Source organism: Anomaloglossus baeobatrachus, chromosome 2 (assembly GCF_048569485.1).
Source record: "Anomaloglossus baeobatrachus isolate aAnoBae1 chromosome 2, aAnoBae1.hap1, whole genome shotgun sequence".
NCBI lineage: Eukaryota > Metazoa > Chordata > Amphibia > Anura > Aromobatidae > Anomaloglossus > Anomaloglossus baeobatrachus.
Genome location: NC_134354.1, coordinates 472,820,770 through 473,086,980, shown reverse-complemented (window position 1 = coordinate 473,086,980; position 266,211 = coordinate 472,820,770). Strand labels below are relative to the sequence as shown.

The window sequence follows — 266,211 nt, the reverse complement described above, 5'->3', positions numbered from 1 at the left end:
ATTTTCTGACAGAATTGCAGGGGTGCCAATACTTTTGGCCAGCACTGTATATACCATTTCATTGCTATAAGCAGAAAGCGGAGTTAGAATTCAGCAGAAGAGAAGAGATGAGATGATCATATATACCTGTACTAAGAGATGAGAGATGAATGTTAGATTCATGCCATGAATAACTGCTGTGCACTTATTAAAATCAGCACTTGAATAAAATCTGCACAAATGCCCCCTGCATAAAGCTAAAGCCAGGAGTGGGTGAAAAATACAGAAGTAGCGTTCGTGAATCCTAACTGTAGTATTACAGATCCATATGGTGGCCATAGCCAATGTTTACATGGCAACATACTGCATTTCAAATAATCGTAAGTAATTGCACATGGTGTACTAGAGAGATGTTCACCTTAAAGGGAATCTGTCACCAGGTTTTTGCTACATAATCTGAGAGCAGCATAACGTAGGGGCAGAGATCCTGATTCCAGTGATGCGTCACTTACTGGGCTACTTAGTGTAGCTTTGATAAAATCACTGTTAAATCAGCACTATATTATTATTACAGGACTACTTGGCATGCTGCCAGATAGTCCAGCTTATTCATGAGCTCTGTATAACTGCTAGATCTGCAGCAGAGAAAACATTGATTTTATCAAAAGGACAGCAAACAGCTCAGTTAGTACACATTGCTAGAATCAGGATCTCTGTCGCCACATTATAATGCTATGAGATAGGTTAGCAAAAACCTGGTTACAGATGCCCTTTAAAAATGCTTCTGTAAAAAACTACAATTACCTGCTGAGACATCATATTGACTGCCTACAGAGGCATAATGTGAGAAAAAGGAAAATTCACTTTAGCTGCTTGTATTAAGCACCATGCCTGAAGCCCAATGCATATCATAATATATATTGTATCTTCTGCAGGAGTTTTCCCACTAAATATATTTATCACCTGATGATAGAAAATAAATCTATAATCAATGAGGACCTAGCCAATCACCAAAAAGGAGGCCTTAAGTTCCCTGTGTAAATGGATCTGAAGTGCACAAGTGTGACCATTGCAAAGTTCACTTCCTTGGGACTGTTCATCCCATAGAAGAGAATAGGGCATTAATCACATACGCAATAAAAAGGGGTTCTCCACTACTACACATTCCCCATATTTGCACCCATTAAAATAAAATAAAAACAAAAAAAAAAGTACACCAATCTCTCATGCTGGCTCTCGCTCTCTCTAGGGACTCCCATGCGGTTTTTACGTCACACGCCCAATCAGCACTGGCTTCACTGTCCCCACCTTCGGACAAATAAGTAATGAAGAGGAGGTCAGAGCTGTGGCTGCTCTCTCATTTACTCTTGAAGCTGATGCAACGGAAGGCGTGGACAGTTAGGCTGGCGCTGATTGGGCCTTGTATCACGTAAGAACCTCATGTAAGCCCCAGGGGCAACCATGGTGAATGAGAAAGGGGTTGTCCAAGTAGCGGGGTATCTAGAATACCACTTATTGTAGTGAAGTCGACACGCATTGATCACATCACCTATCTTTTATTCAGTAGGGGGGGGGAACCTTTAACAGTCACACTGGCCAACTCTGCCCATCTGGGACTTGTGTTTTGGTTCCTAACGCATTCCAATACCATGTTACCTAATATGTCCCTTTACGTTGTTATTCTACATCTACACTCAATTCAAATATGAAGTAGGAAGAGAAGGCACCAGGGATGTACAGTTCTAAAAGTTTTTTCTATAAAAGTTACAGTCCTCCTAGGTGGCAACATTACCTACCTGTCAATTGTGTACCGATGCCTGAAGATAGCACATATCAGCAACTCATTACAGTCTATGGAAAAATTATAATTTCAATCTTCATTAATTCTACAAACATTTCCGAGAACTGTGTCATCTCACTATGTGCCTGCATAAGCGAATAAACTTCTAAGGTTCATGTATGCGGTAACTCCTTTTGAAAGAGCCATACAGTTTACAAGTCCACAGTAAGGATCAATAGTTATTGCGTAGAACAATTTATTCCACATTGGCAAATGTCTTAAGGATAATTTACACGCTGCAACATCGCTAACGATATATCGTCAGGGTCACGGTGTTTGATGCACATCCGGCGTCTTTAGTGACATCGCAGCGTGTGACAGCTAGGAGCGACAATCAACGATCGCAAAAACGTCAAAAATCGTTGATCGTTGACACGTCGCTCCAAATCATAATGCCGTTGGAGTTTCATTCCGCAGGTTGTTCGTTGTTCCTGCGGCACCACACATCGCTGTGTGTGACACCGCAGGAACGACGATCATCATCCTACCTGAGTCCATCAGAAAAGAGGAAGGAAGGAGGTGGGCGGGATGTTCCGGCCGCTCATCTCCTCCCCTTCTATTGGGCAGCCGTTTTGTGACGCCGCTGTGACGCCAAACACACCTCCCCCTAACAGGAGGGATTGTTCGGCGGTCACAGCGACGTCGCTGAACAGGTATGTGCGTGTGACGCTGCCGTAGCGATAATGTTCGCTACAGCAGCGATCACATGTCGCACGGACGGGGGCGGGTGCTATCGCTCTCGACATTGCTAGCAATCGCTAGCGATGTCGCAGCGTGTAAAGCACCCTTTACAGTTGAAAGTGGTGAGCACGGGAACATTTTGAATTTTGTGTGATCCAAATTTCTAATAGTCATGTCCTGTCCATCTTTGTACGCACAAAATAAACATCTTTATTGCCGAAAACTCTTTGCCGGAATAATAATGAAACAAACATTTCTGAAATCTTCATGTCTAAAGTTTTTGTTTTTTTTTTTTTTTAATTTCAAAAGGCTTCAATTTAACTCTACCTATAAATATCACAACATAATTACACATAGTCAGTACTGGTAATTATAGACTGAAATTGGTCAAACCTTTAATTATCGCTAGGTGATCAACATTATTTTTATGGTGCACAATTTTATACCATCACCAACAGTGTAGATCTGAAGTGACCCAGAAAAGAAATACTTGCAGATGGTGACATTTCTTTAGTTCCATTTCTCTAGTAAAAGAACATACATACATGAAATATGAAGAAAAACTCACTGTAGGAGTATTACATGTATGAACCTTCCATTATGCAGTTATCAAGTAGCTTCTATAGAACGATATGCTATACATCTTCAAGGATTCTAAATCTACAAATTTTGAGAAGAATGTATAGTTATTAAAAACTGGACATATACAGTATCTCAATCTTTCAATTTGAGCTTCCATGAAATCTACTTCAATTGTTTTACACAATCCCCAGCTTTAAGGTTATGGGTTGTTTTTTTTTTGCTACAGACTTCTAACCAGGGCCGGCTGCAGGTTTTTGTGGGCCCCGGGCGGAGGAGTCTGTGGGCCCCATCCACACGCAGACACGCAAATACACAGATACATACACGTACATATACATATTTAAAGACAAACTCACAAAAATACATATAAACAGACAAATTATACAGTCATATACACTGACATACATAGATACACATCATACATGCAGACACAGACACAATCCCGCTTGTCTCCATCGAGCTCCTGGGCATGTGGCTGTGCTGCATGATGGCTGTCACTAACCGACATGGCCGTGCACAGTTAACACTGACACTGCTGTATATACATCACAGGTGGGGCTGGGGACTACAATATATACATCACAGGAGGGGCAGACATTACTGGAGGGCATAGATGTTACTGGAGTAGTAAACAGCTCTGGAGGGCATAGATGTTACTGGAGTAGCAAACCGCTCTGGAGGGCATAGATGGTACTGGAGGGCATAGATGTTACTGGAGTAGCAAACAGCTCTGGGGGCATACACATTACTGGGGTGGGTTGCATAGTGTTCTGGGGGGCTGCACTTACGGCTCTGGGGAGGCCACACAGATGGCTATGGGGGGGGCACATGCACAGCTCTGATCCATTCATACACACTCACACAGCTAGCTAGTGTAGCAGTACACACACATCTCTGCTGCATATGTACACACACACACACACACGGCTCAGCTACATATAAATATGTACACACAGCTCTGCTGCGCACACACACACACACACACATCTCTGCTGCCCAAAGAGTGAATATACACAGCTCTGCTGCGCACACAGCTCTGCTGCATATATACAGACACACACAGCTTTGCTGCATACAGACACACACACACAGCTCTACTGCATACATACACACTGCTCTGCTGCATACATAGACACACACTGCTCTGCTGCATACATAGACACACACTGCTCTGCTGCATACAAACAGCTTTGCTGCATACAGACACACACAGCTCTGCTGCATACACACTGCTCTGCTACATACATACAGACACACACTGCTCTGCTGCATACATACAGACACACACTGCCCTGCTGCATACAGACACTGCTCTGCTGCATACATACAGACACACACTGCTCTGCTGCATACATCCGGTAACTGAGGATTAAACTTATGTAGTAGCTCCGGGGTGTGGTACCAGAACACCAGAATCTTGTAATAGATTCTCTTTATAGAGAGTACAAATTTATGTTTTAGCTGGCTTGTTCTAAATGATCTGTCAGGTCTACGGGGGTAGCACACTCCTCAGAAAGGACTCCCATCTGACCATACATGAGTGCCTGGGACAGGGTATCCAAGAAGTGTTTATCAATTTATAGATGTCAGATATCAAACCTTTGGTAGAAACTCCTAATCTGCACAGCCTCTCAACTTAGTTTGTTCAGAGACACTCATGTAACCAAAGAGAATTTGTAAAAGATTTAATCTGCATGAATTGCAAACATTCACAATTAGATATAGAGAAATAAGATAATCAAATAGGTGGCTCTCCAGAAAATCTCCATCAACCAAGTTAGTGAATCTGAACAAACCAGCTGAAATCCAAGCATGAACCATAGGAAGAGTTAAGACTGTTTGGAATAAATGGTTGATATACAGTATAAAAAGATATCATAGGCGAGCTAGGGGACACCAGCCCAAATCTAGTCATTCATGAGCGCCAAATGTCAACCGATTTTTTTTATTTATTTTTTTAAACAGACTTCAGCTCCTACTCGAGTCATGGCAACTTGATGGATGACCGCTTTGTAGGAAGATCAATCTCTTGCAAGCCTAGATGAATCAACCAAGGTTTTCTCTACTGTTTTGCCCTTAGGTTGCTGGTCTTCCTCTTCACCTTCTATTCTTCTGACCATCATGTCCTTCTCCAGTGACTGCTCTCTTTATATGAGGTGTCCAAAGTAGGCAAGTCATTGCTTGGTGATCCTTGTTTTGAGTGACATCTCCTGGCTTGATTTGTTTCAAAATGGATTTTTTTGTTCTTGTCATCAGTGAAAAATGTTCCTCGATTTGAAGACCTTGTAATGTGACTTCATGTTTGATTTGCCCATAGCTATTCTCCTATTGATTTCTGGTGTCGTTGCTTAAGTTTTCATTGATCCGAGTAGGTGTTGGAAGTTCTTTACAACTTCCAGTTCCTTGCCGTATTTTTGACTTCTTTGTATTGGAGTAGGAATTCCAAGAACGAGCTTTTGATTTTTACACTCCGTAATAAGTTTTTCAATCTATGTTTGTTGCTATCAATGTTGTATCGTCTGCGTATTTAACATTGTTGATGATTTGTCCAGCAATTTTGATTGCTTCATTTTCGGCAAGTTCAGCCTTCCTGAAAATAGCTTCTGCATATAAATTGAAGAGAAATGGTGACAGGATGCAGCCTTGTCTGACGCCTCATTCTACTTTGAACCATGCCATTTCACCATGTTCTGTTCGGACTGTTGCATCTTGGTTAATGTAAAGGTTCCTGATGAGGCTGATCAGACGGTTTGGCACAACCATATCTGTTACGGGGGGCTGTCTGATAATAAAACCCAAAGGAATATAAGTCAGGGTCCACCGTGCAAAGACTCTGCTGCAGACTATGGCAGAGGATAAGGGGTATATGTGTGCCACTGTAAATAGTAATAGCACAAGTGCAGAGTGCAATACCTCTGTTAAACTGACAGAGGAATATAATTAGGAAATAAAGCAATTCCTCAATTGCTTGGAGGGTGTGTGGTATGATCTCTGTTAATGGTCACAGAGACAAAAGCAGTGAGTGTGAAATGGCACCTACCTAGGTCCGTTCCTCTAGCAGTGCCAGGAGACGGACAGCAGCGTAAGCCGCACAAAGCTCCTACCTGCGTTCGCTCCACTAGTGTGCGAGGACACGAACCACTAGATATGGCACCTGCCTAGGTCCGCTCCACTAGTGGTGCAAATGAGACGGACAGCAGCATAAGCCACACAAATCTCCTACCTATGTTTGCTCCCCTAGTATGCGAGGATACGAACAACTGCCAGACACAGTATAAGTAACGGCAACGTCCACCTACGAGTAGAATCACAAGGCCCAGCCGGACCATGTGCCTCAGGCACCTGCCTATGTCCGCTCTACTAAGATGTAAGGATACAGACCGCAGCCAAAGCTGTAAGGTATAAGAACGCTACCCTGCCGGTAGTGCTCACCTAGCATAGACAGAGAGATGCCTAGAGGGACATACACAGAGCGTCTACTCTCATGCATGAACCAAGAGGACTGAGCGCCGGGCGGCGTGCGTCAGGGTCTTATATAGACTCTGTGCCTCATCCAAGATGGAGGACACCAGAGCCAATCCGCTGCCAGAACGACAGCAATGACGTCACGCTGGCCTATCACCGAGCAAAGCGTCACAAGCACATGACCAGCGACCAATCGGCATAGAAGGTGTCAGAGACATGTGACCACGTGTCACAAGCACATGACCAGCGGCCAATCAGCTTAGAAGGTGTCAGAGACATGTGACCTCGTGTCAGCGATGATGTCACCCGCACATGTGCAATGGCTCCAAGATGGGACTTAGTCTCCAGCACTTGCACATGTGCAGTAGCAAAAAATCCGAACATAGTCTCCAGTGCCACAGCAACTGTAACACATATCCTTCATGGTATTCTATATTTCTGGTGATCAACACAGTCAAAGGCTTTGCTGCAGTCAAAGCAAAAAAAAAGAGCTCCTTGTTATATTATTTGGCCTTTTCCATTATCCACGTTTCACAAGTCTTCAGTGCAAGCAATTGGCTCGCATTCTTCTGGTGTAAACTGGTTGTTGTTTGCCTTTCCCCATGAGTCCTTTAGCGCTCAGTGGGATTGACGAAAAGCTCACCCCATCTGCTCTACATAGGGCTCAGATAGAGGGTCAGGTATCCTGCTCGGGGAATAGATGTGAAACTTATCTAGGGCGGAGAGGGAATCCAGGGACCAGCAGTAGGTTTGGTATGGGGGTCACCATCTCTCTGTTCCCTAGACACAGGGTTTCACTTTTTCTTCTTTCGCTTAGTACTTCCCTGTACCTAGCGTTATAGCATTCTGCTCGTAACCTTTTGCCATTCGTCTTTCTTTGATCACCTTTAGGGTCTCTTTGGTTAACCATGGCTGTTGGGGTTTCTTCTGCCTTTTTTTTTTGTCTTTCTTGCTTCTTCAGTATTAATAGTCTGTGTGTTCAGAGATCTAGATCAGTTGTCCAAAATACTTCAGGTACACTACAGTTCAAAAGTTTAAGGTCACTTAGATATTTCCTTATTTTTGAAAGGAAAGCACATTTTTTTTTTTCAATGAAGCTAACATTAAATTAAACAGAAATACACTCTATACATTGTTAATGTGGTAAATGACTATTCTAGCTGCAAACATCTGGTTTTGAATGCAATATCTACATAGGTGTATAGAGGCCCATTTCCAACAACCACCACTCCAGTGTTCTAATGGTACATTGTGTTTGCTGTTAGAAAGCTAATGGATGTTTAGAAATCACTTGAAAACCCTTGTGCAAGTATGTTACCACGGCTGAAAACAGTTTTGCTGATTAGAGAAGCTATAAAACTGACCTTCCTTTGAGCTAGTTGAGAATCTGGAGCATTACATTTGTTGGTTCCATTAAATTCTCAAAATGGCCAGAAAAAGAGAACTTTCACGTGCAACTTTTTCTCTGAGCCTTCATTGGGGGACACAGGACCATGCGTGTTTGCTGCTGTTGCCAGGAGGTTGACACTAGGCAAACTAAGAAAAAAGTTAGCTCCTCCTTCACAGTATACACCTGCTGACTGAGCAGGAAGTAAGCCAGTTTAGTGTAAAAGTAGGAGGAGACGCTGTAGCTGTAGATTATGCCACGCATGAGAAAATAACGTGCAATCCAAAAGGGCGGGTGCTGTGTCCCCCAATGAAGGCTCAGAGAAAAAGATTTTACGGTGATTACAAAACAATCTTCCTTTCTCTCTCGCCTTATTGGGGGGACACAGGACCATGGGATGTCCCAAAGCAGTCCCTGGGTGGGAACCAAACCATTAACACCTGTAAGGTCAGACAAACTGACCATTAAACTATAAAAATAGGTAATAACTGAGTCAGAGATGAGCCACCGCCGCCTGCAAAACGTGTCTCACCACGGCAGCATCAGTAGAAGCCTGCGTATGTACCCTGTAGAACCTGGTGAACATGTGGACGCTGGACCAGGTAGCGGCTTTGCAAAGTTGAGCTGCCGATGATTGATGGCGAACAGCCGAAGAAGCTACCACCGCTGGAGTGGAATGAGCCTTCACCCCTCCTGGGAGGATGACACCTCTGACCCTGTACGCCTTTCGGATAGTCGATCTAATACAAAGGTCAAATCGTTGATATCGAGGCTGAAGCACCCTTCTTGTGCCCTTCAGAAAGAACAAAGAGTGCGTCCGACTTGCGGAACGGAGCAGTCAGAGATATAGATCCTCAGAGCTCTGATAAGATCTAGATTATGCAAGGACTTCTCAAATGAATGATCCAAAGCAGGGCAGAATGTCAGCAGGACGATCTCCTCGTTTAGATGATAGGGAGAAACTACATAGGGAGAAATGACTGAGGACCGAAGAGCAACCTTGTCCTGGTGAAAAACCAGGTAGGGAACCAAGCAGGAGAGAGCCGCCAATTCTAAAACTCGCCTTACCGACATGAGAGCCACTATAAATGCGACTTTCCAGGAAAGTAAAGAAAGCGAGACTTCTCGCAGTGGTTCAAAAGGCGCTTGCAGAAGGACTCCTAAAACCAGATTAAGGTCCCATGGATCTAGAGGCTGACTATAGAGGAGAACCAAATGGGGTAACTCCCTGAAGAAAGGTACGAATCTGAGCTCGAGTCGCTAGCTGCTTCTGGAAAAAACACGAAAGGGCAGAAACCTGGCCCTTGAGGGTACTGAGGGCTAGCCCAGGCTCCAGTCCTACCTGCAAAAAGGTCAGGATGTTGGACAAAGAAAAGGTAAGCGGAGACTTTCCATGTTGTTCGCACCAGGAGAAAAACGATCTCCAGGTTCTATGATAAATACAACCCGAGGAGGGCTCTCTAGCATTCATCATAGTGAAAATGACCTGGGGAGGGAGACCGGTTCTGGCTAGAATCCAGGATTCAACAGCCACGCCATCAAACGTAGCCGAGCGGAGTTGTGGTGGCAAATTGGACCCTGCGATAGAAGATCTGGGTGGTCGGCAAGACGCCAGGGAGCGTCGCCTAGTAGCTGGACAAATTCTGGTTCTGAGTACCAGGCTCTCATGGGCCAATCTGGAGCCACCAGAAACACCGAGACTCCCTCCGCCTTGACCTTCTTGATCACCCTCGGGATGAGGGGAAGCAATGGAAATATGTAAGGGAGCCTAAACTGGGACGTCAGAACCAGGGCATCGGAGCCTATTGCCTGTGGGAGCGGGCTATGAACAGGTGAACCCTGGCATTTTGATGAGATGCCATGAGATCCACGTCCGGAGGACCCCACCTGTGGCAGATCTGCTGGAATACCTTATCGTGGAGGGACCACTCTCCCACTTCCAGACCTTGTCGGCTTAGAAAATCCGCTGCCCAGTTTTCTACCCCTGGGTTGTGAACCGCGGAGATGGCAGAGGCGTGCCTCTCTGCCCAACGAAGGATCTTGGAGACTTTTTCCATCGCTGCTAAGCTGCGAGTCCCTCCTTGATGATTCATGTATGCCACTGCAGTGGCGTTTGTAGGATTGAATTCGAACAGGAAGACCCGAGACAAGCAGAAGGAACTCCTGAAGAGTTAGAAATATGGCCTTTAGCTCCAGAATGTTGATCGGGAGGGAGCGTTCCGGGAAAGACCAGTGACCTGCAACAGTGGAAAATGGCTCCCCAACCTATCAGGCTGGCGTCTGTCGTGACTACTTGCCAGTGAATAGGGAGGATGTCCCTTGGAAGAGCGAGGAGTGATGGGTCCACCAGAGGAGGGAGTGAATCACCCTCTGGGAAATAAGGACTGGGCAATCGAGGGACGCCAGGTCCCTGTCCCACGCTGAATGGACAGCCAGCTGAAGAGGACGAATGTGAAATTGAGCAAACGGGACGACTTCCATTGCCGCCACCATTTTCCTCAAAATCCTCATCCAGAACCGCAGAGGAAGGCAGCGCCTGCGCTGGAGGACTTGAATACCCTGTCTCAGAGAAGTCAGTTTCTCCGCTGGTAGAAAAACCTGGGCTCGAGAAGTGTCTCGGACCATGCCCAAAAAGACATGATGTTGAGATGGAAGTATAGACTACTTTTGGTGGTTGACGAGCCATCCCAACCTCGAGAAGAGTGTTCAAGCAGATTTGCACACTCTCTGAACAAGCAAGAAATGACTGTCCCTTTATGAGGAGGTCTTCAGGTTCAGGGTTACCCTGTCAAGGGTCTCGACTTTTCGGCGAAACTCTTGACAAAATCATTGTGGATGCAACTGGAGGCAAGAGCACCTTTCTACCACAACAGCGCCCTAAGCGTGCACCTCGCAAGAGATTTCCTTGGCGTTTTTAAGTTTTTGGAACTTTACCTCTCAGCCACCAGCGCAGTCTGAGCGACCCTCCCAGTGCAGGGAGCAAAAGCCCGGACCCTCTAAAACAAACACAGCCTGTTGCTCCCGTCCCAGGCAGCCCCGGTGTGGTGGATTCCGATCTCTCCGTTCCTCAGCGTGACACCAGACCTCCCCCGACCACCGCTTTCCAACACAGACGCCTGGGTTCGATAACTGGTACTCCCGGTTACAAAATTGAATTCACCTTCTTCCAATGACACGATTCCTGCAAATCACACATCCCCAAATCCGCAGCCCTTAATCGGGCCTTGTCTCAGCTATCGCAGTGCTTCGCGATGCAGGTGTCATCGTACCAGTTCCCACCGAACGTTACAAAGGCTTACCCCTTTAGGGATCTCTTAGATGCAGCATCTGTACTCCAGGCAAATTGTTGGCCGCCATGGCGGCATAATTTGCCGAGTCTAGTACAGCGGCGTATATAAGGTATTTGGCAGCCATGGATATTTGGACAGCTCAACCAACTCGTAAGGCAGACCTTCTGCACAAAGGCCTCTCCATAAACTCTTACTCCAAACGACAAGAGCCTTAGCAACCCACACTGTGGCAAATGAGGGGCAGAGGGAGGAGCCTGCCGCCTCAAAAATTGACCTAGCCAGAGTTTCAATGGTGAGGTCAGTGGGTTCCTTGAGAGAGGTACTGTCTGGAATTGAGAGTACTGTGTGCTTGGCCAGTCGAGACACAGGTGGGTCGACGGCAGGGGACTCAGCCCAATCCTTCACTAGTTACGGAGAGCACAGATAGAGAAGGGCGAAACGTCACTTGCCAGCAAATAGTTTTTCTGCGTGAGCAGTTTGCTTGACCAGAATGGCGGTAAATTTGGGATTATTAGAAAAGTACTTCGGGGCTCACTTAGGTTTTTTGAAAGAAACAGTCTTTGACGCCGCCGCAGGCGCATCTTCTTCCACCGAAAGAGTATGATGAAGAGCTGAGACTAATCTGTCGACCACCTCCAGGATATTGGACACCTGCTCCGTGTCCAGTTCCAGGTCGGAGTCAGACTCTGGGGACATATCCTCGTAGGCAGACTCTGACGGACAATCGGACTCAGTCATTATGGGATGTGGATGGGCTTTATGCGTAGACCCATTTAGAGGATTTCTTCTGGACCCTATCCTGAGCCTGGGGTGCAGAGTCAGTCTGGACCTCCAAGGCAGAGTTCGTTCTGACTCCTCGAGGGGGGGTCATGGAGAGCCGGTAGGTGCTGTAAGACCAATACCAGAGACTGGGAAAATTTGGTTAGGTCAACTACCGATTTGGAGAGGGAGGCAGCCCACTCGGGGAGGGGAGCGAGCATCCTGGGATGCCATCACAACTGGGACATCGCAGACCTGACATAGGGGGGGATGACTACCAGAGGAGAAATTCCTATTGCAGGACATGCAAGCTGAGTAACGGACTGTATGGGGGGCCTGCTTCCGCGCTGCTGGATTAGACATAATGCAAATGATGCAGGATCCTAGCACCCATTAACCTCTATGGAAGTTATGGGGTCTCTTAGTGCAGAAGGGCTAACTTCTGTAATATACAGGAATAGCTGGAGCCCGCAGCACCTAGCCTCCTAGCAAGGAGAGCTTGCCCAGTACAGAACCAGAAGCTGCTGGCTGTGTCCCCCGGGCTGATCAGCGATTTGCCTCTGCCTGCCTGAGACAAGGTCAGCGTTGAGAGCGAGGAGCGGCCTGAACCCCTCCATTAGGGGTGGGACGCCAGAATATAGGAACAGCTCTGAGAAATACAGCAAGGGGGCGTGGCCAGCAGCCGCGCTAGGCCGAGACTGGGGACTAAATTAGTGCCTGGCCTGGAAAAAACGCTCTGGGGACAGCGCGACGCTGCCGTGCAGCCGTCACAGAAGTAGGCAGACCCTCTCCCCCACCGTTCCAAGGCTGAATAGGACCTGCCTGGAGAGGATGATTATGATCCCTACCTGCATCCAGGGGGTCCGTTGGAAGCCTCGCCAGCCAGGTAAAAAAGTGGAAGGTCACGGACTTTGGCTTGGCGTGCGGTAGGTTTAATCCGGTCCTGGAACTGCCGAAAATTGCCACTCCCGGCGCAGTTGGCCTAGAAGCGCGGTAAGGAGGAGCCTGGGTTGACGTACAGTGAGGGGCTCTGGGCACCAGGGCGACGCAGAGCGTAAATTGTCCGGCCACTTAGGAAGAGGGTAGACCTGACGGCGGAGCCACCCTGTTACCCTCTTCCCACATAGGGGGAGAGCAGGAGTGTGGTACACCCTGTCGCCCATCTGTGACTAGAACAGACAAGAGATTAGAGGGCTAAAAAATGCGCCCGAGAAAAAGACGAAAAATCAAGAGGGCCTGAGAACAGGCCCATGTCCACCTCCTAGGACACTAAGCAAAAAAATGGCTTACTTCCTGCTCAGTCAGAGTGTGTACACTGCGGAGGAGGAGCTAACTTTTTTTCGTAGTTTGCCTAGTGTCAACCTCCTGGCAACAGCAGCATACACCGATGATCCTGTGTCCCCCAATAAGGTGAGAGAGAAAGTGAGTTTCTTCTTCGCGTATCATTGCCAGAATAGCAGGTCCCAATAATGGAATTGTTAATTTAAAGGTACATTTAGTCCACAACAAAGAGTTTGGGTGGATGGGGTCAGCCACAATTTTTTTTTAATTTTAGTCCATTTGTTGTATGCCCATAAGAATGCCCAGGAGGGGGATCTTTCTTAGTTGAGTATCCCATAAAATTATTTATAACATCTGGAACTGAGTCTTAATTAGCAGTGAGGATCTGCTTGGATATTCTGTGACATTTGTTGTTCCGTATGAATCTCATAGTACTGGCTTGAAGAGAGTACTGCGTTGAGTACAACTAGGGCGGGGGGGGGGGGGGACCTTTTCTGTGGCCCCCACACGCAGAGTTCAATGATGAATGCTGCAATGCATATACTGGTGGATTACGTCCTCACGCTGGCCAGAGTGAGGACATACTTTGTGGGATGGGGTAGGTGTGTGATGCGCTCCTGTCCCACAGAAGACAAGCGGCTCCCCAGCACCATTATGGACCAACAAGTTTTTGCAGGTCCATGCAAAATAGTTAGACCTGCACAAATTTGTTGAGATTAATTAACCCTCTTGGAAAAAGTTAAGCACCTACAGTTGAAACCAGAAGTTTACATATACTATCCAAAAAGACACATATGTGTGTTTTTCTATCTGACATAAAATTAGAATAAACCTTTCCCATTTTAGGTCAACTAGGATTACTAAAATTATTTATATATTTGCCAAATGCCAGAATTCTAAGAGACAATGTTTTAAGGCATTTTTATTACTTTCTGCAAAGTCAAAAGTTTACATACACCAAGTATTATGCTTTTAAACAATATGGGACAGCCCATATGATGTTATTCATGTGTTTGGAAGGTTGAGATAGGTTTATTGGCAACATCTGAGTTAATTAGATTAACACCTGTACATGTATTTTAATGCACACCTGAAACACACTGTTCCTTTATGTAATATCATGGGAAAGTGAAAAGAAATCAGCCAATATCTCAGGAAGAGAATTGTGGACTTGCATGAGTCTGGTTCATCCTTGGCTGCAATTTCCAGATACCTGAAGGTGCCTTGTTCAGCTGTACAAGCAATTATACGCAAGTATAAACAAGATGGGACTGTCCAGCCATCATACCACACAGGAAGGAGATGGGTTCTGTGTACCAGAGATAAATGTGCTTTGGTCAGACATGTACATAACTAAAAACCAAAAAGCAAAAGACCTTGTGAAGATGGTGGCGGAAGCTGGTAAAACTGTTATTATCCACAGTGAAACATGGGCTGCAAGGCCACTCTGCCAGGAAGAAGCCATTACTCCAAAAGAAACATAAAAAAAGAGAATTTTGTTACTTACCGTAAATTCTTTTTCTTATAGTTCCGTATTGGGAGACCCAGACCATGGGTGTTTAGCTTCTGCCTCCGGAGGACACACAAAGTACTACACTTAAAATTGTAGCTCCTCCCTCTGAGCTTATACACCCCCTGGTAGCCAGTCCTAGCCAGTTTAGTGCAAAAGCTGAAGGAGAATAGCCACCCACAAGTAGAACCGAGTAAGAACCGGAACAACCGGAGACTCTGTCCACGACAACAGCCGGTGATAACACAAGGAACAAGAAAATTGCCAACAGGCAACAGGGAGGGAGCTGGGTCTCCCAATACGGAACTATAAGAAAAAGAATTTACGGTAAGTAACAAAATTCTCTTTTTCTTTATCGTTCCTTTGGGAGACCCAGACCATGGGACGTTCCAAAGCTGTCCCTAGGTGGGAATAAACAGAAAAAACTAAGAAGTAGGCGGAGCCTAACTTCACAAGTGGGCGACAGCCGCCTGAAGGATGCATCTGCCCAAGCTCGCATCTGCCGAAGCATGAGCATGCACTTGGTAGTGCTTCGAAAAGGTATGCAGGCTAGTCCAAGTGGCAGCCTGACAGACTTGTTGAGCCGTAGCATGGTGCCTAAAAACCCAAGAGGCACCGACAGCTCTGGTCGAGTGTGCTTTGATCCCCGGCGGGGGAGGCACCTGAGTTCTCTGGTTGGCGTCCGAAATGGTCGATCTAATCCAACTGGCCAAGGTCGGCTTAGAAGCAGAGAGACTCTTGCGCCGCCCTGTGGTTAGCACAAAAAGAGAGGTGCACCGCCTAAGCGCAGCGGTGCGAGACACATAGATCCGGAGAGCACGCACCAGATCTAGAGTATGCAGCGCTTTCTCAAAGCGATGAACAGGGGCCGGACAGAAGGAAGGCAAGGAAATATCCTGGTGAAGGTGGAAGGGAGAGACCACCTTAGGAAGAAAGTCCGGGGATGGACGGAGAACTACCTTGTCTTGGTGAAAAACCAAAAAAGGTGACTCCGAGGAGAGTGCAGCCAAATCAGAGACTCTCCTGAGAGAAGTTATGGCAACTAGAAAGGCCACCTTTTGAGAAAGACGATACAAAGAAACCTCCCTAAGGGGCTCGAAAGGGGGTTTCTGCAATACCGTGAGGACCAAGTTAAGGTCCCAGGGATCCAAGGGCCGCCGATAAGGCGGAATGATGTGAGACGCACCTTGCATGAAGGTGCGCACCTGAGCCAGCCGGGCGAGACGCCGATGGAACAGCACTGATAGAGCAGAGACTTGTCCCTTGAGAGAGTTGAGGGACAGTCCTAGCTGCAGACCGGACTGTAAAAAAGACAGAAGGGTCGGCAACGAGAATGGCCAAGGAGAATGGCCGGAAGAGCGACACCAGGACAGGAAAATTTTCCAAGTCCTGTGATAGATCTTGACGGAGGAAGACTTACGGGCCCGAGTCATAGTGGAGATGACTTCAGGAGGAATACCAGAAGCCGTCAAAATCCAGGACTCAAGAGCCACGCCGTCAATTTGAGTGCCGCAGAATTCGGGCGGAAAAACGGACCTTGCGAGAGCAGGTCTGGACGGTCCGGAAGATGCCACGCCATCTCCACAGACAGTTGGAGCAGGTCCGGATACCAAGCTCGCCTGGGCCAGTCCGGTGCAATGAGGATGACTCGACGGCCCTCCATTCTGATCTTGCGCAGGATTCTGGGCAAGAGAGCTAGAGGGGGAAACATGTAGGACAGACGAAACTGGGACCAGCCTTGAACCAGAGCGTCCGCGGCGAAGACCTGAGGATCGTAGGAGCGAGCCACGTAAACCGGAACCTTGTTGTTGTGACGGGATGCCATTAGGTCCACGTCCGGAGTGCCCCACTTGCGGCAGATTGACTGAAACACTGCCGGGTGCAGGGACCACTCGCCACCGTCCACGGATTGACGGCTGAGATAATCTGCCTCCCAGTTTTCTACGCCAGGGATGTGGACTGCGGATATGGTGGACTGCGGATATGGTGGACTTGGAGTCCTCCGCCCATTGAAGAATGCATTGGACCTCCAACATTGCCAGGCGGCTGCGTGTCCCGCCTTGGTGATTGATGTAGGCAACCGCTGTGGCGTTGTCTGACTGGACTCGAATGTGCCTGCCCGCCAACAGGTGGTGAAAGGCTAGGAGAGCTAGAAGCACAGCTCTGGTTTCCAGCACATTGATTGAAAGGGCTGACTCGGACGGAGTCCAAGTGCCCTGAGCTCTGTGGTGGAGATGTACCGCTGCCCAGCCGGATAGGCTGGCATCCGTGGTGAGAATCACCCAGGACGGAGTCAGGAAGGAGCGCCCTTGGGACAGGGAGAGGGGTCGAAGCCACCACTGAAGAGAGCTCCTGGTCCGTGGCGACAGAGCCACTAACCTCTGTAAGGAGGAAGGCCGCTTGCCCCAACAGCGGAGAATGTCCAGCTGCAGAAGACGCAGATGGAACTGGGCAAAGGGAACCGCCTCCATGGAGGCCACCATTTGACCCAGCACCTGCATCAGACGCCTGAGGGTATAACGGCGGGGCCTCAGGAGAGAGCGCACCGCCAACCGGAGTGACAGCTGTTTGTCTAAGGGCAACTTCACAAGTGCCGGCAAAGTCTCGAACTGCATCCCTAGGTACGTGAGACTCTGGGTCGGAGTCAGAGTGGATTTGGGAAGATTGACAATCCACACGAATTGGGCTAGGGTGGCGAGAGTGAGCGAAACACTCCGCTGACAGTCTGCGCTGGATGTACCCTTGACCAGAAGGTCGTCCAGATAAGGAAGCACTGCTAACCCCTGGAGGTGCAGGACCGCAATCACTGCCGCCATGACCTTGGTGAATACCCGAGGGGCCGTGGCTAACCCGAAGGGGAGAGCCACGAATTGGAAATGATCCTCTCCCATCGCAAAACGTAACCAACGCTGATGTGACACTGCGATTGGCACCTGTAGATAGGCATCTCTGATGTCGATGGACGCCAGGAACTCCCCTTGGGTCATAGAGGCAATGACTGATCGCAGAGACTCCATGCGAAAATGCCGCACCCGGACATGTTTGTTGAGAAGCGTGAGATCCAGGATGGGCCGGAAGGTACCGTCCTTTTTTTGGAACTAGGAAGAGATTTGAGTAAAAACCTCTGAACCGTTCCTGAGCGGGAACTGGGACAATCACTCCGTTTGCCTGCAAGGACGCCACGGCCTGCGAGAAGGCGGCGGCCTTGGAGCAGGGGGGAGTTGAGAGAAAAAATCTGTTTGGAGGGCTGGAAGAGAATTCTATCCTGTAGCCGTGAGATATGATGTCTCTCACCCACTGATCGGAGACTTGCTTTAACCAAGCGTCGCCAAAGTGGGAGAGCCTGCCACCGACTAAGGACGTGGCTGGAGTGGGCCGAGAGTCATGAGGAAGCTGCTTTAGTGGCAGAACCTCCTGCGGTCTTCTGCGGACGCGCTTTTGGGCGCCAGTTGGATTTCTGATCCTTGGCTGAGTTAGCGGACGAGGCGGAAGGCTTAGAGGATGACCAGTTGGAGGAACGAAAGGAATGAAACCTCGATTTATTCCTACCCTGGGCGGGTTTCCTGGTCTTGGTTTGTAGCATGGAAGTACTCTTCCCGCCAGTAGCTTCTTTAAATGATTTCGTCCAGCTGTTCAAACAGCCGTGAACCAGCAAAAGGGAGCCCAGCAAGAAACTTCTTGGAAGAAGCATCTGCCTTCCACTCTCGAAGCCACAAAATCCTGCGGATAACAAGAGAATTAGCTGAAGCCACCGCAGTGCGGTGAGCAGCCTTTAGCATGGCAGACATGGCATAGGATGAAAAAACTGAAGCCTGAGCAGTTAAGGTAACCATCTCAGGCATAGATTCCTTGGTGAGGGAATGCATCTCCTCTAGAGAAGCAGAGATGGCTTTGAGAGCCCACACTGCTGCAAAAGTCGGGGAAAACGCGGCCCCCGCAGCTTCATACACAGATTTGGCCAGAAGGTCAATCTGACGGTCAGTGGAATCCTTAAGTGAGGTGCCGTCAGCCATCGACACAACGGTCCGGGCTGAGAGCCTAGACACCGGAGGGTCTACCTTTGGGGAGTGAGACCACTCCTTGACCACCTCAGGTGGAAATGGAAACCGGTCATCAGAACCACGCTTTGGAAAGCGTTTGTCAGGGCAGGCCCTGGGTTTGGTCACAGCGGTCTGAAAACTGGAGTGGTTAAAGAACACACTCTTCACTCTCTTAGGCGAGGTAAACTGATGTTTTTCTGCCAAAGAGAGTTGCTCCTCTGACACTGGCGGATTGAGATCCAGCACAGAATTAATAGAAGCAATCAAATCACTAAGATCTGAGTCACCCTCAGAGAAATCGATGGGATACATAGTGAGGGCATCCTCCTCATCTTGAGTCAGCTCCTGAGACAGAGCCATGGGATGGGGAGGAGGAGGAAACCCTGCACCTTCTCTTAGAAGGACGGGGTCTGGGATCAGATGATGAATCCTCCCGTGAGCTCCGATGGACGGAGGTCAGAGGATAGGAGTCCTCTGTCAAGAGTATTAGAGGCACCCTGTGAGGGGGGGCTGATGCATATTCATCAAAGTCCTGGACAAAAGCCCCATGGACTCAGCAAATGACTGGGATATGGACCTAGAAAAGGACTCTACCCAGGCCGGGGGTTCAATCACAGGTGCAGCAGCAGCCTGAGAGACCACTGGGGGTGAGACTCCAGGCTGTGGCACCGCCAAGTTAGAGCAGACATCACAATGTGGATAGGTGCTCGGCTCAGGCAGCAGGAGCTTACATGCAGTGCATGCAGAATAAAGCTTTGGAGCCTTGCTCCTTGTGTGAGACATGCTGCTGGAGTGGGGGCTTTGCAGAGAATGAACCCCAGGGAGAATATACAGAGGTCCACAACCGGAGACCGGCTGTGGCTTACCAGACCGCTGAGCGCGGTGTTGTGTGCCCTCCAGATCCCGAAGCCCGGTCCCCCAGTCGCAGCACCTCAGCAGAGATGCAGAATGCAGGATGTCCCAAAGCAGAGTGAACTCTGCCTGAGAAGAGGGCGTTCCTATAAAAGAGCGGGAACTGGAGGGCTATAGAGACCTGCAGGGAAGGAGAGACGCCCCAGCAGTGGGGAGTGTCCCTCCCCTGTGTAGAACGGCCACCGGGAGGAGCCAAACCTGTCCCTCTGCATGAGTGACATGCGAGGGCAGGAAAACGAAACTAGGCCTCCGGCGAAGCCGGGGCCTAAATTTAAGCGGCGGGGCCGACAAGCAGGCACCATCGGCGCGGTTCTCAGGCAAAAGCTAAAGAACCCGCCGGAAAAGTTAAAACAAACAATCACATACAGCATACTCTCCCCTTACAATAAAGAACCGGGACCCCCAACATAAACGTCTCAGGTACTTAGCTGCTGAGACGCAGGGCCATGTCCCTGGGGATGAGTGCTCCGGTCCAACAGAATCCTCAAGGGGCTGTGGATGGAGACCGGACTTCTGCCAAGCATGGAGACCGTGCTGGCTCCCACTTCAAGCCAGAGCCCAGAAGGGATGGTGAAGGAGCGCGGCATGTAAGGCTCCAGCCTTGTAAATCAACCTTAACAACACCGCCGACACAGTGGGGTGAGAAGGGACATGCCGGGAGTCCAGACATGGACCCGCTTTTCTTCAAACTCTTTCCAAAAGTCAAACAAATCAGATGAGAATGCATGTGTGGATGTATGCCTCCTGACACAAAGCAATAAACTGGCTAGGACTGGCTACCAGGGGGTGTATAAGCTCAGAGGGAGGAGCTACACTTTTAAGTGTAGTACTTTGTGTGTCCTCCGGAGGCAGAAGCTTAACACCCATGGTCTGGGTCTCCCAAAGGAACGATAAAGAAAGCCAGATTAAGGTTTGCAAATGCACACAGGAACAAATACCTTAATTGTTGAACTCATGTCCTGTGGTCTAACAAAACTATAATTGAACTGTTTGGCCATAACGACCATCGTTACATATGGAAGAAAAAAAAAACGAGTGAAGCTTTAAAACCCAAGAACACCATACCAACTGTAAAACACAGGAGTGGGAGCATCACGTTCACAAAATAGATGGCATCACGAGGAAAGAAGATTATGTGGCAATACTGAAGCAACATCTAAAGACATCAGCCAGGAACTTAAAGCTTGGGTGGAAATGGATCTTCCAAATGGACAATGACCCGAAGCATATTGCCAAACTGGTTACAAAGTGGCTTAAGGATAACAAATTCAATGTTTTGGTGTGGTGATCACAAAACCCTGATATCAATCCTATTGAAAATGTATGGTCAAAGATGAAAAGGCAGGTGCGAGCAAGGCAACCTACAAACACTGTTCAGTTGCACCAGTTTTGTGAGGAGGAATGGGCCCAAATTCCTACCAACTATTGAGAGAGGCTTGTGGAAGGACATCCAAAACATTTGACCCAAGTCATACAGTTTAAGGGCAATGGTACCAAATACTAATGAAATGTATGTAAACTTTTGACTTTTAATAAAGTAATAAAAATGCCTTAAAATATTCTCTCACTCATTCTGGCATTTGGAAAATATAAATAATTTTGGATCCTAATTGACCTAAAACGGGAAAGGTTTATTCTGATTTCATGTCAGTGAGAAAAACATGCATATATTTCTTTTTAAATAGTGTATGTAAACTTCTGGTTTCAACTGTATCCAGGTGTTTCCAGGTGTAATGGAAAATTCCTTAGTCAGCAGCTCATCGAACGTTTCATGGTTAGGTACAAGACCTTATTTTTAGTGGTACCAACAAAAATAAAAGTAATCTGAGATGGACTCATCCTTAATCTGTAGGCTGTCCCTCTAGCCCTAATAAGGTCTTGCATGGTTGAACCCAGCTCGGATTTCTACTTGGACTCCCATGTTCCCCAGAGATTCAGACTGGACAGGAGAAGCGGTGATCCAAGGAGACTAAGGAGAAGCTGAGTGACACAGTACTACATCTCTTCTTGAAGAGTCTTCAGTGAGGTAGGTATAAACTCCTCTTGTTCTGTGTTAGAGGATGCATGACCCAGTTGGGCAAACGAACACTGATGGAATAGACCATAAATTGAGTTGGAATGGCCAGGTTACCCATGACCTGAGTCAAATACCGCATGTATTCAAGAATTGCTCAGTTACTTAGAGGGTTCTAAGATGTCCTTAGTGGATGAGGTATTAAGGCACCCACCCATACAAAAAAAACAAAAAAAAAAACAAACGCAAACACCCTTTAGTGGTCTCTCACAAGCACACTGGCACTCTGCAGTGGCAGCAGCCATGGAAGACATGCAGTAAACGGGAGGTACACGCATGTGGTGTACAAGGTGTGTCCCCCCTGGATGGTAACCTAGGCTGGAGGGCAGCGATACCACCTGGGAACGAACTGTGTAGAAAAAAAAAGGGTGCAGATGACCTAAAACAGATTGTATCTGCCTTATACAGACACTAGGCTAAAATTGAACTGTCTAGTGATTGAGGCAAGGGTATATCTTACCAGGCAGAGCCAATACTTTTTTTTCACTTCATGTGGCCTATGCCAATGATCCTGTTTCCTCCAATACTATTAATGAGAAAAGTGAATGTGATTATAGAAATCCTCAGGAGGCCTATTCCAAAAGATGAAAAGCTATGTTCACACGTGGCAACTTTTTTGTCAATGCATTTTGAATGCATTTGAAAATACACCAAAAACGCACCAAACGAAAACGCAATGCGTTTTTACGGTGTATTTTAAGTGAAGTCTATTGACTGGAGGGCTCAAAAACGTGGTAAAAATGTAAAAAGAATTGACATGCTGCATCTTGAAAAACGCAGCCAAGATGCAGCCAACAAAAGATGTCCAGTATGGACAGCAAAAGAGAAATCTCATGGACTTTGATGAGAGAAGGAAATGCATACATTTTGGTGCATCTTTGTGACCTCAAAAACGCACCAAAAGATGCCTTGTGTGAACTTAGCCAAAGGTTGTTATTTTTTTAATGGAGCATAATTTTTAATAGCTGTAAATTACCAAAATATTTACACATTTTCCTCTTAGGTAAATGCATCTTTTATGGTGGGATAACCGATTTAAGTTAGTGGACTAATGGAAATATGGTTATGTCCGCACGCTGCACAGAAAATTTGTTAACAAACCTGCACCTTATGGCAAAAAAAGCACCTTGTTCCAGAAAACGCAACAAAAACACGCATGCGTTTTTGTCCCATGCATTTTTTTTTTTTAGTGACATGAATGGCTGGAAAAGGCTAAAAAAAAAAACTGGACAAAAACACACAAAAAAAAAAGCAATGTGTGCACAGCATTTCTGAATTCTCATAGCCTTTGCTGGGAGAGGAAAAGACATACAGTTTTGAGCAACAAAGAGCACTAAAAAGCGCAGCGTGCACACACAGCCTAATACACTAAACACAGGCTCTCCAAGATCTGTGAGGTCACCTATACTGCCCTATTGTATCTGCTGTCAAGGCTTAGGGATACTTTACACGCTGCGATATTGCTAGCGATGTCCAGCGCGATAGTCAAACCCCCCCCCGTCGCACATGCGATATCTTGTGATTGCTGCCGTAGCGAACATTATCGCTACGGCAGCGTCACACGCACATTCCTGGTCGGCGACACCGCGTTGACTGCCGAACAATCCCTCCCTCAAGTGGGAGGTGCGTGCGGCGTCACTAAGCAGCCGGCCAATAGAAGCGGAGGGGCGGAGATCAGCGGGACGTAACATCCCGCCCACCTTCTCCCTTCCGCATTGACGGTGGACGCAGGTAAGGAGAGGTTTATCGTTCCTGCGGCTTCACACACAGCGATGTGTGACACCGCTGGAGCAACAAACAACATCGTACCTGCAATCTGGAGCGACATTATGGAAATGAACGACGTGACACAGATCAGCGATTTTTGACTGTTTTGCGCTCGTTCATCGTCGCTCCTATGATTTACACATTGCAATGTTGCTACCGGCGCCGGATGTGCGTCACAACAACCGTGACCCTGACGATATTTCGGTAGCGTGTCGCAACGTGTAAAGTACCCCTTAGAGCCAGTGAACCTTCGATGCTTATGTAAATGTATAAAGTCGTGCATATGCAACTTCCTTATATCTGTTTATGTCCTTCAGTTGAACTTGAACATTGCTCTATAATGCTGTTGAAAAATGACCGTCATTTTAATTTTTAATTCATAAACCAATAGTACATGTGAATATAATCAACTGTGTAATGCATCATATCACAGAAATCAGCTTCTTTCTCCACCAGTACTGTTGATTTTTAAAATTCTCAATTTATAGCTTAAATCAGTACTAAGTGAAGACAGAATGTTACATTACTGAGATAGGAGATAGCAATTGTTACTGTTAAGATTCTATAAAGCAGGGGGGAGAAGGTAGGAGGCGCTGTCTCTAGTTCCTCCCTTCTCTTCCCCTCTACCTTGAACTTTATGAGCACTCAATGAAATGGGCTCCTGCACAAAAAAGAAGCAGCTAAAAGAGTCACAATTTGATAGCTACTTGAGTATTTTGCATAAAATATATTTCAGACAAAAAATGAAGCCATAGATAACATTATTGCTTATTTTTCCTACAACAAAGACCATGTTTCCCCATAAAAGTGACCATGCCTCCAGATATTTGGGAAAACTACAACTTAGGCTAATTTCACACTTGCGTTGTGCGGCATCCGTCGCATTGCGTTGTGTGACGGATGTAACGGATGCGTTGCATATAGTGGCACAACTGATACGACGGATCCTGCAAAACAACGGAATCTGTTGCTTTTTTTTCAGCAAATTTACTCAACTGAGCATGCGCAGTTGTGTAAAGACGGATCCGTCACAGGAATCCATCAAATGACGGATTCCGCCACCATAGGCTTCCATTATAAAAATGACGGATGCCGATGGAATCCAGCACATGAAGCGCAGAAAAACGCTACATGCTGCGTTTTCGGCCGGCAGATGCAACGCTGGACCATCAGTCACAATGTGTTGTCCATACATGTCTATGGGAAGTAAAGGAATCCGTTAACGGATTGCGCCGTTTTTCAAAACAGCGGATTGCGACTGAAGGAAAAAAAACGCAAGTGTGAAAGTACCCTTTAGCTGGTTCTAAAGCAGGACGACTGTCAGTTAGTGTGGGGGACATAGTTATAGCCGTCGGGCTGCATACACAGAGCAGTGACTTAACTCACACCAACGCCGCCTCAATATGACAAACTGGAACGCTGCCGGGAGGATTAACGTTTGGCAGGGATTAATGTGCAGGCACCGGGCAGTTCAGCTCACTATTAACCTGCAGATTAACCTCATATCTGCAGCTTAATAGCGTTTTTCCACAGGTTCCCTTTAACTAGCATATATATTGTGCTGTATAAAAATTACTGTGCTGTAAATGAAAGACCAAAATTGGACACCTCTAATGTTAAGAAATCTTTAAGATGAAATGTAAAAATACAGTTTGATTCTTGTATGGTATAGTATTTTTGATGAGATTATTAACAAATTGGACGTCAGCTCAATGTCTAAAGCCTCAACCATTCCCATGATTTCTTGGTTACTTTGGGCACATTCAGGATGCACAGCTGCCAAATATTGGACAATCTCTCTCCTTGCTCCAGCTTCGTGGTTTACAAGTCAGTGTTTTAAAAACAAACACAACAATACTGTACAAGATCTGCATGAACGTCGCCTCATGGAGTGCACGCAATGCAGAGGGATGGACCTTAGCTTTGTACTGCACCCTTTCCCTTTTTTTTCTTCTTGATCTTCTCTGGTGTTGTAGGTCTACCAGCCTTGTTCTTGCCTTCTGCATTAGGTTTGTGTTTCTTACTTGTTGGAGACTGTGAGGAGATCTCCTGAGCGCTACCTCCCTGTGGTCCAAACTTCATTTTCTTTTTCTCTAATGTTGCGAATTTCTCAATCTTACTTTTACCTTCTAAATTAGGCATGGCTTTCTTACTTGTTGACGCCTCTTTAGAGTTCTCCTGGTTGCTACCTTTATTTTGTTTTAACTTTTTCTTCTTGGTCTTCTCTAGTGCCGCAGGTTCCCAGCTCTTGCCCTGGTTTTGTAAGTCACGTTTGGCCTTCTTACTTGCTGGAGCCTTTGCGGAGTTCTCCTGAACTCCACCTTCCTGTTCTAATTTTCGTTTCTTCTTCTTGTTTTTTTTTTTCTTAGATTTAGTATTTCCTTGCTGCTCTGAGATCTCCATTTTGTCTTCACCACTTGCTTTCTTTTCTTCAGCAGATGTGGCCTTCTTTCGGTTCTTCCGTTTCTTGGTTTCTGGTAATAAGCCTTTTTTCTTTGAAGTGTTATTGTGCATTTCAGGAGCAACTTCAGAGACAACTTTTATCTTTTCTTTTTTTGGACGCCTACAATCAAATGTTAAAAGAAAGAAGAATTATTTTCATATCGAACAACGCAGGTTATACGCTCTCCACAGTCTACTTTTCTTTGTATTCAGACCAATATATTTAGAAAAAGTCATAGATTTTGCCCTGTGATGGTAAGTCTGCTACCAGTAAAAAGAAGGAAGTTGAAGTAATATCACTTAGCCACCCCCATCAGAAGTCACGTGACGTGCGCCACTTTTTCTGGACATACTTGTGAATTTTTAACTCCTTAGATAAAAGTAAACCTATACATGTTTGGTGTCCACAAACTTGTACCAACCTGAGACATCACACAGACACATCAGTTTTATCATATAGTGAACATGGTGAATAAAATATCCCAAAAACTATTGTGCAATCGCACCTTTTTTGCAGTTTTTCCGGACTTGAAATATTTTTGCTGTTTTCTAGTACAATATATGGTAAAACTTATGGTTTCATTTAAAAGTAAAACTCATCCCACAAAAATCAAGACCTTTTATGGCAATATTGACGGAAAAATAATAAAAGTTGCAGCTCTGGGAAGAAGGGGAGCAAAAAAAAAACAAACGGAAAATTGCCCGGGGGTGAGGGGGTTAATTTACCAAGCCAAGTTTGCTTCTTTTTTTTTTTTTTTAATTTTAGATGTACATGAACAAATAAAAATGAAAAGGCGTTATTAGCGCTCCTTACAACAAAAGCCATACTTGCAAAAATTGCAAGAGGAGAACAAAAATACATACGTAAATCCTAGTAACTTCATGACATTCCAGTACATGTCCTCTAGTCGCACGGATTTCCCAAATCCCTCTTTCTGGCTTAACGTCTGCAAGACTGTTGGAAGCTCTTTGAGACTGATATCCAATTTCTGCAATACAATGATGATTATTTATGAGATTGCAGCAAGTATCAGTTACAAAAGAAAATATGAACCACGTTATATTAGAGCCATTTGACTCAATTTTGTAAATAAACTGTACAATTTAATCACCAGCAGTTCATTATCTTTCCCAGAAATAATGAGCAAACCTTACAGACAAAAGTGAGTATACCCCTGATAATATGACACGGATACAATGTAAAGTAGTGAGTGTACAGCTTGTATAACTGTGTAAATTTTGTGTGCCCTTTAAACACCTCAACACACAGCCATAAATGTCTGAACCACTGGCAACAAAAGTGAGCACACCTTGAAGTGAAAATGGCTAAACTGGGCACAAAGTGTCAATATTTTGTGTGGCCACCATTATTTTCAAGCCCTGCCTTAACTCTCTTAGGCATGGAGTTCACTAGAGCTTCACAGGAGCCACTGGAATCTTTTTCCACTTCTTCATGATGGCATTACAGAGCTGGTGAATGTTAGAGACCTTGCAACCTCCCACCTTCCATTTGAGGATGCCCCACAGATGCTCAATAGGGTTGAGGTCTGGAGACATGCTTGGCAGTCCAGCACCTTTACTCTCAGTTTCATTAGCAAGGCAGTGATCGTCTTGGAGGTGTTTTTGGGGTCGTTATGTTGGAGTACTGCTCTGTGGTCCAGTATTCCAAGAGAGGGGGATCATGCTCTGCTTCAGTATATCACAGTACATCTTGGCATTCATGGTTCCCTCAATGAACTGTCTCTCTTCAAACCTGGCAGCATTCATGCAGCCCTAAACCAGGATACTCCTTCCACCATTCTTGACTGTAAGGCTATGTGCGCACGTTGCGTACAGTCACTGCAGAAATTTCTGCAGCGATCTGAAGAGCACACGTGCGCTTCAAATCGCTGCAGAAAATGTCCATAGTGAAAAAAAAAAAAAAAAAAAGCCGATTCCATGCGCTCTGACTGCAGCTCCTGCCATAGACAGAGCAGGGGCTGCAGGCAAAGCGCACGGATTAAGTGACATGTCACTTCTTAGAACGCGCACTTTGGGCAGCAGCCGAAGCACTGCGCTCTAAGACGCCACGTGCGCACGGCTCCTGCATAATCTTCATAGATTATGCAGGGGACGCAGGACGCATGCAGTTACGCTGTGCTACAAAGCGCAGCGTAACTGCATGTAATTACGCAACGTGCGCACATAGCCTAAGACACACTTGTCTTTGTACTCCTTCCACCACACATGATTGACATCATCTGAACCAAACAAGTTTATCTTGGTCACATCAGACCACAGGGCATGGTTCTACTAATCAAAGTCCCTAGTCTGCTTGTCTTCAGCAAACTGTTTGAGGGCTTTCATGTGCATCATCTTTAGAAGAAGCTTCCTTCTAGGACAACAGCCATGCAGATCAATTTGATGCAGTGTGTGGCACATGGTCCGAGAACGGACAAGGCTGATCCACCCCCCCCTTTAACCTCTGCAGCAATGCTGGGAGCACTCATACGTCCATTTTGAATAGACAGCCTCTGGATAGGACACTGAGCATGTTCACTCAACTTCTTTAGTGGACCATAACAAGGTCTCTTCTGAGTGGAACCTGTCTTAACTGCTGAATAGTCTTAGCCACTGTGCTGCAGCTCAGTTTCAGGGTGTTGGCAATTTTCTTAAGGTCTAGACCATCTTTATGTATAGTGACAATTATTTTTTTCATATCCTCAGAGAATTGTTTGCCATGAGGTGCTATTTGAACTTCCAATGACCAGTATGATTGAGTGTGTGAGCGATACCAAATTTAACACACCTGCTCCCCATTTATACCCGAGACCTTGTAGACCTAGTGAGTCACATGACACATGAGGTAAAATGGCTAATTGGACACAATTTGGCCATTTTCACTTAGGGGGTGCACTCATTTATGTTGCCAGCAGTTTTTATATTAATGGCTGTGTGTTCAGGGCTCACCAAAGTTACACAAGGTGTACACTTACTACTTTACACTGTATCTAAGTTTCATATCTTCAGTAATGTACAAAGAAAAGATATAATAAAATATATACAAATATGTGAGGTGTGTACTCCTTTTTGTGATATACTGTATTGCAGACTTTAATGAAGTGCATACAGAGGCGAAAAATAAATAATTTGGATCAGTTAATGACATGTACAGAAATAAAATGGTTTTCATCTTCCTGAACAGGCTGATGTGTCACTTAATGTGGTAATAACTCTAAAATGTTTCTATATATTCCAGCAATACTGAGATTGTTCTTCAGTGAAACATTGTATATGGTTATTGGCAAATTTATGATGATATGATATATGATTTGCAGTTATGAAAATATTTAAAATTTGTTAAGAATTAGAAAAACCGTAGCAATTTTCGAAATATGAATTTGTATGCCCATGAAACAGATGGTCACACCACACAAAATATAACAAAGATTTGCCAAGTTTACTGTCAACATCAATGTTTGAATCATCTGGTCTTCTTAGTTAGAAGGGTTAAAACAGTTTACATTTTCTTCTTCAATGAAATTTACAAAACTGGATTTCTTGGGAGCACTTCACTGTTGAAGTGATTTTAGGGAACTATAGCATCTAAAGTGTTGCCTTAGTCCCAAATTGTTCATTTTAAAGAGTAAAAGGCGGATATAAACAACACAATTTTTGAGCAATTTATCCTGAGTACGGCAATACCCAACTTGTGGTGTACTGTGGAGCTCGAAAAGAAAAAAAGCACTATACAATTTTCGGGGTGTAAATGTGACTCCACACACCACATCACAATTTGTAAAGCACCTAAAGTGTGAATATAGCAGAAACCCTCTCATGTGACCCCATTTGGGAAAATGCATCCCTCAAGAAATTTCTCTTAGGCCCTGTGCGCACTGGAAAATGTAATTTTTTCAAGAAAATTCCGCAGGCACTGAAAGATTACCGCACCCGCGGTAAAAAACGCGGCAAACCGCACCCGAAAACCGCATGCGGTTTGCCGCTGTTTTACCGCGGTATTGCTGCGTGCGGGTTGGTACATGTGCTTTATTGCATTCAATGCAATAAAGCACATTGAAAAAAAAAAAAATAATAATTTCCTTCTTAGATAGTAGATAGATAGATAAAGAGACAGACAGAAGAATAGATAGAGGGATAGATAGATAGATAGATAGATAGAGGGATAGAGGACAGATCGCTGCATTTCCCACGGTCGGCAGTGAGTTCATATTACCGGTCTGTACATTGCTGTCTCGCTGCGAGGCTGCATTCATTCAGCGCTGTGTCAGTCGCGGCTGGATGTAAGCAGCGCAGGACCTGTGGATTACGCCGGAGATGTGGATTACGTCGGAGCTTTGTTTCGGGAGGGGTTAATAAAAGGGTGAACGAGGCTTGTTTGTGTTTTATTTAAAATAAAGGATTTTTCGGTGTCTGTTTTTTCACTTTACTTACGGGTTGATCATGTCAGCTGTCACAGACGCTGCCATGATCAAGCCTGGAGTTAATGGCGGTGATCCGCCACCATTAACTCCTTGTATTACCCTGACTGCCACTGCATCACGGCAGCAGGAAGAGCCGGGGACACTCTGGTACTGTCGCATAATGCATGCGACAGTCCCGGGGCAGCTGCGGCTGATATTCTCGGCTGCGGGAGGGGGAGGGAGGCGGGGGACATTAACCCTGCCCCTCTCCCTCCCCAGCCTGAGAATACCGGGCCGCCAGTGTGTGTTTACCTCGGCTGGACGGTAAATATACAGCGGAGCCCACGTGCTTTGTTTTCTATATTTCCGTTTGCTTTCTATGTGTGTTCTATATGTCTGTGTTCTGTGTCTGTGATGTCTGTGTGTGTCTGTGATCTGTGTTTGTTTACTCTCTGCTTTGCTTCCTCTTCCTGTAATGACATCACTTCCCTGCAAAACCGCAGGCAAGCGATGTACATTACCGGAGGTAAACCGCGAAATACCGCAGGGAATAACGCAGGAAAATGCAGTGAACCGCACAGAATTTGCTGCCTGCGTTATTCCCTGCGGGATTTCACGATTACATGGCAGTCACAGGAGTGAAATCCCGCAGCGATGTGCGGAAAAGAATTGACATGCAATTGTTTTTGCTGCGGGAATCCCGCAGCAAAACATGCAGCTGTCAAATTCCGCCTATTGTGCACAGCATTTTTTTTTCCCATAGGTTTTGCTGGTGATTCACTGCAGAGATGTTATGAACATTTTCTGCAGCGAAACATGCAGCAAATCCGCAGACAATCCGCAGCAAAATCCGGTAAGTGCGCACAGGGCCTTAAAGTGTTGATGAGCATTTTGAACCCCTTTGCAGAATTTTATAATATTGGGTCATGAAAATGAAATACGTTTTTTTTCCACGAATATGTTACTCTAGCTCTAAATTTAGTGATAAGATGTTTTTATTTACTTGCTATTTTAACTCCCTTCTTTGCATCGACAAATTTTGAGAGCTCTAATTTTCCTATCATAAGCTGACTTATCGCTTTATTTTGTAATGTGGCTAAAACTGTCCCATTGGAGATAAAAAAAAAAATACCCTATTCTGCCCATCAGAGCAGGTCCCTGCGGATGGACACTTGCCAATTAGTAAGCCATCACCTATCCTGCAGATCAGGAACAACTTGTTTTTTTAAGTTGTTAAACACTACCCAATGTCACAGGACTAGAGATGCCCAAAGTCAAATCCTATTTATACCATCTGTATAGAAAATTCAGTACCAGCCACAGACTTATCAAAGGCCTGCCAAGGATGAGCGGTAGGAACTGCCCAAGCAGAGAGCGGGCAGAGCTCATCAAACCAGGACAGCCAATCTCCTGGGAAACCCATTTCTGCTTAGAGCTGTGGAAAAAGCTTTAATACTGAAGAAAAAGAGGAAGATGGAGAAACCGCACAAGACACTCATGATAAGTGTTTAGGATCTTCACGATCTATGGGCGGTCATTCACTACAACTAGAAAACCGTTTCTTTTAACTTCTAGTTGATCGTTCTCATGGGAATCAAGACTTCTAAACCTAAGCTTAATGCATCTTTAACCCTTTGAAGACCGCTTTGTGGCAGTGTTCCGAAAGTCCTAACATTTTCACTTCTGATTGATGTATTTCATAAATATGGTAATCAATGGCACCATTTTAAAATACATTACAAATTGTATGATTTCCACAGTATAAATGAGGTGTTACCTATCTTTTTACACTAATTAACCTGTGGAAAGAATTCAGGGTATTCAGTTCATATAAATATTTGACTTCATTTTTTTATTGTTAGTTGTTGTGTGTAAAAGACAGGGAGAAGGTGTTGTCAGTCTTCTCCCATCAATACATACCTGCTGGGTTATGATTTTAATAAGGAAATTCAGCAACTCAAAGCATTTTATGAGTTTCTCTTGGTCGACTTTCACTTTAATCTCCTCCATGGTCTGTAGTGTCTGCAGAAAGAGGACACAATCGTAATAAAATGTGAAAATCCTAGCATCAATGTTACATTTTTGGCATATTTTTTAAGAGGTCATCTGCCATATCCTGACTTATAAAGTGGCTCCTAGTGTTAACCTATCCGACCAGTTATAATCTGCGGAAAAACCTTGTAGTCCATATTTACTTTCAGTTCAGCGCAGCGCCACCATAGGTAAAATTAGACATTACACTGCCCATCTGTATAAAAGTGTTCAGAGTACTGGACAGTTCCCTTGTCTAATAAATGCTATTTGTAACATTTGGTATTAGTATATATGGAAAAGGGTCGAGCAAAATATAACATTTCCGAATGCAAATAAAACAAAGAGAAAAAGAATGAAAAGCCAGCATTGCATTTTGCTAATGATTCCAACTACACCAAAAATGCATTTCAACAGTAAAAAAATGGGGGGGGGGGATTACAAGTTTGGAATTGTAGTCGTACCGACCTAGAGAATCATGCTGCCAGATAATTTTTACTGCACAATTAACATGGCAGAATTGCGTTTTTTCACAATTTCAAAGCACTTCTACTTTTTTCATACAATGTACTGGAAAATGGGGAAAAAATTCAGTCATTCAAAACTACAACTAGAAGCACAAAAAGCAAGCCCTCATATGGCTACGTTAATTTTGAAAAGAAAAAATTAAGGGCCCGATACATGAGACCGACATTGTTGAGGGAAAGGGGAGAGCTGGAGTCAGATGCTCCCGATTCTGCTTCATGAATCAGGAGGTGTCAGACAAGTGGCCTCCACTTCTATATTCGCCTCACCACAAATCCTACTCCCTCCAGTCCCTGCTGGAGCAACGCTCGTCATGAATTTGAAGGTCCCACCCCAGCTCCCTCCAATTTGTTGGAGCTGGGAAAAAATGGCTTGAGAACAAATTATATAAGTGCAGCCTCGATTTGCACTAAAAGTATGATACTGTTCAAAGTTTTTATGCCTGAATACTGATGTAAAAGCTTTGATGTATCAAGCCCTATGGCTCTTGGTAGAGGAGGTGGGGGGGATAAAATGGAAAATTGCCGGATCACTATACATGCATTTTCCAATCTTAGAAAAAGAGGAAGGAGTAGGGTTATCGCCAACAAGTGATTCTATACAGGTTTTCCAATGTGCATATTGAGTGTTTTTGCTGAGCTTGCAATGTCTAATCTCCAGTACCTGAGTTGTGTTTTTTAGCGGGATTTGTAGATTTTCTGCTCAGTTTCTGCTCCAAAACGCCTACAAATCAAAACGTAGCACGACTAACATACCCCCCTAGGGCAGTTCCCCAACTCCAGTCCTCAGGAACAACCAACAGTGCCTGTTTTTAGGACTTTCTTACCATTACACAGGTGTTAGTTTAATCAACTGCACCTGTGATGATTCCCACGCCTATGCAATACGAATGAAATCCTGAAAACAGGCACTGCTGGTGGCTCCTGAGGACTGGAGTTGGGGGAACTCTGCCCTATGGTAATTGTCCGATTTTCAGCATCGTATCTGCAGCAGTTTCACAATAAAATCTGTATACATGTTCTACTGTTGGATTTTGTTGAGAATTTCACAGTATGTATTGAAAAGGGTGAAGTCCACAATGAATTCCATTCAGAGAACCTACATACTGTAGATTCTAAAATCCACTCCACAGGTCAATTTACACATCGAAAATTTATTCAACAAGTAAATATTTTTTTTTAAAATCTAATTTGCTTAGCTGGTATTGTATGATACCTCCGTTTCTATGCTGAAAATCTGCACTAAGGCTACAAGCGCACGCTGCTTCTTTTTCGTGTTCACAAACTGCAGCCAAAACTGCAGCCAAAACTGCACCTTGTCACAGAGAGCCTGGAAATGTCACAAAAAATGTAGGTGTTTTTTTGGTGCATTTTTGCTGCTTTTTTGGTGCGTTTTTGGCTGCAGTTTTGTCAACAATTGTTTCATGTATTTTTCAGTTCAAACAAGCCCATAAAGCTTGTTGAATTGAAAAAAAAAAATTAAAAATAAATAATTTAAAAAAAACTGGCGTGCGGTCCCCCCAATTTTAATGCCAGCCAGATAAAGCCATACGGCTGAAGGCTGGTATTCTCAGGATGGGGAGCTCCACGTTATGGGGAGCCCCCCAGCCTAACAATATCAGTCAGCAGCCGCCCAGAATGGCCGCATCCATTAGATGCGGCTGTTCTGGGACAGTACCCGTCTCTTCCCGATTTACCCTGGTGCGTTGGCAAATCGGGGTAATAAGGAGTTATTGGCAGCCCATAGCTGCCACTAAATCCTACATTAATCATGTCAGGCGTCTCCCCGAGATACCTTCCATGATTAATCTGTAAGTGACAGTAAATAAACACACACAACTGAAAAATCCTTTATTAGAAATAAAAAACACAAACACATTCCCTGGTTCACCACTTTATAATCAGCCCCAAAAAGCCCTCCATGTCTGGCGTAATCCAGGATGCTCCAGCGTCGCTTCCAGCTCTGCTGCATGGAGGTGACCGGAGAAGCAGCAGACACCGCCGCTCCGGTCAGCTCCACGCAGCAACTGAAGAGAGCCGCGCGATCAGCTGAGCTGTCACTGAGGTTACCCGCGGCCACCGCTGAATCCAGCGGTGGCCGCGAGTAACCTCAGTGACAGCTCAGCTGATCGCGCTACTGCGTGGAGCTGATAGGAGCGTGGTGGACGGGACTATCAGCTGCGGCGGTGGCAGCAAGAGGGGTCCATCATCTCCCCTGTGCGTGCACGCTGGGGACAGTGGTACTTCGGGGAACACGTGGAGGACGGGACTATCAGCGGCAGCGAGAGGGAAAAATCAATGTTTTCAGCTGCCAATGTCCATCCCCCTCTCGCTGCCGCCGCTGATAGTCCCGTCCTCCACGTGTTCCCCGAAGTACCCCTGTCCCCAGCGTGCACGCACAGCGGAGATGATGTGGAGGACGGGACTATCAGCGGCGGCAGCGAGAAGGGGATGGACATTGGCAGCTGAAAACATTGATTTTCCCCTCTCTCTGCCGCCGCCGCTGATAGTCCCCCGTCCTCCACATCATCTCCCCTGGGGACAGCGGTACTTCGGGGAACACGTGGAGGACAGGACGGGACAGGACCACTTGCCTGACCTCACTTCCTGACAAATCACCTGCGTTTTTGGTACCAAAAACGCAGGTAAAAGGCAGGTAAAATGCACCACTTCTGATTAGCATGCATTTTTCCTGCGTTTTTGATGCCCTCATTGATTTCAATGGGTGATAAATGTTGACAAAAACGCAGGAAGAATGAACATGCTGCATTTTTTTTGTCACAAACTTTTGACAAAAAAAACGCTGACAAACTGCAACGTGCGCATGACAAATCTGACTTCTCATAGACTTTGCTGGGAAGTCAAATGTCAGAAAGTTCTGCTGACAAAACTGCAGCAAAAAAAGCAGCAAAAAAGCAGGAAAAAAAGCAGCGTGCGCATGTAGCCTAAGGATATGTGCGCACGTTGCGTTCTGGCGTGACAAATTCTGCAGCGTTTTAATCACTGCATGTGCGTTTCAAAGTGCAGCCGAAAAGCTGTGTTTTGGATGTATCTTGAATGCAGAATGGATGCAGAATTCATGCGTTCTGGATGCTTGCTCTACCATAGACAGAGTGGGAAAAGCATCCAAAACGCACAAAAGAAGTGACATGTTGCTTTTTAGAATGCATCGCTTTTGTCAAGAATTTGGCATGCAAAACGCTGCGTTTTAAAACGCAACATGCGCATGGAATTTGCTAAATTCTCAGACTTTGCTGGGGACGCAGAACGCATGCTGCAGTTTAAAACATTGCGTAAACGCATGAAAAAACGCAACGTTTGCATGTTATGTCAAGACTGTACTCATTCATTACACTAGTGCAGATTATCTGGGTAAATTCTGCAATAATTGTATTTCAGAAATCCAAGGCACCAAAATCTAATTATTAAAATAATAAAAAAAAAAATTTAAAAGGAGAAGAAAAGGTTAAGTGCAACATTTCAACCAAATATGGCCTTTGTCCAGCACAAAAATTAAAAGAAAAAAAAAAAAGAAAAAGGGGGGGGGGGGGTAACAACCTTTTCTGTTATTTTTCTGCTTGTAGTCAGCTAAAATGTTGCAATGCATTTGTAGGTATGAAATAAGAGATTCTGGCACCTTATAATTTTCAAACAAAATTGATTGATTGGCCTAGTGGGACTCCGACAAGCCTTATGTAAGCGCCACAACTGTACACCGAGGATACTATAATATATGTGACGAAAGAAGGGAATTTTGTTACTTACCGTAAATTCCTTTTCTTCTAGCTCCTATTGGGAGACCCAGACGATTGGGTGTATAGCTACTGCCTCCGGAGGCCACACAAAGCATTACACTAAAAAGTGTAAGGCCCCTCCCCTTCTGGCTATACACCCCCAGTGGGATCACTGGCTCACCAGTTTTAGTGCAAAAGCAAGAAGGAGGAAAGCCAATAACTTGGATAAACAAATTCACTCCGAGTAACATCGGAGAACTGAAAAACCGTTCAACATGAACAACATGTGTACCCGAAAAAACCCAAAAATCCCGAAGGACAACAGGGCGGGTGCTGGGTCTCCCAATAGGAGCTAGAAGAAAAGGAATTTACGGTAAGTAACAAAATTCCCTTCTTCTTCGGCGCTCCATTGGGAGACCCAGACGATTGGGACGTCCAAAAGCTGTCCCTGGGTGGGTAAAGAAATACCTCATGTTAGAGCTGCGAAGACAGCCCTCCCCTACGGGGAGGCAACTGCCGCCTGCAGGACTCTTCTACCTAGGCTGGCGTCCGCCGAAGCATAGGTATGCACCTGATAATGTTTGGTGAAAGTGTGCAGACTCGACCAGGTAGCTGCCTGGCACACCTGTTGAGCCGTAGCCTGGTGTCGCAATGCCCAGGACGCACCCACGGCTCTGGTAGAATGGGCCTTCAGCCCTGATGGAACCGGAAGCCCAGCAGAACGGTAGGCTTCAAGAATTGGTTCTTTGATCCATCGAGCCAGGGTGGCCTTAGAAGCCTGCGACCCTTTGCGCTTACCAGCGACAAGGACAAAAAGTGCATCCGAACGGCGCAGGGGCGCCGTGCGGGAAATGTAGATTCTGAGTGCTCTCACCAGATCTAACAAATGTAAATCCTTCTCATACCGATGAACTGCATGAGGACAAAACGAAGGCAAAGAGATATCCTGATTAAGATGAAAAGAGGATACCACCTTCGGGAGAAACTCCTGAATGGGGCGCAGCACGACCTTGTCCTGGTGGAAGACCAGGAAGGGAGCATTGGAAGACAGCGCTGCTAGCTCAGACACTCTCCGAAGAGATGTGATCGCTACCAGAAAAGCCACTTTCTGTGATAGTCTAGAAATTGAAACCTCCCTCAGAGGCTCGAAGGGCGGCTTCTGGAGGGCAACTAGTACCCTGTTCAGATCCCATGGATCTAACGGCCGCTTGTACGGGGGTGCAATATGACAAACCCCCTGCAGGAACGTGCGCACCTTAGGAAGTCGTGCTAGACGCTTCTGAAAAAAGACGGATAGCGCCGAGACTTGCCCCTTAAGGGAGCCGAGCGACAAACCTTTTTCTAACCCAGATTGCAGGAAAGAAAGAAAGGTAGGCAATGCAAATGGCCAGGGAGACACTCCCTGAGCAGAGCACCAGGATAATAATATCCTCCACGTTCTGTGGTAGATCTTAGCGGACGTGGGCTTCCTAGCCTGTCTCATGGTGGCAACGACCCCTTGGGATAATCCTGAAGACCCTAGGATCCAGGACTCAATGGCCACACAGTCAGGTTCAGGGCCGCAGAATTCCGATGGAAAAACGGCCCTAGGGACAGTAAGTCTGGTCGGTCTGGTAGTGCCCACGGTTGGCCGACCGTGAGATGCCACAGATCCGGATACCACGCCCTCCTTGGCCAGTCTGGGGCGACGAGTATGACGCGGCTGCAGTCGGATCTGATCTTGCGTAGCACTCTGGGCAAGAGTGCCAGAGGTGGAAACACATAAGGGAGCCGGAACTGCGACCAATCTTGCACTAAGGAGTCTGCCGCCAGAGCTCTGTGATTGCGGGACCGTGCTATGAAGGTTGGGACCTTGGTGTTGTGCCTGGACGCCATTAGGTCGACGTCCGGCCTTCCCCAGCGGCTACAGATTTCCTGAAACACGTCCGGGTGAAGGGACCATTCTCCTGCGTCCATGCCCTGGCGGCTGAGGAAGTCTGCTTCCCAGTTTTCTACGCCGGGGATGTGAACTGCGGATACGGTGGAGGCCGTGGCTTCCACCCACATCATAATCCGCCGGACTTCCTGGAAGGCTTGCCGACTGCGTGTCCCCCCTTGGTGATTGATGTATGCCACCGCTGTGGAGTTGTCCGATTGAATTCGGATCTGCTTCCCTTCCAGCCACTGTTGGAAGGCTAGTAGGGCAAGATACACTGCTCTGATTTCCAGAACATTGATCTGAAGGGTGGACTCCTGCTGAGTCCACGTACCCTCCCTGTGGTGGAGAAACACTGCTCCCCACCCTGACAGACTCGCGTCTGTCGTGACTACCGCCCAAGACGGTGGTAGGAAGGATCTTCCCTGTGATAATGAGGTGGGAAGAAGCCACCATTGCACAGACTCCTTGGCCGTCTGTGAAAGGGATACTTTCCTGTTCAGGGATGTTGACTTCCCGTCCCATTGGCGGAGAATGTCCCAATAAAGAGGACGCAGATGAAACTGCGCAAACGGAACCGCCTCCATTGCCGCCACCATCTTCCCGAGGAAGTGCATGAGGCGTCTTAAGGAGTGCGACTGACCGTGACGGAGAGTCTGCACCCCGGTCTGTAGTGACCGCTGCTTGTCCAGCGGAAGCTTCACTAGCGCTGAGAGGGTATGAAACTCCATGCCAAGATACGTTAGTGATTGGGTCGGTGACAGGTTTGACTTTGAGAAGTTGATGATCCACCCGAACGTCTGGAGAGTCTCCAGCGCAACATTCAGGCTGAGTTGGCATGCCTCTTGAGAGGGTGCCTTGACAAGTAGATCGTCCAAGTAAGGGATCACAGAGTGTCCCTGTGAGTGCAAGACTGCTACCACTGCCGCCATGACCTTGGTGAACACCCGTGGGGCTGTCGCCAGACCAAATGGCAGAGCTACGAACTGGAGATGTTCGTCTCCTATCACAAAACGTAGAAAACGTTGGTGCTCTGTAGCAATCGGCACGTGGAGATAAGCATCTTTGATGTCTATTGATGCTAGGAAATTTCCTTGAGACATTGAGGCAATGACGGAGCGGAGGGTTTCATCCGGAACCGCCTGGCCTCCACGTGCTTGTTGAGCAGTTTTGGGTCCAGAACGGAACGGAAAGAGCCGTCCTTTTTTGGCACCACAACCAGATTGGAGGAAAACCGTGTCTTGTTCCTGAAGAGGAACAGGGATTACCACTCCTTCTGCCTGCAGAAGAGCATCGGCTCGGTGGGGAGGTGGGGACGTTCTGAAGAATCGAGTCGGAGGACGAGAACAGAACTCTGTCCTGTGCACGTGGGCACAATGTCCCTCACCCACCGGTCTGTGACCTGTGGCAGCTAAATGTCGCCAAAGGCGAGCGAGTCTGCCATCAACCGCGGATGCGGAGAGATGAGAGAGCTGAGAGTCATGAGGAGACCGCCTTGGTAGCGGTTCCTCCGGCTGCCTTCCTTGGGCGTGATTGAGCCCCCGGAAGCTGAGCCCCTCTGAGGCTTTTCAGCTCTTTTGGACGAGGACAATTGGGACCTGCCCGAGCTTGGGAAGGACCGAAACCTCGACTGTCCTTCCAGGACAGCATTAATAGGGTAAGTCGCAATGCAGACATTGCGAGGTTACGGACGCCCCTGCGGCACAAATGGACATATGCTCAAGACCAGCTGTGCAAGAACAGCTGAAAAGCTTAGGGTGCCCATACGGCTGTAAATGCCGGAGCAACCGACACGCCGATAGCCTCATAGACAGATTTCAACCAGAGTCCATCTGTCTAGCCTCTTCAAGTTCATCATACAGAGAGCCTCCTGGGACCCCCCCCGGAGCACCGATTTTATTCCAAATGAGGGTGGCCAGGGAGCAATGATCGAGATTGCCCATGGCCTGTCCGGACTGCAAGTCTCTATCCCATTGCAACTCCATCCCTGTCCTTGGACAGGGTTGACAGGTGGTTATTTTGGCCACGTCTAATAGAGACCCCGGCTGACCAAGTGCTACAGGGGAGCATTGCACACAATGGGGTTCAGTGCCGTGGAACAGTATCACATGCAGTAAAAACAGCATCGAAAGCCTGTGTTGCATATATGCTGCTGCCGGCTAGCCATTTAGGATATAGAGCCAAGAATGGCGACCGTACAGTGCAATGTATAGCATACAAGCATAAAGTACAAATGAACACCGCAGCACATGCAATACAAGCAGCATAGAAAGCCTGTGCCTTGGCACCCCTGCTTTTCTGCTGCTGTAGACTAGCCATCTAGGGGAATATAGCCCAGAATAGCGACCATACAGTGCAATGTATAGCGTACAAGCATAAGTACAAATGAACACTGCAACCCCTGCAATACAAGCAGCATAGAAAAAAGCCTGTGCCTCAGCACCCTTGCTTTTCTGCTGCTGTAGTCTAGTCATTCTAGGCGAAAATAGCCCAGACTAGCGACCGTACAGTGCAGTGTATAGCATACAAGCATAAATACACATGAACACTTCAGTACATGCAATACAAGCAGCATGGAAAGCCTGTGCCTTAGCACCCCTGCTTTCCTGCTGCTGATGTGTCGCCATCTAAGAGGGCATATAGCCAAAAATAGCGACCTATGCAGTGTAAGCATAAAATACAAATGGACAACTGCGGTATTTAGTGGTCAGCACTTCAGGTGCCGCTTACCGCCCGCCTATAAGCGGGTGTGTGGTCGCCCTAGTCCTGTGCCTGGTTGCCCAGAGTCCGATCTCTCAGCTCGGACTGCAGGAATGGCTGCCGGCGTCTTCTCCAGCTCGTGTGGGTAGGGGCGGGCCGTGGGCGTGCCCCCAAGTCAGAGCGGGAAACCGGCGTCCCACAGTGTCCAGTGAGAGGGCTGGAGCATGTAAATAAGGCTCCAGCCCTCGGCGCTGCTGATTGTACAGCGTCTCTCCCCTACCCTGATTGACAGGGTGGGGGCGGGAACGAAGCGGAGCTAGGCCGCAAAAGCCGGGGACTGGATTTATAAGCGCCGCCGCCGTAAAAGCGCGGTCGGCGCTAAGTCCCCGGCGCACTACAAGTCCCAGCCGCGCCGCCGCTCCCGGAGCGTCCGGCGCGGTAGTTCCCCATACATAAAGTCACTCAGCTAGGCTGCAGTGACTGTAACCCTTTACTGTCCCCGGCGCACTAGCACACCCAGCAAGTCTGGAGTGTGCTGTGCCTGTGTGTACGGGGACACAGAGTACCTGAATGGTGCAGGGCCATGTCCCTGAACGGTACCCAGCTCCGTATCCAGCAGGTTCAATGGGTCTGTGGATGGAGCCCGGCCTCAGGGCTTTGGGGCCGGTAAGATCCCACTTCCTCAGAGCCCCTCAGGGGGATGGGGAAGGAAAAACAGCATGTGGGCTCCAGCCGCCGTACCAGCAATAGGTACCTCAACCTTACAAACCACCAGCGGGGTGAGAAGGGAGCATGCTGGGGGCCCTATATGGGCCCTCTTTTCTTCCATCCGATATAGTCAGCAGCTACTGCTGACTAAACAGTGGAGCTATGCGTGGATGTCTGACCTCCTTCGCACAAAGCAGAAAACTGGTGAGCCAGTGATCCCACTGGGGGTGTATAGCCAGAAGGGGAGGGGCCTTACACTTTTTAGTGTAATGCTTTGTGTGGCCTCCGGAGGCAGTAGCTATACACCCAATCGTCTGGGTCTCCCAATGGAGCGCCGAAGAAATGATGAAACTTCTATTTACATAATGTGGAAGAAAACGGGGTGGATTTTAGAAATCGACTGGAAATTTTGAAATTGGAGACACATTTTGCATACATAAACTGTAAAAATGTGGAATAAGAGCTTTTGTGCAAAGTGGCTGTGAGATGGGGCAAATAACACATCCATTTTCAGATCATGTAGCCCGACATCATTACAAGGAGCGCACTATATACCCACTTTCCATTAGTGTTCAGCTCACTTTAGTATGTCAGCACCACCCAGAGAAGAATGTGTTCTGAATCAGTGGAGGAAATCCTTTGTGCATTCCAGGCAGACACCTGTGAGCTGAGCAGAGAACACTTCTGGCAGTAGGCACGTAAGCGTCACACTGAAAGGGAAGTGCTTGCCTTGTAAATGATAAAAATACTGTGCTGGGTAGGAATCTCAAAAATCTGATGTCGACAGAGCTGACAAAGAACGGCTAGGCAACTTAACAACAAACCAACCTTTACTAAGTATGAGCAGCGCATAGCAAGAAATAAGTGTATATCTAAGAAAAAATTGGCACCACCTAACTTTCCCTAATGGCAATGTACAACAGATTTCCCTTCATTGCCTACTATCAGCGTCTGCAAAGCATGGAATACAATCAAAAATATGGTCTGCACTCAGACTAGGATCTTGGGGGTGCCATTTAAAAATGGGTCTTTGACCCTGTAACAATATGTCAGAAAACTTCACCGTACTCTTTGATTTTGTTGCAAAAAAGTATGTTATTTATTAAACAAAAAGAAGAAGCGACTGAAACCAATTCGACGTTTCAACCCTTCTGGGTCATAGTCAAGAGTCGCTAAATAAAACAAAGAATACAGTCAGAAATGAATAATAATTACATTAATTATATACAAAATATATATAGTAGGTATAAAGCATAGACAAAAGCAGATCAATGTGCGGGTATAAACAAGAAAGCAATATATATGTAACTGTCTGGAAACATCTTCCAGCCATGTGAACACAAGATTAGCACATTTGAGGGTAAATGCTCTGTTATCAAATAGGTGAAAGCAATCAAGATATGATCAATATAGTTAAGCATAACACTGGAAACGTTTTACAGGCGTGTGAATTTAATACTGACACATTAGAAGATAAAATACTCTATTGTTAGACAGCAAGATATGATAAATAAGATATTGGTAGCAAAACATGCACAATGAGAAAAAGAGACAGGTATACTATTATGCAAAAAATGCAAAGTATCATAATTTAGAAAAAAAAGAAAGAAAGAATGGTGTAGTATACCGGCAGGGTTACTTTAAGGATGGGTAGCTGGAGTATGGGCATGCAAGCACGACGGCGCTGCTCCATGTGTTAAACAGGTGTCCTAATAGTATAAAAAGCAGTGTAAAAGGTGATAATCAGGAATATGTATATAGAAAAAGTGAGCAGTGACATGCACTGACAGGGTTACCCTGAGGATAGTTGTAGATGGGCTTGCAAGCACAACAGTACTGTTGCCGTTAGTAGTGAGTATCCTAGTGGACTGCTGGGGAAAGGGGGTATATATGCAGAGTGGTGGTCAAGTGTGCAAAAGTAACCAGTGAGGTGGCTCCTATATGCAGGAGCCACCTGTAGAGGACTGAAGAGACTCACATGTGTAGTAATGGCTGCGTGGCAGGTAGAGTCGGTGCATGTGTAGTACCATGGGTGTCATGGAGCATGCGTGAGATAATCATAAGACATGTGAGGGGAATAGATACGTAATGAGCTTAAGAAACATGGGCACCCGCACATTGATCTGCTTTTGTCTATGTTTTACACCTACTATATATATTTTGCATATATTTAGATGTAATTACTACTAATTTCTGACTGTATTCTTTGTTTTAATTTATTTAGCGACTCTTGACTAAGACCTGGGACGGTCGAAACGTCGAATTGTTTTCAGTCGCTTTTCTTCTGTTTAATAAATATCACACTTTTTTGCAACAAAATCAGTGAATTTTTCTGACATATTGCAAAGCATGGAAATCACCACTTCTCCATACACCCTGAGTCAGCAGGGGCTGCGGGTAGAGGTGAGCTCAGAAAGAAGAGAACTTGAAATAGGCTGCCATCTCCCAGGAATAGAGAAGAAAAACTACAGTAACACATTTATAAAAAGTAAGACGAAAGAAATCACAGCCTCATAACTAAAAAAAATAACTAACTTACCTCTGTAACCTGAGTCAGGCCCTCTTTGATGACATCTTGCCTCTCTGAAGGAGATAGTGTCTGCTTCAGACTGGGGTTCTGCAGAGCTTTTAGAAGAAGACCACATGCCTGTGCCTAGAGTTGAAAGGTATCGGTTAAACTTCTGACATTTGCCCCAAACAAAATGAAAGCAGTAGATTTTATTATTTGGCACTGAATGAGAACACAAGATTGTCCCATTTGCATGCAGAGAACACCTTGGTGGATCCGCGAGGACGACGCTGAAGAGAACTCAGGAAGCTAGCTATGGAAATTCTATTGAAATTAATGTAGTGAGGCTGCGGATAATACAAAGAATAACTTCCACCTGTGGCTTACAAATTACACTGCCTGGTCCAGTACTGCCAGCCTGTGCAAGATATAGCCACCCCTGCATCCAAAATGGACAGGATCTAGCCAAGGAGGAAATGCACTAGAAAATATGGCTGCTGTTTAGAACTGATAAATGTGCAGACTATACCTAGTCTGAATGCACATTAATGTATGCATTTAAGCTAAACAATAATAATTAAACCTCAGAGCTGTTAATCCCCATATAAAGGGTTGTCCTGTGCCTCATCTACCTAATCCGGAGGAGACTTGCCGCTGCCAGCTGGACAGGACGGCTGTGGAGGAAATGGTGACACCTGGTAGTTATTGTGCACATTTCCGATTAAAGACGTTGTATGGTCTGAAAAGAAAAGTCTACAGTTACTCTATGTGAGTGAGAAAAAGTAACAGTGTGCGGAAGCGTACATGGTCATCATCCCCCGCTGTTTCCTGCGAGGGCAGGCAGTCATGGGGCTGTATGAATGCAATTGCGGTCATATGCCTACTAGATTCCTGCAGCACATTCCCGGAAGTAAATCTCATACATGTGGTCACGTTGAGCGCCCACCCACATGGGAAATACAGGAAATCAGTGTACACATTGCACGCGGTCACGATCACTCATCAGTCATTAAGTGACAAGACCTACCACTACTGTGCTCAGATACCTCATACTTCTATTTAGACTGCAACATAGCGCGGATCAAAATTACCATTTGCTTCAATGTACATAAAGACGGTATACATGTTAGTCAATATTTAAAGCACCACTCCAGTGGGGTTTTCTTTCTTGCACCACTGGAGTGGTGCTTTAAATCTAAGTCGTCTGACCCCTGTCTTATACTCACCCTCTGGCATCTTCACCTTCTATAGCCACCACTCCAGTCGGTCTCATGTGGTTTGTGACCTGCTAACAGCTCCATGGAGAGAGCTGGAGGTCACAAATTAATTCAAGTCTATGAGAGCTTCGTTTTTGCTCCCATAGAGTTGTATTAAGTGCTTATGACAAGATGGCGCTGGAGGACCGGAGCAGCACCAATAGAGCATTAAAGTGCCGGAGGGCAAGTATAATACTAGGGCCAGGGGACTTGGAATTAAAGCGCTACTCCAGCACTGAACTGCACCTCCCCACTGGAGTGGTACTTTAAGCAGGTTAAGATGCAGACATTGATGAAGTCATTTATAACTAATATCTCAACAGAGTAATAAAGGTAAAATTTGATTAATTACAAATATATCTGGGTTTTTACATAATTATTTCTAGTAGGTCACTAAAAAACAGGATACTAAGTCTATATGCACAGTCCCATAGTCCCACTGTAAAATCTGTGCAAAAGACACTATCAGGTCACTGCATATTCTAAGTTTAAAAGCAACATTTTTCTCCAAAAATAGGCTCACCTGCTGATGCTGCCGGGCACCATCTTTAACGGACTTCATTATGATCCCTAGGAGTGGCTTGCAGATAAACTATGACAGAAAAAACAAGCGTCCTTAACTGTATCATGAAGAAAAGTTTTTACAGTACCAACAGGAAGCTAATGAAAATAGGTGTTAGGACCACATTGTATACACCGAGGCAGAGAGCTGATGACACTGAGTGGTGCCATCTCAGGAGGACTGGGCAGAAGATGGCCTAGGCAGCATGTCATGACAAGACAAGCATTATATTAAAAGGGGTTGTCCCCTACTCATACAACCCCTTCTCAGAGCGTTTGCCCCCATTAAAATAACACCAATACTCACTTTCAGCACCAGCACCATTCCACAGATGTCGGAATTTGGTGTCCCAGAGCTCACATAACATAGATAAGTCATGTGAGCATTGTTCCCAATCCGTGCCGTCTTCACTGTCACAGTCTTCGGACGTGACACATATCGAGAGGAGGTGAGCCGTCAGCCTCCACTCTGTCTTTTGATTATCAATTTGCCTGAAGGCAGGGAGAGTGAAGCCATTACTGACTGGGAACAAGGCTTGCAGGACTTAACTACATCACATGAGTAGAGTTGAGCGCGGTTCGTGGTTCGTGGTTCTCCAGTTCGCGGCTCGAGTGATTTTGGGGCATGTTCTAGATCGAACTAGAACTCGAGCTTTTTGCAAAAGCTCGGTAGTTCTAGAAACGTTCGAGAACGGTTCTAGCAGCCAAAAAACAGCTAAATCATAGCTTGGTTTCTGCTGTAATAGTGTAAGTCACTCTGTGAATCAAACTATTATCACATTTCAGTGTATAGTGTGCGTGAACAGCGCCTTCAGATCACTGCTGTTTCTATAATGGCGATCGCCATTTTTTTTTTTTTTTTTTCTTGTCTTCCTTCCCTAAGTGCGCGCGTCTTGTGGGGCGGGCCAGCATGTCAGCCAATCCCAGACACACACACAGCTAAGTGGACTTTGAGCCAGAGAAGCAACGGCATGTGTGATAGGATCTGCATGTCACATGTCCCTGCATTATAAAACCGGACATTTTCTTCACGGACGCCATTATCTGCCTTCTGCGTCTTTGGTGTCAGACATCACTGTCGCAGCTCCGTCTTCCTGAGTCCTATAGCCGATACAGCTGTATGCGCTGCATACACAGCGTTAGACAGCTTAGGGAGAGCACTTTATAGCAGTCCTTTTAAGGGCTCCAACCGGCAGGGTCAGAGAGCCATAGGTGACAGGTCCTGCAAACAGCAACAGCGTCTGTGTAGCCCAGGTCAGGGATTTCCTACCTGCATTTCACCATTAGGAGGGAATAGAAAGGCAGTCTTCCATTCCTCTACCCAGAGCACCACAATCCTGCCACTGTACCCTCTTGTCCTCTGCACACTCCAACTGATAACTAAGCCATTATACTAGCAAACACTCAGTGTACCTAGTGGCATCCTATACGTGGCTATTGGACTTTGCTATAGTCCCACTAGTGCAAAGACATTTGCAGAGCGCGTCTGCCTGCATTGCACACTACAACTCATTCTAACCAAGCCATTATACTAGCAAACACTCAGTGTACCTAGTGGCATCCTATACGTGGCTATTGGACTTTGCTATAGTCCCACTAGTGCAAAGACATTTGCAGAGCGCGTCTGCCTGCGTTGCACACTACAACTCATTCTAACCAAGCCATTATACTAGCAAACACTCAGTGTACCTAGTGGCATCCTATACGTGGCTATTGGACTTTGCTATAGTCCCACTAGTGCAAAGACATTTGCAGAGCGCGTCTGCCTGCGTTGCACACTACAACTCATTCTAACCAAGCCATTATACTAGCAAACACTCAGTGTACCTAGTGGCATCCTATACGTGGCTATTGGACTTTGCTATAGTCCCACTAGTGCAAAGACATTTGCAGAGCGCGTCTGCCTGCGTTGCACACTACAACTCATTCTAACCAAGCCATTATACTAGCAAACACTCAGTGTACCTAGTGGCATCCTATACGTGGCTATTGGACTTTGCTATAGTCCCACTAGTGCAAAGACATTTGCAGAGCGCGTCTGCCTGCGTTGCACACTACAACTCATTCTAACCAAGCCATTATACTAGCAAACACTCAGTGTACCTAGTGGCATCCTATACGTGGCTATTGGACTTTGCTATAGTCCCACTAGTGCAAAGACATTTGCAGAGCGCGTCTGCCTGCGTTGCACACTACAACTCATTCTAACCAAGCCATTATACTAGCAAACACTCAGTGTACCTAGTGGCATCCTATACGTGGCTATTGGACTTTGCTATAGTCCCACTAGTGCAAAGACATTTGCAGAGCGCGTCTGCCTGCGTTGCACACTACAACTCATTCTAACCAAGCCATTATACTAGCAAACACTCAGTGTACCTAGTGGCATCCTATACGTGGCTATTGGACTTTGCTATAGTCCCACTAGTGCAAAGACATTTGCAGAGCGCGTCTGCCTGCGTTGCACACTACAACTCATTCTAACCAAGCCATTATACTAGCAAACACTCAGTGTACCTAGTGGCATCCTATACGTGGCTATTGGACTTTGCTATAGTCCCACTAGTGCAAAGACATTTGCAGAGCGCGTCTGCCTGCGTTGCACACTACAACTCATTCTAACCAAGCCATTATACTAGCAAACACTCAGTGTACCTAGTGGCATCCTATACGTGGCTATTGGACTTTGCTATAGTCCCACTAGTGCAAAGACATTTGCAGAGCGCGTCTGCCTGCGTTGCACACTACAACTCATTCTAACCAAGCCATTATACTAGCAAACACTCAGTGTACCTAGTGGCATCCTATACGTGGCTATTGGACTTTGCTATAGTCCCACTAGTGCAAAGACATTTGCAGAGCGCGTCTGCCTGCGTTGCACACTACAACTCATTCTAACCAAGCCATTATACTAGCAAACACTCAGTGTACCTAGTGGCATCCTATACGTGGCTATTGGACTTTGCTATAGTCCCACTAGTGCAAAGACATTTGCAGAGCGCGTCTGCCTGCGTTGCACACTACAACTCATTCTAACCAAGCCATTATACTAGCAAACACTCAGTGTACCTAGTGGCATCCTATACGTGGCTATTGGACTTTGCTATAGTCCCACTAGTGCAAAGACATTTGCAGAGCGCGTCTGCCTGCGTTGCACACTACAACTCATTCTAACCAAGCCATTATACTAGCAAACACTCAGTGTACCTAGTGGCATCCTATACGTGGCTATTGGACTTTGCTATAGTCCCACTAGTGCAAAGACATTTGCAGAGCGCGTCTGCCTGCGTTGCACACTACAACTCATTCTAACCAAGCCATTATACTAGCAAACACTCAGTGTACCTAGTGGCATCCTATACGTGGCTATTGGACTTTGCTATAGTCCCACTAGTGCAAAGACATTTGCAGAGCGCGTCTGCCTGCGTTGCACACTACAACTCATTCTAACCAAGCCATTATACTAGCAAACACTCAGTGTACCTAGTGGCATCCTATACGTGGCTATTGGACTTTGCTATAGTCCCACTAGTGCAAAGACATTTGCAGAGCGCGTCTGCCTGCGTTGCACACTACAACTCATTCTAACCAAGCCATTATACTAGCAAACACTCAGTGTACCTAGTGGCATCCTATACGTGGCTATTGGACTTTGCTATAGTCCCACTAGTGCAAAGACATTTGCAGAGCGCGTCTGCCTGCGTTGCACACTACAACTCATTCTAACCAAGCCATTATACTAGCAAACACTCAGTGTACCTAGTGGCATCCTATACGTGGCTATTGGACTTTGCTATAGTCCCACTAGTGCAAAGACATTTGCAGAGCGCGTCTGCCTGCGTTGCACACTACAACTCATTCTAACCAAGCCATTATACTAGCAAACACTCAGTGTACCTAGTGGCATCCTATACGTGGCTATTGGACTTTGCTATAGTCCCACTAGTGCAAAGACATTTGCAGAGCGCGTCTGCCTGCGTTGCACACTACAACTCATTCTAACCAAGCCATTATACTAGCAAACACTCAGTGTACCTAGTGGCATCCTATACGTGGCTATTGGACTTTGCTATAGTCCCACTAGTGCAAAGACATTTGCAGAGCGCGTCTGCCTGCGTTGCACACTACAACTCATTCTAACCAAGCCATTATACTAGCAAACACTCAGTGTACCTAGTGGCATCCTATACGTGGCTATTGGACTTTGCTATAGTCCCACTAGTGCAAAGACATTTGCAGAGCGCGTCTGCCTGCGTTGCACACTACAACTCATTCTAACCAAGCCATTATACTAGCAAACACTCAGTGTACCTAGTGGCATCCTATACGTGGCTATTGGACTTTGCTATAGTCCCACTAGTGCAAAGACATTTGCAGAGCGCGTCTGCCTGCGTTGCACACTACAACTCATTCTAACCAAGCCATTATACTAGCAAACACTCAGTGTACCTAGTGGCATCCTATACGTGGCTATTGGACTTTGCTATAGTCCCACTAGTGCAAAGACATTTGCAGAGCGCGTCTGCCTGCGTTGCACACTACAACTCATTCTAACCAAGCCATTATACTAGCAAACACTCAGTGTACCTAGTGGCATCCTATACGTGGCTATTGGACTTTGCTATAGTCCCACTAGTGCAAAGACATTTGCAGAGCGCGTCTGCCTGCGTTGCACACTACAACTCATTCTAACCAAGCCATTATACTAGCAAACACTCAGTGTACCTAGTGGCATCCTATACGTGGCTATTGGACTTTGCTATAGTCCCACTAGTGCAAAGACATTTGCAGAGCGCGTCTGCCTGCGTTGCACACTACAACTCATTCTAACCAAGCCATTATACTAGCAAACACTCAGTGTACCTAGTGGCATCCTATACGTGGCTATTGGACTTTGCTATAGTCCCACTAGTGCAAAGACATTTGCAGCACGTCTGCCTGCGTTGCACACTCCAACTAATTATAACTAAGTTGCATTGTCAGGGATATTTATTCTTTATTATTCTGCTGTTAATAAAGCTAGACCACCACTGCAATCTTCACCACCTCTCAATTTTTACTACCACATTTTCAGTCCACAATCTTGTCGCAATCAACATGAGTGGCAAAATGACAGATGCTGGTGGAAAGGGGAAGAGGCGTGGTGGAAAAGGCAAAAAAGGTTTTGTCCGTGGGGAAGGTGGCAAAGCTCCATTATCATCTGCTGAAGATAGACCATCTACCAGCAAAAGTAAGATGTCTACTACTTACCGTGGACAATCCGATGTGCTCCCTTTGTTACGGACACGAACAACAGGAACAAAGGTAGATGATGGGCAAAAAAGGAAAATGCTTGAATGGATCTCAAGTGGTCCAACAAGTGCCCTCTCTGCCACTTCAAGTACCGCATCCAAAAAACACCAGTCCTCTGAGTTGTCATCCCAATCAAACTTGCTTTCTCCCAGCTCTGAAGTCTCCATCAGCCCTGCACAGTATGGTGGAACTGAGATGGCTGAGTCTGCAGAGCTGTTCAGTCACACTATAGCCTGGGAATCAGAGGTCTGCTCCCAAGCTACAGTGAGTACAGAACAGGAAATGGTCTGCAGTGATGCCCAGAACCTTTGTGACTCAGATTCAGGCCGTGAGGACCAAGTTTCTGAGCATAATGTTGACCCTTTGTCACAAACTGTAACACCTGTGGTTATAGACAATGAGGAACATACTGATGAAGATGAGACGCAGATACCCGATTGGGATGACAACTTAAATATTCGGTCAGGGCAAGAAGAGGCTCGGTCTGAGGGGGAGGGGAGTGCAAACACAACAATTGATGATGACGTTCTAGATCCCACCTACTGTCAACCCCCAGTCAGGCACTCGAGGAGGTCAACAGAGGCGGTGGAGGAGGATGCAACCGACGACGAAGTTACCTTGCGCCTTCCTGGACAGAGTCGGAGCACTGGTAGCACGTCTACAACTGCATCCTCAGCCACCACTCTGCCTATGAGCATTATTCGGGGTGGATCAACAGGTCGCATGGCCTCTAAGCCTTGCCTAGCCTGGTCCTTTTTTCACATCGAAAAAGATCGCCCAACTCATGTGATATGTAACATTTGTCATGATTCTGTTAGTAGAGGTCAAAACCTCGGCAGTTTGACAACTTCTTCCATGAATCGTCACATGACTAAATATCATAAGTCCCGGTGGGAAGCTCACCGTGCTGCAATGCGGCCTAGTGGAGCGAACCATCCACCGCCCGCCCCTTCCACTGCATCCGCGCGCTCTTCATCTTCTAGGACTGTGGGGACAGCTGCCACACCTGTTTTTCCACGCAAAACTTCCACCACTGTAACCGCAACAGGCAGTTTGCTTGTAAGGTCGTCAGTTGGTTTGGAAGGGGAAACAAGTGAGTGTGTACAGCTCTCTCAGACATCGATAGCACCAACGTTGGATGAAGGCAACATCATGTCTCCGCCTGCACTTTCCTCACAAACCTGCATTTTTCAAGGGACACCCTACTCAACACCGTCTACACACAGCAGCCAGATCTCTGTCCCTCAGATGTGGTCAAATAAAAGGCCACTTCCTCCGACCCATGACAAAGCTAAGAGGTTGACTCTATCCCTCTGTAAGCTGTTGGCTACCGAAATGCTGCCTTTCCGCCTAGTGGACACACAGGATTTTAGAGACCTTATGTCTGTCGCTGTGCCCCAGTACCAGATGCCTAGTCGCCACTACTTCTCTAAGAAAGGTGTGCCCGCGCTACACCAGCATGTCGCACACAACATCACCGCTTCCTTGAGAAACTCTGTGTGTGAACGGGTGCATTTCACCACCGATACTTGGACCAGTAAGCATGGACAGGGACGTTACATGTCGCTGACTGGGCACTGGGTAACTATGGTGATAGATGGTGAAGGGTCTGCTGCACAAGTCTTGCCGTCCCCACGACTTGTGTGTCAATCCTCTGTCTGTCCAAGTTCCGCCACTGCTTCTGCATCCTCCACCTCATCTGGGTCCTCCACCTCCGCCCCAAGCCTGCCTGGTCAGGCCACCAGCGTTCTCACTGCGCAGAAGGAATCACGCACCCCTCATTACTATGCTGGCAGCAGAGCGCAACGGCATCAGGCGGTCTTTAGCTTGACATGTCTTGGTAATAAGAGTCACACAGCTGAGGAGTTGTGGTCAGCTTTGCGGTCCGAGTTTAATAAATGGTTGTCTCCACTCAAACTGCAGCCTGGTAAGGCCGTGTGCGACAATGCTGCAAACCTGGGTGCGGCACTTCGCCTGGGCAAGGTGACACACGTACCTTGTATGGCTCACGTGTTGAACCTTGTCGTGCAGCAATTTTTAACACACTATCCCGGCCTAGATGGCCTTCTGAACAGGGCACGAAAACTGTCAGCTCACTTCCGCCGTTCAAGCGCCGCAGCAGAGCGACTTGCATCGCTCCAGAAGTCTTTCGGCCTGCCGGTTCATCGCCTGAAATGCGATGTGGCGACACGCTGGAATTCAACTCTCCACATGTTACAGCGACTGTGGCAGCACCGCAGAGCCCTGGTGCAATACGTCATGACGTATAGCCTGGGCCAACGAGATGCAGAGGTGGGGCAGATCACCCTGATGGAGTGGTCTCAGATCAAGGACCTATGCACCCTTCTGCACAGTTTCGACATGGCGACGAATATGTTTAGCTCTGACAATGCCATTATCAGCATGACGATTCCAGTCATTTACATGCTGGAGCACACGCTAAACACTATTCGGAGTCAGGGGGTGGGACAACATGAAGGGGAGGAACTACAGGAGGATTCATATGCGCAAGGGACAACAACATCACGAAGGTCCAGACGTTCATCATCACCAACGCAGCAGGCATGGGACCATGGGGGACAGGGATCGACAAGGGCGCATAGTAGCAGGCGAAATGTTGAGCAAGGTGCAGGAGAACATGAAGAAATGGAGGACGAACTGTCCATGGACATGGAAGACTCAGCGGATGAGGGAGACCTTGGTCAAATTTCAGTTGAAAGAGGTTGGGGTCAGATGTCAGAGGAAGAAAGAACGGGTAGCACCTCTATGCCACAAACACAGCATGGACTTGGTCCGCATGGCTGCGCAAGACACATGAGTGCCTTTTTGTTGCACTACCTCCAACATGACAGTCGTATTGTCAAAATTAGAAGTGATGATGACTACTGGATTGCCACACTATTAGATCCCCGGTACAAGTCCAAATTTTGTGACATAATTCCAGCCATAGAAAGGGACGCACGTATGCAGGAGTATCAGCAGAAGCTGTTACTAGATCTTAGCTCGGCTTTTCCACCAAACAACCGTGCAGGTGCAGGGAGTGAATCTCCCAGTTGTAACTTGACAAACATGGGACGGTCTCGTCATCTTCAACAGTCTACCCGTACCAGTAGGACCTTTTCTGGTGCCGGTAACAGCAATTTTATGGAATCTTTTCATAATTTTTTTAGACCCTCTTTTGCAAGGCCACCAGAGACAACAAGTCTGACACATACTCAACGGCTGGAGAGGATGATACAGGAGTATCTCCAAATGAACATCGATGCCATGACTGTGCAACTGGAGCCTTGCTCCTTTTGGGCTTCAAACATAGAAAAATGGCCAGAGCTCTCCAGTTACGCCTTGGAGATTTTGTCGTGTCCAGCTGCCAGCGTTGTCTCTGAACGTGTATTCAGTGCTGCTGGGTGTGTGCTGACAGATAAGCGCACGCGTCTGTCCAGTGACAATGTGGACAGACTGACGTTCATCAAAATGAACAAGTCATGGATCCAGAAGGAATTTACTACCCCTGTGTCATCCTGGGGAGAGTAAATGCTTGTGGATTTGGAATGTGCTTGATGCAAATCAAAACATCCTGTTTGCAACTAGGGCCCAAGTGCTGCCACTGATGGGGTGGGTGTCTGTGTGGCCCAATTTTTGGAAAAAAGGGAGACTCCGCTTGGAGTAACCCTTGCTTGCTGTGTTTTTAAAAGAAGCCAAGATGAACAGAGCTGGGATCAGGAAAGACTTTGCTACCTACCCCGGTGTCATCCTGGGGACGGCTAAGAATAGCGTATTTTTGAATGTGCTTGATGCAAATCAAAACATCCTGTTTGCAACTAGGGCCCAAGTGCTGCCACTGATGGGGTGGGTGTCTGTGTGGCCCAATTTTTGGAAAAAAGGGAGACTCCGCTTGGAGTAACCCTTGCTTGCTGTGTTTTTAAAAGAAGCCAAGATGAACAGAGCTGGGATCAGGAAAGACTTTGCTACCTACCCCGGTGTCATCCTGGGGACGGATAAGAATGGCGTATTTTTGAATGTGCTTGATGCAAATCTAGCTGTGAAGTGTACAACTGGGGCACAACTGCTGCCACTGAATGGGTGGGTGTGTGTGGGGCCCAATTTTTGGAAAAAAGGGGGGACTCCGCTTGGAGTAACCCTTGCTTACATTGTTTTTAAAAGAAGCCAAGATGAACAAGTCATGGGTCAGCAAAGACTTTGCTACCTACCCCAGTGTCATCCTGGGGACGGCTAAGAATAGCGTATTTTTGAATGTGCTTGATGCAAATCAAAACATCCTGTTTGCAACTAGGGCCCAAGTGCTGCCACTGATGGGGTGGGTGTCTGTGTGGCCCAATTTTTGGAAAAAAGGGAGACTCCGCTTGGAGTAACCCTTGCTTGCTGTGTTTTTAAAAGAAGCCAAGATGAACAGAGCTGGGATCAGGAAAGACTTTGCTACCTACCCCGGTGTCATCCTGGGGACGGATAAGAATGGCGTATTTTTGAATGTGCTTGATGCAAATCTAGCTGTGAAGTGTACAACTGGGGCACAACTGCTGCCACTGAATGGGTGGGTGTGTGTGGGGCCCAATTTTTGGAAAAAAGGGGAGACTCCGCTTGGAGTAACCCTTGCTTACATTGTTTTTAAAAGAAGCCAAGATGAACAAGTCATGGGTCAGCAAAGACTTTGCTACCTACCCCAGTGTCATCCTGGGGACGGCTAAGAATAGCGTATTTTTGAATGTGCTTGATGCAAATCAAAACATCCTGTTTGCAACTAGGGCCCAAGTGCTGCCACTGATGGGGTGGGTGTCTGTGTGGCCCAATTTTTGGAAAAAAGGGAGACTCCGCTTGGAGTAACCCTTGCTTGCTGTGTTTTTAAAAGAAGCCAAGATGAACAGAGCTGGGATCAGGAAAGACTTTGCTACCTACCCCGGTGTCATCCTGGGGACGGATAAGAATGGCGTATTTTTGAATGTGCTTGATGCAAATCTAGCTGTGAAGTGTACAACTGGGGCACAACTGCTGCCACTGAATGGGTGGGTGTGTGTGGGGCCAAATTTTTGGAAAAAAGGGGAGACTCCGCTTGGAGTAACCCTTGCTTACATTGTTTTTAAAAGAAGCCAAGATGAACAAGTCATGGGTCAGCAAAGACTTTGCTACCTACCCCAGTGTCATCCTGGGGACGGCTAAGAATAGCGTATTTTTGAATGTGCTTGATGCAAATCAAAACATCCTGTTTGCAACTAGGGCCCAAGTGCTGCCACTGATGGGGTGGGTGTCTGTGTGGCCCAATTTTTGGAAAAAAGGGAGACTCCGCTTGGAGTAACCCTTGCTTGCTGTGTTTTTAAAAGAAGCCAAGATGAACAGAGCTGGGATCAGGAAAGACTTTGCTACCTACCCCGGTGTCATCCTGGGGACGGATAAGAATGGCGTATTTTTGAATGTGCTTGATGCAAATCTAGCTGTGAAGTGTACAACTGGGGCACAACTGCTGCCACTGAATGGGTGGGTGTGTGTGGGGCCCAATTTTTGGAAAAAAGGGGAGACTCCGCTTGGAGTAACCCTTGCTTACATTGTTTTTAAAAGAAGCCAAGATGAACAAGTCATGGGTCAGCAAAGACTTTGCTACCTACCCCAGTGTCATCCTGGGGACGGCTAAGAATAGCGTATTTTTGAATGTGCTTGATGCAAATCAAAACATCCTGTTTGCAACTAGGGCCCAAGTGCTGCCACTGATGGGGTGGGTGTCTGTGTGGCCCAATTTTTGGAAAAAAGGGAGACTCCGCTTGGAGTAACCCTTGCTTGCTGTGTTTTTAAAAGAAGCCAAGATGAACAGAGCTGGGATCAGGAAAGACTTTGCTACCTACCCCGGTGTCATCCTGGGGACGGATAAGAATGGCGTATTTTTGAATGTGCTTGATGCAAATCTAGCTGTGAAGTGTACAACTGGGGCACAACTGCTGCCACTGAATGGGTGGGTGTGTGTGGGGCCCAATTTTTGGAAAAAAGGGGAGACTCCGCTTGGAGTAACCCTTGCTTACATTGTTTTTAAAAGAAGCCAAGATGAACAAGTCATGGGTCAGCAAAGACTTTGCTACCTACCCCAGTGTCATCCTGGGGACGGCTAAGAATAGCGTATTTTTGAATGTGCTTGATGCAAATCAAAACATCCTGTTTGCAACTAGGGCCCAAGTGCTGCCACTGATGGGGTGGGTGTCTGTGTGGCCCAATTTTTGGAAAAAAGGGAGACTCCGCTTGGAGTAACCCTTGCTTGCTGTGTTTTTAAAAGAAGCCAAGATGAACAGAGCTGGGATCAGGAAAGACTTTGCTACCTACCCCGGTGTCATCCTGGGGACGGATAAGAATGGCGTATTTTTGAATGTGCTTGATGCAAATCTAGCTGTGAAGTGTACAACTGGGGCACAACTGCTGCCACTGAAGGGGTGGGTGTGTGGGGCCCAATTTTTGGAAAAAAGGGAGACTCCGCTTGGAGTCACCTTGCGGTGTTTTACATGACTTTAGAAGGGCGTGCCATGCCTATATCTGTGTGTCCTCCTCTTTTTCCTTGTCCAGCTGTTTTGTTTTCGCATGAGTACATGTCCTTGTCACTTTCCCATGTGTTTGTGTTGTGTTGTGAGTTGTTTGTCACCTTTTGGACACCTTTGAGGGTGTTTTCTAGGTGTTTTACTGTGTTTGTGATTGCCTGCCATTGTTTCCTATGGGCTCGAGTTCGGTTCGTCGAACGTTCGACGAGCCGAACTCGAGCCAGACCCCCCGTTCGGCGAACCGCCTCGAGCCGAACCGGGACCGGTTCGCTCATCTCTACACATGAGCTCCGGGACATAAAATTCCGACACCAGTGAAATGGTGCCGGAACCAAATGGGAGTATAGGTGTTGATATAATAGGGGCAGACGCTCCGATTGAGAAGGCGTTATCAGTGTTATACCCAGTTAAATGCAGCACAACCTATCACAAACTATGAATGATCACATCCTTGATTATTATAATATAGTATAGTAGATGCAATGCATGAAGACTTAGCACTGAAAACTAATCCCTTAATTTGAAGATTCACTGACAAGGGATGTATAAAACTTAACTTTCAATAAAAAAAAACTTTAAAAAATTCAGACCAAGCCTGCAAGCATGCACATTGCAATACACTCACAAAAGGAGTGAAAATTATTTACCTATTGGTGATATAATAGTATAGTCACTACAATAATCTTACGCATTTCTTCATCCCTTATTGTGGACGATTCATCAGGAGACTTTAAAGTGTAATTAGCAATATAGTGCTTTCACCGACCTCCACCAGATTCTAGGTCTACAATGCGTAGTCCACCACTATTCTTAAATTATATGGAGGCCATACCCATAGGATAGGGTCACAATGACAGACTAATAGGGAATATCCCAACAATATTCAATCTTCATAGAGCAACAAATGGGAAAAGAAATTGTCTTCTATACAGGAGTATAGCATACTGTACTCCAAAATTTCTGCTGATGGTTATTCAAATTCAACATGGTGAATAACCGAAATGTCTATTCAATTCATATGTCGCTAATTAACAGATTTAAACTATTTTTTAGGTAGGTATTTTACACCTCAAAAATAAACCAAAGCAATCTAACAGGAAAAGTCCAAGTAATGATCAAAAAGAGAATTTTGTTTACTTACCGTAAATTCATTTTCTTATAGTTCCGTATTGGGAGACCCAGACATTGGGTGTATAGCTTCTGCCTCCGGAGGACACACAAAGTACTACACTAAAAAGTGTCGCTCCTCCCTCTGAGCCTATACACCCCCTGGAGAACCAGATCTAGCCAGTTTAGTGCAAAAGCTGAAGGAGAATAGCCACCCACAAGTAAAGACAGAGCAAGAACCGGAACAACCGGAGACTCTGTCCACGACAACAGCCGGTGATAACACGCGGAACAAGAAACTGCCAACAGGCAACAGGGAGGGTGCTGGGTCTCCCAATACGGAACTATAAGAAAAATAATTTACGGTAAGTAAACAAAACTCTCTTTTTCTTTATCGTTCCTATGGGAGACCCAGACATTGGGACGTCTCAAAGCAGTCCATGGGTGGGAATAAAGAGAAAAACTGAGAAGTAGGCAGAGCCTAACTTCACAAATGGGCGACAGCCGCCTGAAGGATGAGTCTGCCCAAGCTCGCATCTGCTGAAGCATGAGCATGCACTTGGTAGTGCTTTGAAAAGGTATGCAGGCTAGTCCAAGTGGCAGCGTTACAGACTTGCTGAGCCGTAGCCTGGTGACTGAAAGCCCAAGAGGCACCGACAGCTCTGGTCGAGTGTGCCTTGATCCCCGGCAGGGGAGGCACCTGAGAACACTGGTAGGCATCAGAAATGGTCGACCTAATCCAACGAGCTAAGGACGGCTTAGAGGCAGAGAGGCCCTTACGCCGACCTGTGGTTAGCACAAAAAGAGGTGCACCGCCTAAGAGCAGTGGTGCGAGACACATAGATCCGGAGCGCCCGCACCAGATCCAGAGTATGCAACGCTTTTTCAAAGCGATGAACAGGAGCCGGACAAAAGGAAGGCAGGGAAATGTCCTGGTTAAGGTGGAAAGGAGAAACCAACTTAGGGAGAAAGTCCGGAGTCGGACGGAGAACCACCTTGTCTTGATGAAAAACCAAAAAAAGGTGACTCCGAAGAGAGCGCAGCCAAATCAGAGACTCTCCTGAGGGAAGTTATGGCCACTAGAAAGACTACTTTCTGTGAAAGACGAAACAAAGAAACCTCCCTAAGAGGCTCAAAGGGGGGTTTCTGCAAGGCCGTGAGGACCAAATTGAGGTCCCAGGGATCCAAGGGCCGCCGGTAAGGCGGAATGATGTGAGACGCGCCCTACATGAAGGTGCGCACTTGAGCCAGCCTGGCGATACGCCGCTGGAACAGTACTGACAGAGCCGAGACTTGTCCCTTGAGGGATAGTCCTAGCTGCAGACCGGACTGTAGAAAGGACAGAAGGGTCGGCAAGGAAAAAGGCCAAGGAGCATGGCCAGAAGAGCGACACCAGGACAGGAAAATTCTCCAAGTCCTGTGATAGATTTTGGCCGAGGAAGACTTCCGAGCCCGAGTCATAGTGGAAATGACTTCAGGAGGAATACCAGAAGCCGTCAAGATCCAGGACTCAAGAGCCACGCCATCAATCTGAGAGCCGCAGAATTCTGGCGGAAAAACGGACCTTGAGAGAGAAGGTCTGGACGGTCTGGAAGATACCACGGCACCTCTACGGACAGATGGAGCAGGTCTGGGTACCAAGCTCGCCTGGGCCAGTCCGGAGCAATGAGGATGACCCGACGGCCCTCCATTCTGATCTTGCGCAGAACTCTGGGCAAGAGAGCTAGAGGGGGAAACACGTAGGACAGACGAAACTGGGACCAGTCTTGAACCAGAGCGTCCGCTGCAAAGGCCTGAGGATCGTGGGCGCGAGCCACGTAAACCGGAACCTTGTTGTTGTGACGGGATGCCATTAGGTCCACTTCCGGAGTGCCCCACTTGCGGCAGATTGACTAAAACACTGCCGGATGCAGGGACCACTCGCCACTGTCCACGGTTTGACGGCTGAGATAATCTGCTTCCCAGTTTTCCACGCCTGGGATGTGGACTGCGGATACGGTGGACTTGGAGTCCTCCGTCCATTGAAGGATGCGTTGAACCTCCAACATTGCCAGGCGGCTGCGTGTCCCGCCTTGGTGATTGATGTAGGCAACCGCTGTCGCGTTGTCTGACTGGACTCGGATGTGCTTGCCCGTCAACAGGTGGTGAAAGGCTAGGAGAGCTAGAAGCACAGCTCTGGTTTCCAGCACATTGATCGAGAGGGCTGACTCGGACGGAGTCCAAGTGCCCTGCGCTCGGTGGTGGAGACATACCGCTCCCCAGCCGGATAGACTGGCATCCGTGGTGAGGATCACCCAGGACGGGGCCAGGAAGGAGCGCCCCTGAGACAGAGAGAGTGGTCGAAGCGACCACTGAAGAGAGCTCCTGGTCTGTGGCGACAGAGCCACTAGCCTGTGCAAGGAGCAAGTCCGCTTGTCCCAACAGCGGAGAATGTCCAGCTGCAGAAGACGCAGATGGAACTGGGCAAAGGGAACAGCCTCCATTGACGCCACCATCTGACCCAGCACCTGCATTAGGTGCCTGATGGAATGACGGCGGGGCCTCAGCAGAGAGCGCACCGCCAGTTGGAGGGACTGCTGTTTGACTAATGGCAACTTAACAAGTGCCGGCAGAGTCTCGAACTGCATCCCTAGGTACGTGAGACACTGAGTCGGAGTCAGAGTGGATTTGGGAAGATTGACAATCCACCCGAATTGGGCTAGAGTGGCAAGAGTGAGCGAGACACTCCGCTGACAGTCTGCGCTGGATGAAGCCTTGACTAGAAGGTCGTCCAGGTAAGGAATCACTGCCAACCCCTGGAGGTGCAGAACCGCAACCACTGCTGCCATGACCTTGGTGAATACTCGAGGGGCCGTGGCTAACCCGAAGGGGAGAGCCACGAATTGGAAATGTTCCTCTCCGATTGCAAAACGTAGCCAACGCTGGTGTGAAACTGCAATTGGCACATGCAGATAGGCATCTCTGATGTCGATGGATGCCAGGAAATCCCCTTGGGTCATTGATGCGATGACTGATCGCAGAGACTCCATGCGAAAATGCCGCACCTGAACATGCTTGTTGAGAAGCTTGAGATCCAGGATGGGCCGGAAGGAACCGTCCTTTTTGGGGACTAGGAAGAGATTTGAGTAGAAACCTCTGAACCGTTCCCGGGCGGGAACCGGTACAATTACTCCGTTGGCCTGCAAGGATGCCATGGCCTGAGAGAAGGCGGCGGCCTTGGAGCAGGGGGGAGTTGACAGAAAAAATCTGTTTGGCGGGCTGGAAGAGAATTCTATCCTGTAGCCGTGGGAGATGATATACCACACCCACTGATCGGAGACGTGTTGAAACCACACGTCGCCAAAGTGGGAGAGCCTGCCACCGACTAAGGACGTTGCTGGCGCGGCCAGATAGTCAAGAGGAAGCTGCCTTAGTGGCAGCAGCTCCTGCGGTCTTCTGTGGACGCGCTTTTGGGCGCCAGTTGGGTTTCTGGTCCTTGGCTGAGTTAGTGGCCGAGGGCTTAAAGGACGACCAGTTGGAGGAACGAAAGGAACGAAACCTCGACTGGTTCCTACCCTGGACAGGTTTCCTGGTTTTGGTTTGTGGCATGGAAGTACTCTTCCCGCCAGTAGCTTCCTTAATAATTTCATCCAGTTGTTCACCGAATAGCCTGGACCCAGCAAAAGGGAGCCCAGTAAGGTACTTCTTTGAAGAAGAAGCATCTGCCTTCCACTCTCGCAGCCACAAGATCCTGCGGATAGCGAGGGAATTAGCCGAAGCCACCGCAGTGCGGTGAGAAGCCTCCAGCATGGCAGACATGGCATAGGATGAAAAAGCTGAAGCTTGGGAAGTTAAGGCAACCATTTCGGGCATAGATTCCCTGGTGAGGGAATGCATCTCCTCTAAAGAAGCAGAGATGGCTTTGAGAGCCCACACTGCTGCAAAAGATGGGGAGAACGAGGCCCCTGCCGCCTCATATACAGATTTGGCCAGAAGGTCAACCTGGCGGTCAGTGGAATCCTTAAGAGAGGTTCCATCAGCCACTGATACAACGGTCCGGGCTGAGAGTCTAGACACCGGGGGGTCTACCTTTGGTGAATGAGCCCACTCCTTGAGCACCTCATGTGGAAAGGGAAAACGGTCATCAGAACCACGCTTTGGGAAGCGTTTGTCAGGACAGGCCCTAGGCTTGGTCATAGTGGCCTGAAAACTGGAGTGGTTAAAGAACACACTCCTTGTCCTCTTAGGCAAGGTAAACTGGTGCTTTTCTGCCAGAGAGGGTTGCTCCTCTGATACTGGCGGTTTGAGGTCCAGTACAGAATTAATGGACGCAATCAAATCACTAAACATCTGCGTCACTTTCGGACAGATCAATGGGGCACATGGAAACGGCATCCTCCTCGTCCTGCGAGTCAGCTCTTGAATCAGAGCCGCGGGCAAGGAAGGAGAGGGAGCCCTGCGTCTCCTCTTAGGAGGACGGGGTCTGGGACCAGATGAAGAATCCTCTGTGAGCTCCGCTGAGAGAGCCCTAGCAGCAGAGGCGCCCTGAGAAGGGGGCTGATGCATGGTCAGCAAAGTCCGGGACAGCTGTCCCATGGAGTCGGCAAAAGACTAGGAGATTGACCTAGAGAAGGATTCTACCCAAGCCGGGGGTTCAGCCACAGGAGCCGGAGCAGCCGGAGAGACCACTGGGGGGGCGATTCCAGGCTGAGGCATTGTCAGGTTAGAGCAGGCATCATAATGTGGATATGTGCTCGGTTCAGGCAGCACGAGCTTACATGCAGTGCATACTGAATATAGCTTTGGAGCCTTGCTCCTCGTGTGAGACATGCTGCTGAAGCGGGGGCTCTGCCAGAGTGACCCCCAGAGAGTATATACAGAGGCCCACAACCAGAGGTGTGGCTTACCAGACCGCTGGAGTGGTGTTGTGTGCCCTCCAGATCCCGAAGCTCGGACCCCCAAGCACCTCAGCAGGGATGCTGCAGCCAGTGCTGATTGCAGAAAAAACGCTGATAAAATGGCGCCGGAGAGGGGGCGGGGCCAACCCTGAGAGCGGGATCTGGAGGGCCAAAGAGACTTACAGGGGAGGAGACATGTACTCAGTGAGGAGTGTCTCTCCCCTGTGCAGAACGGCCGCTGGGCGGAGCCACACTGTCCCTCTGCATGAATGACATGCGAGGGCAGTGAAACCGAAAGTAGGCCTCCGGCGAAGCCGGGGCCTAAATTTGAGCGGTGCGGCCGGCGCGCAGGCACCCTCGGCGCGGTTCTCAGGCGACAGCCAGAGAACCGGCCGGAAATGTCAGAAAACTCACTCAGCACACTCTCCCCACATAATAAAGTACAGGGACCCCCAGAATATAAACGTCTCAGGTACTTAGCTTGCTGAGACGCAGGGCCATGTCCCTGGGGATGAGTGCTCCGTCCAGCAGGATCCTGAAGGGCTGCGGATGGAGACTGGTCTCCTGCAAAGCATGGAGAACCGTGCTGGCTCCCACTTCAAGCCAGAGCCCGAGGGATGGTGAAGGAGCGCGGCATGTAAGGCTCCAGCCTTGTAATCAACCTTAACAGCACCGCCGACACAGTGGGGTGAGAAGGGACATGCCGGGGGTCCAGACTTGGACACGCTTTTCTTCAAAATCTTTCCAAAATGAAAAATCAGATGATAATGCATGTGTGGATGTATGCCTCCTGAACACAAAGCAATGAACTGGCTAGATCTGGTTCTCCAGGGGGTGTATAGGCTCAGAGGGAGGAGCTACACTTTTTAGTGTAGTACTTTGTGTGTCCTCCGGAGGCAGAAGCTATACACCCAATGTCTGGGTCTCCCATAGGAACGATAAAGAAATAACACTTTCCTATTGCACACTGCCCATAATGTCCACTACAACTACATAAAGGGATATCTGTTGTGCATCAATAATAGATAAGCTACATAGCAGCAGCACCATTGATATAAAGTGCATATAGATAGGGGTCTAGAGGAAAGAAAGATTCCCCTATTTAAGTATATTGCACTATAATAGAAGGTCATAGCCAATCCTTAAGCCTCTACCTCTATGGACGTTTTTATCACTATAGGGGAGTTATATGACATCACAAGCCAGGTCATAATCCGAGACCAACACGCTGAATGTATATAACTCACCCATAATGGGTGTATTACAATGTGGAGGTTTGTAGGTTTCATCTGAATTTTTAAAAAAATCTTATTACACATTCCTCATCAGTGAACAACGCGTGAAGAGTGAATAGAAATCATAAAAGTAATTCTACGCAGAATCTGCAAGTACTCACTGGAAACCGATTGAACAGGTCTACAAACATTGCTGAGGTCAGAGGGCTATTTCTCTTGGTCATGAACCCCTGCAATGCTTCTTTATAGAGGGAAGTGACTCTTTCAAGATCCAAGTAGCCAAGACAGATCGCCTGGGGAAGAGAACAGAAATGCGAATATTAAATCATGGGAGGCAATGCCAGGAGAGTGCTCCAGTCACATTTCATTAGGCTGATAAGGCCAAGCTTTTATGGTGAATAAATATTCCTCTTGTTAATACAGACTACAATACTGCAATGTAATTGATGAGCCTCTGAATGATTCCCTTTTTCCAGACATTCATTAATGAGGCAATATCAAAGGCTTAAAGAGATATCAGCCTCAAAAAATCAAAGATGCAGAATTACAAAAAAAATTGTGCAGTAAAATCAAAAGGAACAGTTCACCTAAAAGACAAAGGCCGTTCCTCATCTACAACTCCTGTGTCGCTGCATAAAATCTATAATTTCCTGTAAGCAGATTTTTCAGGCCTGAAGAGGTGAAACCATCTGGACAACTAACTCTTTCCTGACATGGTTTTTTTATGTTTTTGTTCTTCCAAACCATAACTTTTTATTTTTCCAAAAACAGTTGTGGAATTGCACTTTTTTTTTGCAATTTCACTGTTTTCCATTACAATATGGGGAAGAATGAATGTTGTCATTCAAAAGTACAAACTTGTCCCACAAAAAAACAAGCCCTTATATGGCTATATTCACAAAAAGAAGGGAATTTTGTTTACTTTTTTTTTAAACTCGTTTTATTGAAAGTTAAGTAAAACATTACATTAAAAAATAAATCAGCAAGTTGTACAGTAAGACAGAATACATGTAAACCTGTTGGTCATCAGGATAATAAAGTATCAACAATCAAATCAGCATCCCTTACTCTCAGCATATCCATAGAACATCGAACTTAGCAAAGGTGTTAGCTCTCGAGGCACATCCAACTCAAGGCAGCGTATCATGAATCACATGTGTCTCCACTTTGCCTACCGGAGCACTACTGGCTGCGATAATACTGATTGTAGGTTATCAGCAAGAGAACCAGGAGATCCGCCGGTCAAGGGTGACCTCATCCATCTACCCCAAATTTTGTCAAATTTAATTGAAGAGCCTCTTGTCTTATAAACAAATTGTTCAGACGGAATTATAGCATTGACCAATGCAATCCAAGAGGCTCTAGTTGGAGGGTGAGTGCTCATCCAATTTAGTATGATGCCCTTCCGGGCCAGAAAAAGAACTTTAGTAATAGATTCTCATCTTGGGACCAGGAGTGTACATCTACCACCCCAAATAGACACAGGACTGGGCACATAGCAACAGCTTTTTGAAATATGGCGGAAAGAGTCGTTACAATCTCACTCCAATAGGAGAGAATGACCCGGCAATCCCATATCATGTGCCAGAAATCAGCACCGTCTCTCCCGCATCTCGGACAGCCCATCCCCACCGAATTATTCAGTTTTTTCATTTTGTTCAATCTCTGGGGGGTAATATAACTTTGGTGTATTATATATAATTGGATCAGTCTATTGTTAACAGCAGGAGAGACCAAAGTGTGGGATTCGACAATGTCGTCCCACACTACATCATCAATTTCAGGGATCCTGGCACTCCACCTCTCACGAACAGAAAGAGGATTATTCATGGCCTTGGCCCGAATGAGGGAGGAGTAAAGTTTAGAAATAAGACCACCAGGGCCTTGTGATCTAATAATTCCAATGACTGGGAAGGAAGAGAATCTAACCCCACGGCCAGAGAACTGAGCTCGAAAGGCGTGCCTAATCTGGATATATTGAAACCCATGAGATTCCGGCAAGTCGAATTCTGTCCGCAGTTGCGCAAAGGGGCGGAGTTCACCATCCCGGACCAGTGATCCCAGGGAGATTATTCCGCGATTCCTCCATTCACCAAACCCCGGCAACCCACAAAAATGTGGAAGGTCCAAGTTATCCCATAAGGGTGTCTCAGTTGGTACATCATAAAATCCAAATACGGCTTTAGCCTCTTTCCAGATCCTGACCCCCAATTTGTGTATCGGGAGGACATGACCCTCAGGGACCCTCCTGTGATCCATCAGTAATGGCCAAAGGAGGTCCACACCTGTGAACTCTGCCAGGAGTCCCTCCGGAGAACCCCCAACCCGGGGAAGTGTCCATGGCCCCAAGTATTTCATTTGTCCGGCCAGATAGTAAATATAAAGATCAGGAAGGGCCATACCCCCCATATCCTTGGGTCTTTGTAATTTGGCTAATTGGACCTTTGATCTGGACGAACCCCAGACAAAGGTAATCATTAAAGATTCCAGGGACCGGAAGAAAGAGCGAGGAATCTGTACAAATACATGTTGGGTAATATAGAGACACTTTGGTTGCACTATCATTTTAAGGAGGTTAATCCTTCCCGCCACTGATAGTGGGAGTTGGCTCCATCTATTAAATTTCTCCCCAAAGTACGCAAGTAAGGGGGCTATATTTCTCGCTATCATCTCCGCAGGGCGTCCCGCCAGTATAATTCCGAGATATTTGAAATGATCCACCACCGGGACCCTGCATACGTGGTCGTGCACCAGCTCCTCTCTGTTCCGAGACAGAAAGAGAAGGTACGATTTTGACCAGTTTATTGATAGACCGGAGAACTCCCCAAATCGATCAATCAATTGCACGGCTCTAGGAATGGAGGAATCCGGATCAGATGCAAACAGTAACAAGTCGTCTGCGTACAAAGATAACCGTTCATCTCCCTTACTATGTCTCACCCCCCGGTAGACTGGGTCCGCCCGAATGCGCACCACCAGCGGTTCCATGGCAAGAGCGAACAGGAGAGGGGATAGGGAATTTTGTTTACTTACCGTAAATTCCTTTTCTTCTAGCTCCTATTGGGAGACCCAGACAATTGGGTGTATAGCTTCTGCCTCCGGAGGCCACACAAAGTATTACACTTTAAAAAGTGTAACCCCTCCCCTCTGCCTATACACCCTCCCGTGGATCACGGGCTCCTCAGTTTTGGTGGAAAAGCAGGAAGGAGAAGACTTATGAATTGGTATAGGGTAAATTCAATCCGAAGGATGTTCGGAGAACTGAACCATGAACCAAAAGAACAATTCAACATGAACAACATGTGTACACAAAAGAACAACCAGCCCGAAGGGAACAGGGGCGGGTGCTGGGTCTCCCAATAGGAGCTAGAAGAAAAGGAATTTACGGTAAGTAAACAAAATTCCCTTCTTCTTTGTCGCTCCATTGGGAGACCCAGACAATTGGGACGTTCAAAATCAGTCCCTGGGTGGGTAAAAGAATACCTCAATAACAAGAGCCGAAACGGCCCTCCTCTTACAGGTGGGCAACCGCCGCCTGAAGGACTCGCCTACGTAGACTGGCGTCTGCCGAAGCATAGGTATGCACTTGATAGTGTTTCGTGAAAGTGTGCAGACTAGACCACGTAGCTGCCTGACACACCTGCTGAGCCGTAGCCCGGTGCCGCAATGCCCAGGACGCACCCACGGCTCTGGTAGAATGGGCTTTCAGCCCTGAAGGAAGCGGAAGCCTAGAAGAACGGTAGACTTCGAGAATCTGTTCCTTGATCCACCGAGCCAAGGTTGACTTGGAAGCCTGCGAACCCTTACGCTGGCCAGCGACAAGGACAAAGAGCGCATCTGAACGACGCAGGGGCGCCGTGCGAGACACGTAGAGCCGGAGTGCTCTCACCAGATCCAAAGAGTGCAAATCCTTTTCACATTGGTGAATTGGATTAGGGCAAAATGAAGGTAAGGAGATATCCTGATTGAGATGAAAAGTAGATACCACCTTAGGGAGAAATTCCGGAACCGGACGCAGAACCACCTTATCCTGGTAAAACACCAGGAAGGGGGCTTTGCATGATAGCGCTGCAAGCTCAGACACTCTCCGGAGTGATGTAATTGCCACTAGAAAGGCCACCTTTTGCGAAAGACGTGATAAAGAGACCTCCCGCAGCGGCTCGAAAGGTGGTTTCTGAAGAGCCGTTAGCACCCTGTTAAGATCCCAGGGCTCCAGCGGACGCTTGTAAGGTGGGACTATGTGGCAAACTCCCTGCAGGAATGTGCGGACCTGCGGAAGCCTGGCTAGACGCTTTTGAAAAAATACGGAGAGCGCCGATACTTGGCCCTTGAGAGAGCCGAGTGACAAACCCTTGTCCATTCCGGATTGGAGGAATGAAAGAAAAGTGGGTAAGGCAAACGGCCATGGAGAGAAACCGTTATCAGAGCACCAGGATAAGAAGATTTGCCAAGACCTGTAATAGATCTTGGCGGACGTTGGCTTCCTGGCCTGTCTCATGGTGGCAATGACATCCTGAGATAACCCTGAAGACGCTAGAAGCCAGGACTCAATGGCCACACAGTCAGGTTGAGGGCCACAGAATTCAGATGGAAAAATGGCCCTTGTGACAGCAAGTCTGGGCGGTCTGGAAGCGCCCACGGCTGACCCACCGTGAGATGCCACAGATCCGGGTACCACGCCCGCCTCGGCCAGTCTGGAGCGACGAGAATGGCGCGACGGCAGTCGGACCTGATCTTGCGTAACACTCTGGGCAGCATCGCCAGAGGGGGGAACACAAGGCAGTCGGAACTGCGACCAGTCCTGAACTAACGCGTACGCCGCCAGAGCTCTGTGATCCTGAGACCGTGCCATGAATGCCGGGACTTTGTTGTTGTGCCGTAACGCCATGAGATCGACGTCCGGCGTTCCCCAGCGGCGACAGATCTCTCGGAACACTTCTGGGTGCAGAGACCATTCCCCCGCATCCATGCCCTGACGACTGAGAAAATCTGCTTCCCAGTTTTCTACGCCCGGGATGTGAACTGCGGAGATGGTGGAGGCTGTGGCTTCCACCCACTGCAGAATCTGCCGGACTTCCTGGAAGGCTTGACGACTGCGAGTGCCGCCTTGGTGGTTGATGTATGCGACGGCAGTGGCGTTGTCCGACTGGATACGGATCTGCCTGCCCTCCAGCCACCGCTGAAAAGCCAATAGGGCTAGATACACTGCCCTTATTTCCAGAACATTGATCTGAAGGGAAGACTCCATCGGAGTCCAGGTTCCCTGAGCCCTGTGGTGGAGAAAAACCGCTCCCCACCCTGACAGGCTCGCGTCCGTGGTGACCACAGCCCAGGTTAGGGGTAGGAAGGATTTTCCCTGCGATAGAGAATTGGGAAGGAGCCACCACTGAAGTGACGTCTTGGTTGCAAGGGAAAGAGAGACGTTCCTGTCGAGGGAAGCCGACCTCCTGTCCCATTTGCGGAGAATGTCCCATTGGAGCTGCCGTAGATGGAATTGCGCGAACGGCACTGCCTCCATCGCTGCCACCATCTTCCCCAGGAAGTGCATGAGGCGTCTTAAGGGGTGTGACTGACTCCGAAGAAGTGATTGCACCCCTGCCTGCAGAGAAAGCTACTTGTCTCGCGGTAGCTTGACTACCGCTGACTGTGTATGAAACTCCATCCCGAGGTAAGTCAGTGATTGGTCGGTGTCAACTTGGATTTTGGAAAGTTGATGATCCACCCGAACTGCTGGAGAGTCGTCAGAGCGACTGTAAGGCTGTGTTGACACGCCACTCGAGAAGGGGCCCTGACTAGGAGATCGTCTAGGTAGGGAATCACCGAGTGGCCCTGAGAGTGTAGGACCGCCGTGACGGATGCCATGACTTTGGTGAAAACCCGTGGGGCTGTCGCCAGGCTGAAAGGCAATGCCACGAACTGAAGGTGTTCGTCCCTGATGGCGAAACGCAAGAAGCGTTGATGTTCGGGTGCGATCGGCACGTGGAGATAAGCATCTTTGATGTCGATCGATGCTAGGAAGTCTCCTTGTGACATCGAGGCGATGACCGAGCGGAGAGATTCCATCCGAAACCTTCTGGTTCTCACGTGTCTGTTGAGCAGTTTGAGGTCCAGAACGGGTCGGAATGATCCGTCCTTTTTTGGCACCACGAACAAGTTGGAGTAAAAGCCGCGACCACGTTCCTGAAGGGGAACGGGGGTCACAACTCCTTCTGTCTTCAGAGCGTCCACCGCCTGAAAAAGTGCGTCGGCCTGAGCGGGGGGCGGAGAGGTTCTGAAGAAACGAGCCGCAGGACGGGAGCTGAACTCTATCCTGTAACCGTGAGACAGAATGTCTCTCACCCATCGGTCTTGAACATGTGGCCACCAGGCGTCGCCAAAGCGGGAGAGCCTGCCACCGCCCAAGGATGCGGTTAGGGGATGCCGAGAGTCATGAGGAGGTCGCCTTGGAGGCAGTGCCTCCTGCGGCCTTTTGGGGGCGTGACTTGGACCGCCACGCATAGGAGTTCCTCTGGCCTTTCTCCTGCCTGCTGGAAGAAGAGGATTGGGGCTTGGCGGAGGGACGAAAGGACCGAAACCTCGATTGTATTTTCCGTTGTTGAGGTCTCTTAGGTCTGAACTGGGGTAAGGATGAGTCCTTTCCCTTGGATTCCTTAATAATCTCATCCAGTCGTTCGCCAAACAAGCGTTCGCCAGCAAATGGCAAACCGGTTAAGATCCTCTTGGAGGCCGAGTCTGCCTTCCATTCGCGCAGCCACATGGCCCTGCGGACTGCCACAGAGTTAGCGGATGCCACAGCTGTACGGCTAGCCGAGTCTAGGACTGCGTTCATGGCGTAGGAAGAAAAAGCTGATGCTTGAGAAGTCAAAGACGCAACTTGCGGAGCAGAATTACGTGTGACAGCATTAATCTCAGTCAGACAAGCCGAGATAGCTTGGAGTGCCCACACGGCTGCAAAGGCCGGGGCAAAAGACGCGCCCGTGGCCTCATAGATGGACTTCACCAGGAGCTCTATCTGCCTGTCGGTGGCATCCTTTAGCGATGAGCCATCTGCTACCGATACTACAGATCTAGCCGCCAATCTAGAGACTGGAGGATCCACCTTGGGACATTGAGCCCACCCCTTAACGACTTCAGCGGGAAAGGGGTAACGCGTGTCAGAGAGGCGCTTAGTAAAGCGCTTGTCCGGAACCGCTTTGGGCTTCTGGACAGCGTCTCTGAAGTTAGAGTGATCGAAGAACGCACTACGTGTACGTTTGGGGAACCGAAACTGGTGTTTCTCCTGCTGAGACGCCAACTCCTCCACAGTAGGAGGCGGGGGAGAGAGATCCAACACCTGGTTGATGGACGAGATAAGCTCATTCACTAATGCGTCCCCCTCAGGTGTATCAAGGTTAAGGGCGACGTCAGGGTCAGAACCCTGAGCTGCGACGTCCGCCTCGTCCTCCAGAGAGTCCTCGAGCTGGGAACCCAAGCAGCGTGAAGAAGTCGGGGAAGATTCCCAGCGAGCCCGCTTAGCCCGACTAGGACTGTGGTCCTGGCAGGAGTCCTGCGCGTGGGACCTAGGGCCCAACCTGGGAGCGCGCTGCGGCTCGGACCGAGAGGGGCCTGGAGGTGACGATCCAACAGGGGCCGGGGCCTGTGTAAGGACCGGTCTGGACTGCAAAGCTTCTAGCAGCTTGGCAGATCATTTGTCCATAGACTGAGCCATGGATTGTGAAAGTGACTCAGAGAGTTTCTCAGCAAAAGAGGAGAACTCTGTCCCTGGCACCTGGACAGGGGGAGCAGGGGGGTCTACATGAGCCGAGGGGTCCACTAGTGACCGAGGCTCCGGCTGAGCAAGTGAAACAGGGGGTCGAGCATTGCTCACAGTGAGGGTAAGTAGAACCCACAGGTAACATATCCCCACAAGAGGTACAGGCCGCAAAAAAACCCTGTGCCTTAACAGCTTTGCTCCTTGTGGACGACATGCTGTTGTCTCCTAGGAGAATGATCACTAAGGGTATATGGGCAAAAACAGGGTATACAGCCCGACCGAACAGAAATATATATATAAATACGTATCTATTCCGGCACCCTAGGGGGGACCAGCACCGGGTGACCAGTGTGGCTTACCGACCGCTAACAAGCGGAGTGTGTGCCTCCAGATTCCCAGCTTTAGGTCCCCTGGAGCTGTGAGAGCTGTTCCTGAGAATCCTCCACTGGCAGAATGCCCAAAAAATGGCTGCCGGAGATCTCAGGGGAGGAGTGGAGCCGTGGGCGGCGCCAGGAAAGTGCGGGAATCTGGGGTCCCCACAGTGATCAGTGAGGGGGGAGGAAACATGCAGGATGCTCCAGCCCTCACATCCGACGTCAGGTCGGCAGTCCCGCCCTTACCCCTGACAGGCAGGCCCGGGATTTTTGCGACTAGGCCGCGATGAAGCCGGGGACTAAATTTGAGACCGCGCCCGACAAGCAGGCACGGTCGGCGTGGAAGTCCGCCAGTCTTCACAATCCAGCAGCTGCCGCAGCGTCCGGGAAGAAGGTGCGCTCCTGCACATTCCCCAATGGGGACACAGAGTACCTTAGAGTTGCATGGCCCGGTCCCTGAGGTAGAATATACTCCGGTCCGGCAGATTCCCACAGGGGCTGCGGAGGGAGCACGGTCCCAGCAACTGGATGACCGTTCAGGATCCCACTTCTCCCAGAGCCGCTAAGGGATGGTGAAGGAGACGGCATGAGGCTCCGGCCTTTGTACCCGCAATGGGTACCTCAACCTTAACAACACCGCCGACATAGTGGGGTGAGAAGGGAACATGCCGGGGGCCCCGTGGGGGCCCTCTTTTCTTCCAACCGACATAACTAGTATGAGAAGCATGAGTGGATGTGTGCCTCCTTCCACACAAAGCATAAAACTGAGGAGCCCGTGATCCACGGGAGGGTGTATAGGCAGAGGGGCGGGGTTACACTTTTTAAAGTGTAATACTTTGTGTGGCCTCCGGAGGCAGAAGCTATACACCCAATTGTCTGGGTCTCCCAATGGAGCGACAAAGAAAAAATAAATATATGTTATGGCTCTTGAAAGAAGGGGGGAAAAACTAAAATCGCCCGGGGGTGAAAGGTTAAAAGATAATAGGATAATTATAGAGGGTGAAGAAAAGGCTGAGATATTAAACAGTCACTTTTCATCAGTGTTCACCAAGGAACTGAGTGTTCAAGGGTTCTTTCAACAAGGCAAAAATCAAAGTTCACCACTTGATATAACTAATGTTAAACAAGAAACAGTATGCCTACGTCTAAGCAAATTAAACATTGACAAATCACTTGGGCTAGATGGCACTCATCCACGGATATGGAGGGAATTAGGCTCCATAATTGACAGACCCTTAAATCTAATTTTTTTAGACTCTCTTGTAACATGGTTTGTGCCTAAGGATTGGAGACTGGCTGACGTGGTTCCGATATTTAAAGAAAGTTAAGAGGGAGGATCTAGGCAACTGCCATTAGGTAAGTCTGACATCAGTGGTGTGCAAAGCTTTCTGAGGGCATTTTGAAAGATGACATGCAAAAGTATATTACAGAGAATAATATAATAACTGTCAACAATCATGGATTCATGAAAGATAAGTCGTGTCTAACCAACATGTTGGGGTTCTATGAGGAGGTAAGTGCAAATCTGAGTATTGGTAATGCACCTGATGTAATTTATCTGGACCTTGTAAAGGCATTTGATACTGTGGCACCGTTCCAGAATCACGGACTAGGGGAAACTATATGCAGATGGATAAGGAATTGAATAAAAGATGGGAAACAAAATTGTCGTAAGTGGTACATTTCTTTAAATGGAAGTCAGCAATGGGGATAGATTCTTTAACTTCTTTATTAAATGACCTTGTGGATGGGATTCAGACTAAAGTGTCTTTCCTCACGATACCAAACTATGATGGATATTAAAAAATATCCTTGATAGTACAATATCCGAAACAGTCTGGATAAGGTGTCTAAAAGGGCAAATACTTGGTGAATGAGATTTAATATTGATGAATGTAGAGTAATGTATCTATCTAAGACTGAGTAATCCTATAACTGCATATACATTAAAAGGCAGTAAAGTTAGGACTACAGAACAGGAGAAGGACTTGGGTATTCTGATTACAAATAGGCTGAGCAGTAGCACTCAATGTCAAGTAGCAGCTGCAAAAGCAAACAAGATTTTAGGGTGTATAAAAAGATTAGATCCTGTTATGCCAACGTATTGTTACTCCTCTATAAATCACTTGTAAGGCCACATCTGGAATACAGGATCCAGTTTTAGACTCCACAGTTTAAATATAATATTCAGAAATTGGAGTCAGTTCAAAGGTGGGCAAGAAGATTATTACAAAAAATGGAAGTCCTCCCATATGATGACAGGTTAGAAAAATTGGGCTTGTTTAGCTTAGAAAAAAAGATGTCTCAGAGTAGATCACATACATATGTATAAATACATGTGTGGGTCAATACAGTGGACTGGCACATGACTTATCCCTTCCAAAGTGAATATTAAAAGGACCAGGGGGCACGCACTGTGGTATGAAGAAAGGCGATTCTGGCACCTAAATAGGAAAGGGTTCTTTAGAGTTAGAGCAGTCAGACTGTGGAAGGTTAACTTGATGAGCCTAGGTCTTTTTCAACCTATGTAACTTTGATTTGTAAAGTAAAAACATGGCTGTAATTGCGCTGTAAAAATTATTACATTAATACCTTTGGTGAAGGAATCCACCTTGTGGTTCTTCTGTAATCAGCATTTGTAGTTTTCTACTAATTAGGTCTTCACCTCCCTGTCTTTGATTCCCCAGTTCCTCTCCCAGCCTCCAGTCTTCGAATGATCTGCCCCCTGACAGCAGTCACCTATCATTCAAAGGCTGAAGGCAGGCAAGAGACCTGGGAAATCACATGCTGAGGAGAAATTCTGTGCACTGAAAACTATTTAGCATAAAATATCAAATGGCGATTAAAGAAGAACCACAGATCTGATTTCTTCACCAAACGTATCAATTTAATCACTATTACGACACCATTACAGCCATGTCTTTACTTAACAAAAATTTGCTGACAAGAAGGGAATTTTGTTTACTTACCGTAAATTCCTTTTCTTCTAGCTCTAATTGGGAGACCCAGACAATTGGGTGTATAGCTTCTGCCTCCGGAGGCCGCACAAAGTATTACACTCAAAAGTGTTAAGCCCCTCCCCTTCTGCCTATACACCCCCCGTGCTCTCACGGGCTCCTCAGTTTTGGTGCAAAAGCAAGAAGGAGGAAAAAGAATTATAAACTGGTTTAAAGTAACTTCAATCCGAAGGAATATCGGAGAACTGAAACCATTCAACATGAACAACATGTGTACACAAAAAAACAGGGCGGGTGCTGGGTCTCCCAATTAGAGCTAGAAGAAAAGGAATTTACGGTAAGTAAACAAAATTCCCTTCTTCTTTGTCGCTCTATTGGGAGACCCAGACAATTGGGACGTCCAAAAGCAGTCCCTGGGTGGGTAAATTAATACCTCGTAAGAGAGCCGTAAAACGGCCCTTTCCTACAGGTGGGCAACCGCCGCCTGAAGGACTCGTCTACCTAGGCTGGCATCCGCCGAAGCATAGGTATGCACCTGATAGTGCTTCGTGAAAGTGTGCAGGCTCGACCAGGTAGCCGCCTGACACACCTGCTGAGCCGTAGCCTGGTGCCTCAAAGCCCAGGACGCGCCCACGGCTCTGGTAGAGTGGGCCTTCAGCCCTGAGGGAACCGGAAGCCCAGCCGAACGGTAAGCTTCGATAATTGGCTCCTTGATCCACCGAACCAGGGTTGATTTGGAAGCCTGTGACCCTTTACGCTGGCCAGCGACAAGGACAAAGAGTGCATCCGAGCGGCGCAGGGGCGCCGTACGAGAAATGTAGAGTCTGAGTGCTCTCACCAAATCTAACAAGTGCAAATCCTTTTCACATTGGTGAACTGGATGAGGACAAAAAGAAGGTAAGGAGATATCCTGATTGAGATGAAAGGGGGATACCACCTTAGGGAGAAAATCCGGAACCGGACGTAGAACCACCTTGTCCTGGTGAACACCAGGAAAGGGGCTTTGCACGATAATGCTGCTAGCTCAGACACTCTCCGAAGAGAAGTGACTGCTACAAGAAAAACCACTTTCTGCGAAAGTCGTGAGAGGGAAATATCTCTCATTGGCTCGAATGGTGGTTTCTGAAGAACCATCAGAACCCTGTTTAGATCCCAGGGTTCTAACGGCCGCTTGTAAGGTGGAACGATGTGACAAACCCCCTGCAGGAACGTGCGTACCTGTGGAAGTCTGGCTAGGCGCTTCTGGAAAAACACAGAGGGCGCTGAGACTTGTCCCTTAAGGGAGCCGAGCGACAAACCCTTTTCCAGTTCAGATTGAAGGAAGGACAGAAAAGTAGGTAATGCAAATGGCCAGGGAGAAAAACCCTGAACGGAGCACCATGACAGAAAAAATTTTTTCACGTCCTGTGAAAGATCTTGGCGGACGTTGGTTTCCTAGCCTGTCTCATAGTGGCAATGACGTCTTGAGATAACCCTGAAGACGCTAGGGTCCAGGACTCAATGGCCACCCAGTCAGGTTGAGGGCCGCAGAATTCAGATGGAAAAACGGCCCTCGAGATAGCAAGTCTGTTCGGTCTGGTAGTGTCCACGGTTGGCCGACCGTGAGATGCCACAGATCCGGGTACCACGACCTCCTTGGCCAGTCTGGAGCGACGAGGATGGCGCGGCGGCAGTCGATCCTGATCTTGTGTAACACTCTGGGCAACAGTGCCAGCTGAGGAAACACATAAGGGAGCTGAAACTGCGACCAATCCTGAACTAAGGCGTCTGCCGCCAGAGCTCTGGGATCTTGAGACCGTGCCATGAACATTGGTATCTTGTTGTTGTGCCGGGACGCCATGAGGTCGACGTCCGGCACCCCCCAGCAGCAACAGATCTCCTGAAACACGTCCGGGTGAAGGGACCATTCCCCTGCGTCCATGCCCTGGCAACTGAGATAATCTGCTTCCCAGTTTTCCACGCCTGGGATGTGAACTGCGGATATGGCGGATGCCGTGGCTTCCACCCACATCAAAATCCGCCGGACTTCCTGGAAGGCTTGCCGGCTGCGTGTGCCGCCTTGGTGGTTGCTGTATGCCACCGCTGTGGAATTGTCCGACTGAATTCGGATCTGCTTGCCCTCCAGCCACTGCTGGAACGCTTTCTGGGCAAGATACACTGCCCTTATTTCCAGAACATTGATCTGAAGCGAGGACTCTTGCTGGGTCCACGTACCCTGAGCCCTGTGGTGGAGAAAAACCGCTCCCCACCCTGACAGACTCGCGTCCGTCGTGACTACTTCCCAGGATGGGGGAAGGAAGGATTTCCCCTTCGATAATGAAGTGGGAAGAAGCCACCACCGAAGGGAAGCTCTGGTCGCCTGAGAGAGGGAGACGGTCCTGTCGAGGGACGTCGTCTTCCTGTCCCATTTGCGTAGGATGTCCCATTGAAGAGGACGCAGGTGAAACTGCGCGAAAGGGACTGCCTCCATTGCTGCCACCATCTTCCCCAGGAAGTGCATGAGGCGCCTCAAGGGGTGTGACTGGCCTTGAAGGAGAGATTGTACCCCTTTCTGAAGTGACTACTGCTTGAACAGCGGAAGCTTCACTATCGCTGAGAGGGTATGAAACTCCATACCAAGATATGTCAGCGAGTGGGCCGGTGTCAGATTTGACTTTGGAAAATTGATGATCCACCCGAAACCCTGGAGAGTCTTCAGGGAAGCGTCGAGACTGCGTTGGCATGCCTCTTGAGAGGGTGCCTTGATCAGCATCCAAGTACTGGATCACCGAGTGACCCTGCGAGTGTAGGAGCGCTACTACAGTAGCCATAACCTTGGTAAAAACCCGTGGGGCTGTTGCCAAGCTGAACGGCAGTGCCACGAATTGCAAGTGTTCGTTTCCTATGGCGAAGCGCTGGTGCTCTGGAGCAATCGGTACGTGGAGATAAGCATCTTTGCTATCGATCGATGCAAGGAAATCTCCTTGGGACATTGAGGAGATGACGGAGCGGAGGGATTCCATCCTGAACCGTCTGGTTTTTACATGTTTGTTGAGCAGTTTCAGGTCCAGGACCGGGCGGAAAGACCCATCCTCCTTTGGGACCACAAACAAGTTGGAGTAAAAACCGTGGCTCAGTTACTGAAGAGGAACCGGGATCACCACTCCTTCTGCCTTCAGAGTGCGCAGCGCCTGCAGAAGAGCCTCGGCTCGCTAGGGAGGCGGGGATGACCTGAAGAATCGAGTCGGGGGACGAGAGGTGAACTCTATCTTGTAACCGTGAGACAGAATGTCTCTCACCCAGCGGTCTTTTATTTGTGGCAGCCAGGTGTCGCAAAAGCGGGAGAGCCTGCCACCGACCGAGGATGCTACTAGAGGAGGTCGAAAGTCATGAGGAAGCCGCTTTGTTAGCGGCGCCTCCGGTGGCCTTTTAAGGACGTGACTTAGACCGCCATGCATCAGAGTTCCTTTGTCCTTTCTGAGACCTTTTGGACGAGGAGAATTGGGACCTGCCCGCGCCCTGAAAGGACCGAAACCTCGACTGCCCTCTCCTCTGTTGGGGTATGTTCTGTTTGGGCTGGGGTAAGGATGTATCCTCTCCCTTGGATTGGTTGATGTTTCATCCAGACGCTCGCCAAACAGCCTGTCGCCATAAATTGGCAAACTGGTTAAGCGCTTTTTTGGAAACAGAATCTGCCTTCCATTCCCGTAGCCACAAGGCCCTGCGGAGTACCACCGAATTGGCGGCCGCGACCGCCGTACGGCTCGCAGAGTCCAGGACAGCAATAATAGCGTAAGACGCAATTGCCGAATTCTGTGTGGTAATGGATGCCACTTGTGGTGCGGCCGTGCATGTGGCTGCTTCAATTTGCGCTTGACCTGCTGAGATAGCTTGTAGCGCCCATACGGCTGCGAATGCTGGGGCAAAAGAAGCTCCGATAGCTTCATAGATGGATTTCAACCAGAGCTCCATCTGCCTGTCATTGGCATCTTTGAGCGAGGCCCCCTCTTCCACTGCAAGTATGGATCTAGCCGCCAGTCTGGAGATTGGAGGATCCACTATGGGACACTGAGTCCAACCTTTAACCACGTCAGGGGAAAAAGGATAACGTGTATCCTTAAGGCGCTTAGAAAAACGCTTATCTGGACAAGCATGATGATTCTGGAGTGCCTCTCTGAAATCAGAGTGGTCTAGAAACATACTCTGTGTATGAGAAGCTGACTCCTCCGCCGGAGGAACTGAGGGAGAAATATCCAGCATTTGATCGATGGACGCAATAAGAACGTTCACTATGGCGTCCCCGTCTGGAGTATTAAGATTGAGAGCGCCCTCAGGATCAGAATCCTGATCAGCTGCGCATCATCAACCAGAGATTCCCCCCGCTGAGACCCTGAACAATATGATGTCGAGGGAAATTCTAAGCGAGCCCACTTAGTTGGTCTGGGGCTGGGGTCTAAGTCAGAACCCTCAGCCTGGGATGTATGAGATACCCCAGGAGGACTTGGTCCAACTGAGGGGGGCCAGGGGACAATGATTCAACAGAGTCCCTTTGTTGAGATACCGGCCTGGACTGCAAGGCTTCTAGTATCTTAGCCATAGTCTCAGAGAGTTTTGCAAACTCCGTCCCCGTCACTAGGACAGTGTCAACAGGTGGCTCCCCCTGGGCCCCTCTTAGCAGGGGCCCTGACTGAAGAATTGTCACAGGGGCCCAACAATGCACACAATGAGGGTCAATGGAACCTGCCGGCAGCTGGGTCGTACAAGCGACGCAGGCAGCATAATAAGCCTGTGTTTTGGCACCCCTGCCTTTTGTGGGCGCCCTGAGTAACACAATAGGGTATATAGCCAGAATGAACTGTGCTCATACAGTGTAAAATATATACTATAAACAAATAATGTATCAATACACTACAGCACCATGGGGCTAGCACCACAGGTGCTGCTTACCATCCGCCTAAAGCGGTTATGAGGCCACCAGAGACCGTGTCTGGGTCTCCCAGGGTTTGTCCCTCTCTGCAGCGTCGTAGGAGCTGACAGGAAATGGCTGCGGCGTCCTGACGAGAGGAGGGAGCCGTGGCCGAGGTGCTCACACTGTGCACAGTGAGGGGGGTGGAGTATGGAAATCATACTCCAGCCCTCAGTGCTGCTCGTTCCGTGCAGCGTCCCGCCCTTCCCCTGCCTGTCAGGGCTGAGGGCGGGAGAAAGGGAAACTAGGCCGCAAGCAAGCCGGGGACTCGAGTATAAGCGTGGCCGCCGTAAAAGCGCGGCCGACGCCGAAGTCCCCGGCGAACTACAAGTCCCAGCCGCGCCGCAGTTTCCCATGGCAGCGGCGGTTAGCGCGGTAGCCCCTACATATAAACACACTCAGCGACGCTGAGTGTGTAATGGCACAGTTTAACCCGGTCAGTGCCGCGGTTCCGGGTGCACTAGCACACCCAGCAAAGCTGAGGTGTTGCCGTGCGTGGTCCCCACAGGGATACAGAGTACCTTCACGTAGCAGGGCCATGTCCCTGAACGGTACCCGGCTCCTATCCAGCAGGCTCCACAGGAGTTGTGGATGAAGCACGGTCTCAGTGCCTGGAGACCGATAGGATCCCACTTCACCCAGAGCCCTGAGGGGGATGGGGAAGGAAAACAGCATGTGGGCTCCAGCCTCCGTACCCGCAACGGATACCTCAACCTTAACAACACCGCCGACAAGAGTGGGGTGAGAAGGGAGCATGCTGGGGGCCCTATATGGGCCCACTTTTCTTCCAACCGACATAGTCAGCAGCTGCTGCTGACTAAATTGTGGAGCTGTGCTGTGCGTGTCTGACCTCCTTCGCACAAAGCAAAAAACTGAGGAGCCCGTGAGAGCACGGGGGGTGTATAGGCAGAAGGGGAGGGGCTTAACACTTTTGAGTGTAATACTTTGTGCGGCCTCCGGAGGCAGAAGCTATACACCCAATTGTCTGGGTCTCCCAATAGAGCGACAAAGAAATTCTCTTTAACAGGTTAACAGCTATAAGCAGAGTTCAGCTTCATGCTCAGCCGTTATGGTATGTCCACACGCTGAAATCTTGATTTGACAAAAAAAAAAAAAGCACCCTCTGGCAGACGTGACAACTGTAAACACTGCGTTTAAAAAAAAAAAAAGGTAAAAAAATCATGCGTTTTATTAAAGGAGAAATAAAATATGATAGGATAGGATAATTGATAGCAAGAACATATAGAATAGATAGAAAGAACAGAATAGCTTGATAGAGGGATAGCTAGCTTGGACAGCTGGGGTTTTTTTTTGTAAACAAATGATGTGGGATCCCCCTTCCATTTTGCATATCCAGCACAGGAACAGCAGCTGCGGGCTGCAATCCTCAGCTGTCTGCTGTATCTTCGCTGGTTATAAAAAATAGAGGGGATCCCACACTTTTTTTTTTTTAAGATTTAAAAAAAAAAAAAAAAAATGATGTGGGGAGAGAGGGGGAGAGGCAGAGAGAGAGAGAGAGAGAGAGAGAGAGACAGAAAGAAAGAAAGAGCGAGCGCGAAAATTGAGAAAAGTTGCTGACAAAAAATACATCCAAAACGCAATCAAAAGGCAGTTTAAACGCACAGCTAAACATTTTGGTTGCGTTTTGACATACCTCATTCATTTCAATGGGTGGAAAATGTTCACTAAATTCAATGAACAAGTGACATACTGCTTTTTTTAGGCAGCGATTTTGACAAATATTTGTCAAACAAAATGCTGCCGAAAAAAAGCAACGTGTGCATGGAAATTCTGACTTCTTAGACTTTGCTGAAGAAGCACAACGCATGCATTTTTGTCATTGACACGGTGCAGTTTAAAATGCAACAAAAATGCAAGAAAAATCACGTGTGCACATGGCCATAGAGGCAGATGATGACTGAATATCACAAGAAACCTTATACCGGGAAATATACGGCATTGTATTGAGAGCCGCATCAAAGTAGTCAGGGAGCCAGCAGATGACGTAAATGTACATCATATGTCAGCAAAGTCCCTCCCTTTTACTATAAAAGGGGATAAATTCAGCTTACCAAAAATGGAACTGATCAGGAAATTTCCGCCTTCTACTCTTTAGATTTTATAGAGGATCACGCAAAAAATGAAGCAAACTAAAACAGAGGGGGCATCTATATTTCACATCTACGTGAACAATTCTGCAAATATCACAAGCGGTGGACTTTCGGTTTACTGTTCCTTTAATAAACTAGCACAGTGACGCTTCACATTGATTGCACCAAATTTGCATAAGGTCACTAGTACCTGAGGAGATGGCTCTGTCTTCTTGCCCTTCTTCTTTACCACCTCTGGTTGCTCGGTACTAGCACCTTTCAATACCTTGAATAGGTACAGTGATGCGCTGTTAAGGAAATAAATGATCCATTAGTATTGAATCTAATGTACGGCACCCATCACAAGCTGCACTCCATTTTATCACCCAGTATCATCTATATCAATCTCTGACGGCAGAAACAGCGTACTGGCAAATAGCGTCCTCATCTTACCTGAAACAATACAAGGCTACGGAAGAGTCGCTTTGTTTGCTGGCTCTTTGCAGCAGTCGTTCCATCATATCATGCAAGTCATTCTTGAGCTCAGATACTTCTTTACAGTATCGCTTACTCTTGCACAAACCGTTCCTGTGTAAGTAGAAAAGACAGGTAAATTACCCCATTGTACTAGAAAACAACATTTTGTGCAGTACAGGAGGGAAACAATCTGTGGTTCTGCAGCGGCTGTGACAATAAAACCCTGACACCTGCAGATCTGCTTTAAGGCAGGAGGTGCACAACATCTTTTAGTCCAAGGGCCGCATTGCCATACTGAACCAATCTCAAGGTTTCAAAACTGATACATAAATGAGAACAAAATCACCAGGACCACCATCCGCACATTTATACATCACCAGAACAAGTATTTGAGGAGGATTTGTGGAGATTCTGCTCTAAAAAATTATAAGTGTGAACATGCACTCTCTTGCACTTCGTATTTGGAGCAGAATTTCAACAAACCTAGTCATAATTTCCAAACTAAGTTTTGAGTATTGTTACATTTTAACATAGCTATGAAGGTTTTGGAGTGCTACATACGTGCAAGATTAGAACCACTATTAGTACATGAACGAAGAGCCAGAACCACCGTCAGTACAAGAATGCAGAGCCAGAACCACCGTCAGTACAAGAATGCAGAGCCAAAACCACAGTTCGTACATGAATGCAGAGCCAAAACCACCGTCAGTACAGCGATCAATTGCAATGTCAGGTCAGCTCTATGTACAATTGTATTATATGAACCTACACCTCCTATTATGCCTTTAACAATGGTAAGAAGATACTGGGAGTTGTTATTAACAGTCATTGGACTGCTGACCATACAGGAATGATTATTGTATTGATGAGATGCAGGAAAAACCACAAAAACATTAACATCTATGTACCTTATAAGACATCTCAAATTAACGTCATTCCCATCCCTTTTGTCTTTATGTAGCATAGTTGCAGTGATGAGAATTCACACCCAGAGTGCATCTCTGCATCACCTTCAGAGATGGTGCCCTTTAAAAACTATCATTATACAGTAGAACCTTGGATTAAGAGTAACTTGGTTTGAGAGCGTTTTGCAAGACAAGCAAAGCTTTTACAAATTTGTAACTTGGTTTAAGAACAATGCTTTGCAATAAGCGCAAATTCCCACCGTGTACACTTCCGGTTCCGTCCTTTTACGGCGTTCTGACCCACTCTGGTGGTAACTTTCTGTACATATGTACTGTTTACTGTATACCAGTATACCATTGCACAGCACAGTATATACTAAATAACATTTCTATCAATTTGCAATTGAGGATAAAGTATTGTACTCTCTTTTGGCTAACCAGTACAGCACATTGCTTGTATCTCCGGCACACCAACAATTCTATTATAAGCTAAAGTGCAGTTTAATTTGTTTTACATGTTTTTTTTACTGTACAGTATTTTCTATTAGTATACTGTCAATTTTATATGAACACAGTACAATATTTTGTATTACTGTAATAAGTTTGTATAAATACTGTAAATATTTTTGGGTTGTGGAACGAATTGTCTGCATTTCAATTATTTCCTATGGGAAAATTCGCTTTGATATAAGAGTAACTTGGTTTAAGAGCACACCAATTATGCTCGTAATCCAAAGTTCCACTGTACTGCAAAAAAAAAAAAAAAAAAAGTAAAAATATTTCCCAAACTGAGTCCCTTGCTGGGTTTTCTGCGTGCGCGCATACATGCCCCTCTTCTCCAAAATCTCACAAACAAACACACACACAAACACACACACAAACACACACACAAACACACACACAAACACACACACAAACACACACACAAACACACACACACACACACACACACACACACACACACAAACACACACACAAACACAAACACACACACACACACACACGCTGCAAAATATGCTCCTACCGCATACTGCACCCTCTGCAAAATAACATCCCACACTGCCCTTTTCCATAATATCCCTCCCCCCCCCCCCGAACACTGGCCCTCTGCAAACTATCCACCCACACACCCTAGCCCTCAACAAAATATCCACTGCCTCTCTGAACAAAACTGTGCCCCTTTCACAATTGTCTCCTTATTATGTGCCCTTACAGCAAAATTAATTCCCCCCCTCCACCATGATTAGGTTTTAATCTTCGGCTCTTTGATGGAGTGCTCAGTATTGTGTGCGACGTCTTCACTGCCTCTAATGCACTTTGGTGCCAGCAGCAGTGTGGCTGACCTAATCACGCCACTACACGCCAGTGATGGGGGATGATGGGCGCTCCTCTGCCCTACTCCCGTTGTCACAGTGCTCAAATATATTTGTGTTTGAAAACCGCAAAAACATCCGATTATAGGAAGAATAGAGCAACGACTCCCGGACAGGTCCCCGGAACGCAGCAAATCTTTTGGCAGGCCGTATTTTGCCCAGGCCTGCCTTACAGCCTGTTCTTTGTCCAATTATGTGTGTTTTGCGCCTTTTGTGGTTTTGCTCCCAACTCACTATTTTATTTCATATCTGCTTGCCTGTTTTTTTGTTTTCCGCTTTATTGGCAGAGGTTTTAGAGGTTCAAGTGTTTTCGCCCCATTAAGCAATTGCGACATTTTAAAAAGTCACATAATGTGGCGCAATTCTACTCAAGTACCTCTCCCTAGTGGATTATATTTAGTATGCTAGTAATTTGGTGCAATTTTTTCACCTTTTTAGCACAAGAAAAGTTCAAGACAAAAAAAAAAAAACAATCCACTTTTGACAATATGTATGGATTGCTTGCTCCATTTTGAAGAATTTGCAACAAAAAACATCAAATAACACAAGACAAAAAAGGAAAGAAAGCTTTAAAACACAAAACAAACAAAAAGTAAAAAAGTAAATGATAGATCAGTGCCTAAATCTACAGAAAACTGGGTAACACTTCCGGAGCTTCACGGGTACATGCTTTACCCCCAGATCAATGCGTCATTTTCCTCCACAGTGCATCAATATACACAGAATATTCCAATTCTTATACATTCTGTTTCAGAGGCAGCTGCTTACCAGTTGATACAAAACACAATTGCCTTAACCTGCAGATATCCATTACTTTATGCTAATAGCATCATTTGTGAATGCACCGTGGCAGGCACAGAAAGGATTAGTTGTGATATAAATAATATTATGCTAAGAATCTAAGACATGGCAGTCATACCAATGAAGAAAATGTCTTACATAAAAATATTCTAAATATTACATCATAGTTACATACAGGCAAATGGGCTATTAAGGGAAAATTCAGTAAGATTTATAACTAACAAAATGCAGCCATAGTCTGCCACATTCTATTTTAATAAGGAAAGCCTTGCCCTACTGACATGCCCTTCATGGAAGGGTTCATTAACATTACTAGCACTAATGACCTTATAGCAATTTAATTACGACCATAGTGAATACGTGCAAATTCGCTAGAAGTAATGCAATCAGTAGAATATAGGGCGAGAAATAATGATCACATTACAGCTTTATATTTCCTTATGTGTGTTACCTTTCAGAACTACTTAAAGGGAACCTGTCAGGTCCAGTATGCACCCAGAATCATGAGCAGTTCTGGGTGCATATTGCTAATCCTTGACTAACCGTCCCTGTAACTAGTAGCATACATAAAGAGATCTTTAAAAAAAAGTATTTATAAAGATCTTTTCTGATATGCTAATGAGCACAGGGATTAGTTGCAAGGGCATTAGGTCCTGCGTTCATTCCGCCATCTTAGCATGGTAGCACAATCATAGGGGTGTTCTAACATGTTATACAATGCAGCATCATCGGCGGTGACGTGCGTACCTGTGTCCACTGTCACCGCTGATCCGAAGTCCCCGACACTCCTGGTCATGCTCTCTGAAGCTGGGACGCGTACACCCGGCTTCATACTGCGCATGACCGGAAGTGCCAGGAATTCATATTAGCGGACACAGGTACGTGAGACACCGCTGGTGATGCTGCATTGAATAGCATGTTAGCACACCCCTGTGGGCATACTACCATGCTAAGAGGGCGCAATGAGCGCAGGAACGAACGCCCTTGCAACTAGTCCCTGTGCTCATTAAAAGCCATTAAAACCGGTGTCGGGCAGCAGCTTCTTTCACACAAACTATAATGGCATCCAGTTATTAGATGCAATCTTGTCTGTACTTTAGTGTAGTCTGTTTGTTTTTTTTTTGTGTAATATTGACTCATTTTTTTCCACTACTCCTTAGGGCTAAGATAACCTTATACACGTTTAGCTTGGAAGCCAAAAAATTTCCTGGCCCTATAACTGACATGACTGATCAGATCTTTTGCGCTGAAGACGCAGAGATTCTATCTCCAGAACAGTACAAAAGACTGTCACTCATACTTATCCATTGTCAAGCCTCAGCGAGGCTGCGTCACTTTGGAAACTATTTAACTCAGCCGACTGAGGACAATAACATTTTAAGAATCCAATGATAACATATTGGAAAGTTCTTTTTATTCCTGCTAGATTTTACCAGGTTTATTGCCTTTGGAGAGGTCTCATAGTGTAATTCTTTGGGCCGATAGCCAACACAATAACCACAAAATTAGATTTCAACTGAATATCGATTGCTACAGCAAATTTTAAACAAGTATATACTCACATGAAAATGTCAGCGGTTTTACGGAGGAAATCTTGCTCCTGCTGGCTGGACCCAGAGCTCATACTCTGCTCTATTACAGAAATCATAGGCTCGATGATACTGAATACCATCGGACTATCAGGCTGCTTAGTCACAAAGACTTCAATCAAGTCCAGAACCTGTATATAAGATAGAACACAATACAATAACGTACTATATCCAAGCTCAAAGATACTCCATATATGTGGTTTAGGTTCTACAGCTAATAAGCAAGTAACACTGGCACATATTAGAGGCCACCAAGAATCCAGGGACTAAATTAAGAAACACCTCATTTCATGCTCCTAGATTAAGTTGAATTACAGGTGAATAAAAGCAGACTATTGAAATCCCATCTGAGCAGTACCACAGTACTTGGTACGGTCAACCTCAAAAGCTGGGTCTTGATGCCATCTACTGGACAGCCATGGGAGTGCAGATGCATAAGTTTAGTACCATAAAGGAATATGCGAGTTGATAACTTCAATTGGCACTGTAGTAATTGATTAGGAAATCAATATTAACCAAACATTTGGTCTTTATGGCAAGATCCCATATAAATCAACTGTTGCAGCCTGGAGATCTGCTTAAAATCAATAGACGTAACTAATGGATATCACCGGCTTATATGGAAAAACCTGCCTAAAGTGGTGGTCTCAGCAAAAGTAATTGGATTTTTTGTTCCATACAGTAAAATCCTTTTCTTATGATCATTGAGGACAGATTATGACCCTGAGTATAGGCTACAGCCACTAGAAAGCTGACACTAAGTAATCGTTAGCTGCTCCTACAAGGTATACCACTCCTGCAGACACAGCTAAATCAGTGCCAAAGTGATAGGAGAAACAGAGAAAACTGAAATAAGGACTGCTATCTATTAGGATCAAGCCCTGGAGTACAGTACAGGGGAGCAGACCAGGGTCAGTTTGGCGAAAAGGGAGAGTAGCCACAATTGTAGCGTGTGACATTGCTATATAGGGAGTCTCTTCTCTTATTCCAATTACCTAGAATAACTAAGTGAAGGGCTCAAGTATGGAACTGGGCACACTGACATCCCTTCATAGAAAAAACCTCAAGTCCCAAGAAACCACATGCAGAAATGAATTCACACCAAGCCCTAATGAGAGTCCTCTGGAATAATGAAGTCTTGATACGGAGAAGTAGAGGAAGACGGCTCTGACCACATCCAACTTGTGGGTATCTTGGATGGGAAGGGGAAGAATGAAAAAAACGTAACCTCCGGTCCTCCCAAGATCTCCTTCTATCCTCCTCTCTCATTCGCTCCTCATGCAACCGACTCCAAGACTTCTCCCGAGCATCCCCAGTCTCCTGGAACTCACTGCCTCAACACGTCAGACTATCTACTACACTCGCAAGCTTCAAACGGAACCTAAAGACTCATCTGTTCAGAAATGCCTATAACCTTCAATGACCTCACTGCTTCACCCCCGTGCGGAGCTGCCGCCCCACCACCGTGCGGAGCTGCCGCCCCACCCCCGTGCGGAGCTGCCGCCCCACCACCGTGCGGAGCTGCCGCCCCACCCCCGTGCGGAGCTGCCGCCCCACCCCCGTGCGGAGCTGCCGCCCCACCCCCGTGCGGAGCTGCCGCCCCACCCCCGTGCGGAGCTGCCGCCCCACCACCGTGCGGAGCTGCCGCCCCACCACCGTGCGGAGCTGCCGCCCCACCACCGTGCGGAGCTGCCGCCCCACCACCGTGCGGAGCTGCCGCCCCACCACCGTGCGGAGCTGCCGCCCCACCACCGTGCGGAGCTGCCGCCCCACCACCGTGCGGAGCCGCCGCCCCACCTACACCCCACCTACTGTCTCCTCCCCAAAATCCTTTAGGATGTAAGCCCGCAAGGGCAGGGCCCTCTTCCCCCTGTGCTAGTCTGTCTATTGTAACGTGTACATGTATTCTGTATGTAACCCCCTCATGTACAGCACCATGGAATCAATGGTGCTCTATAAATAAACAATAATAATAATAATAAAAAAAAGGCAGGAATGTCTGCTCATTGAGATTAAAGCACATCAATCACCAGAATTTTCCTATATAACCTAAAGCCAGTGCCATACTGGCACTATCAGGCTGAGTCTATACATAACTTTAGTTGTCAGCTCGGATGTATAGGTTTTGAAACACAAGCAAGTAAAGTTTGTAAAATGAGCAGCTATTTGATTGACAGCAGCTGCCGATCAGCTGATAGCTGGGGGATATTCATAGTGATTCCCGCCCCCTGCCTGTTTATCCCCCTTTTTTTTATGCTAATTCAATGATAGCGTTTTACTTATGGTTGTGACTATATCCCAGTGACTAGAAGGACCTTGGACCTAACTGACTTGGTTAGTGGGCGTGGTGATGTTTCCTCCCATCTACTATAATGATGCAAAGGGGGATTGTAATAGAAACGGGGGTCTGGGGGTAAGACCCCAAAATGGTGGGATGCGTGGGGGGGGGGGGGGGTAAATATCACCATGTCCACTAACCAAGCCAGTCAAGCCCACTAACCAACCAGTTGCGCTCACTAACCAAGCCAGTAGTGCCCACGATCCTTCTAGCCACTGGGATATAGTCACAACCATTAGTAAGATGCTATAATGGAATTAGCATAAATAAAAGGGGAGGAACAACATGCAGGGGGCAAAAAACCCACCCCAGCTCTTACCTGCTCTGTAGTTGCTGCCAATCAAAAAGCTGTACATTTCACAAACTTTACTTGCTTGGATTTCAAAAACTATACATCCTAGCTGACAATTAAAGGTATTTAGAGAGTCAGCCTGATAGTGTCAGTAAATAACTGGCTTTAGGTTATATAGGAAAATCCTGCTGATTGTTGCACTTTAAAGGAGAAGACCCGCTTGGGGATAGAGGGTAATGGTCAGAAGAGTACTTTGTCATGTGAAAAATTATTAAAGGAAAGCGGCACAAGAGAACCACCAACTATGAGACTCTTCTGAAAGATATGACAGCAAAAATGAAGGCCAATTTCGAAGATACCAGCTGCAGGGAGGCTACCTTGCAAAGCTAAAATGAAAACAAACGGATAGCCTCCAGGACCAGGTTAAGATCCCATTAGAACACGAGATGATTGTGGGGGACACGGTAAGGAGGAACTGGCAGCTGTTGGTCTGAATGCATATTGGAAGACCCATCAGCTTGTCCTGCCAATAGAGAAATGACAGCTCAAGATTGATGACGGGATGAGGGGAAGGCAGGCTGCTTAAATAATCCAACATCCCTGTAAAAGGGAACTGGTATAAAACCATATCCAGGAGGAGCCACTACTTGCCATTGATTGGGAAGGAAGGAGTGGCACTGCCAGATAAGAGGCAACAAGCTAAACCAGAAGAGAGACTGTCAGGACTGATTGAGGCAGGAGGACAGGACGATTCAGAAAGAAAGACTTTTTCCATAATGAGAGGAGAATAAGCTGGAAGGTTTCAGTGTGAACTGAGCAAAATGAATGGCTTCCATCTTGACTTTGATCCTCATTCAAGAGTGGAGGCAAACTGGATACACCTCAAAGCCCAAATATGAGTCTGGAGAGATAAGCTTCTTGTCCTCTGCAAGGAAAGCCTTAGCCGTCATGGTGTTGATTAACATCCCTGGGAAGAGACAATCCATCTGAAGACACAAGGCGTCCATGGTTAACTGTAGATATTCCCAGCTATCGAACTAAGAAGTATTCTTGATGAGAATGTCACCCATATTAGGAAAGACCACGACACCCTCGGCACTTAGTTGGACTATAAACTTCATAGAGATACCCCGGGAGCCATGGCTAGGGCGAAGAAGAGTGTGACAAATGCAAATGAGCATTGTAACTTTAAAATGGAAGAATCTTTGTTGGGGAATACTGAAACAGACATCCTAGATGTCAATGAGGAAAAGAACTCGCTGTGTTTCACCGAGTGCAGTGACTCCATATTGCAGTGCCAGAGAGGTTTGCTGAGACACTTCAGGAACCATCTTCCAAAGTAACTATGAACAGGTTTGAATAAAAATCTCTACCTATTTCCACAAGAGAGACCTTACTATGACACCCAAGTGAAAAGCAGAAGAAACAGGGGAAGAGGAACGCAAGATCTTAATAATAATAATAATAATAATAATAATAATAATAATAATAATAATAATTATAATAATCATCATCAAAATTACAAGGAATGGCGGCAAAACTATCTAGTATCGGAATGAAGCTACCTATCAAACCAAGGTATCTCGAATACGGAGAACCACACATCCCAGAAGTCTTGAAGAAAAAAGCCCAACTTAAAGAAGTCACTGCGTGGAGGGCACCGCTGTCATACAGAAGATGACTTGCTGATCCTGGACTTGGCAGAACAGCTATGCTCGATGCAGAGCCATAGGACAGAGTTGGCCTAACAAACGATCTTCTCTTGACAATTTGAGGAAAATTAGCAAAATGACTGAATTGGAGCAATTTGAAGGTTTGGTTGAAGCATTTACGTCTTGATTGGACAAGAAAAATGCTTTTGCCTCTGGTAGCATCGCAACAGGATTTTTCTAGTCTGGGCCCCCACTAGGCGAGAATTTAAAAAATGTAAGTCTGCCAGGAATTTTTCAGAGACTAAGTTGACACTCCGAGATTTGACCAAAAGGACTTTGCAGATGGTCAAAATGCTGCTCCAAATTTCAAGAGGTTGGCTACTACTTTTTTTTATTGATGAGCTATCCTTTACCTTAATCTTAAAATCTTTCCGCAAGATCTTCTCTTCGCGAATTTTGGCTTTTTCGTCCTTCTTTGCCTGAATACGTTTTTTCTGTTCTGCAAATAACGCCGCTAGATTGTTATCCAAGGCCATCATGGTCTCATCATCCACATCATCATCACTGTCTTCTCCCTCCTGATAAAAAAAATAATAAATCTCGTTATTCATTTCACATAACTACCTTTATCTCCAACCTCAGGATCTATGGTAGATAAAAAAACTCAAAAAACTAGAAAAGTGGATCATTTACCGCAGCTTTGCCACCTTGTAAGACTAACACCAACTGTTTACGGAACAGCTCATTTACATCTTCATCCATTGACACATCATCGTCATCACCATCACTCTCTTTTGCTTCATCTTCATCACCATCTTCTTCATCTGCACTTTCCTCATCAGAGCTGCTCTCTTCTTCCTATAATATATAGAAACATTTTAGTTAAGAAGCATACTTCATCGTGAAGCAATTAAATGTTTTATCCCAATGTATGTTGCATGGTAAAGCAAATGCCAATAAAAAAAAACTATAATTTTCACTTGAGAGTTGTCCCCAAAAGTAAAGTGTTTGCAGAAATACAAAATCATTCCATACTGAGATTTCAGAAAGGTCGATTAGAAAAATTCAGGAAGCTCTACCTGATCTTCGGGATCGTTCTTCTGATCCTTATCGTCTGTTATCACAATTGCGCTTTCCTCACTCTCCTCTTCTTCTGGGTCAAAAACCTTAAAATGACATGGCAACATAGAAATGAACATTAGATGACACTGCATGCCCATAAAATTAAAGATTAAGTTACCTCAAGTATTTCTGCTCCTTTTTATAGATCCCATAGGAGCTATCTTCACAGACAATGCCTTCAAAGTTCTGCTTTCTGCATATTAAATGGCAGCCACTCGCATCAAGTTGTCCTTGTAATATATTGATGGCCCAACTATGATGATGTAGGTTCTCCACCGAGAGGTCTCATAGTGGGGAAGCAACATTTGCAACTAACTAGTACTAAAGCTTTCATGCACTTTATTTTTTGCTTAACAGATGTGTTGGGGACATCATATTTTAGTAAATAACACAAAATAGGTATTATTGGTTCCCCTCCTTTGTTGTTGGAGCAGCCTTACGCAAAGACAGTACACACCTCCTTTCCACAATATATCTGCTGGTGGATGGTCACCTAACCATACCTGTTCAACAGTCTCCTCCAATACAAAAAAATATCAAATAGAAAGACAATTGGCGGAGACTAATGGACAGCAATAAATGCATGATGCTCCATCAGCTGCCATTTTATGAACAGAATAGCGGTACGGTCTGTGAGAAAGGCTTCACTATAAGCAGGCTGAGAGGAGAACCTGCAATACTCAGTTTGGTATGTGCCATGATATAATGTTAATAAAAAGATAAGGTGGCCAACCCCACTAATTCCCAACCCAGTAAGACACGCAATCAATGCGTACGTTCAGGATCAGTTGCAGGGCATCCTTGGTCAAGTATGGACAAATCTTCTTAAAGACATTCCTCGAGACCACTCGGAAAAGTCTGCTTGGTTGTGAGAAGAGCGACAGAAGAATTTCAACCATCACCTCTACCCATTCTGGTTCGTCTGAAGCTGACAAAAAGTATAAATAAAAACAATTTTAGGAAATGAGCTTACTACAGGTTCATGCAAGCGTAAAGCTTTATCATATTACATTCTGGCAGCATTATAAAACATACACATATACAACCCCTGGCAAAAATTATGGAATCACCTCTCTCTGAAAATGTTCATTCAGTTGTTTAGTTTTGTGCCATGACTGTGATCTGCTTTTTTTAAACAAAAGTAAACAACTGAATGAACATCCTCAGAGCCAGGTGATTCCATAATTTTTTCCCCTGCTTGGTCTTGAAAAGTAACAGTTATGGCTAGCAATTATGTTTTCATGATTTTTTTCTTTAGTGTTTCTTAAAGCCAGAAAGTTGACATTTTAAATGACTTTAGTTTTGTGCCATGTCATCTGTGATCTGCTTTTTTTAAACAAAAGTAAAGTAATTTCAAATGTCAACTTTCTGGCTTTAAGAAACACTAAAAAAAGAAAAAAAAACATGAAAACATAATCGCTAGCCATAACTGTTACTTTTCAAGACCAAACAGGGGGAAAAATTATGGAATCACCCAGTAAATGGTCATTCCCAAAACTAACACCTGCATCAAATAAGATCTGCTCGTTAGTGTGCATTCCAAAAGGAGTGATCACACCTTGGAGAGCTGTTGCACCAAGTGGACTGACATGAATCATGGCTCCAACACGAGAGATGTCAATTGAAACAAAGGAAAGGATTATCAAACTCTTAAAAGACTGTAAATCCTCACGCAATGTTGCAAAAGATGTTGGTTGTTCACAGTCAGCTGTGTCTAAAATCTGGGCCAAATACAAACAACATGGGAAGGTTGTTAAAGGCAAACATACTGGTAGACCAAGGAAGATATCAAAGTGTCAAGACAGGAAACTTAAAGCAATATGTCTCCAAAACAGGAAATGCACAACAAAACAAATGAGGAACGAATGGGAGGAAACTGGAGTCAATGTCTGTGACCGAACTGTAAGAAACCGCCTAAAGAAAATGGGATTTACATACAGAAAAGCTAAATAATAAAAAGATGACTGCCTGAAGAGAACATGTAATATTTCCACAGTCATTGATGATATGGGGCTGCATGTCAGGTAAAGGCACTGGGGAGATGGCTGTCATTACATATTCAATAAATGCCCACGTTTACATTGAAATTTTGGACACTTTTCATATGCCATCAATTGAAAGGATGTTTGGAGATGATTAAATCATTTATCAAGATGATAATGCATCCTGCCATAGAGCAAAAGCTGTGAAAACATTCCATGAAAGAAGACACATAAGGTCAATGACGTGGCGTGGAAATAGTCCGGATCTCCAAATCTTTGGTGGAAGTTGAAGAAAATGGTCCATGACAAGGCTCCAACCTGCAAAGCTGATCTGGCAACAGAAAATCAGAGAAAGTTGGAGCCAGACTGATGAAGAGTACTGTTTCTCACTCATTACGTCCATGCCTCAGAGACTAAAAGCTGTTATAAAAGCTAGAGGTGGTGCAACGAAATACTAGTGATGTATTGGAGTGTTCTTTTGTTTGTTTTTCATGATTCCATAATTTTTTCCTCATAATTGAGTGATTCCATAATTTTTCTCCGTTTGGTCTTGAAAAGTAACAGATACTGCTTAGGCTACTTTCACACTTGCGTTCAGCGCAGTCCGTCACTATGGAGAATAGCGCAGTCCGTTAACGCACTGCGCTATTCTCCGTAGACTTGTATGGACGACGCATTGTAACGCAAGTGTCAGCGTTGCATCCGCTGGATGACGCAGCATCGTTATTTTGACGCTGCGCCTGGCGGATGGAATGCTGCATGTAACTTTTTTTGAGCAGCGGAAACCTTTATTTATCACTGCGCATGCTTTTTTTTTTATCACAAACTTTATTTTATTTCTTGGTGGCCGAACGTTCAGCTGAGCGCCCGACCGCCGGCATGTGACAGCTCTCAGCTGAGCGCTCGGCCGCCGGCATGTCAGGACACTCAGCTGAGCGCTTGGCCGCCGGCATGTCAGGGCACTCAGCTGAGCGCTCGGCCGCCGGCATGTCAGGGCACTCAGCTGAGCGCTCGGCCGCCGGCATGTCAGGGCACTCAGCTGAGCGCTCGGCCGCCGGCATGTCAGGGCACTCAGCTGAGCGCTCGGCCGCCGGCATGTCAGGGCACTCAGCTGAGCGCTCGGCCGCCGGCATGTCAGGGCACTCAGCTGAGCGCTCGGCCGCCGGCATGTCAGGGCACTCAGCTGAGCGCTCGGCCGCCGGCATGTCAGGGCACTCAGCTGAGCGCTCGGCCGCCGGCATGTCAGGGCACTCAGCTGAGCGCTCGGCCGCCGGCATGTGAGAGCGCTCGGCCGCTGGCTATTAAGAGCGATCAGCTGATCGTTCACAATAGTCGGCTGCCGGTACTGTAAAGAAGAAAAAAATAAATAAATAACGCTTTCCGTTATTTTGTACGATCCGTAGCATTGCGTTGTGCCACTATATGCAACGCATCCGTTGCATCCGTCACACAACGCAATGCTACGGAAGCCGTCCAACGCAAGTGTGAAACTAGCCTTAGCACATGTTTTCAGGATTTTTTTTTTTTTAGTGTTTCTAAGGCCCTGTGCGTACTTGCCGTTTTTTGCCGCGGATTTCCTGTGGATTTGCTGCATGTTTCGCTGCAGAAAATGTTAACATCTCTGCAGTGATTCACCAGCAAATCCTATAGGAAAAGAAAAAAAAATGCTGTGCGCACTAGGCGGATTTTGACACCTGCATGTTTTGCTGCGGGATTCCCGCAGCAAAAGCAATTGCATGTCACTTCTTTTCCGCAGGTAGCTGCGGGATTTCACTCCATTGACTGTAATGTAATCGTGAAATCCCGCAGGGAATAACGCAGGCAGCAAATTCTGTGCGTTTCAATGCGTTTTCCTGCGTTATTCCCTGCGGTATTTTGCGTTTTCGGGACATTGCGTTTTGCAAGGAAGTGATGTCATTATGACAGGAAGAGGAAACACACACATATGACACTCAAACACAGACATATGGAATACACATACAAATCAAACGTACATATAAAAATAAAAAAAAAACGTGGGCTTCGCCATATTTTTACAGTCCAGCCAAGGTAAACACACAGCGGCGGCCCGGTATTCTCAGGCTGGGGAGGACGAGGGCCAAGGTTAATGCCCCCCCCCCCTCCCGCAGCCGAGAATATCAGCCCGCAGCTGCCCCGGGACTGTCGCATCCATTATGCGCCAGTCACGGAGTGTCCCCGGCTCTTCCAGATTGCCGTGATGTGGTGGTAATCCAGGTAATGAGTTAAATGGCAGCGGATGGCTGCCATTTAAGTCCAGGCTTAATCATGGTAGTGTCTATGAGACAGCTTTCATGATTAGCCCGTAAGTAAAGTAAATAAACACACACACACCGAAAAATTCTTTATTTTAAATAAAACACAAAAAAGCCTCCTCTTTCACCCCTTTATTACCCCTCCCAACACACAGCTCCGGCGTAATCCACGCACTTCCCACGACGCTCGCATCCAGCTGCGACTGACACTGTACAGAATGCAGCCTTGTAACGAGACTGCAGAGGTAACCACAGGTCATTTCTCATAGTAATGTGAACACATTACCGCTCGTGAGAACTACAGTGTGTGCTCACAGGGACTATTGATTGATCTGTCCTCTATCTATTGATTATCTATCCATTATCTGTCCATCTATCTATCTATTATCTATCTATCTATCTCTATCTCAGAAGGCAATGACTTTTTTTTTTCTTTTCAATGTGCTTTATTGCATTGAATGCATTAAAACAAATGTACCAACCCGCAGAAAAACCACACCAAAATCGCACCAGAACCGCAGCAAAACACATGCAGATTTCAGTGCGGTTTTTTTCCACTGGTGCAGAAATCTTTCAGAGCCTGCGGAATTTTCTTAAGAAAATTCCATTTTCTAGTGCGCACAGGGCCTTAAAGCCAGAAAGTTGACATTTGAAATGACTCTAGTTTTGTGCCATGTCTTTGATCTGCTTTTTTTAAACAAAAGTAAAAAACTGAATGAACATCCTCAGAGGCAGGTGAGTCCATAATTTTTGCCAGGGGGTGCACACATACTAGTTAGTTACAAGTCGGTATAAAGCAACATCCATGTCAGTGCACTATAGTGTCACCTGGCATATCTAAAAAGGGTACCAAATGAGCTCAATTTAAACTCTTATTAAAAAGGTCTTGTAACAAATGATGAGTAAAGTGAACTTTAGCTTCATGAATCAGGCAATGTTGGTGAAATTGCAGCCAGGTACGTGTTTTGGCAGTCTAGTCCCTTTAATTTGGTCCCTGAGCGGCTTCTGCCCATCCAGATAGACTTGGCTGACAGGTTCCTCCCTATGTTTATTAAATTCTGGTCGCGACTTCAGGGCCTTATTACCGGGGCTCCTCCTGCACCACCAATATATGGTAATTGATTTTGTAAGCTATTATGTACTGCCATTACATTTAGTGTTATTTACATCTTGGCTACCACACTGTGTGTCTAAGGGTATGTGCGCACGTTGCTTTTTACCTGCTTTTTACCTGCTTTTTTGCTGCTTTTTCTTCTGCGCTGTTTAATGCCAAAATGGATGTGTTCTTCTATTCAAGCAAAGTCTATGGGAATTTGGGTTTCTTGTTCACACTATGTTGTTCAAATTGCTGCCTTTTTGAGGCAGAACTTTGGTCAAAAACTCAGCTTTGCAGTGCAAAACCCAAATGGCAAAAACAATTGACATGTTGCTTCTTTGAAAAGCTGAGTTTTTGACCAAAGTTCTGCCACAAAAAGGCAGCATTTTGAACAACATAGTGTGAACAAGAAACCCAAATTCCCATAGACTTTGCTTGAATAGAAGAACACATCCATTTTGGCATTAAACAGCGCAGAAGAAAAAGCAGCAAAAAAGCAGGTAAAAAGCAGGTAAAAAGCAACGTGCGCACATACCCTTAGAGAACCAACCACCAGGATTTTGCTATATGAAGTAAAAGCAGTGCCATACGGGCACTAAGCTGCTGAATTCAGACATACCTGTTGCAGAAAGATCAGATGCTTGGTTGATAAAATATCTTTAAATCAAAGTTGCAGAGGGGGTGTGACCTGCAGACTGCATGAGCAGTCACATCTAGGAGAGGCTCTGATTCCTAGCACAGTTTCCAGCCTTTAAGGCTGTTTCCACACATCAGGTTTGTGCTGTGCGGCACAATCCGTCTCTTTGCAGAAAAAACGCAACCGTTTTGGCTTTTTTGCCGCTGGTTGCGTTTTTTCCGCATAGACTTTCATTAGTGCCGGATTGTGCCGCATAGCCTTGCGTTTGGTCCAGTTTTTGCCGGATGCGGCATATTTAGCCCATGCGGCGGCCGGATGGAACGTTGCCTGGCACGTTTTTTTGTCCGGCAAAAAAAAAACGCATTGCGCCGCATCCAGCCGATGCGGCGCTTTTCCCAATGCATGCCTATGGATGCCGGATGTGGCAAAAAACGCATCCAGCCTCCGCATGCGGGTTTTTTTGCACTGTGCATGCTCAGTAGCGTGCCGCAACCGGAAAAAAACAGACGGGCCGCATGTAAAAACTTATGCAAAGGATGCGGTTTTTTCGCCGCATCCGTTGCATAGGTTTTAGAGTTGGATTTAGCCGCACTGCTAAAACCAGATGTGTGAAAGCAGCCTAATCCTGCCGAAATCGGACACCCAGCACTTCCATCTGACTCCCCTTGCCCCGGAAAGTGTACAGAGCCCGGTAATGTACCAAAGAAAGCAGAGCACAGCGGCAGAAAAACTCTGGGAGTTTGCGCGGCCTACCAGCCAAAATGGCGCCGGATCCCCTGCTGCAAGCGGTGAGAGGGAAAGAGCTGGGGGAGTGGTGGCTGTGGAGGTGAGCAGCGAGAAGCAGGAAACCACCTTGAAGCAGGTCTCGGCGCAGGTCCTGTCTGCTATACAAGATTCTACAGCGCCCCTCATTGGTAAGATAGTTGAGGTGAAGATTGATGTGGGCCTCCTCTGCCTGGACCTGCAGAACCTCCGGGCGCAGGTGAAGGAGACAGAATACAGGGTCTCTGTGCTGGAGGATGAGGCGGCACCGGTATCTGGGAAGCTTGCCTCCCTGGAAAAGGCAGCTGAAATGTGGGCCCTGAGAGCGGAAGATCTGAAAAACAGACGGCACCGCAATAATCACGCATTCTGGGCCTGCCGGAGCGTGCATTTGCGGAATCATGGCTCCGTGAGATGCTCCCAGATGCCAAGCTGTCCCCTGCTTTTGCTGTGGAGAGGGCACACAGGCTCCCAGCCCGACCTCCAACACCTGGAGTCCCCCGCGACTATTCCATGGTTGTATTCTAAGCAGCCGGGACAGAGATGCATTTCTTGAAGCGACACAAGGGGCCCATCACTTATAACAACGAGACGGTCTCCATATTACCGGATTTTTCGGCTGCCCTGCAGAAAACCAGAGCTGCATTTGTCCATGTCAAGAAGCGACTTAGGGAGCTGCAGATTTCATACTCTATGGCATTTCGTGCTCGGTTACGGGTCATCTATGAGGATAAGACCCTGTTCTTCTCTTCTCCTACAGAGGTGTTGAATGGCTAAACGTAATGAGAAGGGAAGGACTTGGATGGCTAAACACCTGCGGTGCTGCCAAGAAGCGCTGATATGGTCACTGGTGTGAGATCCTGATTTATTCCCCTTTTGGCGTACTTCGGCTGGAAGATGGGAGACTGGAGTTATCCTGTCCTCCATCGTTGTTGGTGCTGGTTGAGGCCTCCAGGATTATAATTCTCGCAGTTACTGACAAATAATTCTCCTGCTGTTCCTGTTGTCTCCCCTCCCTCTTCCCTAAATTTATTATGTGCTCCTTCCCATTTTCCCCTTCTCTTTTCCTTACTTTCTCTTCTCTGCCTTCGTGGCTTTGTTCCCTCTGTACTCCCCCCCCCCCTTTCTCTCTTTCTCCTTTCCTTGCCCCCCTCACCCCCCCAATTCCCTCTCTCCCCCCCCCCTTTTTATTTTTTTTTTTAGTTGTGTTTAAGCTCTAAGTTTTGGACCCATGACACTAAAGATACTGTCTTGGAATATAAAGGACTGGGTACCCTTAAGAAGCGAAATGCAGTTTTCTTCCATATAAAGAAAGCCAACCTCCATATAATTTGCCTGCAGGAAACCCACCTGCACCCAGACACTGTGAAACTTATCAGCAATCCTTGGATCCAGTGGTCATCTCACTCGGTCCATAGCTCATTCTCCTGGGGTGTTTCAGTGCTGGTTCATAGGGCGGTGAGATGGGAAGTGGGCAGAATTCAAAAAGGATTCAGAGGGCAGAAATATTTTCATTAAGGCATATATTGATAATATCATGGTGGTCTTGTTGGCACTGTATCTCCTCCCTGTGGCTGATCTCTTGATGTTGTATGAAGCAAGCTTTACTTATATTTATGGGTGATTTCAATTTGATACATAATCCTGAGTCGGACAGATTTGTATCGCACACTTCTGCGATTGCACAGACACCTCATACTAAACTGCTGATTTCCTACAGGACACCAGTTAGGTGGATATGTGATGACTTCACAATCCAGTTTTGAAAGAATTCACCTGTTACACCCCTGGTAAGAATTCTTTATCCCGAATTGATAACCAGTTAAATGGAGATTTATTGGATACTTTTCGATTGGGAAGAGGTACATGACAGGGCTGCCCCTTGTCCCCTCTTTTGTTTGCCCTGGCGATTGAACCGCTGGTGCTGCATATTCGGGGAGATCCCCTGAATGCGGGAGTGCGGTGTGGGCTAGGACAGGAGCGATTGGCATTGTATGCAGACAATCTGCTTCTCTTTGCCTCATCCCCGGACTCTTCGATCCTGAGGGCAATGGAGTTGATTGACAGGTTTGGGGATTTTTCAGGCCTGGTAATAAACTGGACCAAATCCTATACACTTTTAAATATCCCATGGCAGAGAGCATCTGCTGGGCTTCAGCATGCACAGAATCAAAGTGGTAAGCCAATTCAAATACCTGAGGGTTTTCCTGTCTAGATCTCAGACGGAGTTGGTAGCCTCTAATGTCTTCCCTTTGCATCCTCTATTTAAAGATAAATGTGCAGCTAAAGTGCCAATACAGTACCCATAATATCTTTGTGTGAATTCTCCGCTCTTTCTTCAGGTCATTGGACTCCATGATGATTAATTTCATATGGGGCCCAGCTAAACCTAAACTACAATTTACTAAACTGCAGAAGCCTAAAGCTCTTGGGGATATGGCGCTCCCGGACCTATATTTGTATTACATTGCGGGGCAGCTCAAGTACTTAGGGTCCTGGACATGGACAAGCCATTCTAGATCCTCGGAATTGTCTGGCTGAGGTTCTGGAATTGAAGCTGCTGTAGCCAATACTGCAAGGGACTAAATCAGTTTCTCCAAAACAGGCAGCTCCCGGTGCACAGATTAGAAGTTAAAATTTGGGAGCAAGCCAAACAAATATATAGCCACACAGATGTTCCAATGGAGACTCCGATTTGGTGCAATGCAAGCCTGCCTCAGTTTGGTGAGCTTGAGGGGTTTTGTGATTGGAAGGCTAGGAGAATAACTATCATTGGGGACCTAATACGTGATAATACGTTTAATTTTTTTGCCCAAATTCAAGAAACATTTGCGCTTCTGCACGCTTATTTCTTTAGATATCTCCAGATATGACTCGCATTCCACGCACGATTCCCACATGAGGCAATTTAATTCTCCTCTTTCATAATTACTGGTATTATCCGCGCCCTGGGAGTCTGCTATCCTGGCAATACTCATCACTTATCAGGGCCAAGGCCCACAGCTCTCCTCACACAGTTCTGAATAAATGGAGATCAATCACGGATACCTGCTATTGATGAGGTTATCAAAAGTGACATTCTTGAATCTCACACACTGGTCTCAGCAGCAATAAACAATAAGTTGATTCAATTATATATTATACACCAAAGCTATATTACCCCTGCCAGGCTGAGTAAAATATGTAGCGCCTGGGGCCATTGCAGTCCAAGATGTGGGGAGGAGGCAGCGGATTTTTTGGCAAATGATTTGGACCTGTAGAGATCTTCAACAATATTGGAGGGAGGTGGTGATCTTATCAAATATTTTGGATTTCGAGGTACCTCTAGACCTCTTATTATGCATTTTTGGAATCCTCGATGCTGAGGAATGGTCATGGTAAAATTATATCTTCTTGAAAAGGGGATTGTCTTGAGATGGATGGACAGACGCCCTCCTAGCAGATCTAATAGGATAAGGCTTGTTAACATCACGTCGTCCTTCAAACACTTTCTTTACAAACATAGGAGGTTGCCCACGAACGTTTGATAAGGTATGGGGAGGGTGGCTAAACTCGCCACTGACCAGAGATACCGTATCGGGCTTCAGGTTGCAGATGAGAGACCTGGTACGCCCCTAATATGGTGATCGCATTCTCGCTATGTATCCTTTGTAATCATCCAGTGATCGTGTTCTCTGTGGTCCACACTAGTTTGTATCAAGTTTGGGTTTATTTCTGGTTTCTTTAAGTTCACTCTTGGGTTGTGTAGTACCCGAGGGAATGTTCAAAGAGTTTGTGACAGACTACCTTACTTATGAGAATATTAGGATATATGTGTCCTGATATGTATTCTTCCAAACTGTATTGCTAAATATCAATGTTTTGATCCTACGTTTTTTCATATCTGAAACAAAAGTATCTCTTTACATTTATACATCCCTCAATAACACGAGTTTAAAAATAAAAAAAAAATCAAAGTTGCAAAAATGCACTGCAGTTTGATTGACTGGTGCAACGAGGTGGGGCTTCGTGGGTTGTGTCCGCGGCGTTTATTCCTCCTTTAGTGTCCTCTATGACGTGACCCCTTTTCTTTATTTGAATATTGCATCGCCTCGCCATTGCTGTTGTTGACACCGCATGCGCATTGCCACAATAATTCTGTGGTCATTAAAATGGTGCGAAGTCCCCGCATCCGTGTACCGTGATCTACGACGCCATTTTATTGAAGACACAACGGTTAAGACTATGAGCGGCAGGGGTGCGTGCCCAGATGTAAAAAAAAAAAAAAAAAAAAAAAAAAAAAAAAAAAAAAGAATTTTGTTTACTTACCGTAAATTCTTTTTCTTATAGTTCCGACATGGGAGACCCAGACCATGGGTGTATAGCTTCTGCCTCCGGAGGACACACAAAGTACTACACTAAAAGCGTAGCTCCTCCCTCCGAGCATATACACCCCCTGGATGACAAATCCAACCAGTTTAGTGCAAAAGCTGAAGGAGGACATCCACCCATAAGTAGAGATAGAGTAAAACCCGGAATAACCGGAACCTCTGTCTACAACAACAGCCGGTGAAAAACACACGGAACAAGAAAACTGCCAACAGGCAACAGGGAGGGTGCTGGGTCTCCCATGTCGGAACTATAAGAAAGAATTTACGGTAAGTAAACAAAATTCTCTTTTTCTTCATCGTTCCTTATGGGAGACCCAGACCATGGGACGTCTCAAAGCAGTCCATGTGTGGGAAATAAACAGAAACTGAGAAGTAGGCAAAACCTAACTTCACAAATGGGCAACAGCCGCCCAAAGGATGCGTCTGCCCAAGCTCGCATCTGCCGAAGCATGAGCATGCACTTGGTAGTGCTTCGAAAAGGTGTGCAGACTAGACCAAGTGGCAGCCTGACAGACCTGCTGAGCCGTAGCCTGGTGCCTGAAAGCCCAAGAGGCACCGAAAGCTCTGGTCGAGTGCGCCTTAATCCCCGACGGGGGAGGCACCTGAGAACATTGGTAGGCATCTGATATGGCCGACCTAATCCAACGAGCTAGGGTCGGTTTAGAAGCCGAGAGACCCTTGCGCGGACCTGTGGTCAGCACAAAAAGAGAGGTGCACCGCCTAAGAACAGCGGTGTGTGACACATAGATCCGGAGCGTCCGCACCAAATCTAAAGCATGCAACGCTTTCTCAAAGCGATGCACAGGGGCCGAACAAAGGGAAGACAATGAAATGTCCTGGTTAAGATGGAAAGGAGACACCACCTTAGGGAGAAATCCCGGAGTCGGACGGAGAACCACCTTGTCTTGGTGAAAAAAACCAAAAAGGGGTGACTCCGAAGAGAGCAGTCAAATCAGAGACTCTCCTGAGAGACATTATGGCCACCAGAAAGACCACCTTCTGTGAAAGACGAAACAACGAAACCTCCCTAAGAGACTCAAAGGGGGGTTTCTGTAAGGCCGTGAGGACCAGATTGAGGTCCCAGGGATCCAGAGGCCGCCGGTAAGGCGGAATGATGTGAGATGCGCCCTGCATGAAGGTGCGCACCTGAGCCAGCCGGGCGATACGCCGCTGGAACAACACTGACAGAGCCGAGACCTGTCCCTTGAGGGAATTGAGAGATAGTCCTAGCTGCAGACCGGACTGTAGAAAGGACAGGATGGTCGGCAAGGAAAACTGCCAAGGAGCATGGCCGGAAGAGCGACACCAGGACAGGAAAATTCTCCAAGTCCTGTGGTAAATCCTGGCCGAAGAAGACTTCCGAGCCTGAGTCATAGTGGAGATGACCTCGGAAGGAATGCCTGAAGCCGTCAGGATCCAGGACTCAAGAGCCACGCCGTCAATCTGAGAGCCGCAGAATTCTGGCGGAAAAACGGACCTTGTGAGAGAAGGTCTGGGCGGTCCGGGAGATGCCACGGCACCTCTACGGACAGACGGAGCAGGTCTGGGAACCAAGCTCGCCTGGGCCAGTCTGGGGCGATGAGTATGACCCGACGGCCCTCCATTCTGATCTTGCGCAGGACTCTGGGCAAGAGAGCTAGAGGGGGAAACACGTAGGCCAGACAGAACTGGGACCAATCCTGAACCAGCGCGTCCGCCGCCAAGGCCTGAGGATCGTGGGAGCGAGCCACGTAAACCGGGACCTTGTTGTTGTGCCGGGATGCCATTAGATCCACTTCCGGAGTGCCCCACTTGCGGCAGATTGACCGGAACACTGCCGGATGCAGGGCCCACTCGCCGCTGTCCACGGTTTGACGGCTGAGATAATCTGCCTCCCAGTTTCCTACGCCTGGGATGTGGACTGCGGATATGGTGGACTTGGAGTCCTCCGTCCACTGAAGGATGCGTTGAATTTACAACAGGGCTAGGCGGCTGCGAGTCCCGCCCTGGTGATTGATGTAGGCAACTGCTGTCGCGTTGTCTGACTGGACTCGAATGTGCTGCCGACAGGTGGAGCACAGCTCTGATTTCCAGCACATTGATCGAGAGGGCTGATTCGGACGGAGTCCAAGTGCCCTGTGCTCGGTGGTGGAGAAACACTGCTCCCCAGCCGGATAGACTGGCATCCGTGGTGAGAATCACCCAGGACGGGGCCAGAAAGGAGCGTCCCTGGGACAGAGAGAGGGGCCGAAGCCACCACTGAAGAGAGCTCCTGGTCTGTGGCGACAGAGCCACCAGCCTGTGCAAGGAAGAGGTCCGCTTGTCCCAACAGCGGAGAATGTCCAGCTGCAGGGGACGCAGATGGAACTGGCAAAGGGAACCGCTTCCATTGATGCCACCATCTGACCCAGCACCTGCATGAGGTGCCTGATGGAATGACGGCGGAGCCTCAGCAGAGAGCGAACCACCAGATGAAGGGACTGCTGTTTGACCAAGGGCAGCTTCACAAGTGCCAGCAGAGTCTCGATTTGCATCCCTAGGAACGCAAGTTCCTGGGTCGGGGTCAGAGTGGACTTGGGCAGATTGACAAGCCACCCGAATGGAACAAGTGTGGCGAGAGTGAGCGAGACACTCCGCTGAGAGTGAGCGAGACACTCCGCTGAGAGTCTGCACTGGATGAAGCCTTGACTAGAAGGTCGTCTAGGTAAGGAATCACTGCCAACCCCTGGAGGTGCAGGACCGCAACCACTGCTGCCATGACCTTGGTGAATACACAAGGGGCCGTGGCTTACCCGAAGGGGAGAGCCACACATTGGAAATGTTCCTCTCCGATTACAAAACGTAGCCAACGCTGGTGTGAAACTGCGATTGGCACATGCAGACAGACATCTCTGATGTCGATGGATGCTAAGAAATCTCCTTGGGTCATTGACTGATCGCAGAGACTCCATGCAAAAATGCCACACCTGAACATGCTTGTTGAGAAGCTTGAGATCCAGGTCGGAAGGCACCGTCCTTTTCGGGGACTAGGAAGAGATTTGAGTAGAAATCTCAGAACCGTTCCCAGTCGGGAACTGGTACAATTACTCCATTGGCCTGCAAGAATGCCACGGCCTGTGAGAAGGCGGCGGCCTTGGAGCAGGGGGGAGTTGACAGAAAAAAATCTGTTTGGCGGGCTGGATAGAATTCTATTCTGTAGCCGTGGGAGATGGTATCCCACACCCACTGATCGAAGACGTGTTGAAACCACACGTCGCCCAAGTGGGAGAGCCTGCCACCGACCAAAGGACGTTGCTGGCGCGGCCAGATAATCAAGGGGAGGCTGCCTTGGTGGCAGCAGCTCCTGCGGACTTCTGAGGACGCGGCTTCATGCGCCAGTCGGTTTACGGCCTTGGCTGAGTTAGTGAACGAGGCCGAGGGCTTAGAGGACGACCAGTTAGAGGAACGAAAGGAACGAAACCTCGACTGGTTCCTGCCCTGGACAGGTTTCCTGGGTTTGTGGCATGGAAGTACTCTTCCTGCCAAAAACTTCCTTAATAATTTCATCCAGTTGTTCACCGAATAGACTGGTCCCAGCAAAAGGGAGCCCAGCAAGGAACTTCTTAAGAAGCATCTGCCTTCCACTCTCGAAGCCACAGGAGCCTGCGGATAGCGAGGGAAGTAGCCGAGGCCACCGCAGTGCGGTGACAGTCTCCAGCATGGCAGACATGGCATAGGATGAAAAGACTGAAGCCTGGAAGTTAAGGCAACCATTTCGGGCATAGAGTCCCTGGTGAGGGAATGCATCTCCTCCCGAGAAGCAGAGATGGCTTTGAGAGCCCGCACTGCTGCAAAAGATGGGGAGAACGAGGCGCCTGCCGCCTCATATATAAATTTGGCCAGAAGGTCAACCTGGCGGACAGTGGAATCGTTAGAGAGGTGCCGTCAGCCACTGATACAACTGTCCGGGCTGAAAGTCTAGACACCGGAGGGTCCACCCTTGGCGAATGAGCCCACTCCTTGACCACCTCTGGTGGAAGGGGAAAACAGTCATCAGAACCACGCTTTGGGAAGCGTCTGTCAGGACGGGCTCTGGGCTTGGTCACAGTGGGCTGAAAAACTGGAGTGGTTAAGGAACACACTCCTTGTTCTCTTAAGGTATACTGATGCCTTTCTGCCAGAGGGGGATGCTCCCCTGATACAGGCGGATTGAGGTCCAGTACAAATATAATGGACGCAATTAAATCATTAGCATCTGCGTCACCTTCGGACAGATCAATGGGGTACATGAAGTAGCGTCCGAGCCCCTAGTAAAGGCATCCTCCTCGTCCTGCGAGTCAGATCGTGAATCAGAGCCGCGGGACGAGGAAGGAAAGGGGACCCTGCGTCTCCATTTTAGGAGGACGGGGTCTGAGACCAGATGAAGAATCCTCTGTGAGCTTTGCTGAGCGAGCCGTAGCAGCAGAAGCGCCCTGAGAAGGGGGCTGATGCATGCTCAGCAGTGTCCGGGACAGCTGTCCCCTGGAGAGAGGGATTCTACCCAAAGCGGGGGTTCAGCCACCGGAGCCGAAGCAGCCGGAGGGACCACTGATGAGCTTCCAGGCTGAGGGACCACTATGTTAGAGCAAGCATCACAATGTGGTTATGTGCTCGGTACAGGCAGTACGAGTCTACATGCAGTGCATATTAAGAACAGCCTTGCAGCCTTGCTCTGATGTGAGACATGCTGCAGAAGTGGGGGCTCTGTCCAGAATGACCCGCAGCAGAGTATATAAACAGAGTATATAAGCAGCTACACAACCGGAGGTTGTGGCTTGCCAGACCGTTTAACATAGAGACATCTCTGTGCCCTCCAGATCCCCCAGCCCAGGCCCCCATTTGTCACAATGTGGTTATGCAGACATTGAGAACGCTGATAAAATGGCGCCGGAGCGAGGAGAGGGGGCGGGGCCTACTCTGAGAGCAGGATCTGGAGGGCAAATGAGGTATACAGGGGAGGGAATCTTTCCTCAGTGAGGAGTGTCCGTTCCCTGTGCTGAACAGCCGCTGGGCGGAGCCGCACTGTCCCTCTGCATGACTGACATGCAGGGGCAGTGAAATCGAAACTAGGCCTCAGGCGAAGCCGGGGCCTAGATTTAAACATGCGGCCAGCGTGCAGGCACCATCGGCGCGGTTCTCCAGTGAAAACTGGAGAACCGGCCGGAAATGTTAAACACAGTCATATAACACACTCTCCCCAATATATAAAGTACAAGGGACCCCTGGAAAGACCACTTTCTGTGGTAATAACGTCTCAGTACTTAGCTTTGTGAGACGCAGGTACCAGGTCCCTGGGGGGTAAACGCTCCGTCTGGCAGGATCCTGAAAGGGCTGCGGATGGAGACCGGTCTCCTGCAAAGCAGTGAGAACCGTGATGGCTCCCACTTCAAGCCAGAGCCTCAGGGGATGGTGAAGGAGCGCGGCATGTGAAGGCTCCAGCCTTGTAAAATCAACCTTAACAGCACCGCCGACACAGTGGGGTGAGAAGGGACATGCCGGGAGTCCAGATTGGACCCGCTTTTCTTCCAAATCTTTGAAATCAAAAATCAAAATTCAGATGAGAATGCACGTGTGTGTGTGACCTCCTGAACACAAAGCATTGAACTGGTTGGATTTGTCATCCAGAGGGTGTATATGCTCGGAGGGAGGAGCTACGCTTTTAGTGTAGTACTTTGTGTGTCCTCCGGAGGCAGAAGCTATACACCCATGGTCTGGGTCTCCCATAAGGAACGATGAAGAAACAAAAAGAAGGGAATTTTGTTTACTTACCGTAAATTCCTTTTCTTCTAGCTCCAATTGGGAGACCCAGAGAAGTGGGTGTATAGCTACTGCCTCCGGAGGCCACACAAAGCAGTACACTTAAAAGTGTAAGGCCCCTCCCCTTCTGCCTATACACCCCCCGTGGGATCACGGGCTCCTCAGTTTTAGTGCAAAAGCAAGAAGGAGGAAAGCCAATAACTGGTTTAAAAAACAAATTCGATCCGACGAAACATCGGAGAACTGAAACCATTCAACATGAAACAACATGTGTACCCGAAAAAACAAAAATCCCTAAGAAAACAGGGCGGGTGCTGGGTCTCCCAATTGGAGCTAGAAGAAAAGGAATTTACGGTAAGTAAACAAAATTCCCTTCTTCTTTATCGCTCCTAATTGGGAGACCCAGACAAGTGGGACGTCCAAAAGCAGTCCCTGGGTGGGTAAAATAACACCTCGTGATAGGACCGTAAAAACAGCCCTTTCCTACAGGTGGGCAACCGCCGCCTGAAGGACTTGTCTACCTAGGCTGGCGTCCGCCGAAGCGTAGGTATGCACCTGATAATGCTTGGTAAAAGTGTGCAGACTCGACCAGGTAGCCGCCTGGCACACCTGCTGAGCCGTAGCCTGGTGCCGTAATGCCCAGGACGCACCCACGGCTCTGGTAGAATGGGCCTTCAGCCCTGAGGGAACCGGAATCCTAGCAGAACGGTAGGCTTCAAGAATTGGTTCCTTGATCCACCGAGCCAGGGTGGATTTGGAAGCTTGCGACCCTTTACGCTGACCAGCGACAAGGACAAAGAGTGCATCCGAGCGGCGCAGAGGCGCCGTGCGGGAAATGTAGATTCTGAGTGCTCTCACCAGATCCAACAAATGCAAATCCTTTTCACATTGATGAACTGGATGAGGACACAAAGAAGGTAAGACGATATCCTGATTGAGATGAAAGGGGGATACCACCTTAGGGAGAAACTCCGGAATTGGGCGCAGAACCACCTTATCCTGGTGGAACACCAGGAAGGGAGATTTGCATGACAGCGCTGCTAGCTCGGACACTCTCCGAAGAGACGTGACCGCTACTAGAAAAAACACTTTCTGTGACAGGCGAGAAAGGGAAACATCCCTCATAGGCTCGAAAGGCGGCTTCTGGAGAGCAATTAGAACCTTGTTCAGATCCCAGGGCTCTAACGGCCGCTTGTAAGGAGGGACGATATGACAAACCCCTTGCAGGAACGTGCGTACCTGAGGAAGTCGTGCTAGGCGTTTCTGAAAAAATACAGACAGCGCTGAGACTTGTCCTTTAAGAGAGCCTAGCGACAAACCTTTTTCCAAACCGGATTGCAGGAAGGAAAGAAGAGTAGGCAATGCAAATGGCCAGGGAGAGACTCCCTGAGCAGAGCACCAAGATAAGAAAATCTTCCACGTCCTGTGGTAGATCTTGGCGGAAGATGGTTTTCTAGCCTGTCTCATGGTGGCAATGACCTCTTGAGATAATCCTGAAGACGCTAGGATCCAGGACTCAATGGCCACACAGTCAGGTTCAGGGCCGCAGAATTCTGATGGAAAAACGGCCCTTGGGACAACAAGTCTGGTCGGTCTGGAAGTGCCCACGGTTGGCCTACCGTGAGGTGCCAGAGATCCGGGTACCACGACCTCCTCGGCCAGTCTGGAGCGACGAGGATGGCGCGGCGGCAGTCGGACCTGATCTTGCGCAGCACTCTGGGCAACAGTGCCAGAGGTGGGAACACATAAGGTAGCCGGAACTGCGACCAATCTTGAACTAAGGCGTCCGCCGCCAGAGCTCGGTGATTGTGAGAGCGTGCCATGAAAACCGGGACCTTGTTGTTGTGCCGGGACGCCATTAGGTCGACGTCCGGCATCCCCCAGCGGTGACAGATCTCCTGAAACACATCCGGGTGAAGAGACCATTCCCCTGCGTCCATACCCTGGCGACTGAGGAAGTCTGCTTCCCAGTTTTCCACGCCTGGGATGTGAACTGCGGATATGGTGGATGTCATGTCTTCCACCCACGTCAGAATCCGCCGGACTTCCTGGAAGGCTTGCCGACTGCGTGTTCCTCCTTGGTGGTTGATGTATGCCACCGCTGTGGAGTTGTCCGACTGAATTCGGATTTGCTTGCCTTCCAGCCACTGCTGGAAGGCTTGTAGGGCAAGATACACTGCTCTGATTTCCAGAACATTGATCTGAAGGGTGGACTCTTGCTGAGTCCACGTACCTTGAGCCCTGTGGTGGAGAAAAACTGCTCCCCACCCTGAAAGACTCGCGTCTGTCGTAACCACCGCCCAGGATGGGGGTAGAAAGGACCTTCCTTTTGACAATGAGGTGGGAAGAAGCCACCACCGAAGAGATTCCTTGGCCGCCTGAGAAGAAGGGAATTTTGTTACTTACCGTAAATTCCTTTTCTTCTAGCTCCTATTGGGAGACCCAGACGATTGGGTGTATAGCTACTGCCTCCGGAGGCCACACAAAGCATTACACTAAAAAGTGTAAGGCCCCTCCCCTTCTGGCTATACACCCCCAGTGGGATCACTGGCTCACCAGTTTTAGTGCAAAAGCAAGAAGGAGGAAAGCCAATAACTTGGTTAAACAAATTCACTCCGAGTAACATCGGAGAACTGAAAAACCGTTCAACATGAACAACATGTGTACCCGAAAAAACCCAAAAATCCCGAAGGACAACAGGGCGGGTGCTGGGTCTCCCAATAGGAGCTAGAAGAAAAGGAATTTACGGTAAGTAACAAAATTCCCTTCTTCTTCGGCGCTCCATTGGGAGACCCAGACGATTGGGACGTCCAAAAGCTGTCCCTGGGTGGGTAAAGAAATACCTCATGTTAGAGCTGCGAAGACAGCCCTCCCCTACGGGGAGGCAACTGCCGCCTGCAGGACTCTTCTACCTAGGCTGGCGTCCGCCGAAGCATAGGTATGCACCTGATAATGTTTGGTGAAAGTGTGCAGACTCGACCAGGTAGCTGCCTGGCACACCTGTTGAGCCGTAGCCTGGTGTCGCAATGCCCAGGACGCACCCACGGCTCTGGTAGAATGGGCCTTCAGCCCTGATGGAACCGGAAGCCCAGCAGAACGGTAGGCTTCAAGAATTGGTTCTTTGATCCATCGAGCCAGGGTGGCCTTAGAAGCCTGCGACCCTTTGCGCTTACCAGCGACAAGGACAAAGAGTGCATCCGAACGGCGCAGGGGCGCCGTGCGGGAAATGTAGATTCTGAGTGCTCTCACCAGATCTAACAAATGTAAATCCTTCTCATACCGATGAACTGCATGAGGACAAAACGAAGGCAAAGAGATATCCTGATTAAGATGAAAAGAGGATACCACCTTCGGGAGAAACTCCTGAATGGGGCGCAGCACTACCTTGTCCTGGTGGAAGACCAGGAAGGGAGCATTGGAAGACAGCGCTGCTAGCTCAGACACTCTCCGAAGAGATGTGATCGCTACCAGAAAAGCCACTTTCTGTGATAGTCTAGAAATTGAAACCTCCCTCAGAGGCTCGAAGGGCGGCTTCTGGAGGGCAACTAGTACCCTGTTCAGATCCCATGGATCTAACGGCCGCTTGTACGGGGGTGCAATATGACAAACCCCCTGCAGGAACGTGCGCACCTTAGGAAGTCGTGCTAGACGCTTCTGAAAAAAGACGGATAGCGCCGAGACTTGCCCTTTAAGGGAGCCGAGCGACAAACCTTTTTCTAACCCAGATTGCAGGAAAGAAAGAAAGGTAGGCAATGCAAATGGCCAGGGAGACACTCCCTGAGCAGAGCACCAGGATAAGAATATCCTCCACGTTCTGTGGTAGATCTTAGCGGACGTGGGCTTCCTAGCCTGTCTCATGGTGGCAACGACCCCTTGGGATAATCCTGAAGACCCTAGGATCCAGGACTCAATGGCCACACAGTCAGGTTCAGGGCCGCAGAATTCCGATGGAAAAACGGCCCTAGGGACAGTAAGTCTGGTCGGTCTGGTAGTGCCCACGGTTGGCCGACCGTGAGATGCCACAGATCCGGATACCACGCCCTCCTTGGCCAGTCTGGGGCGACGAGTATGACGCGGCTGCAGTCGGATCTGATCTTGCGTAGCACTCTGGGCAAGAGTGCCAGAGGTGGAAAAGCATAAGGGAGCCGGAACTGCGACCAATCTTGCACTAAGGCGTCTGCCGCCAGAGCTCTGTGATCGCGGGACCGTGCTATGAAGGTTGGGACCTTGTTGTTGTGCCTGGACGCCATTAGGTCGACGTCCGGCCTTCCCCAGCGGCTACAGATTTCCTGAAACACGTCCGGGTGAAGGGACCATTTTCCTGCGTCCATGCCCTGGCGGCTGAGGAAGTCTGCTTCCCAGTTTTCTACGCCGGGGATGTGAACTGCGGATACGGTGGAGGCCGTGGCTTCCACCCACATCATAATCCGCCGGACTTCCTGGAAGGCTTGCCGACTGCGTGTCCCCCCTTGGTGATTGATGTATGCCACCGCTGTGGAGTTGTCCGATTGAATTCGGATCTGCTTCCCTTCCAGCCACTGTTGGAAGGCTAGTAGGGCAAGATACACTGCTCTGATTTCCAGAACATTGATCTGAAGGGTGGACTCCTGCTGAGTCCACGTACCCTGAGCCCTGTGGTGGAGAAACACTGCTCCCCACCCTGACAGACTCGCGTCTGTCGTGACTACCGCCCAAGACGGTGGTAGGAAGGATCTTCCCTGTGATAATGAGGTGGGAAGAAGCCACCATTGCAGAGAGTCCTTGGCCGTCTGTGAAAGGGATACTTTCCTGTTCAGGGATGTTGACTTCCCGTCCCATTGGCGGAGAATGTCCCAATAAAGAGGACGCAGATGAAACTGCGCAAACGGAACCGCCTCCATTGCCGCCACCATCTTCCCGAGGAAGTGCATGAGGCGTCTTAAGGAGTGCGACTGACCGTGACGGAGAGTCTGCACCCCGGTCTGTAGTGACCGCTGCTTGTCCAGCGGAAGCTTCACTAGCGCTGAGAGGGTATGAAACTCCATGCCAAGATACGTTAGTGATTGGGTCGGTGACAGGTTTGACTTTGAGAAGTTGATGATCCACCCGAACGTCTGGAGAGTCTCCAGCGCAACATTCAGGCTGAGTTGGCATGCCTCTTGAGAGGGTGCCTTGACAAGTAGATCGTCCAAGTAAGGGATCACAGAGTGTCCCTGTGAGTGCAAGACTGCTACCACTGCCGCCATGACCTTGGTGAACACCCGTGGGGCTGTCGCCAGACCAAATGGCAGAGCTACGAACTGGAGATGTTCGTCTCCTATCACAAAACGTAGAAAACGTTGGTGCTCTGTAGCAATCGGCACGTGGAGATAAGCATCTTTGATGTCTATTGATGCCAGGAAATTTCCTTGAGACATTGAGGCAATGACGGAGCGGAGGGTTTCATCCGGAACCGCCTGGCCTCCACGTGCTTGTTGAGCAGTTTTGGGTCCAGAACGGAACGGAAAGAGCCGTCCTTTTTTGGCACCACAACCAGATTGGAGGAAAACCGTGTCTTGTTCCTGAAGAGGAACAGGGATTACCACTCCTTCTGCCTGCAGAAGAGCATCGGCTCGGTGGGGAGGTGGGGACGTTCTGAAGAATCGAGTCGGAGGACGAGAACAGAACTCTGTCCTGTGCACGTGGGCACAATGTCCCTCACCCACCGGTCTGTGACCTGTGGCAGCTAAATGTCGCCAAAGGCGAGCGAGTCTGCCATCAACCGCGGATGCGGAGAGATGAGAGAGCTGAGAGTCATGAGGAGACCGCCTTGGTAGCGGTTCCTCCGGCTGCCTTCCTTGGGCGTGATTGAGCCCCCGGAAGCTGAGCCCCTCTGAGGCTTTTCAGCTCTTTTGGACGAGGACAATTGGGACCTGCCCGAGCTTGGGAAGGACCGAAACCTCGACTGTCCTTCCAGGACAGCATTAATAGGGTAAGTCGCAATGCAGACATTGCGAGGTTACGGACGCCCCTGCGGCACAAATGTACATATGCTCAAGACCAGCTGTGCAAGAACAGCTGAAAAGCTTAGGGTGCCCATACGGCTGTAAATGCCGGAGCAACCGACACGCCGATAGCCTCATAGACAGATTTCAACCAGAGTCCATCTGTCTAGCATCTTCAAGTGAAGTCCCATCTCCACTGCAACTATGCTCTAGCCGCAAGCCTGGAGATTGGAGAATCCAGCTTTGGACCCTGGGTCCCGCGCTTGACCACGTCAGGGGGAAAAGGATAACGTGTATCCTTAATACGTTTGGAGAAAACGCTTATCTGGTAAGCGTGGTGTTCCTGGACTGCTTCTCTGAAGTCAGCGTGGCCAGAAAAATACTCAATATACGTTTGAGCTACTGAAATGGGACTTCTCCTGCTGTGAAGCTGACTCCTCCGCTGGGGGAGCTGAGGGAGAAAGATCCAACATTCCATTGATGGACGCTATAGGATCATTCCTTATGGCGTCACCATCCGGTGTATCCGGATTGAGAGCGGTGTCAGGATCAAAGTCCTGATGAGCTACGTCTGCCTCATCATACAGAGAGCCTCCTGGGACCCCCCCGGAGCACCGATTTTATTCCAAATGAGGGTGGCCAGGGAGCAATGATCCAGATTGCCCATGGCCTGTCCGGACTGCAAGTCTCTATCCCATTGCAACTCCATCCCTGTCCTTGGACAGGGTTGACAGGTGGTTCCTTTGGCCACGTCTAATAGAGACCCCGGCTGACCAAGTGCTACAGGGGAGCATTGCACACAATGGGGTTCAGTGCCGTGGAACAGTATCACATGCAGTAAAAACAGCATCGAAAGCCTGTGTTGCATATATGCTGCTGCCGGCTAGCCATCTAGGATATAGAGCCAAGAATGGCGACCGTACAGTGCAATGTATAGCATACAAGCATAAAGTACAAATGAACACCGCAGCACATGCAATACAAGCAGCATAGAAAGCCTGTGCCTTGGCACCCCTGCTTTTCTGCTGCTGTAGACTAGCCATCTAGGGGAATATAGCCCAGAATAGCGACCATACAGTGCAATGTATAGCGTACAAGCATAAGTACAAATGAACACTGCAACCCCTGCAATACAAGCAGCATAGAAAAAAACCTGTGCCTCAGCACCCTTGCTTTTCTGCTGCTGTAGTCTAGTCATTCTAGGCGAAAATAGCCCAGACTAGCGACCGTACAGTGCAGTGTATAGCATACAAGCATAAATACACATGAACACTTCAGTACATGCAATACAAGCAGCATGGAAAGCCTGTGCCTTAGCACCCCTGCTTTCCTGCTGCTGATGTGTCGCCATCTAAGAGGGCATATAGCCAAAAATAGCGACCTATGCAGTGTAAGCATAAAATACAAATGGACAACTGCGGTATTTAGTGGGGTCAGCACTTCAGGTGCCGCTTACCGCCCGCCTATAAGCGGGTGTGTGGTCGCCCTAGTCCTGTGCCTGGTTGCCCAGAGTCCGATCTCTCAGCTCGGACTGCAGGAATGGCTGCCGGCGTCTTCTCCAGCTCGTGTGGGTAGGGGCGGGCCGTGGGCGTGCCCCCAAGTCAGAGCGGGAAACCGGCGTCCCACAGTGTCCAGTGAGAGGGCTGGAGCATGTAAATAAGGCTCCAGCCCTCGGCGCTGCTGATTGTACAGCGTCTCTCCCCTACCCTGATTGACAGGGTGGGGGCGGGAACGAAGCGGAGCTAGGCCGCAAAAGCCGGGGACTGGATTTATAAGCGCCGCCCCCGCCGTAAAAGCGCGGTCGGCGCTAAGTCCCCGGCGCACTACAAGTCCCAGCCGCGCCGCCGCTCCCGGAGCGTCCGGCGCGGTAGTTCCCCATACATAAAGTCACTCAGCTAGGCTGCAGTGACTGTAACCCTTTACTGTCCCCGGCGCACTAGCACACCCAGCAAGTCTGGAGTGTGCTGTGCCTGTGTGTACGGGGACACAGAGTACCTGAATGGTGCAGGGCCATGTCCCTGAACGGTACCCAGCTCCGTATCCAGCAGGTTCAATGGGTCTGTGGATGGAGCCCGGCCTCAGGGCTTTGGGGCCGGTAAGATCCCACTTCCTCAGAGCCCCTCAGGGGGATGGGGAAGGAAAAACAGCATGTGGGCTCCAGCCGCCGTACCAGCAATAGGTACCTCAACCTTACAAACCACCAGCGGGGTGAGAAGGGAGCATGCTGGGGGCCCTATATGGGCCCTCTTTTCTTCCATCCGATATAGTCAGCAGCTACTGCTGACTAAACAGTGGAGCTATGCGTGGATGTCTGACCTCCTTCGCACAAAGCAGAAAACTGGTGAGCCAGTGATCCCACTGGGGGTGTATAGCCAGAAGGGGAGGGGCCTTACACTTTTTAGTGTAATGCTTTGTGTGGCCTCCGGAGGCAGTAGCTATACACCCAATCGTCTGGGTCTCCCAATGGAGCGCCGAAGAAAGAGAGACGTTCCTGTCGAGGGACGTCGACTTCCCGTCCCATTGGCGGAGAATGTCCCATTGTAGTGGACGCAGATGAAACTGCGCGAAAGGGACTGCCTCCATTGTTGCTACCATCTTCCCTAGGAAGTGCATGAGGCGTCTCAAGGGGTGTGACTGGCCTTGAAGGAGAGATTGCACCCCTGTCTGTAGTGAACGCTGTTTGTCCAGCGGAAGCTTCACTATCGCTGAGAGAGTATGAAACTCCATGCCAAGATATGTTAGCGATTGGGTCGGGGTCAGATTTGACTTTGAAAAGTTGATGATCCACCCGAAACTCTGGAGAGTCTCCAGCGCAACGTTCAGGCTGTGTTGGCATGCCTCTTGAGAGGGTGCCTTGACCAGTAGATCCTCCAAATACGGGATCACAGAGTGACCTTGAGAGTGCAGGACTGCTACTACTGCTGCCATGACCTTGGTGAAGACCCGTGGGGCTGTCGCCAGCCCGAAAGGCAGAGCTACGAACTGAAGGTGTTCGTCTCCTATAACGAAGCGTAGAAAACGCTGATGCTCTGGAGCAATCGGCACGTGGAGATAAGCATCCTTGATGTCTATTGATGCTAGGAAATCTCCTTGAGACATTGAGGCGATGACGGAGCGGAGGGATTCCATCCGGAACCGCCTGGTTTTCACGTGCTTGTTGAGCAGTTTTAGATCCAGAACGGGACGGAAAGACCCGTCCTTTTTTGGCACCACAAACAAATTGGAGTAAAAACCGTGACCTTGCTCCTGAAGAGGAACAGGGGTCACCACTCCTTCTGCCTTTAGAGTGCACACCGCTTGCAGAAGAGCATCGGCTCGGTCGGGAGGTGGAGAAGTTCTGAAGAATCGAGTTGGAGGACGAGAACTGAACTCTATCCTGTACCCGTGAGACAGAATGTCTCTCACCCAACGGTCTTTGACCTGTGGCAGCCAAATGTCGCCAAAGCGGGAGAGCCTGCCACCGACCGAGGATGCGGAGAGAGGAGGCCGAAAGTCATGAGGAAGCCGCCTTGGTAGCGGGTCTTCCGGCTGTCTTTTTTGGGCGTGACTGAGCCCGCCAAGAATCTGAGCTCCTCTGATCCTTTTGAGTCCTTTTGGACGAGGAGAATCGGGACCTGCCCGAGCCTCGAAAGGACCGAAACCCCGACTGTCCCCTCCTCTGTTGGGGTTTGTTTTGTCTGGGCTGAGGTAAGGATGAATCCTTACCCTTGGACTGTTTAATGATTTCATCCAAACGCTCACCAAACAGTCGGTCACCAGAAAATGGCAAACTGGTTAAGCACTTTTTGGAAGCAGAATCTGCCTTCCATTCCCTTAACCACAAGGCTCTGCGTAAAACCACGGAGTTGGCGGACGCCACTGCCGTACGGCTCGTAGAGTCCAGGACAGCATTAATCGCGTAAGACGCAAATGCAGACATTTGAGAGGTTAAGGATGCCACCTGCGGAACAGATGTACGTGTGACCGTGTCAATCTGTGTAAGACCAGCTGAAATAGCTTGGAGTGCCCATACGGCTGCGAATGCTGGAGCAAACGACGCGCCGATAGCTTCATAGATGGATTTCAACCAGAGCTCCATCTGTCTGTCAGTGGCATCTTTAAGTGCAGCCCCATCTTCCACTGCAACTATGGATCTAGCCGCAAGCCTGGAGATTGGAGGATCCACCTTGGGACACTGGGTCCAGCCCTTGACCACGTCAGGGGGAAAGGGATAACGTGTATCCTTAAGCCGTTTGGAGAAACGCTTATCTGGATAAGCGTGGTGTTTCTGAACTGACTCTCTAAAGTCAGAGTGGTCCAGAAAAGTACTTAATTTACGCTTGGGATACCTGAAATGGAATTTCTCCTGCTGTGAAGCTGACTCCTCCACTGGAGGAGCTGGGGGAGAAATATCCAACATTCTATTGATGGACGCTATAAGATCATTCACTATGGCGTCACCATCAGGAGTATCCAGATTGAGAGCGGTCTCAGGATCAGAATCCTGATCAGCTACCTCCGCCTCATCATACAGAGAGTCCTCCTGCTGGGACCCTGACCAGTGTGACGAAGTCGAGGGCCGCTCATAGCGAGCTCGCTTAGGCTGTCTGGGACTGTCGTCCGTGTCAGAGCCTTCACCCTGGGATGCATGGGACACCCCCGGAGCTCGGAGCTGTTCCAACTGAGGGGGACCAGGGAGCAATGATTCAACAGTGCCCATGGTCTGAGTTACTGGTCTAGACTGCAAAGTTTCTAGAATTTTAGTCATAGTCACAGACAATCTATCCGCAAAAACTGCAAACTCCGTCCCCGTCACCTGGACAGTATTCACAGGTGGTTCTCCCTGGGTCACCTCTAGCAGAGGCCCCGGCCGAGCAAGTGCCACAGGGGCCGAGCACTGCACACAATGGGGGTCAGTGGAACCTGCCGGTAGAGTAGCCTCACATGCGGTACAAGCAGCATAGAAAGCCTGTGCCTTGGCACCCTTGCTTTTTGCGGATGACATGCTGTTGTCTCCTCTGAGTAATCTAGGAGGGTATATAGCCAAGAATCACCAGCGACCGTACAGTGCAATGTATAGCATGCAAGCATAAAAATACAAAAGTACACTTCGGCACTAGTGGGGTCAGCACCAGAGGTGCCGCTTACCGCCCGCGCAAACGCGGGTGTGTGGTCGCCAGAATCCCGTGTCTGGGTCTCCCAGAACTTGTCTCCCCTCTCCAGCTCAGACTGCACACAGGAATGGCTGCCGGCGTTCTGTGAAGAGGGGCGGACCGTGGGCGTGCCTCAGACAAAGTGCGGGAAACTGGCGTCCCACTGTGTCCAGTGTGAGGGCTGGAGTAGGTAAAGTAGACTCCAGCCCTCTGCGCTGATGTTCTGTACAGCGTCCCGCCCTTCCCCTGACTGGCAGGCCTGGGGGCGGGAACGAAGCGAAACTAGGCCGCAAAAGCCGGGGACTCGAGTAATAAGCGCGGCCGCCATATATGCACGGCCAGCGCGGAAGTCCCCGGCGCACCACAAGTCCCAGCCGCGCCGCAGCGTAAACTGACAGCAGCGGCCGGCGCGGCAGTTCCCAATACATTAACTCACTCAGCAGAGCTGTAGTGAGTAGTGGCACAAGCGCGCAGCGCTGTTGTCCCCGGCGCACTAACACACCCAGCAATGCTGCAGTGTGTCTGCGCGCGGTCTGTACGGGGACACAGAGTACCTTGACGTAGCAGGGCCATGTCCCTGACGATACTCAGCTCCATATCCAGCAGATTCCCCAGCGGCTGTGGATGGAGCACGGTCTCAGTGCCTGGAGACCGGTAAAATCCCACTTCACCCAGAGCCCTAATGGGGATGGGGAAGGACGCAGCATGTGGGCTCCAGCCTCCGTACCCGCACTGGGTACCTCAACCTTAACAAACACCGCCGACAAAAGTGGGGTGAGAAGGGAGCATGCTGGGGGCCCTAGTATGAGCCCTCTTTTCTTCCATCCGACATAGTCAGCAGCTGCTGCTGACTAAACAGTGGAGCTATGCGTGGATGTCTGACCTCCTTCGCACAAAGCATGAAAACTGAGGAGCCCGTGATCCCACGGGGGGTGTATAGGCAGAAGGGGAGGGGCCTTACACTTTTAAGTGTACTGCTTTGTGTGGCCTCCGGAGGCAGTAGCTATACACCCACTTGTCTGGGTCTCCCAATTAGGAGCGATAAAGAAATCTACAAATCTCATAGTCTTCAATAAAAAGGCGCCGAAGATTGCAGTACGTGCCGACTGTGGCAATGCTCACGAGCTGCCAATTGCAATGGCGGCACGATATTCAAATAAAAAAAGCGGGGAAGCCAAGAGGACGCCATAGGAGAAATAAGCGGAGAGGACCCAACCTATAAAAGGTATGCCCCCATCAAAGGGCAGTACATTTCTGCAACTTTGATTAAAGATATTTCATCAACCAAGCATTGGATCTTTCTATAACAGGTATGCCTGGATTCAGGTACCTAGTGCCTGTATGGCACGGCCTTTAGTTCATATCACAAAATCTTGGTAGTTGGTTCTCTTAAACTATTAATTATATGGTACTGTTTTTTGTAACCAACTATATACTGCTATTACCTTCATTTATACCTTCACACTTACTTTTGTCCTGTTTATTGTATTTCAAGAATTTTTAAATGCACAAAATAAAAGGTAAACTTTTATATATGGTATGCATAGTCCATGTTCTCCTATTCTAAAAATTGACAAGTGCACATGGAGGGAAGGGGGGAATCCCAAAATATGACCTTTCTTTACATTTATGGTTTAATTATATTTAGGTATTATTTAAAAGAAAAATTAAGTGCTAAAATCATGTGGTTGTATAAATATGCACAACCTTAGACTAATACTTTTCTGAAGTACCTTTTGAATTTACAAAACATCTAGAATTAGCCATCTTCCTTACAGTAGTTTTCCAAATCTGCCAAATTGTCAGGGCATCTCCTGTAGACAGTGCTCTCTTCAGGTAAATCACAGATTTTCAATTGGATTTAGGTCTGGACTCTGGCTTAGCCATTTCAAAACGCTGATCTTCTGACGATGCCATTTTTTTGGTTGATTTGGAGGTTTGCTTAGGGTCAGTAAACCCTTCAGCCCCCGGGCGTTTTGCGTTTTTCCATTTTGTTTTTTTGCTCCCCTTCTTCCGAGAGACGTAATATTTTTATTTTTCCGTCAATCTTGCCATATAAGGGCTTGTTTTTTGCGGGACAAGTTGTACTTTTAAACGAAACCATAAGTTTTACCATATAGTATAGCGATCGCACAATAGTTTTTGGGATATTTTATACACCATGTTCAATGTATGGAAAACCTGATGTGTCGCTGTGATGCCTGAGGTAAGTGCGAGTTTGTAGACCCCAAACATGTATAGGTTTACTTGTATCTATGGGGTTAAATAAAATTCACAAGTTTGTACAAAAAAAGTGGCACACGTTTTGCGCCATTTTCCGAAACCCGTAGTGTTCTCGTTTTTCAGGATCTATGGCTCAGTGATGGCTTATTTTTTGCGTCTCGAGCTGACGTTTCTATTGGCACAATTTTGCACAGATGCTACGTTTTGATCGCCTGTTATTACATTTTGCGCAAAATTTGCAGCGACCAAAAAACGTAATTTTGGCGTTTAGAATCTTTTGGCCGCTACGCCGTTTACCGATCAGATTAATTGATTTCATATTTTGATAGATCGGGCATTAATGAACGCGGCGATACCAAATATGTGTATATTTTTTTAACCCTTTAATTTTCAATGGGGCGAAAGGGGGGAGATTTGAACTTCTAGGGGTTTTTTTCCTAAAACTTTTTTTTTAACTTTTTTTTTCTTTTACTAGGTTCCTTAGGGGACTATAACGATCAGCAATCTAATCACTTTTCCATATCTTCAGATCACAGCTACAGAGGTGAGATCTGCAGATATTCTGCTTTAGTCTCAATGCTGGTACTATGCCGGCACTGAGAGAAAATGACTCATGTTAGCTACAGGCGTCATCACATGACCCTGTGCTTCCATGGCAACCACCGCAAGTCAAGTGATCACACATGTGACATCCAGTGGGGGCGGGTTAAGTCAAAGTAATGGCGGCGCCCATATACATTTCGCTGCCAGATTTTGGCAGTGAGATGTAAGGGGTTAATAGTTGCGGGTAGAATGCGATTCCACTCGTAACTAGCAGGCACACATGTAAGCTGTTGAAATCGGCTGATATGTGTGCGGATCGCCACAGGCTGACCACGGCAGCCCGCGGCGATGATAGTGACACGGTACATGACGTACCCAGTACATCACAGGTCGCAAAGGGGTTAAGCTGAAATTTCTCTTCATCTTCAGATTTTTAGCGGAGGCCTTAAGGTTGTGATGAAAAATTGACTGATATTGGGAATTGTTCATAATTCCCTCCCAACTTGACAAAACCCTCAATGCCAGCTACTGAAAAACAGCCCCAAAGCATAATGCTGCCTCCACCATGCATCACTGTGGGTTTGTTCTTTTGGTGATACACAGTTTTGGCTTTGCGCCAAACATACCTTTTGGCATTATGGCCAAAAGTTGAAACCTTTATTTTATCATACCACAAGTTTTCACATATACTTTGGCAGTCTTTATATAGGTTATGTAAAAAACCTAGCCGGGCTTGGATGTTTTTCTTTTTAAGAAAAAGACTTCTCTTGCCACCCTACCCCACCAGCCAGACATATGAAGAATACGAAAGCTAGTGGTCACCTGCCACTCATATTGCTGAAGTCCTCTGGCAGCCTCCCACAATTATCTTCCTGTCTTTTTAGCATTTTTTGAGGGACATCCAGATCTACCCTGTTTCTCCGAAAATAAGACACTGTCATATTTTTTTTTGCCCTGAAAAAAGCGCTAGGTCTTATTTTCAGGGGGTGTCTTATTCTCGAGGAGACATGGTTAGAGGTAAGTTTACCCCCCCACAAAAAGCAGACCCCCCCTCCCCATCCCAGGATCATCATACTTACCAGCCCAGGGCGTCTGTATGGCTCCTAGATCCCCCTGTGATCTCCCAGCAGGTACGCTGCATGCCTCCCCTGCGTCTGGCCGACATCAAATCACACACACACGCCTTCCTGTGATCTCCCTGCAGCTGTGCTCCCCTACGTCTGGCCGACACTCACACATCAGAACAGTCACACAGACAGCGCACACACATACACACACCCCACTTCTAACTGTGCCCTCCTGTGGGCGATCCCAGCAGCTGTGCTGCACGCCGTGCTTCTCTGCCTCCTGCCGACACTTCACAGATCCGATCGCATACATACATACATACACACACACACACACAACATCATCCGGAGATACCACATGATTCCGGCCATGTGATCCTCGGCAGGTTCTGGAAGATCACTGCACGCACAGTATCGCCGCCGAGTAGCAAGCGATATCGCTGGATGTTGTGAGTGTGTGGATGCGTGTGTGTGTGTGTGTGTGTTCTCCGCTGCAGGACCTTGATGCGCTCACCTGCTCCCGGTCGGCATCTGGCGAGTATGATTGGGGATCTTCTTTCTTCTCTCTTCTGGGGGTGCCCGCTATCTATAATGAAGTGTCCTGCAGTATCTTTAACTCTTTCACCGCTGCATGAAACTTCATTATTGACCGCGGCTATGTCTATTTTCAGGGGATGTCTTATATTAAAGCTTCCCTGAAAACTCCTGGGAGGTCTTATTTTCGGGGAAACACAGTAGGTAACGTCACTGCTGTGCCAAATTTAAGTAACTTCTTGATGCCTGTCTTCACTGTGTTCAATGGTATATCTAATACCATGGAAATTCTTATGTAATGTTCTCCGAACAGATAGCTTTCAAACTGATATTTTAACACTTTAGCATCCAGTACCCTGCATAATATACCATAAAGCTTCTATATGATCTAACTTGAAATATCTTTTTTCCCTTCAATATGACTGAGGATTTTTATACACAATTCATGTGAATGTGTGTCTCCTTTTCATTTTGGAGAAAGGACAGACGACTATGGGGTAAGGAATTCTTTACCGTCCTCAAATAGGTTATAATGGGGAGATATATTCAACTTTATATTCATAGCCTTGGCAGGAGGAGAATAAGCTGTTGGCGCAGACTGTGTTTTTCCTAGTTTCTAATTCCCAGTGGTAAGGTCATCACCTGTGTTCTCCAACAACACAGACAAGTAATAGGACACAAATCAGAAGATTCCCTGGGCACCTTACTATGCCTTAACCTGTTGCTTTAATATGACTGAGGATTCTTATGTGTGTTTTAAGATATATTTCTTCATTTGAATATAGGGAAGCGTTCCTCATATACAATTTATCTTTGCCTTATTTCATTCTAAAATGTTTTCATTTAAACCCAATACTATATTGATTTGTATATGCCATATATGGTTTCATGTATTGATACATTTTTTTATCTTTGTAAAAAGCCAACATGATCAAGGTTTGGAAGAACAACAATGGTGGTGTATTCAAGTATTCTGTCACTGGACATCTGTAATAACACTTTGGATTCATGAAAATACACAGTATTGCTGAATTGATCAATTAATTATTAATAGAAGCAAACTATTGAGCATCAAAAGTGCCAAGTTTTTCCTCCAAATAGTCTCTATGTACACACAAATAGAGAGGCTTGTCCGACAAAGACATCAGAGAGAAACTGCCCGGTGAGCGGTCTAGTCTGCCAGGACACATACCTGTCTGTAATGGCACAGCCAGCGTCTGATTGTGTGCTTTAGCAACATGTTTCTGATGAGATCGTTCCCTTTAACAATAGCTTTTAAGTACATATTACATAGTCAATAAAAGCAGAATTGCTATGTTCTTGAATATTACGAGAACTGTAACTTTGTTACCGACATTCCTTAATTTACCAAATTTTAAATGGTTAACTAACCTTTTTTCTTGGATTTTTTGCTTAGCGCTTTTTCCAGACAGTTGTGTATATCATTTAACAATTCCACACTCTCATCCGCAGTCTAAAGAGAAAAGTGGTTCATGAAAAAGAGAAAAATTAAAACATAGTCTCAAACTATTTTTTATCAAAAAGAATAACTGGTTCACTAGGATAATAAAGAAATGACAGTCAGACAATTTTTACACTTTTAAAGGGAGTCTGTTACCCCCCAAAACAGAAATTAAACTAAACACATGGTTATATACCCTAAAAGACCAGAGCCATTGATTAACAGGTTAGCCTAATGTTTACCAGGTGGAGCCACAAAAGTGGAGAAATGTGAACACAGCAGGTACAAATAATTCATTGTCTGGACCTTCACTAGTCATACATTTATCATCCATTTCACAAACATGCCACTAATGTAGGACTTAACTTTTACATTTGTGACTGGGCCAAAATAGTCACTCATGACCTACAGCATAAGGTATAATTATGGGGGCATAAGAATAAAGACCTTCATTTACAAGGGATGAATTAGGCTACAATCCATAACCACTACATGCTGCACTCAGTAAATTGGTGTATGATATACTGTATGTGTTTTACCTTTAAAAGATGAATTCCAACGAGCAGTAGCAACTGCTGATAGGACGACAGCTCCATACTACTTGACTTTTTAGCTTTCTTCTGAAGATCTTCCACTTGTTGCAACATTCTAGAAAAAAAGGGTTCTTGTAATTAATCCCTGTATAGAAGCAATGCATTCAGTAAAATCATTTGCTGTGTGCAGGATGGTATGGGATGAGAGTATGCTTGGTATTAGTAATGTATATCATTAACTACTGTGCATGGTGTACTATTGGATTGGAAAATAGAGGCGGCAGACTACATCACGTGGGACAGTAATAGCACATAAGCCAATACAAGTCTTCTCATTGTGAAATCATACTATGAGCTTAATGCTCCACACAGACTTTCTAGAGAGACTGCTTCATTTTTAATAGAGCTACATTTGCAGGCTGTAGGAGTACATGCAGTTGGATGGATTGCAGCGGTCCCTCAGTAGTTATTATAGCACGATCTCACAGTAATAAGACTGTATATAGCTCCAGGCTTCATAGGAGTCAGTTATGAGACATCACAAATCATCATAATTTTAAAAAACTCTTCCAAACCCAAACAATGCTGAAGGATCAAGGGGCACCACGTGCCTGCATTACATGGACCCTCATTCTTTACCTGATTTATGCTTATGATAACTGTTTGATTTCAGGGGTCCGAGTGTGGAGACTTAAAGTCCCCTGTGTGAACGGAGCAGTAGTATGTGTCACCACCACTTCTATAGATCAGAGTTAGCATGTGCGACAACTGCTCCATTCACAAAGGACACTATGGGACCCCTTATCAAAGTGACTGGTAGAAGATCTGGAGGATGGACCAGCAGCAATTTTACATTTATCACCTCTCCAATGTTGTTTATGGGACAATGCCCTAAAATCACCCATACAAAATTACACTTTGACAACAGACCATATTTGTCATTTTAAAAGGGACAAGTCAACAAAGAATAACTGTTCAAAGTACAGGCACGGTGAACCATGGCACGGCCAAACAATAAATGCACCTTCCCACCTGCTGGTTTTCAGTCTATCGCCACTTCTCTTCTTTGATTGACAGCTCTGGCTACATAAAGCTAAAAGTCAGAGACAGAGGGAAAACAAGCAGGTGGAAAGGTGCCACACCAGGGATGCACCGAGCACCTGTATTTGGTTTGAGCAGTCATTCTGTGCTGACAGATTCCCTTTAAAAGGGACTCAATTACCAGGTTTTTGCTATTTCATCTGAGAGAAGTATGATACAGAGACCCCAATTGCAGCATTTACTGTGCCGCTTGCTGTAGTTTTACTCCGCCATATGCATGAGCTCTGGAAAAATCTGCCCCATCACAGATTGTTAGCGCACTTGCGTTAAAAAAAAAATGCACCAATAACGCATGCGTTTTTACCGTGTTTTTGGTGCGTTTTTTCCGCAGGTTGGTCCCTGCGTTTTTTACCATTATCTCTGGCAAAAACGCAGGTACCTGCAGAAAAGAAGTGACATGCTCATTCTTTTTCTCAAGAAATTCTGCAGAAAGAATGTTCTTGAGAAAAAACCGCAGTGTGCGCACAGCTATATTTTTTTCCCATAGGTTTTGCTGGGGAAGGTCTGTAGAAAGGTTACAACCATTTTCTCAAAAAATTTCTGCAGCAAAAAAAAAAAAAAAAGGTTAAAAACGTAGTGTGCGCACAGGGCCAAACAGTGGTGAGGGAGGGGTTATGTAGAGATCAGCATTCAGCAAACTGATGATAGATAAAACAGTGATTTTATAAAAAATATCAGAAAGCAGTCTGTAAATAATGCATCACCAAAATCAGGGTGTCTGTCCCTACATCAAACCACCCATCAGATATCTTTGCTACCCTATGACAGATTCCCTTTAAAAAGGAAGCCGTCAGGCGATTCACGCTGCTAAAATAATGAGCAGCATTTATTGCAGCCAGGTATATTATACTCTGAAACACTCCAACATTTAATGCAGAGGTGTATCTAGGGGGGGCTGGCGGGGCATGTGCCCCGGGCGCAGCTGTCAGGGGCGGGCGCTGTCAGGCTGCCTGATGCAGCGCTATGAGAACCTCCCTGGCGGCTGCATTTGCCACCCTCTGTGGTTGGAGCAGGCTATTCTCTCCAGGGGCGGGCTAGCACTGGAAGCAGAGAGGCAAATGCGCCCCCCCTCCCCCAGGGCTGGTCCCTCAGTAGCAGTTTCAGGCTGCAGACACTGTACTTTACATGTATGTGTACACGTGCTGGTGGGCCTAGAACTTCACACACAGCCACACTTAGTGCTCTGTGGGCGTCTGCTGACCTGTCTCCACAGCGCGCCGGCCGGCTGCTTCCTCAAGTCTGAGAGAAGAGAAGAGGTGGCAGAGTCTATGCAGGAGGCGCTGAGATGTGGCGAGTTATGGCTCCAGCCTCGGCACAGATCATGTCGCACGGGCAAGCTGCCTCAATAACTCACAGTGAGGGACAGCTGACACCAATACACAGCATACACATTGTACATCATATACAGAGCCTTACATTCTATATGTGATGCCCTGGCCAGGTGTCATCAGTAAGTGTAATATATATATATATATATATATATATATATATATATATATATATATATATATATATATATATATATATATATATATATATATATTACACACACACACACACACACACACACACACACACACACATACACATACACACACACACATACACACAGCTCCTGTCCCCAGTTCCAGGACATTATACATCATGTAAAGAACCTTACATTCTATAGGTGATGTCCTGCAGCCAGGCCCAGGTGTGATCAGTAAGTATACACTGTACATATACAGATTACTGTGTGACTGGTATATGATATACTGTGATGCAGACATCACATATTACAATATAAATTGTTATATACCATATCATGTGTGTATTCACAGTATATCATATACCAGACCTAGGAAAATACGGCCTGCAGGCTACATCTGGCCCTTTGAAGAAAAAACAAAAAGCCAGCACCAAATGTACACTTCAGCACTAAACATTCCAAACTGTACTTATTATAAAAATTTTGAGATTTTTGGCAAAAAATTGCAATTTCTTGAGCTGCCTCGCCACGTCACGGCAAATCTCATTAGAGGCAGTCCTACACTAAAATATTTTTATAAAATGTGCCATACGGCCTCACATATGAATAGTAGAACTGCTCTCAGCAGCACTCACCTGGTCTATTTCAATCCCGTACCCATGACTGAGTCATGGCTGTGGGCGGGACAGGTCCAAGCAAATGCTGCATGAAGTAAATAGCCTGTGGACAGGGCCTGATGACTGAATGTGAACAGTCACCAACCGCCAAAATCTAGACAGATGGAATACATCCCAAATTGGGGTGCATAGCAAGGTGGAGGTCAACCACCGACCAATTCAATGAAGAAAAAACAAAAAGCCAGCACCAAATGTACACTTCAGCACTAAACATTCCAAACTGTACTTATTATAAAAATTTTGAGATTTTTGGCAAAAAATTGCAATTTCTTGAGCTGCCTCGCCACGTCACGGCAAATCTCATTAGAGGCAGTCCTACACTAAAATATTTTTATAAAATGTGCCATACGGCACATTTGGTGCTGGCTTTTTGTTTTTTCTTCATTGAATTGGTCGGTGGTTGACCTCCACCTTGCTATGCACCCCAATTTGGGATGTATTCCATCTGTCTAGATTTTGGCGGTTGGTGACTGTTCACATTAAGTCATCAGGCTTTGTCCACAGGCTATTTACTTCATGCAGCATTTGCTTGGACCTGTCCCGCCCACAGCCATGACTCAGTCATGGGTACGGGATTGAAATAGACCAGGTGAGTGCTGCTGAGAGCAGTTCTACTATTCATATGTGAGGCCGTATGGCACATTTTATAAAAATATTTTAGTGTAGGACTGCCTCAAATGAGATTTGCCGTGACGTGGCGAGGCAGCTCAAGAAATTGCAATTTTTTGCCAAAAATCTCAAAATTTTTATAATAAGTACAGTTTGGAATGTTTAGTGCTGAAGTGCACATTTGGTGCTGGCTTTTTGTTTTTTCTACATCTGGCCCTTTGCCTGCTCCAGTCCAGCTGAGACAGTCAAAGGCCTGAAATCAGTGGCCCACGGGCCGCACTACACCCTCCCACACCCACATTACGCTTCCCGATGTCACCGCTATCCGCATCCTCAAGATGCAGATAGCGGTAAATACATTGGTAGAGACCGGAGCCGCCGGCTCCTTCTTTTACCAATTAGCGCATGCAACTGATGCGATGACGTCACCTCATCCTTGTCTGCTGTGCGGAGAGTGAGTGCACCGGAGACCAGAGCAGAGCGCCAGGGAATGGGAGTGAGAGGGCAGGATTGTTTTTATGTGTATGGGATGTGTGCCTGTATATAGGAGTGAATGAGGGCTTATACTGAATTTAGGGGGCTGTGTGGGAGCTCATGCTGTATATGAGGCTCATATTGTATATCGGGGGAAGGGGGTGTCAGCGTACTTAATTCTGCTCAATATTAAGTGACAATTCATATAAAATAATAATATGTTAATAATATTGAGCAGAATTATTTTTAGCCTATTGGTTCGGCCTCCAAACCAGTCATGGCCTCATGTGGCCGCTTGGGAAAATTAGTTGCCTACCCCTGTCATATACTAATCTATACACTATAAGTGGTATACTATGTGCACAAACATCCCATGTTTTATAATATATGATGGTAGAGTACATGATGTTCTGTACTTCTAGTATTACATCGGATGTCTGCAGTTAATATATCATATACCAGTCACATACTCTCCTGTATACTCCTATGTACGGACATCAGATGTTATATACAAGATATGTGACTGGTGTAGGAAATTATGTACTTATAGTATATTGCATGTCTGCAGTCAATATGTCATACACCAGTCAAATATTCTCCTGTATACTGTACTTGATATACTATATACAGATACCAGATGTTATTTACAGATAATAGGTGACCGATGGTGTAATATCTGATCTTTGTAATCACACACAACTCCTGTATTCTGGGTGCAATCTAATATATAAAAGGTATGTATGTATGTATGTATGTATGTGTGTGTGTATGTGTGTGTGTATGTGTGTGTATGTGTGTGTATGTGTGTGTGTATGTGTGTGTATGTGTGTGTGTATGTGTGTGTATGTGTGTGTATGTGTGTGTATGTGTGTGTATGTGTGTGTATGTGTGTGTATGTGTGTGTGTGTATGTGTGTGTGTGTATGTGTGTGTATGTGTGTGTATGTGTGTGTATGTGTGTGTATGTGTGTGTATGTGTGTGTATGTGTGTGTATGTGTGTGTATGTGTGTGTATGTGTGTGTCCGGGATTGGCATCTACACCGTCGCAGCTACAGCCACAAAATTTTGCACACTCACACTTCTGGACCCCGAGAGCGTCATAGGCTATGTTTTGAGGGGAAATTCTAACCCCGCGCTTTACAGTTATTCACCAAAAAACCTGCCTCCATTAATTAGTAAAGCCAGAACTTCAGAAGAAAAGAGGGAAAGAGGCAGACAGACAGGGTAAGAAACAGACAGACAGGGTAAGAGACAGATACAAAGAGACAGACACAGAGACAGACTGACAGGGAAAGAGAGAGACAGGTTAAGAGACACAGACAGGTAAAGAGACAGACAAAGGGACAGACACAGGGAAAGAGAGGGAGAGAGACAGACAGGGAAAGAGACAGAGACAGACAGAAGGAAAGAGACAGACAGGGAAAGAGAGGCAAAGAGACAGACAGGGAAAGTGACAGAGGTAGATAGACAGACAGGGAAAGAGCTAGATAGACAGACAGGGGAAGAGATTGAGACAGACGGAGAAAGAGACAGACAGTCAGAGACAGACAGGGAAAGAGAGAGACAGAGATATATACAGACGGGGAGACAGACATAATTACATTTATATCTATTTGTTTTGTGTTTTTTGTGTGCAGAATACATTCTATTTTGTTAACAGCAGTTATTAACCCGGGCAAAGCCGGGTAGTACAGCTAGTATCCTATATACAGACACCAGATGTTATATTCAGATAGTATGTGACTGGTGTGATATCTGATATTCTATAGTCATAGTATATTATTTGCTATCACATATTATCCTATAGCTGACATCTAATGTCTGTGGTCACTATATATCATATACTGATCTATCTCTGAAGGAAATTGTGGTATCCAGAGATCTGAAGTTATATACAGGATATGTGACTGTTACATATTATGCTGAGTACAGAATATTAGATATTACCAGTGCATATTATTCTGTATATACCATCTGATGTCTGTATATTACATCCAGTATACAGGAGAATACATGACTGGTGTATGATATATTGTGACTACAGACATCTGGTGTTCTATACAAGATGACATCTTACGGTCTGTGGTCATGGTATAGTATATTCCTCCCCGACCCCTTATATGCTGTGTAAATGTTAGTGTACTGCAGCTTCAGTGCATTAATATATTCCCCTCGTGCCTTCTTCGGTGTCCAGCACCGCTGCGCTGCTCTTCTGAGTCACGTGACGCCAGTTCAGACTGCGGATCACTTTGCTCTGTGTGTTAGTAAAGTCTCTCTCAGTGTAAGTCTATGAAGCCTTGTTCTAGGTCTCATTCTGACACTACATAGGCGTTGTAAAAGCCTCTTCTGTGTTGTGTAAAGCGGAGTGTGACACGGAGAGTCTGAAGAGCCATTAGGTGACTCAGGAGTGGACCGGAGCGGCGCTGGACACCAGAGAAAACACTGAGTATTTGAACACACTGACACTACACTAACATTTACACAAATTTAGTGAAAAAGAAGGGAATTTTGTTTACTTACCGTAAATTCCTTTTCTTCTAGCTCTAATTGGGAGACCCAGACAATTGGGTGTATAGCTACTGCCTCCGGAGGCCACACAAAGTATTACACTTAAAAGTGTAAGGCCCCTCCCCTTCTGCCTATACACCCCCCGTGGGATCACGGGCTCCTCAGTTTTAGTGCAAAAGCAAGAAGGAGGAAAGCCAATAAACTGGTTTAAGCAAATTCAATCCGAAGGAATATCGGAGAACTGAAACCATTCAACATGAACAACATGTGTATACAAAAAAACAGGGGCGGGTGCTGGGTCTCCCAATTAGAGCTAGAAGAAAAGGATTTTACGGTAAGTAAACAAAATTCCCTTCTTCTTTGTCGCTCTATTGGGAGACCCAGACAATTGGGATGTCCAAAAGCAATCCCTGGGTGGGTAAAATAATACCTCGTAATAGAGCCGTAAAACGGCCCCTTTCTACAGGTGGGCAACCGCCGCCTGAAGGACTCGTCTGCCTATGCTGGCATCCGCCGAAGCATAGGTATGCACCTGACAGTGTTTCGTGAAAGTGTGGAGGCTGGACCAGGTATCCGCCTGACACACAAGCTGAGCCGTAGCCTGGTGCCTCAAGCCCAGGACGCATCCACCGCTCTGGTAGAATGGACCTTCAGCCCTGAGGGAACCGTAAGCCCAGCAGAACGATAAGCTAGAGAATTGGTTCCTTGAACCACCGAGCCAGTCTTGATTTGGAAGCCTGTAAGCCTTTACGCTGGCTAGCGACAAGGACAAGAGTGCTTCCGAGCGGCGCAGGGACGCCGTACGATCGATGAAGAGTCTGAGTGCTCTCACCAGATCTAATCAAGTGCAAATCCTTTTCACATTGGTGAACTGGATGAAGACAAACAGAGGGTACGGATACCCTGATTGAGATGAAAGGGGGGATTCCACCTTAGGGAGAAATTCCGGAACCGGACGCAGAACCCCTTGACCTGGTGAGACACCGGGAAGGGGACTTTGCACGACAATGCTGCCCCGACAGACACTCTCCGAAGTGAAGTGACTGCTCCTAGGAAAACCACTTTCTGCGAATGGCGTGAGAGAGAAAAATCCCTCATAGGCTCGAATGGTGGTTTCTGCAGAACCATCAGCACCCTGTTCAAATCACAGGGTTCTAACAGTCGTTTGTAAGGAAGGACTAAGCGGCAAACCCCCTGCAGGAACGTGCGTACCTGAGGTAGTCTTGCTAGGCGCTTCTGAAAAAAATACAGAGAGCGCTGAGATTTGTCCGTTAAGGGAACCGAGCGACAACCTTTTTCCAACCGAATTGCAGGAAGGAAAGAAAGTAGGCAAGGCAATTGGCCAGGGAGAAACTCCCTGAGCAGAGGACCAAGATAAGAATATCTTCCACGTTCTGTGGTAGATCTTGGCAGATGTGTGTTTTCTGGCCTGTCTCATAGTGGTAATGACCCCATGAGATAACCCTGCAGATGCTAGGATCCAGGACTCAATGGCCACTCCATCAGGTTGAGGGTCGCAGAATTCTGAAGGAAAAAACGACCCTTGAGACAGCAAGTCTGGTTGGTCTGATAGTTCCCCCGGTTGGCCTACCGTGAGATGCCACAGATCCGGGTACCACGACCTCGTTGGCCATTTTGGAGCGACGAGGATGGCGCGGCGGCAGTGGACCTGATCTTGCGTAACACTCTGGGCAACAGTGCCAGAGGTGGGAACGCATAAGGGAGTTGAAACTGCGACCAATCCTGAACGAAGGCGTCTGCAGCCAAAGCTCTGTGATCGTGAGACCGCGCCATGAATGCCGGGACCTTGTTGTTGTGCTGAGACGCCATTAGGTCGACGTCCGGCATCCCCCAGCGGCAACAGATCTCCTGAAACACGTCCGGGTGAAGGGACCATTCCCCTGCATCCATGCCCTGGCGACTGAGAAAGTCTGCTTCCCAGTTTTCTACGCTCGGGATGTGAACTGCGGATATGGTGGGTGCTGTGGCTTCCACCCACAGCAGAATCCGCCGGACTTCCTGGAAGGCTTGCCGACTGCGTGTCCCACCTTGGTGGTTGATGTAAGCCACCGCTGTGGAGTTGTCCGACTGAATTCGGATCTGCCTGCCTTCCAGCCACTGTTGGAACGCTTTTAGGGCAAGATACACTGCCCTGATCTCCAGAACATTGATCTGAAGTGAGGACTCTTACTGAGTCCACGTACCCTGAGCCCTGTGGTGGAGAAAGATCGCTCCCCACCCTGACAGACTCGCGTCCGTCGTGACCACCGCCCAGGATGGGGTTAGGCAAGATTTCCCTTTCGATAATGAGGTGGGAAGAAGCCACCACCGAAGGGAAGCTTTGGTTGCTTGAGAGAGGGAGACGTTCCTGTCTATGGACGTCGGCATCCTGTCCCACTTGCGTAGGATGTCCCATTGAAGAGGACGCAGGTGAAACTGCGCGAAAGGGACTGCTTCTATTGCTGCCACCATCTTCCCCAGGAAGTGCATGAGGCGCCTCAAGGGGTGTGACCGACCTTGAAGGAGTGATTGTACCCCTGTCTGTAGTGACCGCTGTTTGTCCAGCGGAAGCTTCACTATCGCTGGAAGAGTAAGAAACTCCATGCCAAGATATGTCAGCGATTGGACCGGTGTTAGATTTGACTTTGGAAAATTGATGATCCACCCGAAACTCTGGAGAATCTCCAGAGTAACGTTGAGGCTGTGTTGGCATGCCTCTTGAGAGGGTGCCTTGACCAGCAGATCGTCTAAGTAGGGTATCACTGAGTGACCCTGAGAGTGGAGGACCGCAACTACTGTAGCCATGACCTTGGTGAAAACCCTTGGGTCTGTCGCCAGGCCGAACGGCAGTGCCGCGAACTGAAGGTGTTCGTCTCCTATGGCGAAGCGCAGGAAGCGCTGATGCTCTGGAGCAATTGGTACGTGGAGATAAGCATCCTGATATCGATCGATGCTAGGAAATCTCCTTGGAACATTGAGGCGATGACGGAGCGGAGGGATTCCATCCGGAACCGCCTGGTCCTTACGTGTTTGTTGAACAGTTTTAGGTCCAAAACAGGACAGAAGGACCCGTCCTTCTTTGGAACCACAAACAGGTTGGAGTAGAAACCGTGACCCTGTTGCTGAAGAGGAACCGGGACCACCACTCCTTCTGCCTTCAGAATGCCCACCGCCTGCAGCAGAGCCTTGGCTCGCTCGGGAGGCGGAGATGTTCTGAAGAATCGAGTCGGAGGACGAGAGCTGAACTCTATCCTGTAACCGTGAGACAAAATGTCTCTCACCCAACGGTCTTTTACTTGTGGCAGCCAGGTGTCGCAAAGGCGGGAGAGCCTGCCACCGACCGAGGATGCGGTGTGAGGAGGCCGTAAGTCATGAGGAAGCCGCCTTGGTAGCGGCGCCTCCGGCGGTCTTTTTAGGGCGTGATTTAGACCGCCACGCGTCGGAGTTCCTCTGATCCTTCTGAGGCCTTTTGGACGAGGAGAATTGGACCTGCCTGCGCCCCGCAAGGACCGAAACCTCGACTGTCCCCTCCTCTGTTGGGGTATGATCGGTTTAGCCTGAGGAAAGGATGTATCCTTTCCCTTGGATTGTTTGATGATTTCATCCAGTCGCTCACCAAACAAGCGGTCGCCAGAGAATGGCAAACTGGTTAGGCACTTTTTGGAAGCAGAATCTGCCTTCCATTCCCGCAACCACAAGGCTCTGCGTATTACCACTGAATTGTCGGACGCAACCGCCTTCCGGCTCGCCGAGTCCAGGACAGCATTAATGGCGTATGACGCAAACGCTGACGTTTGAGATGTTAAAGACGCAGCCTGCGACGCAGACATACGTGTGACTGCCTCAATTTGCGCTTGAGCCGCTGAGACCGCTTGGAGCGCCCAGACGGCTGCGAAAGCTGGAGCAAAGACACGGCAATAGCTTCATAGATGGATTCCAACCAGAGCTCCATCTGTCTGTCAGTGGCATCTTTGAGTGAAGCCATATCTTCCACTGCAACTAAGGATTTAGCCGCTGGAGATAGGAGGTCCACATTGGAACACTGAACCCAGCCCTTGACCACGTCAAAAGGGAAGAGATAACGTGTATCCTTAAGGCAAAAACGATATCTGGAGAAGCCTGGTGGTTCTGGACTGCCTCCCTGAAGTCAGAGTGATCCAGAAAGGGTACTCAATGTACGCTTGGGGAACCTGAAACGGAACTTCTCCTGCTGAGAAGCTGACTCCTCAGGCGTAGGAGCTGAGGGAGAAATAACCAACATATGATTGATGGACGCCGTAAGATCGTTCACTACGGTGTCACAGTCAGGTGTATCCCACAAGTCCCAGCCGCGCCTGAGATAAAAATGGCAGCGGCGGTTAGCGCGGCAGTCCCCCAATACTCTAACACACCCAGCACGCTGTAGTGTGCGATGGCACCAGTGCGGGCAGCGCCGCCATCCCTGGCGCACTAACACACCCAGCAGTGCTGCCGTGTGTCTGTGCGCGGTCCCCACGGGGACACAGAGTACCTCAACGTAGCAGGGCCATGTCCCTGAGGATACTCCGCTCCATGTCCAGCAGATTCCCAGGGGCTGTGGATGGAGCACGGCCTCAGTGCCTGGAGACCGATAAGATCCCACTTCACCCAGAGCCCTAAGGGGATGGGGAAGGAAAGCAGCATGTGGGCTCCAGCCTCCGTACCCGCAATGGGTACCTCAACCTTAACAAACACCTCGACAAAAGTGGGGTGAGAAGGGAGCATGCTGGGGGCCCTAGTATGGGCCCTCTTTTCTTCCATCCGACATAGTCAGCAGCTGCTGCTGACTAAACAGTGGAGCTATGCGTGGATGTCTGACCTCCTTCGCAAAAAGCATGAAAACTGAGGAGCCCGTGATCCCACGGGGAGTGTATAGGCAGAAGGGGAGGGGCCTTACACTTTTAAGTGTAATACTTTGTGTGGCCTCCGGAGGCAGTAGCTATACACCCAATTGTCTGGGTCTCCCAATAGAGCGACAAAGAAAAGTTAATGTGTGGCTTCTTTAGATGGACATTTTTGTCTATTTACAATGGCGCCGTGTATATCTGAATCCATTCTGAGGACAACATGCAATTTCCAAGCCACACACTTTTTTCCTAACACTGTTTTCTGAGCTCTAGACAGATTTCTGTAGTCACTATGTGACAGCAGACGGATGAATGGTGATAGAGCACTGTGCACACTGTCAGGATTCCCCTGTATTCCCAGGATAAGTCATTCATGTCTGATTGGACGGGGTCTGACCCCCTGCCAATCCGCTGTTCTAGGTACCAGCAGTGGCAGCAGATGGCCGGAGTGCTCAATTTTGCTCCATCTTCTGGTAGTGGCCACGGCTGGCTACCGCACATCCGCTCCTATTCAAATCAATGAGGCGCACATGTGCAGTACTCGGCATGCTTGTGCTCATATGACTGTTCACTCTCGCCACTTACATGAGAGAATCCTAAAAGCGTGCAGACCATGCGTAGCAAGAATTCAGAAGTCTGCAGTTACCTAGCGTGACTGCAGACTTTCATCATAAACCTGGACAACCCCTTTAATTATAAAATTCAACGCTGTAGCCCAATCCTAACAGCATGTAATATACTGCCTGTCAGGATTCAGCTCTGCTCACTGGTTCCAGCAGTCAGAGCCACTCCACTCATATGAAATTTTCATATTTAGTCATGGGACAATTCGCTTCTCTTTCTACTTCACTGTTTTTCATTGAACATTGAGATTTAAGAAGAGCAGCTCGTTTGCATGTGACTAAGAGTGCAAATCATATATGAATGAGTAGTCACATGATGTCTACCCAAACCATGGGGGGAGGGGGGGTGCCAAACAGAATTCTTGCCTCGGGTGCCAGAAAGCCTAGATACACCTCTGTTTAATTATCCGGCTGGGGATCATAACCGAAGACGAGGCTAGTCTGATTCCACCACTGGCAGATTCTTCGCAGTGCTAACAGAATGAAACCCAAAAGGTATCTCTATAAATATGCATTTTTAAAGTAGAGTTTTTCAAATGCTACAGCAAGTCACAGAATAATATACCTGGCTGAAGTTCTGCTGCCAGGCTGCTACTAACGTTGCCCGCAGTTTGGGCAGCATGAATCGCCTGACAGGTTCCCTTTAAGGTCACATTTAGAAGCAGTGGATTTTCAGCAGACAAGTGCTACATCTCAATAAAACACCAAAGGGGGTTGTATGGGTTTTTAGGTTCGTTTTACTGTTAGAAATCACAAGAAATTTGCAAAATATAAGGGAGGACAAAAACTATCACAATCAATTTCAGAAAGTCATGATACATAGAATAAAATATTATTTATTTTAAATTTTCCAATATAAATGCATGACGAGTATCGTATTTTTTGGAGTATAAGACGCACTTTTTTTTCCCAAATCTTGGGGGAAAGTGGGGGGGGTGTCTTAGGCTATGTTCACACTAGAAAAATGATTTTTCTGAAGAAATTTCTTAAGAGTGAAGGATTAGTGCACTTGCGTTAAAAAACGCACCAAAAACGCACCTGCGTTTTTACCGCTGGTAGCTCCGTGCGTTATTGTGCCAATTATCTATGGCAAATAACGCAGTTAGCTGCAGAAAAGAAGTGACATGCTCATTCTTTTTCTTAAGAAAATCTACTGAAAGAATTTTCTTAAGAAAAGAAGGGAATTTTGTTTACTTACCGTAAATTCCTTTTCTTCTAGCTCCAATTGGGAGACCCAGACAATTGGGGTGTATAGCTTCTGCCTCCGGAGGCCACACAAAGTATTACACTTAAAAGTGTAAAGCCCCTCCCCTTCTGCCTATACACCCCCCATGCCTCACGGGCTCCTCAGTTTTGGTGCAAAAGCAAGAAGGAGGAAAGTTATAAATTGGTTTAAAGTAAATTCAGTCCGAAGAAATTTCGGAGAACTGAAACCATTAAACATGAACAACATGTGTACCCAAAGAACAACAGCCCGAAGGGAACAGGGGCGGGTGCTGGGTCTCCCAATTGGAGCTAGAAGAAAAGGAATTTACGGTAAGTAAACAAAATTCCCTTCTTCTTTGTCGCTCCATTGGGAGACCCAGACAATTGGGACGTCCAAAAGCAGTCCCTGGGTGGGTAAAAGAATACCTCGGTAATAGAGCCGTAAAACGGCCCCTTCCTACAGGTGGGCAACCGCCGCCTGAAGGACCTGCCTTCCTAGGCTGGCATCTGCCGAAGCATAGGTATGCACCTGATAGTGTTTCGTGAAAGTGTGCAGGCTCGACCAGGTAGCTGCCTGACACACCTGCTGAGCCGTAGCCTGGTGCCGCAAAGCCCAGGACGCACCCACGGCTCTGGTAGAATGGGCCCTTAGCCCTGAGGGAACCGGAAGCCCAGAAGATCGGTAAGCTTCGAGAATAGGTTCCTTGATCCACCGAGCCAGGGTTGATTTGGAAGCCTGTGACCCTTTACGCTGGCCAGCGACAAGGACAAAGAGTGCATCCGAGCGGCGCAGGGGCGCCGTACGAGAAATGTAGAGTCTGAGTGCTCTCACCAGATCTAACAAGTGCAAATCCCTTTCACATTGGTGAACTGGATGAGGACAAAAAGAGGGTAAGGAGATATCCTGATTGAGATGAAAGGGGGATACCACCTTAGGGAGAAATTCTGGAACCGGACGCAGAACCACCTTGTCCTGGTGAAACACCAGGAAAGGGGCTTTGCATGACAGCGCTGCTAGCTCAGACACTCTCCGAAGTGATGTGACTGCTACTAGGAAGGCCACTTTCTGCGAAAGGCGTGAGAGAGGAATATCCCTCATTGGCTCGAAAGGTGGTTTCTGAAGAGCCATCAGCACCCTGTTCAGGTCCCAGGGTTCTAACGGCCGCTTGTAAGGAGGGACTATGTGACAAACTCCCTGCAGGAACGTGCGTACCTGTGGAAGTCTGGCTAGGCGCTTCTGAAAGAACACAGAGCGCTGAGACTTGTCCCTTAAGGGAGCCGAGCGACAAACCTTTTTCCAATCCGGATTGAAGGAAGGAAAGAAAAGTGGGCAAGGCAAATGGCCAGGGAGAAAAACCCTGATCAGAGCACCAAGATAAGAATATCCTCCACGTCCTGTGGTAGATCTTGGTGGACGTTGGTTTCCTAGCCTGTCTCATAGTGGCAATGACCTCTTGAGACAACCCTGAAGACGCTAGGATCCAGGACTCAATGGCCACACAGTCAGGTTGAGGGCCGCAGAATTCAGATGGAAAAACGGTCCTTGAGACAGCAAGTCTGGTCGGTCTGGTAGTGCCCACGGTTGGCCCACCGTGAGATGCAACAGATCCGGGTACCACGATCTCCTCGGCCAGTCTGGAGCGACGAGGATGGCGCGGCGGCAGTCGGACCTGATCTTGCGTAACACTCTGGGCAACAGTGCCAGAGGAGGAAACACATAAGGGAGTTGAAACTGCGACCAATCCTGAACTAAAGCGTCTGCCGCCAGAGCTCTGATCTTGAGACCGTGCCATGAATGTCGGGACCTTGTGGTTGTGCCGGGACGCCATTAGGTCGACGTCCGGCATCCCCCAGCGGCAACAGATCTCCTGAAACACGTCCGGGTGAAGGGACCATTCCCCTGCGTCCATGCCCTGGCGACTGAGAAAGTCTGCTTCCCAGTTTTCTACGCCCGGGATGTGAACTGCGGATATGGTGGAGGCTGTGGCTTCCACCCATAGCAGAATCCGCCGGACTTCCTGGAAGGCTTGCCGACTACGTGTTCCGCCTTGGTGGTTGATGTATGCCACCGCTGTGGAGTTGTCCGACTGAATTCGGATCTGCTTGCCTTCCAGCCACGGCTGGAACGCCTTTAGGGCAAGATACACTGCCCTTATCTCCAGAACATTGATCTGAAGGGAGGACTCTGGCTGAGTCCAAGTACCCAGAGCCCTGTGGTGGAGAAAAACCGCTCCCCACCCTGACAGGCTCGCGTCCGTCGTGACCACAGCCCAGGATGGGGGCAGGAAGGATTTCCCCTTCGACAGAGAAGTGGGAAGAAGCCACCACTGAAGGGAAGCCTTGGCTGCCCGAGAAAGGGAGACGTTCCTGTCGAGGGACGTCGACTTCCTGTCCCATTTGCGGAGAATGTCCCATTGAAGTGGACGCAGATGAAACTGCGCAAAAGGAACTGCCTCCATTGCTGCTACCATCTTCCCTAGGAAGTGCATGAGGCGCCGCAAGGGGTGTGACTGGCCTTGAAGGAGAGATTGCACCCCTGTCTGTAGTGAACGCTGTTTGTCCAGCGGAAGCTTCACTATCGCTGAGAGAGTATGAAACTCCATGCCAAGATATGTCAGTGATTGGGCCGGTGTCAGATTTGACTTTGGAAAATTGATGATCCACCCGAAACTCTGGAGAGTCTCTAGAGCAGGGGTGGGGAACCTTTTTACTGCCGGGGGCCATTTGGAATTTCCTACTAACCTTTGGGGGCCGCACAACATTATCAACCTGAAAAATAACCCTGCTATATTTGGTCAAACGATTAACTCACCCCTATTGTGGTGGCCGGAGCTGCTTCTCTTTGGTGCGATTGTAATGTTCGGTGATATTGATCATCTTGTTTCTCACAGCTGCTTTTCCAGGTTTGTCTCTGTCTGGAGATGCTGGGGGCATACACATCACAGGAGGGGCCAGGGCGCATAAATTACAGGAGACACTGGGAGTACACATCACAGGAGGGGCTGGGGCATATACATCACAGGAGGGGCTGGGGCATATACATCACAGGAGGGGCTGGGGCATATACATCACAGGAGGGGCTGGGGCATATACATCACAGGAGGGGCTGGGGCATATACATCACAGAAGGGGCTGGGGCATATACATCACAGGAGGGGCTGGGGCATATACATCACAGGAGGGGCTGGGGCATATACATCACAGGAGGGGCTGGGGCATATACATCACAGGAGGAGCTGGGGCATATACATCACAGGAGGAGCTGGGGCATATACATCACAGGAGGGGCTGGGGCATATACATCAGTAGGGGGCATGGACAGCCCTGGCGGTGGCACAGACATGACTGGGGACACGCACAGCACTGGGTGGCAGCACGCACTGCACTGGGTGGCAGCACGCACTGCACTGGGTGGCAGCACGCACTGCACTGGGTGGCAGCACGCACTGCACTGGGTGGCAGCACAGACTGCACTGGGTGGCAGCATTAGGGAGACAGACAGGTCTGGGGGAACATAGACATCAATAGGAGAGCACGGACTGGGGAGCATAGAAAGCAGTGGGAGGGTACAGACAGCAGTAGCGAGTTAAGAGCACTGAGGGGTGGCACACAGCACTGGGGAGCATGGACAGCATAAGGGGGACACAGGCAGCACTCACCGTGGCATGGACAGCACTGGTGGCAGCATGGACAGCATTAGGTGGTGCGGACAGCACTGGTGGGGGGGCATAGACATCACCCAGGGGGTACAGACAGCACTAGGGGGGGCACGGACAGCAGTGAGGGGTTACACCGCGCTGAGGGGGTACACAGCACTGGGGTGTACACAGCATTAGGGGGTACACACAGCATTAGGGGGTACACACAGCACTAGGGGGTACACAGCACCTGGGGGTACACAGCACTGGGGGGTACACACTGTACTAGGAGGTACACAGCATGAGGGGGTACACACAGCATGAGGGGGTACACACAGCATGAGGGGGTACACACAGCACGAGGGGGTACACAGCACGAGGTGGTACACACAGCATTAAGGGGTACACAGCATTAGGGGGTACACACAGCATTAGGGGGTACTCACTGTACAAGGGGGTACTCGCTGCACTAGGTGGTACACACTGCACTAGGGGGCACATAGCACGAGGGGGTACACACAGCACTGGGGTGTACACAGCACTAGGGGGTACACACAGCACCTGGGGGTACACAGCACTGGGGAGTACACACAGCACGAGGGGGTACACACAGCACGAGGGGGTACACACAGCACAAGGGGGTACACACAGCACGAGGGGGTACACACAGCACGAGGGGGTACACACAGCACGAGGGGGTACACACAGCACGAGGGGGTACACACAGCACGAGGGGGTACACAGCACGAGGGGGTACACAGCACGAGGGGGTACACAGCATGAGGGGGTACACACAGCATTAAGGGGTACACACAGCATTAAGGGGTACACACAGCATTAAGGGGTACACACAGCATTAAGGGGTACACACAGCATTAGGGGGTACACACAGCATTAGGGGGTACTCACTGTACTAGGGGGTACACACTGCACTAGGGGGTACACACAGCACAAGGGGGTACACACAGCATTGGGGGGTACATACAGCACGAGGGGGTACACAGCACGAGGGGGTACACAGCATGAGGGGGTACACACAGCATTAAGGGGTACACACAGCATTAAGGGGTAAACACAGCATTAGGGGGTACACACAGCATTAGGGGGTACTCACTGTACTAGGGGGTACACACTGTACTAGGGGGTACACACTGTACTAGGGGGTACACACTGCACTAGGGGGTACATACAGCACAAGGGGGTACACACAGCATTGGGGGGTACATACAGCACGAGGGGGTACACACAGCATTGGGGGGTACATACAGCATTGGGGGGTACACACAGTACGAGGGTGTACACAGCACTGAGCGGGGGGGGGGGGGGGGGACAGCGATGGGTTGAGTACTCGCAGTGAGGGGGAGGGAGAGTCTCACACACACACACAGCAGGTCCGGGAGGCTGGTAAACCTGCTGCAGCTCTTCTGTGTGACTTTATCGCAGCTTGCTGCTTACCCGCCCACCAGAGCACACAGGCCGGGGATAAGCCTAGAATGTATGGGCTGCAGTCAGGTCCTGGAAGTCAGGATCTGGAGAGAGCCCGTACATTCTAGCATCTACCCACAGGGCATCAGGCTGTGGGATTTAAAGGGCCGGCAGCCGGGAAAAGCGCGGCTGCCACCAAAGCACAATGGTCCCCGGGAATGTGCCCGGGGGCCGCATAAAAAGTCGTCACGGGCCGTATACGGCCCGCGGGCCGGAGGTTCCCCACCCCTGCTCTAGAGCAATGCTCAGGCTGTGTTGGCATGCCACTTGAGAGGGTGCCTTGACAAGCAGATCGTCTAAGTAAGGGATCACCGAGTGTCCCTGAGAGTGCAGAACTGCTACTACTGTTGCCATGACCTTGGTGAAGACCCGTGGGGCTGTCGCCAAGCCGAAAGGCAGTGCCACGAACTGAAGGTGTTCGTCCCCTATGGCGAAACGCAGGAAGCGCTGATGCTCTGGAGCAATCGGTACGTGGAGATAAGCATCTTTGATGTCGATTGATGCTAGGAAATCTCCTTGGGACATTGAGGCGATGACGGAGCGGAGCGATTCCATCCGGAACCGCCTGGTTTTTACATGTTTGTTGAGCAGTTTTAGGTCCAGAACAGGACGGAAGGATCCGTCCTTTTTCGGCACCACGAACAAGTTGGAGTAAAAACCGTGACCCTGTTGCTGAAAAGGAACAGGGATCACCACTCCTTCTGCCTTCAGAGTGCACACCGCCTGAAGAAGAGCATCGGCTCGCTCAGGGGGGCGGAGATGTTCTGAAGAACCGAGTCGGAGGACGAGAGTTGAACTCTATCCTGTAACCGTGAGACAGAATGTCTCTCACCCAACGGTCTTTTACCTGTGGCAGCCAGGCGTCGCAAAAGCGGGAAAGCCTGCCACCGACCGAGGATGCGGTGTGAGGAGGCCGAAAGTCATGAGGAGGCCGCTTTGGGAGCGGTTCCCCCGGCGGTCTTTTAAGGACGTGACTTAGACCGCCATGAATCGGAGTTCCTCTGATCCTTCTGAGGCCTTTTGGACGAGGAGAATTGAGACCTGCCCGCGGACCGAAAGGACCGAAACCTCGATTGTACCTTCCGTGGTTGAGGTCTGTTTGGTTTGGACTGGGGTAAGGATGAGTCCTTTCCCTTGGATTGTTTAATGATTTCATCCAATCGCTCACCAAACAGACAGTCGCCAGAAAATGGCAAACCGGTTAAGAACTTTTTGGAAGCAGAGTCTGCCTTCCATTCACGTAGCCACATGGCCCTGCGGACTGCCACCGAATTGGCGGATGCCACCGCCGTACGGCTCGCAGAGTCCAGGACAGCATTAATGGCGTAGGACGCAAACGCCGACGCCTGAGAGGTTAAGGACACCACTTGCGGAGCAGACGTACGTGTGACTGCATTAATCTGCGCATGACAAGCTGAGATAGCTTGGAGTGCCCATACGGCTGCGAAAGCTGGGGCAAAAGACGCGCCGATAGCTTCATAGATGGATTTCAACCAGAGCTCCATCTGTCTGTCAGTGGCATCTTTGAGTGAAGCCCCATCTTCCACTGCAACTATGGATCTAGCCGCCAGTCTAGAGACTGGAGGATCCACCTTGGGACACTGAGCCCAGCCCTTGACAACGTCAGGGGGGAAGGGATAACGTGTATCCTTAAGGCGCTTGGAAAAACGCTTATCTGGACAAGCTCTGTGTTTCTGGACTGCCTCTCTGAAGTCAGAGTGATCCAGAAACGTACTCAATGTACGCTTGGGAAACCTGAAACGGAATTTCTCCTGCTGAGAAGCTGACTCCTCAATTGGTGGAGCTGGGGGAGAAATATCCAACACCTGATTGATGGTCGCTATAAGGTCATTCACTATGGCGTCACCTTCAGGTGTATCTAGGTTGAGAGCGGCCTCAGGATCAGAATCCTGATCTGCTACCTCCGCTTCATCATCCAGAGAGTCCTCATGCTGAGATCCTGAACACTGTGATGAAGTCGAGGGAATTTCCCAGCGAGCCCGCTTAGGCGGCCTGGGACTGCGGTCCGTGTCAGAGACCTCACCCTGGGACCTATGGGTCACCCCAGGAGCACTTTGCTGCTCCAACTGAGGGGGGCCTGGGGTCAATGATTCAACAGTGCCCGTGGCCTGAGTCACCGGTCTGGACTGTAAGGCTTCTAGTATCTTAGCAGACCATTTATCCATACTCTCAGACAGTTTGTCAGCAAATACTGCAAACTCCGTCCCTGTCACCTGGACAGTGGTAGCAGGTGGTTCCACCTGGGCCACCAGTAGCAGAGGCTCCGGCTGAGTAAGTGCCACAGGGGCCGTGCATTGCACACAATGAGGATCGGTGGAACCTGCCGGTAGTATAGCCGCACATGAGGTACAGGTTGCAAAGTAAGCCTGTGCTTTGGCACCCTTGCTTTTTGCGGACGACATGCTGTTGTCTCCTCTGAGTACAATCCAGGAGGGTATATAGCCAAAAATCAACAGTGCGACCGTACAGTGTAAATGTATAGCATATAAGCATATATATATATGTACACTTCGGCACTCAGTGGGGCCAGCACCCAGGTGCTGCTTACCGACCGCTCAAAGCGGTTGTGTGATCACCAGATTCCCTGCCTGGGCCTCCCAGAGCCGTGTTGTCTCTCCTCTCCAGCGTCAGAAGTGCTGACAGGAATGGCTGCCGGCGTTCTGTGGGAAGGAGGGGGCCGTGGGCGTGCCCTAGAAAGTGCGGGAATCTGATGCCCCACTGTGCTGAGTGAGGGGGGAGGAGGATACAAAGTATGCTCCAGCCCTCAGCGCTGATGTCCTGTGCAGCGTCCCGCCCTTCCCCCCCTGACTGGCAGGCCTGGGGGCGGGAATATGCGATACTAGGCCGCAAAAGCCGGGGACTAAAGTTATAAGCGCGTCCGGCGCGGTAGTCCCCGGCGCACTAACACACCCAGCAGTGCTGCAGTGTGTATGGCACAAGCGCTCCATGCGCGGTCCCCCAGGGGGACACAGAGTACCTCACAGTAGCAGGGCCTTGTCCCTGACGATACCCGGCTCCTGTCCAACAGATTCCCCAGGGGCTGCGGAGGGAGCACGGTCCCAGTGCCTGGAGACCGATTAGGATCCCACTTCACCCAGAGCCCATTAAGGGATGGGGAAGGAAAACAGCATGTGGCTCCTGCCTATGTACCCGCAATGGGTACCTCAACCTTAACAGCACCGCCGACCAGAGTGGGGTGAGAAGGGAGCATGCTGGGGGCCCTGTTATGGGCCCTCTTTTCTTCCATCCGACATAGTCAGCAGCTGCTGCTGACTAAGATATGGAGCTATGCGTGGATGTCAGCCTCCTTCGCACAAAGCATAAAAACTGAGGAGCCCGTGAGGCACGGGGGGTGTATAGGCAGAAGGGGAGGGGCTTTACACTTTTAAGTGTAATACTTTGTGTGGCCTCCGGAGGCAGAAGCTATACACCCCAATTGTCTGGGTCTCCCAATGGAGCGACAAAGAAAAACGCAGTGTGCGCACAGCTAATTTTTTTTGCCATAGGTTTTGCTGGGGAATGTCTGCAGAAAGGTTACAAGAATTTCTCAAGAAATTTCTGCAGCAAAAACGGACCAAAAATGCAGGTAAAAAACGCAGTGTGTGAACATAGCCTTATAGTCTGAATGTAGGGCATGGCTGCGGAGAATGAGGGTGCTGTGGTGGAGCGGATCAACGACGGCACGAGCAGGCTGTAGCAGCGCCTGTCGTGGCCACGTGGCCCAGCTCATTTTATATGCATGCAGTCTCCCGCCCATGATCTCTCTTGACAGGTGGGCGGGATGATTGGCAGGGGTTGCGCGCATAATTAGTAGCCGGCCTGCATGATCACCCCTGGCAACTGCAGCCTGGAGTGATCATGAGTGGCTGTATTCACAGCTCCTCGCGCATCATCATCAGCGCTGGGGGCAGTGAATAAGTACGGTATACTCACTGTTCCCTGCAGCATCGCAATGTCCTCCTGTCTGCTGGCCAGCTGATCTGAGTAGAGAGCGCGCACAGCGATGACGTAATACAGGGGTCTCAAACACGCGGCCCGTCAGGCTGCTTCGTGCGGCCCCCAGTCTCGTGCCCCTGTTCACTATCGCGGCCGGTGCAGGGGCCGCAGCCACTGTCTGCACTTTGTTACATGAGTGTTTTGCCGGCGCTGCGTTCTCAGAGGCAAGGACTGTGCGCGCGCAGCGCCGGCAAAACAACCATCTGATCTGACATAAATCGCTGCCAGGGGCTGCGGCACCTGCACCGGCCGCGATAGTCACATGGGGCAAGGCCTGCAGACAGCGAGAAGAAGAGATGAGGAGCCGAGGGAATGCGGGACAGGTGAGAAGAAGAAGGGAATTTTGTTACTTACCGTAAATTCCTTTTCTTCTAGCTCTTATTGGGAGACCCAGACGATTGGGGTATAGCTACTGCCCTCCGGAGGCCACACAAAGCACTACACTAAAAAGTGCAAGGCCCCTCCCCCTCTGGCTATACCCCCCCGTGGTATCACGGGTTCTCCAGTTTTAGTGCCAAAGCAAGAAGGAGGAAGCCAATAACTGGTTTAAACAAATTAACTCCGAATAACGTCGGAGAACTGAAAAACCGTTCAACATGAACAACATGTGTACCCGCAAACAACCAAGAAATCCCGAAGGACAACAGGGCGGGTGCTGGGTCTCCCATTAAGAGCTAGAAGAAAAGGAATTTACGGTAAGTAACAAAATTCCCTTCTTCAGCGCTCTATTGGGAGACCCAGACGATTGGGACGTCCAAAAGCTGTCCCTGGGTGGGTAAAGAGATACCTCATGTTAGAGCTGCAAAACAGCCCTCCCCTACGGGGGTGTCACTGCCGCCTGCAGGACTCTTCTACCTAAGCTGGCAACCGCCGAAGCATAGGTATGCACCTGATAATGTTTGGTGAAAGTGTGCAGACTCGACCAGGTAGCTGCCTGGCACACCTGTTGAGCCGAAGCCTGGTGTCGTAGCGCCCAGGACGCACTCACGGCTCTGGTTGAATGGGCTTTCAGCCCTGAAAGAACCGGAAGCCCTGCAAAACGGTAGGCTTCCAGAATTGGTTCTTTGATCCATCGAGCCAGGGTGGCTTTAGAAGCCTGCAACCTCTTGCGCGTACCAGCGACAAGAGCATCGGAACGGCGTACGGGCGCCGTGCGTGAAATGTAGATTCTGAGTGCTCTCACCAGATCTAGCAAACGTAAATCATTCTCATACCGGTGAACCGGATGAGTGCAAAAGGACGGTAAGGAGATATCCTGATTAAGATGAAACGAGGATACTACCTTAGGGAGAAACTCCGGAATGATGCGCAGCACTACCTTGTCCTGGTGAAACACCAGGAAGGGAGCCTTGGATGACAGAGCTGCCAGCTCAGACACTCGCCGAAGCGATGTGATCGCAACGAGAAACGCCACCTTCTGTGACAGGCGAGAAAAGGAAACTTCCTTCAGAGGCTCGAAAGGCGGCTTCTGGAGAGCAACTAGAACCCTGTTCAGATCCCATGGATCCAACGGCCGCTTGTACGGGGGTACGATATGACAAACCCCCTGCGGGAGCGTGCGCACCTTAGAAAGACGTGCTAGACGCTTCTGAAAAAACACGGATAGTGCTGAGACTTGCCCTTTGAGGGAGTCTAGCGACAAGCCCTTTTCTAACTCCTATTGTAGGAAGGAAAGAAAGATAGGCAATGCAAATGGCCAGGGAGACACTCCCTGAGTAGAGCACCAGATTAAGAAAACCTTCCACGTTCTGTGGTAGATCTTAGCAGACGTGGGCTTCCTAGCCTGTCTCATGGTGGCAACGACCCCTTGGCATAATCCTGAAGACGCTAGTATCCAGGACACACAAGCCACACAGTCAGGTTCAGGGCCGCAGAATTCCGATGGAGAAAACGGCCCTTGAGACAGTAAGTCTGGTCGGTCTGGTAGTGACCCCGGTCGGCCGACCGTGAGATGCCACAGATCCGGGTACCACGATCTCCTCGGCCAGTCTGGTGCGACGAGTATGACGCGGCTGCAATCGGATCTGATTTTTGCGCAGTACTCTGGGCAAGAGTGCCAGAGGTGGAAACACATATGTGAGCCGGAACTGCGACCAATCTTGCACTAAGGCGTCTGCCGCCAGAGCTCTGTGATCGCGCGATCGTGCCATAAATGCCGGGACCTTGTTGGTGTGCCGAGACGCCATTAGGTCGACGTCCGGCCCCCCCCCAGCGGCAACAGATTTCCTGAAACACGTCCGGGTGAAGGGACCATTCCCCCGCGTCCATGCCCTGGCGACTGAGGAAGCCTGCTTCCCAGTTTTCTACGCCCGGGATGTGAACTGCGGATATGGTGGATGCTGTGTCCTCCACCCACATGAGGATTCGCCGGACTTCCTGGAAGGCTGCTGACTGCGTGTCCCTCCTTGGTGGTTGATGTATGCCACCGCTGTGGAGATGTCCGACTGGATTCGGATCTGCTCCCTTCTAGCCACTTTTGGAAAGCTAATAGGGTAAGATACCCTGCCTCGATTTCCAGCACATCGAACTGAAGGGTGGACTCCTGCTGAGTCCACGTCCCCTGAGCCATGTGGCGGAGACAAACTGCTCCCCACCCTGACAGACTCGTATCTGTCGTGACCACTGCCCAGGATGGGGGCTATGGCAATGAGGTGGGAATAAGCCACTATTGCAGAGAGTCCTCGGCCGTCAGGGAAAGGGAGACTTCCCGTCCAGGGAGGTTGACTGCCCATCCCATTGGCGGAGAATGTCCCATTGCCGTTGGCGCAGATGAAACTGCGCAAAGAGAACTGCCTCGATGGCTGCCACCATCTTCCTTAGGAAGTGCATGAGGCGCCTTAAGGGGTGCGACTGGCCTTGAAGGAGAGACTGCACCTCTGTCCGCAGTGAACGCTGCTGGTTCAGCGGAAGCTTCACTATGGCTGATAGAGTATGAAACTCCATGCCGAGATACGTTCGTGATTGAGTCGGAGACAGATTTGACCTTGCCAAATTGATGATCCACCCGAAAGTCTGGAGAGTCTCCAGCGTAACCTTCAGGCTGCGTTGGCATGCCTCGAGGGAGGTTGCTTTGACGAGTAGATCGTCCAAGTACGGAATCACCGGGTGTCCGTGAGAGTGCAAGACTGCTACCACTGCCGCCATGACCTTGGTGCCCACCCGTGGGGCTGTCGCCAGACTGAATGGCAGAGCTACGAACAGAAGATGTTCGTCTCCTATCACAAAACGTAGAAAACGTTGGTGCTCCGTAGCAATTGGCACGTGGAGATAGGCATCTTTGATGTCTGTTGAGGCAAGGAAGTCTCCTCGAGACATTGAGGCAATGACGGATCGGAGGGATCCCAACCGGAACCGCCTGGCGTTCGCATGCTCGTTGAGCAGTTTCAGAACCAGAACAGGACGGAAGGAACCGTCCATTTTTGGAGCCACAAAGAGATTGGAGTACAAACCCTCGCCCTCGTTCCTGAGGGGGGACAGGGATCACCACTCCTTCTGCTCTTAGAGCGTCCACCGCCTGCAGCAGGGCATCTGCTCGGTGGAGAGGTGGGGCCGTTCTGAAGAATGGAGTCGGAGGACGAGAACAGAACACTGTCCTGTGCACGTGAGCACAATGTCCGTCACCCACCGGTCTGTGACCTGTGGCAGCTAAATGTCGCCAAAGGCGGGGGAGTCTGCCATCAACCGCGGATGCGGAGAGAGAGAGAGAGAGCTGAGAGTCCTGAGGAGACCGCCTTGGTAGCGGTTCCTCCGACCGCCTTCCTTGGGCGAGATTGAGCCCGGCCGGAATCTGAGGCCGTCTGAGGTTTTGTAGCCCTTTTGCACGAGGACAATTGGGACCTGCCGGAGCTTGGGAAAGACCGAAACCTCGACTGTACTTTTAGGACAGCATTAACAGGGTAAGTCGCAGTGCAGACATTGCGGGGTTACGGACGCCTCTGCGGTACAGATGTCCCTGCTCAAGGTCAGCTGCGCAAGAACAGCAGAAAAGGTTAGGTTGCCAATACGGCTGTGGATGCCGGAGCAACCGACACGCCGATAGCCTCCTAGACAGATTTCAACCAGAGTCCATCTGTCTGTGAATGGCATCTTGAAGTGAAGCCCCATCTCCAGTGCAACTATGGCTCTATATGCAAGCCTGGAGATTGGAGAATCCACCTTTGGACCCTGGGTCCAGCGCTGACCACGTCAGGGGAAAAAAGGGATAACGTGTATCCTAAAAACGTTTGGAGAAGACGCTTATCTGGTAAGCGTGGTGTTCCTGGACTGCTTCTCTGAAGTCAGCGTGGCCAGAAAAATACTCAATATCTGCGTGAGACACTGAAAAGGAACTTCTCCTGTTCGTCTCCTATCTCCACTGGGGGAGCTGAGGGAGAAAGATCCAACCTTCCATTGGTGGACGGTATAGGATCATTCCGTATGGCGTTACCACCCGGTGTATCCGGATTGAGAGCGATGTCAGTATCAAAGCCCTGAAGAGCTGCCTTTTGTTCAAGTAGATTGCCCATGGGTGCAAGTCTCTATATTATGACTACTCCGTCCCTGTCCATGGACAGGGTTGACAGGAGGTTTCTTTGGCCACAACTAGTAGAGCCCCGGCAGACGACGTGCTAGAGACCCCGGCAGACGACGTGCTACAGGGGAGCATGCACACAATGGGACGGTGTCATGAACAGCATCCCATGTAGTAAAAACAGCACTGAAAACTGTGTTGCTTTTTTTTTTTTTTTTTTTTTTTTTTTTTGCCGCTGCCGACTAGCTATCTAGAAGTATATAGCCAAGATTGGTGACCGTACATTGCAATGTATAGCATACAGGCATAAAGTACAAATGACCACTGCAGCACAAGCAATACAAGCAGCATAGAAGCCTGTGCCCTGGCACCCCTGCTCTTCTGCTGCTGTATACTAGTCATCTAGGGGAATATAGCCCAGAAGAGTGACCCTACAGTGCACTGTATAGCATACAAGCACAAGTACAAATGAACACTGCAGCACATGCAATCCAAGCAGCATAGAAGCCTGTGCCCTGGCACCTCTGCTCTTCTGCTGCTGTAGACTGGTCATCTAGGGGAATATAGCCCAGAAGAGTGACCATACAGTGCAATGTATAGCATACAAGCACAAGTACAAATGCACACTGCAGCCCATGCAATACAAGCAGCATAGAAAAAAAAAACCTGTGCCCCAGCACCCTTGGTTTTCTGCTGCTGTAGTCTAGCCATTCCAGAAGAATATAGCTAAGACTAGCGACTGTACAGTGCAATGTATAGCATATCAGCATAAACACAAATGAACACCTCAGTCGTGCAAAACAAGCAGCCTAGAAAGCCTGTGCCTTAGCACACCTGCTTTCCTGCTGCTGATGTGTCGCTCCCCAAGCGGGCATATAGCGACCTATGCAGTAAAAAACAACACGTGTATACACTGCAGTTATATCGTGGTCAGCACTATGTGTGCCTCTTACCGCCCGCCTATAAGCGGGTGTATGATCGCCACTGTCCTGCCTTGGTGCCCCGAGCTCTGCAGTAATGGCTGCCGGCTTCTTCCCCAGCTCGTGTGAGTAGGGGCGGGCCGTGGGCGTGCCCCCAAGGCAGAGCGGGAATCCGGCGTCCGACAGAGTGCAGTGAGAGGGCTGGAGCATGTAAAAAGGCTCCAGCCCTCGGCGCTGCTGATTGCTCAGCGCCTGTCCCCTTCCCTGAGTGACAGGGAGGGGGCGGGAACGAAGCGGCACTAGGCCGCAGAAGCCGGGGACTGGAGTTATAACCGCCGCCGCCGTAAAAGCGCGGTCGGCGCCCAGTCCCCGGCGAACTACAAGTCCCAGCCGCGCCGCCGCTCCCGGAGCGTCCGGCGCGGTAGTTCCCAAAACACAAAGTCACTCAGCAAAGCTGCAGTGACTGTAACCCTTTACTGTCCCCGGCGCACTAGCACACCCAGCAAGTCTGGAGTGTGCTGTGCCTGTGTGTACGGGGACACAGAGTACCTGTAATGGTGCAGGGCCATGTCCCTGAACGGTACTCCAGCTCCGTATCCAGCAGGTTCTAATGGGTCTGTGGATGGAGCCCGGCGTCAGAGCTTTGAGGCCGGCAGGATCCCACTTCCTCAGAGCCCCTCAGGGGGATGTGGAAGGAAAGCAGCATGTGGGCTCCAGCCTCCGTACCAGCAATAGGTACCTCAACCTTACAACACCATCCAGGGGTGAGAAGGGAGCATGCTGGGGACACTATATGTGTCCTCTTTTCTTCCATCCGAAATAGTCAGCAGCTACTGCTGACTAAAATCTGTGGAGCTATGCGTGGATGTCTGACCTCCTTCGCACACAAAGCTAAAACTGGAGAACCCGTGATACCACGGGGGGGTATAGCCAGAGGGGGAGGGGCCTTGCACTTTTTAGTGTAGTGCTTTGTGTGGCCTCCGGAGGGCAGTAGCTATACCCCAATCGTCTGGGTCTCCCAATAGAGCGCTGAAGAAAGGTGTTTTTTTATTTTTTGTGTATGTGAAGGACGGCACATTAACCCCTTGGCGACCTATGACGTACTGGGTACATCATGGCTCCCTGGTACTTAAGGATCCATGACATACCCAGTACGTCATGGCGAAATCGCAGCCCCGGTGGCTGCGATCGCTGTTTGCATTGCAAATAGCAAATACCTTAGATTCGGGGAGGAGGGGACCTCAGGAGGGGTGGTGTCTCCTCCCCGGACCTACGGAGGCTGTGATTGGCTGATGAACGCCGCACAGCCAATCACAGCCACTGTAATGTTCCAGCCATTGAAAATGGCTGTAACATTGAAATCCAGCCATGATCAGTGCAGCTGTAGCACCGATCATTGGCTGGAACTGGGTGACCTCAGTTTCACCCGCCCCCAGCTCTGATTGGAGAGACCGGTCTTGTGACCGATCTGTCCAATCACTGTGGATATGGGGCCAGAGACCGCCCCCTCAGCTTCACTCAGGAATCTGTGGGTGGAAGCCGAGAACGATCGGTAAATTATTACCTTTCACCCGCCGCCACTGCCCCCACCACCCATTACTACAGGATGGGGACATTACTATAGAATAGGGACAAGGTGGGCACATGTCTATAGAATAGGGACAAGGTGGGCACATGACTATAGGATGGGGACAAGGTGGGCACATGTCTATAGGATGGGGACAAGGTGGGCACATGTCTATAGGATGGGGACAAGGTGGGCACATGTCTATAGGATGGGGACAAGGTGGGCACATGTCTATAGGATGGGGACAAGGTGGGCACATGTCTATAGGATGGGGACAAGGTGGGCACATGACTATAGGATGGGGACAAGGTGGGCACATGTCTATAGGATGGGGACAAGGTGGGCACATGTCTATAGGATGGGGACAAGGTGGGCACATGTCTATAGGATGGGGACAAGGTGGGCACATGTCTATAGGATGGGGACAAGGTGGGCACATGTCTATAGAATAGGGACAAGGTGGGCACATGTCTATAGAATAGGGACAAGGTGGGCACATGTCTATAGAATAGGGACAAGGTGGGCACATGTCTATAGGATGGGGACAAGGTGGGCACATGTCTATAGGATGGGGACAAGGTGGGCACATGTCTATAGGATGGGGACAAGGTGGGCACATGTCTATAGGATGGGGACAAGGTGGGCACATGTCTATAGGATGGGGACAAGGTGGGCACATGTCTATAGGATGGGGACAAGGTGGGCACATGTCTATAGGATGGGGACAAGGTGGGCACATGTCTATAGGATGGGGACAAGGTGGGCACATGTCTATAGGATGGGGACAAGGTGGGCACATGTCTATAGGATGGGGACAAGGTGGGCACATGTCTATAGGATGGGGACAAGGTGGGCACATGACTATAGGATGGGGACAAGGTGGGCACATGACTATAGGATGGGGGACAAGGTAGGCACATGTCTATAGGATGGGGACAAGGTGGGCACATGACTATAGCATGGAGACAAGGTGGGCACATGTCTATAGGATGGAGACAAGGTGGGCACATGACTACAGGATGGGGACATTACTAAAAGATGGGGACATTACAAGGATGGGCATAATACTATTGGATGGGGACATTACTATAGAATAGGGACAAGGCTGGGGTCATTACTATAGGATGGGGACAAGGTGGGCACATTACTATAGGATAGGGAACATTACTAAAAGATGTTGGCCAAAATTTCTATATAGTGATAATTGTAACACTATTAGTTACAAGAAAGGGATAAAATTAAAAAAAAAAAAAAAAAAAATAAGGCATGACTTTTTTTTAACAAATTTTTTTTTTTTAGATTTAACCAAAGAATGTGCATATTTGTTATAATAAACAAGTGAAAAATGTTGAAAATCAGTCATCCAAAAGGTGTGTAAAAAAATATATATGGTACCAATAAAAATGTCTTTTTGTCCTGCAAAGAATGCAGCCCCCCAAATTTCTTTTTCCCTCGGTGCGGCCCATACACCCAGCCAAGTTTGAGACCCCTGACGTAATAGCTGTGTGCACAGCTCCACACACATCAGTGGTTGGCAGACAGGAGGACATTGCAATGATGCAGGGGAACGGCTCCATACAGGTCAGTGGCACTGCTGCTGACAGACAGGAACACGAGAGATACTGCAGGAGTGAGGAAAGGTGAGTATAAACGTTTTTTTTTTTTCTGTGCCACAGGATGGAGGTATATAGCAGGATGGGGGTATTTAGCAGGATGGGGGTATTTAGCAGGATGAGGGACATATATACAAGGATGGGGATCATATACAAGGCAGGAGGATCATTATCAGGATAGGGTACCTTAGTTAGAGATTTTGGGGACATTACCCCCATGATAGTGTCAGCAGCAGATCCTCGCCCCATAACAGTGTGTCATGACCACACTTTTTGCTTAAAATTTTATTTTCCTATTTTCCTCCTCTAAAACCAGGGTGCGTCTTATGGTCCGAAAAATAAGGTAGTTATCATCAAGAACCCTGACCTCAAATACCATTTGTCACCTATTCACTGCTGGGAGACAATTAATGCAGTGGTAGAGCCCATATATGACCACAGGTCTTCTGTAATGAGAACACAATTGATGGCTATCCCAGAGACAATACATTACCAGTTCAATGCCTAAGCGATAAATGGCATTTGTGGGCTAAAGCGTTTACCTAAGTGCAGTCACCTTACCGGGCCCAGGCGTCTTTTTGCTCCTCGCTGAATGGTTTAACAGCGTGCACAACCTTTCCCTCTGAAAGTAACATATCGGCGTAGCGGACCATGCAATGAATCCACAGGCTGCCATCAGCAGTAACACCAACCACATGCTTCTCCTTCAATGCGTCAATGTGAGGACCTTCTCCTAACACAGGCATGCCATTTAAATTCAACAGCAAGCTGGAAAAGAATGGAAACACATCAATTGTGCAAATTTTCAAGGCATACTGCTTCAATTTATTGTCCTTTTATGCAAAAGCCAAATAACCCGCTGAACTACTGAAAGGTAGAGATTTTTGATTATTACTGACTGCACAGTGATTCCCAAAATGTCTAAAAAAAATTGTATAGACACACAAAAAAAGTAGTAGGGAGCCTTAAAGTATGAAGACCGCATAAATGGGGAAAAATGTAGCAAAAAATTAGGCTGGTAATGTGTGAGAACAGTAAAAGCAAGTCACTCACTCACCTAAAAAAGGCATCCGCTACAAGTGATCGTGCTTTGTCATCCAATGGCACAGACAGACGAGCTACTGTTTCTGGAATTTTGGAGACTGATTTTTTTGCTTCGAAAAATGCATGGAATAATATAAATCTGCATAAAATAAAATGTGAATCACAGGGTAAGGTACGTACTCATCCACAACAACAGGTAATATCTGTTTTAGGCCGGGGCCACACGGGGACTAATGCGATCTTCGCATGACACTCAGCTCACGCTGGCAGCACAGCTGCGGGGGGCGGGCAGGCACTGAGGAGGGGTGGGCCGGCGCTGCAGAGGGGAGGGAGGGATTTATTTCCCTCTCTCCTCCGTAGCCGGCTATTGCTATTCTCGCTCTGCACTCGCAGTACACTGGTGTACTGCGAGTGCAGTGCAATTTTTCTCTCGCCCCATAGACTTGAATGGGTGCGAGAGAATCTAGGATCGCATTACAGTCGCAGCATGCTGCGATTGTTTTCTCGGTCCGATTAGGGCTGAGAAAATAATTGCTCATAGGTGCTGGCACATAGAGTAATATTGGTCCGAGTGTAATGCAATGTTTTATCGCACTCCACTCACACCGATTTTCATGCCATGGGTCTTAGGCCTTATAGACTTACCGAGCAATGTCCATCACTAGGCTCTCATCTGTCTTCACCTGAGCATTGTCAATGATGCTGACAAGTCGAGGGATAATCCACTTCCTCAGTCTAAAAAGGAAATGGTCATTTCTGAGAAAGGAAGAAAAAAATATAGCGAGGTTAAATCAATATCAGAAGAAATTTGGAAAGTTAAGTAATTTAGACTTTTTGAAATAAAATTAAGATCATATTAAAATGAAAGTTTCCATTAAGTGACAGCTCTGGCTTTAAGGCTAATTTTGTTTTTCTTTTTAGATGGCAAAAAGTAGAAATGAGAACACAGATAAAGACAGCCTTAATAGGGGTGGTCCACTATTCATCATTAGTGACCACATTGATGTAAAGCTTATATAGAAGGCTTTCCTCAAATACCTTGTGTAGAAAATTCTGACTGAGTGGCGCTATTGTGGTCCACTCATCCCCATCATGTGACCCCCGGGCTCCGTGATCCGGTGATGTCACGTCAACTTCCAGTTGACCAGACATCACCGAGGCCGGCCCCAGTCTCCCTGAGTGACTGAGCTGTGGGCGGAGTTTTACAGTTTGTCACAGCCCAGCTTTAACCCCTTCACGACCTTTGACGGATCTAGCCGTCATGGTGCCCTGGTACTTAAAGACCCATGACGGCTAGATCCGTCATGGCGGAATCGCGGCACCAGAGCACCGGGCACCGCGATCGGTTTTAAAAAACTGTAGATTCGGGAAGGAGAGGACTTGTACCTGACCTCAGGAGGGGTGGTGTCTCCTTCCCGGACCTACGGAGGCTGTGATTGGCTGAACGGCGTTCGTCAGCCAATCACAGCCAGTGTTATGTTTCAGCCATTCAAAATGGCTGAAGCATTGAAATCCAGCCATGTCAGTGCAGCTGCAGCACTGGCCATTGGCTGGAGCTCAGTGAGCTTTACTGCACCCGCCCCCAGCTCTGATTGGAGAGATCGGCCTTGTGACCGATTTCTCCAAGCAGCACCGTGTCTCTGGAACCGGGTGAGCTCGCTGTAGGAGATCGCTCTCCTTAGCTTCTCCCTCCGTGGAATCTGAGGAGAGCGATCCCTGCAGGCGCCCATCTGTGAGTCACAGCCCCCGATCCACCGCTGCCCTGCTCCATGTGCTTCGCCCCTGCTCTCCCACTGCGCCCCTGCATGTGACGCCGCTACTCAGCAGTAAGAACAAGCGGCGTCAGATGCAGGGGGTGGCGCAGCAGGAGGAGAGCGTCACGGCGGCCGCTGCACTCTCCCCATCAGCCGCTCCACCGCCCCAGCATCTGCCGTCCCCTCTCCCCATCAGTCACTGCTGTCGCCCCATCTGCTGCTCCACCGCCCAGCATCTGCCGTCCCCTCTCCCCATCAGTCACTGCTGTCGCCCCATCTGCTGCTCCACCGCCCCAGCATCTGCCGTCCCCTCTCCCCATCAGTCACTGCTGTCGCCCCATCTGCTGCTCCACCGCCCAGCATCTGCCGTCCCCTCTCCCCATCAGTCACTGCTGTCGCCCCATCTGCTGCTCCACCGCCCCAGCATCTGCCGTCCCCTCTCCCCATCAGTCACTGCTGTCGCCCCATCTGCTGCTCCACCGCCCCAGCATCTGCCGTCCCCTCTCCCCATCAGTCACTGCTGTCGCCCCATCTGCTGCTCCACCGCCCAGCATCTGCCGTCCCCTCTCCCCATCAGTCACTGCTGTCGCCCCATCTGCTGCTCCACCGCCCAGCATCTGCCGTCCCTTCTCCCCATCAGTCACTGCTGTCGCCCCATCTGCTGCTCCACCGCCCAGCATCTGCCGTCCCCTCTCCCCATCAGTCACTGCTGTCGCCCCATCTGCTGCTCCACCGCCCAGCATCTGCCGCTCCCCTCTCCCCATCAGTCACTGCTCTCGCCCCATCTGCTGCTCCACCGCCCAGCATCTGCCGCTCCCCTCTCCCCATCAGTCACTGCTCTCGCCCCATCTGCTGCTCCACCGTCCCAGCATCTGCCGCTCCCCTCTCCCCATCAGTCACTGCTCTCGCCCCATCTGCTGCTCCACCGTCCCAGCATCTGCCGCTCCCCTCTCCCCATCAGTCACTGCTCTCGCCCCATCTGCTGCTCCACCGCCCAGCATCTGCCGCTCCCCTCTCCCCATCAGTCACTGCTCTCGCCCCATCTGCTGCTCCACCGCCCAGCATCTGCCGTCCCCTCTCCCCATCAGTCACTGCTGTCGCCCCATCTGCTGCTCCACCGCCCCAGCATCTGCCGTCCCCTCTCCCCATCAGTCACTGCTGTCGCCCCATCTGCTGCTCCACCGCCCAGCATCTGCCGTCCCCTCTCCCCATCAGTCACTGCTGTCGCCCCATCTGCTGCTCCACCGCCCAGCATCTGCCGTCCCCTCTCCCCATCAGTCACTGCTGTCGCCCCATCTGCTGCTCCACCGCCCCAGCATCTGCCGCTCCCCTCTCCCCATCAGTCACTGCTCTCGCCCCATCTGCTGCTCCACCGCCCCAGCATCTGCCGCTCCCCTCTCCCCATCAGTCACTGCTCTCGCCCCATCTGCTGCTCCACCGCCCAGCATCTGCCGCTCCCCTCTCCCCATCAGTCACTGCTCTCGCCCCATCTGCTGCTCCACCGCCCAGCATCTGCCGCTCCCCTCTCCCCATCAGTCACTGCTCTCTCCCCATCTGCCGCTCCACCGCCCCAGCATCTGCCGCTCCACCGCCCCTGCATCAGCCACCTCACTCCCCCATCAGCCTCTGCGCCCCTGCATCTGCCACCTCATTCCCCAATCAGCCTCTGCGCCCTTGCATCTGCCACCTCACTCCCCCATCAGCCTCTGCCCCCTCCCTTATCTGCTGCCTGCTCTCTCTCATCCCCTTAATCCTCTGCCCCCTCTTCCCCCCTCCCGGATCTGCTGCAATCCTGCTGCCTAGATCCATTCTGTAAGGTAGCTATCCCCAATCTCACCTCCCACTCCCCTTCCACCCTTCCCCTCGCCCCCCCTTCCTCCGCCACTCCTGCATCCGTTGTGCCCGCACCCATCCTCAACCGCTCCTCCATCCGCCACGCCCTCCCATCCTCCGACGTGCCCCCTCACCAATCCTCCGCCGTGGCCCCTCACCCATCCTCCGCCGCTCCTGCATCCGTTGCGCCCTCTTCTATCCTCCATCCATCTTTTTTCCATCCCACCTAGTACCCCCCCTTTTTGCAGTACATCTGTGCGTTCGTCCTAATTTTTTTTTCTGTAAACTAAGAAAGAAATACAAATAAACTTAGTTTAGGGCCAGTAAAATTATACTGTAGTAATCATCAACTACAGTATTTTTTACTGAATATTGTAAGGGTCAGCCCAGTGCCACACATGAGAGCGATGCTCGAGTCTCACACCGCATCATCCGGCACGGTCGCTCTCTTCCAGACAGGAGTGTGCGGCTGTGCCGCGTGATGCGTTACGAGATTCGTGCATTGCTCTCACGTGTGGCACTTGCCTTAGTGTCAGTTGCAGGTGCATATATATTTTTTTTTTTACTGACGTCTCTATTTTTTATTATGCCAAACTAATATTTCTTTGTATTGGGGGGGGGGGGGGTCTAGTTTCCAACATGGGGTCACATGTGGGGGAGCTCCACTGTTTGGGGACATCAGGGGATCTCCAAACGCGACATGGTGCGGCTAACGATTCCAGCTAATTTTCCATTTAAAAAGTCAAATGACGCTCCTTCCCTCTGGAGTTCTGCCGTGCGCCCAAACAGTGTTTTTCTGCCACATATGAGGTATCAGCGTACTCAGAACAAATTGCCCAACAAATTTTGCAGTCCACTTTATCCTGTTACCCCTGTACAAATTAAAAAATGGAGCCTAAAATAACATTTTGTGGAAAAAAAAAGTACTTTTTTGTTTTTATGCCTCAATGTATGAAGCACGTGAGGGTTCAAAGTGCTCATTACCCATGTAGATTTATGCCATGGGGGTTTAGTTTCCAAAATGAGGTCACTTGTGGGGGAGCTCCATTGTTTAGGCACCTCAGGGGGTCTCCAAACGCAACATGGCGTACGCTAATAATTCCAACCAATTTTGCTGTGAAATGGCGCTCCTTCTCTTCTGAGCCCCGCTGTGTGCCCAGACAATTACTTTCCACCACATATGAGGTACCTGTGTACTCAGGAGAAATTGCACAATACATTGTATGGTGCATTTTTTCCTGATACCCTTGTGGAAAAAAAAGCTACCTGGTTGAAATAACAATTTCATGGTAAAAAAAAAATATATATATTTTCACGGCTGAACGTTCTTAACTTTTGTGAAGCCTCCAGGGGTTCAAAGTGTTCAGTAAACATCTAGATAAATTCAATGAGGGGTCTAGTTTCCAAAATGGGGTCACTTGTGGGGGAGCTCCATTGTTTAGGCACCTCAGGGGGTCTCCAAACACAACATGGCATCCACTAACGATTCCAGACAATTTTGCGTTTGAAAAGTCAATTGTCGCACCTTGCCTTCCGAGCCCTGCTGTGCGCCCAAACATTTGATTTCCACCACATATGAGGTATCTGTGTACTCAGGAGAAAATGCACAATACATTTTATGTTGCAATTTTTCCTGATACCCTTGTGAAAAAAAAAGCTACCTGGTTGAAGTAACAATTTCGTGGTAATTTTTTTTTTTTTTTTATTTTCATTGCTCAAAGTTATTAACATTTGTGAAGCCCCCAGAGGTTCAAAGTGCTCAATAAACATCTAGATAAATTCCATGAGGGGTCTAGTTTCCAAAATGGGGTCACTTGTGGGGGAGCTCCATTGTTTAGGAACCTCAGGGGGTCTCCAAACGCAACATCACATCTGCTAATTATTCCAGACAATTTTGCTTTCAAAAATTCAAATGATGCTCCTTCTCTTCCGAGCCTTGCCGTGCGCCAAAACAATTGATTTCCCCCACATATGAGATATCGGTGTACTCAGGAGAAATTGCACAATTAATTTTATGGTGCATTTTTCCTGATACCCTTGTGAAAATGCTACATTTTATGGCTAAAGTAACATTTTTGTGTAAAAAAGTAAAATTTTCATTTTTTCCTTCCACATTGCTTTGGTTGCTGTAAAGCTCCTAAAGGGTTAATAAACTTCTTAGATGTGGTTTTGAGCAGTGTGAGGAGTGCAGATTTTAGAATGGGGTCACTTTTGGGTATTTTCTGTCACCTCGGCCTCTCAAAGTCACTCCAAATGTGATGTGGTACCTAAAATATTTTTTTTGTAAATTTTGTTGGAAAAATGAAAAATTGCTGATGAACTTTGACCCCTTCTAACTTCCTAACGGAAAAAAATTTTGTTTCGAAAATTGCGCTGGTGTAAAGTAGACAAGTGGGAAATGTTACGTAGTAACTATTTTGTGTGACATATCTCACAGATTTATGGGCATAAAATTTCAAATTTTGAAAATTGCGAAATTTTCAAAATGTTCGCCAAATTTCCAAACTTTTCACACATAAACTCAAAAAATATCGGCCTAAATTTACCATTGACATGAAGTGCAATATGTCACGAAAAGAAGGGAATTTTGTTACTTACCGTAAATTCCTTTTCTTCTAGCTCCTATTGGGAGACCCAGACGATTGGGTGTATAGCACTGCCTCCGGAGGCCACACAAAGCAATTACACTAAAAAGTGTAAGGCCCCTCCCCTTCTGGCTATACACCCCCAGTGGGATCACTGGCTCACCAGTTTTAGTGCAAAAGCAAGAAGGAGGAAAGCCAATAACTGGTTTAAACAAATTCACTCCGACGTAACGTCGGAGAACTGAAAACCATTCAACATGAACAACATGTGTACCCGAAAAACAACCAAAAATCCCGAAGGACAACAGGGCGGGTGCTGGGTCTCCCAATAGGAGCTAGAAGAAAAGGAATTTACGGTAAGTAACAAAATTCCCTTCTTCTTCGGCGCTCCATTGGGAGACCCAGACGATTGGGACGTCCAAAAGCTGTCCCTGGGTGGGTAAAGAAATACCTCATGTTAGAGTTGCAAGACAGCCCTCCCCTACGGGGAGGCAACTGCCGCCTGCAGGACTCTTCTACCTAGGCTGGCGTCCGCCGAAGCATAGGTATGCACCTGATAATGTTTGGTGAAAGTGTGCAGACTCGACCAGGTAGCTGCCTGGCACACCTGTTGAGCCGTAGCCTGGTGTCGTAGTGCCCAGGACGCACCCACGGCTCTGGTAGAATGGGCCTTCAGCCCTGATGGAACCGGAAGCCCAGCAGAACGGTAGGCTTCAAGAATTGGTGCTTTGATCCATCGAGCCAGGGTGGCCTTGGAAGCCTGCGACCCTTTGCGCTTACCAGCGACAAGGACAAAGAGTGCATCCGAACGGCGCAGGGGCGCCGTGCGGGAAATGTAGATTCTGAGTGCTCTCACCAGATCTAACAAATGTAAATCCTTCTCATAGCGATGAACTGCATGAGGACAAAAAGAAGGCAAAGAGATATCCTGATTAAGATGAAACGAGGATACCACCTTCGGGAGAAACTCCTGAATGGGTCGCAGCACTACCTTGTCCTGGTGGAAGACCAGGAAGGGAGCCTTGGATGACAGCGCTGCTAGCTCAGACACTCTCCGAAGAGATGTGATCGCTGCCAAAAAAGCCACTTTCTGTGATAGTCTAGAAAGTGAAACCTCCCTCAGAGGCTCGAAGGGCGGCTTCTGGAGGGCAACCAGTACCCTGTTCAGATCCCATGGATCTAACGGCCGCTTGTACGGGGGTACGATATGACAAACCCCCTGCAGGAACGTGCGTACCTTAGAAAGTCGTGCTAGACGCTTCTGAAAAAAGACGGATAGCGCCGAGACTTGCCCTTTAAGGGAGCCGAGCGACAAACCTTTTTCTAACCCAGATTGCAGGAAAGAAAGAAAAGTAGGCAATGCAAATGGCCAGGGAGACACTCCCTGAGCAGAGCACCAGGATAAGAATATCCTCCACGTTCTGTGGTAGATCTTAGCGGACGTGGGCTTCCTAGCCTGTCTCATGGTGGCAACGACCCCTTGGGATAATCCTGAAGACGCTAGGATCCAGGACTCAATGGCCACACAGTCAGGTTCAGGGCCGCAGAATTCCGATGGAAAAACGGCCCTTGGGACAGCAAGTCTGGTCGGTCTGGTAGTGCCCACGGTTGGCCGACCGTGAGATGCCACAGATCCGGATACCACGCCCTCCGTGGCCAGTCTGGGGCGACGAGTATGACGCGGCTGCAGTCGGATCTGATCTTGCGTAGCACCCTGGGCAAGAGTGCCAGAGGTGGAAACACATAAGGGAGCCGGAACTGCGACCAATCTTGCACTAAGGCGTCTGCCGCCAGAGCTCTGTGATCGCGAGACCGTGCCATGAAGGTTGGGACCTTGTTGTTGTGCCGGGACGCCATTAAGTCGACGTCCGGCCTTCCCCAGCGGCGACAGATTTCCTGAAACACGTCCGGGTGAAGGGACCATTCCCCTGCGTCCATGCCCTGGCGACTGAGGAAGTCTGCTTCCCAGTTTTCTACGCCGGGGATGTGAACTGCGGATATGGTGGAGGCCGTGGCTTCCACCCACATCAGAATCCGCCGGACTTCCTGGAAGGCTTGCCGACTGCGTGTCCCCCCTTGGTGGTTGATGTATGCCACCGCTGTGGAGTTGTCCGACTGAATTCGGATCTGCCTTCCTTCCAGCCACTGCTGGAAGGCTAGTAGGGCAAGATACACTGCTCTGATTTCCAGAACATTGATCTGAAGGGTGGACTCCTGCTGGGTCCACGTACCCTGAGCCCTGTGATGGAGAAAAACTGCTCCCCACCCTGACAGACTCGCGTCTGTCGTGACCACCGCCCAGGACGGTGGTAGGAAGGATCTTCCCTGTGATAATGAGGTGGGAAGAAGCCACCACTGCAGAGAGTCCTTGGCCGTCTGGGAAAGGGAGACTTTCCTGTCCAGGGATGTTGACTTCCCGTCCCATTGGCGGAGAATGTCCCATTGAAGTGGGCGCAGATGAAACTGCGCAAACGGAACCGCCTCCATTGCCGCCACCATCTTCCCGAGGAAGTGCATGAGGCGTCTTAAGGAGTGCGACTGACTTTGAAGGAGAGCCTGCACCCCCGTCTGTAGTGACCGCTGCTTGTCCAGCGGAAGCTTCACTATCGCTGAGAGAGTATGAAACTCCATGCCAAGATACGTCAGTGATTGGGTCGGTAACAGATTTGACTTTGAGAAGTTGATGATCCACCCGAACGTCTGGAGAGTCTCCAGTGCAACGTTCAGGCTGAGTTGGCATGCCTCCTGAGAGGGTGCCTTGACAAGTAGATCGTCCAAGTAAGGGATCACAGAATGTCCCTGAGAGTGCAAGACTGCTACCACTGCCGCCATGACCTTGGTGAACACCCGTGGGGCTGTCGCCAGACCAAATGGCAGAGCTACGAACTGAAGATGGTCGTCTCCTATCACGAAGCGTAGAAAGCGTTGGTGCTCTGTAGCAATCGGCACGTGGAGATAAGCATCTTTGATGTCTATTGATGCTAGGAAATCTCCTTGAGACATTGAGGCAATGACTGAGCGGAGGGATTCCATCCGGAACCGCCTGGCGTTCACATGCTTGTTGAGCAGTTTTAGGTCCAGAACAGGACGGAATGAGCCGTCCTTTTTTGGCACCACAAAGAGATTGGAGTAAAAACCTTGTCCTTGTTCCCGAAGAGGAACAGGGACCACCACTCCTTCTGCTCTTAGAGAATGCACCGCCTGCAGAAGGGCATCTGCTCGGTCGGGATGTGGGGAAGTTCTGAAGAACCGAGGCGGAGGACGAGAACTGAACTCTATCCTGTACCCGTGAGACAAAATGTCTGTTACCCACTGGTCTTTGACCTGTGGCAGCCAAATGTCGCAAAAGCGGGAGAGCCTGCCACCGACCGAGGATGCGGAGGGAGGCGGCCGAAAGTCATGAGGCAGCCGCCTTGGAAGCAGTACCTCCGGCTGCTTTCTTGGGGCGTGAGTGAGACCGCCAGGAATCAGAGCTCCTTTGCTCTTTCTGAGTCCCTTTGGACGAGGAGAATTGGGACTTGCCCGAGCCTCGAAAGGACCGAAACTTTGACTGCCACTTCCTCTGTTGAGGTTTGGTTGATCTGGGCTGGGGTAAGGAAGAGTCCTTACCTTTGGACTGTTTAATGATTTCCGCCAATTGCTCACCAAACAGTCTGTCTCCAGATAGTGGCAAGCTGGTTAAACATTTTTTAGAAGCAGAATCTGCTTTCCATTCTTTTAACCACAAGGCTCTGCGCAAAACTACAGAGTTGGCGGATGCCATTGAGGTACGGCTCGTAGATTCTAGTACCGCATTGATGGCGTAGGTCGCAAACGCAGACATTTGCGTAGTTAGGGACGCCACTTGCGGCACTGCTGGACGTATGAGAGAGTCCACCTGTGCCAGACCAGCTGAAATAGCTTGGAGCGCCCACACGGCCGCGAATGCTGGAGCAAACGACGCGCCAATAGCTTCATAGACAGATTTCAACCAAAGGTCCATCTGTCTGTCATTGGCATCTTTAAGTGAAGCCCCATCCTCCACTGCAACTATGGATCTAGCTGCAAGCCTGGATATTGGAGGGTCCACTTTTGGACACTGGGTCCAGCGCTTGACCACGTCAGGGGGAAAGGGATAACGTGTATCCTTAAGACGTTTGGAAAAACGCTTGTCCGGATAAGCATGGTGTTTCTGGATTGATTCTCTGAAGTCAGAGTGGTCCAGAAAAGTACTCAATTTACGCTTGGGATACAGGAAATGGAATTTCTCCTGCTGGGCAGCTGCCTCCTCAGCTGAAGGGGCTGGTGGAGAAATATCCAACAGCCTATTGATGGCCGCTATAAGGTAGTTTACCATGGCGTCACCATCTGGCGTATCCAAATTGAGTGCGGTGTCAGGACCAGACTCCTGATCACCCACCTCTGTCTCATCATATAGAGACCCTTCTCGCTGAGACCCTGACCCGCGTGACGACGTGGAGGGTCTCTCCCAGCGAGCTCTCTTAGGCGGCCTGGGACTGTCATCAGAATCAGAGCCCTCAGCCTGTGATGCCTGGGACCCCCTCGAAGTACGGATTAGTTCCAACTGAGGGGGACCTGGGAACATAGCCACAGCAGAGTCCATGGTCTGAGCCACTGGCCTGGACTGCAAGGTCTCCAGGATTTTTGTCATAGTCACAGACATTTTATCAGCAAAGACTGCAAATTCTGTCCCCGTCACCGGGGCAGGGTTCACAGGCCACCATATGCTCTGGCTGACGAAGTGCCACTGGGACTGAACATTGCACACAATGAGGGTCGTTGGAGACTGCTGGTAGATTAGCCCCACATGCTGTACAAGCAGAGTATACAGCCCGTGCCTTGGCACCCTTGCGTTTTGTGGATGACATGTTGCTGTCTCCTCAGAGCAATATAGGGGTATACAGCCAAGAAGCGACCGTACAGTGCAGTATGTATATATATATATATATATATATATATATATATATATATATATATATATATATATATATATATATATATATATATATATATATATATATATATATATATATATATATATATATATATATATATATATATATATCTGGTACAGGAAAAAGTACACCAATACACACTGTGGCACTAGTGGGGCCAGCACTAATGTGCTGCTTACCGCCCGCTAAACGCGGGTGTGTGGTCGCCAGAAATCCCTAGTCTGGGTCTCCCAGAGCCTGTGTCCGTCCTCCAGCCAGACTGCATGCAGGAATGGCTGCCGGCGTCCTGTGGAGGGGGGGGCGGGCCCTGGGCGTGCTCAGACCAAAAGCGGGAAACCTGCGTCCCACTGTGCCTAGTGAGAGGGCTGGAGCATGTAAATAAGGCTCCAGCCCTCGGCGCTGACGATTGCACAGCGTCTGTCCCATTCCCTGATTGACAGGGAGGGGGCGGGAACGAAGCGGAGCTAGGCCGCAAAAGCCGGGGACTAAATTTATAAGCGCCGCCGCCGTAAAAGCGCGGTCGGCGCTAAGTCCCCGGCGCACTACAAGTCCCAGCCGCGCCGCCGCTCCGAGAGTGGCCGGCGCGGTAGTTCCCAGCACATGAATCCACACAGCTAAGCTGCTGTGATCCAAGCCCAGCGTGGAGCGCTACTGTCCCCGGCGCACTAACACACCCAGCAAGTCTGGCGTGGCGTGTGCGTGCCTGTCTGTACGGGGACACAGAGTACCTGAAAGTTGCAGGGCCTTGTCCCTGAACGGTACCCCCGGCTCCTTATCCAGCAGGTTCAATGGGTCTGTGGACGGAGCCCGGCCTCAGGGCTTGGAGGCCGGTAAGATCCCACTTCCTCAGAGCCCCTCAGGGGGATGGGGAAGGAAAGCAGCATGTGGGCTCCAGCCTCTGTACCCGCAATGGGTACCTCAACCTTACAAACCACAAGTGGGGTGAGAAGGGAGCATGCTGGGGGCCCTAGTATGGGCCCTCTTTTCTTCCATCCGATATAGTCAGCAGCTACTGCTGACTAAACAGTGGAGCTATGCGTGGATGTCTGACCTCCTTCGCACAAAGCAGAAAACTGGTGAGCCAGTGATCCCACTGGGGGTGTATAGCCAGAAGGGGAGGGGCCTTACACTTTTTAGTGTAATTGCTTTGTGTGGCCTCCGGAGGCAGTGCTATACACCCAATCGTCTGGGTCTCCCAATGGAGCGCCGAAGAAAACAATCTCAGAATCGCCAGGATCCGTTGAAGCGTTCCAGAGTTATAACCTGTCAAAGTGACACTGGTCAGAATTGCAAAAAATGGCCGGGTCTTTAAGGTGAAAACAGGCTGGGGGCTGAAGGGGTTAAAGGGCATCCGACAGTAGGATCAATCCTCCTAAGCCTCTATATGGGCCTGTAGGGCATAGGAAGCTGAATAAAATGATACCTTGATATCTGCAATCTTAAAAGGGAAGGTGTCGTTTCAAAAAAAAAAAAAAAAAAATTCAATAACTGAAAAATTGTAGAGTATTATGGTTTTGTTTAAATATTATTTGTTTTTAATTGAGCAAAATATAAAAAAAAAATTAAAAAGTTTGATATTTTCCACTGTTAAACACTAGGGGGAGCAGCTGCTGAAATCCTACAGAAATCCCACTGTAGAAATAGCCTGAATTACAGCTGCAGTAAAGTGGGCAGAATCTGCTCAACTTTGTGTGATGTCACCTCCCCCTCCCAATCTGGGTGTTTCCATAGGGATAAGGGAAGATGAAATGTAGGGACACAGTGCGAAGACATTTTGCTGGTGACCACAAATGTCTAAAGTGTCACCAAGGACATCAGGCAGTATCACACAGGATAGGAATAGATACACAGCTCAGCAGACAGTAGCACACAGGATAGGATTAGATACACAGCTCAGCACACAGTATCACACAGGATAAGATTAGATACACAGCTCAGCAGACAGTATCACACGATAGGATTAGATACCCAGCTATGCAGACAGTATAACACAGGAGAGAATTAGATACACAGCATAGCAGACAGTATCACACAGGATAGGATTATATACAGCTCAGCAGACAGTATCACACAGGATAGAATAAGATACATGGCTCAGCAGACGGAATCACACAGGAGAGGATAAGATACTCGGCTCAGCAGACAGTATCACACAGGCGAGGATTAGATACACAGCTCAGTAGACAATATCACATAGGATAGGATTAGATACACAGCTCAACAGACAGTATGACACAGGATAGGATTAGATATAGCAAATCACACAGAAAAGGATTAGATAAGTAGACAGTATCACACAGGAGAGGATTAGATACACAGCTCAGCAGACAATATCCCATAGGATAGGATTAGATACACAGCTCTGCAGGGGGGTCATTGGAGACTGTAGCAGCGGCGGCGGGGGGAGGGATGCTGGTACTCACGCAATGCTCTGCATGCACGCCCGCTGCAGCAAGCAGAGCAGGGGTGGGGGGGGGAGCGTCATTGAAGACTGTAGCAGCGGCGGCAGAGGGAGTGGCGTCTGTACTCACACAGGGCAAACAGGTGACAGGGGGAAAGTGCAGTACATAGCATAGCTGTGAGCTGCACGAACATGGTGTTGATCTCCTCCCTCTGCTGTGATTTGGACAGCCCAGGGGGCGTGTCCAGGTCACAGCAGGGAGCTGTTCTGTATTACGTATAGAGTCGGAGTCCGACCAACAGAGTGAATGTACAGGGGGCTGCCATAAAAGGAGGTGAGTAACTGTAGTTACAAACACCAAATCCATGATGGCAGCCCCCAGTGCTTCAGTAAAACAAGAATTAAATAAAAACTAAGTAGTGATTTTAATTTTCTATTAAAAATACTTTATTTCATAATCACTATGAATACAAAAATAAAAAACGAGGCACCTTGACTTTAAATCTTATTTCTGAGAAAAAGAGAATTTTGTTTACTTACCGTAAATTCTTTTTCTTATAGTTCCGTAATGGGAGACCCAGACCATGGGTGTTTAGCTTCTACCTCTGGAGGACACACAAAGTACTACACTTAAAAGTGTAGCTCCTCCCCCTGAGCTTATACACCCCCTGGTGAGCAGACCCATCCAGTTTAGTGCAAAAGCTGAAGGAGAATAGCCACCCACAAGTAGGACAGAGCAATAGCCGGAACAACCGGAAACTCTGTCCACGACAACAGCCGGTGATAACACGCGAAACAAGAAAAGTGCCAACAGGCAACAGGGAGGGAGCTGGGTCTCCCATTACGGAACTATAAGAAAAAGAATTTACGGTAAGTAAACAAAATTCTCTTTTTCTTAATCGTTCCTATGGGAGACCCAGACCATGGGACGTCTCAAAGCAGTCCATGGGTGGGAAATAAACAGAAAAACTAAGAAGTAGGCAGAACCTAACTTCACAAATGGGCGACAGCCGCCTGAAGGATGCGTCTGCCCAAGCTCGCATCTGCCGAAGCATGAGCATGCACTTGGTAGTGCTTCGAAAAGGTATGTAGGCTAGTCCAAGTGGCAGCCTGACAGACTTGTTGAGCCGTAGCCTGGTGCCTGAAAGCCCAAGAGGCACCAACAGCTCTGGTCGAATGTGCCTTGATCCCCGGCAGGGGAGGCACCTGAGAACTCTGGTAGGCGTCCGAAATGGTCGATCTGATCCAACGGGCTAAGGTCGGCTTAGAAGCAGAGAGACCCTTGCGCCGACCTGTGGTTAGCACAAAAAGAGAGGTGCACCGCCTAATAGAAGCGGTGCGGGACACATAGATCCAGAGCGCCCGCACCAGATCCAGAGTATGCAGCGCTTTTTCAAAGCGATGAACAGGAGCCGGACAAAAGGAAGGTAGGGTAATGTCCTGGTTAAGGTGGAAAAGGAGAGACCACCTTAGGAAGAAAGTCTGGAGTCGGACGGAGAACCACCTTGTCTTGATGAAAAACTAAAAAAGGTGACTTTGAAGAGAGCGCAGCCAAATCAGAGACTCTCCTGAGGGAAGTTATGGCCACCAGAAAGACCACTTTCTGAGAAAGACGATGCAAAGAGACCTCCCTAAGAGGCTCAAAGGGGGGTTTCTGCAAAACCATGAGAACCAAATTAAGGTCCCAGGGATCCAAGGGCCGCCGGTAAGGCGGAATGATGTGAGACGCGCCTTGCATGAAGGTGCGGACCTGAGCCAGCCGAGCGAGACGCCGCTGGAACAGTACTGACAGAGCCGAGACTTGTCCCTTGAGAGAGTTGAGGGACAGTCCTAGCTGCAGACCGGACTGTAGAAAAGACAGAAGGGTCGGCAAGGAGAATGGCCAAGGAGGATGGTCAGTAGAGCGACACCATGACAGGAACATTTTCCAAGTCCTGTGATAGATCTTAGCGGAGGAAGACTTACGGGCCCGAGTCATAGTGGAGATGACTTCAGGGGGAATACCAGAAGTCGTCAAAATCAAGGACTCAAGAGCCACGCCGTCAATTTGAGAGCCGCAGAATTCAGGCGTAAAAACGGCCCTTGTGAGAGCAGGTCTGGACGATCCGGGAGATGCCATGGCATCTCTACGGACAGATGGAGCAGGTCTGGATACCAAGCTCGCCTGGGCCAGTCCGGTGCAATGAGGATGACTCGACAGCCCTCCATTCTGATCTTGCGCAGAACTCTGGGCAAGAGAGCTAGAGGGGGAAACACGTAGGACAGACAAAACTGGGACCAGTCTTGAACCAGTGCGTCCGCGGCGAATGCCTGAGGGTCGTGGGAGCGAGCCACGTAAACGGGAACCCTGTTGTTGAGACGGGATGCCATTAGATCCACGTCCGGAGTGCCCCATTTGCGGCAGATTGACTGGAACACTGCCGGGTGCAGGGACCACTCGCCACCGTCCACGGTTTGACGGCTGAGATAATCTGCCTCCCAGTTTTCCACGCCTGGGATGTGGACTGCGGATATGGTGGACTTTGAGTCCTCCGTCCATTGAAGGATGCGTTGTACCTCCAACATTGCCAGGCGGCTGCGTGTCCCGCCTTGGTGATTGATGTAGGCAACCGCTGTCGCGTTGTCTGACTGGACTCGAATGTGCCTGCCCGCCAACAGGTGGTGAAAAGCTAGGAGAGCTAGAAGCACGGCTCTGGTTTCCAGCACATTGATTGGAAGGGCTGACTCGGACGGAGTCCAAGTGCCCTGCGCTCTGTGGTGGAGATATACCGCTCCCCAGCCGGATAGACTGGCATCCGTGGTGAGAATCACCCAGGACAGGGCCAGGAAGGAGCGCCCCTGGAACAGGGAGAGAGGCCGAAGCCACCACTGAAGAGAGCTCCTGGTTTGTGGCGACAGAGCCACTAACCTGTGTAAGGAGGAAGGCTGCTTGTCCCAACAGCGGAGAATGTCCAGCTGCAGGGGGCGCAGATGGAACTGGGCAAAGGGAACAGCCTCCATGGACGCCACCATTTGACCCAGCACCTGCATCAACCGCCTGAGGGTATAACGGCGGGGCCTCAGCAGAGAGCGCACCGCTAGCTGAAGGGACTGCTGTTTGACTAAGGGCAACTTCACAAGTGCCGACAAGGTCTCGAACTGCATCCCTAGGTACGTTAGACTCTGGGTCGGAGTCAGAGTGGATTTGGGCAGATTGACCAGCCACCCGAATTGAGCCAGAGTGGAGAGAGTGAGCGAGACACTCCGCTGACAATCTGCGCTGGATGAAGCCTTGACTAGAAGGTCGTCCAGGTAAGGAATTACTGCCAACCCCTGGAGGTGCAGAACTGCAATCACTGCTGCCATGACCTTGGTGAATACCCGAGGGGCGGTGGCCAACCCGAAGGGAAGAGCCACGAATTGGAAATGATCTTCTCCTACTGCAAAACGTAGCCAACGCTGGTGAGACACTGCAATTGGCACATGCAGATAGGCATCTCTGATGTCGATGGATGCCAGGAAATCCCCTTGGGACATAGAGGCAATGACTGATCGCAGAGACTCCATGCGAAAAGGCCGCACCTGAACATGCTTGTTGAGAAGCTTCAGATCCAGGATGGGCCGGAAGGTACTGTCCTTTTTGGGAACTAGGAAGAGATTTGAGTAGAAACCTCTGAACCGTTCCCGAGCGGGAACCGGTACAATCACTCCATTGGCCCGCAAGGCTGCCACGGCCTGTGAGAAGGCGGCGGCCTTGGAACAGGGAGGAGTTGAGAGAAAAAAAATCTGTTTGGCAGACTGGAAGAGAATTCTATCCTGTAGCCGTGGGAGATGATATCTCTCACCCACTGATCGGAGACGTGTTGAAACCAAGCGTCGCCAAAGTGGGAGAGCCTGCCACCGACTAAGGACGTCGCTGGAGCGGACAGATAGTCACGAGGAGGCTGCCTTGGTGGCAGCAGCTCCTGCGGTCTTCTGTGGACGCGCTTTAGGGCGCCAGTTGGATTTCTGGTCCTTGGCTGAGTTAGCGGACGAGGCCGAGGGCTTAGAGGACGACCAGTTGGAGGAACGAAAGGAGCGAAACCTCGACTGATTCCTACCCTGGGCAGGTTTCCTGGCTTTGGTTTGTGGCATGGAAGTACTCTTCCCGCCAGTAGCTTCCTTAATAATTTCATCCAGCTGTTCTCCGAACAGCCGGGACCCAGCAAAAGGGAGCCCAGCAAGGTACTTCTTTGAAGAAGCATCTGCCTTCCACTCTCGAAGCCACAAGATCCTGCGGATAGCGAGGTAATTAGCCGAAGCCACCGCAGTGCGGTGAGAAGCCTCCAGCATGGCAGACATGGCATAGGATGAAAAGGCCAAAGCTTGGGAAGTTAAGGCATCCATTTCGGGCATAGATTCCCTAGTGAGGGAATGCATCTCCTCTAGAGAAGCAGAGATGGCTTTGAGAGCCCACACTGCTGCAAAAGTCGGAGAAAACGCGGCCCCCGCCGCTTCATATACGGATTTGGCCAGAAGGTCAATCTGGCGGTCAGTGGAATCCTTAAGGGAAGTGCCATCAGCCACCGACACAACGGTCCGGGCTGCGAGCCTAGACACCGGAGGGTCTACCTTTAGGGAGTGAGCCCACTCCTTGACCACCTCAGGTGGAAAGGGGAAACGGTCATCAGAACCATGCTTGGGGAAGCGTTTGTCAGGACAGGCCCTGGGTTTGGTCACAGCGGCCTGCAAACTGGAGTGGTTAAAGAACACACTCTTTGCTCTCTTAGGCGAGGTAAACTGGTGCTTTTCTGCCATAGAGGGTTGCTCCTCTGGTACTGGCATATTGAGATCCAGTACAGAATTAATAGAAGCAATCAAGTCACTAAGATCTTAGTCACTTTCGGACAGATCAATGGGGTACATGGAGTTAGCCTCTGAGCCCCCTGTAAAGGCATCCTCCTCATCCTGCGAGTCAGCTCTGGAATCAGAGCCACTGGAGGAGGAGGGAGAGGGAACCCTGCGTCTCTTCTCAGGAGGACGGGGTCTGGGCCCTGATGATGAATCCTCTGTGAGCTCCTGTCCTGAAAGAGCCCTAGCAGCAGAGGCACCCTGTGAAGGGGGCTGATGCATACTCAGCAAGGTCTTGGACAGAAGTCCCATGGACTCAGCAAAGGACTGGGAGATAGACCTAGAAAAGGATTCTACCCAAGCCGGGGGATCAGCCACAGAAGCAGGAGCAGCCTGAGAGACCACTGGGGGTGAGACTCCAGGCTGTGGCACCAAGTTAGAGCAGGCATCACAAAGTGGATAGGTGCTCGGTTCAGGCAGCAGGAGCTTACATACAGTGCATACTGAATAAAGCTTTGGGGCCTTGCTCCTCGTGTGAGACATGCTGCTGGAGTGGGGGCTCTGCCAGAGAATGACCCCCAGAGAGTATATACAGACGGTCCACAACCGGAGACCGGTTGTGGCTTACCAGACCGCTGTGTTGTGCAGAGCGGTGTTGTGTGCCCTCCAGATCCCGAAGCCCGGACCTCCAAGCACAGCACCTCAGCAGGGATGCTGCAGACCAGCGCTGCAAAGACTGAATGCAGAGAGAACGCTGAGAAAATGGCCGCCGGAGCGAAGAGAGGGGGCGGGACTTGCTTGAGGAGCGGGATCTGGAGGGCCATAGAGACCTACAGGGGAGGGGACACACACTGCAGTGGGGAGTGTCCCTCCCCTGTACAGAACGGCCGCCGGGAGGAGCAGAGACTGTCCCTCTGCATGAGTGACATGCGAGGGCAGTGAAACCGAAACTAGGCCTCCGGCGAAGCCGGGGCCTAAATTTGAGCGGCGCGGCCGACGCGCAGGCACCATCGGCGCGGTTCTCAGGCAACAGCTAGAGAACCCGCCGGAAATGTCAGTAAATGCAATAAACACACTCTCCCCCAACAATAAAGTACAGGGACCCCGAAATATAAACGTCTCAGGTACTTAGCTTCTAAGACGCAGGGCCAGGTCCCTGGGGATGAGTGCTCCTGTCCAGCAGGGTCCTGAAGGGCTGCGGATGGAGACCGGTCTCCTGCCAAGCATGGAGACCGTGCTGGCTCCCACTTCAAGCCAGAGCCCAGGAGGGATGGTGAAGGAGCACGGCATGTAAGGCTCCAGCCTAGGAATCAACCTTAACAACACCGCTGACACAGTGGGGTGAGAAGGGACATGCCGGGGGTCCAGACGTGGACCCAAACTCTTCATCTCGTTCCAAAAGGAAAAAAATCATATGAGAATGCATGTGTGGATGTATGCCTCCTGAACACAAAGCGATAAACTGGCTGGGTCTGCTCACCAAAGGGTGTATAAGCTCAGGGGGAGGAGCTACACTTTTAAGTGTAGTACTTTGTGTGTCCTCTAGAGGTAGAAGCTAAACACCCATGGTCTGGGTCTCTCATAGGAACGATGAAGAAATCCATGTTTTTCTTATATGTAATGAGCTGTTCCAGGCTATGGGCCGGACACTGATCTACACGAGAATCTGCCTCAGGAGCTCATTTTTAATAAAAGGAGGCATTACCAGTGTGAGACATATAACTATCAGAGGACAGTAGACCTTTGTCTCCTTACAAACACATTTGCTGCAGCTCTCATAGCTCTGCTGTATTGCAACAATATTGTAACCCTGTCAGCCTGTGAGATGGAGGCTGAAGCGGAGAGGAACCTGCAGATGTGTCAGTCATCATCTGCAGCAAGATCAAGAGAGCGGCAGTCACATATCTTACTGGTAACACGTCCTACTTATAAGCAGCTCTGGTGGCTGAGTTATCTTCCAGGCAGTATCAACCCCATTACCTGGAAAAGGTAATTTAACATAAGAAAAATGTGATTTTCTTTGGAATAAGACATTGGATTGCAGATATCAAGGTATCATTTTAGTCAGCTTTCTACAACCTACATGCACATATAGATGGCTTAGGCTAGTTTCACACATCCGGCTATTCTCCGGTTTGCCGGATTCGGCGGACTCCAGTACAGTGTGATACAGTACAATGGCGGTGCAACAACTTCCAGATCACATGCTCTGGTCACATGCTGTCATCTGACCATAGCTTGTTGCGCTAACATTGTACTGTATACACTGTACTGGAGTGCGCCGTATCCGGCGAAAAGCCGGATGTGTGAAACTAGCCTTAGGTGTGGTGATCCTACTGACAGATTTTCAACTGCACCGACTCATTGATGCCCATGAGGTTGCGGAATTTAGATTAGTAGACCCTAGGCCAGTCCATACATCATGGATGTGTGAACGTAACATCATAGTAAACAATTTGTCAAATACTTTTGCAACCGCTGAATCTCTCAGGTCATATATGTATCATGAGGAGTCAAGGTTTCCACAATTAAAACTAAAACACCACCACCTCTCACTCACTTGTTTGGTTGCTCTTGGTTTTCCCTCTGTCTCTTGGTGGTGAAATTCAGACAGGAATCGATGTCTGGCATAAGAAACATGCTCTTCAGCCAGTCTATATATTTCTTCAGAGCAGCTGGTTGTACATGTCTCATCACCTTCCATGTGCTGGGCACCACTGGGCAGCCTTGGTTAGTCAGTGAGGAGAAGCCGATAAGAACTGTGCATTGCCTCTCGGGATCATCACAGTTTTCCAAAAAAGCGTCAACATAAGTTTCCATCTCTGGTGCAAATTTAAAGCGATCTGCAGGCTGTATGCGGGAAAAAAAGTATGGCTCATTCAAAAGGACGGCCGGCAGCTGCAAAATGTTATGTTTTAATCACATTACATTGCGTTTTGGATTATAGCGTGGTGTCACCTAGTCTCTTAATCAGAATTTGAAATGTTAGCGTGCATGCTAGTATCAGGAGGACACAGATATGGTTCAATACTGCAGAGGGGCACAGGAGCCCTGACATTTACTCTCATAAGCCACTTTAGGCCTGTAGCCCATGAGAAGATGGATGTACGACTCAAGGACATCACCAATTATCTAATTAAATATATTTCTAAAGGAGCTATTGACATGAATTCATCACCACAGTTCTTTAACAACCCTTTCAATATAAACAGGAAAAGAAATCAAACCATAAATTAAATTATGTATAATAATGAAAAATGACATAGGCAAAAAGTATGGAACACATGAAGAAAAAGAGAATGTAAAAAGTCATGAAGATAAAAATGTACCAGTAATTAAAAAGAAATCCTTCCACTCAATGAAAAATTATATCAGTTGGTTCAATTAATTGCCTATAAAAAGGTGTCTCATTACCAAGGTGCCACACAAGAAACATCTCATGATGGATAAAACCAATGAGCTGTCTAAGGACCTTCGCAACCTTATTGTTGCAAAACATACTGATGGCACTGGTAACAGAATAAAAATTCTAAAAGGTTCCAGTGAGCACTGTTGGGGCTATAATCCAGAAGTGGAAAAAGAAGGGAATTTTGTTTACTTACCGTAAATTCCTTTTCTTCTAGCTCCTATTGGGAGACCCAGACAATTGGGTGTATAGCTTCTGCCTCCGGAGGCCACACAAAGTATTACACTTTAAAAAGTGTAACCCCTTCCCTCTGCCTATACACCCTCCCGTGCATCACGGGCTCCTCAGTTTTGGTGCAAAAGCAGGAAGGAGGAAACTTATAAATTGGTCTAAGGTAAATTCAATCCGAAGGATGTTCGGAGAACTGAAACCATGAACCAAAAGAACAATTCAACATGAACAACATGTATACACAAAAGAACAACCAGCCCGAAGGGAACAGGGGCGGGTGGTGGGTCTCCCAATAGGAGCTAGAAGAAAAGGAATTTACGGTAAGTAAACAAAATTCCCTTCTTCTTTGTCGCTCCATTGGGAGACCCAGACAATTGGGACGTCCAAAAGCAGTCCCTGGGTGGGTAAAAGAATACCTCGATAAAAAGAGCCGAAAAACGGCCCCCTCTTAAAGGTGGGCGACCGCCGCCTGAAGGACTCGCCTACCTAGGCTGGCATCTGCCGAAGCATAGGCATGCACCTGATAGTGTTTCGTGAAAGTGTGCAGACTCGACCAGGTAGCCGCCTGACACACCTGCTGAGCCGTAGCCTGGTGCCGCAATGCCCAGGATGCACCCACGGCTCTGGTAGAATGGGCCTTCAGCCCTGAAGGAATCGGAAGCCCAGAAGAACGGTAGGCTTCAAGAATCGGTTCCTTGATCCACCAAGCCAAGGTTGACTTGGAAGCCTGCGAACCCTTACGCTGGCCAGCGACAAGGACAAAGAGCGCATCCGAACGGCGCAGGGGCGCCGTGCGAGAAATGTAGAGCCGGAGTGCTCTCACGAGATCTAACAAGTGCAAATCCTTTTCACATTGGTGAACTGGATGAGGGCAAAAGGAAGGTAAGGAGATATCCTGATTGAGATGAAAAGGGGATACCACCTTAGGGAGAAATTCCGGAACAGGACGGAGAACCACCTTATCCTGGTGAAAAACCAGGAAGGGGGCTTTGCATGACAGCGCTGCTAGCTCAGACACTCTCCGAAGTGATGTGACTGCCACTAGGAAGGCCACCTTCTGCGAAAGACGTGATAGAGAGACATCCCGCAGCGGTTCAAAAGGTGGTTTCTGAAGAGCCGTTAGCACCCTGTTAAGATCCCAGGGTTCCAGCGGACGCTTGTAAGGTGGGACTATGTGGCAAACTCCCTGCAGGCACGTGCGGACCAGCGGAAGCCTGGCTAGACGCTTTTGAAAAAACACGGAAAGCGCCGATACTTGTCCCTTGAGAGAGCCGAGCGACAAACCCTTATCCATTCCGGATTGAAGGAAAGAAAGAAAAGTGGGTAAGGCAAACGGCCAGGGGGTAAAACCCCGATCAGAGCACCAGGATAAGAAGATCCTCCAAGCCCTGTGATAGATCTTGGCGGACGTTGGTTTCCTGGCTTGTCTCATAGTGGCAATGACATCTTGAGATAACCCTGAGGACGCTAGGAGCCAGGACTCAATGGCCACACAGTCAGGTTGAGGGCCGCAGAATTCAGATGGAAAAATGGCCCTTGAGACAGCAAGTCTGGTCGGTCTGGGAGTGCCCACGGTTGACCCACCGTGAGGTGCCACAGATCCGGGTACCACGACCTCCTCGGCCAGTCTGGAGCGACGAGGATGGCGTGGCGGCAGTCGGACCTGATCTTGCGCAACACTCTGGGCAGCAGTGCCAGAGGAGGAAATACATAAGGCAGTCGAAACTGCGACCAATCCTGAACTAATGCGTCCGCCGCCAGAGCTCTGTGATCTTGAGACCGTGCCATGAATGCCGGGACTTTGTTGTTGTGCCGAGACGCCATGAGGTCGACGTCCGGCGTTCCCCAGCGGCAACAGATCTCTTGAAACACGTCCGGGTGAAGAGACCATTCCCCTGCGTCCATGCCCTGGCGACTGAGAAAGTCTGCTTCCCAGTTTTCTACGCCCGGGATGTGAACTGCGGAGATGGTGGAGGCTGTGGCTTCCGCCCACAGCAGAATCCGCCGAACTTCTTGGAAGGCCTGACAACTGCGTGTGCCGCCCTGGTGGTTGATGTACGCGACCGCCGTGGCATTGTCCGACTGTATGCGGATCTGTCTGCCCTCCAGCCACCGATGGAACGCCTTTAGGGCTAGATACACTGCCCTTATCTCCAGAACATTGATCTGAAGGGAGCACTCTGTCGGAGTCCAGGTTCCCTGAGCCCTGTGGTGGAGGAAGACCGCTCCCCACCCTGACAGACTCGCGTCCGTCGTGACCACAGCCCAGGATGGGGGCAGGAATGATTTTCCCTTCGACAAGGAAGTGGGAAGAAGCCACCACTGAAGAGAGGTTTTGGCTGCCAGTGAAAGAGAGACGTTCCTGTCTAGGGACGTCGACCTCCTGTCCCATTTGCGGAGAATGTCCCATTGAAGTGGACGCAGATGATACTGCGCAAAGGGAACTGCCTCCATTGCTGCCACCATCTTCCCTAGGAAGTGCATATGGCGCCTCAAGGGGTGTGACTGGGTCCGAAGGAGAGAGTGCACCCCTGTCTGCAGCGAACGCTGTTTGTCCAGCGGAAGCTTCACTATCGCTGAGAGAGTATGAAACTCCATCCCGAGGAAAGTCAGTGATTGGGTCGGTGTCAATTTTGACTTTGGGAAATTGATGATCCCCCCGAACCTCTGGAGAGTCTCCAGAGCAATGGTCAGGCTGTGTTGACATGCCACCCGGGAGGGTGCCTTGACTAGGAGATCGTCTAAGTAAGGGATCACCGAGTGGCCCTGAGAGTGTAGGACCGCCACCACGGATGCCATGATCTTGGTGAAGACCCGTGGGGCTGTCGCCAGGCCGAAAGGCAGTGCCACAAACTGAAAAAGTGCATCGGCTCGCTCGGGGGGCGGAGATGTTCTGAAGAAACGAGTCGGAGGACGAGAGCTGAGCTCTATCCTGTAACCGTGCGACAGAATGTCTCTCACCCATCGGTCTTGGACATGTGGCCACCAGGCGTCGCAAAAGCGGGAGAGCCTGCCACCGACCGAGGATGCGGTTTGGGGAGGCCGAAAGTCATGAGGAGGCCGCCTTGGAGGCGGTTCCTCCGGCGGTCTTTGGAGGACGTGACTTAGACCGCCATGCAGAAGAGTTCCTCTGGCCCTTCTCTGACCTGTTGGACGTGGAGGATTGGGACCTGGCTGAGGGCCGAAAGGACCGAAACCTCGATTGAATTTTTCGTTGCTGAGGTTTGTTTGGTTTGGACTGGGGTAAGGACGAGTCCTTACCCTTGGATTGTTTAATAATTTCATCCAATTGCTCGCCAAACAAACGGTCGCCAGAAAATGGCAAACCGGTTAAGAACTTCTTGGAAGCAGAGTCTGCCTTCCATTCGCGTAGCCACATGGCCCTGCGGACTGTCACCGAATTGGCGGACGCTACCGCTGTACGGCTCGCTGAGTCCAGGACGGCGTTCATGGCGTAGGACGAAAAGGCCGATGCCTTAGAAGTCAAAGACACAACTTGCGGAGCAGAGGTACGTGTGACTGCATTAATCTCAGACAGACAAGCTGAGATAGCTTGGAGTGCCCACACGGCTGCAAAGGCCGGAGCAAAAGACGCGCCTATGGCTTCATAGATGGATTTCATCAGGAGCTCTATTTGCCTGTCAGTGGCATCCTTGAGCGATGAACCATCTGCCACTGATACTACAGATCTAGCCGCCAGTCTAGAGACTGGAGGATCCACCTTGGGACACTGAGCCCAACCCTTAACTACGTCAGGGAGGAAGGGGTAACGTGTGTCATTAAGGCTCTTAGTAAAGCGCTTGTCCGGAAATGCTCTGTGCTTCTGGACAGCATCTCTGAAGTTTGTACGTTTGTACGTTTGGGAAACCTAAACTGGTGTTTCTCCTGCTGTGAAGCCGACTCCTCTATAGGTGGAGTTGGGGGAGAAAGATCTAGCACCTGGTTGATGGACGCTATAAGGTCATTTACTATGGCGTCCCCTTCAGGTGTATCAAGATTGAGAGCAACGTCAGGATCAGAGCCCTGAGCTGCGACCTCCGCCTCATCCTCCAGAGAGTCCTCATGCTGCGACCCCGAACAGCGTGATGAAGCCGGGGAAGGTTCCCAGCGAGCCCGCTTAGCTGGTCTGGGACTGCGGTCCGTGTCGGAGTCCTCCCCGTGGGACCTAGGTGTCACCCCAGGAGCACTCTGCTGCACCGACCGAGAGGGGCCTGGGGGCGATGAACTCACAGTGCCCGGGGCCTGTGTGACCGATCTGGACTGCAAGGCTTCTAGTATCTTAGCAGACCATCTGTCCATAGACTGAGCCATGGATTGTGAAAGTGACTCAGAGTTTCTCAGCCAAAACTGCAAACTCTGTCCCTGCCACCTGGACAGTGGAAGCCGGCGGTTCTACCTGAGCCGAGGGTCCCACCAGTGCCCGAGGCTGCGGCTGAGTGAGTGCCACAGGGGCCGAGCATTGCACACAGTGAGGGTAGGTGGAACCTGCAGGTAACATAGCCGCACAAGAGGTACAGGTTGCAAAATAAGCCTGTGTCTTGGCACCCTTGCTCTTTGCGGACGACATGCTGTAGTCTCCTCTGAGAGTGATCACTGAGGGTATATAGCCAAAAGCAAAACAATGCGGCCGAACAGAGAAAATGTATACAAATATATATATATATATATATATATATATATATATATATATATATATATATATATATATATATATATATATATATATATATATATATATATATATATATATATATATATATATATATATATATATATTATATTATATATATATATACACACACACACTTCGGCACCCAAGGGGGGCCAGCACCGGGTAACCGGTGTGGCTTACCGACCGCCCAAAGCGGTTGTGTGTCCACCAGATTCCCTGCCTGGGCCTCCCAGAGCTGTAGAGCTCGTTCTGAAATCCTCCACCGGCAGAAGTGATTGTAAATATGTGCGGGAATCTGGTGCCCCACAGTGCTCAGTGAGGGGGGAGGAGAAGACCTAAGTATGCTCCAGCCCTCACTGCCGACGTCCAGTCGACCGTCCCGCCCTTACCCCTGACTGGCAGGCCCGGGGGCGGGAGTTATGGTACTAGGCCGCAGAAGCCGGGGACTAAATTTAATAACGCGGCCGGCAAACAGGCGCGGTCGGCGCAGTAGTCCCGGTCGTCACAAAAACACAGCAGCCGCTGCAGCGTCTGTAACACAGGCACTCCATGCACCGTCCCCAAGGGGACACAGAGTACCTTATAGATGCAGGGCCTGTCCCTGATGATACTCAGTCTCCTGTCCGTCAGATTCCCCCAGGGGCTGCGGAGGGAGCCCGGTCCCAGTGAATGGTGACCGGTTAGGATCCCACTTCTCCCAGAGCCTCTAAGGGATGGGGAAGGACAAACGGCATGTGGCTCCAGCCTTTGTACCCGCAATGGGTACCTCAACCTTAACAGCACCGCCGACTTAGTGGGGTGAGAAGGGAGCATGCCGGGGGCCCTGTTAGGGCCCTCTTTTCTTCCATCCGATACAATCAGCAGCTGCTGCTGACTAAAATGGGAGCTTGAGTGAATGTGTGCCTCCTTCAACACAAAGCATAAAACTGAGGAGCCCGTGATGCACGGGAGGGTGTATAGGCAGAGGGGAGGGGTTACACTTTTTAAAGTGTAATACTTTGTGTGGCCTCCGGAGGCAGAAGCTATACACCCAATTGTCTGGGTCTCCCAATGGAGCGACAAAGAAACATCACTTCACCATAAACCATCCACCTCCAGGTGCTCCCTGCAACATTTCACACAAAGGAGTGGACTTGGCCCTATCTTGGAACTCTTTATACCTAACCAACCAAACTTTCAGCATCTCCCATTCTCACACCACCTCATCCCACCCTCTATCCGTTGGTGTCCCCCAAGGTTCAGTTCTTGAACCCCTGCTGTTCTCCATCTACACCTTTTGCCTGGGACAGTTCATAGAGTGCCACGGCTTTCAGGATCATCTCTACGCTGATGATACACAGATCTACCTCTCTGGACCTGACATTACCTTCTTACTAACCAAAATCCCACAATATCTGTCTGCCATTTCATCCTTCACTGCACGATTCCTTAAGCTTAACATGGACAAAACAGAATTCCTTGTCTTTCCTCACAGTCATTTAACTCCTCCGACAAGCTTATCCATCAAAGTTGATGGCTGCCCACTCTCCCCAGTCTCACAAGCTCGTTGCCTTGGAGTAACCCTAGACTTTGCTCTATCCTTCAAGCCGCACATCCAAGCCCTCTTCACCTCATGCCAACTACAACTCAAAAACATCTCCCGGATCCGTGCTTTCTTTAACCAAGAATCCGCAAAAACAATTAGTACATGCCCTTATCTCCCGCCTCGGCTACTGCAACCTCCTGCTCTGTGGCCTCCCTTCCAACACCCTTGCACCCCTCCAATCTATCCTAAACTCTGCAGCCCGCTTAATCTACCTTTCCCCACGCTATTCCCCTGCCTCGCCACTCTGCCAATCCCTTCACTGGCTTCCCATTGCCCAAAGACTCCAGTTCAAAACATTAACCATGACATACAAAGCCATCCACAACCTGTCTCCTCCTTACATCTGTGACCTAGTCTGTCGGTACCTACCTGCACGCAACCTCAGATCCTCACAAGATCTCCTTCTCTACTCCTCACTTATCTCCTCTTCCCACAATCACATATAAGATTTGTCCCGTGCTTACCTCTGGAGAGCTATAAGGCTATACTCTGGAACGCTATACCACAGCATATCAGACTCTCTTCTACCCAGGAAAGCTTCAAAAGGAACCTGAAGACCCACCTCTTCCAACAAGCCTATAACCTACAATAATCCTCAGTCCAGTACACCACTGTGCAATCAGCTCTGTCCTCACCTATTGTATCCTCACTAGTGCTGAGTGGATCCGGACTGTAAAAGTCCGGATCCGCGTGGTTTCAGCGCTATATCTGTGTCGCAACCAGCCGGGCGCGGGATTCCGGGTGCACGCTTGTGATACCAATGTGATATGACTGAAAGAATGAGTGTGATTAGATAGGGATCATAATCAAAAGATAGTGATCACAGGTATTATTTGATCCATCCAAAATCAGTATCAGAGAGATGTCTTCTGGCTGACCCTATTTCACTATGACCAAGCGTACGTGTTAGACAGGTCTTGAACAAACCACGATTATGAGGAAGGAACCTTTACAGTTCAACTTACAGGAAACTCGTGGTTAGCTAAAAACATGTGTAAAAAAACTGGCATGTAAAATTCACGGCTCATTGCAAAATTTCACAAAATGTGCAGGAAGCTACTGGTGCCCACAGCCCCGTGTGGTCAGGTTACATGACCATGACTCAGCAATCACATGCTGGTTACCAATGCAATACTCGGTGCACACGATGTACAAAGTTTCCTATAAAAATACAGAATTTGCTTAGTGAGATTAGGGACATTTCCAGGACGCTCAAAGTGGACGCATTGCTCCTGTGATACAAAGGCCGGATTGTTTTCCTTCTCACTAATCGAGTCTCTCCGATGAGAAAGGATTGCTACAACGTAACGGTAATGTTGATGCATATTTCTGTTATTGTATAAGATTCTATGACTATAAAGTAGTTCTAATGCCTATGTACCATTGATTATTCATGTGCTATTAAAATAAATAGTATCTTGCTATAAAGAATCTTAGTATTCGTGCCTGATTAGGATATCAGTGAGCGCTTCGTAAGTACGGGCTTTCAGCCCCCTTTTTTAGGAGAATTTAGCAAGACAACGATCCGGATTCGGCAATTAATAAAAATGAACAAAATCAGAAATAAATTAGAGTTTCATACTTACAGAGACTCTGTGTCATGGCGGCACACTACTTCCGGTTCGCGCTTTCACTTCCTGTACTGTCCATCGCATACACACAGCTTTCCGTGTTTTCCCCTCCCACAGGCCGTCCTCTCATCTGTGATTGGCTCCTGGCTGACATGCCCCCCAGCCTGTGACAGCTCTGCCGTGCAGTCATCGCTTATCGCGGCTCAGTAATGGGCTGCACTCAGAGCGGGCAGCCGTGCTCTATGGCTGCTCGCTCTGACATGTAGCAGAGCTGAATGTGGCTTTGCTGGATCTCGTGTGGATTACGCCGGAGCTGGAGGGCTGTGTTGGGGTAATAAAGTGGTGAAGGAGGAGGCTGCATTTGTACTTTATTACAAATAAAGGATTTCTCTGTGTCTTGCTTATTTACTGTAATTTACAGGTTTGTGATGCGGGTGTCTCACAGACGCCCGTGCGATCACAAACCTAGGGTTTAGTAGCAGCTGTGCGCTGTTATTAACCCTTGCTATTACCTTGATTGCCACCGCACCAGGGCAATCAAGATGAGCCGATATCACACATCACATCTAATAGATGCGGCAATACCGGGCGGCTGCGGGCTGAGAATATACCAGCTCCTAGCCGGCGTTATCATGGCTGGGGATGAAAATTGGGGGGGGGGACAGCACGTCTTTTTTTTTTTTTAATTATTCATTTAAATAAAAAAAAAACGCATGCGGTTTATCTTAGGCAGCAGTCACACTTGTGAGGGACTCTCCCAAGTCTGACATCGCAGCACAGCCGCACACACATCTGACAGGAGCATGCATGTGTTTCTAGGTACATGCACACTCATGTTCAGACAGTGGCAGACTTTGCCTTGTGATGTCATGTCAGACCCGCACGAGTCTGACATTGCATCACCCGCACACTTCTGAGGGCTCTTGTACACTTCCGTACCGCTTCCGATGCGATAGCATCGGAAGCTATATGCAAATGACCCTCTACTGCGGGTGTCAGCCGAGGGTCATGTGACTGTGATGCGATCTTGCAATCGCATCACAGGAGCGGAGAAGATAGAGGGAGCACTATCTCCCAATCTCCTCCGCTGTCTGTCTCCGCGTGCACCGATGCGATTCCCTCGCATGATACACGGCTCACGCTGGCAGTACAGCAGATCTGAGTGTCATGCGAGTGTCGCTGCTAGAGGTCAGTGAGAGCGGACCTCTGCTGCGGGGGGCAGACCGGCACTGAGGAGGGGAGGGGCAGGAGCTGCGGAGGAGGATGTCACAGCCCAGCTTGTCACAGCCTCTGCTCAGTCAGTGTCTACACTCAGAGCTGGCAGCCGTGCTTTACGGCTGCTATCTGTGACATGTAGCAGAGCCGGATGTGTCGCCGTGGGACGTGTGGATTACGCTGGAGGGTGTTGGGGTAATAAAGTGGTGAACGATGGCACGTTTGTACTTTATTCTAAATAAAGGATTTTTCTCTGTGTGTGTTTATTTCCATTCATTTACAGGTTTGTGATGCTGGTATCTCATAGACGTCCATGCGATCACAAACCTATTACCCCGACTGGCACCGCATCACGCCTCCGGGAAGAGCTGGTAATTTACCGGGATTGCCACATCTAAATGATACGGCAATACCAGGCTGAAATACCAACCCCCAGCTGGCATTACCATGGCTAGGGATTAACCCCTTCACGACCGCGGGCAGTAAAATTACGTCCTATTTTAACGTGACTTAACGACCAGGGACGTAATTTTACTGCCTAAACTTCATTTGATTGCCGTGGCCATAGCAACGGCTTTCAAATGATGTCCCCTGCTGTTTCTTACAGCAGGGGACCTTTGCTTGACCCCAGGGGGGGTGGCATCGCCACCCCCCATAGGCGATCGATGTGATTGGCTGTTCAAATCGGAACCGCCAATCACATTGATCACGCTGTTTTCGGCAAAAAAAAATGCCAAAAATGGTGTGATCCTGTAAAATCCAGCTAGGACCGGAGCTGCAGCAGCTCCGATCATTAGCTGGAAGCAAGCAGACACCGTGGCCCCCCCCGCAGCACTGATTGGAGCGATCGTGCTATGACATGCAATCGCTCCAATCAGCGTGCAAAGGGGGCTGTCTGACCTGGCGGTGACCGCTCTCCCAAGGCTTGTTTTAGCCTGGAGACCCCTCCCCCAGCCATTCTGCGCTTGCATCCGCTGGGAGTTGTAGTGCCACGCTGCCCGCTGCTGCTGCTGCTTTCGCTTTCGCTTTCGCCTGATCCCTGCTGCCGCCGCCACTTCATCTGTGCTGCCGCCGCTGTTTTTCCAGGTGCCCGACCTCTGCTGCCCCCCCCCTGATCTCTGGTGCCCCCAGCACCCCCCCCCCCCCACCCCGATCTCTGCTGCAACCCCCCCCCGCCCCCGATCTCTGCTGTTGTCGCCACCTTCCACTGCCTGATCTTTGCAGCCGCCGCTGCTCCCCAGTGATCTGTGCTGTCCCCGTATCTCTGCTGCCCCCCCCCGATCTCTGCTGCCCCCCCCCGATCTCTGCTGCCCCCCCCGCTCTCTGCTGCCCCCCCGATCTCTGCTGCCCCCTCCCGATCTCTGCTGCCCCCTCCCGATCTCTGCTTCCGTTGCCACCTTTCCCGGTGCACGACCTTAGCTCAGCCGCCGCGGGATCTGTGCTGCCCCCCCGATCTCTGCTGCCCCCCGATCTCTGCTGCCCCCCCCCGATCTCTGCTGCCCCCCCCCCGATCTCTGCTGCCCCCCCGATCTCTGCTGCCGTCGCCACCTTCTGCTGCCTGATCTTTGCAGCCGGCGCTGCCTGATCTGCCCCTTCCCCCACTCTGATTGCTCTGTAAACCCCCCCTCGGCTTCTCCTGTCCCCCCCTCGGCTTCTCCTGTCCCCCCCTCGGCTTCTCCTGTCCCCCCCTCGGCTTCTCCTGTCCCCCCCTGTCGTCCCCTCACCTGCTGCTGCCGCTGTCTGGATCCTCCTGCCTGAGTGTCTGACTGCTTCATCATCCAGACTCATCTGCGTCCTCCCTGGGTCCTAGCTTCCTTCTGCAGTCTGGTGACTGATATTCCTGCTGGTCCTGTGAGTATAATTTTTTTTTTTTTTCCCTTGTTGCTTTTTTTTTTTTTGTATTTCATCTGTCTGTGCGTCCTGCAGCCGCCGAGCGCAGATCCATGATGCATATCACGGATCTGCGTCCGAGCTCAGTTTAGCGCAGGATTTTTTTTTTTCCGTATCAGTGATTGCTTTTTGCACCTTATCCGCCGAGCGCAGATCCATGATGCATATCACGGATCTGCGTCCGAGCTCAGTTTAGCGCAGGATTTTTTTTTTTTTTTTCCCGTATCAGTGATTGCTTTTTGCACCTTATCCGCCGAGCGCAGATCCATGATGCATATCACGGATCTGCGTCCGAGCTCAGTTTAGCGCAGGATTTTTTTTTTTTTCTTTTACGGACGCCTTTTTAGTATGTTTCTTTTTTATGATTCCAAATTTTAAATCTAGTCATTTTCTTTTTCTTTCTAGATTTTTTATTTGTCTACTCAAAGAAAATAAAGAAACACACACACACACACACACACACACTAATAAAGTTTAGTTTGTTGGGTTTTTTTGTTTTTTTTCCACGCCCCACACACCCTACACAATGTCTCACTTGCGCCGCTCATCCCGACCACGACTTTTTTCAGCCCAGGAGGCATATGACCATATTGCCTCCGAAACCGAGAGTGAGGGAGAAGACCCCACATTCTTGTACTCGTCCCACTCCGACTCCTCTTCCTCCTCCAGTGAAGAAGAATTACGAAGAAGCCACAGAAGAAGAAGTGGACATCAGCCAAGAGTGAGTGACCCCCAATCCAGCACTAGTGCTACTGCCCCCCAATCCAGCACTAGTGCTACTGCCCCCCAAACCAGCACTAGTGCTAGTGCCCCCCAGCCTAGCACTAGTGATCCCCTCTGGTCCCCGGCCCCTGCAAACTTTGCACCACGGATTCCGGACTTCATCCCCCAATCAGGAATCCAGTTTGAGACTGCCAACCTCAGTGAACTAGATTTTTTCAAAGTTTTTTTCACTGAGCAGTTCATAAGTCTCATGGTGGTGCAAACCAATTTGTACGCCGAACATTTTTTGGCTCAAAACGCTGCTTCCTCATTTTCTGACTGGTCTCCCATTGACGCAGTTGAAATGATGAAGTTCTGGGGTCTGGTTCTTAATATGGGGTTGGTGAAGAAGCCTGAAATCCGCAAATACTGGAGTGTAGATATTATAAATAACACTCCAGTATTTCGCATGGTAATGACCCGTCACCGTTTTGAGTCAATCCATAAATTTCTTCATTTCAGGGACAATTCGGAGTGTCTTCCCCGAGATGACCCGAATTTTGAAAGACTTTTCAAAATTCGTCCGGTCATCGATCACTTCAGCAACAAGTTTGCTGAAGTGTACATTCCCGAAAGGGAAATCTGCGTCGATGAAACCCTCATCCACTTCAAGGGAAGGCTGGGATTCCGTCAGTACCTGCCCAACAAGAGGGCCAGGTATGGAATCAAACTCTATAAACTCTGCGAGAGTACCTCAGGGTATACTCTCAGGTTTAGAGTTTATGAGGGAAAAGACACCCAGATCGAACCCCCAGAATGCCCACCTTCTCTGGGGGTGAGTGGGAAAATAGTGTGGGATTTGGTGCACCCACTGCTGGATAAGGGTTATCACTTGTATGTTGATAACTTTTATACCAGCATCCCACTATTCAGATCCCTCTCTGCCAGAGCTACTGCAGCGTGCGGTACTGTGCGCAGAAACCAGAGGGGTCTCCCTACGTCGCTAACTGGGCAGCTGCTCCGAAAGGGCGAGAGCAGAGCCCAGTGTAGCGACAACATGCTTGTGGTCAAGTTCAGAGACAAGAGGGACGTCTTTTTCTTGACCACAATCCATGATCCTGGCACCACCACCACCACAGTTCGGGGTTCTCTTTCACAGGTCCAGAAACCTAACTGTTGCCTGGGGTACAACCGGTACATGGGGGGAGTTGATCTCTCTGATCAAGTCCTCCAGCCCTACAGTGCAGCACGAAAGGCTAAGGTGTGGTACAAGAAGCTGGCTGTGCACCTCGTACAGATGGCACTGTACAACGCGTTCGTGCTATCACGATGTGCAGGCAGCACCAACACCTTCCTTCAGTTCCAGGAGGAAGTGGTCAAGGCCCTGATGTTTGGAGATCAGGAGGCAGCGGCCCCCAGTACCTCTGGAACTGAAGGTTCTCGTTTTGTACGAGGGCAACATTTCCCAGGCAAGGTCCCGCAAGCAGCCAGAAAAGGTAGGACACAGAGAAGGTGTAGAGTGTGCCACAGGAACGGGATTAGAAAGGACACAACATGGCAATGCGACACCTGCCCCGACAAACCTGGACTCTGCATCCCGGACTGTTTCAGAATCTACCATACATACATGCCAACCTGACATACTCCCCACAACTCACACAACATACACACACACAAAAAAAACGGCACTCACACATACCATTCTGACTTATTCCCCTCAACTCACATAACACACACAGCCAAAAAAAAATAATATAAAAAAAAACACTCCCATGCCAACTTGACATTATCTCCAACACATGCCAACCTGACGTTCACTCCCGTAATAAAAACACTTACTTTCATCTTCAAGACGCAACACTAATTTTGGGATGGGGCATTGATCCAGGGAACTAGTCTGATTGCCATATGAGGAGTCGGGAAGGAATTTTTCCCCTAATGTGGAGTTTTTGATGCATGGGGTTTTTGCCTTCCTCTGGATCAATATGGGGGACATGGGGGTTCAAAATGCTCAGCACATATCTACATAGGTTCCTTGGGGGTTCTAGTTTCCAAAATGGGGTCACATGTGGGGGGTTTCCACTGTTTAGGCACATCAGGGGCTCTCCAAATGCGACTTGACACCCGCAGATCATTCCTCAAAATCTGCACTCCAAAATGTCCCTTCTTCCCGTCTGAGCCCTGCCATGCGCCTAAACAGTGGTTTTCCACCACATATGGGGTATCTGCGTACTCAGGAGAAATTGCACAACAAATTATATGGGGCAATTTTTCCTGATATGCTTGGGAAAATTAAAAATTTTTTGCTCAAAGAACATTTTTGTTGAGAAAATAAGATTTTTTTATTTTCTCGGCTCAATGTTCCAATCTAATGTGAAGCACCTGGGGGATAAAGGTGCTCACTAAACATCTAGATAAATTCCATGAGGGGTCTAGTTTCCAAATTGGGGTCACATGTGGGGGGTTTCCACTGTTTAGGCACATCAGGGGCTCTCCAAATGCGACTTGACACCCGCAGATCATTCCTCAAAATCTGCACTCCAAAATGTCCCTTCTTCCCGTCTGAGCCCTGCCATGCGCCTAAACAGTGGTTTTCCACCACATATGGGGTATCTGCGTACTCAGGAGAAATTGCACAACAAATTATATGGGGCAATTTTTCCTGATATGCTTGGGAAAATTAAAAATTTTTTGCTCAAAGAACATTTTTGTTGAGAAAATAAGATTTTTTTATTTTCTCGGCTCAATGTTCTAATCTAATGTGAAGCACCTGGGGGATAAAGGTGCTCACTAAACATCTAGATAAATTCCATGAGGGGTCTAGTTTCCAAAATGGGGTCACATGTGGGGGGTTTCCACTGTTTAGGCACATCAGGGGCTCTCCAAACGCAACATGGCATCCGCTAACGATTCCAGACAATTTTGCGTTCGAAAAGTCAAATGGCCCTCCTTGCCTTCTGAGCCCTGCTGTGCGCCCAAACAATTGATTTCCACCACATATGAGATATCGGCGTACTCAGAAGAAATTGCACAATACGTTTTATTGTGTGTTTTTTCCTAATACTCTTGTGAAAAAAAAAGCTACATGGTTGAAGTAACAATTTTGTGGTAAAAAAAAAAAAAAATATTTTCTCGGCACAATGTAATAAACTTCTGTGAAGCCCCCAGGGGTTCAAAGTGCTCACTAAACATCTAGATAAATTCCATGAGGGGTCTAGTTTCCAAAATGGGGTCACTTGTGGGGGTGCTCCATTGTTTAGGCACCTCAGGGGGTCTCCAAACGCAACATGGCATCCGCTAACGATTCCAGACAATTTTGCGTTCAAAAAGTCAAATGGCCCTCCTTGCCTTCTGAGCCCTGCTGTGCGCCCAAACAATTGATTTCCACCACATATGAGATATCGGCGTACTCAGAAGAAATTGCACAATACGTTTTATTGTGTGTTTTTTCCTAATACCCTTGTGAAAAAAAAAGCTACATGGTTGAAGTAACAATTTTGTGGTAAAAAAAAAAAAAAATATTTTCTCGGCACAATGTAATAAACTTCTGTGAAGCCCCCAGGGGTTCAAAGTGCTCACTAAACATCTAGATAAATTCCATGAGGGGTCTAGTTTCCAAAATGGGGTCACTTGTGGGGGTGCTCCATTGTTTAGGCACCTCAGGGGGTCTCCAAACGCAACATGGCATCCGCTAACGATTCCAGACAATTTTGCGTTCAAAAAGTCAAATGGCCCTCCTTGCCTTCTGAGCCCTGCTGTGCGCCCAAACAATTGATTTCCACCACATATGAGATATCGGCGTACTCAGAAGAAATTGCACAATACGTTTTATTGTGTGTTTTTTCCTAATACCCTTGTGAAAAAAAAAGCTACATGGTTGAAGTAACAATTTTGTGGTAAAAAAAAAATATATATTTTCTCGGCACAATGTAATAAACTTCTGTGAAGCCCCCAGGGGTTCAAAGTGCTCACTAAACATCTAGATAAATTCCATGAGGGGTCTAGTTTCCAAAATGGGGTCACTTGTGGGGGTGCTCCATTGTTTAGGCACCTCAGGGGGTCTCCAAACGCAACATGGCATCCGCTAACGATTCCAGACAATTTTGCGTTCAAAAAGTCAAATGGCCCTCCTTGCCTTCTGAGCCCTGCTGTGCGCCCAAACAATTGATTTCCACCACATATGAGATATCGGCGTACTCAGAAGAAATTGCACAATACGTTTTATTGTGTGTTTTTTCCTAATACCCTTGTGAAAAAAAAAGCTACATGGTTGAAGTAACAATTTTGTGGTAAAAAAAAAAAAAAATATTTTCTCGGCACAATGTAATAAACTTCTGTGAAGCCCCCAGGGGTTCAAAGTGCTCACTAAACATCTAGATAAATTCCATGAGGGGTCTAGTTTCCAAAATGGGGTCACTTGTGGGGGTGCTCCATTGTTTAGGCACCTCAGGGGGTCTCCAAACGCAACATGGCATCCGCTAACGATTCCAGACAATTTTGCGTTCAAAAAGTCAAATGGCCCTCCTTGCCTTCTGAGCCCTGCTGTGCGCCCAAACAATTGATTTCCACCACATATGAGATATCGGCGTACTCAGAAGAAATTGCACAATACGTTTTATTGTGTGTTTTTTCCTAATACCCTTGTGAAAAAAAAAGCTACATGGTTGAAGTAACAATTTTGTGGTAAAAAAAAAAAAAAATATTTTCTCGGCACAATGTAATAAACTTCTGTGAAGCCCCCAGGGGTTCAAAGTGCTCACTAAACATCTAGATAAATTCCATGAGGGGTCTAGTTTCCAAAATGGGGTCACTTGTGGGGGTGCTCCATTGTTTAGGCACCTCAGGGGGTCTCCAAACGCAACATGGCATCCGCTAACGATTCCAGACAATTTTGCGTTCAAAAAGTCAAATGGCCCTCCTTGCCTTCTGAGCCCTGCTGTGCGCCCAAACAATTGATTTCCACCACATATGAGATATCGGCGTACTCAGAAGAAATTGCACAATACGTTTTATTGTGTGTTTTTTCCTAATACCCTTGTGAAAAAAAAAGCTACATGGTTGAAGTAACAATTTTGTGGTAAAAAAAAAAAAATATATTTTCTCGGCACAATGTAATAAACTTCTGTGAAGCCCCCAGGGGTTCAAAGTGCTCACTAAACATCTAGATAAATTCCATGAGGGGTCTAGTTTCCAAAATGGGGTCACTTGTGTGGGAGCTCCATTGTTTAGGCACCTCAACGGGTCTCCAAACCCGACATGGCGTCCAATAATGAGTCCAGCTAATTTTGCTTTCAAAAATTCGAATGGCGCTCCTTACCTTCCGAGCTCTGCCGTGCGCCCAAACAATTGATTTTTACCACACATGGGGTATCAGCGTACTCAGGAGAAATTGCACAATAAATTGTAGGGTGCACTTTCTCTTTTCTCCCTTGTGAAAATGTAAATTTTTATGGCTAAAGTAATATTTTCATGTAAAAAAGTAAAATTTTAATTTTTTCCTTCCACATGGCTTTGGTTCCTGTGAACTACCTAAAGGGTTAATAGACTTCTTAGATTTAGTTTTGAGCAGTGTGAGGGGTGCAGTTTTTAGAATGGGGTCACTTTGGGGTATTTTCTGTCACCTAGGCCTCTCAAAGTCACCTCAAATGTGATGTGGTCCCTAAAAAAAATGGTTTTGTAAATTTTGTTGGAAAAATGAGAAATTGCTGATGAACTTTGACCCCTTCTAACTTTCTAACGAAAAAAAATTTTGTTTCGAAAATTGCGCTGGTCTAAAGTAGACAAGTGGGAAATGTTATGTAGTAACTATTTTGTGTGACATATCTCCCAGATTTATAGGCATAAAATTTCAAAGTTTAAAAATTGCAAAATTTTCAAAATTTTCGCCAAATTTCCAAAATTTTCACAAATAAACGCAAAAAATATCAGCCTAAATTTACCACTATCATGAAGTACAATATGTCACGAAAAAACAATGTCAGAATCGCCGGGATCCGTTGAAGCGTTCCAGAGTTATAACCTGTCAAAGTGACACTGGTCAGAATTGCAAAAAATGGCCCGGTCATTAGGGTGTTTTAGTGGCCGGGGGTGAAGGGGTTAAAATTAGGGGGGGACCGCACGTCGGGTTTTTTAATTATTTATTTAAATATTTATATATATTATATATATATACACATATACATATACACACACATACATACATACATACATACATACATACATACATACATACATACATACATATATATATATATATATACACATACACACACACACATATACACACAAACACACACATATACATATATATAAAAAAAGCCGGATACACTGCTTTCCCCGCCCACCGGCCGTCTGTGACCAATGACACGCGCCGGTGAACGTGCAAAACAATGAATATTGAATTGTTGGCTCCGGAAGAGAAAACTGTGACCCGGAAGAAGTGTGCCACCATGTCAGCGAGTACACCACGCGCGCTCCTACCCCCCATCCCCTCCACAAACGTTTTTAATCTCCGGATTCCGGTGCCCATTGACTTATATGGGCACCGGATTCCAGAGCAGATCAGACTTATTTTTAAGTCTGTCGGTGATCCGCCAGCCCCGGTTTTTTGGGCGTTGGATCAGCTCTAATCCTCACCCATTCCCTGTAGACTGTGAGCCCTCACGGGCAGTGTCCTCTCTCCTCCTGTACCAATCTGCCTTGTATTGTTAATGATTGTTGTACTTGTTTTTTTATGTATGTCCTTTTCACTTGTAAAGCGCCATGGAATAAATGGCGCTATAATAATAAATAATAATAATGTGCACATTCTAGTTTACATCACCAGGATGGGGAGTACAATTAAAAACTAAGTGATAAAACATGTTTGGTCAGAAACTCTGCAGACAATTCATAGTGATTTGGAATGGATGGAGAAGATGAAGGAAAAGAATGACTACAATCAGACATCAACTGAGAGTTACTGAATGCAATAGTTGTGTATGTTGCCTGTGGCTCCATCTAACCCATCCAAGAATAGTATGCCACCGATCCAGGGCATCTAGGTCTAACATATACAGGTAGTCTTTAAAAGTGAAGGGGCAAGTCAGCAACATGTGTTGGGGCTTGTGCATCTGCTCATTGGTACAGAGAAGGGATAACATAACAGTGCAATGTATAACCTAGGTTCATGCATATATATTCTAGATAAATTCTGCTTTCTCTTACCTGAGTTGAGACAACATGTTCCCCATAACGTAACATGACGTTTCCATGAAGTATCATTTGCAACTGATTTGTGTCCAGCAAAGGCAAAGCAGCTCCAAGAAGCCTGTAACAGAGGTAACTGAAAGAAACAACTCTCGTTACTTAGCGTCATCAGTAGCTTATGCAAGACAAGTGCAATGACTTTACAAAGCATCACATACATCTCTGTTTTATACACCTTATTACACTGTTAAAGGGGTTGTCTCTTTTCTTTAAAACAGAATCTGACCCAACATCCTTTTAAGCGTTCAGAGGTTATGTTTGTTTAAATTCGCATTTAGACAATACAGTTTCTGAAAGCAGCTGGTGGGTGGGGAAATGTTATAGTAGATACCAGCCACAAGCGTTTGGGCTAACATGCAACTCCTCTAAGCAGCCCTCCATTTAGCCTTATTAAGAGAAGCCTTGACCGAGGGGCAAACCCATCCGGTGTCAAAAAACACATTAATAGGGCATAAAGGGTTACAGAGTGGTATCAGCAGATGAAGCCTTAAAGGGAACCAGTCACCAGATGTTTGTAATACTCACCTAACGGTCGGTGAGATGGGCGTCTCCAGGTCCGTGCCTCCTCTTTCGGCCATCTTTGTTCTCCTTCTTCTGAAGCTAGTGTGGATGACACATCCGACGTCATGTACACTAGCCGACATTGAGGTCCCGCGCAGACGCACTACAATACTTTGATACACAGGGCAGATCAAAGTGCGCCTGTGCAGGATCTCAATGTCGGCTTGTTTGCATGACGTAGGACGCGTCATGCACCCCGGTTTCAGAAGGAGGTCAAAGATGGCCGAAAGAGGAGGCGCCGGATCCGGAGACGCCCAGCCGACCAGTCTGCTCTGCACCGGCCGTTAGGTGAGTATTATAATCATTCGGTGACAGGTTCCCTTTAAAAAAGTTAAAATAAATGAAGGCATACATTAGCACTTTCTTGGCTGCTATTGCCATCTAATAAGGTGGGGGCTGAGCAGTGGATGCACCCTTGCAAAGCTAATTAAATATAATGCAAGGCTGAAGAGATTACTGAAAACATACATGCATGGTGCATTATCTTCCTCCATCAAACCAAGCTCCACGACGTCAGTCCAAAATAATTCAAAAGCCTTCTCCTTCACAGCAATCCTCAGGACATCAAGAGCTACTCCAGGCAGGCACTTCTCTTTCTTAACAGACTTAGCAGCCATTTTTAGCAAATCAACCAACCTGGAAATGGAGAGAAAAAAGGAATATTCATTTGTTCATGTACTTGATTTATCTTTTGTAAAAGTTTGAGGGAAAGCTTTAAAGGGGCTGTGTCAAGTTTGGAAGTTATCCCCTACCCATCGGATGGGTGATAGCTTCCCGATCGTTTGGAACCCCATTAATCCAGTGTGTTGTGAATGAATGTAGTGGTGAGCAATATTGGGTACCTCCGCTACATTCATTCTGAATAGACCTGGTGGAGAAGGTAAAGTGCTGTGGTCGGCTAGTCTTCGACACGCATATAAAAATGAATAGAGCGGCAATGCACATTATCAACCACAGTTTAATTCACAAGGGGCCCTTTGGAGTCCCAGTTCTCTGGATTGGTGGGGGTAAAATCGGCCAGACCCCACAGATCAGGAAATTATTCCCTATCCTATTGATTAGCAATAACTTACAAACTTAAAAGGGAACCTGTCACCAGTTTTGTCCCTTATAAGCTGCGGCCACCACCAGTAACCTCTGTGTGAATGAGGTAGGACACGTTATCTGCACGGAGTTGGGAAGAAGGTTGATAATGAAAGGAAGACAGGAGGTGCCGAACTAAGACTAGTGACGCCCATCGGACCGGACCGCCCCACTGGTGAGTATAATAAAAGCTGTTATTTTACGTTATTCAGAGCAGCCTGGGCACTAATATATATATATATATATATATAAAAAAAAATACCTTATTCTGTCTGTCTTCATCACCCGTTTGGCCACGCCCCTTCCCCCGAATTCAAACGAAGCCCCGACTCCCAGGAGTCCACACCGGCAACCCAGCCCAGACGTAACCTTGCGATGCTGGGATCGTGACGGAGCCAGTGTACGCTGGTAACGATGATACACATCGGGTAACTATGGGATGTGCTTCCCTTAGTTACCTAATGTGTATCATGGTTACTAGCTTACCCCGGCTCCCGTAACATGTGCAGGGAGCTGGCATACGCTGACGCCTCGCCCGCACGGCCCCGCCCCCGGCACACGATGGCCTGCTCGGCCCCGCCCCCGGCACACGTTGGCCCGCTCGGCCCCACCCCCGGCACACGTTGGCCCGCTCGGCCCCACCCCCGACACACGTTGGCCCGCTCGGCCCCACCCCCAGCGGCCCGCTCGGCCCTGCCCCCGGCACACGTTCGCCCGCTCGGCCCTGCCCCCGGCACACGTTCGCCCGCTCGGCCCCGTCTGTGTGTACGTTTTTTCGGTTCTGTTTTTTTGGGGGGGTGCGGATATTCGCTGTCAGTGCGACCGTGGTTTTCATTAACCCATACTCAACTTTTCCCAAAAGTAAGAACTTGACAGGGGAGAATGGTACAAGGACTGGAGTAATATTTCTGCACTACAACTCCCAGCATTAGTGCTGCAGTGCAGATGATAGGAATCATCTAGAGGAGAAAAGGGCAAGGAGCAGATAAGGAAAGAAGGAGAAGAGACAGAGGTAAACAGGAGGGGAATGAGGAAGAGGAGACAGCAATCCCCTGCCCCTGGGGGAAGGTGGGCAGCAGCCACAGGGGGCACCAGGGCACAGCACTGGGGCAGCAGCCAAGGGGCACCATGGGCAGGCACAACACACCACACACACACTGAGAACAACAAACACCGCCCTGCACAGACAACGCCGCACACACACAACACTCAACACAAACACCGCGGCACACACAAATATACGCACATACTGCACACACATTGCACAAAACATACCTCCCCCAAAACACGCACCCCACAACCACACAAACCGCACAACACACCCCCACACACAGACAACACTGCAGACACACAGCGCTCCACAAACGCAACACACACAACGCAACACACAAACAACACCGCTCTCACACACCCCCACACCTAGACAACACCCAGAACATTTACAGCGCCCTACACAAACACTTGGCAACTACACACAACAACATCTATATAAACACAAATCATACATTAACTACACAATAAATTCTAGAATACCCGATGCGTTAGAATCGGGCCACCTTCTAGTACTGTATATAAGAGCTTACTGGTGGTGGCCACAGTTTATAGGGGATAAATCTGATGGCTGGATGCCTTTAAAAGGGGTTATCCTACAAACAAAGTAGATTTTAATCAATAACTAAGAGTAGAAATAAGTTCACAATTGGAGGAGTAAAAAAAAAAAAAATTCCTGAGCTAAGATAATCTTATATATGTGTCCCTGCTATGTACTGTGTAATGGCCGTGTCTGACCGTACAGGGACATAGTCTCATCATACCACAGTCCCTGGGCAGGGGAGGAAGGGAAAATGTATAAAAGATATCACAGCATAGGATCGCAGATGCTGCTTTCTGTGAGGTAAAACATGTTTAAATGCAGGCAAGTAAATGTTTTACCTGACGAAAAGAATCAGCTACGATCCCATGCTATCTTGTCTTTATACTCCTGTGTCCTCCACAGTCCAGGAGATGTGATATGATCAGACCATGTCCCTGTATGGTCAGATGTGGCCATTACACAGTACATAGCAGGGACTCATATCTAAAATTATCCAGAGGAACATTTTATTTTTTAAAATACAACCGTTGTGGAACTTATTATTTTTATCACAAAATCTATTTCTTAAAATGTTTTGTACAAAAGGGAAAACCACTTTAACCCCTTCACGACCTTGGACGGATCTATCCGTCCAGGATCGTGTCCCGTTAAGCCCCGCCCCCTGCCGTGGGCAGGCGGCGTGGATCGGCACACATATCAGCTGTTTTCAACAGCTGACATGTGTGCCTGCTAGCCGCGGGTGGAATTGCTTCCACCCGTGGCCATTAACCCCTTAAATCTTGCTGCCAAAGTCTGGCAGCAAGATTTAAATGCGCGCGGCCATGTTTTTTTACTTACCGCCGCCCCCACCGGAAGTCACGTGTGTTATCACGTGACTATCGGTGGTTGCCATCGTAGCACAGGGTCATGTGATGACGCCTGCTGCTATGATGTTTCACTTTGTTTTTCCCTCTGCTCTCGGCCGAGGGAAAACGAATGAGACTGAATCTGCTGTTTACAGCTGTATTGCTGTGATCAGCAGATAGATAATAGCGATCGGATTGCTGATCGCTATAGCCCACTAGGTGGACTAGTAAAATTAAAAAAAAACAAGTAAAAAAAAAAGTTTTAAAAAAAAAAAAAAAAAACAAAACCTAAAAGTTCAAATCACCCCCCTTTCCCCCCATTGAAAATTAAAGGGTTAAAAAACAAATAAATATACACATATTTGGTATCGCCGCGTTCAGAAATGCCAGATCTATCAAAATATAAAATCAATTAATCTGATTGGTAAACGGCGTAGTGGCGAAAAAATTCCAAACGCCAAAGAAGGGAATTTTGTTACTTACCGTAAATTCCTTTTCTTCTAGCTCCTATTGGGAGACCCAGACGATTGGGTGTATAGCTACTGCCTCCGGAGGCCACACAAAGCATTACACTAAAAAGTGTAAGGCCCCTCCCCTTCTGGCTATACACCCCCAGTGGGATCACTGGCTCACCAGTTTTAGTGCAAAAGCAAGAAGGAGGAAAGCCAATAACTGGTTTAAACAAATTCACTCCGAAGTAACATCGGAGAACTGAAAACCATTCAACATGAACAACATGTGTACCCGAAAACAACCAAAAATCCCGAAGGACAACAGGGCGGGTGCTGGGTCTCCCAATAGGAGCTAGAAGAAAAGGAATTTACGGTAAGTAACAAAATTCCCTTCTTCTTCGGCGCTCCATTGGGAGACCCAGACGATTGGGACGTCCAAAAGCTGTCCCTGGGTGGGTAAAGAAATACCTCATGTTAGAGCTGCAAGACAGCCTTCCCCTACGGGGAGGCAACTGCCGCCTGCAGGACTCTTCTACCTAGGCTGGCGTCCGCCGAAGCATAGGTATGCACCTGATAATGTTTGGTGAAAGTGTGCAGACTCGACCAGGTAGCTGCCTGGCACACCTGTTGAGCCGTAGCCTGGTGCCGTAATGCCCAGGACGCACCCACGGCTCTGGTAGAATGGGCCTTCAGCCCTGATGAAACCGGAAGCCCCGTAGAACGGTAGGCTTCAAGGATTGGTTCCTTGATCCATTGAGCCAGGGTGGATGTTGCAGCCTGCGATCCCTTGCGCTGACCAGTGACAAGGACAAAGAGTGCATCCGAGCGGCGCAGGAGCGCCGTGCGGGAATGTAGATTCTGGGTGCTCTACACCAGATCCAACAATGCAAAGCCATTACATATCGATGAAATGGAGAAAAGGAAGGTAAGGAGATATCCTGATTGTGATAAAAAGGGGATACCACCTTAGGGAGAAACTCTGGGATCGGACGCAGCACTACCTTATCTTGGTGAACACCAGGAAGGGAGCTCTGGATGACCTCGCTGCTAGTTCTGACACTCTCCGAAGAGACGTGACCGCTACCAGAAAGGCCACTTTCTGTGAAAGTCGAGAAAGTGAAAACAACCCTCAGAGGCTCGAAGGGCGGCTCCTAGAGAGCAATTAATACCCTGTGCAGATCCCATGGGTCTGACGGCCTCTTGTACGGAGGGACAATGTGATAATCCCCCTGCAGGAACGTGCGTACCTGAGGAAGTCGTACTAGGCGCTTCTGAAAGAATACCGACAGCGCTGCGACTTGTCCTTTAAGGGAGCCGAGCGACAAACCTTTTCCCAATCCAGATGCAGGAAGGGGGGAAAAAGGAGACAATGCAAATGGCCAGGGAGACACTCCCTAAGCAGAGCACCAAGATAAGAATAACTTCCACGTCTTGTGGGAGATTTTGGCAGACGTCGGCTTCCTAGCCCGTCTCATGGTGGCAATGACGTCTTGAGATAATCCTGAAGACGCTAGGATCTCGGACTCGATGGCCACACAGTCCGGATCAGGGCCGTAGAATTCAGTGGAAAAAACGGCCCTTGGGACAGTACGTCTGGCCGGTCTGAGAGTGCCCACGGTTGGCCGACCGTGAGATGCCACAGATCCGGGACCACGACCTCCTCGGTCAGTCTGAGACGACGAGGATGGCGCGGCAGCAAGCGGAGCTGAGCTTGCGTAGCACTCTGGGCAACAGTGCCAGAGTAGGAAACACATAGGGTAGCTGGAACTGCGACCAATCCTGAACTAGGGCGCCTGCCGCCAGAGCTCTTTGCTCGTGAGACCGCGCCATGAAAATCGGGACCTTGTTGTTGTGCCGAGACGCCATTAGGTCGACGTCCGGCATCCTCCAGCGGCTACAGATTTCCTGACACCATACTGGGTGCAGAGGCCATTCCCCTGCGTCCATGCCCAGGCGACTGAGGAAGTCTGCTTCCCAATTTTCTACGCCCGGGATGTGAACTGCGGATATGGTGGATGCTCTGTCCCCCACCCACATCAGAATCCGCCGGATTGCCTGGTAGGCTTGGCGATGCGTGTTCCGCCTTGGTGGGCGATGTCTGCCACCGCTGTGGAATTGTCCGACTGAATTCGGATCTGTTTTCCTTCCAGCCACTGCTGGAAGGCTTGCAGGGCAAGATGCACTGCCCAGATTTCCAGAACATTGATCTGAAGGATGGACTCCTCTGGAGAGAGTCCTTGACCGTCTGAGAAGGGAAACGTTCCTTTCTAGGGACGTCGACTCCCCAACCCATTGGCAAAGCATGTCCCATTGAAGTGGACGCAGTGAAACTGCGTGAAGGTGACTGCCTCTGCATGAGGCGTCTTAAGGGGTGTGACTGGCCTTGAAGGAGAGACTGCACCCCCGTCTGTAGTGAACGCTGCTTGTCCAGCGGAAGCTTCACCAACGCTGAGGGAGTGTGAAACTCCATGCCCAGATATGTCAGCGATTGGGTCGGTGCCTGATGTAACCTTGAAAAGTTGATGATCCACCCGAAACTCTGGAGAGTCTCCAGCGCCACGTTCAGGCTGTGTCGGCATGCCTCTTGAGAGGGTGCCTTGACAAGTGGATCGTCCAGTAAGGATCACAGAGTGACCCTGAGAGTGCAGGACTGCTCCCACTGCTGCCCTGAACTTGGTGAAAACCCGTAGGGCTGTCGCCAGACCGAAGGGCAGGGCTACGCACTGAAGATGCTCGTCTTCAATAACGAAACGTAGCAAACGCTGGTGCTCTGGAGCAATCAGCACGAGGAGATAAGCAACCTGATGTCTATTGATGCTAGGAAAATCTCCTTGAGACATTGAGGCAATGACGGAGCGGAGGGTTACATCCGGAACCGCCTGGCCTTCACGTGCTTGGTGAGCAGTTTTAGGTCCAGAACGGAACGGAAAAAGCCACCCTTTTTTGGCACCCCAATAAGATTGGAGGAAAAAACCGTGTCTTGTTCCTGAAGAGGAACAGGGATTACCACTCCTTCTGCCTGCAGAAGAGCATCGGCTCGGTGGGGGGGGGGTGGGGGGGGAGTTCTGAAGAATCGAGCCGGAGGACGAGAACAGAGCTCTATCCTGTACACGTGAGACACAATGTCTCTCACCCACCGGTCTGTGACCTGTGGCAGCTAAATGTACCCAGAAGCGGGAGATTCTGCCACCAACCGCGGATGCGGGGAGAGAGAGCTGAAATACATGAGGAGATCGCCTTGGCAGCGGTTCCTCCTGCTGCCTTCCTTGGGCGTGAATGAGCCCGGCCGGAATCTGAGCCCCTCAGAGCCTTTTGAGCCCTTTTAGACGAGTACAATTGGGACTTGCCCGAGCCTGGGAAGGACCAACCTCGACTGTCCCCCCAGGACAGCATTACTAGGGTAAGTCGCAATGCAGACATTGCGAGGTTAAGGACACCACCTGCGGCACAGATGTACATGTGCTCAAGACCAGCTGCGCAAGACCAGCTGAAATAGGTTAGGGTGCCCATACGGCTGCGAATGCCGGAGCAACCGACACGCTGATAGCTTCACAGACAGATTTCAACCCGAGGTCTATCTGTCTGTCAATGGCATCTTTAAGTGAATTCCCATCTCCCCTGCAACTATGGATCTAGCCGCAAGCCTGGAGATTGGGGGATCCACCTTTGGACCCTGGGTCCAGGGCTGTACCACATCAGGGTAAAGGGATAACGTGCCTCCTTAATACGTTTGGAGAAAACGGTTATCTGGTAAGCGTGGTGTTTCTGAACTGCGTCTCTGAAGTCAGCGTGGTCAGAAAAAGTACTCAATCTACGCATGAGTACTGAAAAAGGATTTCTCCTGCTGTGAAGCTGACTCCTCCACTGGGGGAGCTGAGGGAGAAATATGCAACATTCCATTGATGGACGCTATAAGATCATTCACTATGGCGTCCCCATCCGGTGTATCCGGATTGAGAGCGGTGTCAGGACCAAAGCCCTGATCAGCTACGTCTGCCTCATCATACAGAGAGTCGTCCTGCTGGGACCTTGACCAGTGATGAAGCCGAGTGTCGTACCCAGCGAGCTAGCTTAGGCTGTCTGGGACTGCCGTCCGTGCCTGGGACCCCCCCGGAGTACTGAGTACGTTCCAAATGAGGGTGGCCAGGGAGCATTAATCAAGATTGCCCATGGCCTTAGTAGAGAATCTCCGTCCCTGTCCCTGGACAGGGTTCACAGGTGGTTTCTTTGGCCACTTCTAGTAGAGACCCCGGCTGACCAAGTGCTACAGGGGAGCATTGCCCACAATGGGGGTCAGTGAAACCTGCCGGTGGAACAGTATCTGCAGGAAAAGCAGCATAGAAAGCCTGTGTTGCTTTTTTGCTGCTGTATTCTAGTCATCTATGCAATGTACAACATACAAGCATAAACACTTCAGCACATGCAATACAAGCAGCATAGAAAGCCTGTGCCTTGGCACCCTTGCTTTTTTGCTGCTGTTGTCCAGCCATCTAGGAGAATATAGCCCAGAGTAGCGACCGTACAGTGCAATGTATAGCATACAAGCATATATACAAATGAACACTTCAGCACATGCAGTACAAGCAGCCTATAAAGCCTGTGCCTTGGCACCCATGCATTTTTGCTGCAGTTGTCCAGCCCTCTAGGAGAATATAGCCAAGAGTAGCGACCGTACAGTGCAATGTATAGCATACAAGCATAAGTACAAATGAACACTTTAGCCATGTAATACAAGCAGCCTAGAAAACCTGTGCCTTAGCACCCTTGCGTTTTTGCTGCTGTTATCTCGCCATCTAGAAGGTCATATAGCCAAAGATAGCGACCTACAGTGCAGTGTATAGCATACAAGCATAAAATACAAATGGACACTTCGGTATTTAGTGGGGTCAGCACTTCAGGTGCTGCTTACCGCCCGCCTATAACGCGGGTGTGTGGTCGCCAGAGCCCTGTGTTGGTTGCCCAGAGCATGTCTCCGTTCCACAGCTCGGACGGCGTGCAGGAATGGCTGCCGGCGTCCTTCTCCAGCTCGTGTGACGAGGGGCGGGCCGTGGGCGTGCCCCAGACAAGAGCGGGAAACTGGCGTCCCACTGTGTCCAGTGAAGGGGGCTGGAGAATGCAAAGCAGACTCCAGCCCTCGGCGCTGACTGTCTGTACAGCGTCCCGCCTCTCCCCTGACTGGCAGGGCTGGAGGCGGGAACGAAACGAAAACTAGGCCGCAAAGCCGGGGACTCGAGTAATAAGCGCGGCCGTCCATGTGCACGGCCCGCGCGGAAGTCCCCGGCGCACCACAAGTCCCAGCCGCGCCACAGTGTAAAAAACACCCAGCAACGGCCGGCGCGGCAGTTCCCAATACATAAAGTCACTCAGCAAAGCTGTAGTGACTAATAGCACGAGCGCTCTGCGCTGTTGCCCCCGGCGCACTAACACTCCCAGCAATGCTGGTGTGTGTGCGCGCTTGCCCGGGGACACAGAGTACCTTAATGTAGCAGGGCCTGTCCCTGACGATACTCAGCTCCATATCCAGCAGGGTCTCTGGGTCTGTGGATGGAGCCCGGTCTCAGTGCCTGGAGGCCGGTAAGATCCCACTTCACCCAGAGCCCTGAGGGGGATGGGGAAGGAAAACAGCATGTGGGCTCCAGCCTCCGTACCCGCAATGGGTACCTCAACCTTACAAACCGCAAGTGGGGTGAGAAGGGAGCATGCTGGGGACCCCATATGGGCCCACTTTTCTTCCATCCGACATAGTCAGCAGCTGCTGCTGACTAAACAGTGGAGCTATGCGTGGATGTCTGACCTCCTTCGCACAAAGCAGAAAACTGGTGAGCCAGTGATCCCACTGGGGGTGTATAGCCAGAAGGGGAGGGGCCTTACACTTTTTAGTGTAATGCTTTGTGTGGCCTCCGGAGGCAGTAGCTATACACCCAATCGTCTGGGTCTCCCAATGGAGCGCCGAAGAAATTACGTTTTTTTGGTCGCCGCAAGTTTTACGCAAAATGCAATAACGGGCGATCAAAACGTAGCATCTGCGCAAAAATGGTACCATTAAGCCATAAGCCATCACTGAGCCATAAATCCCAAAAAATAAGAACGCTACGTGTTTCGGAAAATGGCGCAAAACGTGCGCCACTTTTATTGGACAAACTTGTGATTTTTTTTTAACCCCTTAGATACAAGTAAACCTATACATGTTTGGTGTCTACAAACTCGCACCGCCCTGAGGCATCACATAGATACATCAGTTTTATCATATAGTGAACACGGTGAATAAAACATCCCAAAAACTATTGTGCGATCACACTTTTTTTGCAGTTTTTCCACACTTGGAATTTTTTCTCTGTTTTCCAGTACAATATATGGTAAAACCTATGGTTTCATTTAAAAGTACAACTCGTCCCGCAAAAAACAAGCCCTCATATGGCAAGATTGACGGAATAATAAAAAAGTTACGGCTCTCGGAAGAAAAGGAGCAAAAAACAAAAACGCAAAAACGTAAAGTGCCCGGGGGCTGAAGGGGTTAAGAAAACCCCTTTAAGGCGAGTATACACATCCCAATAATTGATTTACTGATCGCCTCTTTTATAGCCGGTTTACAGAGGCAGACCATGTTTTAGACACACAATCGATTATAATAGAAATGCTTGTTTTCGACAATCTTGCAGTGCAAATGGACCCTTAGAGGAAAGAAGGGAATTTTGTTTACTTACCGTAAATTCCTTTTCTTCTAGCTCCAATTGGGAGACCCAGACAGTGGGTGTATAGCTACTGCCTCTGGAGGCCGCACAAAGAACTACACTTAAAAGTGTAAGGCCCCTCCCCTTCTGGCTATACACCCTCCCGTAGGAGTACGGATTCCTCAGTTTTAGTACCAAAGCAAGAAGGAGGAAAGCCAATAACAGTTTCAAAAACAAATTCAATCCGATAACAAGATCGGAGAACTTAAGAAACAACATGAACAACATGTGCACCCGAAAAACGAAACCCTAAGAACAAATAGGGCGGGTGCTGGGTCTCCCAATTGGAGCTAGAAGAAAAGGAATTTACGGTAAGTAAACAAAATTCCCTTCTTTTTCGCTCCTAATTGGGAGACCCAGACAGTGGGACGTCCAAAAGCAGTCCCTGGGTGGGTAAAAAGATACCACATGAACGGGCTGTCAGACAGCCTCTTCCTACAGGTGGGCCACCGCCGCCTGAAGGACCTGTCTACCTAGGCTGGCATCTGCCGAAGCGTAGGTATGCACTTGATAGTGTTTGGTAAACGTGTGCAGACTCGACCAGGTAGCCGCCTGGCACACTTGCTGAGCCGTAGCCTGATGCCGCAATGCCCAGGACGCACCCACGGCTCTGGTAGAATGGGCCTTCAGTCCAGATGGAATCGGAAGCCCAGCAGAACGGTATGTGTGAAGAATTGGTTCCTTGATCCACCGCGCCAGGGTGGATTTGGAAGCTTGCGATCCCTTATGCTGACCAGCGACTAGGACAAAGAGCGCATCAGAACGGCGTAGAGACGCCGTGCGAGAAATGTAAATCCTGAGTGCTCTCACCAGGTCCAACAGATGTAAACCCTTTTCAAATTGGTGAACTGGATGCGGACACAAAGATGGCAAAGTGATATCCTGATTGAGATGAAAGGAAGAAACCACCTTGGGAGAAAACTCTGGAATTGGACGCAGTACTACCTTGTCTTGGTGAAACACCAGGAAGGGAGATTTGCAAGATAACGCCGCTAGCTCGGACACTCTTCGAAGAGACGTGACCGCCACAAGAAAAACTACCTTTTGTGAAAGCCGAGAAAGGGAAACCTCTTTCAAAGGCTCGAAAGGCGGCTTCTGGAGAGCAATGAGAACCTTGTTCAGATCCCAGGGTTCCAATGGCCGTCTGTAAGGAGGAACGATATGAGAAACTCCTTGGAGAAACGTGCGTACTTTAGAAAGCCGTGCCAAGCGCTTCTGAAAGAATACGGATAGCGCGGAGACTTGACCCTTAAGAGAGCTAAGCGACAAACCTTTTTCCAACCCAGACTGCAGGAAGGAAAGAAAAATTGGCAATGCAAATGGCCAGGGGGAAAACCCTTGAGCCAAGCACCACGCTAAGAATATCTTCCACGTCCTGTGATAGATCTTAGCTGAGGATGGTTTTCTAGCCTGTCTCATTGTGGCAACAACTTCATGAGATAAACCTGAGGCCGCTAGGATCCAGGACTCAATGGCCACACAGTCAGGTTCAGGGCCGCAGAATTCAGATGGAAAAACGGCCCTTGAGACAGCAAATCTGGACGGTCTGGTAGTGTCCACGGTTGGCCTACCGTGAGATGCCACAGATCCGGGTACCACGACCTTCTTGGCCAATCTGGAGCGACGAGTATGGCTCGATGGCAGTCGGACCTGATTTTCCGGAGAACTCTGGGTAACAATGCTAGAGGTGGGAACACATAGGGGAGTCGGAATTGCGACCAATCCTGAACCAAGGCGTCTGCCGCCAGTGCTCGGTGATCGTGAGACCGTGCCATGAAAACTGGGACCTTGTTGTTGTGCCGTGACGCCATCAGATCGACGTCCGGCGTCCCCCAGCGGCAACAGATCTGCTGAAACACGTCCGGGTGAAGGGACCATTCTCCTGCGTCCATGCCCTGGCGACTGAGAAAGTCTGCTTCCCAGTTTTCCACGCCTGGGATGTGAACTGCGGATATGGTGGACGCTCTGCTTTCCACCCACGTCAAAATCCGTTGGACTTCTTGAAAAGCTTGGCGACTGCGTGTTCCCCCTTGGTGGTTGATGTACGCCACCGCCGTGGAATTGTCCGACTGAATCCGAATCTGCTTGCCTTCCAGCCATTGTTGGAAGGCTCGCAGGGCAAGATAGATTGCTCTGATTTCCAGAACATTGATCTGCAGGGTGGACTCTTCCTGAGTCCACGTCCCCTGAGCCCTGTGGTGGAGAAACACCGCTCCCCACCCTGATAGGCTCGCATCCGTCGTGACCACTGCCCAGGACGGGGGAAGGAACGACTTTCCCTGTGACAATGAGGTGGGGAGAAGCCACCAACGCAGAGAGTCCTTGGCAGTCTGAGAGAGGGAGACAGTCCTGTCGAGGGACGTCGATTTCCCATCCCATTGGCGTAGAATGTCCCATTGTAGAGGGCGCAGATGAAACTGCGCGAACGGGACTGCCTCCATTGCTGCTACCATCTTTCCTAGGAAATGCATGAGGCGCCTCAGTGAGTGCGACTGGCTCTGAAGGAGAGATTGCACTCCAGTCCGTAGCGAGCACTGCTTGTCCAGTGGAAGCTTCACTATCGCTGAGAGAGTATGAAACTCCATGCCAAGATAAGTCAGAGATTGGGTCGGGGTTAGATGAGACTTTGGAAAGTTGATAATCCACCCGAAACTCTGGAGAGTGTCTAGTGCCACCTTCAGACTGTGCTGGCATGCCTCTTGAGAGGTTGCCCTTATAAGCAGGTCGTCTAGATACGGGATGACCGAGTGACCCTGCGAGTGCAGAACAGCTACTACTGCTGCCATGACTTTGGTGAAGACCCGGGGGGCTGTTGCCAGACCGAAAGGTAACGCTACGAACTGCAGGTGTTCGTCGTGTATGACGAAGCGTAGGAAACGCTGATGCTCTGGTGCAATCGGCACGTGGAGATACGCATCTTTGATATCTATTGATGCTAGAAAATCTCCTTGAGACATTGAGGCTATGACGGAGCGTAGGGATTCCATCCGGAACCTCCTGACTTTTACGTGTCTGTTGAGCAACTTTAGATCCAGGACGGGTCGATACGATCCGTCCTTTTTTGGGACCACAAACAGATTGGAGTAAAAACCGTGACCTTGTTCCTGAAGAGGGACGGAGGTCACCACTCCTTCCGCCTTTAGAGCGGCCACCGCCTGCAACAGAGCATCGGCTCGGTCTGGTGGTGGAGAAGTTCTGAAGAAACGAGTTGGCGGACGAGAACTGAACTCTATCCTGTACCCGTGAGACAGAATATCCCTCACCCAACGGTCTTTGACGCGTGACAGCCAAATGTCGCCAAAGTGGGAAAGCCTCCCACCGACCGCGGGTGTGGGAATCGGAGACTGCAAGTCAGGAGGACGCCGTCTTGGCAACGGTTCCTCCGGCTGTCCTTTTTGGGCGTGACTGAGACCTCCAAGAATCTGAGCGTCTCTGGTCTTTTTGAGTCTTTTTTGACGAGGCGAATTGGGACCTGCCCGGTCCTCGAAAGGACCGATAACCAGACTGACCCTTCCTCTGTTGGGGTTTGTTTTGTCTGTGTTGCGGTAAGGATGAGTCCTTACCCTTGGAGTGTTTGATGATTTCATCCAAACGCTCTCCAAACAATCGGTCACGAGAAAGAAGGGAATTTTGTTTACTTACCGTAAATTCCTTTTCTTCTAGCTCCAATTGGGAGACCCAGACAATTGGGTGTATAGCTATTGCCTCTGGAGGCCACACAAAGTATTACACTTAAAAGTGTAAGGCCCCTCCCCTTCTGGCTATACACCCCCAGTGGGATCACTGGCTCACCAGTTTTAGTGCCAAAGCAAGAAGGAGGAAAGCCAATAACTGGTTTAAAGACCAATTCAATCCGAGGAAACATCGGAGAACTGAACCATACCACATGAACAACATGTGTACCCGAAAAAACAGAAAAACCCCGAGAAAACAGGGCGGGTGCTGGGTCTCCCAATTGGAGCTAGAAGAAAAGGAATTTACGGTAAGTAAACAAAATTCCCTTCTTCTTTGTCGCTCCATTGGGAGACCCAGACAATTGGGATGTCCAAAAGCAATCCCTGGGTGGGTAAAAGAATACCTCATGATAGGGCCGTCAAACGGCCCTCTCCTACAGGTGGCCAACCGCCGCCTGAATGACTTATCTACCTAGGCTGGCGTCTGCCGAAGCGTAGGTATGCATCTGATAATGCTTGGTAAAAGTAAGTAGACTCGACCAGGTGGGTGCCTGACCCACCTGCTGAGCCGTAGCCTGGTGCCGTAATGCCCAGGATGCACCCACGGCTCTGGTAGAATGGGCCTTCGGCCTTGAGAGAACCAGAAGCCCAGTAGAACTGTAGGTTTCAAGAATTGGTTCCTCGAGCCCCCGAGCAAGGGTGGATCTGGAAGCTTGCGACTGTTTACGCCGACCAGCGACAAGGACAAAGAGTGCATCCGGGTGGCGCAGGAGCGCCATGCGGGAAGTAGAACCTGAGTGCTCTCACCAGAACCAACAGATGCAAATCTTTCTGAAATTGATGGACTGGACGAGGACACAAAGAAGGTGAGGTGATATCCTGATTGATATGAAAATGGGATACCACCTTAGGGAGAAATTCCGGAACCGGACGCAGAACTACCCTGTCCTGGTGAAGGACCAGGAAGGGAGTTTGTATGAGAGCGTTGCTAGCTCGGAAACTCTCCTAAGAGACGAGACCGTTACTAGAAGGCCACTTCCCGTGAAAAACGGGAAGGGAGACATCCTTCAAAGGCTCGAAAGGCGGCATCTGGAGAGCAATTAGAACCTTGTTCAGATCTCAGGGCTCTAACGGCCGCTTGTACGGAGTGCTGAGAAGACAAACTCCCCGTAGGAACGTGCGTACCTGAGGAAGTCGTCGTTTCTGAAAAAATACAGATAGCGCTGAGACTTGTCCCTAAAGGGAACTGAGCGACAACCCATTTTCCTACCTAGATTGCAGGAAGGAAGGAAACATAGACGATGCAACCGGCCAGGGAGAAACACCCTGCGCCGAGCACCGAGATAAGAACATCTTCCACGTCCTGTGGTCAATCTTCGCGGACGTTGGTATGCTAGCCTGTCTCATGGTGGCAACCACGTCCTGAGGTAATCCTGACGACACTAGGTTCCAGGACTCAATGCCACACCATCCGGTTGAGGGCCGTAGAATTCAAATGGAAGAATGGCCCTTGAGACAGCCAGTCTGATTGGTCTGGTAGTGACCCCGGTTAGCCTACCGTGAGGCACCACAGAACCGAGTACCACAACATCCTCGGCCAATTTGTAGCGACGAGGATGGCGCGGCCGCAGTCGGTCTTGATCTAGCGCAGTACTCTGGGCAACAATGCCAGAGGTGGCACCTAAGGTAGCTGGAACTGCGACCAATGCTGAACTAAGGCGTTTGCCGCCAGAGCTCGATGATTGTGAAACCGTGCCATGAAGCTGGCACATTGTTGTTGTGCCGTGACGCCATTAGATCGACGTCCGGCCTCTGTCAGCGGCGCCAGATCTCCTGAAACCCGTCCGGGTGAGGAGACCATACTCTTTCGGCCACACCTCAGCGACTTAGGAAGTCAGCTTCCTAGTTTCCACACTTGGGATGTGAATTGTGGATATGGTGGATGCCGTGTCTTCCACCCACATCAGAACCTGCCGGACTTCCTGGAAGGCTTGCCGGTTGCGCGTTCTTCCTTGGTGGTTGATGTATGCCACCGCTGTGGAGCTGTCCGACTGAAGTCGGATATGCTTGCTTTCCAGCCGCTGTTGGAAGGATTGTAGGGCAAGATACACTGCTCTGTGTTCAAGAACATTGATCTGAAGAGTGGACTCTTGCTGAGTCCACGTACCCTGAGCGCTGTAGTGGAGAAAAAACTGCTCCCCACCTAAGAAGCCACCACCGTAGAGATTCCTTGGCCGCCTGAGAAAGAACGACGACTCTGTTGAGGGACGTCGACTCCTCGTCCCATTGGCGGAGAATGTCCTATTGTAGTGGACGCAGTAAAACTGCGCGAAAGGAACTGCCTCCATTGCTACCATCTTACGTAGGAAGTGCATGAGGCGTCTCAATGTGTGCGACTGGTTCTTAAAGAAGAGCTTGCAGCCCGTAGTGAATGCTGTTTGTCTAGCGGCAGCTTCACTATCGCTGAGAGAGTAAGAAACTCTATGCCTAGATATGTTATCGATAGGGTCGGGGTCGGATCTGACTTTAAAAAGTTGATGATCCACCCAAAACTCTAGAGAGTCTCCAGCGCAACGTTCGGGCAGTGTTGGCATGTTTCCTAAGAGAGTGCCTTGACAAGTAGATCGTCTAAATACGGGACCACAGAGTGACCCTGAGAGTGCAGGACTGTGACTACTGCTGCCCTGACCTTGGCGAAGACCAGTTGGACTGTCGCTAGCCGGAAGGTAGAGCTACGAACAGAGGGTGTTCGTCTCCTATAACGAAGCGTAGAAACGCTAGTGCTCTGGATCAATCGGCACGTGTGGATAAGCATCCTTGATGCCTAATGATGCTAGGAAATATCCTTGGGACCTTGAAGCGATGACATGGCGGAGGGATTCCATCCGGAACCGCCTGGTGTCCACGAGCTTGCTGAGCATTTTTAGATCCAGAACGGGACGGAACGGCCCGTTGTTATAGGTACCGCAAAGAATTTGGGGTAAAAACCGTGACCTTGTTCCTGAAGAGGAACGGGGGTCATCACTCTTTCTGCCTATAGAGTGCACCCTGTTTGCAGAAGAGCAGCGGCCCGGCCGGGAGGTGGAGAAATTCTGAAGAATCGAGTTGGAGGACGAGAAGTGAGCTCTATCCTGTACCCGTGAGACAGAATGTCTCACACTCAATGGTCATTGACCTATGGCAGCTAAATATCGCCAAGGCGGGAGAGCCTGCTACCGACCGAGGCCGCAAGTCATGAGGAAGCCGCCTTGGAAGCGGGTTTTCAGACTGTCGCTTTTTTGGGCGAGACTGAGCCCGCTAAGAATCTTAGCTCCTCTGATCCTTTTGAGTCCACATTGGACGAGGAAAAATGGGACCTGCCCGAGCCTCGAAAAGGCCGAAAACCCCGACTGCCTCTTGCTCTGTTGGGGTTTGTTGTGTCCGGGCTGAGGAAAGGATGAATCCTTACCCCTGGACTGTTTGATGGTTACATCCAACGCTCACCAAACAGTCGGTCAGCAGAAAAGGGCAACTGGTTAGGCAACCTTTTTTTGGAAGCAGAATCTGCCTTCCATTCACTTAACGAGCAGACCAGGCTCTGCTTAAAAACACGGAGTAGCGGAGGCTACCGCCGCACGGTTCGCAGAGTCCAGGACAACCTGAATCGCGTAAGAAACAAATGCAGACATTTGAGAGGTTAAGGATGCCACCTGCGGCACAGATGTACGTGTAACCGTGTCAATCTGTGTAAGACAAGCTGAAATAGCTTGGAGTGCCCCAAGGGAGAGAATGCCGGAGCCAACGGTGCGCCGACAGCCTCATAGATGGCTTTCGACCAGAGATCCATCTGTCTGTCAGTGGCATCTTTGAGTTTGCAGTTCCATCTCCCACTGCAACTATGGATCTAGCTACAAGCCTGGAGATTGGAGGATGCCGCTCGGGACATTGGGTCCAGTCCTTGACCAAGTCAGGGGACAGGGATAACGTGTATCCTAAGCCGTTTGGAGAAGCGCATATCTGGATAAGCGTGGTGTTCCTGGACTGCCTCTCTGAAGGCAGAGTGGTCCAGAAAAATACGTGAAGCTGACTCCTCCACTGGAGGAGCTGTGAGAAATAACCCACATTCTATAGATGGACGCTATAAGATTATTTACTATGGCGTCACAATCAGGTGTATCCAGATTGAGAGCGGTCTCAGGATCAGAATCCTGAGCCGCTACTTCCGCCTCATTACACAGCGAGTCCTTCTGTTAGGACCCTGATGAAACCGAGGCCGCTCATAGTGAGCCCGCTTAGGCTGTCTGGGACTGACGTCCGTGCAGAGCCGTGACTCTGGGATGCGTGTGACATTCCCGGAGCTGTTAGTTATTCACACTAAGGGGGGCCATGGATCAATGATTCAACAGTGCCCATATTGTGAGAGACATGTCCGGACTGCTAGGCTTCTAGTATCATAGCCATAGTCTCAGAAAAACTGTCAGTAAATACTGCAGACACCGTCCTCATCCCCTGGCCATTAGTGCATACAATGGGAGTCTATGTACCTGCCGGCCGTATAGCCGTACATGCTGTACCAGCTGTATAGAAAAACATGTGGTTCTGCACCTTTGTTTTACACAGAGAATATGCTGATAACTCCTCCGCATAATCCAGGAGGGTATATACAACGTGCGACCAAACAGTGCAATGTATATAGTACAAGCATATCTATAAGTGCACTTCTGCACTAGTGGGGTTAGCACCACAGGTGCTGCTTAACGCCTGTTACAGCGATTGTGTGACTATCAGAATGCCAGGGTCTTCCACACTTGTCTCTGTATCGTACAGAAACTGACACTAATGGCTGCCGGTGTCCTTGTAGAGAAGGAAGCCGTGGGCGTGCCTGAGAAAGTGCGGGAATCCGGACTCACAGTGCACACAGTGAGAGGGGTGGAGTATGCAAAACATACTCCAGCTCTCAGCTCTGCTCTATGCAGCGTCACGCCCCTACCCTGACTGTCAGGGCTGTGGGCGGTAACGAAGGGAGCTAGGCCCAGAAGCCGGGGACTCGAGTTAACAGCGCGGCCGCCGTAAAAGCGCGGGCCGCGCTGAAGTCCCCGGCGCACCACAAGTGCCAGCCGCGCCGCAGTTCCAGCGGCCGGCGCGACCGATTCATAGAAGTGGCCAGCGTCCCGCCCCTCTCCTGACTGGCAGGTCTGGGGGCGGGAACGAACGGAAGCAGGCCGCAAAAGCCGGGGACTCTAGTTATCAGCACGGCCGCCGTAAAAGCGCGGGCCGCGCTGAAGTCCCCGGCGCACCACAAGTGCCAGCCGCGCCGCTGCCAGCGGCCGGCGCGACCGATTCCTGGAAGTGGCCAGCGTCCCGCCCCTCTCCTGACTGGCAGGTCTGGGGGCGGGAACGAACGGAAGCAGGCCGCAAAAGCCGGGGACTCTAGTTATCAGCGCGGCCGCCGTAAAAGCGCAGGCCGCGCTGAAGTCCCCGGCGCACTACAAGTGCCAGCCGCGCCGCAGTCCCAGCGGCCGGCGCGACCAATTCCCATAAGTGAGCCTGCTTCAGCAAAGCTGAATGAGGCCATGGCACAGGCGCCGCAGCGCTGATGTCCCCGGCGCACTACAACACCCAGCATGCTGCGGTGTGAGCGCCAAATGCACGGGGACACAGAGTACCTTGAGGAAGCAGGGCCATGTCCCTGATGTACTCCGCTCCATCCAGCATCTTCTCCAGGGGCTGTAGATGGAGCACGGTCTCAGTGCCTGGAGACCGGTAAATCCCACTTCACCCAGAGCCCTGTAAAAAGGGATGGGGAAGGAATCAGCATGTGGGCTCCTGCCGCCGTACCCGCAATGGGTACCTCAACCTTACAAACACCTCCGACATACAGTGGGGTGAGAAGGGAGCATGCTGGGGACACTATATGTGTCCTCTTTTCTTCCATCCGACATAGTCAGCAGCTGCTGCTGACTAAAAAGTGGAGCTATGCGTGGATGTGTTGCCTCCTTCGCACAAAGCACAAAACTGGTGAGCCAGTGATCCCACTGGGGGTGTATAGCCAGAAGGGGAGGGGCCTTACACTTTTAAGTGTAATACTTTGTGTGGCCTCCAGAGGCAATAGCTATACACCCAATTGTCTGGGTCTCCCAATGGAGCGACAAAGAAAAGGCAAATTGGTTAAGCACTTCTTGGAATGAGAATCTGCTTTCCAATGTCTCAACCACAGGGCCCTACGCAAAACAACGGAGTTGGCTGACGCCACTGCCGTGCGGCTTGTAGCGTCAAGAACAGCATTAATCGCGTACGACGCGAATGCCGCCATTTGCGAGGTCAATGGTGCTACCTGCGGGGCAAATGCACGTGTGACTGAGTCGACTTGCGCAAGCCCGGCTGAGATAGCTTGGAGTGCCCATACGGCCGCAAAAGATGGCGCTAACGACGCTCCAATCGCTTCATAGATGGATTTCAGCCAGAGCTCCATCTGCCTGTCAGTGGCATCTTTAAGTGCCGCTCCATCTTCAACTGCAACCAAGGATCTAGCTGCAAGCCTGGAAATTGGAGGATCCACTTTTGGACACTGGGTCCAACCCTTGACCACCTCAGGGGGAAAAGGATAGCGTGTATCTTTAAGCCGTTTAGAAAAACGCCTTTCAGGATAAGCGTGGGGTTTCTGGATTGCGTCTCTAAAGTCAGCGTGGTCCAGAAAAGTGCTTAATGTACGCTTAGGGTATCTGAAATGGATTCTCTCGTGCTGCGAAGCTGACTCCTCTACAAGAGGAGCTGGTGGGGAAATATTTAACATCTTATTGATGTTAAATATAAGATCATTAACTATGGCGTCACCATCTGGTGTATCTAGATTGAGAGCGGTCCCAGGATCAGAATCCTGATCAGTTACGTCCGCCTCATCACCCATAGATTCATCTCGCTGGGATCCTGACCATTGAGATGAATGTGAAGGCCCGTCATAGCGAGCCCGCTTAGGCTGCCCGGGGCCATCGTCCGAGTCAGAGTCTTCACCCTGAGGTGTATGTGCCCGTCCCGGAGCTTGGAGGTAATGCAGCTGAGGGGGACCAGGGGGCAATGATTGCACAGTGTCCGTGGCCTGAAGTACAGGCCTAGCTCGCAATGTGTCAAGAATTTGTGACATAGTGAGAGACATTCTGTCAGCAAAAGCTGCAAACTCAGTTCCTGTCACCTGGACAGCATTCACAGGTGGTACACCCTGGGTCACGTCCAGCAGAGGTCCCGACTGTGCAAGCGCCGCAGGGGCCGAGCACTGCACACAATGGGGGTCCGTGGAGCCTGCCGGTAGAAAAGTCCCACATGCGGTGCAGGAAGCATATAATGTCTGTGCCTTGGCACCCTTGCGTTTTACGGACGACATGCTGCTGGCTCTCTGCAATGTGAGAGAGTCTATAGCCAAAGGGCGACCAGCGCTATGCAATACGAAGTATTTGTAGAAACAAAATACTAAGAATACTACTGGCACAAGAGGGGGTGAGCCCTGAGGGCTGCTTACCGCCCGCTGAATAGCGGGTAAGAGGCGCAGAATTCCTTGTCTGGGTCTCCCCGGCTCCCCTCTGCAGCTCAGCGTGTCAGCAGGAATGGCTGCCGGCGTCTGTGGAGAGGGGCGGTCCGTGGGAGTTCCTAAACAAAAGTGCGGGAAACAGTGTCCCCTCTGTGCCGATTGTGAGGGCTGGAGTATGTAAAAACGACTCCAGCCCTCGGCGCTGATGCACTGACCAGCGTCCCGCCCCTCTCCTGACTGGCAGGTCTGGGGGCGGGAACGAACGGAAGCAGGCCGCAAAAGCCGGGGACTCGAGTTATCAGCGCGGCCGCCGTAAAAGCGCGGCCCGCGCTGAAGTCCCCGGCGCACCACAAGTGCCAGCCGCGCCGCAGTCCCAGCGGCCGGCGCGACCGATTCCCAGAAGTGTGCCTGCTTCAGCGAAGCTGAATGAGGCCATGGCACAAGCGCCGCAGCGCTGATGTCCCCGGCGCACTACAACACCCAGCATGCTGCGGTGTGAGCGCCAAATGCACGGGGACACAGAGTACCTTGAGGAAGCAGGGCCATGTCCCTGATGTACTCCGCTCCATCCAGCATCTTCTCCAGGGGCTGTAGATGGAGCACGGTCTCAGTGCCTGGAGACCAGTAAATCCCACTTCACCCAGAGCCCTGTAAAAAGGGATGGGGAAGGAATCAGCATGTGGGCTCCTGCCGCCGTACCCGCAATGGGTACCTCAACCTTACAAACACCTCCGACATACAGTGGGGTGAGAAGGGAGCATGCTGGGAGCCCTGTATGGGCCCTCTTTTCTTCCATCCGACATAGTCAGCAGCTGCTGCTGACTAAAAACAATGGAGCTATGCGTGCGTGTCTGACCTCCTGCGCACAAAGCTAAAACTGAGGAATCCGTACTCCTACGGGAGGGTGTATAGCCAGAAGGGGAGGGGCCTTACACTTTTAAGTGTAGTTCTTTGTGCGGCCTCCAGAGGCAGTAGCTATACACCCACTGTCTGGGTCTCCCAATTAGGAGCGAAAAAGAAAACTGTCATAGAGAGGCTGTAAATTCTTGTAGTCAACTTTCTTTTCAAGGAACAGAATGTGTCGTTGCTTACCAGTCAAGGAGAGAATTAGCAAAGCAAAAGGACTAAAATTGTGGTCACAATTAAAAATTAACTTTTAATATTTAAATTTTTTTTTTTTTTTTTTTTTTTTAAAAAGAATTTATACCACACACCATAAATGGTTGCAAAACCAACCAACTAATTAGGGCTGATGTTCAAGCCCCTATCATTACCCAGTCAAGGACACTGTGTAACCAGTAGTGATGGTTCTACTGGAATGACACCAATTGAGACAATTGTCCCATATGTAACATATAGATTAATAATCCATAGCATAGACAAACATTTGAGTGGGTGTAGTCCCACTATGATGACGATATTAGAGACTAAAAGACGTTATTGTCTCTACAATAATAGGCAAAAGCTGCAATCTGCAGCGATCAGTAACCAACAAAATGGTCAATTGAAACACAAACTTGTTTTTAGTTGTCCAGTAACAGGGGGGGGCACCAAATCCGCCTCACAATACCCCTTAGCTGGCAACAATCTGACCTGATGTTTTCTTAGACCTCCCGACGCGTTTCTTAATTTATCTTAATCCTCAGGGGACTGTGGTCAAGAAATAACAACTTCATTAAAGAGGCGGACAACCAACATACTGTGTCCGGGCTGGTAATAAGCTTTTATTTTATTTAATAAGCAAAGTAATTTGCTTATTACCAGCCCGGACACAGTATGTTGGTTGTCCGCCTCTTTAATGAAGTTGTTATTTCTTGACCACAGTCCCCTGAGGATTAAGATAAATTAAGAAACGCGTCGGGAGGTCTAAGAAAACATCAGGTCAGATTGTTGCCAGCTAAGGGGTATTGTGAGGCGGATTTGGTGCCCCCCCTTGTTACTGGACAACTAAAAACAAGTTTGTGTTTCAATTGACCATTTTGTTGGTTACTGGTCGCTGCAGATTGCAGCTTTTGCCTATTATTGTAGAGACAATAACGTCTTTTAGTCTCTAATATCGTCATCATAGTGGGACTACACCCACTCAAATGTTTGTCTATGCTATGGATTATTAATCTATATGTTACATATGGGACAATTGTCTCAATTGGTGTCATTCCAGTAGAACCATCACTACTGGTTACACAGTGTCCTTGACTGGGTAATGATAGGGGCTTGAACATCAGCCCTAATTAGTTGGTTGGTTTTGCAACCATTTATGGTGTGTGGTATAAATTCTTTTTTAAAAAAAAAAAAAAAAAATTTAAATATTAAAAGTTAATTTTTAATTGTGACCACAATTTTAGTCCTTTTGCTTTGCTAACTTTCTTTTCAAGTATTAAAGTTTCTGAAGACACATTATCAAGTGACACAAATCACAAATGCACACACAAAATGGTTAAAAACTACTGGACTGGGAAGGTGGGGGGGGGTTTATCAATTAACAATAAGTTCCTCTGTCCGGACAGCATAGGTTCTTTCTTACTTTGGGATGTTCTCTTGTGCGACAATTGTAGATGAACCAATCAACTTCTTTAATTTCTTAGGTTTGAGAGCTCCTGGAAACTTCTGCAGTCCAACAAGGAGCAAGTGCAGCTGTTCTGGGGTGCTAAATGCGGACTTTAGATCTGACTGGAGAACCCCAAAGAGCACTTCTTCAAAACTGGATTCTGGAATCTGAAAGGGTGAAATCATTTATTGTTTTATGCTATACAAGTTGGTGAACATTCTACACTATCATAGCCCATTTATCATTAAACGGGTTGTCCCATGAATAAAGTATGTTTTAAAGGGAACCTGTCACCACTTTTTTGGTGTATAAGCTGCGGCCACCACCACCGGGCTCTTATATACAACATTCTAACATGCTGTATATAAGAGCCCAGGCCGGGGGTATAACATAAAAAACACTTTATAATACTTACCTAACGGTCGCGTGATGGGCCATATGGGCGTCTCCGTTGTCCGGTGCCGGCACCGCCTCTTTTGGTCATCTTTGTTCTCCTAGTCGGGGTGCATGACGCGTCCGACGTCATCCACACTCGCCGGCATTCAGGTCCTGAGCAGGCGTACTTTGATCTGCCCTGCGCAGGCAGATCAAAGTATTGTAGTGAGCCTGCGCAGGACCGGTGAGTGTGTATGACGTAGACGAGTCATGCACACAGGCTTCAACTAGTGGACGAAGATGTCCGAAAAAGGAGGCCTGGCATCGGAGAACGGTGACACCCATATGGCCAACCGTGCGACCGTTTTTTAGGTAAGTATTATATAGTGTTTATGTTCTCACAGCGGCCTGGGCTCTTATATACAGCATGTGCATGTTATAATGCTGTATACAAGAGCCCGGTGGTGGTGGACGCAGCTTATAGGCCAAAAAAGTGGTGACAGGTTCCCTTTAATGCATGAGTCTTGAATAAATAAAAAAAAAACTCCCCTGTGCTGAGATAATCTTATTAATGAGGCCCTGTGTACTGTCTTACTTCTCATGTTCGGCCATGCAGAGCTGCTCTAGTGCCACAGCCTCTTGACAGAGGAAGCATAAAAGTGTACATAGACTACACAGCAGGGGCTCGCAGCTGCTTCTGTGAGGCAACACATTCTCTTGGTTATTTTATCACAGGAGAGCGTTTCTGTCTCATCACCACTTCTGAGAGCTCACAATAAATCAAGTCTGTGATACAGACACTCAATAAGCGCCGAAGATCCTACTTCACTGACTTGAGTTAAGATGAGCTCAGAGGGCTGGAGATGCAGCAGAAACGCTCCTGTGATAAAACAGGCAGGGAAAATGTGTGGCTTCACAGAAAGTAGCAGCTGTGAACCCATGCTGTTGTCAGTTTACTCACTTATGCGTCCTCCCTGATGAGGAGTTGTAGTATGTGCCAACCATGAACTGGAGCAGCACTGCATGGTTGAACACAGCAAATAAGATACTACATAGCAGGGGCAAATTTATACGATCTCAGCACAGGAACATTTTAACTCATTCAGTTGTAGAACATATTTTTATTACAAGAGCTATTAAAGTGCACTTTGTTCCACAACCATTTCAACGCATGTCTGTACTTTCCAGACAGTGTAAACATTATTCTAATATCATATTCTTGAGGGACATAAATTAAAATAAGTGTATAATAAAACCTTGGTTGTAAAAATAGCTACATTTCCACTTCTCTATTATTGAAAAACCTAGAGTATACAGTGATGTATGTGAAGAAAACACCAGAATAGAAACCAGTAGCTAGGATCATAATCCCCCCAAAAAACTGGGAAGAAGGGAATTTTGTTTACTTACCGTAAATTCCTTTTCTTCTAGCTCCTATTGGGAGACCCAGACAATTGGGTGTATAGCTTCTGCCTCCGGAGGCCACACAAAGTATTACACTTTAAAAAGTGTAACCCCTCCCCTCTGCCTATACACCCTCCCGTGGATCACGGGCTCCTCAGTTTTGGTGCAAAAGCAGGAAGGAAAAAACTTATAAATTGGTCTAAGGTAAATTCAATCCGAAGGATGTTCGGAGAACTGAAAACCATGAACCAAAAGAACAATTCAACATGAACAACATGTGTACACAAAAGAACAATCAGCCCGAAGGGAACAGGGGCGGGTGCTGGGTCTCCCAATAGGAGCTAGAAGAAAATGAATTTACGGTAAGTAAACAAAATTCCCTTCTTCTTTGTCGCTCCATTGGGAGACCCAGACAATTGGGACGTCCAAAAGCAGTCCCTGGGTGGGTAAAAGAATACCTCAATAAAAAGAGCCGAAACGGCCCCCTCTTACAGGTGGGCAACCGCCGCCTGAAGAACTCGCCTACCTAGACTGGCGTCTGCCGAAGCATAGGTATGCACTTGATAGTGCTTCGTGAAAGTGTGCAGACTAGACCACGTAGCTGCCTGACACACCTGCTGAGCCGTAGCCCGGTGCCGCAATGCCCAGGACGCACCCACGGCTCTGGTAGAATGGGCTTTCAGCCCTGAAGGAAGCGGAAGCCCAGAAGAACGGTAGGCTTCGAGAATCGGTTCCTTGATCCACCGAGCCAAGGTTGACTTGGAAGCCTGCGAACCCTTACGCTGGCCAGCGACAAGGACAAAGAGCGCATCCGAACGACGCAGGGGCGCCGTGCGAGACACGTAGAGTCGGAGTGCTCTCACCAGATCCAAAGAGTGCAAATCCTTTTCACATTGGTGAATTGGATTGGGGCAAAATGAAGGCAAGGAGATATCCTGATTGAGATGAAAAGGAGATACCACCTTAGGGAGAAAATCCGGGACCGGACGAAGAACCACCTTATCCTGGTGAAACACCAGGAAGGGGGCTTTGCATGACAGCGCTGCCAGCTCAGACACTCTCCGGAGTGATGTAACTGCCACTAGAAAGGCCACCTTCTGCGAAAGGCGTGATAAAGAGACATCCTGCAGTGGCTCGAAAGGTGGTTTCTGAAGAGCCGTTAGTACCCTGTTAAGATCCCAGGGTTCCAGCGGACGCTTGTAAGGTGGGACCATGTGGCAAACTCCCTGTAGGAACGTGCGGACCTGCGGAAGCCTGGCTAGGCGCTTTTGAAAAAATACGGAGAGCGCCGATACTTGGCCCTTGAGAGAGCAGAGTGATAAACCCTTGTCCATTCCGGATTGAAGGAATGAAAGAAAAGTGGGTAAGGCAAACGGCCATGGAAGAAAACCGTTATCAGAGCACCAGGATAAGAAGATTTGCCAAGACCTGTAATAGATCTTGGCGGACGTTGGCTTCCTGGCCTGTCTCATGGTGGCAATGACATCCTGAGATAACCCTGAAGACGCTAGGAGCCAGGACTCAATGGCCACACAGTCAGGTTGAGGGCCACGGAATTCAGATGGAAAAACGGGCCTTGAGACAGCAAGTCTGGGCGGTCTGGAAGCGCCCACGGTTGACCCACCGTGAGATGCCACAGATCCGGGTACCACGATCGCCTCGGCCAGTCTGGAGCGACGAGAATGGCGCGACGGCAGTCGGACCTGATCTTGCGTAACACTCTGGGCAGCATTGCCAGAGGAGGAAACACATAAGGCAGTCGAAACTGCGACCAATCCTGAACTAACGCGTCCGCCGCCAGAGCTCTGTGATCCTGAGACCGTGCCATGAATGCCGGGACCTTGTTGTTGTGCCGTGACGACATGAGATCGACGTCCGGCGTTCCCCAGCGGCGACAGATCTCTCAAAACACTTCTGGGTGCAGAGACCATTGCCCCGCATCCATGCCCTGACGACTGAGAAAATCTGCTTCCCAGTTTTCTACGCCCGGGATGTGAACTGCGGAGATGGTGGAAGCTGTGGCTTCCACCCAGTGCAGAATCCGCCGGACTTCCTGGAAGGCTTGACGACTGCGAGTGCCACCTTGGTGGTTGATGTATGCGACGGCAGTGGCGTTGTCCGACTGGATACGGATCTGCCTGCCCTCCAGCCACTGATGGAAAGCCAATAGGGCTAGATACACTGCCCTTATCTCCAGAACATTGATCTGAAGGGAAGACTCCATCGGAGTCCAGGTTCCCTGAGCCCTGTGGTGGAGAAAAACCGCTCCCCACCCTGACAGGCTCGCGTCCGTGGTGACCACAGCCCAGGTTGGGGGTAGGAAGGATTTTCCCTGCGATAGAGAATTGGGAAGGAGCCACCACTGAATTGACGTCTTGGTTGCAAGGGAAAGAGAGACGTTCCTGTCGAGGGAAGCCGACCTCCTGTCCCATTTGTGGAGAATGTCCCATTGGAGTGGCCGCAGATGGAATTGCGCGAACGGCACTGCCTCCATTGCTGCCACCATCTTCCCCAGGAAGTGCATGAGGCGCCTTAAGGGGTGTGACTGACCCCGAAGAAGTGATTGCACCCCTGCCTGCAGAGAAAGCTGTTTGTCCCACGGCAGCTTGATTACCGCTGACTGTGTATGAAACTCCATCCCGAAGTAAGTCAGTGATTGGGTCGGTGTCAACTTGGATTTCGGAAAGTTGATGATCCACCCGAACTGCTGGAGAGTCGCCAGAGCAACGGTAAGGCTGTGTTGACACGCCACCCGAGAAGGGGCTCTGACTAGGAGATCGTCTAAGTAGGGAATCACCGAGTGGCCCTGAGAGTGTAGGACCGCCACAACGGATGCCATGACTTTGGTGAAAACCCGTGGGGCTGTCGCCAAGCCGAAAGGCAATGCCACGAACTGAAGGTGTTCATCCCCGATGGCGAAACGCAAGAAGCGTTGATGTTCGGGTGCGATCGGCACGTGGAGATAAGCATCCTTGATGTCGATCGATGCTAGGAAGTCTCCTTGTGACATCGAGGCGATGACCGAGCGGAGAGATTCCATCCGAAACCGTCTGGTTCTCACATGTCTGTTGAGTAGCTTGAGGTCCAGAACGGGACAGAATGATCCGTCCTTTTTTGGCACCACGAACAAGTTGGAGTAAAAGCCGCGACCACGTTCCATGAAGGGGAACGGGGATCACAACTCCTTCCGTCTTCAGAGCGTCCACTGCCTTAAAAAGTGCATCGGCCTGAGCGGGGGGGCGGGGAGGTTCTGAAGAAACGAGCCGCAGGACGAGAGCTGAACTCTATCCTGTAACCGTGAGACAGAATGTCTCTAACCCATCGGTCTTGGACATGTGGCCACCAGGCGTCTCCAAAGCGGGAGAGCCTGCCACTGACCGAGGATGCGGTTCGGGGATGCCGAGAGTCAGGAGGAGGCCGCCTTGGAGGCAGTGCCTCCTGCGGCCTTTTGGGGGCGTGACTTGGACCGCCACGCATAGGAGTTCCTCTGGTCTTTCTGCGGCCTGCTGGCCGAGGAGGATTGGGGTTTGGCGGAGGGACGAAAGGACCGAAACCTCGATTGTATTTTCCGTTGCTGAGGTCTCTTCGGTTTGGACTGGGGTAAGGAGGAGTCCTTTCCCTTGGATTCCTTAATAATCTCATCCAATCGTTCGCCAAACAAGCGGTCGCCAGAAAACGGCAAACCGGTTAAGAACCTCTTGGATGCCGAGTCTGCCTTCCAATCGCGCAGCCACATGGCCCTGCGGACTGCCACAGAGTTAGCGGATGCCACAGCTGTACGGCTAGCAGAGTCTAGGACTGCGTTCATGGCGTAGGAAGAAAAAGCTGACACTTGAGAAGTCAAAGACGCAACTTGCGGAGCAGAATTGCGTGTGACAGCATTCATCTCAGCCAAACAAGCTGAGATAGCTTGGAGTGCCCACACGGCTGCAAAGGCCGGGGCAAAAGACGCGCCTGTGGCCTCAAAGATGGACTTCACGAGGAGCTCTATCTGCCTGTCAGTGGCATCCTTTAGCGATGAGCCATCTGCAACTGATACCACGGATCTAGCCGCCAATCTAGAGACTGGAGGATCCACCTTGGGACATTGAGCCCAACCCTTAACGACTTCAGAGGGAAAGGGGTAACGCGTGTCAGTGAGGCGCTTAGTAAAGCGCTTGTCCGGAACCGCTCTGGGTTTCTGGACAGCGTCTCTGAAGTTAGAGTGATCGAAAAACGCACTACGTGTACGTTTGGGGAACCTAAATTGGTGTTTCTCCTGCTGAGACGCCGACTACTCTACAGGAGGAGGCGGGGGATAGAGATCCAACACCTGGTTGATGGACGAGATAAGATCATTCACTAAGGCGTCCCCTTCAGGTGTATCAAGGTTAAGGACGACGTCAGGGTCAGAGCCCTGAGCTGCGACGTCCGCCTCGTTCTCCAGAGAGTCCTCAAGCTGGGAACCCGAGCAGCGTGAAGAAGTCGGGGAAGATTCCCAGCGAGCCTGCTTAGCCTGTCTAGGACTGTGGTCCGGGCAGGAGTCCTCCACGTGAGACCTAGGGCCCAATCTGGGGGCGCGCTGCGGCGCGGACCGAGAGGGGCCTGGAGGCGACGATCCAACAGGGGCCGGGGCCTGTGTAAGGACCGGTCTGGACTGCAAAGCTTCTAGCAGCTTGGCAGACCATTTGTCCATAGACTGAGCCATGGATTGTGAAAGTGACTCAGAGAGTTTCTCAGCAAAAGAAGCGAACTCTGTCCCTGCCGCCTGGACAGGGGGAGCAGGGGGGGTCTACATGAGCCGAGGGGCCCACTAGTGACCGAGGCTCCGGCTGAGCAAGCGAAACAGGGGTCGAGCATTGCTCACAGTGAGGGTAGGTGGAACCCGCAGGTAACATAGCCCCACAAGAGGTACAGGCCGCAAAAAAACCCTGTGCCTTAACAGCTTTGCTCCTTGTGGACGACATGCTGTTGTCTCCTAGGAGAATGATCACTGAGGGTATATGGGCAATAAAGGGTATACAGCCCGACCGAACAGAATATATATATATAAATACGTATCTATTCCGGCACCCTAGGGGGACCAGCACCGGGTGACCGGTGTGGCTTACCGACCGCTAACAAGCGGAGTGTGTGTGTCCTCCAGATTCCCTGCCTTAGGTCTCCCGGAGCTGCAGAGCTCTTCACTGAGAATCCTCCACCGGCAGAATGCCAAAAAATGGCTGCCGGAGCTCTCAGGGGAGGAGTGGAGCCGTGGGCGGCGCCAGGAAAGTGCGGGAATCTGGGGTCCCCACAGTGATCAGTGAGGGGGGAGGAAACATGCAGGATGCTCCAGCCCTCACATCCGACGTCAGGTCGGCAGTCCCGCCCTTACCCCTGACAGGCAGGCCCGGGGGCGAGATTTTTGCTACTAGGCCGCGATGAAGCCGGGGACTAAATTTGAGACCGCGCCCGACAAGCAGGCACGGTCGGCGCGGAAGTCTGCCGGCCTTCTCAATTCAGCAGCTGCCGCAGCGTCCGGGAAGAAGGTGCGCTCCTGCACAGACCCCAATGGGGACACAGAGTACCTTTGAGAAGCAGGGCCCGGTCCCTGAGGTTGAATAGACTCCGGACCGGCAGATTCCCACAGGGGCTGCGGAGGGAGCACGGTCCCAGTGAATGGATGACCGCTCAGGATCCCACTTCTCCCAGAGCCGCTAAGGGATGGTGAAGGAGACGGCATGAGGCTCCGGCCTTTGTACCCGCAATGGGTACCTCAACCTTAACAACACCGCCGACGTAGTGGGGTGAGAAGGGAACATGCCGGGGGCCCCGTGGGAGCCCTCTTTTCTTCCAACCGACATAACTAATATGAGAATGCATGAGTGGATGTGTGCCTCCTTCCACACAAAGCATTAAACTGAGGAGCCCGTGATCCACGGGAGGGTGTATAGGCAGAGGGGAGGGGTTACACTTTTTAAAGTGTAATACTTTGTGTGGCCTCCGGAGGCAGAAGCTATACACCCAATTGTCTGGGTCTCCCAATGGAGCGACAAAGAAAACCAAATTATCAATATTAAACAGAAAAATGGAGCCAAAATAATGGCATATATTTGCAGAAATAATTTAACGAAACCTATCAAAAAATATTTTTTTGATAAAAGATAGGTATATTGAATGAAAAAAAAAAAAAAAAAACAAAACATAAAAATTAGACATTAGATCAATGGTGAGGGCAAAAATGGACAACACAAAAGACATGAGTGTTAGAATATAAAAAAAATACCTGGGTAGCAAAAAGGTAAAAATTACATGTTCTACAAGTTTATATAGACGTTTTGTCAAGCACAGCAACAGTACACTGCACAACCACTAGATGGCTCAAAGCAAAGAAATTAAAGTTCACATGTAGGAATTAGCGATGAGTGAACACTACCATGCTTGGGTGCTCGGTACTCATTAACCCCTTAACGACCGCAGGCCGTAAAATTACGTCCTAGCGGTCATAATGTTACTGCCCGCGGTCTGCTGGCGGCAGCATGCCGCGATCGGCACACATCTCAGCTGATTTTCACAGCTGAGATGTGTGCCTGCTAGGCACGAGCAGAATCGTTATCTGCTCGTGCCGTTTAACCCCTTAAATGGCGCTGTCAATATGTGACAGTGCCATTATAAGCGCGATCGCGGTAAACTTTTACTTAACGCCCGATACCGGAAGTCACGTGACGCGATCACGTGACTTCCGTTAGTTGTCATGGTAGCACAGGGTCATGTGATGACTCCTGTACTACACATGAATTGCTTTCACTTTCGCTGTGCCAGCGGCCCAGCAAAAGAGAAAGAGAGCGTATCTGCTGTTTACAGCTGTATAGCTGTGATCAGCAGATAGTGCAGAGCGATCGGAATGCTGATCGTAATAGCCCCCTAGGGGGACTAGTAAAATAAAATAAAAAAAAGTAAAAAAAAAAGTTTTAAAAAATTAAAAAAAAAAAAACAAAAAACCTAAAAGTTCAAATCACCCCCCATTCGCCCCATTGAAAATTAAAGGGTTAAAAAAATATACACACATTTGGTATCGCCGCGTTCAGAAATGCCCGATCTATCAAAATATAAAATCAATTAATCTGATCAGTATACGGCGTAGCGGCAAAAAAATTCCAAACGCCAAAACGACGTTTTTTGTCGCCACAACTTTTGCGCAAAATGCAATAACAGGCAATCAAAACGTAGCATCTGCGCAAAAATGGTACCGTTAAAAACGTCAGCTCGAGACGCAAAAAATAAGCCGTAGATGACTGAGCCATAGATGCTGAAAAATGAGAACGCTACGGGTCACGGAATATGGCGTAAAACGTGCGCCACTTTTTTCGGTCAAACTTCCGATTTTTTTTAACCCCTTATATAAAAGTAAACCTACACGTTTGGTGTCTACAAACTCGCACTGACCTGAGGCATCACACCCACACATCAGTTTTACCATATAGTGAACACCGTGAATAAAATCTCAAAAACAATAGTGCTATCGCACTTTTTTTGCAATTTTTCCGCACTTGGAATTTTTTTGCCGTTTTCCAGTACACAATATGGTAAAACTTATGGTTTAATTTAAAAGTACAGCTCGTTCCGCAAAAAATGAGCCCTCACATGACCATATTGACTGAAAAATAAAAAAGTTACGTCTCTCAGAAAAAGAATGGCGAAAAAAAAAAAACGGAAAGCGAAAAATCGGCCGGTCGTGAAGGGGTTAAAGGGACCCTGTCACCACTTTACCCTATAAGCTGCGGCCACCACCACCGGGCTCTTATATACAGCATATTAGAATGCTGTATATAAGAGCCCAGTCCGGGGGTATAACATAAAAAACACTTTATAATACTTACCTAACGGTCACGCGGTTGGCCAAATGGGTGTCTCTGTTCTCCGGTGCCGCCTCTTTCGGCCATCTTTGTTCTCCTTCTTCTCTAGCCGTGGTGCATGACGCGTTCGACGTCATCCACACTCGTCGGCATTCAGGTCCTGAGCAGGGCAGATCAAAGTATTGTACTGCGCCTGCGCAGGACCGGCGAGTGTGTATGATGTAGACGCATCATGCACCCAGGCTTCAGAAAGAGGACGAAGATGGCCGAAAGGGGAGGCGTCAGCACCGGAGAACGGAGACACACATATGGCCAACCGCACGACCGTTAGGTAAGTATTATAAAGTGTTTTTCATGTTCTCACACCGGCCTGGGGTCTTATATACAGTATGTTAGAATGCTGTATATAAGAGCCCGGGGGTGGTGACCGCAGCTTATACGCCAAAAAAGTGGCGACAGATTCCCTTTAAGAGTTTTTGGATGCTCGAATGGGCGCAACTCGAGTATAATGTAAGTCAATAGAGGACTAGAGCATATTTCCAGAAGATTTCCCAAAAAAAATGCTTGAGTCCCCGATTGACTAGAGCTAGAGACAGTCACAGGGACATTTCCTATGGGTAAGCATTGTTACAATACTCCTGGTTATTTTTTTTAACTATAGCTTTACATACAGCAATTTCATTGTTTTATAGAAATATAAAATTTAAATTTTATAAACATCTGCGCCACTTCAAGTTATTAATACCAATTATTGATGAGTAAAAATAGGATTAATAGACCGAAGGGAAGGAAATAAGTTTTCACTTTTTATTTTTCCAATAAAGATAATAAACAAGAAGATAAAAAAAAAATTTAAAAAAAATAAATCACGTTTTACATTAAAGATGCGCATTAGATGTTAAACCATAGCTATAGATTGGTTATAAATGCATGAAAAAAAAAAAAAAAAAAGCCCCCGGCCGGCGGCTAATAACTGCTGTTCGCAATTTAATGCTGTATAATTTCTATACAGCAGGATTTATACCTGCAAAAAATAGGCAATATCTTTTTCAAAAAAAACAAAAAAATTCTAAAAAATTTCCTTAAAAAAATATAATTTTTTACTGTCCAAAGTCTAATCGCATTTCCATCAAAGTCAATGAGAATGAAAAATCTTGAAGACTATAATCCTTCAATTTTATAAAAGTTCAAGGTAGTAAATTTAATGCCCGGGTTTTAGCCTTTATGTCTTTAAAATTCCGCTTTGTCAGTTCTGGTACATCGAAAGAGCTGCCAGAATAGGAGGTAATGATCTTCCTATGTGTTCAGACCTCCCTGTGCTCACAGTATATCAAGCACAGATAACCCGGAGTATAGCAGTGATGTCACAGTACATCAGGCCCCGTAACAGGTGCAAGTTACCTGGTCCAACCTCTGTATTCAGGGGATCTCAGATGCAGAATCTCTGTGCGGCGCCCAATTCAAATGTTTAAGGCAGCGGTGCAGGCTGAAGCTCCTTCTTGAAGAAATATACTGACAGCAGTGGTTCTTGCAGAGAAATCTTTTCCAGGAGCACGGGTTTTACCACTTTACCTCCATGCACAATATGTATATTCAATCACAGTATATCATACGTTTTGTTAGTCTGTGCTTGGGCGCCATCTAGTGGTTATACGGTATACTGTTACTGCGCCATCTAGTGGTTATACGGTATACTGTTACTGCGCCATCTAGTGGTTATACAGTATACTGTTACTGCGCCATCTAGTGGTTATACAGTATACTGTTACTGCGCCATCTAGTGGTTATACAGTATACTGTTACTGCGCCATCTAGTGGTTATACAGTATACTGTTACTGCGCCATCTAGTGGTTATACAGTATACTGTTACTGCGCCATCTAGTGGTTATACAGTATACTGTTACTGCGCCATCTAGTGGTTATACAGTATACTGTTACTGCACCATCTAGTGGTTATACCGTACACTGTTACTGCACCATCTAGTGGTTATACCGTACACTGTTACTGCGCCATCTAGTGGTTATACCGTACACTGTTACTGCGCCATCTAGTGGTTATACAGTATACTGTTACTGCGCCATCTAGTGGTTATACCGTACACTGTTACTGCACCATCTAGTGGTTATACCGTACACTGTTACTGCGCCATCTAGTGGTTATACAGTATACTGTTACTGCGCCATCTAGTGGTTATACAGTATACTGTTACTGCGCCATCTAGTGGTTATACAGTATACTGTTACTGCGCCATCTAGTGGTTATACAGTATACTGTTACTGCGCCATCTAGTGGTTATACCGTACACTGTTACTGCACCATCTAGTGGTTATACCGTACACTGTTACTGCGCCATCTAGTGGTTATACAGTATACTGTTACTGCGCCATCTAGTGGTTATACAGTATACTGTTACTGCGCCATCTAGTGGTTATACAGTATACTGTTACTGCGCCATCTAGTGGTTATACAGTATACTGTTACTGCGCCATCTAGTGGTTATACAGTATACTGTTACTGCGCCATCTAGTGGTTATACCGTACACTGTTACTGCGCCATCTAGTGGTTATACCGTACACTGTTACTGCGCCATCTAGTGGTTATACAGTATACTGTTACTGCGCCATCTAGTGGTTATACAGTATACTGTTACTGCGCCATCTAGTGGTTATACCGTACACTGTTACTGCACCATCTAGTGGTTATACCGTACACTGTTACTGCGCCATCTAGTGGTTATACAGTATACTGTTACTGCGCCATCTAGTGGTTATACAGTATACTGTTACTGCGCCATCTAGTGGTTACACCGTACACTGTTACTGCACCATCTAGTGGTTATACCGTACACTGTTACTGCGCCATCTAGTGGTTATACAGTATACTGTTACTGCGCCATCTAGTGGTTATACAGTATACTGTTACTGCGCCATCTAGTGGTTATACCGTACACTGTTACTGCACCATCTAGTGGTTATACCGTACACTGTTACTGCGCCATCTAGTGGTTATACAGTATACTGTTACTGCGCCATCTAGTGGTTATACAGTATACTGTTACTGCGCCATCTAGTGGTTATACAGTATACTGTTACTGCGCCATCCAGTGGTTATACAGTATACTGTTACTGCGCCGTCTAGTGGTTATACAATACACTGTTACTGCGCCATCTAGTGGTTATACAATACACTGTTACTGCGCCATCCAGTGGTTATACAATACACTGTTACTGCGCCATCCAGTGGTTATACAGTATACTGTTACTGCGCCATCCAGTGGTTATACCTTATACTGTTACTATGTATGAATGACCAAACTTCTATATAGACTTGTAAACCATGTCATTTTTAACTCTTTGCTACCCATGTATTCGTTTATATATTCTAACACTCATGTCCCATGTGTTGTCTGTTTGTCCTCACCATTGATCTAATGCTATATATTTTATATGGGAGGTTTTTTGCCCAATCAATATACCTATTTATGTTTGTTTTTTACACTATTTGATAGGTTTCTCTAAATTGTAGAGATGAAAGTGAGAAGAACATAGACACCAACCTCTGAGAGAATGTCCACCAAAGTCTTCCGTGGTAAATCCTTCAGGTGTTCTCGGTAGTAGGACAGACTCTGCAGCAGCTGGACACACTGCAGCAGTACTTTGGGATCCTAACCCAAAAAAAAAAAAAAAAAAAACAGAAACAAAACATTTTTTCTTTATATGATTATTTTTGATATCTATTTATTTTATAGTGGTGTGAACAAGTAACTTTACATATCCAGGAATCTACAACACGCAAGTTCGAAAGGAGAAATAAACAATTGAGTCGATTTGACATGTAGATGGGTAGAAGTCTAGACAAAGCCGATGCATGATTTGGAAATTAGTAATGAAAGTACTGTATAGATCACTAGGATATCTTTGTGCATATGGAATAACACTTTTGCAGCACTTGTTTGACGTTTTACCTCAGCAAGCCGACCTGATTGGAACAGGGCCAGAACTCCAAAAAAATTACCAAAGGCGGCATTCCTCACCAGTTTCTGAAGAAAAGAAAGATAGTGGCAATGAGAAGTTTTAGTCCTTTATTACACAATAACTTACACAATATACATTACCCTGGTTACACAAGTCACACAAAATGTAACTACATTTAATTAAGTTTAGCTATTAATTTGCAGCATGACTACATAAGGGCAGAAGTTTACTCTGAATATATTTCCACAATATCACAAGTGGATAATAGGATCTTTATTAGTGATGAGCGAGCGTTACTTGATCGAGCACCTGAGGTTAGAAATGCTCGAGTTTCCCATTATACTCTGTACTCGAGTCACGTTTGAGCCCCCCAATGCTCAATCAAGTAACGAGCACACTCACTCATCACTAATGAAGATCCTATTATCAACATGTAAGTAATGTACACTGGGTATGGAAAGTATTCAGACCCTTTTAAATTTTTCACTGTTTCATTGCAGCCATTTGATCAATTCAAAACAGTTCATTTTTTTTTCTCATTAATGTACACTCTGCACCCCATCTTGACAGAAAAATAAACAGAAATGTGGAAATTTTTGCAAATTTTTTTAAACGAGAAAAACTAAAATATCACATAGTCCTAAGTATTCAGACCCTTTGCTCAGTATTGAGTAGAAGCACCCTTTTGAGCTAGTACAGCCATGAGTCTTCTTGGGAATGATGCAACAAGTTTTTCACACCTGGATTTGGGGATCCTCTGCCATTCTTCCTTGCAGATCTTCTCCAGTTCCGTCAGGTTGGATGGTGAACGTTGGTGGACAGCCATTTTCAGGTCTCTCCAGAGATGCTCATTTGGGTTTAGGTCAGGGCTCTGGCTGGGCCAGTCAACAATAGTCCCAGAGTTGTTCTGAAGCCACTCCTTTGTTATTTTAGCTGTGTACTTAGGGTCATTGTCTTGTTGGAAGGTGAACTTTCTGCCAAGTCTGAGGTCCAGAGCACTCTGGAAGAGGTTTTCTTCCAGGATATCTCTGTACTTAGTCACATTCATCTTTTCTTCAATTGCAACCAGTTGTCTTGTCCCCCGCAGCTGAAATCCCCCCCATAGCATAATGCTGCCACCACCATGTATCACTGTTGGGATTGTATTGGGCAAGTGATGAGCAGGGCCTGCTTTTCTTCACACATACCACTTAGAACTTTCTGGTGATAATTCTATCTTCATCTCATCAGACCAGAGAATCTTATTTCTCATAGTCTGGGAGTTTTTCACTTGTGTTTTTTGCAAACTCTATGCGGGCTTTCATATGTCTTGCACTGAGGAGGGGCGTCCATAAAGGTCCGACTGGTGGAGGGCTGCAGTAATAGTTGACTTTGTGGACCTTTCTCCCATCTCCCTACTGCATCTCTGGGGCTCAGCGGCAGTGATCTTGGGGTTCTTCTTAGAAATTATTTTGTAACCTTGCCCAGATCTGTGCCTTGCCACAATTCTGTCTCTGAGCTCCTTGGGCAGTTCCTTCCACCTCATGATTCTCATTTGGTCTGACATGGACTGTGAGCTGTGAGGTCTTATATAGACAGGTGTGTGCTGGATATTAGGTATACGGTACAGATCTAGAATTTTACAATCCAGGTTCGCCCATCACTAGCCAAGTCACAAACTCTTCACTATAAGCTTAAAAAAGGCCAACAAAGATGGAGTTTTTCTAAAAAAGTTAAAAAAATGTGCACAAAATATTATCAGCCATTTGAGCATACATTTAGTCAGAGCACAAAATCTCACCTCTTTAACTGTCTGAAGGTTATATCTCTCATGTAAATGTTCTAAAATTGTGGATAGTGGGACTTCTTCAAAGCACTGCAGAACCTTCAAGGTAAGCAGATTGGCAGACGTTTAGTAATTCATTAACAATGCATAATCATCAATAATGACTAAAATACTTAAAAAAGGTTTGTTTATTTAGAGTGACTCTTTCACAATAAACATCTAAAAGCACAAGTGCCCCAAGTTTCAGCAAGGACCCGGGGTCGGCAGCTTAACCTCTGGACATGATAAGGCTCATGGTTACCAATATTGGTAGGTAATGTGTGAGTAGCCGACTGCAGGTCCGGTCTCCAAACGTTTCATTTACACTGGACACAAGGTATAAAAATGGCTGCAGAGTGGATTAAAATGTGTTTTGTTTATTTTGCCTCTCCCTTTGAGGAGATATTATTAATTAGGCCTGGGCCACACGGGGGACTAAAGGTCCAGTCACACTAAGCAACTTACCAGCGATCCCAACAACGATAGGGATCGCTGGTAAGTTGCTAGGAGGTTGCTGGTGAGATGTCACACTGCAACGCTCCAGCGATCCCACCAGCAACCTGACCTGGCAGGGATCGCTGGAGCGTCGCTACACAAGTTGCTGGTGAGCTCACCAGCAACCAGTGACAAGCCCCCAGCGCAGCGTGGAAGATGCTGCGCTTGGTAACTAAGGTAAATATCGGGTAACCAACCCGATATTTACCTTGGTTACCACCGCACGGAGCTACACGTGCAGAGAGCAGGGAGCAGCGAACACTGAGCGCTGGCTCCCTGCTATCCTAGTTACAGCACACATCAGGTTAATTACAGGATGTGTGCTGCAGCTACATGTGCAGAGAGCAGGGAGCAGCGCACACTGCTTAGCGCTGGCTCCTACTCTCCTAGTTACAGCACACATGGGGTTAATTTCCCGATGTGTGCTGTAGCTACATGTGCACAGAGCAGGGAGCAGCGCACAATGCTTAGCGCTGGCTCCCTGCTCTCCTAGTTACAGCACACATGGGGTTAATTTCCCGATGTGTGCTGTAGCTACATGTGCACACAGCAGGAGCCGGCACGGACAGTGAGAGCGGCGGAGGCTGGTATCAAAGGTAAATATCGGGTAACCAAGGACAGGGCTTCTTGGTTACCCGATGTTTACATTGGTTACCAGCCTCAGCAGAAGCCGGCTCCTGCTGCCTGCACATTTAGTTGTTGCTGTCTCGCTGTCACACACAGCGATCTGTGCTTCACAGCAGGACAGCAACAACTAAAAAATGGCCCAGGACATTCAGCAACAACCAACAACCTCACAGCAGGGGCCGGGTTGTTGCTGGATGTCACACACAGCAACATCACTAGCAACGTCACAAAAGTTGTTCGTTAGCAGCGATGTTGCTAGCGATGTTGCTTAGTGTGACGGGGCCTTAATGCGATCCTCACATGATACTCGGCTCATGCTGGCAGCACAGCGGGAGCCGAGTGTCATGCGACCTCAGCAGCGGAAGACGGACCGGCACTGAGGAGGGGTGGGCCAGCGCTAAGAAAAGGCAGGCCAGCACTGAGGAGGCGCGGGCCAGGAAGGAGGAGGAGAGTGATGGATTTATCTCCTCTCTCCTCCGTAGCCGGCTATTGCCATTCTCGCGCTGCACTCGCGGAACACCGGTGTACCGCGAGTGCAGTGCGATCTTTCTTTCACCCCATAGACTTGAATGGTTGCGAGAGAAAGTCTCACATTACAGTCACAGCATGCTGCGATTGTTTTCTCGGTCCGATTGGGGCCGAGAAAATAATCACTCATGTGTGCTGGCACATAGGGTAATATTGGTCTGAGTGGAATGCGATGTTTTATCGCATTCCACTTGGTCCGATTTTCATGGCGTGTGTCTTAGGCCTTAAAGTATTTGACACCTAATAAGATCAATTTTGATAATTCAGAAATTGGGTGTCATCTATACTTTTTACTGGGGCATGTACTTCTCCCTGTATAATGCAGATCAGCCCGCCATGGGAAGCTGCGTACCATATACTCCGGCTCATGTCTTTCATTTTCCTTTTTGTTTATGATATGTACAAACAGATGTGTGCCTTCCCTTCCTCTGCTTTCATTTATGTAGCTTTCCATAATGGGGTGTTCATTCAGTTGAGCCCTGGTCCTTCTTTGCCACCATCTACATTGATGTCGTTTAACACAAGGTGAGGTTTTAGTATCAGAAGATTAGAAGACCATCCTGATTGGGGTACACCTTGTCATGGTAGGATGACTTTACGCTTTTAATCAAATACAGTGTGTACTAAACACCATATGTTACATATATTTACAATTACTATGTACATATGATTTACAGCTGGGTATATGCTTAGATTGTTTCTATCTCAGGTTTTCTCTGTGAAATGGCCACAGTGTGAACATGTTTCTATACACTGCATGTGGACCAACCTATACTTCAGCTCATGTCTTTGGTTCTAGTGTGGAGTAGAGTGTCTGCCGAACAGAAGATGTTAGAATGAACATGTCATTTCTTTTAACGGATTGGTGTTATTTGAAACATTAAGCAGGTAAAAACACCTTGGATATATGTTCAGCAAGTCATTTTTACATAGAATTGTCTATGTTCATTCCTTTGAGCATTCCCTGAAAGATTTTTCAAGCGTTTTCCAATCCATCTGAATAAGGCATTGTATGCACATACCATAAGATGGGCTGCAAACCCTCAATAGACTCCGGTTACAGCTGGAGAGGGAGAAGAGAGACTGTGTGCTATGGTCAGATGGTTTCTCTCACCTTAGAGCTGGATGCACAACTACACTGCTGAGTACTGCTCTATAATGGCCTCCTTGCAATTGTTACTAAACATGTAGGACAAAAACAGGTGAGCAGGACTCGTGAGAGTGTACTGTGCATAGGTGAGCAGGACTCGTGAGAGTGTACTGTGCATAGGTGAGCAGGACTCGTGAGAGTGTACTGTGCATAGGTGAGCAGGACTCGTGAGAGTGTACTGTGTATAGGTGAGCAGGACTCGTGAGAGTGTACTGTGTATAGGTGAGCAGGACTCGTGAGAGTGTACTGTGCATAGGTGAGCAGGACTCGTGAGAGTGTACTGTGTATAGGTGAGCAGGACTCGTGAGAGTGTACTGTGTATAGGTGAGCAGGACTCGTGAGAGTGTACTGTGTATAGGTGAGCAGGACTCGTGAGAGTGTACTGTGTATAGGTGAGCAGGACTCGTGAGAGTGTACTGTGTATAGGTGAGCAGGACTCGTGTGAGTGTACTGTGTATAGGTGAGCAGGACTCGTGTGAGTGTACTGTGTATAGGTGAGCAGGACTCGTGAGAGTGTACTGTGTATAGGTGAGCAGGACTCGTGAGAGTGTACTGTGTATAGGTGAGCAGGACTCGTGAGAGTGTACTGTGTATAGGTGAGCAGGACTCGTGAGAGTGTACTGTGTATAGGTGAGCAGGACTCGTGAGAGTGTACTGTGTATAGGTGAGCAGGACTCGTGTGAGTGTACTGTGTATAGGTGAGCAGGACTCGTGTGAGTGTACTGTGTATAGGTGAGCAGGACTCGTGAGAGTGTACTGTGTATAGGTGAGCAGGACTCGTGAGAGTGTACTGTGTATAGGTGAGCAGGACTCGTGAGAGTGTACTGTGTATAGGTGAGCAGGACTCGTGAGAGTGTACTGTGTATAGGTGAGCAGGACTCGTGAGAGTGTACTGTGTATAGGTGAGCAGGACTCGTGAGAGTGTACTGTGTATAGGTGAGCAGGACTCGTGTGAGTGTACTGTGTATAGGAGAGATGAATGTAGCTAGTCTGTACCCAACAGCTCAGGACAAGGAAACATTACACATGGGGTCTGAACAGGGGAAAGCTGGAGAAAAATGCCTGATGCAATTCATATAATAAATAGAAATGGTAATTGTGTGTTATAAAGGGTATGATACAACAGAGATATATAAATGCAACATAAAACTACAAACCTGGGCTAAGGCCAAACTAAATCCCGGCCTTGCTGCTTCTCGACTGGCTGCCAATCCTTCCACTAACCTTTTAAAGGTGTATTTCAGTTCATCTGGCTGTGGAAAGATATAAAAAAAAACAAAAAAAACAAAAAAACATAAGCCTATTTTAAAAGATAACAAACAGTGACACATATCAGAAGTTTTGATAGGTCCCGAGATCTCCAACAACTGCAGAAATGCTCAACCAAATCCAATTCACATTCAGCTTCAACTACGGTAGTTCTGGCTCTCAGAGACGAGCAGGGCAGTGACCAAAGAGGGAAAAGCAGGTCACAGCCCAAAGGAGAGCGATTCATTGAACAGTGAGGGTCTCAGCACCAAGATCCGTGCAAACCAAATCAGACAAGGTAGACGTTTACGCATGTTATCGTTTAATAGTAATATTACAACTTATTTTCATACCCAACTAAAGTCATTAACGCACCACTTGGTTTGTTTCTTTTTTCAGAGCTGGACTGGTGCTTTAATCTAAGGTCCCTATTCCTATACTCACCCTCCAGCATTTTCACCTTTATTCGGCACAGATCTGGTCCCATGGCGCCATCTTGTGCCTGTAACTTCAGACTGTTCGTAAGTGAGTAGTAACGTCACAAGAGCTCAAAGCAACTCTAACAGAGCCAGGACGAGACTCTCAAGACTTGTATTGAAGAGTTCAATTAGAACGAATGGGAGCTGTCTGGTGCTCTTGGTATGAGACATTGGACAGATGTGGGTATATTATAGGAGTTCTGATAATTTATAACTATAATACTATGATTCCCAACCTTTCTGACCTCGCGAGCCACAGCCAGCTCCGAGGGGGGAGGTTCGCGAGCCACAGCCAGCTCCGAGGGGGGAGGCTCGCGAGCCACAGCCAGCTCCGAGGGGGGAGGCTCGCGAGCCACAGCCAGCTCCGAGGGGGGAGGCTCGCGAGCCACAGCCAGCTCCGAGGGGGGAGGCTCGCGAGCCACAGCCAGCTCCGAGGGGGGAGGCTCGCGAGCCACAGCCAGCTCCGAGGGGGGAGGCTCGCGAGCCACAGCCAGGTCCGAGGGGGAGGCTCATGACCACAGGTTGGGGACCATGCTATAACAGAACACAGACTATTAAGGACCCACAGACTTTTATAGCAGATTTTGATTCATGACTCTGAACCAAAAGTGGACATGACTAGAGATGAGCGGATCCGTGGAGGTTCGGTTCGCAGGCAGCAAACAAGCTGAGCCTCCACAGGCTTGAGCTTGACCCGAACGTCGGAGCAAGTAACTGATTGGCAGTTTGAGTCTCTGCCCACACACAGCCAACCATAAGCAGATCACTTACAGGGGTTGGTGAGCGAGCTTTTTCAACTTTTAGTTTTGCACACTACATCAAGCACGCTGTTGTTACCCCCAGTGTGCGCTGTTCAAACACTGCAAGCGGCTCACACAGGGCCGAGCACCAAACGTACCTGAGCACAGCGTTGCTCACACAAGTTAATGTGGCACCCCAGGGTTCGGTTGCCATAGATATACCTGTAACTGGGGCAGGGAAGGATCTCCACATCGGTAAGCCCGCAAATAACACCTTCCACTCCAGGCCTGGAGGGGGAGCTCTACAAGCCGATCTCGGGTGAGGTCCCCTATAAAATCCAGGTCTGGAGGCGGAGTCAGGCAGTTGAGTCCCGGAGAGGACTGTGAGAACATCCGGGTTCACGGGGCTGCGCTAAGCCTGTACAAGTAAGCTGTGAGACAGACTGAGGGATCCAGGAGTGAGAGGCAAAAGAGGAGTAACCGGGGAAGTTGGGGCAGATCGGTTCATCTCAGAGGAACAGCGCTGACTACCGGAAATCGGCGTCCGAGATTGTGAAGGATCTTATTGCCCAGCAGTAAAGACTGGAGGCCAGGGAGACTCCAGATCTCCTGGCCACAGGAGTACCTGAAGGCATAGCACATGGGTCCCCAATTCCAGTCCTCAAGGGCCGCCAACAGTGCATTGTGGAGACACGGGGCTCAGTGGGTGCTCTCGTCCACTAAAACCCGCCGCCAAATGTTAAGAAACTTTAACCCATGAGAGTCCATGTCGTCACATGCATGTTGTTTTCAGGATTTCCTTAGTATTGCACATGTGATAATTTAATCACCTGCACAGTTGATGATTCCAACACCCATGCAATGCTAAGGAAATCCTGAAAACATGCACTGTTGGCGGCCCTCGAGGACTGGAGTTGGGGGAACCCTGGCATAGCAGCTTCCCAGAGCTTAAAGGGGTGGTTCACCCATATTTTTTATTGTCTAGATCGATATTATATTGAGAAACAATGTTTCTCTCAAATACCTTGTGTTGGCAATAGTGCCTGTGAGAGGCGCTATTGCAGACCGCTGCTCCCCGTCCAGTGACGTACCCGTCCAATGCTGCCTCGTCACATCCGTGCGGCCGGCTACAGTCTTCCAGACTCTGAGAGCTGTGAGCGGTGTTTCACTGCTGTCACAGCCCATTTGCTCCCCCTCTTCCTCCCTGCTAGCACAGCACGGCGCGTCTCCTGCTCCCCCCTCCCTCCTCGCAGAACGCTGCAAGCAAGAGACGTGCTGTGAGGGAGGAGGAGCAGGGTGCAGATGGGCTCAGAATGCAGCCGGCCGCACGGATGTGACGTGGCAGCATTGGACAGGTACGTCACTGGACAGGGAGCAGCGGTCTGCAATAGCGCCTCTCACAGGCACTATTGACAACATAAGGCATTTGAGAGAAACATTGTTTCTCAATATAATATCGATCTAGACAATAAAAAATATGGGTGAACCACCCCTTTAAGGACCGCAGTGAATACAGTGGTGCCCCTCAGAGGAGCTCCTGCCACCTGCCATACAGGTGAGGACAGTAAGAGGGGGTCAGGGTGTAGCTCCAGGCAGCCTAGGACCAAAAGGAAGACACAGCGCAACAGGGAGGCCTCATAATTCGCCAGGTGTGGAGATCCTGAACTGCTTTCAGATCACCCAGAATTGTTACATCAGAGACCCTGGGACTATAACCACAAGTAAAACAAGGTCAGAGTTAATGGATTGGTGTGACATACTTTATTTCTCCCGTCTGAGGAGCAACAGACTGCTGCACCAAAGTGACCGTTGAAGAGGCTGTGAGGTAAACCGCCATTTTCTGTGTGAAGACTACTAAAACTGCCCCGGGGATCCCGCTTCACCTAAGGGGAACGTAATCAACTGGCTGCCCAACCATCACCCCGGAGGTCTGACCCGCAGCCCAGTACCCATACCGGAACCGTAGGTGGCGTCACAAAGCACTTTATTTACAGACTTTCAGCGACCACCAGGGCCACAGAACCGGGCACAAGCCCCCGTGACTTAATCCCGGTAATCAACGCCCGGAACTGGGTACCCCATGGCCCTCGGGTGGGTCATTAAGTTTGCACGTAAAGCATCCCCGAACCTTGAATCTAAAATTGGTGTTCGGTTCAAAAACCGAACCTCAGGTTCAGTCAACTCTAGACATGACATTTTTGAGGACCAGTCTGCAAAATGATACGTTCACGTGAATGCTCCAATGAATATGTGCACTGTCCGTGAGAACTACAGAACAAGTACGTGAAAAATGGAGTCTGACTGAGGCCTCAGGCCTGGTTCACACTTGTTAGGGCACCATATTTTCAAGTACTGCAATCTCTGCCAAAAAACAAAGTGCAGTCTGCGTTTTTTTTCTGATAAATTTACAGCCTCTTAAACAACAATAAAACGGATCCCAGTCAGCACGGGGCTCCGCTACAGCGCACGGGGCTCCGCTACAGCGCACGGGGCTCCGCCACAGCGCACGGGGGCTCCGCCACAGCGCACGGGGGCTCCGCCACAGCGCACGGGGGCTCCGCCACAGCGCACGGGGGCTCCGCTACAGCGCACGGGGGCTCCGCTACAGCGCACGGGGGCTCCGCCACAGCGCACGGGGCTCCGCTACAGCGCACGGGGCTCCGCTACAGCGCACGGGGGCTCCGCTACAGCGCACGGGGGCTCCGCCACAGCGCACGGGGGCTCCGCCACAGCGCACGGGGGCTCCGCCACAGCGCACGGGGGCTCCGCCACAGCGCACGGGGCTCCGCCACAGCGCACGGGGGCTCCGCTACAGCGCACGGGGGCTCCGCTACAGCGCACGGGGGCTCCGCTACAGCGCACGGGGGCTCCGCCACAGCGCACGGGGCTCCACTACAGCGCACGAGCTCTGTCTGCCGCTGTTTGCACCCTCACAGGGCTGATGGGCTCTTTGTAGGAGCCCCATATGAGACCTACTGTCCAGTGCAGATGCTGTGATCAGCGCCATGTCTCCACAGCACTCACCTGGTCGCTGGACCTCAGGTACTGGATCAGGTGCTCAGTAGCTGTCAGTCTGACCTCCTGCTCGGGCTTCGCAATGTCCCAGAAGAAGTCCAGGAATTGTCTGTTTTGCTGCAGAACCCCACGCACCGCGGCGGAGCCATCCTTCTTCTTGGCCGCAACTTCCCCGGTATCCATGCCTGAGACACACTGCGCCGCCATGCTTCTCACTACCGCACGTGTCTGGACGGGCACTTCCGGTGTCACCGCACATGCGCACAAGGCGCTGGCAGGCTAGTTTCGGGTCCTGGCTGCCATGAGTAGCATATGGGACTGTGTGAGTGACACAAGCTGGCCGCAGGATGAGGGTGCCTCTGTGTGCGCGATAGGTCTAGTAGCGGGTATGCTGTATATTAGGTCAGCTTTCTTCATCCACTTTTATAGCCGTCCATACTGTGGCAGAAGGTATAACAGCACTGTAATGTAACAGAATGATCCTCCCCACTTCTGGACGCCTTTAGTTTTTAGGCTGGCCATTCTCACCTGCACTATGCATTTGGGACTGGCACACAGTACAGCACTGGCTATCCTCTACAGTCCCATAGGGCATGAATGAAGTAGCGGACGGTCCAGCAAGTTCTCTGCTGCTCCATACAGTTGTTCTGGCAAGCAGTGAGGGTCTCAACTGTCAAACCCCACCAATGGAAAACTTATCACTAGTGCTGAGCGAGTACTACCATGATTGGGTTCTCGGTACTCGTAATGAGTGAGCACTTCCATGCTTTGGTGCTCGGTACTCATAACTACTAGTGATGAGCGAGCACTGCCGTGCTCAGTACTCGCAGTGACTATTGATGAGCGAGTTCTACCATGATCGGGTGCTCGGTACTCTTAACGACAAGTGATGAGCAAGGTTGGGTTCTTGGTACCCTTAACGACAAGTGATGAGGGAGCACTACCATGATTGGGTGCTCGATACTCGTAATAACTAGTGATGAGCGAGTTCTAACATGATCGGGTGCTCAGTACTCGTAACAACTAGTGATGAGCAAGGTTGACCATGATTGAGTGCTTGGTACCCATAATGACTAGTGATAAGGGAGCACTACCATGCTTGGGTGCTCGGTACTCGTAACGACTAGTAATGAGGGAGCACTACCATTATCAGGTGCTTGGTACTCGTAACTACTAGTGATGAGCAAGGTCTACCATGATTGGGTGCTTGGTACTCGTAACAATTAGTGATGAGCGAGTTCTACCATGATCCGGTGCTCGGTACTCGTAACGACTAGTGATGAGCAACGTCTACCATGATCCGGTGCTCGGTACTCGTAACGACTAGTAATGAGCAAGGTCTACCATGATTGGGTGCTTGGTACCCATAACGACTAGTGATGAGGGAGCACTACCATGATCGAGTGCTCGGTACTCATAACGACTAGTAATGAGGGTGCACTACCATGATCAGGTGCTCGGTTCTCGTAACGACTAATGATGAGGAAGTGACTCGCCCACCCCAGGGCTATGGGACACCCGGTGCTGGGCCGGACTAGTCCGGGGGTCGTCAGTGGTGGCGGGGCCCGACTCCGTGGCCCTGGTGGGTGTCAATTAAATATGGCTGATGACTTGGTGATGAATAAAGTTTGTGTTCGTGACGCCACCTGTGGTATGCGGCTATTAAGCCGCCGCTGCTGTGTAAGGCCTCCAGGGTGATGATATGGCAGCAATGGTGGTACTGCTCCCCACAGGTGGAGCGGTACCCCGGGGCACAGTTGGTGCTCGTAAGAGTCTATGGTGTAATGGAAGGCTAAGCAGATAAAATAACAGAGACTACTCCAAGGGTGCAGTTTCAAGTTGTTTACTCACACATCCTGGTATGCGCACACTGGTGCCCTCAGACGACTGGAACCCACTGTCAGGGACCTCCGCCGTTTCTGGGTGATTCCTGGAGTGAAAACCAGTACCCTTCTCTCTAAGGTGTCTCTGTCTTCAGCTGTCTTCCTAAGCCTAGCTCTTTTAGGATGAACCTGCTCGGCCTCCACTACAGCCTCCAGGCTGGGGGGTCACCTGTCGGTTGATTGTCCCCTTTCTAGAGGCTCTGCTGTGGGCTGTGGCCCGGGGAGTTTACAACTTTCCCTGGGCCTCAGTTTTTACTGTTTGGAGATAATTTTGCACTCCTCCGGTTTCTAGGGACCGTCCCCTGTTGCAGCTTGATCCCTCCACCGATGTTCCTGTGGAACAGGCCACCACAGCTCTACAGCTATCCGTGGCCCTGGAATCCCTTATTCTCTCTGCTTGGTGTCACCTGGACCCTCTGAGTCCCAGGATCTTCACCAGGAAGCGTCTCTTTCTTCTTCTTAGCTCCTGACTGACTAGAGCTGTCTTTCCTTCTCTCCTTCTCGTCTGCCTCCTGCAGACCTCCTCCTCCTTCCTCCCTCTCTCTCAGACTACTCAAACTTGACCTTCCTTTCTCTGACTGCTCTCTGGTGGCTCCTCCCACCTCCCCAGTTGCTAAGCTGTACCCTATAGGAGCAGGGATGGGTCTTATGGCCCCTCCCAGCATGCAGCATGGGAGGGTTGCTGCCACTATCCCTGGTCCCAGTGTGTACCTAACAATGGGTGTTGTGTAGATTTACCAGGGGACCGGCGTTCACTCCTTTCCTCACCCAGAATGGGGCATCACACCGCTGGATTGGGTGCAATGTCCTGTGGCGACGGAAGCCTCAGGGGCGCCACAGAAGCACTACCATGCTCAGGTGCTTTCTACTCGTAATGACTAGTTATGAGCGAGCTCTACCATGAGCGGGTGCTTTGTATTCGTAACGACTAGTGATTAGAGAGCACTACCATTCTCGAGTGCTCAGTACTCGTAACAACTAGTGATTAGCAAGTACTACCATGCTTGTGTGCTCCGTACTCGTAACGACTAGTGATGAGTGAGCTCTACCATGCTCGGGTGCTCAGTATTCGTAACAAGTAGTGATGAGTGAGCACTACCTTGCTTGGTACTGGTAACTAGTGATGAGCGAGCACTACCATGCTCGGTACTCGTGACAACTAGTGATTAGCAAGCAATACCATTCTCTAGTTCTCAGTATTCGTAACGACTAGCGAAGAACGAGCTCTACCATGCTCGGGTACTCGGTACTTGTAACAAGCAAATCGGATGGACGCGACTCCAGTACCAAGTATAATGGAAGTCAATGGGGGACTCAACATTTTTACAGAATATTTCTCAGAAAAATGCTCAAAGATACTTCCATTATACTCAGATACTCAAGTCAAGCCCGTCCGAGCGTCCGACTGATCGTTACTATTACCGAGCACCTGAACATGTAGTGCTTGCTCATGAATACCTACCTACCCTGATGATATCATAACTTGTTACCAGAGTACCCCTTTAAGATAGCACAGCAGTAGCAATCATTTTTATGGGTTGAAATGTTTGTACCACGTTATTGCCTATCCATATATTATAGGCGGTGCAGATTGTGGGGATCTGACCCTGAATTGAGCAGCAGTTGGCCATGTGCTTCACCACTCCATTCATTGGCTGATGCACATGCTAAACCACTGCTCTGTTTATATGGGGCTTTTCGTTCTTGGTATTGGTGGGGTCCCAGTGGTGGAACCTTAGAGATGGGTGAATAGTGAAATATTCGGGTTCTCATTATGCTATCTGAATACCAAGTACTATTCCAGTATTCGTCTCGAATAACTAATCTAATGCAAGTCGATGGGGAAACCGAGAAGAGATGCACGATACCCCACTCACCTGCCCTCAGAAGTGATGTTTATGGCTGGCTGCATGTGGACGGAGACCTGAACTGCACAATTACTAACTTCCATTGTTGTTCAGGTCAAAGCCGGGTCCCGAACCGAACTTTATCTAAAGTCCGGATGAACCCACTGAACTGAACTTCCACGGGTTCGCTCCTCTCAAAACCCAAGCATTTTTTCTGTGAAATCTTCAAGAAAAATGCTCAGGTTCCTCGTTGACTTGCATTAGATTTATTGTTCGTGATGAATACTGGAATATTACTCGGTATTAGATAGCATTATCTGAACCCGAATAGTTCACTATTCGCCCATCTCTAGTTATCGAGTAAACTGCAGTAAATTATAACTTGAGAATTTTGTAGAAACATTTTAAAGGGTTGTCAAGTACCTGGTAAAAGTAGAGTCCCCCTTGTAAAATAAATAAGTTACGATCAATGACCTCCCTCAAGGGGCCGTGCCAGCAATGTCGGTGTTGCATGTCCCGTTCGTTGAAAATAAAATGATGTATTAAAAGTAATTGGAAACAATGATCAACCAATAAATGTCTCTGTGACTGGACTGACTTTCTACAGCTCTGGCCGGGTCTTCTCATGTAACGGCATATGGTCTTGATATATGCTCCATGCCTTTGAGACTGTGCTGGGGAACAAAACAGTCCTAGTAATGGCATGCATGGTTGTGTGATCATGGAGTAGCTAGAATACCTTTTCAACCTGAATGGGATGTAGGTACCACCTCATACTACCAATAGGGATAGGCTCCCTAGCACAACTAGAGTAAAGTCTCTCTCTGACGACCACCTGATAAAACCATTTTCTTTTGGAGGGATTCTTGTTGACTCCAGTTCTCGTGTTGCCCAAATCATTTACAATAAAGCAGGTGATTTGATTCACAATCGCTTATTCTTCCTAAATAGATAGATTGATATTCCTGAAGTTAAATTGACTTGGGGGTTATACTGTAATGTACAAGTGTTTACTTAATTGTTGAAGAGTGTTTGGATGATGTTGTGCTCCTTGAAGAATTTCACCATGGCCCTTGGTGGTAAAGTGGTTCCTCACTGCTGGATGGCAGAAAAAATGTAGGTCCACACTGGAGGCTGTTCAATAACAGCTTTAGGCTAAGTTCACACTTCCGTTGTTTTGCATCAGTCACATGCGTTGCTTGACGCATGTGACTGATGCGTTGTACAACGGATGACAACGGTGACAAAGAAAATAATTTCTTTGTCGGACTCCGTTGTGTGCGGGGGGCGGAGTTCGGGGGGCGGAGTTCGGGGGCGGAGCTGAGGACGTCAGTGCCGCGGTCTGCATGGCTGGGGACAGGTGAGTGAGTGTATGTGTGTGTGTGTGTGTGTGTGTCTACATGTGGAGTGCGGGAGGGGGTGGAGCGCGAGGGGGCGAAGCCGTGGAGCTGAGGACGTCAGTGCCGCGGGGACTGCAGGGCTGGGGACAAGTGAGTGTGTGTGAGTGTGTGAGTACACATGCGGAGTGCGGGAGGGGGCGGAGCCGAGTGGTGAAGTGTCGGCCTCCTTGCACACTGTATCCAGGGTAAATATCGGGTAACTAAAAGCAAAGCACTTTTTGCTTGGTTACCCGATATTTATCTTGGATACCAGCTTAGCGCGGGCTCCCTGCACCCGTAAGCACTGTAAATATCGGGTAACTAACCAAAGCGCATTGCTTGGTTACCCGATGTTTATCCTGGTTACGGGGGCAGGGAGCCAGAGAGCGCATGCGCAGCGAAATCCTACGGATCGCGCTGCTCAAAAAACGTTACATGCTGCGTTGCTCCCGCCCGGCGGTCAGTTAAAAAACAACTGACCGCGACGCAGCGGATGCAACGCAGCAGCATCAGTCACAATCCGTCACTAATAGAAGCCTATGGGGAAAAACAGGATTCCTGCAAAATATTTTGCAGGATACCGTAATTCCTCAAGGCTACGGATTGTGACTGATGCAAAACAACTGAAGTGTGAACTTAGCCTTAAGCTTGCCAACAAGTCTGATGGCTTCAGCAATCTTACATGTACAAGAGCCTGCTGGCAATCTCTTCAGCAGCTCTTCAGTTGCTCTGGCATAGTCTCTGTGTCACTCTCAATACGGCATAGAATATACTCTCAGTGCTTGTCAGGGCCTTTCTCTCAGTCACTTCTAAGTTAGCAACAACAGACTTGTCTGGAAATGTGCTCTCTTGAAGTCTACTCTCGTCGATCAGTCCCTCCAACACAACTATCAGTCCCTGTGGTGACAATCTTCTTCACATACAGGCTCCCTTTGGTGGGGCAAGTCCTCTAACATTTAGTAAAGCTTACTTATTTGGTGAAAGCACACTTCACTCAATGCAAAATCTTTAATACCTATGGTGGTATTTCTCTCTGTAATGGCAGTACCCTCCTGCTGGTGGACTCGTCCCCTCATCTGTGACAGACTCCACCAACATTAGGTCAGTCTGGATTGGAATTCTAATCCCTGTGGCTGGACAGAACAGAGTATATTATAGAATAGATAATATGGAGTAGAGCCAATAGAGTATAATATGGAATAAAGCCAAGTAGGCAGATGCTTTGGAAGTGCTGTGACATGTCTAGAGCACTTTAGCCTTACTTAGTACATATGAATTAAAATAATGAGTTTTCAGACGGGGAACAACATATTGCATGCATACCACTGGGGCCTACCACTGAGCTCAGTGACTTTTGCCAAAGAGTCCTCTATTCTATGCATTATGACAGCCAAAGCTACCCACAGGAATCACATTAAGACCTTGAACCCCCCCCTCTCCTTACAAAACAGTATACTTACATCCAGTGCTTCCAACCTATCCCCATGGTGCAGTGTTCTCTCCTGAACCACTCCCACCACTCAGATCAGCTTCAAGCATCCCCTCCAACCAGCAGTATAATCATATTTCCAGCTTCTCAGAGGAGTCAAATGAGGCAATTTATCCCGTGCTGTCACAGGAACAGTAACAATGGTGATGACTAGTGTTGAGCGGACCCGGATCGGCAAAATCCGGATCCGCGCGGTTTGAGCGGCAGATCCGAGTCCGACCCGGACGCGAGATTTCGGGTGCACGATCCGGATCAGTTTTTTTTTTTTCTCTTTCTCTCTCTCTTTTTCTCTCTCTTCTTTCTCTCTCTCTCTCTCTCTTTTTCTCTCTCTCTTTCTCGCTCTCTCTTTCTTTCTCGCTCTCGTTCCGGATTCCACTCCCCATTGACATATATGGGGCCGGATTCCGGATCGGATCCGGACTTCTTTGTCAACCCCGTGATGATCCGCCGGACCCGGATTATTGACAGTCCGCTCAACTCTAGTGATGATATAAAAAATGTTTAATAGTTAAAACAAATGCAACGCGTTTCTAGAACGATCAGTCCTCTTTGTCAATTTGATATGAAACCGTGGCACTTCTATAGTTGGTTGGATCCAAGACCGTAATATGCTATCAATGATACTTCACACTCAAATGGTGTGAAGATAAATTCAGAATTTTTTTATTTCCAATCCAAGATTATAGATGTTTCAGTCAAAATTTAGGCCTTCATCAGTACTATAATGTATCCAAAGAAACATAAAAGGTCTAATTATAACAAAATGATATATTGTACATACTCGTGTTTCCCCAAAAATAAAACAGGGTCTTATATTATTTTTAACTCTGAAAGATGCACTAGGGATTATTTTCAGGGGATCTCTTATATTTTCCCATGAACAACAATCCACATTTTTTTCTTGAACAAAAAAAACAACATTTATGCTAATATAATCATGTCATCAAATTCTGGAACATCAACATTTTGTGTTACTCCTATTACTGGGTCAGATGCACGTTTTCTTATCTGATCTGCTGTTCTCATGGTGCAGAACCAGTCCTATAGTGGTTGGTACAGACCAGATTTACAATGGTTTAAATTACCTCCTTAAATGTATTATTCTCTATGTAACTGCTAAGTTTACCCCCAAAATAAAGCAGACACCCCCTAAAAGAATCACACTTACCAGATCCCAAACAATTTGAGTTGGCAAGTGAATGGGCTCTCACATACAAATCTTCATCGCTGTCAGGTCTCCCTGCATTCTATAGCAGTTGGCTCCCCCTGGTGACTGGAAGCAGTATCAATTGCGCGAAGTGATACTGGTACCCGATCTGTTTGTGAGAGCTGCAGTGCAATGCAGCTGTAAGGCCCGTTTCACACGTCAGTGAAAAACAGTGACGTTTTTCACTGGCGTGTAAAACACGCACATGTCCCTGCGTGTGCCGTGATTCACGGCACACGTGGGTTGTCTAAGTGCAATCCGGGCTCCGTTCTCCGTGGCCCGTGATTGCACTTAGAAAACAACTCACCTGTGCGCGCTCCCGCTGTCCATGGTGCTGATCGCTCCCGCGGTGCAGCATCCGGCCGAATATGCGCGACAATAATGAGCCGGCTCAGAAGCAGTAGGGAGAACGGGCTGCAGAGGACATCGCTGGACGCCGGGTGAGTAAAAATGATTTTTATTTTAAAAGCACGTTTTTTTCTGGCACGTGTTTCACGGACCACACCACTGCGTGGTCCGTGGAACATCAGTGATGCCAGAAAAAAATGGACATGTCTCCGTGCAGCAATCACGCACACGCGGGTACGCTGCACGGAGACACGTGCAGTGAAAAATCACTGACGTGTGAGCAGACCCATTCATTATAATGGGTCTGCGTATGTCCGTGATTCTGGTATGTTTAAAAAAAAGAACAAACGTACCAGAATCACTGACGTGTGAAAGGGGCCTTACGGCGAGGGTCCTGACAGCAACACAGATCTCTGGGAGACCCCATTCACCATCGGAACTTGTCAATTGTAATTGTTTGGGGTCTGGTGAGTGCATTTTTTTGGGGGTGGTGTCTGCTTTCTTTTGGGGGTGTCTGCTTTCTTTGATGAAAAGTCCTGCTGTATTCTTCAACTTTTTAGCGGTTTGGACACTTCCCCTAGAGCTTAAGGGGGCTTTACACGCAACAACATCGCTAACAAGATGTCGTTGGGGTCACAGAATTAGTGACGCACATTCGGCTTCGTTAGCGACGTCGTTGCGTGTGAAACGTACGAACAACTGCTAACTATCAAAAATACTCACCTAATCGTTGATCGTTGACACGTTCAAATCCCAAATATCGTTGCTGGTGCAGGACGCAGGTTGTTCGTCGTTCCTGAGGTAGCACACATCGCTACGCGTGACACCCCATGAACGACGAACAACACCGTTTCCCTGTCCTCCGGCAACGAGGTGAGCGTGTCTTTCCTTCGGCTGCTCTCCGCCCCTCCGCTTCTATTGGTTTCCTGCTGTGTGACGTCGCTGTGACGCCGCACGAACCGGTCGCTAGGAAGGTAAGTATAGTGTGACAGGTACTAGCGATATTGTGCACCACAAACAGCGATTTGCCCGTGACGCACAACCAACGGGGGCAGGTGCTTTCACGAGCAACATCGCTAGCGATGTCGCTGCATGTAAAGCAGCCTTTAGTTTTGGAGTATGGCTTTGAGGAAACAGGTATTGTCAACACCTATCATATAAGACATGGTGCAAAATAATATAACAATGTAAATAAAAGAAACGTGTCCAATGAGAAACAAAGAAAACAAAGGGAAAAAAATCTCCATCGGGCATGATTAAACAGGAAGACAAATCCAATTTAAAGCCCACATAGTGGATGTGGTACAGGAATCAAATGAACTCTTTTGGGATTAATATTTCCAGTTTATCATTTATTTTTGCCCCCCCCCCCCCCCATGGCCACTATGCTTGTCTGTCTGTCTGTCTGCTAAGCACAGTGCTAATGGACCAAGTTAGTAGCCAGCCTTGAGCCACACATAATGGGTTAGGCAGTGGCAGAGATATCATGGGTGCAGCCTAAGAAGTTGGGGCGCCCATTTCTACTTACATAGCATGGGGAATTGTGCATTGTCATGAGCTCTTGAACTCCAAAGGGTCTATATACTATTCTTACACAGGAGCCCTCTTCTGTCTGTGTCTGCCAGTGGGGGCCCATATACTATTCTTACACAGGGACCCTCTTCTGTCTGTGTCTGCCAGTGGGGGCCATATACTATTCTTACACAGGGACCCTCTTCTGTCTGTGTCTGCCAGTGGGGGCCATATACTATTCTTACACAGGGACCCTCTTCTGTCTGTGTCTGCCAGTGGGGGCCATATACTATTCTTACATAGGAGCCCTCTTCTGTCTGTGTCTGCCAGTGGGGGCCATATACTATTCTTACACAGGGGCCCTCTTCTGTCTGTGTCTGCCAGTGGGGGCCATATACTATTCTTACACAGGAGCCCTCTTCTGTCTGTGTCTGCCAGTGGGGGCCATATACTATTCTTACACAGGGGCCCTCTTCTGTCTGTGTCTTGCAGTGGGGACCCATATACTATTCTTACACAGGAACCCTCTTCTGTGTGTGTCTGCCAGTGGGGGCCATATACTATTCTTACACAGGAGCCCTCTTCTGTGTGTGTCTGCCAGTGGGGCCCATATACTATTCTTACACAGGGACCCTCTTCTGTGTGTGTCTGCCAGTGGGGGCCATATACTGTTCTTACACAGGAGCCCTCTTCTGTCTGTGTCTGCCAGTGGGGGCCCATATACTATTCTTACACAGGGGCCCTCTTCTGTCTGTGTCTGCCAGTGGGGGCCCATATACTATTCTTACACAGGAGCCCTCTTCTGTCTGTGTCTGCCAGTGGGGCCCATATACTATTCTTACACAGGGGCCCTCTTCTGTCTGTGTCTGCCAGTGGGGGCCCATATTATTATTATTATTATTATTATTATTTATTATTATAGCGCCATTTATTCCATGGCGCTTTACAAGTGAAAGAGGGTATACGTACAACAATCATTAACAGTACAAGACAGACTGGTATAGGAGGAGAGAGGACCCTGCCCGCGAGGGCTCACAGTCTACAGGGAATGGGTGATGGTACAATAGGTGAGGACAGAGCTGGTTGCGCAGTGGTCTACTGGGCTGAGGGCTATTGTAGGTTGTAGGCTTGTTGGAAGAGGTGGGTCTTGAGGTTCCTCTTGAAGCTTTCCACGGTAGTGGAGAGTCTGATGTGCTGAGGTAGAGCGTTCCAGAGTATGGGGGATGCACGGGAGAAATCTTGTACACGATTGTGGGAAGAGGAGATAAGAGAGGAGCAGAGAAGGAGATCTTGTGAGGATCTAAGGTTGCGTGCAGGTAGGTACTGGGAGACTAGGTCACAGATGTAGGGAGGAGACAGGTTGTGCATGGCTTTGTATGTCATGGTTAATGTTTTGAACTGGAGTCGTTGGGCGATGGGAAGCCAGTGAAGGGATTGGCAGAGTGGCGAGGCTGGGGAGTAGCGAGGGGAGAGGTGGATTAAGCGGGCTGCAGAGTTTAGGATAGATTGGAGGGGTGCAAGAGTGTTGGAAGGGAGGCCAGAGAGCAGGAGGTTATACTATATATATATATATACTATACTTACACAGGGGCCCTCTTCTGTCTGTGTCTTGCAGTGGGGGCCATATACTATTCTTACACAGGGGCCCTCTTCTGTCTGTGTCTTGCAGTGGGGGCCATATACTATTCTTACACAGGGGCCCTCTTCTGTCTGTGTCTGCCAGTGGGGGCCCATATACTATTCTTACACAGGGGCCCTCTTCTGTCTGTGTCTGCCAGTGGGGGCCATATACTATTCTTACACAGGAGCCCTCTTCTGTGTGTGTCTGCCAGTGGGGGCCATATTCTGTCTGTGTCTGCCAGTGGGGGCCCATATACTGTTCTTACACAGGGGCCCTCTTCTGTCTGTGTCTGCCAGTGGGGGCCATATACTATTCTTACACAGGGGCCCTCTTCTGTCTGTGTCTGCCAGTGGGGGCCATATACTATTCTTACACAGGGGCCCTCTTCTGTCTGTGTCTGCCAGTGGGGGCCATATACTATTCTTACACAGGGGCCCTCTTCTGTCCGTGTCTGCCAGTGGGGGCCCATATACTATTCTTACACAGGGGCCCTCTTCTGTGTGTGTCTGCCAGTGGGGGCCATATTCTGTTCTTACACAGGGGCCCTCTTCTGTCTGTATCCGCCAGTGGGGGCCATATACTATTCTTACACAGGGGCCCTCTTCTGTCTGTGTCCACCAGTGGGGGTCATATAGTATTTTTACACAGGAGCCCTTTTTCTCTGTGTCCTCCAGTGGGGTTAGGTTTAGAGTAAGGGATCATGCACACGTTGCGTACTTACATGCATTTACGCTGCGTATTGCACTGCAGTGTAAATGCATGCGTCCTGCGTCCCCTGCACAATCTATGTACATTGTGCATGACACGTGCACACGTTGCTTTTTTGAACGCAGCGATTTGGATGCTAAAATTTTGACCCAAATCCGTGCGTTCATGAAAGCAACATGTCAATTATTTGTGCGTTCTGGATGCAGCTCCCACTCTGTCTATGGCCTAAAACACACGTCCGTGTGACACAGTCCGTTTTTCGGGTCTGTGTTCCGTTTTTTTGGGGCGTTTTTCCGGTACGTTGGCATCCGTGTGATGGCGTATGCAAGCCGTGTGTACGTGTAAAATGTCCGTGTTTGTGTCTAAAATGCCCGTGTATGTGTACGTGGAATGTCCGTGTGGAATGTGTGTTGCACAATGTCGTTGATACATGTCGGCTGACAGCAGACAGAGTTGTGCGATGAGAATGAACTCGGGTGAACTTCACCCGACTTCATTGTCATGCCGCGGCTCTGTCTGTGTGCCGCGTACTGATTAGCAGTCACCTGTGAAGGATTCACCAGTGACCGCTAATCCCCCGAGTGACTGAAGTGAGCAGCCCCATCCTGAGAATACCAGCCTTCAGCCGTATGGCTTTATCTGAAAAACGTAGAACAGTGAAATTGGACTTTAACATTAATAAGAGGCAAAGACTTCTGGGGACATATATGTATACAAAAAGAAGCAAAGTCATTCATTTTTGCCAAAATTGCTCCATACCTCATAGCCAAAAAAGCTTTAAGAAATAGTCATAAGCACAAGTGTGCAAATAAGAGATTCTTTAATGAACAAGCAATGATAAAACACCGGGTATGGGTATATAAACAGTGTACAAAAGGTTACAAAGACATGCTGATCTCGTGGGGCTGACCTCGCACGTTTATATGCCTTTTTTAGAGATCTCGCACTATAGCCTCTCTCCTTAAACCTCTCACGCATCTCGTTTGCTCGATCCTCAAATACCCCCGTATCGGAACAAATCCGCTTAAGACGGATAAATTGTCCCGTGGGGATGGCATTAATAGTACATTTCGGATGGCCAGAGGATGCGTGAAGAAGGGCATTAACGGAGGAGGGCTTGCGATAGATGTCAGTGGACAAAAAACGCTGGTCAGTGATGGATACATTAATATCCAGGAACTCCACCTTATTGGAATCAGCATGAAAAGTAAGATAGATGTTAAAAGAGTTGGAGTTCAAGTGACGCACAAAGCCCTCAAGCTCCGAGGTGGTTCCCCCCCAGATGACAAAGATGTCATCAATGTAGCGGAGCCAGCACTGCACATGGGAGCTGGCCGGCACGCCACCGCCGAAAACCTCCCTCTCCCAGTAACCCAGGAAGAGGTTTGCGTACGATGGCGCGCAAGCCGCCCCCATCGCAGTGCCGCGCCGCTGGAGGTAGAACCGTTCCCCGAAGGTGAAGGCATTGTGCGTCAGTATGAACTCCAATAACTCCAAAATAAGCTGTTGTAGGGTAGGTGCCCAGTTGCTCATACTCAAGAAATACTCAACCGCCTGCAAACCATGTTCGTGACGGATATTGGTATATAACGTCTCAACGTCCAAGGTCACCAGTGACACACCCACGTCCGCCGTCAGGCCATTAAGCCTCCTAAGGACGTCTGAAGTGTCTCTGACATGGGAGGGCAGCGTCTCAACCAAAGGTTGGAGATAGAAATCTATAAACTTGCAAACTGCATCGCATAGCCCTCCAATGCCAGAGACAATTGGACGTCCAGGGGGAACACGAGGGTTCTTATGTATTTTTGGTAATAGGTAGAACGTGGGCGTCACCGGCAGCCTTGGAAGGAGACCATCATAGATCTTTTTTGTAATGGTGCCTGCGGTAAGAGCATTCTCGAGTATGAGAGTCAACTGGATTACATAGGTGTTGGTCGGATTTGAAGGGAGCATCTGGTAAAACTCGGCATTCTTCAATTGCCTATATACCTCGCGCTCATACATGGTGGTAGGCCAAATCACCACGTTACCCCCCTTATCCGCTGGTTTAATCACAACCCCTTCTAATTTCTTCAATTCCCCAAGAGCCCGCTGATGTTTTACTGAGAGATTATTAGATATGTTGCTCTTGGAGAGGGATTTAAGATCTCCCATGACTAAGTCATGAAAGATCTGAACCTGGGGGCATAGCGAAAGCGGGGGGAACGTGGTGGAGCGCGGGTACAAGTGTGTAGGGAAGATGCCAGATGACTCACCAGATGCCTGGCCCTCCAGTTCCTCGAGTGTACGCACTGCCTCCTCTTCAGCCTCAGTGATGGATAAACCTGGACCAGGCTTTTTGAAATGTAGCTTGTGGAGGGTCAACTTTCTAAGGAAAAGGTTCAAGTCCTTTGCAACTGTAAAAAGGTTAAGATTACAGTTAGGTACAAACGTTAACCCCAATTTCAGCACTTCAACCTGATCGTCAGAAAGTTCAATTTGAGACAAATTAATCACCTCCAGTTCGCTATTATTGCCTTTTTTGGCAATTGCACCCGAAGAGGATTTAGGGGGACCAGAAGGTGCCTTGCTGGATCGATTTTTCCCCACAAATCCTCTGGTCACAGGTCTCGATGAGGCTTGCAATGTCAGATTCTCGTGAATACACAGATATGAATAAGGAAAATGGATTTCAGTACAAAAATTACTCTGGATCATCAATACAACGAACCTTGTGTATTATAATATGGCTAACGCTGTTGTTTGTATTTTTTCTGATGTGACATACTAGACCCAATGTATGTATTTCTGTTTATTATTGTGCCGTAAAGCACAGCAGACTACTGATATCTTTTGATATAAATATTTCTGGGTTGTTCTTATCAGAACTAATATGTACTATACTGTAGGTTCACCTGTCACATTCTAGTTACCATCTTTATTCATGATAGTTGATGCGATCTGCTGGATATTTACTTATCTTCACTTGCCCTCACTGCTGCCAGTACTTAATATGGGATTCGCGATCGCACTTCCTGGTTGCGGGATCGCGCATGCGCAGTAGGGGCGGCTCTCCTCCCAGCGTCCTCCGGGCTCACTGACGTCAACAAGGGAACTTCCCCTACCCGGATGACGCTGGAGCAGCCGCCCTTGCTGACGCCGCGCCTCCGTGCCCCATGGAACCGCGACACCTGCTGCCAATCCCACACAAGTATGGCAGGTATATTAGACCCACCTTTCCCCTTTGTTATCCACGGTCCCCTGAAGAAGTCACCACACGAAACACGTGTTGGGACTGTCCCCTTGTGTGCCTGCTTCCCCTGTTACCTTGGTAAGCTCTGGACTGGTCTCTGGTTTTGTGCAATATGGTTATTTTCTAAATGTAGCCGGTATATTGATCTTTTCAGCTGCTGACCTTTCTGGTTACATTAATGTGTTTAGTAACCCTTTCTAGCACTAACCATGCCAGCGAGCTACATATGATTAATCTGGTGTGATTTTGTATGCAGTCACATTTGGGGAATCAATCACCCTCCATGTCTTTGTAACCTTTTGTACACTGTTTATATACCCATACCCGGTGTTTTATCATTGCTTGTTCATTAAAGAATCTCTTATTTGCACACTTGTGCTTATGACTATTTCTTAAAGCTTTTTTGGCTATGAGGTATGGAGCAATTTTGGCAAAAATGAATGACTTTGCTTCTTTTTGTATACATGTATGGCTTTATCTGGCTGGTATTAAAATTGGGGGGGACCGCACGCCGTTTTTTTAAATTATTTATTTATTTATTTTCCTGCTAAGTATAGACACGCCCACCGGCTGCTGTGATTGGGTGCAGTGAGACAGCTGTCACTCAGCGTGGGGGGCGTGTCTGACTGCAACCAATCACAGGCGTCTGTGGGTGGGGAAAGCAGCGAATACGAGATTGATTAATGAGCGGCCGGCATATTCAAAGTAATTGTTGCCGCGTATTCTCTGCACAGCTCTTCCTCGCTACGCTGGTGATCGGGGAGCGGTATGAGC

At 48.7% G+C, this 266,211-nt stretch overlaps 1 protein-coding gene across 1 annotated transcript; it reads right to left on the bottom strand.

Moving 5' to 3' along the window:
* Positions 1–25,178: 25,178 nt before the first annotated feature.
* On the bottom strand, positions 25,179–250,436 carry MYBBP1A (MYB binding protein 1a). The gene is made up of 27 exons (XM_075336367.1): positions 250,221–250,436; positions 245,887–245,982; positions 241,906–241,989; positions 240,116–240,190; positions 239,708–239,815; positions 226,532–226,722; positions 202,596–202,763; positions 201,525–201,642; positions 181,607–181,896; positions 161,355–161,465; positions 160,723–160,848; positions 160,227–160,433; positions 128,391–128,499; positions 127,782–127,863; positions 94,830–94,981; positions 94,011–94,097; positions 93,625–93,789; positions 93,345–93,509; positions 88,623–88,780; positions 83,958–84,092; positions 83,716–83,812; positions 65,547–65,678; positions 46,310–46,378; positions 44,561–44,674; positions 32,330–32,431; positions 26,874–26,998; positions 25,179–26,130 (listed from the first exon to the last, which is right to left on the bottom strand). The coding sequence occupies exons 1-27, from the start codon at positions 250,416–250,418 to the stop codon at positions 25,485–25,487; spliced, it is 4,110 nt and encodes a 1,369-aa protein (XP_075192482.1). The 5' UTR covers positions 250,419–250,436; the 3' UTR covers positions 25,179–25,484.
* Positions 250,437–266,211: the final 15,775 nt, after the last annotated feature.

Excerpts from the sequence above, each read along its gene's own strand:
- MYBBP1A (XM_075336367.1), bottom strand. The coding sequence starts at position 250,418 with ATGGCGGCGCAGTGTGTCTCAGGCATGGATACCGGGGAAGTTGCGGCC. Across the intron at positions 241,990-245,886 it reads TTAGTTTGGCCTTAGCCCAG|GTTCTGCAGTGCTTTGAAGA; the intron begins GTTTGTAGTTTT and ends CTTACCTTGAAG. Across the intron at positions 201,643-202,595 it reads GAAGATAATGCACCATGCAT|TTACCTCTGTTACAGGCTTC; the intron begins GTATGTTTTCAG and ends TGTTTCTTTCAG.